This window comes from Schistocerca cancellata, chromosome 5 (genome assembly GCF_023864275.1).
Source record: "Schistocerca cancellata isolate TAMUIC-IGC-003103 chromosome 5, iqSchCanc2.1, whole genome shotgun sequence".
Taxonomy (NCBI): Eukaryota; Metazoa; Arthropoda; class Insecta; order Orthoptera; family Acrididae; genus Schistocerca; species Schistocerca cancellata.
Window position 1 is genome coordinate 363,788,653 of NC_064630.1, and position 288,358 is coordinate 364,077,010.

General features: G+C 42.0%; 1 protein-coding gene across 1 annotated transcript; it reads right to left on the bottom strand.

The window, feature by feature from the left end:
- Window positions 1-64,066: 64,066 nt before the first annotated feature.
- Window positions 64,067-204,618, bottom strand: LOC126188535 (facilitated trehalose transporter Tret1-2 homolog). Its single transcript, XM_049930136.1, has 7 exons — window positions 204,561-204,618; window positions 204,014-204,330; window positions 181,576-181,977; window positions 167,003-167,176; window positions 152,012-152,312; window positions 67,358-67,413; window positions 64,067-64,168 (listed from the first exon to the last, which is right to left on the bottom strand). Exons 1-7 carry the CDS (start codon window positions 204,616-204,618, stop codon window positions 64,067-64,069), a joined length of 1,410 nt encoding a protein of 469 aa, XP_049786093.1.
- Window positions 204,619-288,358: the final 83,740 nt, after the last annotated feature.

The window sequence follows — 288,358 nt, forward strand, 5'->3', positions numbered from 1 at the left end:
AAATGTAAATAATGAGTTGATTAGAGATGCCTCCAAAATTGCAGACACTTTCAACAACTTTTTCCTTTCAGTAGCACACAACTTAGGTTTGCATAGTTCCTCAGAAGACACATTAAAATATTTAAAAAATGCATTTCCGCAGAAATTTAACATCATTCAACTATATCCTACCTCACCGGAAGAGATTTCTAATATTATTAGCTCTCTTAAAAACAAATGTTCCAGTGGTTATGATGAAATCAACACTATCATAATTAAATGTTGCTCCTCAGAACTTTGTGGCATACTGAGTTACTTATGTTATGAATATCTTCACAGTGGTACTTTTCTAGATAGGCTTAAATATGCTGTTGTCAAACCATTACACAAAAAAGGAGACAAATCATCAGTGGAAAATTTCTGTCCCATTTCATTATTGGCAATATTTTCAAACGTGTTTGAAAGGGTTATGTACAATAGACTTTATAAAGACTTACTACAGAAAAATATTCTCATTTACAAACAGTCTGGATTTCGGAAAGGATTGTTAACTGATCAAGCTATAGTCACTTTTATAGATGATATATTTGAATCAAAAAATCAAAAGTTATTACTACTTGGAATACTCTGTGATCTGGCTAAAGCTTTTGATTGTGTTAAGCATGATATACTTGTACGAAAGTTAAAATATTATGGGGTAAAAGGAGTAGCAGGCTCAGAGTTCTCATTCTATCTCTTTAATAGAAAACAGTCTGAGTCTGTATCAGGCTTACCACATAACAATAGTCTTTCAAAATATGAAACCATCAGAGCCCCAGAGCCCCAGAGCTCTATTTTAGGTCCCTTGTTGTTCCTGTTATATATTAATGACCTTCCAAATGCAGTGCCACAAAATGCAAATTTTATCTTATTTGCAGATGATACAAGTATTGGTATAAAAAACAGTACCCGTGATCTCACTGAGCAATCAGTTAATGAAGTATCTGTAAGTATCAATGGGTGGTTCACAGCAAATGGATAGTCACTGAATTTTGACAAGACAGTACATACAGTTTAATACCTCACAAAAAATATCTGACCCTATAAGTATAATGTATTCAAACAATGATACTAAAGCTGTAGAGAGTGTCAAATTCTTAGGGCTACAAACTGACCACAACCTAAATTGGAAAACTCCCCCTCTAGACGTAATGAAAAGCCTTAGTTCAGCTACATTTGCAGTAAAGCATAAGTAGGTGATTTAAAACGAAGAAGTTAATTTATTCGGCCTACTTCCATTCACTAAAGAGTTATGGAATCATCTTTTGGGGAAACTCCTCTCACAAAGAGAACACTTTGAAAATTAAGAAACGAGTCATTAGAATTATATCTGGTGTCAGTCTTAGGTCATCATGCACAGCCTTCTTTAAGAGACTTGGTATTCTAACTATTACTTCTCAGTAATTATATTCAATGGTGTCCTTTGTTATTTCCAGCATGTCTGTTTTTACACAAAATAGTGCAAAACATACCCATTCAAAAAAGCAGATAAAAATTCATTGGCGCCTGCCTGAGAGGCAATCTCCTCTCCTGCCAAATTAACGATGTAAGTGTAGACCAGATGTGGCTTGAATTAAAAGAAATTGAGAGATTTGCCCCAAATAAATTAACAAACGACGGAACTGATCCTCCTTGATACACAAAACGGGTCAGAACACAGTTGCAGAAGCAACGAAAGAAGCATGCCAAATTTAAACGAACGCAAAATCTCCTAGATTGGCGATCTTTTGCAGAAGGTCGAAATTTAGCACGGACTTCAATGCGAGATACTTATAATAGTTTCCATGACGAAAGTGTGTCTCGAAACCTGGCAGGAAATCCAAAGAGATACCGGTCGTATGTAAAGTATGTTAGCGGCAAGACACAATGCCTTCTCTGCTCCATAGCAATGGAAATACTATCAATTAGAAAAGTAACAGATCTTCTAAAGAGACTGCCTGCACCAAGATTGTCTGTCCTCTTTTGGAGTACTGCTCCGCGGTTTGAGATCCGTACCAGATAGGATTAACGAAGTACATCGAGAAAGTTCAAACGAGAGCAGCATATTTCGTATTATAGCGAAATAGGGAAGAGAGTGTCACTGACATGGTATGGGATTTGAGGTGGACGTCATTAAAACAAAGATGTTCTTCGTTGCGGAGGATTCTTCTCATGAAATGTAAATCACCAAATTTCTCCTCCGAATGCGAAAACATTTTCTTGACGCCTACCTACATAGGGAGAAACGATCAGCATAATAAAGCAAAGGAAATCAGAAACTGTTGGTTTCTTCCGCACGCTATACGAAATTGGAATAATAGAGAATTATTGTCAAGATGGTTCAATGAAACCTTTGCCAGGAACTTAAGTGTGAATTGCAGAGCACCTATGTAGATGTTGATTCAGATGTAGATGAAGCCAAACGCAAGTATTCACATAGGTAAATTCTTTGACAGGGAAAACGTTCCGACAGAAGGCTAAAATATTGTCCACCACTTAGATTTCACACTGAAGGAAACTTCTTTTTACATAAAAAAAGTCCAGTTGTGATGTCGTCGTCTCACAGTGACAAACCAGGCAAAAATGGGAGTCGTCTCATCATGAGAATGTAAAGGAAACGGCACACTATGTCACCAACAATGTTGAAATGAACATTCTGGACCATCTTCTATAAGGATAAAAGCTGAAGTAATGAATTAAATTAGTGCTACAGCCGGGTCTTTGGAGTAGGGTAGTCCAAGCACTTGCAGTAGCCTCAGTGCTATGGTGACGTACTAGTCAGCACAGCTACTTAGAAAACGAGTGAACAGGGTTCAGTCCTGGCTGTGGAACAAATTTTAATTTATTGCATCAGTTTCTATTCTTACCGAAGGTAACGTTGAGACTCGTATGTCTCCAGGAAAATGTAATTCAATCAGGTCAATATATCACCTACATCTGAGTTACAGACAGTATTTCCCAGTTATGTACAAAGCTGGGGTGCTACTCCAGTGTTGGAGAGCTTCGGCAGTACTGACGATTTGAGGAGGGGAGATAGGCTGAAGGTGTGAACTAAGTTGGTGTTATGGAGCACACCGGAGTTGGGTAGTGTGTGTTGCTGTGGCAACCAGACTGCTACGGTGAGTGGTTTGCACATCTATTTAGTAATCAGGAGATCTGCCTTCAAATCCAGCCGGTGGTGCAAATTTTAATTCATTGCTTCATTATCTAAGATAATGTTGGGACTACTATGTCTCCAGATAACTCAATCAGATCAATTCTGGACCATGTAAACGTTAACCGGAATGAGTGGGCCCCATCACTCTGACCAGAACTGCAGCGTCACACACTGCATGTCAAGCAGCTCCTTCGGATGTCTTTCCACTCGACCCCAAGCAATACTTGAAAAGAAGCAAATGCGTGACTCGGTGGACGACACTACAGGGTTCCCGTCATCTGCTGTTCGGTTTTTGTGTTGTTTGGTCGAATTGTTTTTAATAAATCGAACCCGGGATCTACTGCTCGCATGGCAGACGCTCTATCCTACTAAGCCTTTTTTCTTTTTCTTTTTTTTCCATTGCTATATTTTCTTACCTTCTACCCGACTGAGCCTTTTTCTCTTTTTTTTTCGTGTGAGTGCCAGGCAGGTGGCGGCTAAGAGGGCAAGGGTCAAACATTCCGAGGCCTGGCCACAATGTCTCCCCGATACCTGTCACTGAGCTGCTCCATTATTCCCATGTATTCCATGTTTGTTCACATGTATGTCTGAAATGGTAGAAAAAAATGAAGTAATAATTGAGGTAAAATAAATTACAGAATTCCACTTCCAATGAAGTGTGTTCCTTGTAGAACATAACTCATAACAGGAAAAAGGGTGACAGAAAATTGCATAAAAAACATTCATTCACAAACATATTCACGATTTAAGTTTTTATGGACTGGATGCATATGAGGTCGGTAAGGAACCCATATATTTTTCAACAAATGAAAGAAATTTCGGAGCCAGAGGGGTTTTGCCAAATGAGAACACTTCTCAGTTTCGAACCAACATAAAAGAAGATTGCAGGAATAAATAAAAAGGAAAAGAATAGTATTCTGTTTCTAATCAAGAGAACTGTCCCACATAAAGCAATAGATAAATTTTTTTTGTTATTCTTTTTCAACTTAAGATGTTCTTCTGCAATATAAAACATGTACTCTTCTACATTCTAAGTTTTATTTGTTAACACGTAGAACACAAACTGTGCCAGATGCCACGAATAACTGTTATTCTTTGCGGAAGGTTAACATTTCCTGTCAGGATGTAAAGCTTCAGTTATCGGTATATAACTTTCTGCGAATCTGTTGATAAGTGCCAATTTCTTCCTAGTCCAGTTCCAAATTCTGATTCTATTTTCACATAAGAGTACGTGCGCTACAGTTTTTAGAAGCTGACATTTGTCGCAGTATGGAGATGGTCTCAATTTGATTTTCCATAATCGTTCCGCTGTGGGTATGGTTTCGTTTACAACGTCGTACCGTACAGCACTGACTCTAATTGGTAGAATTTTATTGTTGAAATTTTTTCCAGACGTTCATACAGTTTTGAATAGGATATTTTACCTAAATTGGGTTGTGAAGACGATATCTGGTAACATAATCATAGACGGTTCTAGTGTTGGTTTGTGCTGGTGGGCCTTATATAGCTCCAATCGACATAATACTTTCGGAAGTAATCTAGGCTGGCATCTATATGTGCTACATTAACAGGAGCGTTCCTATACCCAGGACCTAATGAGAGGAACAAAAGTTTCGTGATGCCTTTCTTAGTGGCATGTAGTAGTTTAAAAGCACGAGTCAGAACCAGTGCGGCACATCTAAATTTAACGTCTTTAATTCCTAGTCTTCCGTTTAGCCTCTGTAAATTCGCCGTGTGGAAGGATACTTTGAAGATATTTTGTTTCCATACATACCAAAACGCTGCAGATAGTATTTTATGTCCAGTGACCTGCGACATGATATATTTTGCTAAGTATATATGTAATTATAAACTGCCGGCCGTTGTGGCCGAGCGGCTCTAGGCGTTTCAGTATGACACCGCGCGGCCGCTACGGTCGTAGGTTCGAATCCTGCCTCGGGCATGGATGTGTGTGATGTTCCTAGGTTAGTTAGGTTTAAGTGGTTCTAAGCTCTAGGGGACTGATGTTCAGTCCCCTACTGCTCAGAGCCATTTTTGAATTATAAGCTGAACTTTCTGCAGTCGGTCTAATGATCGCATGTCATGGTCCTTCATCAAGGCCCTGATGACGTTAAGCTTCCGCTCCCAATTGTACGCAGCCATGAGCTTGGGATTTGCCCTTAACCACAATCCGAGCCGGAGTCACTCTCCAGTTACATCTAACCAGTGCGCACCTATTGCACTACTGTGAGAACCGGGGTGCATTATTTTCGATTTTTTAAGATTATGTTTTGCGCCAGGGGATCTTCAGTACTGGTGTACCAAGTGTCGCACTTCATCGACCTCACTATTCGAATTTACAATAACGCTTATGTCGTCAGCATAACCGTGACAAACTGTCTTAATATTGAAGATCTGTAGTCCTCTCAAATTCTAATGCATTGTCGAAATCAATGGTTCCACCGCGATCGCATATAATGTCATAGACAATGGACGTCCTTGACGTACTGATTGTTGCACTGGAAATGTTTCAGTCAGTTGTCCATTGATTTTAATCCTTGAAATAACACCCCAATACATTTACGTATGACAGTTATAAAGTGGTCATTGAAACCCATTTTCTGCATGGTGCTGAATAAGAAGCCATGATTGGTCCTATGAAAGGCTTTATCAAAATCTAGAAACAACAAGGAAAGACTATTGTCACTTTTCCAAGTGAGGTTTATCACGTGCCTATACTCACATAAGGTGTCTAGCATTGATCTTCCCTTTATTGCACTTGTTTGGTAAGGACCTATGACATTTTGCAGGAGTGACTTCATCCTTCTATTGAGGAGACGAGTGAGAATTTTAAAGTCATCGTTGAGTAAGGTGAGTGGTCTTAAATCGTGAAGAATATTGGTGTCTCGTTTTTTAGGAAAGAGTAGAATCATTCCCTTCGTAAATATAGGAGGGAATGCCTGGTTAGTTAATAACTCATTGTACATATCTATGAGCTGATTACCTATTACATCCCACACGCGTACATAAAATTCAATCGGGAGCTCATAGGGAGCAGATAACTTGTTCCTCGGATTGTCGTTACTTATGGATTTTATTTCGTCCTGAGTTATATATTGGATTTGACGGGTATTACCCTCCTCACGTATTCCCGTCGTAACGTTTACTAAAAGTTCTTCACCGTTCAGTCTATCTATTTCCGTTCCAGCGTAGAGATTCCTATAACACTTCGCTACATATTGTTTGATGGCGGTCTGAGTAGTATATTCTCCTCCGTCATCCTCCACCTGCGCGGATATTATTCTCTTTTCCTTTCTACGTGTCTCCCTTATCACACGGTATAACGACGTTAGTTCCTGCATAAGATCGTCCTTGCCTCGAGCACTCTACACACCCCGTCCAGACGCTGCCGGGCTAGGGCCGTTATTTTCGACTTAAAGCGTTTCAGTTTGATGATGTTAGCCGAAAGGCCATCTGGTTGTTGATAAAGGTCTCGCAAGCAAGAGAAGTAATATTCCGCAGTTTGCCTACACCAACATGCTTGGGCTTTTGCATACTGTATAATGCATTTACGAAGTAAGGGTTTTGTGTATTCGGTCCACCAAATTATACGCTCCCGACACCTCGATTGGGAGCGTAAGCATTTTTGCCAAGTCTGTTCAATCTGTTGCTTAAGTTCTACATCCCACAATAGTGAGACGTTAAGGTGCCATACCCCACGACCATGATAGGTTCTTTGTCGGATATATCTGAATTAAATATGGTATGCACAATGATCGGAGAAGTTTATAGGCCGTATCTCACAATCATCAATACTGCGCATGAATTCTTCAGTAACGTAGATTCTATCTAACCTGCTTGCTGACGTGTTACTGACGTAAGTATACTTGGTATGCTGGGGATTCAAGTAAATCCAGGTGTCTTGCAGTTCTAATTTAGTCACTAATGTTTGTAGCTCGTCACAAGTGTTAAAAATGGGCGTCTAATGTTCACGGCGCAACACACAGTTAAAATCTCCGGCAACCATGGTGGCGGCCCCAACATTCTTTAACAGTGCGACTATCCCATTCTGATAAAAGTTACTTCTCTGTCGTCTTTTATTAGTCCCAGATGGACCACATACGTTAATTAGTTTAGATGGTAGAGCACTTGACCGCGAAAAGCGAAGGTGACGAGTTCGAGTCTCGCTCCGGCACCCAGTTTTAATCTGCCAGGAAGTTTCATATCTGTGCACACTCCACTGCAAAGTGAAAATGTCATTCTGGAATATTAAGAGCTTGTTAAAAGTGCATTTTTATTGCTCGATAACAAACAAAATACTTACAGACAGTAACGTTTTAGGATGTGCTTATTTTTAAATTACGTCGGCTAACTCGGCAGTGAGTTAAATTTGCTGCAACGTCAGGGGCAGAGTGATGTGTATCGTGGACACTGCAGGTTTGATAGAAGCGAGGAGTGGAATATTTTATTGTTTGTCTTTGAATACTGACAACACACGATCGTGCGCAACTAGTACTGATCAGCTGCTGTGATATAAACGTCAAACGGAAGTAACACGATTAGTGACGGCTCCTTATAGAGGCTGTCTTCTTCAAATGTAGTGCGTGTTCGAAGCAACTACAATGAAATCAAATTAAAGCTGTTGTGCAAGAGGCGATCAGAAAGTTTACGTTTGATGGTCACACTACATCCTTACCTATAGGCCGTTGCTTACATACCCTGACCGGAGATGCGTTACGCATATAAGCTGCAGCTACGCCGTTAAAGGGAAACTTCTTGATCGCGTCTTATAATACAGTGGAGTGAGTAAAATAAAAATGACATTCAAAACATTCAGTAAATATTTTTGATCGTCTCTCATATTGAAACACTGTTATTAATAAATATAACATGCTAATTCATGTAGGTTACGTATTAATAGTAAGATCGTTACGCGAAGGTGTGGTAAACTGGTCCCGGGTTCCCGGGTTCGATTCCCGGCGGGGTCAGGGATTTTCTCTACCTCGTGATGGCTGGGTGTTGTGTGCTGTCCTTAGATTAGTTAGGTTTAAGTAGTTCTAAGTTCTAGGGGACTGATGACCATAGCTGTTAAGTCCCATAGTGCTCAGAGCCATTTGAACCATTTTGGTAAACTGGTCAGAACGGGGAAAGTGGCCATTGCATATATTTTGGCCTGAACAGCGCTGCTGCGTGGCGAAAATTGGTGTAACTAGTTCTAAAACCCATCCACATTGTTGTCAGTCAGATTGACATAGGAAGCTTGCTCCGTTATTTTTTAGTAAAAACGGTTCTGTTTTGAGTAATCTGGTTTAAGGTAAGTCATTTATATTATTCTTGTTACCTCACTAGAATGGAAACTAATAACTTTTTATAATATCAGTGTTTAAACAACGTCTTTTGGCCTGCACCCCAATAACAATCACTTTCAAAAAGCACGCGTAATACAAAAGACAAAACTGATTTCTAAACCCTTTTATATACAAAGTTACCATCCGCCATTCCATCCCTTTGTGAAAATTTGGAGTTAATTAAGTTAATTATATAAAACTATTTCCGTTCAGTTGTGCTGGGCCTAAGTCCGGCTAAAAACGGCCGGCTGCAGCCACTTGGCATTATTTCACATGCTATGGCGTCAAGCCCTCTATGAACCATGGACCTTGCCGTTGGTGGGGAGGATTGCGTGCCTCAGCGATACAGATAGCCGTACCGTAGGTACAACCACAACGGAGGGGTATCTGTTGAGAGGCCAGACAAACGTGTGGTTCCTGAAGAGGGGCAGCAGACTTTTCAGTAGTTGCAAGGGCAACAGTCTGGATGATTGACTGATCTGGCCTTGTAACACTAACCAAAACGTCTTTGCTGTGCTGGTACTGCGCACGGCTGAAAGCAAGGGGAAACTACAGCCGTAATTCTTCCCGAGGGCGTGCAGCTTTACTGTATGGCTAAATGATGATGGCGTCCTTTTGGGTAAAATATTCCGGAGGTAAAATAGTCCCCCATTCGGATCTCCGGGCGGGGACTACTCAAGGGGACGTCGCTATCAGGAGAAAGAAAACTGGTGTTCTACGGATCGGAGCGTGGAATGTCAGATCCCTTAATCCGGCAGGTAGGTTAGAAAATTTAAAAAGGGAAATGGATAGGTTAAAGTTAGATATAGTGGGAATTAGTGAAGTACGATGACAGCAGGAACAAGACTTTTGGTCAGGTGAATACACGGTTATAAATACAAAATCAAATAGGAGTAATACAGGAGAAGGTTTAATAATGAATAAAGAAATAGGAGTGCGGGTAAGCTACTACAAACAGCATAGTGAACGCATTATTGTGGCCAAGTTAGACACGAAGCCCATGCCTACTACAGTAGTACAAGTTTATATGCCAACTAGCTCTGCAGATGATGAAGAAATTGATGAAATGTATGATGAAATAAAATAAATAATGAAACTAGTGAAGGGAGACTAAATTTAACAGTCATGAGTGACTGGAATTCGAGAGTAGGAAAAGGGTGAGAAGGAAACATAGCAGGTGATTATGGATTGGGGCTAAGAATTGAAAGAGGAAGCCGTCTGGTAGAATTTTGCACAGAGCATAACTTAATCATAGCTAACACTTGGTTCAAGAATCATAAAAGAAGGTTGTATACATGGAAGAATACTGGAGATACTAGAAGGTATCAGATAGATTATATAATGGTAAGACAGAGATTTAGGAACCACGTTGAAATTGTAAGACATTTCCAGGGGCAGATGTGGACTCTGACCACAATCTATTGGTTATGAACTCCAGATTAAAACTGAAGAATCTGCAAAAAGGTGGGAATTTAAGGGGATGGGACCTGGAAAAACTGACTAAATCAGAGGTTGTTCAGAGTTTCAGGGAGAGCATAAGGGAACAATTGACAGAAAAGAGGGAAAGAAATACAGTAGAAGAAGAATGGGTAGCTCTGAGGGATAAAGGATAAGGCAGCAGAGGATAAAGTAGGTAAAACGACGAGGACTAGTAGATATCCTTGGGTAACAGAAGAAATAGTGAATTTAATTGATGAAAGGAGAAAATATAAAAATGCAGTAAATGAAGCAGACAAAAAGGAATACAAACGTCTCCAAAATGAGAAGGAAGTGCAAAATTGCTAAGCATGGATGGCTAGAGAACAAGCGTAAGGATGTAGAGGCTTATCTCACTAGGGGTAAGTTAGTAACCGCCTACAGGAACATTAAAGAGACCTTTGGAGAAAAGAGAACCACTTGTATGAATATCAGGATCTCAGATGGAAGCACAGTTCTAAGCAAAGAAGGGAAAGCAGAAAGGTGGAAGGAGTATATAGAGGGTCTATACAAGGGCGATGTATTTGAGGACAATATTATGGAAATGGAAGAGGATGTAGATGAAGATGAAATGGGAGATATGATACTGCTTGAAGAGTTTGACAGAGCACTGAAAGACCTGAGTCGAAACAAGGCCTCGGGAGTAGACAACATTCCATTAGAACTGCTGACGGCCTTGGGGGAGCCAGTCCTGACAAAACTCTACCATCTGGTGATCAAGATGAATGAGACAGGCAAAATACCCTCAGACTTCAAGAAGATTGTAAGAATTCGAGTCACAAAGAAAGCAGGTGTTGACAGATGTGAAAATTAGCGAACAATCACTTTAATAAACCACAGCTGCAAACTACTAACGCGAATTCTTTACAGACGAATGGAAAAACTAGTAGAAGCCTACCTCGGGGAAGATCAGTTTGGATTCAGTAGAAATATTGGAACACGTGAGGCAATACTGGCCTTACGACTTATCTTACAAGGGGAGGCCGCTAATTGTGAAATTCAGATTCGATTCATACTGCGCATAATAAAATCTCATGGCCAGAGGTGTAATGTGGCAAAGCATCAAGATGCACTTCTCAGCCGTTGTCGAGAAAATCGACAGTTAAAACCGTTGCGGTGAAATACTCTCAACAATTAATAGTTTTCTACAGCGTCGTGGCGCAGCGGTAAGCGCTGGGGTTCGTGATCGGAAGGTCGCCGGATCGAACCTCTTTTTTAGTTTTTGTTTTTTGTAATTCGAATATAATTCAGTTGCAAAAATTATGCATATAATAAGTCGTTGAAAGTCGTTTGTCGTGGAAAAACTGGCGACTTCGAACATCATTATGTTTTCCGCAAACAAAGTTGTATTTCACAAGTATTATTAATTGTCTTCATAATCTTTACCACGAATAGTTAACGGAAGACGTACAAACGATATTCCGAAACGAATACGTATAGTGTAAGTCAAACGTTGGAATTAGAATAGAGACCCCACGAACACAAATTTGCTAGTTTCCGAGCCGCTCACGTGTGGCCCTTATTTCTGGCTGGCGTAGCTCCGTCTACGTTCGCCTTAATGGTTTTAATTTTGACAGACATAATATTATGATTATGCGTCTTTATTGTTTTAATTTTTAATCTGTGACATGGCCAGTATTTGGCTCCCAAAATAATTTAATTTGTATTCTGAAGAAGATTCCATTACTGGAATCGCAACCTAGGTAAACGAGTAAAAATTACCTTGCAACTAAAGGCTGAAAAAATTGTTTATTTTCTGATTGTATAAAAATCCAATCCATCGTCCACCACCAATTGTCTTCTCCGATTTTTGCCGATATGATACGATCCGCGTGGTATGCATCAAACCTGACGAACGATAGAACAATTTTTCAGAATTTCAGTCAGGTGTGTTTCCCAACAGATAATTTAAAAAACAATTATTCTTGTAAAAACACTTCGTTTATCAGATGTGCTCGGTGTCGTGCTGTTTTCTGCTTTCCATTTTTCTATGGTAACTATCACTCTGGTTCGTGCGATACTCCAGCTACTTCTGGTCACTAATTGTTGATTATGTGCGAGTGTATACCGAACTTTTCAATTAATTGTATCCACTTGAATATTATTTGTGATATTGTGTTTTATTTCAAGTATTATTTTTCCACGACAAACGACTTTCAACAACTTATTATATGCATAATTGTTGCAACTGATTGCCAGGAATTATATATATATATATATATATATATATATATATATATATTGTAAGTAGGCTGTTTAGGTTTTCTTATTGGTAACGCCACGTAGCGCTCTGTATGAAAATCACTGGCTGTGCTGTGTGCAGTCTGTGGCAAGTTTGCATTGTTGTCTGCCATTGTAGCAAGTTTGCATTGTTGTCTGCCATTGTAGTGTTGGGCAGCTGGATGTGAACAGCGTGTAGCGTTGCGCAGTTGGAGGTGAGCTGCCAGCAGTGGTGGATGTGGGGAGAGAAATGGCGGAGTTTTGAAATTTGTAAGACTGGATGTCATGAACTGCTATGTATTTTATGATTTTTCAACACTATTAAGGTAAACACATTGTTTGTTCTCTATCAAAATATTTCATTTGCTAACTATGCCTATCAGTAGTTAGTGCCTTCAGTAGTTTGAATCTTTTATTTAGCTGGCAGTAGTGGCGCTCGCTGTATTGCAGTAGTTCGAGTAACGAAGATTTTTGGTGAGGTAAGAGATTTGTGAAAGGTATAGGTTAATGTTAGTCAGGGCCATTCTTTTGTAGAGATTTTTGGAAGTCAGGTTGCGCTGCGCTAAAAAATATTGTGTGTCAGTTTACGCACAGTCATGTATAATTTTTCAAAGGGGACGTTTCATTGTATATATATATATATATATATATATATATATATATATATATATATATATATATAATAAGAACACCGTGAATTCATTGTCCCAGGAAGGGGAAACTTTATTGACACATTCCTGGGGTCAGATACATCACATGATCACACTGACAGAACCACAGGCACATTGACACAGGCAACAGAGCATGCACAATGTCGGCACTAGTACAGTGTATATCCACCTTTCGCAGCAATGCAGGCTGCTATTCTCCCATGGAGACGATCGTAGAGATGCTGGATGTAGTCCTGTGGAACGGCTTGCCATGCCATTTCCACCTGGCGCCTCAGTTGGACCAGCGTTCGTGCTGGACGTGCAGACCGCGTGAGACGACGCTTCATCCAGTCCCAAACATGCTCAATGGGGGACAGATCCGGAGATCTTGCTGGCCAGGGTAGTTGACTTACACCTTCTAGAGCACGTTGGGTGGCACGGGATACATGCGGACGTGCATTGTCCTGTTGGAACAGCAAGTTCCCTTGACGGTCTAGGATTGGTAGAACGATGGGTTCGATGACGGTTTGGATGTACCGTGCACTATTCAGTGTCCCCTCGACGATCACCAGTGGTGTACGGCCAGTGTAGGAGATCGCTCCCCACACCATGATGCCGGGTGTTGGCCCTGTGTGCCTCGGTCGTATGCAGTCCTGATTGTGGCGCTCACCTGCACGGCGCCAAACACGCATACGACCATCATTGGCACCAAGGCAGAAGCGACTCTCATCGCTGAAGACGACACGTCTCCATTCGTCCCTCCATTCACGCCTGTCGCGACACCACTGGAGGCGGGCTGCACGATGTTGGGGCGTGAGCGGAAGACGGCCTAACGGTGTGCGGGACCGTAGCCCAGCTTCATGGAGACGGTTGCGAATGGTCCTCGCCGATACCCCAGGAGCAACAGTGTCCCTAATTTGCTGGGAAGTGGCGGTGCGGTCCCCTACGGCACTGCGTAAGATCCTACGGTCTTGGCGTGCATCCGTGCGTCGCTGCGGTCCGGTCCCAGGTCGACGGGCACGTGCACCTTCCGCCGACCACTGGCGACAACATCGATGTACTGTGGAGACCTCACGCCCCACGTGTTGAGCAATTCGGCGGTACGTCCACCCGGCCTCCCACATGCCCACTATACGCCCTCGCTCAAAGTCCGTCAACTGCACATACGGTTCACGTCCACGCTGTCGCGGCAGGCTACCAGTGTTAAAGACTGCGATGGAACTCCGTATGCCACGGCAAACTGGCTGACACTGACGGCGGCGGTGCACAAATGATGCGCAGCTAGCGCCGTTCGACGGCCAACACCGCGGTTCCTGGTGTGTCCGCTGTGCCGTGCGTGTGATCATTGCTTGTACAGCCCTCTCGCAGTGTCCGGAGCAAGTATGGTGGGTCTGACACACCGGTGTCAATGTGTTCTTTTTTCCATTTCCAGGAGTATATATATATATATATATATATATATATATATATATATATATATATATATATGTGTGTGTGTGTGTGTGTGTGTGTGTGTGTGTGTACATTTGAATTACAAAAAAGAGGTTGCATGGCGCGAGATTCGATCCGGCGACCTTCGGATTACGAATCCGAGAGCTTACCGCTGCGCCACGACGCTGTGGAAAATTACTCATTGTAGAGAGTATTTCACCGCAACGGTTTCTTTTAACTGTAGAGTTTCTCGACAACGGCGGAGAAGTGCATCTTGGCGCTTTGCCACATTACACCTCTGGCCATGAGCTTTTATTATGCGCAGTATGAATCGAATCTGAATTTCACAATTGGCGGCCTCCCCATGTTAGAAGAAAGATTAAGGAAAGGCAAACCTACATTTCTAGCATTTGTAGACTTAGAGAAAGCTTTTAACAATGTTGACTGGAATACCCTCTTTCAAATTCTAAAGGTGGCAGGGGTAAAATGCAGGGAGCGAAAGGCTATTTACAGTTTGTACAGAAACCAGATGGCAGTTATAAGAGTCGAGAGGCATGAAAGGGAAGCAGTGGTTGGGAAGGGAGTGATACGGGTTGTAGCCTCTCCCCGATGTTATTTGATCTGTATATTGAGCAAGCAGTTAAGGATATAAAAGAAAAATTCGGAGTAGGTATTGCAAACCACGGAGAAGCAATAAAAACTTTGAAGTTCGCCGATGACATTGTAATTCTGTCAGAGACTGCAAAGGACTTGGAATATCACTTGAACGGAATGGGCAGTGTCTTGGAAGGAGGATATAAGATGAACATTAACAAAAGCAAAACGAGGATAATGGAATGTAGTCGAATTAGGTCGGGTGATGCTGAGGGAATTAGATTAGGAAATGAGACACTTAATGTAGTAAAGGAGTTTTGTTCTTTGTGAAGCAAAATAACTGATGATGGTCGAAGTAGAGAGGATATAAAATGTAGACTGGCAATGGCAAGGAAAGCGTTTCTGAAGAAGAGAAATTTGTTAACATCGAGTATAGATTTAAATGTCAGGAAGTCGTTTCTGAAAGTATTTGTATGGAGTGTAGCCATGAATGGAAGTGAAACATGGACGATAAATAGTTTGGACAAAACGTGAATAGAAGCTTTCGAAATGTGGTGCTACAGAAGAATGCTGAAGATTAGATGGATAGATCACATAACTAATGAGGAGGTATTGAGTAGAATTGGGGAGAAGAGACGTTTGTGGAACAACCTGACAAGAAGAAGGGACCGGTTGGTCGGACATGTTCTGAGGCATCAAGGGATCACAAATTTAGCATTGGAGGACAGCGTGGAGGGTAAAAATGGTAGAGGGAGACCAAGAGATAAATACACTAAGCATATTCAGAAGGATGTAGGTTGCAGTAGATGAAGAAGCTTGCACAGGATAGAGTAGCATGGAGAGCTGCATGAAACCAGTCTCAGGACTGAAGACCACAACAACAAGAACATGGCGTCAAGAGGCTTAGAAAATATGTTCGTAAATCGGAAAAACAAACACGGGATGCTGCTGCGATGTCACTGGTCACTTACCCGGCAAGGTACGAAAAATTGGGCACTATTTAAGCTTTCAGAAAAATACATTATGTTCCAGTATATTACTTTCTTTTTCGATTAAAAATATTTAGTGTGATCCTTTGTAGTAAGCAGATTCAAACTGTGAAACACGTATGTAACATAGCAGCGATGGTGAGGCACGTCAAAATCTTTGACCAGAGAGCCTATAATCGTAGTTAGTCTGCGCTTGACCGCGCGAGTGTTGCGAGCAGTACTCAGTCAGTAGTCGTTGAGAGCAGTTCGGTTGTAGTCGTTGAGAGCAGTTCAGTAGTGGTCTGGTCCTGTCACGGTCGCGAGCGGGACGCAGTCGGGGAGCGTCGATATGGCATTCTGGTCAAGATGCTCAATGAGGTATATTGTTAATTAAGGTAATCATCAGATAATGTAAAGTTTATTTATTGTAATTAATTTCCAACAAGTGCCCCAATAATAATTTTGATTTCAAAAGCAATTTTAGAAAAAAAATTTATTTAATTGAATTAACGATTTTATTCCACTTCCCTTAAAGACAAATTTCAGTTAAATTACAAAAAAAAAGAATATTATTATTTGCAATGCAGTTCCTCCAAGCTGTGCGCAAGAATAAGAGCAGAAATGTGACTAGCAGTTACAATGAGGTAAGAATTTAATTCTGATTTGCACAGGGCCAAAGACCGATATTTCGGTTTAATTGAATTTTCATTGTCACAGAAGTTTTATTAGCACTGAAATGTTTTTCATTATTTTTGCGGAAGCTTACACCAGAGTCAGATTCCGAATTTCTGTTTAATTGTCATTGTCAGTAAATTTATCTGCTGGGAGATTACGTTAGGTTGTATTCTTGTTAACATTCAAATTATAGTCTTTCAACATTTTGTGGGAAAGTTTCACTTGGCTCCATTTATATTAAATAATTGTCTTTTAAAATTTTTGTGGGGAGGTTACACTTGGCGACACCCAGTCCAGGATCGTATTTCGTTGAGAGTCTTTTGAAAAACAGTCAGATATCTGCTCTTATTTGCTTAAGTATAATTAGGATTTGGCGCTACGCTTTTACTAATCTTGTGACTTTCTTTCTACAGGTCCACGGCAATTCTTTGCTCTGTTGTATTTGTGTGTTGTTTTTGCATTTGTGCTTATTGTTTTGTGAATAATTGTGACTATCGTAAAAATGCCGCGAAAGACTGTGAATAGTGTATCGCGAGGTATTATGAACGAAATTACTGACTTAAACAACGTGACTGATAGGACATGTGACACGCAGTGTAATGATGTCAATCCTGCGTTCACTGACAATCAATGCGTTCCAACCATTAATAATGATGTAGACCTTAATGATGAACAAACGAACTCGATTGTGTCTTGTGTTGATTTGGCGACAATTGATGACGATGGGCGCACTATTGCAATGAACGCTGCCCAGCTTAATACAACCGGTTTACTAAATTCACGTGACGAGCAGACAAATTTGTCTAATGAAAATGAAAAGGATACAGAAAGTACGCCGGAGTTATTTAATTCCGAAATAGTGAATGAGAGTGTACATTTGACAGGGACAGCTTTTTGTGAACCAAAGAATGACGAAATGGTCACACAAAACGCAACAATTGCATGTACTCCATCACAGAGTACTGAGAATGCAACAGCTACTTTAAGTTTGGATCAATTTATGACAATAATGCTACAGTTTAAGAACGATCTTGGTGTAAATATCAAACAACAGAGTGAGAAAACAGACAACAATTTCAGACAACTTAGAGAACAGAACAGACAAGATAATGAAAATCTCAAACAACACTTTAATGAAAAACAAGACAGCCTTAACGAAAAATTAGACGACAATTCCAGACAGTTAAATGAAAAATTAGACGACAATTCCAGACAGCTTAGTGAACAAATTAGAGCTGTTGCCGCGCAGTGTCATGACACTAAGGAACAGTTGCGCGTGGAAATTGAGGCTTGTTCACGTAAAAATAGCGAAGAAATTAAGTCTGTTGCGCAAGAATTAAGGGAAATGCAAACAGCCGCAACAGAAACACTCAGAGAGGAAATTAGCGGAGTCGCTAAACAATGCTCTGAAAAAGCTACACAATTACGCGACGAGTTTAAAGCAATGACAGCAGAACTTTCGCGCACAATGGATGAAAAGATCGACGCGAAATTCGAACAACAAAATACTCAGATTGACGAACGCTTTAATCACCACATAGAAAACAGTAATACACGTTTCCGCAAATTTATTCAAGATCAAAATAAAGTCAAACGTCAAGTCATGGAAACAATCACTGCACAGAGACAGGAAGACAAACGTAAAATGTTCGCGAAAGCGAAGACGTATGTAGACAATAATATTACTACAGTGTCCGACAAAATTAATACCATAGAACAGTTGAACGCGGAATTACGGGATGAAATTTCTGATCTTAAATCAAAAACAGATACACACACAGTAAATATTCAAACAGTGACAGACAGATTCGAACAATTAGAACTAACACAGGATTGCGATGTCATCAAAGCTGATGTTAAACAACTGAGCGAAACTACGCGTAAGTTGCAAAAACAGATTAATGCGTCCGATTCTAAAACCGATGATCAGGCAAAAATACTGACTGAAAAATATGAAGAATTGGCCAGTCGTATTGATGCTATTGAAAGTAGTAATGACAATAAATCAGACGACACTGCACAGGTTTCATTTAACCAAACACCTGAATTTCAAAATTTGCAGCAGACAATTAATGAGATCGACTCATCTAACAACACGTTACGTAGAAAATTGTCGAGTTTACAGCAAGAAGTAACAGAGATGAAAAACATTTCAGTTAATAACATACCACAACAGACGCCACTTAGCGAACATTTGTCAGAGTCACGCAGCGCGTATGATTTGAGCAATTTACAGAGACTATGCGACTTAAAATCCGAAAAGCTACGCGACTTAAAATCTGAAATGACACAGACAAACAGATTCTCACACAAACCTGAACGTGTTCTCAAATTCAGTGACGGGAACGTTGATTACGAGCAGTTTTTATCCGTAAGAAAGACTAAGGAATTTAATAATGGCAGAGCACAGATACACGATTTGGACTGTATACGACGATTTATTTTTGTACTTTCACCGCTATTACCTGTAACGCAGAAACTAGCTTTGAACTGGATACGACAATTTGCTCTTAAATTTTTACCAACATTTCGTGTAATGCAAAAACTTGAATTAGTATGGATACAGCAATTTATTTCTGAATTTTTACCGGCATTGCCTGTAAGGGAAAAGCTGAAAATTATTTGCAGTGCGTAATTAACCTCAGGGGATTCATTACGCTTTAATGAATATGTGCCGTAGCGAGCATAGGGCCCCGAGCTGTAGTAGTGCTGTTTCATCTTTAGTTTTCTGCACTGCTGCCTTCTCTTCTACTATCCTTTATATCTATCAAAACAGCTCTTTAACTATTGCTCTACCTAGAATTAAGAAGAATGAATAATGAATACCCGATAAGACAATTTTTACCGAATGTGACAATTTTTATTAGGCACTCCAGAATTACCGCCGTAATTTTAATAACAGGAAAATTTTAATCATCAGTACGTGTAAAATTATCAGTAACAGTAAGCACATTTTGGTAACAATAGAAGTTTTCCACCGCAACAGCATGAAAGTCAACCGGTTAGCATACGTAACCAACAATGCAGTCTACAAGGTCAACCAAGCTTTAATGTTTCGCCGCGTGCACGTATAGTCCCAGCTACAACAAATAGTAACGCATAGCCACGAGGAAATAACTACGTACAGAAAAAAACAGTATTTCAATCTCTATCGCAATGCGCCGTATAGAAATGACTATCACGACATACGTAAAATTAATTAGCACAATTTTCAGCGTACATTCAATAACACGTCAGATAGAATTTGATTAAATACAGTACAGGTTGCATATTCCAATAATGTAAGCAATACTTTTGACACACAGAATCTTGTCCACGAAAATGTTATTTGAAACATGCTTTGTTGAATGCTCCACTTATATCGCACCCAGATCTTACCAGAAATTTTTCCATTGCCACCGACAGTTCTAACACCGCTTTAGGCGAACACATTTTCCAGGAAATTGAAGAAGATGGTTCGATAGTAATTAAAAACATCGCATTTGCAAGCCGCATTTTGTCACCCACTGAACGAAATTATTCCGTTACAGAATTGGAAACATTATGTGTTGTATGGGCTTTCACGAGATTTAGGCATTTTCTTTATGGCAGACATACCACAGTTTACACAGACCACAGAGCGATACAATTTTTACTTTCAGCTAAATTCACACACGACAGATTAAGCAGATGGAAACTTTATTTACAGGAATTTAATTTTACAATAGTTCACATTCCCGGTACGCAAAATGTTATAGCAGACGCACTATCGCGTTCTCTCGGCAACAATCAGCAAGACGTAGCAACCAACTTCTGCAAAACAAATTTCAGTATCATGTACATTCAGCAAGTAGCATTTGAAAATTTTATTTCATCGTCATTACAGGACATAGCACAAGAACAAAATAAAGACAATGTGTGGAAAGAAATTAAACACCTTTGGCAAGATAGGAAAAATGTTACGATTAGGAACCACTACACTGTACGCAATGACATTCTGTTTCGCCGTTCTCATCCTGACAGCAACAATTGGTTATTATGCATCCCTGACGAACTTTTTAACAAATTAATCTGGTACACTCATTTAAGTTACGCACATTACGGAGCACGAAAATGTTTTCTTATACTGAGACAGAACTGTTATTTTAACAACATGGAGAAACGTATACGACGAGTTTTAGCGTCTTGTAAAATTTGCCAGAAAGCTAAATCAGACACCACTTCACATATTCCTCCTTTATATCCCATTGTACCTGTTAAATTAAGACACATGGCCGCAGTAGATATTTTTGGTCCGATTCCGAGAACTAACAGAGGTTTTTGCTACATCTTTGTCGCTGTTGAGCTCACTTCAAAATTTGTTACCTTCACTCCGTTACGCAAAGCTACTGCTAAAACTGTTTCGAAAGCATTTGTAAAACATTTTCTATTTCATGTAGGGCATGTGATGAAAGTAATTTCTGACAATGGATCTCAATTTCGTAGTAGCGTATGGACACTCATGTTACGAGCCAGAAACATTTCTCCGATCTATATATCCAAGTACCACGCTTCTTCGAACCCCTGTGAAAGATTAATGAAAGAAATTGGTAAGCTGTGCCGAATATACTGCCACAAAAGACATATTGATTGGGATACACACATACTCTCATTCCAAGATGTAATTAATTCCATTCCAAATGAATCCACTATGCTATCTCCGTCTGTTATACTGAAAAACGTTGAACCACCAAACAAAATTAAAGAATTTGTAAATTTTCCCACATCTCGTCGCTTACGACACCACGAAATAATTGACATTGCGCTGAACAACATCAAACGTGCCGCAGAGCGCCGGAGAAGACAGCAAAAACAGGTTTGTACACGCCGCGACTTTCACGTTGGACAGAAAATATTAGTACGTACACACTATTTATCCAGCAAATTAAAAGGTAAGTGCAGTAAATTTGAACTTCTATACGCAGGTCCATATCGGATTCGCAGCATCCCTCACCCCAATGTTGTACACGTCGAAACTTTGAGAACCAGAAAATCGAAAGGCAACCACCATATCTCAAACATTAAACCGTTTATTGAATGAAATCACTTTATGATGTAACATACTATGATGCCATTTACTATTGCAATTATTTCACCTGACTAATTACTGATGATTATCGTATTTTTTCTTGGCAAGTGCCCGGCAAGGTAAGGTTAGCAGGTCGCTTTTCTTATCGTTACACATCAGACCATGCACATTTTCCATTTTTTTTATGTACGATTGTATTCCAGTTTTGTCTATATGCACTGTGAAATAGTTAAGATATAACACACACCAGTCGACTTTGACATTTTTTTTTTTTTGGCCTTATGACATCTCAACATCGTAACTTTTACATTTTTTACTGCTGCATTGTGATATTCTCTGTACATTTTGGCTTTGAACACTGTCAATGTCTTTGACATATTACGTTGTCTGTAATGTTATGCTGTATGATTAATTGTGTCACCATAAACCAGTCATTATTTAGTGGGTATATGATTTAAATGCAAGACGTTAATCTCTGTTGTCAATTTCAGAAAGAAATGATGCGTGTAAGAAATAAATTCAACAGAAATGGGAATTTCAACTACGGAATAAACGATAGAAGATGCAATAACTTTATGAGGAAGAGTAAATGGATCAGGATTAACAAGCATTAACAAGAATATACTATACTCATCGTAGAATAGCAGTCTTAACTAATTTTTTCTTTCAGAATACAAGGTGATTGATGCAGGCTGTCGGACAGAACTACACATCTTAGTTTTAGTGATGAAATATGCTAGAGATAAGGAATAGTTGTGTAATGAGTAATGAAGTGATTTTTGCAGATGATAATGAGTGATGATGAATAATGATGAAGAGTGTGCTACTATGGATAATGAAGTTTTTCTTTACAGGTGATGATAATGATGGAGTTATGAATAATGAAGTGATGAATAATGAAGTTTTTTCTTTGCAGATGAGGATAATGTTGAAGTTATGTATTTATACTACGTAGTTGTTTAAGTATTTGTTGCAGTTTGTTCTGACAGCAGGTGTTATATTGCATAGTAGGATGACGGAAAGTTTTGGAAAGGACAGCTATGGAACACATTTTATACACATTTCACTACTTATTAATTCGAAGTTCACTACTTTTCAGCATAGTGTGCGTTTCTTCTTTCAGGTCAATAATCCATTTTGTATTTTTTTTTCCAGCAGAAGCTTTTCAAGATACTTACTAAACCTGTTACTTATTATACCTGTACTAGCATTTACATTTTTTACCCATTTGTGTCTATCATTTATACATGTGATCACATTACTGCCTTGTTTCACAACCTTGCTACAGCTGACTCATGACGAATGACGTTACACATTTTTCATTTACAGGAACAACCCAGAACCAATTTTTTTTTCTTTTTCTCTTCTTGCTTTCCCTTATAATAACTCCACTGTTTATTGTAATGAGACTACTTATAATGTGTAGGATTATTAATGCTATGACTGTAATTAGCTGATTTTTAATAATGACTTCATAATGATCTGAATGTGACTCAATGGATTGTTATTACTTCTTAATGATCTGAATAATACTGAATGATGAACAATGTTTTATTCTATTCAATACTTGATGGCCACTGAGTGCCAATAATTAATGACAATCAATGAATTAGGTTATTAATTATGCCATTAATTAGCTCTTGTTTTCAATGTTGATACTTTGTAACTGGAAAAGAATATGATTGTTTCATAATGTTTTGTAATTAGGAAAAGGCTAATTATTCTTACTATATTGAAATGACAAATGATTAATTAACTATGCCATACTTTGTAACTGGAAAAGAATGTGACTGTTTAATAATGCTTTGTAATTAGGAGAAGGCTAATGATTATTACTATTGGAATGACAAATAATTAATTAACTATGCCATACTTTGTAACTGGAAAAGAATGCGATTGTTTCATAATGCTTTGTAATTAGGAGAAAGCTAATGATTATTACTATTGAAATGACAAATGATTAATTAACTATGCCATACTTTGTAACTGGAAAAGAATATGATTCTTACTATATTGAAATGACAAATGATTAACTATGCTTTATAATTGGGAAAGAATGTGATTGTTTAATAATGCTTTGTAATTAGGAAAAGGCTAATGATTATTACTATATTGGAATAACAAATAATTAATTAACGATGCCATACTTTGTAACTGGAAAAGAATGATTGTTTCATAATGTTTTGTAATTAGGAAAAGGCTAATTATTCTTACTATATTGGAATGACAAATAATTAATTAACTAATTGACTATGCCATACCTTGTAACTGGAAAAGGAATATGATGTTTCATAATGCTTTGTAATTAGGAAAAGGCTAATAATTAATACTATTGAAATGACAAATAATTAATTAACTATGCCATACTTTGAAACTGAAAAGGAATGCGATTATTTAATAATGCTTTGTAACTAGGAAAAGAAGGTTACTGATTCTATGTAAAACAATTAATGAACATTTTTCTGTAACACTACATACTTGGTACAGAAATGTTCAATCACTGGGCTATGAATGCCGCAAACTACTAATGAAGACTGTAATTGTCAATATTATGTGACTTAATGTCCTTCACCTCATGAGCTAACTACCTTGAATTACTGCAATGTCCATTTGTCCTGCCTATCCTAGTGATCATGGAGCACTATCTTTGGTTTTGCACTAATTCTACGTTGGTGTGCCTTGTAAGAGCGTGGTGTTGACACGACATGCTGTCCACCACCGTGAGCGATGAAGACGTTATTATGGTCCCACTGTTTGGTGTACCTAATGTACTGCCAAAATGAGAACATGAAATATTACTACGACAGTTCAGTGTCTTGGCTACACTGGTAAATTCTGATGGGAAAGGAACTTCAAATTGTGTCACTTGGTGTTGTACTTCTGTGGAAAGATATGGACTTTCAGAACAGCTGTGTGCAATCTAAAGTGCTACAACCATGATGCAATCCTTCCCTTTCCTATCCTAATTCTTGTCACATAGTGAAAATCATTTTTTTGCTAACATTCTTTATGTTCATGGGTTATACATTTTTTTTGATTCGCTGAACTCCAGTGCGAGTACACTTATGTCACTTGTCGATATGATTTTTGCCATTATGTTTATTTATTGCAAAAATGCCTAAGACATTTTTTCGATTTGTTCTCAAGGACAGTATATGCACTCTTGTCTTTTATATTGTATATACATTTTTTTTATTTATTATTTTATTTTAATGATATGTTCTGAACTACAGTGCATGTGCACTTAAGTTGTGTGTTAATAGGTTTTCTACTGAACTTCAGTGCCTGTGCACTTTTCTCATTTTTCAATATGATTTGTACTCATTCTGTATATTCAATACTTCAGTGCGTATGCACTTATGTCATTTGTTACTCATTGTATATACATTTCGTAAATTGTTAATATGTTCTCAACTCCAGTGCGAGTACACTCATGTCACTTATCAACACGATTTTCTGCCATTCTGTTTATTTGTTCTGAAAATGGTAAAGAATTTTTTCAGTGCATGTGCACTTTGTTTCTGTCAAATAATTTGTATATACAGTTTTCTGATTTACTATTATGTTTTGTACTCACATCCTGTCTTTGTCTGAAATGTTTTGTACTCGGTGCATGTGCACAACATTTAATTTATGTACTGAATTTGAATATTCTGTAAATTGTAAAAATTTCTTGCGATGGCAAGTCCAAATGACTCACCATCGCTGCCAAATTTTGCCCCCCCAGTGGAGGGTTATGAAACACGTATGTAACATAGCAGCGATGGTGAGGCACGTCAAAATCTTTGACCAGAGAGCCTATAATCGTAGTTAGTCTGCGCTTGACCGCGCGAGTGTTGCGAGCAGTACTCAGTCAGTAGTCGTTGAGAGCAGTTCGGTTGTAGTCGTTGAGAGCAGTTCAGTAGTGGTCTGGTCCTGTCACGGTCGCGAGCGGGACGCAGTCGGGGAGCGTCGATATGGCATTCTGGTCAAGATGCTCAATGAGGTATATTGTTAATTAAGGTAATCATCAGATAATGTAAAGTTTATTTATTGTAATTAATTTCCAACAAGTGCCCCAATAATAATTTTGATTTCAAAAGCAATTTTAGAAAAAAAATTTATTTAATTGAATTAACGATTTTATTCCACTTCCCTTAAAGACAAATTTCAGTTAAATTACAAAAAAAAAGAATATTATTATTTGCAATGCAGTTCCTCCAAGCTGTGCGCAAGAATAAGAGCAGAAATGTGACTAGCAGTTACAATGAGGTAAGAATTTAATTCTGATTTGCACAGGGCCAAAGACCGATATTTCGGTTTAATTGAATTTTCATTGTCACAGAAGTTTTATTAGCACTGAAATGTTTTTCATTATTTTTGCGGAAGCTTACACCAGAGTCAGATTCCGAATTTCTGTTTAATTGTCATTGTCAGTAAATTTATCTGCTGGGAGATTACGTTAGGTTGTATTCTTGTTAACATTCAAATTATAGTCTTTCAACATTTTGTGGGAAAGTTTCACTTGGCTCCATTTATATTAAATAATTGTCTTTTAAAATTTTTGTGGGGAGGTTACAACTGTTTAAGTGGTAAGTTACTATCAATAACAATGGTTTGTGAAAACAGAATTTTTCTTGGAGTGGCCACTGTGCCCTCCTCCCCCTTCTTCTTCCCCCTCCCCTCCTCATTCATAGGCGGCCCGAGATGGCCCTGGATATTAAGCAAAAAACCTAACGACCACTGGTCTACTGGTTCTGTATACTCTATTAAGGAAGTGATTGATACTTTGTCTGATGACGTTATCACACTCACACTGTTTAAAATTCTACAATAAATACTAATTATTTCGTACACGTTAATCTCGATGATCCCTAACGAATCCCTAACGAATCCTGCGCTACCGATCACACTGTTAGATGATTGTGAAGTTGCTAGTGGAGCCACGCACAAAAATTTTCCCGCTTAATTATTTCAGACTCTTCATTGTCCCTTGTTATGGTGACGCTGAACGAATCATCGCCAATGTGAATGACTGGTGCCGGCCGTGGTGGCCGAGCTGTTCTAGGCGCTTCCGTCTGGAACCGCACGACCGCTACGGTCGCAGGTTCGAATCCTGTCTCGGGCATGGATGTGTGTGATGTCCTTAGGTTAGTTAGGTTTAAGTAGTTGAAAGTTCTAGGGGACTGATGACCTCAGAAGTTAAGTCCCATAGTGCTCAGAGCCATTTGAACCATTTTTTTTTTTGAATGACTAGTGGCCAATGCTAAACAGAGACAAATCTCTTCTTAGCACATACAGCAGGTTTTTCAGTGAAGCCGATAAGGAGCTGGCTCCGTGGTCTGGGTCTACAACGACTAAAATAATTAGAAGTCGTTGGTATAAAATAATACATTGCACTTAGCCGGTGGTACAGGAATTTTCATAGGAGGAATATAATTACTAACAGAGAGTTATAGAGGCATCACATAGCCCATACTTTAACAAAGCGCCTTGTTAGAGGTTGCTTCTTATCAGCTGAAGGCTATACTATTTTCCTACTTGACGTCCCGTGCAAGAGTGGACGAGCGCTCCCTAGAGACTTGTTGCAAGGTGCGGAGGGGCGCTAGTTGCGCTAGTCGCGACTCGCGGGTCCAGCGATACTAGAACTGACCGCGGTCGATAACTACAACCCCTAACAAGTGTGGTATCGAACGCAGATAACATATCTCTGAAACTTATTGCCACCCAGAAGTCACATAATAAGTTGCGAATTTCATATGACAACAGCGATTCGCAACAAGAGTAGTAAAGAAAGTTAAAATATTTCTTCAAGCTACAACTTGTAGAAATACAAATAAACTGTGTTAAAAGTAATTTTCGTAGTTTCCACCACAGCTTTATATTAACAAGCTATTACGCACCAGGGGTGTAGGCTACAATGCCACAATTCTTTCAGCGGTACTGACAGTCTGCAATGGTGTGATGGTGCTGAACGTCCTGCTGTAATGAAGATAGTGAAATGTAGATGTATATACGAATTTAGAGTGAATAAAATGCGGAGATTCTCCTCTGAAAGTCGTTCTTGGAATGTACAATGAAAGCATCGAGAGTTCACAATTGTATGAGTTTGGTGTCCCCGTCAGTCGGAACTGTTACGAATTTCATACAGTTCCAGAGCGTGCAAACGTATTATATAAGCTGCGGTATCTCATCAACCAATCGATGCATATCTTTAACGAATACCGAAACTAAGTAACCGGTCGACTTTTTACATCAATGTAGTTCTTATCTGAGGTAATATGTGACAGTTGCGCTGAAATGCACTTAATTTCACGTTCCTGTTCATTAACTGATGCTGGCTGTGTCTGAACTAGATGGAAGTTCTCATATTTTTAATGGAACAACTTCAGTTAACTAACAGCATTATCTGCCAAAAAATCACTCCAAGTCATAATTGTGTAGGAAGGATAGTTTCGCTACACTTCTCTTCAGCATATTAGAAATTACTCCCGTGTGCTGAGTGACCCTCTATACTTTACAGCGAACTGTGGTTTGCCTTTCAAAGAGTCTGCAATAAATGCGCACCGTTCTCTGGCGACAAAGTTTTAGAACTTCGTGAGGCCAATGCAAAGACTGAAAACTCCATCTCTCGCATGTTTAAGGATTTCGTTTGTAAAATTTCAGAGTACAACGATTATAATCACCTCGTACATTTGGTATCTGCTACTCATAGACAAACTACTGCAATGGGGTACACGCGTAATTTGCTAAAACGAATTTTAAATAATGAAATGGAACACAATTCTGATGGAAAATTCGATAATATCTCAAACGAACTTCTTCCCTAAAGTATTTCTTTGATTGAGGAAAGAATTTATTTTTTCTAAAGTCAAAGATTCCCACGTCCACCCTGCATCCATGAAAAACGACTGTACAATTGCTGATAGATTTAATTTATAACTTCCATACCTTAGAAGGGTCAACGTTTTCCACCTGGAGTGTTATTAAATGTATTTATTAAGAATCATGTCTACGGTTGTTCCTCTTTTCTATTAAGTGTTTTTTTTTCTTTATTGAATTTCGATTCCCCCCGAATGGGGCGGGCTAGCAGCAGCTAAGTACGCTGCTCTCCAGCCTACAGGATTTGTTTTAAAAATTTGAAGATATTAAATAAGAAAAGCAGGAGATAAAATCGGTGACTTAAATGGTAAAATGGCTGAAAACTGTGGTGCGTGAATCCGTAATTTATCCATTTAAAAAGAAATTATCACCGTATGAACTACGTTTATTTACACTAATAAACGAAAACATTATAAACATTGCCCAATGCAGGACCAAATGCCACCTGGTGGCGTTGCCGGTATTTGAGTTGACAGCAGACGAATGGGGAATAATTACAGCAACGATACGGATTCCAAATATGGAAAAACACTGACGTGAGCGACTTTGACAAAAGACAGAACGTCATAGCCAGGCACCGAGTAACAAGCATCTCGTAAACGGCGAAGCTTTTCGGCTTTTTACATAGAGCTCTGTGGCAGAGCTGTTAGTAGAGTACAATTATGGTGCAGGTAGAAATGTATCGGGGGTCACCGTTCAGTGCGTGTCGTTAAAGATGTGGCTGCACAGCCGATGAACAAATTACATTTTCAGTGGAAATGGTTCAAATGGCTCTGAGCAGTATGAGACTTAACATCTGAGGTCATCAGTCCCCTAGAACTTAGAACTACTTAAATCTAACTAACCTAAGGACATCACACACATACCGTACCGTACCGGTTGCGCGGTTCCAGACTGACGCGCCTAGAACCGCTCGGCCACACTGGCCGGCATTTTCAGTGGACACGGTTTTATTGAGATATGGGTCTTGGATCAATGGAAACCTGTCACCTGGTATGATGACTCTTTTTTTTTCTTATACCAATTCGACGGTAGCCTACAGATACGCCGTTATCCAGGCGAATGTCTACCTAACACATGTACTAGCCCATGAATGCATTGGCGCAGTCCGCTAGGGGCAGTCTTATCCTACGGGCACATTCTCCTGCACTTCAATAGGTTCTGTATTGTAACTGAACAAAACATAACAACTGTGGACTACGTGAATCTTAATGTGCATCATCTGGACACCTCCCCCCCCCCCTATCCTCAGTGTCTTATCCAATGGCAGCTTCCAGCAGGATAGCTCTCCGTATCACAATGCCAGAATCATGTTACAATGATTTGAGGGGACTGATTGTGAACGCTTGTTAATGTCCTTGGCACCACCTTCGCTTGATTTGAACTCCAAGGAAATCACCTGGGAAGCTATGAGGCGCCAGCTCTTCGTCCTAAATCACTGGTCCGTAACAGAAGGTAATTGCGTTACCTTTGGATTGACATTGGATGTTACATACCTCTGAAACCCATGAAGCACTTTCCGCATCAATGCACGCAGAAAAGCTGCTGTATTGTGATCCAAAGGTGAACGAACACGCTATCAAGCATGTGCTCATAATGCTTTAGTTCATAAAGGTATTTCATACACTCAATAAAGGATTTTTTGACATCTAACAGGTAGTTATAATTAAACTGACGGTGTTCCGAGTTCTACAGTGCAGGATGTATGCTATGCAAGACGCTGAAACTTAGTAGGTACAGGTATGTTCATCGCTCGCTGCACTCGCGGAGTGTGAAAAAAATAACAGTTCCACCTTCTCACGTCAGATGAAAATATGATGATTTGGCAGTCGGAATGTGAAATGTTTCCTGTTTTGACGTCAGGATGCTGTTTTTTGCTTGGCAACGAGCATTGATTTCTTTCTTGAAGTGACTGTGGGTGTACAGCAGTAAGAAGGTTAAGTTTTCCGTACAAAACGCAATGGCTGTTGAGAAGAATGACAATGTGCTGCTGGTAAACTTGTTTTAACATGACGATACCGGCATTTCAGAAATATCGCCGACAGAAACGCCTGCGAAGAGGCCTAAGGTCAGTAAAAGGGCTATTTCATTTAATCGTATGGCTAGGGTCCCCCGCCGGGCAGACCGTTCACCGGGTGCCGGTCTTTCAATTTGACGCCACTTCGGCGACCTGCAGTCGATGAGGACAACACAACACCCAGTCCCTGGGCGGAGAAAATTCCCCGACCCAGCCGAGAATCGACCCGCTCCCAGAGAATTAACAATCCGTCGCGCTGTCCATTCAGCAACCTGGGACGGACTAAAGAAAGTGATTAAGAAATTTGAAGTAACAGATGAATTAGGTGGTGCAACAGGGAAAGAGAGGCTGCTGATTTCTACGGCATTTGTTGATGGAGTTGCTGCAGCTACAGCCGACCACGTAGCACATGCCGCAAATTCTGCAGCCAGTGCTCCAGGTGTGTCACAGCAATTGTCTTTCTCCTGGTAACAGTTCAATAGGTTTTGCGCCGCGTTTTTATAGTGGTACCGCTTCATGATTCAGAAAGTGCACCAAATGAAACCGCTAGACTGACTAAAATTTTGTGGATTTGCACTTTATTTTTTGGCACTCATGGAAACGGGGAATATTCTTTGGACGTACGAGCCACGTTTTACTCTAGTGTCGTCAATACATAGAATTGTCGCATATAGGGTTCACTTTGCAACATGTCATAAAGCAATATCCACTGCACTCAGCTGAGGTGAATGTGTGATGTGATATCACAAGTTCCTTCATTCTCAGTCTGCTTCTCTTCGAGGAGACCACACCTCTCGGGCCTGTAAGGTATATGGTGAAATCTACACGTTATAAGAAATCTCCTTGTGTAACACGTGATTTCATTTCGCAAGAATGTAACAGTGTCCATACCACTATTTTAACGCAAGATGGGGTGATACCACACGCCAGTTGCCAGGTGAAAAATTTGCTTGTAGGAACCTTCGGTAACAACTACATCATCTATAGGCAATTTCAAAATGTGTGCCCTGCCAGACCCCCGAATTCTGATTTTGCGGATATATGAAAGATCGTGTCTATCAGGGATGTATCCGGACTCTCCCTAACCTGAAAGACAATCTACGACGAAAACGATATAATTACACCGGATATGCTGCCAGCAACTGTCGACCGTGTCGTGTTGCAGATGCAGCATGTTGCTGAGTCGGGAGACTATATTGAACATATGTTGTAACTTGTAGGCATATCATAATAAACGTCTCAGAACTTCCATTATCATGTGTTTGATAGATACTCCCCCTTTTCTGCATCCACATCATGTTCTGACTGCTAACAGTGCCATATCTTTGGATGGGGCCGAAAACTGGAACTATTAAGTTTTCAAGTATCATTCACGAGTAACATATTAATGAACATACATACGAAGCTTCAGAATCATGCGATGTATACTGCCAGACTAAAGGACTCGGAACACCGTCTGTTTAATTCTAACCACCCAGATAAGAAGATGTAGCATTTCACTAAATTGAGAAAACTACGCCAAACCAGGAGTTTAGCCATGAATCCACACAGCACGTTTACAGAAATGTAGCCATGAGATGTCATACCCGGTGCTTGTCCGGTGGAAATTAAAGAGTGCTACAGGACATGAATCCACTAGGAATTATTGGAGTAAGTACTATGTTTGTAACATGTTCACAGAATTCATGCAAAAGATCTGGTTTGACAAAGTTTTCGTTTCATTTACGTGCCGCGTAATTTTATTTATCTGATGAAGAATCCTATGTGGTTATGCATATTAAATACGTAAGCGCGGTTGACACGAGGACAGTATCTGCATCTATGTTCCGCAATCCACCTACGGTGCGTAGCATAATGTGCTACATACCAATTCTATTCATTTCCTTACCTGTTCCATTCGGAAAGAAGATTCCGTAAGACCACTGAGTTATCTTATCTTCGTGGCGCTCTAGGAAAATGAACCGGGTTGTTATAATTAATCTTACGGTGTTCGGAGTGCTGCAGTGCGAGATATATTCGTCACAGGCAGCTGAAACATCACAGGTATGTTTATTAAACGGTGCGCTCTCGGAGTAAGCCGAGAAAATAATACTTCCACTTTGCCAAACGCGAAACAGCGTACTGACCTCAAAACGGGAAACATTTCATAATCTGGCTGCTTAAGGTGCCACATTTTACCTGGCTCGAGAAAGTGGAACTATTATGTTCTATCTTATACTCGATGAGCGCACAAATTAGTAAACATACCTAAGATGTTTCACTGTCCAATGACGTATACAGCCCGCACTGCTACACCTGACACGCCGTCATTTTAATTGTAAAAATTCGCTACAGTGGCGGCAACAGCATCCTTCTGCAAAATTTTGGAAATTTGTGGTGAGGCCTTATGGGACCAAACTGCTGAGGTCATCGGTCCCTAAGCTTACGCACTACCTAATCTGACTTAACCTAACTTACGCTGAGGGCATCACACATCCATGCCCGAGGGAGGACTCGAACCTCCGACGCGGGGAGCAGAATCGTTCTGCAGTTCGCTTCAAATGTGATTTCTCTAAGTTTCCTTAACTGTCCCTTGCGAAAAAACGTCATCTTCCCTTCTGGGATTCCCATTTGAGTTCACAAGTCATTTCCGTTATATTTACATGGCGACAGAACCTACCGGTAACAAATCTAGCAGCATGAATCTCCTAGACGTCTTCCCTTAACCCGATATGGTGAGGACCCAAACACCTTAGCAGTACTCAAGAAAAGGTCTAACTAGTGCTGTGTACGTCGTCTCCTTTACTGATGAGCTATACTTTCCCAAAATTTTCCCAATATAACAAAGTCGACCATTCGGATTTTCTACTACCAATCTCACGTGATCATTCCATTTCATATCGCTTTATAGCGTTATGCCTACATATTTAATCGATGTGATTGTGTCAAGCAGCTCATTACTAATGCTGTGTTCGAACGTTACAGAATTGTTTTTCCTTCTTATTTTCTACATTTATGGCAGGCTGCCATTCATTGCACGAGCTAGAAATTCTGTCTAGGTCATCTTATGTCCTCTTATAGCTACTCAATGATGGCACCTTCCCGTAAAACACAACCTCATCAGCAAACGGCCGTAAGTTACTGTTCACCCTGTCTGTCAGACTACATACGTACGTAGATGCGAGGTCCTATTATAATACCCATACGGCGACATAAATAGCGAAGTGAAAATAAGCAATGGAAAGATATGTGCACTGCAGATTATTAAGCCTTTTTATCACCGAAACGGTGGTCTTCAAGGCACATGCTCGGTGCCTGCTAGATACTGCCGAAAATGGGAATGCAGACTTCCGCTTCCACACCTTACACCAACTGGCACTGAATTTCACCGTTTTGGTTACACGAACATAAAATGAACGCTATGAAATTAAATTCCATACTACTGTCCTGCACTCACGCCCTGTACCTTCAGTGATTATCTGGAGGCGTTTTAGCTCACCTGGCGTCTTCTGCAGTATCTAGTGGATGCCGTTTGTAGCTATTGATGACCCGTTTGTATTCTTCTTTTCAGCAGGTCCCGAGTTCGTTGCTGCTGTACTGAATGGTACAAGGACGAACAGTGATGCTACATAAAATTCCAAATTACGACTCGGCCGAAATAAAAGAGCGGACACTGATTAGGATGCTACAAATGCCTTTCCAAATTTATTCAAACTTTGCCGTGAACATCCTGCAGACGCACAGAGCCGGCAAAACTAAATTTTGAAACTTGAAATATTTCCTGAACACGGTGAATAACAGTCTCATGGCAACCAATATGCTTCAACATTTAGCTTATTTATCTTCTGGTAATATCACATGAATCATTTCAGTGTCACTCAATGTAGTATCACTTACAATACATATCTTTACACCTTCCCCCCATACTTCTTTACATATTTCAGTCCCGCCAGCGACGGTTATCCATCTTTTCGCGCCTGTCTCCTCCTGCTCGTTTCCGATTGGTCCATTTCAACATTTAATAAAAACCCACCTTAATGAAAACATCAAACTTTTGCCATAAAAATTATGAAACTTGTCGAAATTATTAAATGATTTTTCTTGGTACAAGCAAGAGCAACGGTATGGTTGGAAGTTAAAATTTGTTAGCAAAAGCAAATTGTGAGCGCTATGCTTCTTGGCGCCCCGTCCGAAAGGTTACTCCCCACTGCTCCATCATAGGAAACCTCTCAAACCTTCCGATTTCCCACACTACGTCACTATCTGGCGTGCCGTGATGTGAGGTCAGCTACCGAGTACCGAATACTTATGCAGCTTCTCTCTATGCACTACAGGCTATAATATAATATAGGAAAAAAAGCGGGACGCAATGTGGCATAAATGCCACATTATCCTACTTCGTCGGCGTCCTCTTCAAGACACCCTTATTTCTAATGAACACTTGCCGTCGTGAACAAGGTACTGCGTTCTATTACTTAAGACAGCTTCAAGCTACTCACATATCTGGGAATCTTATTTGTATACCTGGACCTTGGTCAGCAGTCTGCAATGGGGTACCATTGCAAAAGCCTTTCGAAATTCCAGGAATGTGGAATCCGCCTGTTCCACTTCATATTTCGCAGGATATCATGTTACAGAAGGGTAAGTTGTCGATGCTCTCTAAATCTGTGCTTATTTGTGGACAGAAGAGGAATGAGTATGCATTGAAGCACTTCATAATGAGGTAAAATTTCAAAATAGTTTTGTTCTTAGAAATTGTTGTGAGCATAATGTATCCCTAAGACTGAAATGGTCATTAAGCAGTTTGTGCTGGCGCTTGATAAGGACACAATAACCGGAATCGTGATTCTTAATAAACACATTTAATAATATTGCAGGGGAAAAGTCATTTCTAAAATAGAGTAGGACTATGGATGCAAGTAAGCAGAAATAAACTCTATTACAAACTCTCACGGGAATATGGCGTCCAGAAAACTTTCATCTGTTTCGTAATGACAGTTCTACGTAATTTTACAACAGCTAGGGTTGCGGGCTTCAAGTTTTAGTACTACATTTGCACCAAGAAACCAAAAAACTAGCATGTGCATAATTGAAGGATGGGATTAAAAGCTCCAGCGACACACAAATTACAGTCGTCCGTGATGTACGTAGCAGAGTTAATTAAACGAGCCTAATTGGCAGCGTACAGTGAGCGCTAATCTAAATAACTAGGCAATACTGGCGTCGGTACGTGTGTGCTGTCGCGCTGCCGTGCACCCGGATATTGAAAAATGTAATTGAAACAACGGACTTTTTAATATCACGGTTAATAACCGTAATAACTGGCTGTAGTGCGGGTTATCGACGACCGATCTGCCGTTGTGTATCTCGCTGTGTATTGCAGAGCTCCAGACTGCCAGTACGAGGACAAAATGCCTAACCATGATCGGCAGAGGAACTGCCGCTGTTTTATGATCGTCACACCCGCTTTTATAGCAAAGGTAGTTGACTCGTGTTAAAGCAAACGTACCCAATGCAGCGTTGAGAGCAGATGGAATAAATAATAATAAAGTGATGTTGAAGTAAGGAGAGAACTGTGGACATTTAGAGGTCCCAATTAGCAGGAGAAACGTCAGACCCGTAGGGTGGTTTTGAAATCTCTAAGCGAGTGTTATGGAGCGACCGTCTGCGTAAATCAGCCCACATTGTGATTCCCGCGTGGATATCCGAACCAAATTATTTACTCTCCACCAGAGCCTGCAAGTTCACCATTTATTTCCTCAATCATCCATGGCAATAGTAATATACCACCAAAGTACCTAGGTTTTCTTGAGATTTAACCTAATGACATAGTAGATACGTAGTACTCAACACGGAAGCTAATGCTGCTTACCCACCTTCTACAGGAATTTGCAAGTAATGCAATGTGTAACATGCAAGACTGGACTGGATGTTCTGTGTTTAACATCAGAAGCCATGCTAAATTTTTAGGTAAAAATATTAAGTGAGACATATGTAAGCTTTACTAATTTCCCTTTGGTGAACTTTCTAGGTACCTTACCTTACGCTCTACCACCTTAGCATTTGTTTTCCTTACCAGAGTAGTGTTTTGTTAAACCGTATTGTCTTATGTTTGATGAAACGAAATGAAATGCGAGAAGCTTTCAATAATTAATGCAACACATTTTTTTTCTCTGCCAATTTCGGTTGAAAAATTCGGAATTTGTTGTTGGACATCGTGGAATGTTCCCGCTTCAGCCCCCATAGTTTCATGAAGTTCCGATCGGTGTCAGTCTTTAACATGACGTCTGTAACGGAGGTGCGTTCGAAGGTGTGAGTTGGCCATGAGTTTCTTTCGGCGGAAAACCAGAGCATCGCAGATATCCATCGGTGCCTGCAGAATGGCTACGGAGACCTGGCAGTGAACAACGTCAGGCGTGTAATGGGGCCCCTTAGGGATATGGCAGGAAGAGGGGGGAAGAAAACCACTCCGTGTGCATACCGGGGGGAGTCATTCCAGATGTGGAAAGGGTCCTTCCGGATGCCATGAAGGGTACAGGGTGCACCCATCTGCAGGTGGTCGCTCATGTCGGCACTAATGATGTGTGTCGCTATGGATCGGAGGAAATCCTCTCTGGCTTCCGGCGGCTATCTGATTTGGTGAAGACTGCCAGTCTCGCTAGCGGGATGAAAGCAGAGCTCACCATCTGCAGCATCGTCGACAGGACTGACTGCGGACCTTTGGTACAGAGCCGAGTGGAGGGTCTGAATCAGAGGCTGAGACGGTTCTGCGACCGTGTGGGCTGCAGATTCCTCGACTTGCGCCATAGGGTGGTGGGGTTTCGGGTTCCGCTGGATAGGTCAGGAGTCAACTACACGCAACAAGCGGCTACACGGGTAGCAGGGGTTGTGTGGCGTGGGCTGGTCGGTTTTTTAGGTTAGATGGCCTTGGACAAGTACAGAAAGGGCAACAGCCTCAACGGGTGAGGGGCAAAGTCAGGACATGCGGGGACCAAGCAGCAATCGGTGTTGTAATTTTAAACTGTCGAAGCTGCGTTGGTAAAGTACCAGAACTTCAAGCACTGATAGAAAGCACCGAAGCTGAAATCGTTATAGGTACAGAAAGCTGGCTGAAGCCAGAGATAAATTCTGCCGAAATTTTTACAAAGGTACAGACGGTGTTTAGAAAGGATAGATTGCATGCAACCGGTGGTGGAGTGTTCGTCGCTGTTGGTAGTAGTTTATCCTGTAGTGAAGTAGAAGTGGATAGTTCCTGTGAATTATTATGGGTGGAGGTTACACTCAACAACCGAGCTAGGTAAATAATTGGCTCCTTTTACCGACCTCCCGACTCAGCAGCATTAGTGGCAGAACAACTGAGAGAAAATTTGGAATACATTTCACATAAATTTTCTCAGCATGTTATAGTCTTAGGTGGAGATTTCAATTTACCAGATATAGACTGGGACACTCAGATGTTTAGGACGGGTGGTAGGGACAGAGCATCGAGTGACATTATACTGAGTGCACTATCCGAAAATTACCTCCAGCAATTAAACAGAGAACCGACTCGTGGAGATATCATCTTGGACCTACTGATAACCAAGAGACCCGAACTTTTCGACTCTGTAAGCGCAGAACAGGGAATCAGTGATCATAAGGCCGTTGCAGCATCCCTGAATATGGAAGTAAATAGGAATATAAAAAAGGGAGGAAGGTTTATCTGTTTAGCAAGAGTAATAGAAGGCAGATTTCAGACTACCTAACAGATCAAAACGAAAATTTCTGTTCCGACACTGACAATGTTGAGTGTTTATGGAAAAAGTTCAAGGCAATCGTAAAATGCGTTTTAGACAGGTACGTGCCGAGTAAAACTGTGAGGGACGGGAAAAACCCACCGTGGTACAACAACAAAGTTAGGAAACTACTGCGAAAGCAAAGAGAGCTCTATTGCAAGTTTAAACGCAGCCAAAACCTCTCAGACAAACAGAAGCTAAACGATGTCAAAGTTAGCGTAAGGAGGGCTATGCGTGAAGCGTTCAGTGAATTCGAAAGTAAAATTCTATGTACCGACTTGACAGTAAATCCTAGGAAGTTCTGGTCTTACGTTAAATCAGTAAGTGGCTCGAAACAGCATATCCAGACACTCCGGGATGATGAAGGCATTGAAACAGAGGATGACACGCGTAAAGCTGAAATACTAAACACCTTTTTCCAAAGCTGTTTCACAGAGGAAGACCGCACTGCAGTTCCTTCTCTAAATCCTCGCACAAACGAAAAAATGGCTGACATCGAAATAAGTGTCCAAGGAATAGAAAAGCAACTGGAATCACTCAACAGAGGAAAGTCCACTGGACCTGACGGGATACCAATTCGATTCTACACAGAGTACGCGAAAGAACTTGCCCCCCTTCTAACAGCCGTGTACCGCAAGTCTCTAGAGGAACGGAAGGTTCCAAATGATTGGAAAAGAGCACAGGTAGTCCCAGTCTTCAAGAAGGGTCGTCGATCAGATGCGCAAAACTATAGACCTATATCTCTGACGTCGATCTGTCGTAGAATTTTAGAACATGTTTTTTGCTCGAATATCATGTCGTTTTTGGAAACTCAGAATCTACTATGTAGAAATCAACATGGATTCCGGAAACAGCGATCCTGTGAGACCCAACTCGCTTTATTTGTTCATGAGACCCAGAAAATATTAGATACATGCTCCCAGGTAGATGCTATTTTCCATGACTTCCGGAAGGCGTTCGATACAGTTCCGCACTGTCGCCTGATAAACAAAGTAAGAGCCTACGGAATATCAGACCAGCTGTGTGACTGGATTGAAGAGTTTTTAGCAAACAGAACACAGCATGTTGTTATCAATGGAGAGACGTCTACAGACGTTAAAGTAACCTCTGGCGTGCCACAGGGGAGTGTTATGGGACCATTGCTTTTCACAATATATATAAATGACCTAGTAGATAGTGTCGGAAGTTCCATGCGGCTTTTCGCGGATGATGCTGTAATATACAGAGAAGTTGCAGCATTAGAAAATTGTAGCGAAATGCAGGAAGATCTGCAGCGGATAGGCACTTGGTGCAGGGAGTGGCAACTGACCCTTAACATAGACAAATGTAATGTATTGCGAATACATAGAAAGAAGGATCCTTTATTGTATGATTATATGATAGCAGAACAAACACTGGTAGCAGTTACTTCTGTAAAATATCTGGGAGTATGCGTGCGGAACGATTTGAAGTGGAATGATCATATAAAATTAATTGTTGGTAAGGCGGGTACCAGGTTGAGATTCATTGGGAGAGTCCTTAGAAAATGTAGTCCATCAACAAAGGAGGTGGCTTACAAAACACTCGTTCGACCTATACTTGAGTATTGCGCATCAGTGTGGGATCCGTACCAGATCGGGTTGACGGAGGAGATAGAGAAGATCCAAAGAAGAGCGGCGCGTTTCGTCACAGGGTTATTTGGTAACCGTGATAGCGTTACGGAGATGTTTAACAAACTCAAGTGGCAGACTCTGCAAGAGAGGCGCTCTGCATCGCGGTGTAGCTTGCTCGCCAGGTTTCGAGAGGGTGCGTTTCTGGATGAGGTATCGAATATATTGCTTCCCCCTACTTATACCTCCCGAGGAGATCACGAATGTAAAATTAGAGAGATTAGAGCGCGCACGGAGGTTTTAGACAGTCGTTCTTCCCGCGAACCATACGCGATTGGAACACGAAAGGGAGGTAATGACAGTGGCACGTAAAGTGCCCTCCGCCACACACCGTTGGGTGGCTTGCGGAATATAAATGTATATGTAGATGCAGAAAAGCACGGTGAGTCGTTGGGCGAGGTATGTCATCAATGCAACGAGGTCGTGCAATCCTGTCCGATCTCCCGCGCGCCGGCCGGCTGCACACAGCTGTAACTGCAGCAATGTTGGAACGTGCAGACACTCTCAAAAAGCAAACGTACCTCTTCTTCTCCACGACAATGCAAGGCCGTACACAAGTCTACCAGTCGAGAGGAGCTCACAAAACTTCATTCGACGATTCTTCCTCATCCACTGTAGAACACTGATCTCGCACCTTCTGACTTCTGCGCCGACCAGTAGAGTCCATACGGGCATACAGGCGCTTCTAGGAAGGTGGCGTAAGAGACTCAACAGAGATAACGTTGAAATATATGATTTTGGTTCAAATGGTTCAAATGGCTCTGAGCACTATGGGACTTAACATCTATGGTCATCAGTCCCCTAGAACTTAGAACTACTTAAACCTAACTAAGCTAAGGACAGCACACAACAACCAGTCATCACGAGGCAGATATGATTTTGTGGAAAAAAGAGTGGCGAATAATAAAGTGTGTTGGAATCCTGAATAAAACCCCCCTGTTTTCAGAAAAAAATGTGTTGGATGACTTAACGAAGGCCTCTCGTGTATTGAAGCTGGCGGGGACTGACAGGGTAGTCTACAGTAAACTGAAGACATTGCCATCATATATATTGACTGGTCCAAACGTTTCCAGGTCATTTTTAGTAATTTGCAAGTATGTTTCAGGTGGATGGTACAACTTCGGTGGCAGTATATGCTCCACTAAATTGTTAAGAATAACATGTATGACACACAATATATATTAATGACTGGTGCAACGGAATGTCGCTCGTTTGAAACGCTCCAGCTGCATAGGAAGCCATGTCTTTCAAGCCACTAAAAGCCGTATGTTAGCAACGTCTTTCCTATCATCTATCAAAATCTATCAATACGCTAATCGCTAAGCACTCGACGCAAAGTCTACATAGTCGAAACCAGCGCAGTCTTACCATCTGTTATTCCGCGTATCTGCAAGCAATGCAGAGCCTTGTCAACCAACCACGTCGCTAGGCGCCGAGATCTAGTTCTGTTGGCTCTAATGTACCCGGACAAAACACACTTCCTTCCTACGCTCACAGCTGACAAAGTGCTGCATGATGACAACTTAGTTCAGACTATTTTCGTTATGAATAATTTTGGATAGGTGTTTCTATACTGCAGCTTCAAAGAGCTTTGCCCAGAACGTTGTTCACTTGCACTGCATTAAATTACCTTTTCACATGATTTTCAGGTATAACTGTATATCCCTGTGCGCAAGATCAGGTCGCTTTGTTCCGATAGTGGCTTTGTCTGAGTATAAAGGATCAATATCCACATTTCATTAAGTCATCGATGGATACAGATCAACTTTCACATTACTATTCCACTTATTAAATTACGGGGATTTGAGGGGATACGGGAATGATTTTCTGCACTTTGTGAACATGTGGTATTGTATATCCCCGTGGTCCGGAGGAAGACTTTTGTACCTTCTATTCTTGGAATATTGCGTTCATTTTGAATAATAATTGATGTTAATTTAATATATCTCACAAATTACTCTCCTCTTGATATTATTTTTCAATTGTATCATTTCTTATGGTGAACGGCACATGTGCTCATTTAGTCTTTGTTCTCGGTAGCAGCAGATGCGACCACAACTAACTACAGATAATCTGCCTTACAGAGACGTATTGCCACTATTAACTGCCTTCCTCGGATGAAACACTTGCTTGTTTTCTGGAGAATTTTCAGCCGAGTTAAGGTAGGTCGCGACTTGCAGAGAACGTCAAGACAAGTTTTGCTGCTAATGAACACATCGAGACTTCGTATTTTAGTAATGTATTCTTCTTGTTGATTATGCGTACAAAGGGCAGTCAAAGTTGTGTTGAGAACGTCGAAGAACTTCACGATAATCAGTTTTGTTTTACTTAACTCTCTGAAGTGCGGCAATCATTGTAGCTTACCACATGTGTAGACTCTCTGTAAGGGCGGTGGTCACTGTGGCTACCTACACATTTTTTCCCCAGTTTACTGCTCAGGGCTGGTAGTTCTCTTAACTAACTAACTAACTGTTGACTAAAGCTTGTCTAGATGGCACGAGACTCACAGTTGCCATGCCGTGCCGTTTGTTTACGTCACGAGCTGCATTGTTGGTATTGTTCGCTGAAGTATCGTGCATTAATCTGTGGAGCTCTCCTTCATACGACTATTTATGTAGTAACTGTTTATATATATATATATATATATATATATATATATATATATATATATATATATATATATGTGTGTGTGTGTGTGTGTGTGTGTGTGTGTGTGTGTGTGTGTCGACCTTTCATAAATCTACATCTAATATTGCTTTTCATTCGAATAGAATTTTCAACACTTTACAAACAGATTTCTGTGTGTCTAATAACGTAGACCACCATCCTTCTTCCCCATATAGTGTGTGTCACCAAAAAGGCGTAACAGAGGAAAAATTTTACTGAATATTATTTGATGAAATTCCTTCTAGTGACAACAGTGTTCACAGTGATGGAAGTGATGTCAATGACCTGACGTACACTTTCGTCGAGACGTGTAGAAGAGCCTTTCGGCTCCTAAATTAGCTTCTGAGGTTACTGCATGGTCCCCTACATAAAAAAGTAATTTATAATCTCAGACGTTGGTACACAAGCCATACGTAGACGAAAGTATTCACCACGAAAGCAGTAAACATCAGCTTATGCACTCATCATCTGGAAGATGAGCTTTTTGTAGTTCAAGAAAAACCATAATCTGAGCTGTGTGGATGTGTTCAGTGTGCAAAGTTCCTTTCTGCCTCAGAGCAGGGAAGAACTGCTTCAAGAGATACCACGAAAATTAAAAGAAAGTTGAACCACCAACTATCGAACTTCTGTAATGCAATGGAGTGTTTGTTAGCTGCGGTGATCATATTCGACACAAATATTTTGTTGCTAACAAGGTGAATTTCTGCAAACCAACTGTAGAAAGCGTATCACAATAATAAAACTAAAGGTGTTGCAGGTGGATCAGATTTGAAATATGTAAATTATTGTTCATGCCCCTCTAGGATAAACTTTTATGGTATTTATCTGCACCTCAAAGAGTTAACTCAAGTTACAGCCCCATTTATATACTCCGTTGCGTTATGAAAGCTCGTTTACTTCCTCATATTTCATGAATAGCAGTCAGATCTCTTTGTTGTTCATTCCCGGATCGAATTTTATAGAAAAAGGCGAACATTTTCGGGCATGTATAACAGATTATTGTGTGCATTTCGGTTTGAGAACACTGAGCTACTTTCGTAAATTACAGTGTAGAAAACACCGCAACCAGCCACAAGTCTTTTAGAAATGATCTTGTTGTACCGTTACTGCTTTTGGGCTTGAGCCAATCGTTAGACGGTAGCCTTGAATTCTTGGAAAATTTTACGTTTGTGCCTTCAATAGAAGTTCTCCTTTGCATATAATACTTTATTATAATATTTAAAGGAAAGCTATTGATGAAGATACAAATGTAAAGCTTGCCAAAAAATCAACACTACCGTATGACGATGGACTCAGGGTCGAAACTAGTAACGCTACAACAAAATAATTTCTCAAAACTTGTGGCTGGTCGCAGTGCTTCCTACGGTGTAGTTTATACTAGACTCGTAAATGAAATGTACTGTTGAGATAAATCTTAACAGAGAGTAAGGACTTCAACTATTTGTAGTGTTCTTCAACCAAAATGTCTACTTTCTGTATGGGACACCCACTTCTTATTTGATTATACTGCTTGCAATACTATGGTTTGCAGGTGGCGCCAGAAAAAGAAAAAATTGTTCTGTCAGTGATCATAAAATTTGTTCCACTTTACGTACCAAGGAGGTACAGGAGAAACAGTTGGGCTAACATTTCTTCGGGCCTGTTCTCCTGATAGTGGGACAGCAGTTTGCTACGCTGTTATCTTGATACTATTTAAGTTCTACACATCTTATGACGTTCAAGCCATCTTAAAAGGTTTTTCCAGACCCAGAAAGAAGGATATATAATATCCAACTAAGAAAAACAGTCGGTGTCATAATTAGGTGGCCATAAACGTTAAAAATTACTTGCGTACGTGAAAAAGTTCACAACACTGTCTGCTATGATTTAGAGAGAATTGTAAAGTTATATATTTACACATTCTGGAAATATTTGGAGATGACCACCTTGGCTGTCTCATTATCTACATATTTGTATTCTGAAAAATGGGTAGATATTGCAGGGAACGATCTCTGAACAGACGTCTCCTTTTTTTTTTTTAGCTCTGTTTTATTTTGGGTAGGATCTTTTTACGGTACTTCATGAAGCGTACGACTAAACTAATCTCATTTTAATTCTGATGCTTGATTTTTAAAAACAATTTGCTTACACTGATCAGTCAGAAGATTATGACCATCTACCTAACAGCCGGTATGTCCACCTTTGGCACGGATAATTTGCGTGTGTGCGTGGGGGAGGGGGGTTGGGAAGGGGGTGGGGCGATGAGCTCAGACGCCACGTTCAGTCACATCCCAGATATGTTGTATTGGGTACAGATCTGGCGAAATGGGTGGCCAGCACATCAATTTGAACTCGCTACTGTGTTCCTTTATCAGACTCCTGGCCTTATGAAAAGGCGCACGCGTTTTCTTGCTGAAGAGTGTCACTGCCGTTGGTAAACATGATCGTCGTGAAGGGGTGTACGTGGTCTACAACCAGTTAGGATACTCATTGGCAATCATGTTGCCTTGCACGAGCTCCATTGGGCCAACGGATTCTCACGTAAATGTTCCTCAGAGTCTAATGGGGATGCCGCCAACTGTTCTCCGTTCCGCAGTATAGATGTCAAGGGGCTGTTCCCCTGGAAGGTGATTGATTGACGCCCTACCATCGGCATGCTGAAGACGGTATCCGGATGCATCGAGACATGGAACGCTCTGTCACTGCACCAACGTCCAGTGCCCATGGTCACCTGCCCATTTCACTCGCAGTTGCTGATGCCGTGGCGTTAACATTGGCACATGCATGGGTCGTCGGCTGCAGAGGCCCACTGTTAGGAGCGTTCGGTGCACTGTGTATTCAGACGCACTTGTTCTCTGCCCAGAATTAAAGTCTGATGTTAGCTCCACCACAGTTCACCGCCTATCCTGTTTTACCAGTGCTCCCAGCCTACGATGTCCGACATCTGTAATGAGGGGTGGCCGCAAAACCTCAAGAGGTCTGGTTTCGCCACGTGCTGAAGACACCACCACACCATTCCTTGAACACCCGGCGAGTCGTGCAATTTCCGAAATGCTCGTGCCGTTCCTCCGGGCCATCACAATCTGCCCTCAGTCAAACTGATAGATGGAGCGCGTTCCCCATTCTACACATACTGCGTTTGTCTGACTACCAGCCATTTGTCATCAGATGACGCTGCTACCGCCTAGACGGGTTTATATCGATAGCAGGTGTAGGTCATAAAGTTCTGGTTGACCAGTGTATTTCGATATCTGATTCACATACGCCTGTACCGACGTTGCACTGTAAACATAGTGTTAAAATAACATCGTATCACGTTGTCAGACTGCGAATACACACGCCAGGAGTGTGACGGAAGACAGTGATTAATCGCAGAAACTCCGGAATCTCGTTCTTTGCCTATCATTTCACAGACATTTGTTTGACTGACGAAAAATTCGGGCGAGATAAAAAATCGTGTCGTGAATGAAAAGGTCCCAGGACATAATATTTGTTATGGGCAGTTTTCACGCTTTTAGTTATTAATTTATCACTGTATTCATTGTTCTTTCAATCCATCACCTTTTTGGAAGAGAGTGAGCTGGCACACATCTGCTCTTCAGACCAAATAATGTGTAAAAACTACAAGCAAAATAAAAAAAAAATTTCAAAGTAAATGAGAAGCACTATATTGCTTATGTTCTACAAGATTAATTTATTGCGTTGATCAGTTTTCGGCTTAAAAGGTCATCATAAAATTTCAATTTACTGACTACTGTCGCCAAAAAAGTTACAATCTTTGTAAATATCTTTGGAAAAGATGTTACACATCTAGATTGAGGTACAAATACACAGTAAATGGCATCTTTGACAATGTACCAAACACTTGGTTTGTTTACGTAATGTAAGCTTTTATATAGGCACCGTTTTCGAGTATAATATTCATATCTTTCCTGTTTGGTCCTTTTATATTTACCTGTTATTCAACTTCTTACCTTTCAAATTATCTTACCCCGTCACAGTGAAAGACGTCGTTTACTATGTGTTTGTGTCTCAATGTAGATGTGTAACACCTTTGCCATTGATGTTTTTTTGGTGCCGATAGTCAGTTAAAATCTGACGGTGGCCTTGTGAGCCGAAAACGCGTAAACTCAATAAATTAATTCTGCAGAACATAAGCCCTGTAGTGCTTTTCATTTATTGTAATGTTGTTCTACAAAGATCCGACAGAAGAATAAGTTGACATCACTTTTCTAAATATTTAAAAATGACGGTTGTACAGTACAAATCCGAAATAAAACACTATCGTTTTTTAAAATACAAAAAATTGATTACAATATTTATAAGAAACGAAACATTTCACTTCGAAGCACTAAGTTGTAAGAGCAGACTTGTAGCCGATGGGGATTTTTAGTGATGGAGAAAGGTTTTCAAACGAGATTGGATGAAAACGAAGGGGAAGAGTGTTGCGAACCACGCTGTAACACTTAGGATGAAGAGTTGGAGGGAGGGGAGCTCTGATATGGAAAGGTAGACAAGTACCCTGTTAAAAGTGGAAGGATGAGTAGATATCTGGTCAGATTTTGTGGGCAGAGAGATGGATGAGGTTAATGTTTCCTTTGTACAAAATGTGGAAGGAGCGTAGGTTGGCTATAGATATTCATGGATGAAACATAAAGTGACTGGCATCAAGTTTGCCGAGCGTTCAGGAAACACGAACATTTTTAACGTGGGTGTTTGTCATTAAACTGCTTTCACATTTAATGTGAAACAAATTAAATTGAATTCTGGCAAAATATCAATATCAGTGCTAGGATAGAAGTCCCAAAGACTGTTAGAGCAATAAAGATATAGTTTTACTCGAAAGGCAGAACGGCAATACAGTGGACCGTGAGGTCGGAATGAGATTACGCCTGGAGATCTCGGACAGGGGGCGTTGCATGCAACGGTGCAGTTAGTTTGCAGGTCGGAAGCAACCCAGAAAGCAACGCAGCGGGCGCCTGGTAAGCATTCCGCGCTGCTGGAATGAGAACGCCTTAACATACAAAACACGGTACGTTTTTATGGTTGAAGAAAGATTCACAGTAAAGGAGATTAAGGGTGGCCCAGAGAACTATAGTAGACCCACTAGTGTTCATGATACAAGCTAGTGACCTAGCAAAAGTATTTGGTGTGCTGTCGGACACGTAGCAGACGATTTGTTTGTACAACGACGAAGTTTTTTTATCTTATGGTCCAGTCACATTGATGTGATCACCACCTACGTTCGACATCTGTGTGCAATAACCAATGACAGACGGCAGATGGCAACACTAGCAGTGGAGGGTGTATAAAGGTGTCAAGGACATTCGGAAAACAGTGCAGTCGTTGTCGAATAGCGGAACTGGAGCGATTTGTCTGACTTCCGAAACGGCATGATCATTGGCTCTCAGGCCAACGATGAAAGCATTTCCGAAACGGCTAACCTTGTAAACTGTAAACTGTTTGCATGTTGCATTGGTGAAAGTGCACTGTGCATGGCAAAAAGGTGCTATCCAAAACAGGCGCCGAGGCAATCGTGGTGCGCCACAGGCCATTGAAGGCAGAGGTGAACGACGGCTGTGGAAACGCATGCGAGGGAATAGAGGTGCAGGTACAGAGCAACTGGCCGCCCAGATAAATAAAGGGGCTACCAACAATGTCTCCTCAACTGCCGTGCAGCGAACGTTTCTTGCGTATAGTCCTCTGCGGTTGGTCGGATGGTGCCTGGTTCATGCGCCCATGCCGACTGCTTATCGTCGGCACCGGAAACAGTAAGTTTCATGCGAATACCACAACTGGAGGCACATTGATCAGTGATAGGTGGCCTTTTCAGATGAGCCACGTATCATGGTCCATCAGACAGAAAGCAAACACCACAGAAGAATCGTCGGAAGAATGTAGGTCGGAGGAGGGAACTTTATGTTTCGGGGAATGTTTTCGTGGGATACGTTGGTGATCATGTCATCCTGGGAAGCGTAATGGACCAATACCTGTCAGATTTCATCAAAATATCATCTTAGTGAGATGGTTCTAAAGTTGTTCATGACACGATATATAAGAACGTCGTAACATTTGTGGAAATGATTGTTGAGTCAGAACTGGAATTAGCAATGCCTTACAGTTATCTGGCAATAATAATGCGCTGGAATATTTAGCAGATTCATTACACTGCACGTTAAGCAAATGGAACGCATCGATTTATTGACAGAGAAATTGGTATATCAACGAGATTGCTTTCAAAAGAATTTTGCGGGATATCCTGTTCGAAAATGTGGGACCATCAGCACTCTAGATTAGTCAGACATACAGGCTACAAAGCATGGTGGGCCAAATGTTAACGACTTGTTTGCTTCGCGGCGAAGTTTAATCGGTATGCTTAATATGTGAAACGACAAAAATTCGAAGAAAGGAACCTGTTTCCTGAAATCCACGTGGAAAATTATAGTAATAGATACCCAGGACAGAATTTACGAATATCGTCGAGTTAAATGCAATAGCTTTCATAGAATAAAAAATGATAATATTAAAATAGAATACAGAGGCATGTCGTCAATTATTCTCCCCGTTTAGATGAAATGGAGAATATACTGTGACAGTGGCTGTAATGAGAAGTATGCTCCGCCACACATATTTTAGTTATTTGTAAAACACGGATGTGTATGTAGCGTATGAAGTGATCATGTATACGCGAATTTCATTAGTAGTTAATGTTTGCAGATGTAAATTACTCGCCTGACTTCGCTATTTACTAAACAACAGAAAGAACGTTTCTTTTGATCATGGTGGACGGTGAATTTATAGCCTTTAAATGAGGACTTATTACGACCACGTTCGACGCCGACATCAGTGTCAATTTCATTAAAATAGTTTTGGGAGTACGCCTGCGCCATAATACAAAAATAGTTGAATTACCAAAATCAGTGAATTAACATTTATATGAATGCGTGGTGTCCGCTCTTTCGGAAAGCTTCGAAAGAACAGACACCACACGGAATCTGCAGCCGTGAAATATTTGATTTAAAGTGAAGGAGGAGGGGGAGAAAGGAACCCAAAGGGAAAGGATTATTGATATAATCTGCATCGGACTTTGTGCGGCATCAGCGGCGATGAGTGAAATGAGTGCCAGACCGAGATTCGAACTCGTTCTCGCCTGCTTACGAGGGAGCAGTGTTAACCATTGCAACACGCGGACACAGTGGTTATCGCGACTGCGGGGACTTTCTCGGCACGCCTCACGGCCAACCCACCGAGCGTACCTATCCACGGTCTCCGTCCATGTCCCCCATGTTCGCTACTCTGAGATTCCGGCAGGAGGTCAGACGTACTTTTGCATCAGCACTGAAGAACGTGGATCCGTTACCCATCTAGGCGAATGAGTTATTATTCTTTCAGACATTCGTATAACTGATTTGCCCACATCAAATGGCTTTCAAATGGCTCTGAGCGCTATGGGACTTAACATCTATGGTCATCAGTCCCCTAGAACTTAGAACTACTTAAACCTAACTAACCTAAGGACAGCACACAACACCCAGTCATCACGAGGCAGAGAAAATCCCTGACCCCGCCGGGAATCGAACCCGGGAACCCGGGCGTGGGAAGCAAGAACGCTACCGCACGACCACGAGCTGCTTGCACATCGGCAATAGTTCCATCTTCTTGTTCAAATGTGAAATCTTCGTCCCCTTACACACTACTTAATAAATTATCCTAAGTACAAACACACACACCCTTGCCCGAGGGAGGACCCGTACCTCCGCCGGGAGCCACCTTCTTCAGTGCGGATGTACAAGCACGTCCGACGTCCTGCAGGAAACTCAGAGTGGCGAGCATGGAGAACATGGACAGCACTGCGGATAGGTGGCGCTCGGTGGGAATGTGCGTCGGCCGTGAGGCTGCTGAGATAGTGCATGGAGTTGCGATAACTGTTGTGTCCAGGTGGCGCATTCCCCCTTCGCACGCCAGGCGAATATGTTCTGCTTGTTCTCGCCTTTATTGTAGCGCAGCGAGAGATTCATTGCTTGTCCTCAGTGTTGCCGTGTGCGTCACATCATTGTCTCGGCATCTCGTGTTTGTGATCCAGTTCTCACGCGGGGTATTGTATTGTATGGAACTGGGGACCTAGAAATGACGGAGAGGCTTCGTTCCCGCCGTAGAACGCAATGGTACACAACCCCACAACAAGCTACAGCAGTCCACTCACTCCACAGACGCTCCACACCCAATCCAGTGTTATTGTCCGGTTCGGTCTCCATTGGACCCCGCCCCCCTCCTCCTCCAAAGGGAACCTGTCACACCATACGAGTGTAACCCCAATGTTTGCGAGGTACAGTAATTATGGTATATGCGAACGTGGAGAAAGTGTTCGCGCAGCAATCGCCAACATAGTGTAACTGAGGCGGAATAAGAAGAACCAGCCCGCATTCGGCGAGGCAGATGGAAAACCGCCTTAAAAACCATTCACAGAGTGGTCGGCACAACGGACCTCGCCACTAATCCGCCGGGCGGATTCGTGCAGGTGACCGGAACGCCTTCCCGCCGGGAAAGCACTGCGTTACACCGCACAGCTAACCGGGACCGAGCGAGGTGGCGCAGTGGTTAGACACTGGACTCGCATTCGGGAGGACGACGGTTCAATCCCGCGTCCGGCCATCCTGATTTAGGTTTTCCGTGATTTCCTTAAATCGCTCCAGGCAAATGCCGGGATGGTTCCTTTCAAAGGGCACGGCCGACTTCCTTCCCCGTCCTTCCCTAATCCGATGAGACCGATGACCTCGCTGTCTGGTCTCCTTCCCCAAAAACAACAACAAGCTAACCGGGCGGGCTCACGCGGCGTTGTGTTGTGTCATGACATCGTCCATGGCTCTCAGGATCACTCCACGCATAGGTAGCGTCAGTTTTTGTTTGGACCAATCCACGCGGTACCTGCAACCAAGCTCGTCAGAAATTCATGATGGGGTTGCAGATACGATCTAGGTCAATTCAGAACCGGTTCACATGGTTTCCTTCGACTCTGAATCGTATGTGTTTTATGTCAGGTTTGTAGGCCCGCTTCAGGTTGACATGCTGCTTTTGCGACACGCACAACCAGTCCCTGCCACTCACCGCGAAGGCTCTAGTACAAGGGCCGTTCGGAAAGTAAGGTCTGATCAGTCGTAAAATGAAAACCACAGCGAAAATAAAAAAATTTCTATTCGTAACAGTTAGCCACACCTGCCGGCTACCGCTCTAAATAGTCGCCGTTCCAACTTAGATATAAATCGTAGCGTTGTACAAACTTTCCAGTACCCTCATCACAGAAAGCAGCCGTCCGTGTTTTCCACCAATTCTCTACACTGGTATGCCTTTCGTTGTTTGTGCCAAAATGTTGTCTGCGTAGCCAGCGGTGTGAGCAGAGATGAACAACTGAAGGAGCCAATTAAGAGCTGTATTGTGGGTGATCAAACAAACTTCAGGGGCGTCTTCATTGTCCCTGCAGAATAGGCTGAGAATTGTTTTGAAAAAATAAAAGCATGACTTCTATGTTATGTGGGCTGCGTAGCTTCAGGCGAAATCTCTCACCAGATCCACGTATGTACTTGGCGGGAGACACTGTTGTTTTAGGCATTTCTACGTGATCACTCTGCGCTCTGAACTGAAAAGAGCGACGTGAAGCGATTGACAGGCACGCTAAAAACGCTGCCCAACACCTCTGTGCAAAGTTTCATCGGATTTTCACCGTGGTTTCCATTTCGCACCTAATCGGACCTTACTTTCCGAATGCGCCTCGTAGTTTGGTTATTCTGGTGAACACGAAGGTGGATTATGCGAATGTTACGTTGTTTAACATTCTGTACGAAGTTGATGACAATTTCCTAAAGACGGCCCTGCTTCGCTTTGGGGACATGCGGAATATACGGATATACAGTGGGAACACAGGTCCGCTCAACTTCGTTTACAAGTCTATGATGGTGTTCGATCCGTGGACATGGTGGTCAAACGGAATATCCCCTCTCATTTTCAGGTGTGTAGATATTGGGTACATACAATATGCACAGGACAAGAAGGGACTTGTTTTATATGTAATACGTCGTGTTCTGGTCTCATAATCTACTTATGAACAGCGTAGAAGGACCTGGTTTCTCAAGCTACAGAAATTTTGGCTAATCATGTTTCGGAGGAGCAACACGAGCCATTACTTGATATCCACTGTTAGGAACCTTGCCATTGTAGCTTTCACGACGCCATCACCTCCATTTCAAAACAAGAGTAGACACACGCAAGATGTTGAAGAGTCAGACGATTACTCTTCCATTTTCCGCACTACTGAGCAGATTTCGTCGTCGGAGGAGTTTCCCCTCCCCAAGTTCAGACCGGATGATAACCTGTCGGTTGTTGTTGAAGAGTCGAAAGTGTCCAACACCCCTTCCGATGTGACTCCCTAGACCGAGACAGCCTCTTCGGAATCACATGAGGACAAATCTGTTCCGGTGCTCCGTGCTACGAGTATTTCGACGGACTTGACAGACATCCAAGACTCTGTAACGTCTTCCCACCCTTCTCTGCGCCCTCGGATGGGGAAAGCATACCGCAGGTCGTTGCTGATCAGAACCAGATCGAACCAGTGAAAAATGAGGTGACGGTAAAATACATACCGTCCGAATTCTTTTTCGTTGATTCCCGCGAGTCGCGCTGTCCATCTGTACCTAATAGTAAATTTCCACAGGACCCTCCCCCCCCCTTGCCCTCCATCACGCACCATGTTTTCCCGTGCGGTAATCGCCTACCCGCTCGACCGTAAAAATCAGCGTTTCCAACCGAGCGCGCGGCATCGGGAAAAAGACAGAAAGAGGATGGAGGAGAGGGATATACCTGCTCACATTCGGACTCAGCCATGGACTACGATGACTACGATATACAACTTTAAATGGCATTTGCATGTACTCAGCTGCATAGTTCTGGTAATAAGTAGATGCAGACCTATTACATTTTCACCTTGAATGTGAACAGAACTAGTTCCGAGCTTAGACTTGTCACGCTGAAACAGTTTATTTAAGTGCAGACTTTTTGCAAGAATTGCTATTTGACCATTTTTATATTTCCGGCTTGTCTACTTTCTTTTAATGTAGTTCCTGAACTATCAGCTGGTACTGCGTTATTTACAGAGAGGTAATACCACTGACCGATTTCGAAACTCCTGATAACGGCCGAAGAACAGGCTGCACTTTTTGTGACCTTACGTTAATTATTCTTTATGCCCCTTCAGGATCTGGCCGTTCCACTGATTGTGCGGGTTTTATGAAGAGGATACAGATTATTCACTTCGTAAAACTCCGCAGAAACTTCTATAGGGAGAGATTTTAATAGTGTTTTGCTTCCTGTGGACCAGACCCGTAAGCTTAATTTCAGTAAGGAACTAGACGATTTGGTGCGCTCTTCGAAAATACACGATGCGTGGATCTGTCACTGTCCCATTCTCGTCAGGTATACGCATTTTACATCTATTTCCAGCATAAGATTGGATCGCTTTTATCTTTCTCATTCTTTATGTGGACAGCTGTTAGTTATAATCGTAATACCGACTTGGTTCACTGAACACTGTGTCACTGTGCCGTAGCTGTAACTTTGTCTCATGTGTCGCAACCGGTAAAACTGTATCGCCTCTCCTGGAGTCTTGGGACAACTTAATGACGGGGCCAGATACGCTCCCTTACGGATTACGGATGTGAACCCTGTTAAGACCAAGCTTCTTCAGTTAAAGAGGCCACAAATTGAAGGACTCAGGGTGCGATCAAAATCCCGCTCCTTCTTACATGATGAACTGATCGCCGTATATCACCTTCTCCGGTCGCGGACGCTCCGAAAAACAGCATATATCACGTCCCTTCTTCACACCGATGGTCTCGCACTGACATCCCAACGTGACATTTCTAGAGCGAACTATAATTACTTTACCGACCTTTATGATGTTCCTGCTACTGATACTATTGTCCATTATGCATTTACTCCTCTCCTGGATTGCGTGCTTACTTCCGCATTAAATTATGAATTTCTAAGTGACTTTAGTCGAGACGATATTCATAGCCTTATTGTTGATTCACCATCCCAAAACTCGCCGGGACCAGACGGTATTCCTAAGGAATTTTATATACATTTTTGGACTCTTATAGGTGACACAATTACGTCACTGGTAAATGAGGTGATCCGGGGGGTTCGATTCCTGACCCCGTTCAAGGTTGGTAAACTTGTTCTAATTCCGAAGAGAACCGGTCACCCGGACATTGCTAAATTCCATTCAATCACACTACTTAATTTCGATTACGAAACTGTTGCACGGGCAGTCAATAGCCGCTTGTCGGTACCGCTGGAGAAAATTTTGGCTGTTCGCCAAAGTTTTGGGCCTGGGCGAACGATTCTGACTTCTGCAGTTGAAAGCCGGAACGTTGTCTCTGTGGCTGCAGCGATTTCTATTTCTGAAGCCTTTGACTCAATATACACTAACATAAACAAAAATGTTGTGCCATGAAGCATCTGTTCGGTATTTATTATAGCTTGCGAAGATGTTAACCGCATGAAAGTTATGAAATGATTTGATTTTCATTCCATTTGGAGCTTATAAACCTCAATAAAACGTGTGGCTCCCACCGGCTTACATACAATCTTGTGTTTGTTATGACACGTAAGCAAACAGGTTTTGAGGGTCATCTTGAGAAATTTTCCTGGCATGCTTGAAACACACGCTGTGTCAACTCATGAAGATGACTGGGTCGAGTCTGGCACGAAAGTCTGTGTTTTCCCACCCCATCGCAGACATGCTGTTAGGTTGGCAAGTTGGCAAATTGGACAGGTTATTCATCGATCTGTAAACTTCTTAAGGCATTTGTGGCTAATTCCTCAAGGCGTTTTGGACGTAAGCTGCTGTGTGGGGCCTTGTGTTTTCCTGTTGGACTGTACCACTTAGTATCTTGCTCTTTAAAGATATGACAACATAATGGCGAGCATTGAGCGTCTCTTCACATCAGGCCAGCTGTCTCGTCCAATAGTTCTCCATAATATGCTTCTGTGGACTGGAGAGGCGCGGTTATCGAGAATAGCTGATCTTCATCAGGTTCTCTACAGACTGGCTGCCATCGACGTGACAGCCAAAGAAAAAAGCGAAACTCATTGCTGAGCAGCACAATGTACCAGCGTATGTACCAGTAATTTATTTGTACAAACATTATTTTATAGCGATGCAGGAATTGTTCGGTTAATACCAGGAAAACATAAGAACTACACGTACACATACGAACATACAAACGTGTTTAATCAGTAGGGAACGGGATGGTGATCTGCCGTGACCTTGTCAAAGGAACCAGCTTGGCATTTGCATTAACATATTTAGGAAAACCCCGCGAAATCTAAATCAGGATGGCTGGACAGAACATGGAAATCCATTTTCCCGAATGTAGGGCTAGTGTATTACATATGCAATAATTCATTCATTTATGACTAATGTACAGTTTTCATACGTCGGTATATTGGTACGAGTTAGCCCGTAACGTGAAAAAATTGTTATCCACCATTCTTTTTGTCATTTACTACTTTTCATGACGCACAACCAAGCACAAATATAGATGACTTTAGTACCAATACCATGCTGCCACGTCTCTATTACATCTTCAATTCTTTCCTCCTGTCTGTCTGAAAAACCAAGTTATAATTTCCTCACTAACTCACGAAAATGATAAGACGTCCTTGGTAAAATTACTGTGCAGTTTTAATCACTGGTGTAAAATATATTGTTTTTCATTGCTGAATGTAATTCCAAATGTATCTTGTTCCATGGTTGTGTGTAGAGTTGCTTGTGACTTACTTACCAAAGTTTTTTTTCTAATGTTCACAGCGATTGCTACCGTAGATGAATTCGCTTAGTTCAATAAGGATACTCATTTTTATAAAATAATCCCATACAGTGAGCCAGACTACTACTTTCAGTTATTAGACTGACAGTCATTTTCTGCACTTTGTAAATTCTTCCCATGTTATGTGTATCTTCATAACTACACCTCGATTATAGTAGCCAAACGACAATACAGGTACATGCTGATGATATTATCCTTTTTACTCTGTGTGTACTTCACAAATAAACAGACCAACAATAACCATCCCTAAAACGTTTGTTTTTGTTACATAATCCATAGATTTATCATTTCTTTTGAAAAAGAGACTTGTTCCACCTCTTTAACTTGAAACTATTGTTATTTGGTTTCTTTATGTTCCATGTAAAATTGTTACATGCTACCTAATTGTACACAGTATATATCCTTGAAAGCCTCATTTGCCTTTTCGTGAGTTCAGGTATTTTATCAGTGACTAATGTTGCTGTCATCAGTAAAGAGAATTTTTTTCACCATGTCTTCCATTAGGTAAAGGCTGTTGTTATATACTGAGATCAGAATTTCTTGCAACATGCATATCTTTCAGCTGCTGCCGGGGCCGGTTGTCCCTTCCTAGCGGCAATCCTGCTACGAGTTTCGAACTGTAACGAAGTGTACGACGTCTGAAATCTAACACTGAAGTGCCACAATACGACTATCTGAACCATAGCATCGCGCAATGTTTTCTGTGGCCATAAAAAGCATGCGATGTCTCAGGTCAGTTTCTTCTTCTAATTATTCTACCGTAACATCTAACGATAAAGTCCGCACCTTGTGGATTCGATTCCCGGCGGCGTCAGAGATTTTCCCTGCCTCGAGATGAATGGGTGTTGTTGTGTCGTCTTCATCATCATCATTCATCCCTATTTCTGTCGGAGGAAGGCAATGGCAAACCACCTCCGCTTGGACCTTGCCTAGTACGGTGGTGTGGGTCTGACGCATCGTCCACTACGCTCCTCGGAGTATGGTACATCATCATCATCACCTAACGATCAACCTGTGAGGAGCCTATATCGACAATATTTTTTTATCTGGAAAGGTTACCGCCACAATATGAGAGTGTGGAGTACTGAACATCCTCATGACATTGTAGAACATGAAGGAAATTCGTCGAAGGTTAATGTTTTTGGTTCAATGTCATAGATGAAGTTGAATGAGATTTTTTACTATGTGAGAAGACTGTGCCAAGTGCCTCTTTCCATGATACGCTGTAGTCGTGCTTATTTACACAAATGACGGCCGATTCCTAGACTTTCATGTACCAAAAGGCGGGGTATCCCCTCATCTGAGTAACGATTATCATCAGTACTTAAACTTCCGAATAGCTGGATTGGGCGCAGTGGTCAACATGATGTGGCTCTGTTCCCTTGGCCTCCCAGGTCGCTTGATCTAATGTGGCTATTCATCAGTCATATGAAGTATTAGCCACAGTTTTTTTGGAGTGTCCTATTCTTATTAGGTTGTGAAATATAAAGCTTACCATCTAGTAGGACGTCGTGGCCAATTTGGCCCTCACAACATATCTCTGTATTCTTAGGCTACCTCTTTGCAATACTGCGTATGAAATCATATCAGCTGTTGTTCAAATATGAGATAACAATGACATTCAGTCGAGCGCTGATTGCTGGTTAGCTGAAGCAGGGATTTCAGTTATTGTATGTTATCTGACAGTTGTCCCTGCAATCATGAGCTACGCATACAGAAAGCGCCTAACAGACGCTGAAATACGAGAAGAGCTGAGAAAAATGGAAGCTCAGGTGAAGAATCTGAGTTGTCTGATAGCAATCAGGACAATGAAGAAATAATAGTAGTTCCAGTACCTCCAGATGAAGAAAATGTTTGGTGCAACGGAACTGATGATACAGAGACGGCCCAGGATAGTCTTCCGCCAAATTTAGGGTAAATAAAGCTTATACATCCAGCATGCCTTCTGATCTTGCAAATTCTAACTCTATAATATCAATAACTGGAGCGAGTTCCTTTCCTGGAAGTCAATCAAAAATTGGTACAGGGCAACAAAACTCTACAGGAGGAAAAGATGGTCCGTGTAGAAAATTGTACCAGTGGGTTCGAATGCAGGTCAGTAAAATTTCTGCTCTTTTTACAGAGTTTTGTTTTGTGAAATTACACTAAAGAGTAAGAAAATAAGAAGTTTCTATAATAAATAGTAGTAATAATAACTTCGTATGGTATTGTGTAACGAAAGAGTATATCACACACTACAAGAACAGACACACTCATATACTATAATACCAGTACATTACACGTTATAAAAATAGTGATTTTTTCACATGTTTTCAGGTCACCTGCAAAGTCATAAAATTTTGCAGGACAGCTCTGGACCAACATCATACGATAAAAGAAAAATTTCAAGTGGGAAACTTCTTAGTGCTTGGGGGCTAGTTTTCAATGCTTCAATGGAAATGGAATGATCGTATGGCATTGGTGGCCGGGAGGCCCCATTCGGGGGAGTTTAGTCGCCATATTGCAAGTCCTCTGTAGGTGACGCCACGTCGGCGACTTGCGAGTCAATGATGATGGAGGACACATAATACCCAGCCCCCTGTCGTGAGTCGAACCCGGCCTCCCTGTATGGTAGGCGGTAACGCTACCGCTACGCTACGGAGGCGGACAGTGCTTTCATCTTGCGCCGCATCAAGCACTGCAATGAAGTTGACGCTCGTAGTCGAACACAAGACGATTTTTGGGCAGTAGACTTCGCAGAATTGGATGTTTTTGTCGCCATTATGTGTGCTCGAGCAGTGTATAGGTCAAAGAATCTTTCTCTCAAAAGGCTTTAGTCAACAGTACGTGGTCCTCCTTTTTCAGGCAAATTATTAGGCGAAACAGAGTTATCGAAATAATGAAGTACTGGTATATGAATTGTGACACAAAGTCAACCAGACCTTACGCCTCAAAACTGACAAATTCGCTCTTTTCTCAGATATTTGGAAAGCTTTCATAGGAAACAGTGCGTCGTTCTATAAAGCAGAACCTTATCTAACAACTGATGAACAAGTTTTGCTGTCTAAAACAATGTGCCCACTCACATAATATACTGCAAACAAGCCAGACAAGTCTCGTATAAAATTCAAAAAAATGGTTCAAATGCCTCTGAGCATTATGGGACTCAACTTCTGAGGTCATTAGTCCCCTAGAACTTAGAACTAGTTAAACCTAACTAACCTAAGGACATCACAAACATCCATGCCCGAGGCAGGATTCGAACCTGCGACCGTAGCGGTCTTGCGGTTCCAGACTGCAGCGCCTTTAACCGCACGGCCACTACGGCCGTCAGAAGAAGAATTTTATGATGAAACAGAATTTGGGGTCGACATTGTGGATCAAATGCCAAGGATGTACTCCACAAAAGCCGGTACGAAACGTTCACCATTGCATGTGTTTTACAACATTCTTGATTTGGCTGCCATAAATTCCTTTGCGTTGTATAAGGAAGTGACTGGTAAGCGACATAGCAGGCAAACAGATATTTTTGATTACTGCGAAGAGCTTCGAGTGCAATATAAATCAGCGAGAAATAAATAGCCGGATCAGGATCATACAGACATTGGCGACGGACCACAAAGGGGGACAGTGAGAGAGAAGTGTAAAATTTGTATCTCATGCAAAGGAAACAATACTGCTACTGTTTGTTCAGGTTGTGAGAAAGCAGTAAGTGGCACAAGAGAGGAGAGATGACGAGAGAGGTGCGACGAGCGCAGCAGTAAACAGCAGTGAACTCCAATGTCTTTATTTTGTTAATAAAAATCTATGAAAACAATACATGTGTGTTACATTCCATTATCTGTGACAATCCGACCATACAAACAAAAACAAACTGACCTTCTAAGCAATATGAGCAATAAACAAGCGTCGGGTCAAGTTGGCCCTAGCGCTCCGTATAGCGGTCCTCGTTGTGTTAAGCTAAGGCCCCACATGCGCTTTTACCAGCGGGATTTGAGCTACAAAAACGTGGCAGGAATTCCAGCAAGTGTGGAAACCTGCGTGTAGTGGCAACTGGGGGTACCGGAGAAGCGACATCGCGAGAACAGTACTGGACGGACCACCACTGATAACAATATTGTTTTCGTACTGTGTTTATTACTCTTTCATCGTGGCTCGATTTTTGCCGGCAGAGGGAGATGGAGGCCGTGAAATGTATCGAGGGATGAAGGCTGTGTACTGTGGGTACAGTACAAGTCGCTAAAGTGTAGTGGAATGGCGCAAACGATTCATTGATGGGCACGAGTCACTGGAAGACGATACTCGTCCTGGACAGTCTCATCGTGTCATCACACCGGAAATGGTTGCGGAAGTGAATGCTTTAGTCTGGGACAACCGTAGAATCACCGAGAACTGGATCCATCGGTTACTGGGTATTATCGTGGTCACCGCCCACACCGCCCACACCATAATTTATCAACACTTCAACTTTCGAAAATATGAGCGCAGTGGGTTCCTCACCAACTGACTGCCGAGCAGTGCAATACTCGAATGGCGCTGTCTTAGAGTCATCTGCAACGTTATCATGAGGAGGAATACGGCTTTCCTTAGTGTATTGTCGCAGGTGACGAAACATGGTGTCACCATTTTGAACCGAAAAGCAAGCGTCAGTGCAAGCAGTGAAAACATGCGACTTCACCACCTCCAAAGAAATCAAAGGTCTTGAACACCAGTTCTGGGAAGGCTTATCGAGTTCCTGGAACGGGGAACCATCATCAATGCCCAGCGTTAACAAACCACTTTACAGAGCCTTAGACGAGCCATCAAGTCGAAACGCCGAGGCATGTTGTCCAATGGCGTTATCCTTCTGCAAGGTAATACTCGCCAACACAAGGCCCATGCGTTGAAGACGACGTTTCAGCAGTTTCGGTGGGAAACGCTGGAACATCCACCGTACAGTCCCGACCTTTCACCGTGTGAATTTCATGCGTTTGGACCTCTAAAACGAACTATTCGTGGATATCGATTCGCAACGGACGACGAAGTGTGCGACGGAGTCCAGGCCTGGATTCTACAGCAGCCTACTAGCTTCTTCAAGGGTGGAATCGACCGGCTAGTGTCGCAATGGAATAAATGTGCCAAAAGTTTGGCGTCTATTCTTGAGTATGTGTACGGCGTACAACTAAATTTTCGAGTTAATAAAATCGTTACCGTTACTTATACCATATTGCGGCTATAAAATGACAGATGATATGACAGAATCGTCACCATCCCACTCAGTTCCCACATTACCTTTAGCTGGGGATTGTTGTATTACTGCAGTTTGGTTGGAGCGTGGTGGAAGGCAAATAAGGGTGGCATCAAATAAAACTGGGTTTTATTGTGCTGGTGGATGTACTAATCTTATGGATTAAGACTGTACTGGTTGATAACATTTCACAAGAATATCGAGTTTGTCTGTTTGGCTGAATTTATTGATAACTGGAATCTGGGACAGTAGAAACATGTCATCAGGGTCTGCTTTCAAGGTAGTCGTCCTACATGATTTTAATTACACTGAGAATTTCCTGTTCTAATGGGACTGTAAGCATTTGGGGATACCTCACTCTCGTCAACTTTTGAAAGCCTCACTGTTTCCTGTTCTACCGCCAAATTTTTTTTGTTTTGTATTGCGAATGGAACATTCAAGATAAATTTATGATAAGTCTCAATAACTCATTTTCTTAATTGAAATCGGTACTGGAGGAAGGTAATTTTCTTGTTGCTCAGATAACGCTGCTTTTCTTTCACTGCATCTCAGTATCTTGCCTTCCTGCGGTCTTAAGGTTCTCATGTAACTATGCTTTATGCTTTTCCAACATTTCTGTATCTCGTTACCTAAAATAAAATTTATATATATTATAACTCACCCGGTTACAATTTTCAAATAATTTAAGAGTATATAAGATCAGGGAATTCATTCCATTCAAGTCACTGTGAGTCTCTGTTTGGCCGTTCCTCGCTTACAAAAATTATTCGTGGCACGATTGTGACTATATGGGGGACAGTCGTAAAAAAGTTCGAGAAACAACCAGCAACTGAAGAAAGGATGGAAATCAGTCAGAAGGCCAACTTCCTTCATTTTGTGGGTCCACTGATGGGAAACCGGATTACAAAACCACCAGGGTCGGCAAGCGAATTTTTCAACTTAAAAAAATGCCTTTTCGGTTGTCCTGGTAGCTGTTGCAGATAGCAATTACTCTTTCAGATATGTTGATATGGGAGGCTACGGGCGTGAATGAGATCCAAATTTATTTGCAGCAACTGATCAAGGGAAAAAATCCGCGCACATACATTAAATTTGCCACAATCGAAACCCTATTTCGCACTGTCCTATCCGTACATCTATTCCCTTTGTATTTGTGGCTGACGAGGCATTTGCCCTATGTGAAAAAATCTTAGGAATTTATCCAGCAAAAAGCATGGCGCATCAATAAAAAGAAGGGTGGCTATCTGATTATTGTCGGTGGTTATAACTTCGAGAACACTCTGACATGTCCATTGATATATATGTCTGTATGCAGAACTACAGCAAACCAAGCGGAAAAATGGACAGAGACCACTTTCCAGACAACATATTGTTCTAGTCGTAGATCATGGCTTTGTCAAAACAGAGGCACTGAGTAAATCTTAAGACGTTCTCATAACCGAAATTTTAAGAGGAACATGCTTGTAAATATATGTCAAGTAATACATAAGACTTTTTTGATAGTTTTCGTTCTCCCTAAATGTATTTATTTCTTCTCGTTTTATTATCTGACGCAGTCACCAATAAGTGGCAGGCTAATTGCTTGCCACGACTTCATTCTTCTGTTTTTATAATCTGGCCATCTTATGTCGTATATCAATGGATGTTTATGTTCTTCCAGAAATAAGAGTTCAGTGTCTACCCACCATGGTGTGCATTATAATAGTGTCCTGGTTGGGAGAGCGCGACGGAGTGAACGCAACGTGAAAAACTATTCTTGAGGCCATCCAGGCAGCTGGAATTCCAACAGGAAAATATAGCGGGATGCATTTTGCTTGGGCCTTGGAAACATTCCACGCCTGTGCAGTAATTGCGTGAATTCCAGCACTTGTGTGGCCACCATCATTTACACGCTGCAGTTGCATTTCTGACGCGTTTCTTGCACCTCGGATCCCGCTGGAAATGTTATTTTTTCCTGTTTGTATAAGAGCAAATAGAATGCTGCTGCGTGACCATTGATAGGATGTTAGTACGTAAAGTATGAGACGAACTACCGTTAGGTCGTTCGTTATGTGACAAGAGATCCATTCATAGAAGATCTGTAGAGAGCAGAATGCCACCTTGGTAAGTGTACGGCTCTATTCACACTTCAATCATTTTCTTACATGTAGTACTTTGGAAAATGTAGAGCTTTGAAAACTAATGAATCATTTAGAGTACCCATGCATTATTCTCCTTCCTCTTCTATTTTATTTTGTGATGTTTTCCTTATAGTACCGCTGTTTGTACATTTGTATGATAACACTACAGAATTTCAGTGTATGAGAAGACAATCTTTGAAAAGAGAGTATATACATTTGTCGAGAGCGAGCTATCGATAGTGAACAGTCGTTTGGTTTCGTGGGGCTATCGTGTAGTGGCTCTTGTTTTTCGTGTTGAACGGCGCTACTAAAGTGCAGATATTGAAATGTGAATTTGATTATTACGAACGGCAGGATGCCAGTGTTAACGGTAAATAAACTGCGACATTCAGCAGATTGGCTGAAGACTATTTTGCGAGTACTGCCCACGGCAGTCACATACTTGCAGTCGAAACAAAGCATGAACAGTATTAATGCGATTTGCAAGCACCTGTAGGCACCATTAATATGATCTTTAATTTACTATAAAAGGAGCGGAATACGGCTAGACGATTGTTAAACGTAATATCATAGAAACGCGCTAATACTCCGAATTTAACTTTCAGGCACATGTGCGTTTTGTACACCACGTGCGTTTCGGAGGCGGAAGCTTACAATATTAAAGTTTCGGTGATACAGCCGTGAACAGTCAGGGAATCACCTTAAGCGGAGGATACAGAATGTGGGCTCACCATCTTATAATTCAAGAATACCAAACCACGGCCGTCGCGGTACATTGGAATCCAACTACGAGGTAACATGCAGCAATCGTCTAGGCTTTTTAGTTAGGAAAAGCAAGCTCTCGTAAGTTTAAAAATGAAGGTAGTGTCTTCTGTAATTAATCAAAAGTAACATATCCGAACATTGTTGGTTTTGTAATTACCTATTTGCACCTCATATACCTTTATTAATTAACGGTTGCTACTAAAAATTGTTGATTTGTCGCTGACTCATACAAGACAACAATATACGCTGTCATTTTGGCTAGAAAGTTGTTATATTTAGTAATTTAAACTTCGTTAACAGTGATTTTGTGAGTGTATAAAAGTAGATCTACCAGTAGCACAAATCGTTAAACGTTTACGTAGCCGTAGATGGTATCACAACTTTATCTAATTAAATATCTCGTGCTGTAATCTGGTGCCAAACTGATATCGATAAGTTGCAGTCACTGTATTAATCGTCATTATTACTGCGTACACTATCAACAAAGGTCGTTCATTTAGCTGGTAATTTTTAATTTTCACACACACACACACACACACACACACACACGCACGCACGCACGTAAATGAATTAATATTCAGTGCAGATTACAAAATTGACAGTTTGCAGTTTTGCTCGGAATGACTATGTCTTCATTCGAAGTGAATATATTTTGCCGGTATCACAACATTATTTAAAAATATTTAGTGTAGTAGTCACGTGCCAAATTGATACTTAGTCATTATTACTGCGTACTCCACCAACAAAGACCACCACAAACCCAATATGTTCTCCAGTTTAGGTCGTTCAATTTTCGTTATAATTTTTGTAATAGTGCACACACACACACACACACACACACACACACACACACACACACATACACGCGCGCGCTCGTGAAGTAACATTCCGTGTGGATTACAAAACTAGCAGTTTGCAATTTTGTGAAGAATAAATATTTCCACAGTATGTTTGGCGCCCGCTGTTATATGGCGCTTGGGCTAATCTGCAGCAATCTGTGACTTGTTTGAGAGCTGCAGCAAGTTCATTAAAAAAAAAAAAAAAAAAAAAAAATGGTTCAAATGGCTCTGAGCACTATGGGACTTAACATCTGTGGTCATCAGTCCCCTAGAACTTAGAACTACTTAAACCTAACTAACCTAAGGACATCACACACATCCATGCCCGAGGCAGGATTCGAACCTGCTACCGTAGCAGTCACGCGGTTCCGGACTGAGCGCCTAGAACCGCTAGACCACCGCGGCCGGCCAATTTCATTACACAAACCTGACAGATAGCGTTAGCGGTCATATGTTTCTCTTTGTTTTTGTTTACATAGTGTATTCTCGTAAGCTAATGCACTTGTGTTTCCATGAAATCATATTGTCAATCATAATTAAATTTGATGTCATCGAATAATACTCGTAATTACGTGACACAGATCGAATAATTTTGGCTATTTTGGGCTTTTTATGACAAAATCGGTTGCGTCAATCTCGAATTTGAATCGTGTTTCTCTACAGCACGTCACGTTTTTTAACCATCATCATGATGATCATGATCATCATCATCGAAATGTGTACCCAATGAAACTGGAAATCAATTACCGAGAGATGGAGGCGTAATGGAACAATAAAATGATAAAAAGCAACTGAAGAAGCGAATATGGTGATATGGGTTATTGCCAGGAGGAAGTATTAATTCCGTTTAAGTTTACCTCCTAATGAACGCCTTATGTACGTAATTTTTTGTACTATTTCTCCTTCACGTGTGGCACACCAGCAGTAGACATATATCATGTTTTTTGTCCAACGATCTGATTGCAGTTTTCCAGACTTTTAAGTTCCCGATGGGACTGTTCACAATGTTCCTCTGATGTGTCAGCCAAATTGTCCTGAAAATTGTGTAGATGGGAAATTAGAATCCGTTGCTTTAGGGGAACAATGCATCCTAACTGTTTAAACTACTGTAGCATATCTGCCACTATTTCCTTATAATCAGGCTGTTTATTCTGGCCGGACAAACTATGAACAATATTTTTTAAACCTCTCGCAGCTTGATGTTCTTTTTCTGTCACTGTATATTCAAAGCGTTCATCACACATAAACGTACGTATCTCTGGTCCTAAAATTTCTCTTCTTCCAACTTTGCAGCCAATAGGTTTTGGAAATGGCTACACAGATACTGAAAACAGATCTTCTGTGTCCAATGCTTATACATACTGCTTCATCACTCCTAATGTGATGTGCATTGAGGACAATAAAATGTGATGTGGGTGAACCAAATGTACATACACAATGCTCTTCAATCCCGCTATTAATTTCTTTCCTCTTAGGCAACTCTCTCCTGCTAGGATGCTCATAATGTGCTCTATTGCTCCATTCTCACACATAGCAAGCCATCTTGGTATACTGTGTGTGTTGGCCGAGAAGAATAGCAGTCTCTTTAAAGTTACAAAACGCAAGTCACTGATGATATCAAACCTCTCATTTTGAAAGAGTACTGTCATGGTATTGAATGTCTATTTGAAGTGTACTGAATATGCAACTGGAATTGATATTGTTTCAGTTCGGGCATGTAGTAATACCGCTTGGAGACTTAGCTTTGAAGAGTCAGTAAGTAAATTCCATTACTTACTCTCATCGTTTTGCGCTCCCACTTTCGTCACTAATCCGGCGATGTACTTGAAGAACAGCATTAAACAATCTTCAACAAAAAAATTCTCTAAAGTTTTCATCACGATTTCTATACACTGAAATTGATGTATCGTGTGCAAGAAAATTATTTTCATTGGGACGTGAGCCGAGAAATTGTGCCGTGTCTTTTGAGAGTCCCAAGTCTTTCACCAAATTGTTGATATCTGCTCGAGTAAGAGGCTGTGGGTTGCGATCGGTCCACACTCGAAACAGCCAGATTCACTACTTTCATGACTTACCTCCTGTTCAGAGAATTCAAATGTATCCACTGATGGTGGAGAGGGAATCGGCAGCCCTGGAACACGAGACACAGGTCTAATCACTGAAGCTAAATTCGGATACATGATTTTGGTCGTATTACTTTTGTTGTATCCCGCTGCTTTCGGCACACAGAAGTAATAATCATGGACGTGATTCTTCTGTTTGCATAATGCCATGAGAATAAATTACAAACACTTCACTTTATATTCACTCCTACGACGCGCAATGTGTGAAACAAATGACTTGTTCTGGTCTCCGATCTTCATGCAAAAATAAACGAAATGATCAGAAACAGACAGAAAAGTTAGTAAGGCTGTTGCAGTTGAGGCTGTACTGAGAAATAGTTGTTAAGATAAAAAGCCGATACTTTGCGCTATTTCCGAGTGGTTGTGGGTTCCTATGGGACCAAACCTGTGAGGTAATCGGTCCCTAGGCTTACACACTATTTAATCTAACTTAAACTAACTTACGCTAAGGACAACAAACACACCCATGTCCGAGGGAGGACTCGAACCTCCTATTGGAGGGGTGGGGGCGTGGGGGGGTGGGAGGGGGAAGGAGGAGTTGCGCGAACCGCGGCAAGGCGACCAAGACTGCACGCGGCTAACCCACGCGGCAGTTATTTAGCAAATTCAAGCACTTGCATACGATAAAAAATGTTAATACACAAACATCAATGGGTCCTTCAATTACTATTTATTGAAGTGCTCATTGCCAGCTAAAACGTGACTTTTTCGGAAGTGATAAATTTATGCTAGCTGAGCAAGAGCTACGTTTGTTCGGTTTGAGCAAACCAAACAAAGAAAACGTTTTTCGAAACCACCTGTGGCTTGCCGCTAGAATTTACAGGTTTAACGATTTTGTTGACTAACTTCAATGGTAAATGATTCGAAAACAGCGCAAGGAATCTAATTTTGTTCTTAACAGTTATTTACCAGCAAAACCCCTTACCTATCTTATAAGTTTCTCAGACTGTTTCTGATCACCATGTATAACAAAATATATCTGGGCTATTCACACACTGCTCTCCTGACGTTTTGAACACGATTTCAATGTAATAACACCACTCATAACAACGCGAGTAAGCACTATGTAGCTTCCGCGCTAACTCAGCTGTTGATTTTTGAGGCGATAACGAAAGGCCCCCCCGCCCCCCCCCCCCCATGAACCGTGGACCTTGCCGTTGGTGGGGAGGCTTGCGTGCCTCAGCGATACAGATGGCCGTACCGTAGGTGCAACCACAACGGGGGGTATCTGTTGAGAGGCCAGACAAACATGTGGTTCCTGAAGAGGGGCAGCAGCCTATTCAGTAGTTGCACGGGCAACAGTCTGGATGATTGACTGATCTGGCCTTGTAACATTAACCAAAACGGGCTTGCTGTGCTGGTACTGCGAACGGCTGAAAGCAAGGGGAAACTACAGCCGTAATTTTTCCCGAGGACATGCAGCTCTACTGTATGATTAAATGATGATGGCGTCCTCTTGGGTAAAATATTCCGGAGGTAAAATAGTCCCCCATTCGGATCTCCGGGCGGGGACTACTCAGGAGGACGTCGTTATCAGGAGAAAGAAAACTGGCGTTCTACGGATCGGAGCGTGGAATGTCAGATCCCTTAATCGGGCAGGTAGGTTAGAAAATTTAAAAAGGGAAATGGATAGGTTAAAGTTAGATATAGTGGGAATTAGTGAAGTTCGGTGGCAGGAGGAACAAGACTTTTGGTCAGGTGATTACAGGGTTATAAATACAAAATCAAATAGGGGTAATGCAGGAGTAGGTTTAATAATGAATAAAAAAATAGGAGTGCGGGTTAGCTACTACAAACAGCATAGTGAACGCATTATTGTGGCCAAGATAGACACAAAGCCCATGCCTACTACAGTAGTACAAGTTTACATGCGAACTATCTCTGCAGATGATGAAGAAATAGATGAAATGTATGACGAGATAAAAGAAATTATTCAGGTAGTGAAGGGAGACGAAAATTTAATAGTGATGGGTGACTGGAATTCGTCAGTAGGAAAAGGGAGAGAAGGAAACATAGTAGGTGAATATGGATTGGGGGGAAGGAATGAAAGAGGAAGCCGCCTTGTAGAATTTTGCACAGAGCATAAATTAATCATAGCCAACACTTGGTTCAAGAATCATAAAAGAAGGTTGTATACCTGGAAGAATCCTGGAGATACTAAAGGGTATCAGATAGATTATATAATGGTAAGACAGAGATTTAGGAACCAGGTTTTAAATTGTAAGACATTTCCTGGGGCAGATGTGGATTCTGACCACAATCTATTGGTTATGAACTGCAGATTGAAACTGAAGAAACTGCAAAAAGGTGGGAATTTAAGGAGATGGGACCTGGATAAACTGAAAGAACGAGAGGTTGTAGAGAGTTTCAGGGAGAGCATAAGGGAACAATTGACAGGAATGGGGGAAAGAACTACAGTAGAAGAAGAATGGGTAGCTCTGAGGGATGAAGTAGTGAAGGCAGCAGAGGATCAAGTAGGGAAAAAGACGAGGGCTAATAGAAATCCTTGGGTAACAGAAGAAATATTGAATTTAATTGATGAAAGGAGAAAATATAAAAATGCAGTAAATGAAGCAGGCAAAAAGGAATACAAACGTCTCAAAAATGATATCGACAGGAAGTGCAAAATGGCTAAGCAGGGATGGCTAGAGGACAAATGTAAGGATGTAGAGGCTTATCTCACTAGGGGTAAGATAGATACTGCCTACAGGAAAATTAAAGAGACCTTTGGAGAGAAGAGAACCACTTGTATGAATATCAAGAGCTCAGATGGCAACCCAGTTCTAAGCAAAGAAGGGAAGGCAGAAAGGTGGAAGGTGTATATAGAGGGTTTATACAAGGGCGATGTACTTGAGGACAATATTATGGAAATGGAAGAGGATGTAGATGAAGACGAAATGGGAGATAAGATACTGCGTGAAGAGTTTGACAGAGCACTGAACCTGAGTCGAAACAAGGCCCCGGGAGTAGACAACATTCCACTTGAACTACTGATGGCCTCGGGAGAGCCAGTCATGACAAAACTCTACCATCTGGTGAGCAAGATGTATGAGACAGGCGAAATACCCTCAGACTTCAAGAAGAATATAATAATTCCAATCCCAAAGAAAGCAGGTGTTGACAGATGTGAAAATTACCGAACTATCAGTTTAATAAGTCACAGCTGCAAAATACTAACGCGAATTCTTTACAGACGAATGGAAAAACTGGTAGAAGCCGACCTCGGGGTAGATCAGTTTGGATTCCGTAGAAATGTTGAAACACGTGAGGCAATACTGACCTTACGACTTATCTTAGAAGAAAGATTAAGAAAAGGCAAACCTACGTTTCTAACATTTGTAGACTTAGAGAAAGCTTTTGACAATGTTAACTGGAATACTCTCTTTCAAATTCTGAAGGTGGCAGGGGTAAAATACAGGGAGCGAAAGGCTATTTACAATTTGTACAGAAACCAGATGGCAGTTATAAGAGTCGAGGGGCATGAAAGGGAAGCAGTGGTTGGGAAAGGAGTGAGACAGGGTTGTAGCCTCTCCCCGATGTTATTCAATCTGTATATTGAGCAAGCAGTAAAGGAAACAAAAGAAAACTTCGGAGTAGGTATTAAAATCCATGGAGAAGAAGTAAAAACTTTGAGGTTTGCCGATGACATTGTAATTCTGTCAGAGACAGCAAAGGACTTGGAAGAGCAGTTGAACGGAATGGACAGTGTCTTGCAAGGAGGATATAAGATGAACATCAACAAAAGCAAAACGAGTATAATGGAATGTAGTCAAATTAAGTCGGGTGATGCTGAGGGAATTAGATTAGGAAATGAGACACTTAAAGTAGTAAAGGAGTTTTGCTATTTAGGGAGTAAAATAACTGATGATGGTCGAAGTAGAGAGGATATAAAATGTAGACTGGCAATGGCAAGGAAAGCGTTTCTCAAGAAGAGGAATTTGTTAACATCAAGTATAGATTTAAGTGTCAGGAAGTCGTTTCTGAAAGTATTTGTATGGAGTGTAGCCATGTATGGAAGTGAAACATGGACGATAACTAGTTTGGACAAGAAGAGAATAGAAGCTTTCGAAATGTGGTGCTACAGAAGAATGCTGAAGATAAGGTGGGTAGATCACGTAACTAATGAGGAGGTATTGAATAGGATTGGGGAGAAGAGAAGTTTGTGGCACAACTTGACTAGAAGAAGGGATCGGTTGGTAGGACATGTTTTGAGGCATCAAGGGATCACAAATTTAGCATTGGAGGGCAGTGTGGAGGGTAAAAATCGTAGAGGGAGACCAAGAGATGAATACACTATGCAGATTCAGAAGGATGTAGGTTGCAGTAGATACTGGGAGATGAAGAAGCTTGCACAGGATAGAGTAGCATGGAGAGCTGCATCAAACCAGTCTCAGGACTGAAGACCACAACAACAACAACAACAACGAAAGGCCAGCCTTGAAGTTCGATCCCCCCTCTACTTCACCATCCTACAAACAAGCAGTGTTGCTACGTCTACAAAAATTACACTACATAACATAAATTTTGTAGCCATCAGTAAATATAAGCAGCAGTAGGTTGGGAGGAGCGACAGCTGTGCAGAGAATGCCAAGGTGATGGAAAAAAGATGCAAACTGGCGAAGAAAGCTTTTCTTGTACCGGTTTCCTTGACTTTAGCACGCTGCACCAACTGCAATACCTGCAAATGTGAAGCAAACCTGTTTGACAGGTTTTTGTTATTGTGCGGAATCGTCGAACGCTTGTCCCATGCTGTCCGACAATAAGAGTAGTATGTCCAGATGTGATACTTAAGCAGCGACAGCATCCTGTGACCTGCCCGACAACCGTCTCGTAGAATGTCCTTTGTTCATCTCACTGCATCCGAACTGCAGTCTTATTCATTGTCTGTCGTCGGAGGCCTAGTCCGGTGTGTCTATTACAAACCTTATATTTAAAAAGTATTTCAATAAGAAGAAATGAAGGGCAGCTGTAAGTTATTCTTTCGTTTCCAATGATCTATATATTCCAAAGAATCACATGCACAAGTGTGATTGACGGGTGAATAGAACCGTGAACTCATAAAGGTTGCGTTTTGCTCTCTGCAAATTTTCTGTCATTGCCGCTCTTGTCAAACTACTGGCATCCAAGCTGTATCCAGTTTCGTTCCGTACCTTATGTACCAACATCCTATCAGTGGTCATCATATAAGCATTGATGGGTTATTTGTGCTCGTCCAGTGTTATTGCCGATGAGGGTACGTAAATGCGGTCCTTAATCTATGCCCAAAGGAAAAAATTGTAAGGCGTTAAGTCAGGCGACTGAGGAAGACAACAGAGCCACATCATGTTCATCACTATGCCCAATACAGCATTGTGGATGTTCGTCGTTTAGATAGTGACGAGCATCGATGCTCAGATGAGGGGGTGTCCCGTCTTCTTGGAACATGAAATTCTCGGAATCAGCAGTCACTTGACGAAACAACCATAATTACAACATGTCAAAGTGCCAATCACAGTAGCTATCATCATATAGCTTTTTTTACGACATTGCACAGAAAACATTAACCTTCGACGAGTCTGGTACACAAGTCATAATTTGGTAAGGATTTTCAGTGTCCAACACTCTCACAGAGCGGTGATCAACACTTCCTGATAAACTGAAAGTTGTATCGTCGCAAAATTTCAGCTTGGAGGCGAAAGGTTCATCCTCTAGTGCTTCCTATACCGAGAAGTAAAATTGATGGCTCGGCCATAATCTTCCGATTTAATTGTTGCAATTCCGCCACTGGTGGCTGAGCGGTCAACACGACGGAATGTCATACCTAACGGCCCGGTTTCAAAAATGGTTCAAATGGCTCTGACCACTATGGGACTTAGCTTCTAAGGTCATAAGTGCCCTAGAACTTAGAACTACTTAAACCTAACTAACCTAAGGACATCACACACATCCATGCCCGAGGCAGGATTCGAACCTGCGACCGTAGCAGTCTCGCGGCTCCAGACTGTGGCGCCTAGAACCGCCCGGCCACTCCGGCCGGCGGCCCGGTTTTTTATTCCCGGCTGGTTCGGAGATTTTCTTCCCTCAGGGACTGGGTGTTGTGTTGTCCTTATAATCCTTATTTCATCCTCATCGACACGCAAGTCGCCGAAGTGGCGTCAACTCGAAAGACTTGCACCAGGCGAATGGTCTACCCTACGGGAGGCCCTAGCCACACGGCATTTCCATTTCCATCGCTGCGAGAGTTGCCAGACGGTATGGTCTGAAATGTAACCATCTTCCCGAAACCTTCCACACAATTTGCTGCGCTATTCCAACTTCGTGGCTTGCATGGATCATTGACATTTTGGACTGCCTACGAAACTTTCCCTCTTCCTGGCCACAGTTGCAGCTGGCACACTTGTTCGATCGTTTCTTTCCTGTCTACAGAAAAAACCAACATCCCTAAATGGTCGATACAAACGCACATTGCTCTCTTTACGTCGCGGTTCTTCTCCATAATTCTTTCTGGATGCACCCTGTATTGTTCTAACAAATAAACTTTTGTCAAATTCCAACGTACATACTCCCTTTTCTTGTCGTCGTTTCTGACACTCCATTCCCTTTCTCTACTTCATACATCAGCAAAACATCCTTTAAGGGCGTTAGCATCTATAGAATATGTGACTGGGGTAAGAAGTGTACTCTTATTCTATGGCAGAGCACAACGGTGTTTAGCTGTACACAAATTGTTTTTAATTAAAGATTATTATCAAAGAAGATTTTACATAGATTGCAATATGACAATGCTAAGACAGTTGTCAAGCTAACGCATTAAGTCCTGTTTACTTGAAATAACACGAAACTGAACACAACAATAGCAAACTTTAACCAGAAGGTTCTCCACAAAATTATTCTTTTACTACTTCGTGAAGTTGGCCAATATTACGACAAATCATCCGATTCCGGTTGTAAGTTCGGTACTATTTAGGATGGCAATCAAATCTATGGAGGATGGTTAGCTTTTGTGACAAGACGAGCAAAAGATTGCTCAAGGTTACTTGACTTCACAGTGGACGCAAGCTGGTGAGCCAACACGTTTACGCCTCTGGTAGCGGTATTTACCTTAGCTGCAATGAGCTGTTAGCTCCATGGCTGTTCTCGTCCTCTGAAAGTCCTATAAAAAGTAATCAAAACCTTTGCTGATTTTATCAGCATAAACTCTCCTATGTTTCTCGTTAGTCCAGAAAACAGTTTAAGCCATTCTGAACCTCGAGTTACAGAATTGCGCCTCTTCTTTTTCCAGTGAACTGTAGCACCTGCTCGTCCTTCATGTAACATGTCCACCTCCACTCCGGTTCGATGAACATCCATCATCTCTCCTTATGCTGTTCCAAACAGTTCACGATAAAAGTGCTAAGTGCCTAACACTTTCGCAAAACCGTTGTTATAACGATTGCATGTGGCTTTCACTGGAATAAATCCCTCTTCATGGTACATGTTGATCGTATCCAGGACGCGTTTTAGATCTCCAAACTTTTCCACAGAGGTGTTATCCTCTTGGACTGCTGTTTCCACCAAGGCACCTTCTTTCGTCATTTCGTAAGTTGACGTACCAGGCGCTCACACTCAGTGTCCCTTCCTCTCACGCCTAACTGCTCTACTCAGTTCTGCTGTCGATCTGGTCGCAATAATGCTGCATCATGCTTGACGATGCCATGTATAATATAATACTGTCCTAACTTCTGTATATATTAATTTTCTTATATCCTCACACATTGTCCAATTTACATGATATTCCTACCTGTCTTATCATAACCACTTATCCCTTAAAATACTTAATAAGCTTTACAAACACTAAAGTGTTAAGCAACTTTACAAAATTCTTTATTTAAACTACACAAAAAATTTTCCTATCACCCTTTTTATCACATCTTTTTACCCCATTCTAGGTAATTTTTTATTAGTATAATGATCATGGTTTCTTCATCTTCATCACGATGGATAGTAAGAGTGAAATTGATGGTTATGAAGGTTATTGTGTTAGTAAGTTCTTTTTCCTTATCTATTTTCTAACTACAGGTAGCTCATACCATGAAAACTTTGCACCTTGACTCCGACTCCGGCGTCTTTTTCTCTACAATCTCTTCTCTTCCTCATTAGCTGTAACAGAACTTCGCAATACAATATATCTCCTCCTTTTTTTCCAAAAATTTCTCTACTGTTCTGTTGAATTGCCCTAGAGCTTATTTTTCTCAGTTGTAATTATCCCTTTCTCCTTCTTCTAAACAGTAAACTTTTATATTCCTTTTAGTTGTAATTATCCCTTTCTCCTTCTTCTAAACAGTAAACTTTTATATTCCTTTCTTCCCCCATCATACCCTTCCTTATTGAAATTCTCTATGGGATAAACTTACATCCCTCTGTCTACCTTCTTCCATGAAATAACATGTTTGTTGCATAGCTTAATAATTCAGTTCTCTCTTAATTCATACCTCCAAACGACGTTTTATATTTATTTCTCTCATATCTCCACTTTAATATGAATTGTTGTACCTTCCAGTTTCCTCCAAAATATCTTCTCAACTACATGTTCACTGTCCTCGATGGAACAAACCTGAAATCAATATCTCCTTCTTACCCAATTCTTTACTTCCTTCCTACTTCTTGGCTTCCTTTTGTCCATTGAAGTCAACTTATTTCTACTTAACAATACCATTTTAGAGAGAATCTACTACTATTTCGTCAAACTATCCCCACTCTGATCTCTGTCTTCCTCCTTACTTTCTACTCTTTCGCCAGAACACATTTCATTTGCAGAAGAGTTAGTTTAGTTCTTACTTTACTATTCTTCGTCCACAACTATCTCTTGATCTAGTTAGAAAGTTATCCCATTTATTTTACTGAGATAAGTACAAATTAAAAAGTTTTAGTTGTGTGCATTTTCTTAGTTTCCCTACTCTTTGACTTCCAGATTTTGCTGTTATTGGACTCTGGATGTCTGGTATAACTAATTTTTCTTGTGGATTTTATTTTTTGTTAATTTACCCTTTACAAAATTTCAAATGGCTCACATGGTGCAAACCCAATGATTTTCCTGTTTTCGGATTAATCAGTTCGACTGCAATATCATGGACCACTTTACTTACTTCCATAGGGCCTTTGTATATCGAAAAGAACTTGTGACTTTGATGTTTTTTCTTGCTAGAGAGATGGTGGGTTTTTTCAAGTACCTTTTCTCCCAGCGAAAATACTTGTGGGTTTGCCGTTTTGTGTGTTCGTTTCTTTCTATTTAACGCCGCAGTGTTCAAATTTCTCAGTAAAAATTTTACTAGATGTTGATGTTTTACTCTGGTCACTGGTGGGAATTTATTTCTACTTGGGTATCAATACTGATATGTGTTGCCAATGGTGCATTATCATCTTGGCATACCATTTCTCTCACGATTTCGTGTAAATGAAGATCCTCAAGCAGTTCTGTAAGATGATGGCTTATAAACCGAAGAGAATTCCATACATTGAGTTTGGATGGTAACATGTACGGCCCAATAAGACGAACACCTCTAACCTCTAACCACACATTCAGCGAGAAACGCCTGATGTGATTTGGAGCCTGAATGACTCGAAAGGTGAGAACTGTGATAAACGCACCATCACCAGTGAACCCTACTTCATCTGCCAACAAAATGTTATTGTCAGACGTAGGTTTGCCTACAGCTTGTAGTTGAATCCACACACAACTTAGGTCTAGGAGCAAAGTCCGCAACTATAGGCCTCTGAAACTGTGGGAGGCGGTAGGGGTGCATTGCACTGCGATGCAATATTCTCCTAAGTCTACTGTGGCTCTTACCAGGAATTTGTGAGGCCCGTCTACTTGTCGAGATTCATGGAAAGTGATCGACTATTTCAAGCACCACGCCTTCAAGCACAGTCGTAATTCAGGCAGGCCTACCTTTCCCGCAGCCTGTGTAAAGTTCCCAGTTCCTCAGAGGCGTTGACGTGCCCTTGTGAACGTTCATTTCTCGGGTGCCTTCGGGCAGGGTGTGTTTCTTGATGCAAGCATGATGCCTGCCGTGCATTGCCGGTACCACACATGAAACGCATATCTGAATAATTTTCTGTGTTGTAATGTCGCAACCTATCGTATCCATTTTGTTTAGAACTTCACATCTCGAAAACGTAACCAAAGACCACACCACGGACCGGCCTGCGATGTTTACGTCAGTAGTAGCTGGTATCCATGAAGTCAAAATTATCTAGTAAACGATTCGTTCGCGGGCCAGAGCTAATGAGACTTTTTTGCTTCTAGTATAGTGTACTTTCAACTGCATTAATTTATTCCATAAATTACCACTCACCCTGTATTTGGAAGAAGGAACTTACTTTCACGTCACTTGTCTTTCTTCCAGGGTGTGTTTCTGACAAGAAAACGGCATTCGTGGGCATTGTGCATGATATTAGTACGAGCGAATTTAGAAACGGATTTGCTCAGAATCAAAAAGTCAATACAACACATTTCTTCTTTAATTCGAAATAATGTTTTGAGTAAATATTTATATTGAAATTGTCTTTAAGCTGGTCCCTTTCCGTAGCCGAGTGGTAGGCGCGCATGATTCTTATGCGGAGAAACCGGGTTAGATTCCCAGTACGTTCAGCCAGAGATTTTACCGTGCTGGAAGGAAAGTAAGGGGACATACTCAGCCGCGTGATGCCTATTGGGGAGCTACTTGACCAATAAGCTGCAGCTTCAGTGTCTGAAAATTCGACAACTGCTGAGAGAGCTATGTGCTGATCCCTTGTCTGTCCATGGTGCATCTGCATAGCAATACAAGCCACAGAATGAAACGGCGGTCAGTCGACATCTCGCGGTCTTCGGGACACGATCACTGAGTATAGTTCACAGAAAAAAAGATAAGTAAATGCTAAAAGTTCTAATTATGTAATAACTCGAAGCATTATTTAATGTACTCTTATCTTATTTTTCATTTTTTTTTATTTCATGCCAGTTTAGTCACTGCTTTTCTGTAGGCAGAAATAGACGCTATTTTTAAGAGTTCGATATTTCATTTGTCATGAAGTATCCAAGACCGAAGTTCAGACCGGAACACGTCTTATTGAGAAAATTTTAAGTACATGAATTAGATTTCTTTAAACTATTTGACGCAATCTATCGTACGAGTTGCGATTTAGTACGGAATTTGGTCTTGCAGGATTTTGCGAAATCAAAGCTTTTCCCTCTGTCAGTTCGTGTCAGACAATGTCCATTTGTGAAGTGAATTGTGCTTTGGTGTGACTGTCTTGTGCAGACAAATGCAATGAGTGGGTATTGTTGAAGATAACGGGAGAGAAAACCGATTATATGCTACGTTATGCGGAAGCTCAGGCAACTTTGCATCGTTCGAGACCCCTGCACGATGTGTGGTACAGTCCGTAGAGTGTAACAGATTCAAATTCCACCCACATTTACTGTTTAGTTAGCAGAAGGGATATTGTATGTACAGCTCTGTGTAAGGCCATTGTTCTATTACTTTACCTCATCGGATGGGATATAGCCGAAATTGGTTTTAGTTGGGGGTTCCCGCAAATTCGACGGTAAGGCCCTCCCCGTTGCGCGGCGCGGCTCTCTTGCAGCGCTCTCCCCTTGGAGAGTGTCGATGAGCTGTGTTACACTTCCACTCTAGGAAAAAAATTCCGTGGTTAAGTGCACTGCTTCGATTGACCAACAGTACTCAACAATGGGGCAAATGAGAGTTTTCGTAGTGACCAAAATCTTCAGTGCATTATACTAGTTTAGGATTCATCCAATAAATTTCAGTGTGATATCTGCCTTCATTGCAGCTTGATTCATATGGTAAGTTAACCATCAATCGCTTTGGAGAAGTATTGACTTCACTGTACTCTCTACATCGTCTTCGAATCGCTTCAAACGGCTAAACAACTCTGCTCAGGCATTTATATACAGGTTACTTCGTCGTTATTACATATCACGAAGATATACTTTGGGACAAATAAAGTAGTGCAAAACACACCATCCCGCTTACGTACACACACACACACACACACACACACACACACACACACACACACACACACATGCGGAGAGAGAGATGGAGAGAGAGAGAGAGAGATAGAGATAGAGATAGAGACAGAGAGAGAGAGAGAGAGAGAGAGAGAGAGAGAGAGATGACAAAATAATATGACATTTCCTCATGATATCGTTCTGTTTGCAAATAATATTGAAGAGTTTCGAATATTAGTCAGCGAACATGTTTTAGTTCGCATGAAGTTAGTCTAAAAATGAACTATGATAACCCCTTGGTCACGATAAGTGAATGGACACAGGACGGAAATATACTGAGTGTTCCGAAACTATTCTTTCAAATTAATACAGGAGATACAGAATATCAAAGCAGCTATATTTCGTTATGGAACATATGGTCCCTGACAGCAGTTTCTGATGCTGCGGACAATTTACTCAAAAGATAGTTTAGCATTCTAATTACAGCAACGACATTCACAGCAATTGCTCGAATGCGTGACAGTTGTTCTATATGCATGCAATACATCGTCGGACCACTGACTGTCGTGTCCATTGCAAGATATCCGGCATGTCCGCATTGGTACCAGCTGCGACGACAACTCTAGCGACGAGGTATTCTTCTATTTCACACAGTGGTTTCGCCCACCAGTTGCTTCATATGTCCCCAGAGGAAGAAATCCAGACACGTGAGGTCTTGTGACCTGGGTGGCCAGGCCACCAGGTTACCTCGACCAATTCATATATTCCCGAAGGCGGGTCAAGATGATTTCTCAAGCGGTACTGAAATGGACGAAGTACATCCTTTGCCTAATATTCGAAGGTATATCCTCCAGAAATTATGGAAACACATGGTCCATGCAGCTGCGATATCTCCATCCGTTGAGTGGGAAGAATGTACTTGTATGGTCCAGTCGGTCTATCACCGAGAACGCCGGTCCATGCAGTAACACAGAATCGCAGCTGATCAGCAAGAGGTCGAGTACCTCGTGGATTCACATGTGCTCATACACTCCTGGAAATTGAAATAAGAACACCGTGAATTCATTGTCCCAGGAAGGGGAAACTTTATTGACACATTCCTGGGGTCAGATACATCACATGATCACACTGACAGAACCACAGGCACATTGACACAGGCAACAGAGCATGCACAATGTCGGCACTAGTACAGTGTATATCCACCTTTCGCAGCAATGCAGGCTGCTATTCTCCCATGGAGACGATCGTAGAGATGCTGGATGTAGTCCTGTGGAACGGCTTGCCATGCCATTTCCACCTGGCGCCTCAGTTGGACCAACGTTCGTGCTGGACGTGCAGACCGCGTGAGACGACGCTTCATCCAGTCCCAAACATGCTCAATGGGGGACAGATCCGGAGATCTTGCTGGCCAGGGTAATTGACTTACACCTTCCAGAGCACGTTGGGTGGCACATGCGGACGTGCATTGTCCTGTTGGAACAGCAAGTTCCCTTGCCGGTCTAGGAATGGTAGAACGATGGGTTCGATGACGGTTTGGATGTACCGTGCACTATTCAGTGTCCCCTCGACGATCACCAGTGGTGTACGGCCATTGTAGGAGATCGCTCCCCACACCATGATGCCGGGTGTTGGCCCTGTGTGCCTCGGTCGTATGCAGTCCTGATTGTGGCGCTCACCTGCACGGCGCCAAACACGCATACGACCATCATTGGCACCAAGGCAGAAGCGACTCTCATCGCTGAAGACGACACGTCTCCATTCGTCCCTCCATTCACGCCTGTCGCGACACCACTGGAGGCGGGCTGCACGATGTTGGGGCGTGAGCGGAAGACGGCCTAACGGTGTGCGGGACCGTAGCCCAGCTTCATGGAGACGGTTGCGAATAGTCCTCGCCGATACCCCAGGAGCAACAGTGTCCCTAATTTGCTGGGAAGTGGCGGTGCGGTCCCCTACGGCACTGCGTAGGATCCTACGGTCTTGGCGTGCATCCGTGCGTCGCTGCGGTCCGGTCCCAGGTCGACGGGCACGTGCACCTTCCGCCGACCACTGGCGACAACATCGATGTACTGTGGAGACCTCACGCCCCACGTGTTGAGCAATTCGGCGGTACGTCCACCCGGCCTCCCGCATGCCCACTATACGCCCTCGCTCAAAGTCCGTCAACTGCACATACGGTTCACGTCCACGCTGTCGCGGCATGCTACCAGTGTTAAAGACTGCGATGGAGCTCCGTATGCCACGGCAAACTGCCTGTCACTGACGGCGGCGGTGCACAAATGCTGCGCAGCTAGCGCCATTCGACGGCCAACACCGCGGTTCCTGGTGTGTCCGCTGTGCCGTGCGTGTGATCATTGCTTGTACAGCCCTCTCGCAGTGTCCGGAGCAAGTATGGTGGGTCTGACTCACCGGTGTCAATGTGTTCTTTTTTTCCATTTCCAGGAGTGTATATGCGATTTATGCGATTTGTGGATATCGAAAAAGCTTTCACGAGTACACAAGGCGTCATCGGTGTACAGGACCTCGACCGGAAATAACGGTTGGAGGGCCGTCTGTTGTAGAAACCATAGTGTGAACTGCATGCACTAGGGAAAATGCTAGTTCTGGCTCTCACTGAAGATGGATAGGATGAAACTGCTGTTCATGTACACATTCCACACAAGGCTATGTGCAATGCCAAGGATGTATGCACCACGTCGTGTCCTTGTACATGGAGTGTCTTCAACATGTCGCAGTATCTCGTCTTCCATTTCGGGCATTCGCATTATTCGGTTCCGGTAATTATGCGGTAAGTGCCTGTTTTTCGTAGCAGTCGATGCAGTCGTCCGAATATTTGGTGTTGTTCAACGCGTATCTTGGGAAAACACTGTCGATACTTCCTCACTGCATCTCAGTTCATATGGTACTCGTGTAACATATGAATGTCAACAATTTCAGCACACTTGTGTACAAGGAAGTCACCGTTGTTGTCACTATGCTGTGAGGCTTGCGAATGAATTGGCTTGTTTCCAGGCAGACCTCAGAGGCTATCATCCGTATACAGAGCAGTTTTTCCGGCCGTTGTGGATGAGGGGTTCTAGGCGCTTCGGTCCGGAACCGCGCTGCTGCTACGGTCGCAGATTCGAATCCTGCCTCGGGCATGGATGTGTGTGATGTCCTCAGGTTAGTTAAGTTTAAGTAATTTCTAAGTCTAGGGGACTGATGACCTCAGATGTTAAGTCCCATAGTGCTTAGAGCCATTTGAACTATTTTTGAAGAGCAGTTTTGAATGTCTGTACTCATTCCCAGTCAGAGACACCGAGACAACAGCTGACATCAACACCGCTAAAAAACGTTCCCATAACATTACAAGTTGTCTTCAGAGATCATATGTTCGTCATCCAAATAATTTTGTTTCGATATTCTCTGCTATCGGTTAAAAAGAGAACGCACAAATGACGACAAGCTCTGGTTATTAGAAATTCGTGCGTCTGAGAAAAGACCCATGTGTGAAGCATTCGACAACTACCACCGTCAGACATTTGCAAAAGATCTGACAGAGAACCCGAGAAAATTCTGGCCCTATGTAAGGTCGCTATGCGGATCTAAGGTTTCCATTCAGTTCCTTGTTGACCAGTCTTTTGTGGCAGGTGAAGATGTCAAAACGAAAGCCGAAGTTTTAAATTTCACTTTCAAGAAATTGTTCTCACACAAGAATTGTAGAAAGATACCATCATTTGACCATAGGACAGAACCCCGTGCGGACGACATAGTAATAATCATCCCTGGCGTATAGAAATAACTGAAAGATTTGAAATCAGTTAAATCATCAGATCCGGATGGCTTCCCAGCTCGGCATTGGCCCCTTACCTAGCCTACACTTATCGCGAATCTCCCGCCCAGCACGAAGTCCCAAGCGACCGGCATAAGACGAGTAAAAGAACGGAGCCGCAAAACTGCAGACCAATATCTCTAACTTCAGTTTACTGCAGAATCCTTGAACACATTCTCAGTTTGAATAGAATAAACTTTCTTGAGACTGAGAAACTTATGTCCACGAATCAACATGGTTTTTAGAAAGCATCGCTCTTGCGAAACTCAGCTTGCCCTTTTCTCGCATGATATATTGCGAACTATTATTGAAGGCCAACAGGCAGAGGCCATATTTCTAGATTTCGGGTAGGCGTTTGACGCGGTGCCCCACTGCAGGCTGTTAACAAAGGTACAAGCATATGGAATAAGTTCACAGATATGCGAGTAACTCGAAGATTTCTTAAGTAATAGAACCCAGTATGTTGTCCTCGACGACGAGTATTCATCAGAAACAAGGTTATCATCAGGAGTGCCCAGAGAAGTGTGATAGGACCGTTGTTGCTCTCTTTATACATAAATGATTTGCCAGACAGGGTGGGCAGCAATCTGTGATTGATTGTCTGCTGATGATGATGTGGGTACAGTAAGGTGTCGAAGCTGAGTGGCCATAGGCAGATACAAGATGATTTAGATAAAATTGCTGGTTGATATGATGAATGACAGATAGCTCTAAATGTGGAAAGATAGATGTTAAAGCCGATTAGTATGAAGAACAAACCCGTAACGTTCGGATACAATATTACTAGTGTCCTGCTTGACACAGTCAAGTCGTTTAAATATCTGGACATGGCGTTGCAAAGCAATATGAAATGGAAAGAACATGTGAGGACTGTGGTGGGGAAGGCGACAGGTTGACTTCAGTTTATTAGGAGAATTTTAGAAATGAGATGCTCACGTGTAGAGGGGACCACATATAGGACGTTGGTGTGATGTATTCTTGAGTGCTGCTCGGGTGTTTGGGATCATTACCAGGTCGGATTGAAGGAAGACGTCGAAGCAATTCAGAGGCGGGCTGCTAGTTTTGTTACCGGTATGTTTGAACAACACATAAGTGTTATGGAGATGCTTCGGGATCGCAAATGAGCATTCCTGGAGGAAAGATGACGTTCTTTTCGAGAAACACTATTGGGAAAATTTAGTGAACCGGTATTTGAATCTGACTGCCGAACGATTCTACTTTCGCCAGCAAACAATGCGCATAAGTATCCTGAGGATAAGAGACAAGAAATTAGGGCTCATACGGAGGCACACAGACAGTTATTTTTCGGTCACTGCAAGTGTAACAGGAAAGAAAATGACTGCTAGAAGTGCAGGGTACTCTCTGCCACGCACCGACGATGGCTTTCGGAGTATCTATGTACGTGTAGAAGGCAGCAGCAGCAGCTGGCCGAGACAGACGCAGATGCAGCAACAGGGAAGTAACATATTTGTGACTTTTATGAGTTCCTAACCAGGAGCGAATTTTGTAATTTCATCTGTGAGCCTTAATAGTCTAGTTTCTTGAATATCTGCGTGTTAATTTAATATCCAACAGCAACAGTTTTCGCGTTTTCGTTTGCGTCGGAAAGTAAACCGATTTTGTGACATGTTACACGTTCCTCATCAGGGACGAATTATTTAGTTTCACCTGAGTGCTTTGGTAGCTAGGTATTTGGATCTTTGCGTATTCATCTAATTTATTAGACACAGGTCCTGCGTTTTCGTCAGTGCATGCAGTATAGTTCCACAGCACATGCCGATAGTCCGTTTATCTGGGTAGTTTAGTTTTCCACGGTCTTTAGTATGGAAAGGGACTTTGATTGTTGCGTTCGGATGCAAGACGAGTAGATGACACTTCGCTCTCAGCTCCAGGCTGTGATGGCTTCGGTAACTCAGCTTGAGGATGCAGTGTATGAGCACCACCGTTGTGGGCCAGCCATGGGGCTCCAACAGACGTCCAGCATGTCCGAGTCCTCCCATCGGTCCTCACCGGTGACCAGCCCAGTTACTGCTCGCACTGAGGTTGACCCCTCACTTGTGTTCGTGTGGGAGGTCGCCCTGGGGTGAAAGACTTCCCAGGGGGCCGCATGTAAGGCCTCCCCACTTAGTCTGACAAACAGGTTCCAGCTGCTGTCTGTGACTGGCACTGTCACTGAGCCAGATCCCATCGCCAGTCCTGTTTCAGAGGAAACCTCTCAGCCTGCAAGATGCAGACAATTACAGAGGATGGGATTATTGATAATTAGGATCTCAAACGTTAGGAGCGTTATGGGACCCCTTAGGGACATTGCTGCCAAGAGGGATAAGAAAGCCAATGTGCACTTCGTGTGCATACTGGGTGGAGTCATTCTAGACATGGCATGAGTCCTCCCGGATGCCATGAAGAGCGCAGGGTTCAGCTGACTGCGGGTGGTGGCTCACGTCAGTACCAACGATGTGTGTCACTTTGGATCAGAAGAGTTTCTCTCTGATTTTGATTAGCTAACAGAAGTGGTCAAGGCTGCCAGTCTTGCTTGTGAAATGAAAGCAGAACTAACCATTTTCAGCATAGTCGAGAGGACTGATATCGGACCTCTTGGCAGCAATGTCCCTAAGGGGCCCCATAACGCGCCTAACGTTGGATATCCTAATTATCAATAATCCCACCCTCTGTAATTGTCTGCATCTTGCAGGCTGAGAGGTTTCCTCTGAAACAGGACTGGCGATGGGATCTAGCTCAGAGGGTTCTGCAACCGTGTGGGCTGCAAATTCGTTAACACCAAGGGGTGTTCGGGTTTCGGGTTCCGCTGAATAGGTCAGGAGTCCACTACACACGGGAGACGGCTACACCGGTAGCAGAGGTTGTGTGGCGTCGACTGGGCGGTTTTTTATATTAGAGGGTCTCGGGAAAACACAAAAAGGGCTTGTCACAAAGGGTGTAGGCCAAACACAGGAAGAACGTAGATAAAGGAACCATCGGTATAACAGTTGTAAATCGGCGTAGCTGTGTAGAGGAAGTACCAGAGCCCCAAGCGCTAATAATGGTTCAAATGGCTCTGAGTACTATGGGACTTAACATCTGAGGTCATCAGTCCCCTAGAACTTAGAACTACTAAAACCTAACTAACCTAAGGACATCACACAGATCCATGCCCGAGGCAGGATTCGAACCTGCGACCGTAGCGGTCGCGCGGTTCCAGACTGAAGCACCTAGAACCGCTAATAGAAAGCACTGATGCTCAAATCGTTATAAGCACTGAAAGCTAGCTAAAGGCAGAGATAAGCTCAGCCGAATTTTTTGCGAAGAACCTAACGGTGTTCCGAAAGGATAGGCTAAACTTGGTTGGCGGTGGCGTGTTTGTTGCTGTTAGAAGTAGGAATTGAAGTAGACAGTTCCTGTATGGGCAGAAGTCATTGTTGTCAACCGGAGTAAAATAATAATTGGATTCATTTACTGACCTCCCAATTCAGAAGTCACAATTGTTGAAAGGGTGAAAGAAAACTTTAGTTGCTTTCAGTCACGAATCCGACTCATACGATTATAGTTGGTGATGACTTTAATTTGCCCTCGATATGTTGGCAAAAATACATGTTTAATTCCGGAGGTACTCATAAAACATCATCCGAAATTGTGCTAAACGCATTCTCTGAAAATTATTTCTAGCAGTTAGTTCATGAGCCCATGCGATTAGTAAATGGCAGTGGAAACACAGTTGACCTCTTAGTAACAAATAATCCTGAGTTAAAAACGAGCATCAAAACGAATACAGGGATTAGTCAACACAGGGTTGTCGTAGCGAGATTGAATACTGTAACCCCCAAATCCACAGAAAGTAAATGAAAAATATAACTATTCAAAAAAGGAGATACAAATTCACTTAACGCCTTCGTGGGAGACAATCTCCACTCCTTGCAGATTAACAGTGTAAGTTTAGACAAGATGTGGCTTGGATTCAATGAAATAGTATCGGCGGCAATTGAGAGAATTATACCAAATAAATTAATAAACGACGGAGCTGATCCCCCTTGATACACAAAACGGATCAGAACACTGTTGCAGAAACAACGAAACAAACATGCCAAATTTGAACAGACAAAAAATCCCCAAGCTTGTCGATCTTTCACAGAATCTCGAAATTTAGAGCGGACTTCAATGCGAGATGCTTATAATAGTTGCCACAAGTAAACTTTGTCTCGAAACCTGGCAGAAAATCCGAAGAGATTCTGGGCTTATGTAAAGATGCTAGCAGCAAGACACAATTAATGCCATCTCTGCACAATAGCAATGGAGATACTGTGGAAGACAGTGCTGCCAAAGCAGAGTTACTAAACACAGCCTTCCGAAATGCCTTCACAAAATAAGACGAAGTAAATATTGCAGTATTAGAATCAAGAACAGCTGCCAACATGAGTGACGTAGAAGTAAATATCCTCGGAGTAGTGAAGCAAGTTAAATCACTTAATAAAAGCAAGTCTTCTGGTCCACACTGTATACCAGTTAGGTTCCTTTCAGAGTATGCTAAAGCATTAGCTCCATACTTAACAATCATATACAACCATTCGCTCGACGAAATATCTGTACTCAAAAAGTGGAAAGTTTCGCAGGTCACACCAATATTCAAGAAAAGTAGTAGGAGTAATCCACTAAATTACAGGCCCATATCATTATCGTTGATATGCAGCAGGATTTTGAAACATATATTGTGTTCTAACATTATGAATCACCTCGAAGAAAACGGTCTATCGACACATAGTCAACATCGATTTAGAAAACATCGTTCTTGTGAAACACAACTAGCTCTTTAGGTGCACAAGGGTTGAGTGCTATTGACAAGGGATTTCAGTTTTATTCCGTATTTATGGATTTCCGGAAGGCTTTTGACACTGTACTACGCAAGCGGCTTATAATGAAATTCCGTGCTTATGGAATACCGACTCAGTTATGTGACTGGATTTCTGATTTCATGTCAAAGAGGTTGCAGGCCGTATTAACTGACGAAAAGTCGTCTAGTGAAACACAAGTTATTTCTTGCATTCGCCAAGGTAGTGTTATAGGCCCTTTGCTGTTCCTTACCTATATAAACGATTTGGGAGACAATCTGCATAGCCGTCTTAGATTGTTTGCAGATGACGTTGTCGTTTATCAACTAACAATGTCATCAGAAGTTTGAAACATGCAAAACGATTTAGAAAAGGTTTCTGTACAGTCCCAAAATTGGCAGTTGATCCTAAATTACGACAACTATGATGTCTTCACATGAGTGCTAAAAGGAGTCCGTTAAACTTCGGTTACATGATAAGTCAGTCAGGTCTAAAGGGCGTAAATTCAGCTAAATATCTAGGAGTTACAGTTACTAACAGCTTAAATTGGAAGTTCAAAAAATGGTTCAAATGGCTCTGAGCACTATGCGACTTAACTTCTGAGGTCATCAGTCGCCTAGAACTTAGAACTAATTAAACCTAACTAACCTAAGGACATCACACACATCCATGCCCGAGGCAGGATTCGAACCTGCGACCGTAGCGGTCACGCGGTTCCAGACTGCCAAATTGGAAGGAACACATAGAAAATGTTGGCGGGGAAGGCTAATCAATGACTGCGTTTTATTGGCAGGACACTTAGAAAATGTAACAGATCTCCTAAGGAGACTGCCTACACTATGCTTGTCCGTCCTCTTTTAGAATACTGCTGCGCGGTGTGGGGTCCTTATCAGGTAGGACTGACAGAGTAAATCGAAAAAGTTAAAAGAAGGGCAGCACATTTTGTATTATCGGAAAATAGGGGAGAGAGCGTCACTGAAATTATACAGGTTTCGCCGACCTACATGGAGAGAAACGATCATAATAATAAAATAAGGGAAACCAGAGCTAGTACGGAAAGATATAGGTATTTGTTGTTTCTGCACGCCATACGAGACTGGAACAATATAGAGTTATGAAGTACCTCTGCCAGGTACTTAAATGTGATTTGCAGAATATCCATGTAGATGTAGGTAGGTGGGTGTACTTCGTGTAATGGAAATGGAAGTGAGCGTTTGGCATCATTGGCCGGGAGGCCCCTTGCGGGGCAGGTCACGCCACCTTGGTTCAGGTCTTATTACATTCGACGCCACATTGGGCGACCTGCCCTCCTGTTGAGAATGAAATGATGATGAAGACAAAACAACACCCGGTCCCTGAGCGGAGAAAATCTCCGAGCCAGCCGGGAATCGAATCCTTCACCCTGACCACTCAGCTATCGGGGAGGACACTTCTTGTATTAATGTGAACGAATACTTTCGGAGCACCCTGTATGTGTTTAAACTAAACAACCGCAAAGGGTCTCGGAATATGTCTAGAAATATTTCACCGTATTAAATTGCGCTGGCAATTTGACGAAGGCACTCTTCTCTTTTCAAGTAGAAGATGTGGACTGATCATTGTCACAAAACCTCATAGTAAGTCAAACAGTAATGTACATATTAATGTAGGACTACACGAAGACAGACAGAAAGAAATGATTAGTTTTCAGATGTACAACAAAGGTCAGTGACATAATCCAAGAAATAAATACCTTGAAATGACAATGGGCTGATCATGTCACTCGAAGGAAGTATGGCCGTTGGTCGGAAAAAAATACTAGATTGGGTCCAATTTACCAAAAAAAAAAAAAAACCAGGGAAACACCACCATACAGATAAGGTAGAGGCTTAAGAAAGACTGATGTATTGAACTGGCAACTAGAAGCTCTAAATCGGCAGAAATGGAAGAACTTGGTGGCATACTATGTTGCACGCTGGCTCAAGGGGATTCGTCGTATAAATCTGTCGTAATTACAGAAAATCGCCCGTCTTTGTTCGCTTCTAAGGAAAAAGGTGCAATCCCCTTCACAAAAACAATTGAGGGACGTAATTCTACATTTATTTCTGCTGCTGTATCCTACACTCGATACAATAGTTCATAGTACTTAATTTTTAACTGACACTTTAAAACGTTGGCTGAATTATGCGAGGTAGTCTGCGAAATCTAGAATGCATAATTTGTAGTTTCGGGCAAGAATAACCAGGCTATAAGTGGAAAAGGTTGTAAAGTAAAGATTTGGATGGGAGACAGAAGGAGCAAGAATTTAACGGAAACGGGCACCAAGGAGACATTATTTTCACAGTGATATGTGGGAAGGGTCTCTTCTAAAGCAGTTTGTTGTAATTGTGATGAGTCGGGACATGGAAGAAGGAAATGTGTGACGGAGAAGTGCTGAGAACAAGAATTATGACAATTGTAGCAAGGACAATTAAGGTTAAACATTTGCCGAATTTGTCGACATTGAATAATGAGCCACTGTGCACATTGCTTGATCTAGGGAGTATAATCTCGGCGGTATATTATGAACGGTTTCTGGAGCATCATGGGATCTTTAAGTGGGAAAGCCTGGTAGAGGGTGAGGGTCAAAATATTTGATTCCGGATAGCTCGAGTTTGATTATTAAACGGTTGGTGAGTTTACTTGGAGGCTGTCATTAAGGTTACGGTCCTGGTGACATGTGGTACACCCAGTATGCAGACACATAGTGTTGTGAAGTAAGACTCATTACATGGACAGTTAGTTCATCTTGATGAATTTCTGAAAAAAGTATATGTTTAATTTCCAGATGTGTTGACTGATGAATTTAGAGTTACCAGATTGCTAGAAAATTCTACTGCATTAACTCGTCAGGTTCCAGTTTCCTATAATTTGCATCCATGAGGGTTAACATATTAAGGAAGAATGTGGAAAAGATGTTAGAATAAGGAGCGATTCGGCCATCTAAATTTCCTGATGCTACTCCAATATTATTGGTTCCTAAATATAATGGCGAGAACAGCCAGGTAGTGGACTACTGTGAATCAAACATGAAGTACTATTGAGATCAGTGCTACTGTCAGATTTGCATTTGTGCTTCGGATGGTTCAACAGAGATTGAGTTTTTACCACCTTAGATCACAGTCAGGCGTATGATCGGATACCTTTGGAGGCAAGTTCAAAACTGTAGATACCATTTGTTATGAACTGGATCGTATTTGAGTTTGTGTCCCCTTCGGATAAGCTACACATGCCACTGTCGTTTCACAGCTAGGGGATGTAGTGTTTTCTAACATAAAATGTACGTATGTTTACCAATATCTTAATGATTTGATGACGTATAGTACTTCGATTCAGGAACAGAAACAACATCTGCAGGAAGTTCTTAAGAAAGGTAGACCTGGCGGTTAATCCACATGCTCCTCCATCAAGTTTTTAGGGCATATTGTTTCAGGTGAAAGGATTTAGATTGACCCAGAGAGAACAGAAACCATTAATCAATCCCCAACACCGCAGAACGTCAGATAAGTTAACCAGTTTGTGGGCATTGCAATTTTTTTAGCAAATTCATTAGTAGTTTCGCGGACAAGGCAGATTCGTTTAACGAGTTACGTAGATAACTGTGTCAATTTCTTTGCGGGCCCTCAAGGAAGCCTCATTTTTGGAACTGAAGCATCATTGAATTCTGCTCCAATGACAGCCCTACTGGACTTCAACGCAGAACTCTACAGATGGATGTGTCTGTTCTAGGGACAGGAGTAGTTTTCGTGCTGGAGCAAGAAGGTGTTAAGAAGGCGGTTGCCTATGACTAAGTAATGATTCAAAGAACCAGGAAAAATGTACTCCATTTGTGAAATGGAAGCCTCGACAGGTTTGTTTGGCATGAAGAAGTTTAGGAACTACGTTGAAAATCGAAAGTTCATCCTAGAGACACAACCAAGTGATCATCTTGGTGTCAGTCAAACCACAGAATGTTGGTCTTATTTCCAGGTGGGCAATGAGGATTCTAACGTTTAAATTCGAGGTACATACCGTAAGGGGCTCATAGAGCATGGTCGCAGATCGTCCGAGTTGTTTGTTTGACTGCAGTGATAATAAACAAGGAGATAATCAGATTTTGGAAGATTGTGGCTTGGGTCCGATGATGACTTTAATTTTGGCTACGATTTTTCATATATTTCGCGACATTAAAGAATTTCAGGGTCAGGACGAATGCATTCATGTAAACACAAAGACACTTCAGAAGGGTGAACCAATAAAACTGTGTTTTGAGAGAGAAAGTAGTATGTTAAAAGTCAGATGGGGTAATGAATTTAAGATAGTGGTTCCAAAGGAATTGGTTCCATTACTGTTGCCGTATTTCCATGAATAGTCGGTAGGGGGGAGAGGAGGGGGGCGCATTTAGGCGTAAATACGATGTGTGAGAAATGCGGCAGGAGTTTATGTGGTCCAAAATGTGTAAGGACATTCGTAAAAGATTGTTCAGTTGTAATGTGTCTGCTATCTGTAAAATTGCCCAGAATAGTAAGATAGGATATTTGGATTCCATGGCAATAGAATGGTCCTTCATTGAATATATGTAAATTTTGGGGTCCTTAACCCAGACCGAAAATAAAAAACCGGTATGTTTTTGTTTGCACTGATGCAGTTACTCGTTTCATACGTTTATTACCCACCAAGTTAACGACTGCTCAAGTAATTATCCCAAATTTGCAGGAGATTTTTGTTTTACCGTTAGCCCTCTGCAGTCTTCAGTGGTTGACAATGCTACCACATTTACCTGGTATTGCCCATAGTTTCAAAGAAATTTGCTTTGGTATGGGAGTTTTCCATATAACAACAACGTCTTATTACCCTAAACCACCTTAAACAAAGCGCTTTTTTAAGTCTTAGGTCGGCCCTGATAGCGTGTCACACCTATGATCATAGTCGGTTGAATCGATAACTCCCTAGGTTAATCATCGCATTTAAACTGTGTGTCATGAAAGCTGTAGGTCCACAACCAATAATATGCTATAGGGTTAGCATGTAGTAACTCTGCTGGATAATTTATGGTGTATTGATGACCTGAAACTTCCTGGCAGATTAAAACTGTGTGCCCGACCGAGACTCGAACTCGGGACCTTTGCCTTTCGCGGGCAAGTGCTCTACCAACTGAGCTACCGAAGCACGACTCACGCCCGGTACTCACAGCTTTACTTCTGCCAGTACCTCGTCTCCTACCTTCCAAACTTTACAGAAGCTCTCCTGCGAACCTTGCAGAACTAGCACTCCTGAAAGAAAGGATATTGCGGAGACATGGCTTAGCCACAGCCTGGGGGATGTTTCCAGAATGAGATTTTCACTCTGCAGCGGAGTGGAAGGTAGGAGACGAGGTACTGGCAGAAGTAAAGCTGTGAGTACCGGGCGCGAGTCGTGCTTCGGTAGCTCAGTTGGTAGAGCACTTGCCCGCGAAAGGCAAAGGTCCCGAGTTCGAGTCTCGGTCGGGCACACAGTTTTAATCTGCCAGGAAGTTTCATATCAGCGCACACTCCGCTGCAGAGTGAAAATCTCATTCTGGAAACATCCCCCAGGCTGTGGCTAAGCCATGTCTCCGCAATATCCTTTCTTTCAGGAGTGCTAGTTCTGCAAGGTTCGCAGGAGAGCTTCTGTAAAGTTTGGAAGGTAGGAGACGAGGTACTGGCAGAAGTAAAGCTGTGAGTACCGGGCGTGAGTCGTGCTTCGGTAGCTCAGTTGGTAGAGCACTTGCCCGCGAAAGGCAAAGGTCCCGAGTTCGAGTCTCGGTCGGGCACACAGTTTTAATCTGCCAGGAAGTTTCATATCAGCGCACACTCCGCTGCAGAGTGAAAATCTCATTCTGGAAACATCCCCCAGGCTGTGGCTAAGCCATGTCTCCGCAATATCCTTTCTTTCAGGAGTGCTAGTTCTGCAAGGTTCGCAGGAGAGCTTCTGTAAAGTTTGGAAGGTAGGAGACGAGGTACTGGCAGAAGTAAAGCTGTGAGTACCGGGCGTGAGTCGTGCTTCGGTAGCTCAGTTGGTAGAGCACTTGCCCGCGAAAGGCAAAGGTCCCGAGTTCGAGTCTCGGTCGGGCACACAGTTTTAATCTGCCAGGAAGTTTCATATCAGCGCACACTCCGCTGCAGAGTGAAAATCTCATTCTGGAAACATCCCCCAGGCTGTGGCTAAGCCATGTCTCCGCAATATCCTTTCTTTCAGGAGTGCTAGTTCTGCAAGGTTCGCAGGAGAGCTTCTGTAAAGTTTGGAAGGTAGGAGACGAGGTACTGGCAGAAGTAAAGCTGTGAGTACCGGGCGTGAGTCGTGCTTCGGTAGCTCAGTTGGTAGAGCACTTGCCCGCGAAAGGCAAAGGTCCCGAGTTCGAGTCTCGGTCGGGCACACAGTTTTAATCTGCCAGGAAGTTTCATATCAGCGCACACTCCGCTGCAGAGTGAAAATCTCATTCTGTATTGATGACCTCTTACCTGAAAGAGAAATGTCCAACAGGTGATGGCACGCTGGAGTGTGGTTAAAGGGAATATTAAACAGATATGTAGGAGCGAAGCTATGAGGTGTAATGTGGGGCAATGGCCAAATACTTACGGAATTGATGAGAAGCTCATTATTGGTGGCTATCAGGCTGTTAGTAAAGTCTCTAAAAGGGTGACTAAGAAGTTATTATCCTGATTTACGGGTGTACGGAACTCTTGAGACAGTATGTACACCGACGTCTCTCATTCGTCGTGGCGTCTGGCAGCGACCGTTTGTTACTTCTTCGCGAGGTACCAACTTTGCCTTGGTATCTCGTTCTTCGGACGACACCATGTGTACAAAGGTACATTCACATCCGACAGTGTTTCCGGGTGCTTCATTTCTTCGTAATCAGTGTATGAGTATACAGGTATGACGTGACGTGTGCTGAGGAAACTAGACGCCTTTAAAGTTGAGAAATTTAAACTGTGTTTCTCAAGAAACTGTGTGCGTTCAGATATGCGATAAACCTAGTTAGGGTCTGTCTCTTGCTATGGAGTAGGAATATCAGATGTCTGTTTCCACAAATACACGACGCAACTGGGTTCTGACTAGGTAATGAACATTGCCGTAAATTCCTACCACGTAAGTACTGAAATTTTTGTTCTAATAATACTTTCTTGCCTGGAACGTTTATCGTCCACTTCACTTTCTGTCATTGAAAATTATGGTTTTTCCGTAAGAGTGAGCAAAAAATTAACAGGACATGGAGGATGCTCCACTGAACAATTAGGGGCAGGGAACCTGAGGTCGCAGAAGCCAGCTTACGGAGATAATAGGAATAAAATCACGTTACTGTGTAGTTTTTATTTACATTACTTAATTGCAAATACCATCATTGACAAAATGAACGTACCATTTGTATTGTATCATACAAAACGTGCTAGAACCGACGGCCATCAACCGCAATGCAAGCATGACATCGGCGAACAAGATTCTGACGCTCCCTGACAAATATCCCTGGTGTGTTGCGAATCACGTCACAGTCAGCTACAATTCTGGCAACTAATTCCATCTCCGTATCCACTGGGGTCTCATATATAATTGGCTATAGATATTCCCAGGTGGATTCAGGTCAGGTAACCTCGTAGGCCCTGGATTAGGAACTCCCCTTCCAATCCAACGACCAGGAAATACTGTAGTGGTACTGTTCCATCGTATTGTACTGTAGGTCTCTGAATAGCACTGAACAATGAATGGGTTTGCCGTTGATTCATAACACGATCTGTCGTGGGACAAAGTAAATACGACACGACAGAGCCACCTTAAGGAGATCATGTCTTCCTGGTAACCTGGCTCGTATTCTTTGTTTCCTTGTAGGAAATAAAAAACCTACATGTAAATAAGCAACACAGTACATGTAAACTTGTACCAAGTTAGTTTTAAATAAGCTGGAAAACAGTAATGCTAGCAAAGCGATAGACAAATTTACTCCGATATCTTCTTAAGCTGGCTTACATTTTTGCACGCCTTACCCTGTATTTTTCACTACTTTATTTGTCTCAAATATTTAATAAAAATGATGCATTCGAAGGCGACACTGTGAAAACAAGGAGGCCAATATTTGTCCAGAGTGACTTATGGTTAAATTACCACATAAATCAAGATGCGATGAAGGCCGAATCCTGATCAAGTACAATGCACTCCAGATTTCTGACTATAATAAAACTTTCATTTAACCCAATCTTGAGTATTGTTGGTCTGTCGAAGCAGCGTATTTTATCAAGAATTTTTTTTAGCCAGAGCGAGCGTGTACTTAGCAGAACTGCTGAAGACGTTATACAATACAGCAAAGAACGTTGGTTACGTCAGGCAGCATGCCTGAAAAGTTTTAAGATCCGCTGTTGTTGAGTTTCGAAAAGAAAAAGGAAAGCGGGAACGAAAATTAGAACATCCGGAATGGATTGCAAACATCTCATTTTATGTGGACTTGACTGCACACTGTCAACACTAAGACGCTGTAAAGTGAGAAACATTTTATTTCTGATTTGGCGGGGACGCATGTTGAAAGAAAATTGCATTGTGGGACACGTAACTTCTGGCAAAAGAATCGTCCATTTCCCTAGTTCACTGACGTTAAAGAAATACTGAAGTTTGAAAAATTCATTGTGGCGTTTGAACACTTCCATAAATAGTTTTCTGCACTTTCCGAGTGCACTGCCAATCTTACCTCTGTTTTTGAGCTACTTCGAGAACTTCTGCAATTCCAATTCAAAGCGCCCCTATGCATGTACAGATGGAATTAATCGATCTGCAATGCAATTCTCGTTTAAAAGTATGGTTTTCGATCAACCTGTCCGGGAGTTATAGATTGTTTATCTTGGCAAGGATTTCCACGTCTCCATAGTACGGTTGCGTACTTGATACGATGATCAGACCAACATATATACGTGATAGGCTTTTTTCGATTATGAAACTAATTGATTCACAATTACGTGGCAACCCAAGCAATAAATATCTACGAAACTGTCTGCGTTTGTCCGTATCTCGATAGTTTGTACCAGATATAAATTTTATTGTGTATTCGCTGCATTAAAAATAAATAACATTGAACTTTTTGTTTGTTTGTAATCTAAGTTGTTATAAAATATCCAATCAGACTTACTCTTCCCATTTCTCTGGCCTTTGTTGGTGGATGCTAGCGTTCCTTATTCACCAGGGCCTTGCTTTGAAGTAAGCGGTAAGGATGTTGTTTTGCGTGTGATCAAGTGTTGGATACGACTTGTGAAAAGCCTTTTCATTTGGTGAGCCTTTGAGAGTGACATCTGTTTTGCATTCTCGCCCATATCATTGTGTAGCTTTCGCTAGTTGCTGTTTCTTTCGGCCTGTGTTTCTAATGTGGATCAACTTCCCTGGTAATCAGAGCATGCCCCTGTTATTATTAAGTCAGTTGTAAAGAGGCTCACATTTTGGCCAGTTCTAGTTTCATTAGTACAGGGTGACACTATATGAAGTAAAATCGTCATAACCCCTGAACGGTTTGCGTTAGGACGTTCAAAGAGTACGGTTGCACCTGTGGCATGATGGGATAGTAAGGTTTGGTTTAGCGACGAATCCGACTTTCATTTAGATGGGTTCGTCAAAAAGCACAATTGGTGCATTTGGCGGGTTACGAATCTACATTTCGCGATCGAGAAGTCTCTTCACCCACAACAGGTGTCTGTGGTGTACAATGTCCAGTCACGGAATAATCGAGGCGATATTCCTTGATGACACGGTGACTACCGAATAGTTGGTGAAGGTTTCTGGAGATGGTTTTATCCCCATTATCCAAAGTGACTCTGATTTCGGCAAGATGAGTTTCACGCAAGACGGAGCTCGACTCTACCGAAGAAGGAAAGTGTGTGATGTCCTGGAGAAGCACTCTGAGGACCGCATTCTGGCTCTGGGGTACCCAGAGGCCACTGGCATGGGCCTCAATTTGCCGTCGTATTCTCCGGATCTGAACACAAGCGAATCCTGTTTGTGGTTCTGTGTTAAAGACAAGGTGTACAGTAACAACCTCAAAACCATTGCTGAGCTGAAAATGGCCATTCAGAAGGTTATCGACAGCATCGATATTCCAACACTTTAGCAGGTCGTGCAGAATTTCACTTTTCATCTGCGTCACATCATCAACAATGATGGCAGGCATATCGAACATGTCATAAGCTAAATCCGAATGTCTGAAGTGACGTTTACATGCTGAATAAAGTGTGTGCACGCCGTGGTATGTAACCAACTTACGTTTTTTTTTTCGTACAGTTCAATAATTGCCACCCTGTACCTGCTTAAGCACAAAGGTCGATTCTTGAAAGTTATACATGTACCTTACTTTGCATATTCAGTTGTTCAAGCTTTTATAAAATCTTTTGTATTTAAAGCACCCACGCACTGATTCTTTAAAAATGTATTTGCGTTTTACTCTGAATGCTCAGGTGTTGAAATTGTTTTATTATATTCCTTTCTTCAGTATTCTGTTTACCTTAAGGCTCCTGTGGGGTAAAAGGGTTCAGTTTCTTTGTTTTAAGTTTATAATGCCAAGGCCGAAGACCTGTGTGCAATATGTCATTTATTTCTGTAGTACAATGTTAATGTGGGTTCTGTGTATACTTTGGAGTCTGAGCTGAACCAAGTAACTGTGTGATGCATGGTCTGAGTTCAAACCATTGACCCAATCTTGGCTAACGCATTCATTTTCAGCTCCCGTTTATACTGTTTCAAAATTGTTAAACACTGATCCTGTTTACTGCTCTTTTGTGAATTATCGTTTTAAACAATTTTCTTACTGATTTCGCAAGTTAAAAGATTGCTTAGGCTAAATGGTTTCGAATGGTGGTTATTCTAAAATATTATTGTAAATAATTGTGAATAGTCTTTTTAGTGCGTCTGAGCAAGCTCTTAAACGTTTATGAGATTTAAGATATGCAAAAAATTTAAAATACTCGTAAGAATAGAGCTATAAATTGTTTGTTTGACACACTCAGAGTGTTATCATATTCAGATCCTGACTACCTATCATTTCAACGTTTGTTGCTGTTACTGTATTTTATGTTCTTCCTACGTCGGCCATCTTCAGTTAATTTTGCTTCCAAATAGCAAAACCTATCGCTTACTTTTAGTCTCACGTTGCCTTTTCTTATTTCCTCAGTATCGTGTCTTTTTATTCGACTACATTCCATTAGCCTTGTTTTACTTTTGTTACATTTTCTTCATAAAGTATCTTTTAAAGACGAAGTCCATTTCGATTGATTTCTCTTCCGTGTTGTTATCGGAGAAAATTACGACGTCATCGACAAATCTCCAAGTTATTATTTATTTTCTTCGAAATTTAATTCTATTCCCAAACACATTCTTGATTTACTTCCCAAGTATCTCAGTGCACAAATTGAATAATATCCGGGATATGTTTCAACACTGTGTCACCCACTGCTCAACTACTGTTTCTCTTACATGTTACATGTCTCTATTTTATAACTACTTTATGATTTCTGTACATGTTATGAATAAGTTCATGTTCCCTAAAATTTATCTCTACTACTTTCAGAATTTCAAACAACTAAGTCGTATAAAAAAAATATCTGGAAAACAGGTTAAGAGATTGGACTTACCCCGCCCCCCTCCCCCCTCCTTCTACTCAACTTTCTCTTCTAAACCTTTCTGAATCATTTCCTTTTGAAGAACGACTAGCACCTCCGACAAAAAGCATTTAGCAATAGATCACCTTAAGCCTTAATACGAATTCGAATCTCGGTTAGCACAGTTTTTAACTTGTCACGTACAGTCGAAGCATTATATATCCTCCACTGAGCGAAAGTTTCCTTTTTCAGAGTGTCAGAAATACTAGTAATTTAAAAACAAAGAATCGACTTCCATAGTTTGAAAGTAGCGCCGCTGACTCATGGAACGGAGATCGTGCACTGGTGTCCTTCCTCGAGTGTAGGTATAGGTTTTTTAATATAGCATACAGGAATGTCTTCCAAATGTACTATAATGTAATTCATTGAACAACGTAAAGTTTAAAATTCACAGGTTGAGTTCTTTGATTTTTTTCGAGTTGGAAGTCGTAGCATTTATTGGACACCAAGTTAGTTATTGAGAGCTGGTCCAACAGATGCGAGAAGATGCAAAGACGAAGCAATGTATTTTGCAGTGGTACATGTTCATAACTCTTTGTTTGTGCAAGCATGTAGCGTGTAGTGGTCATTGTATTTCAGTATAGGCTTAGCTGTTTTCATATGTAGCCAGCAGGCATAACGTTTCTCCATAATGTATTTTTAGACGCATCACGAAAACGAGCTTCGCCCTTTATTGATTCAATCGCAAATCCAAACGAGCACTGCTCAATTAATGGAAAGCAGTTAAAAAGCTTCACATAGCAATGTTTATACAGCTAAAATTTTTATTAATATTTAATCAGATTGTGTGTATCAGTTTATACGCTTGGAATAACCGGCACCATATCGAATGTCCGGGCTGCAGCGTAGCTACAAAAATGAGGTGGAACGGAATCAATGCAGGGAATGAAGTCCTTAGTTCTCCACTGGGCCGCACCTGTACTTTGTCATGTTTCATTTACTACATTCGTGCTCGCGTAGAAATAACCACAAAACAAGATATTCGCCCATTCTACACAATGTTCTGTTGTATCAATCAAACACTGAATGTTTCCATCACTAACTGTATATCTGATACCTACCACCCGTGTTCATATTACAATCGTACTGACCACTGTCGAACGAGAAACCAAATTTTGAGACATAATAATTGTAAACACATTAGAGCAGTGACAAAGACAGGATGGAAGCGGTAGTTGTGACACAAATCTGACACGCTCGTTGGAACATGTTGATCAGTATTATCTGCTTGGAAAAAAATGTTCATTTAAGGAGACCTATATTTTTCCTGGTGAAACTGACGCTGCCGAGATTACCTGCAACATAAAATAGCCGTGTTCACTCATTATTCTGATAGCTCACCCTGCCTCCTCCTCCTCCTCCTCCATTCCCCTATCTCTTCACTGTAGGAGATGTTCAAATGCACCAGGCCACTACCACAGTTCGAATTTATAGGGTTGTGTTGGGTTGATTTGTGGGAATAGACCAAACAGTGAGGTCATCGGTCTCATCGGATTAGGGAAGGATGGAGAAGGAAGTCGGCCGTGCCTTGTCAAAGGAACCATACCGGCATTTGCCTGAAGCGATTTAGGGAAATCGCGGAAAACGTAAATAAGGATGGCCGGACGGGGGATTGAATCGCCGTCCTCCCGAATGCGAGACCAGTGTGCTAACCACTGCGCCACCTCGCTCGATGCGTATTTAGATACAGCTCGCATACGAAAAAATAATTCGTTATACAACGTAATGCTGTTGTCCACACTGACTACACCGTTGTTCCTAGAGGTCTCTTTGGTTTTATACCAGGGGTACAGTGCACAAAAGAGCACGTACAATGAACGCCATGAGCCGCAAGGAGATAGTGTTTTGCTTGGAAATGCATCGACTGAGGGTATAAATTTATGTCTCTAGGATCGTCATAATGTATTGGCTGAATTTAAAAGTAGTCTAAAATACAATTAGATCTGTGACGGAACTGTCCCTTCATTCCCACCGTTTCTTCGTAATATTCCGCCTAGAGTTGTAAAACTACTTTGGGCTTCCGTAGATTACCACAAGTAAGTGTAGGGACTACGGTAGTTTTCGTAGTACCTTTGCTCAGTTAAGCGCATACCTGCGTTACCTGTACGTTGGGTCTGGTGTTGCATACCTATCGTGCTTGACCTCACAACGATGTTTTTTATGATGCCAGATTTCCCTATGAACTGGAAGCGGCGAATCGTCTAGAAACAGATTGAGGGTGTAGAAAATGCCGGGTAGCGTACGGAACATGTTTATCGTACATAGTTATCTTCCGGTCTGTCACTTAATAATAGACGCTTGTTATATTAAAATGGAAACTGTCAATGTTTAATTCAGTTTTCATTCGAAAATTGTTGATTTATAATGTGAAACAGAGGGATGTAGTAGTAAAAATAATACAGATTTATCATATAGCTCTAGAAAACATTACCTCAATAAAAAGGTAAAATAAAAACCCACGAAACAAAAATATATCAAACGGCGCTTCAGTGCTTCGTCGATTACCGAAAACATATTTCTGTCATTTATGAATAATGACAGGAAACTCTTGTCTTTGATCATGATGAAGAAGTTGTATGGAGTAAACAGCTGAAGTCAAGACCAAGAAGACATCGAAAACACTTGCATTTTTGGGCATCTAACACGGCTGCGCCGGGTTCAGAGCAACTTATAGTGTAAGTCTGTAGCACGATCTTCCCCTTGTTATACTTCCATGATCATCTGTATCTGTAGTATCTATGTATATTGCACGTCATTTTATCTGTGATTGCGATATTTAGTCGTCACTTGGCGATGATCTAAGAACACAAAAGTCGGTTCGTGATTAAATAAATAGTATTTTGCCGAACAGCAAGAACGTTTTTCCTCTTTAATTTTCAATAACTTGCATCTATAAATAAGTAAAATATGTCTTTATGTACATAATCCTGGAATGAACTACTCGAGAGCAGCTGTAAAACAACACATCCAAAGTAACACATATTTGTTAGTGATAACGGTAAATTCATTTACAACCAGTTTTGATCTTTATACATAGCTAGCATAGCCAGAAACGATCACATTTCGAAAACGTAGACACACGGTAGTTAAAAACAGTGCATTGTATGGTTGTACGTGTGATTTCAGCATATGCTTTGTAGTAATGTTCTTTTAATGTGAACCGGTGGTGGCTTAAACCGAAACGCGTTGACTTTACATACGCTTTTTCATTATTCTCTAAAATACTAGTTTCAGATGTAAAGCTAGGATAATGTTTATCGAACTATTGGCAAGTGATAAGGGATGTGCGGCAGATTTTAATAAATAATTTTATTAATAATTTTGGATAACAAGGTCGGAGCCACCACCCAGCATCGAGTACTGGGGAATGGAGAATGATGTCAATGCTGTAAACTGATGTAAGAGGCACAGAATCCACCGCTGTCGGTTGTTTACAAAAAGAAAGGAAAAACTGGGGACTGGAATAGGCAGACGTTGTATTGTATTCTTGTATTCATTCTGGACTTACCGATTTATTTTTGGGTAAGGGCTACTTCTGTCATTGTCGATTTTTTTCAAAGAGTCATAGGTAGCTATTTCTACTAGCCACAGTGTCTGTAAAACTGTTTAAGGACTGTATCACGGTTTTAGTTCAGTGATCAATTGTTTCATTTACAAAGTGTGATTAATTATATTCGTTTGCTTTCCGTAGTGTGCAGATTTCAAATTGCTGCGTAAACGTGAGACTATGGTTTACTTTTTAATTTATAATTTTGAGTCAGTTGTTTCATGAGAAGTTTCCAGTAAATTCAGTACTATTCTATTGAGCTCACTGGAGGACCTACATATGTGAATTTTTTTAATGCAGTCAGATGGTTAAGTATGGGGCCCCACTTACGATTTTTGTACTACTAACTAGGGCGTATTTATTTTACGCCCTTTAATGCGGTGTTCACTTGAGACAACCTAAGCATTAAAATTATTACTGAGTTTATCACTCAAGCCTGATTGACAAGAAAGGGAGTCACAAGATGTATGGGTAGCAATAAATAAGAAAGTGATGAAGGCAGAAAATTGCTTTGAGGACTGTATTATAAATTTAGTTAAACCATTCTTACAGAAAGTTACTGAATTATGTATGCTATGACTTATCTAGTAATACGATCAAAAGCGAAATACAGTACTATCGAATGTGTAGAACCGCGGGACTGCTACGGTCGCAGGTTCGAATCCTGCCTCGGGCATGGATGTGTGTGATGTTCTTAGGTTAGTTAGGTTTAAGTAGTTCTAAGTTCTAGGGGACTGATGACCTAAGATGTTAAGTCCCATAGTGCTCAGAGCCATTTGAACCATTTGAATGTGTAGAGGTCACCGTTCTATCAACGTTTCTGTGTAGTGCCAATTATGAGCCAGGTAGATTAGGGTAGATGTGAATGTAGGAATCTCTTCAGCGCAGAGAAGCTCCAAACGACCTTAATCATTTGATGTATGTATTCCAGTATCTATCTTCGCAGACAGTTTTTGCCTTCTACAGCTACCTCTACTTTCTTAACTGATGGCAGGTCTCATGAATCCATGATATCCGTTGGTGTAATCAATAAGAACACAAAATAGATCAATATTTTTTTTATTAAAGATGGCCGGATTTGATCTGAGCTGCAGATTATCCTCGGAGTTCCTGTTGTATAACCAGTCTGAAACAGTGCACTTTGCAGCACTATATATGAAGCTGATCTGCTACTCAATTCGAAAGAATACTGACGCATACCGCGTTACACGACTGGTTTAGTATCTGGCAACGCTATCGATTCAGGCGAGCGGTAGGGTGTCACATAGAGAATGAAATATCATCATAGGCCACGCTCTGTCACACAGGAGCGGCCAGTAGGCTCTCACCCGTGATGAGAGCGGATGCAGCGGGGAGGAGCAGCAGCATCAAAGCCGTCATGGTACAACAGCTACAGCGTGCTACATCACTATCTGACGGGTGGACTCAACGACGAAGAATGTATCTACTATGCGTGGTTTTCTCTCGTGGACTCAACCTGTATTATTGGTGATTGTACTGTTGATGGCTGTAGGCTACAAACTGGTTTCCCATGTGCATTGCCTACCGCTACACTTTCGAGAAGACTCGGATTTCTGTTTTGTTCTACACGGCAACAGAATAAAAGCGAAGCACCCAAAACAGGAGGAGGAAAAGAAGCGAAACATCACTGTCTGAGAGGGCGTGTGATGTAGCTTCGGTGATTACAAAACGTAGTAAAATTTACAAAAAATTTGATAGTATGAGCCCACTTATCAGTATGACGTTGCACAACTTCTGACTTGGATGAGTATTCTGATTCGGTTGGGAAGTATGTTTTAAGGCCGATGTTTCCTCTCGTGAAGCCAGCTGACTCACAACAGTTGTATCTCATACATGATATCGTCGACAATGGCAAGGGCCGGCCGCGGTGGCCTAGCGGTTCTAGGCGCTTCAGTCCGGAACTGCGCGACTGCTACGGTCGCAGGTTCGAATCCTGCCTCGGGCATGGATGTGTGTGATGTCCTTAGGTTAGTTAGGTTTAAGTAGTTCTAAGCTCTAGGGGACTGATGACCTCAGATGTTAAGTCCCATATTGGTCAGAGCAATTTGAACCACTGACAATTCCTAGTTGTTTCCACACATTTTCTATCGGAAACAGATTTGGGATCTTGCTGGCCACAGAAGTTTCTCAGAATCAAGCAGATTGTTATAGAGGCACATCCCATGTGAGGACGAGCATTGTCCTGTTGGAAAATGTTACCACAATACTGTCGCATGATAGGTAACACCAGAGGACGCAGGATGTCCGGGACGTACCGTTGTGCCGTCCAATTTCCTTCAGCAACTACCAACCGCGTTCAGAATGATATCTCGTGGGTCCCCACACTATGACGCCAGGGCTACCACGCTGTGTCTCTCCAAAACACTGGAAGAATGGGACGTCTTCCCAGGTCGCCGCCACAGTCGCCGTCGATCGTAGTGCAGAACCATGACTCATCTCTGAACACAAGGCGACTTTAATCATCAGCAGTCCATCCTTCCCCGTCACGGATCACTCCAGCCGCAGCCGTTTGAGGTGGTGGTCACGACAGCCAACGCATGGGACAGCAATTCCCTAGTCCGTCTGCTGCTAGTATCCGACCAGTGGTGCCAGATGACGCAGAACGTTTCAGGGCCTCCTGTACTTGTTCTCGGATGCTACGCGCACCTGTTAAGGTGCTCAATACGGCGATCCGTCATTGCAGTGCTCAGACGTGGTTCACTTGAACTTAGACGGCGCGTATGCTTGCATTTACGTTCACATGCACTCCAACATCGGTTCACGGTCACATCGAAATGCCCGCACAAATAAATGTACTGGGCGATTCGACAAGCCGGCCGAATGGAGACCCATAATCAGGCCCCCTTAAAGCTGTAATGTGTTGGTAACACTGTACCACACGAGTACATGGCACATACGTGTCCTTCACAGTGATCACTTAACAGGTCTGCTAGTAACACTAAACACGAACAACACTAACGCACTCTGGTAATCGTTCCATCTGTCATAGAGTATTCCAATTCCAGTAATTTACACACTTGTCGTTGGTGCGTACATATGCGATGTTAAATTGACAGACGACCATGTCTTTAGTGCTTAACATTTTTTTGTTGGTCGGTGTGTCTTGCAATTAAGTGCTGCTGTGAGTGGACTTAACATCTAGTACTTGTATGAGTGCGTTTCGTCTGTTCTTTCGGACATGTCCGACAAAGCAGACATCACGTCCTCATATAATCGATTTGCCTGGATGGGCAGTGGATTCACCTTCTTTTGAGCGGATGCACATGCACGTCCCACCTCCGGCAGGAATGTCAGAATACCAAGCTTGGAGGAAATGGACAGGGACTACAGATAGGTGGCGCTCGGTGGGAATGTGGGTCGACAGTGAAGTTTGCCGAGATATTCCGCGCAGGTGCGTTAATACTGTGTGCTGGATGGCACAGTGGTTAACGCACTTGCCTAGTAAGCAGGAGATTCCGGTTTCGAATCCCGATGTGGCACGCATTTTCAATCGTCGCATCAGATTCCACGTATTGTGCTAATCCAGCAGACGTTAATAACCTCTTCCCTTTCCTTTCTTCGCCCCCTCCTCCCTTTACCTTGAATTTACATAAAATCTAGACTACTGAAGTTGTTCTCTGGTCTGGTAACACATGGTATGTCATATGAAAAAAGATCTAGCGTTTTAATCACTGCGTCATTAGAGAATAGAAAAAGAGAAAATAACTGTTCGTGTATTCTGATTATCACCAGTAACGAATCATTAGAGACACTCTCTCGTAAGAAGATCAGTATTGGTTCTGGATAGAAAATTAAACAGAAAACTGATAATTAATTTCCTTTCTTCCCTTAGATGCTAAGTGATTAATATTTACACAAAGGTGTAAAGACTTCAAGACGTTGTCACCAGCGAATGTAACGAAAGATTGGAACAAACATAGAAGCAGTGTGAACATACAGTCTCTGCAACATGACACCATAAACCTTTCGAGGTATATTTTCATTTTAATATCATCAACGCTAAACAGGGGAAACAACAGTAAGAAACTGTAAGAGCCTCTTTGCAAGCATTTGCTCATTCTAGACCACCAATAAGGTAAATACCAACTCTGTAGGGAGATAAGCCTTACTGATGCAGTGTGGCGTAAATCCAAATAACAGATCATGATGTATTACCAGAGAAGTTGCAATGAGCAAATCAAGCTTGGTTTTAGGAACAGTATAAATTTCTGCATTTCCACGTCGACGATAATTAGAAATTAAGAAGAAATGGGGAAGATGAAGAGATTGTCAAAGTATAGTTCGTCATTTCACGTCTCCGTGAAAATACGTTGACCGGCTGCTTGCTTTGTTTTATAATACAACAGATTGTTCCATTCAGACATTCACGTCTCACTCCTTCCTAGACATAGCTGACCAAGATGGGTAAGGAGCTAATTGGCAATGCACTTTTTCCACTAATTTTCCAATGAATGGATTCCTTCCGTGGATTGCGAATCTTAGGCGACTACAAATATCTTCTACAGCTACAAATGGGAGAATACGTACGCTAGGCAGTACCATATCTGTCGAACCGGCTGTATTTTTTACAATTTACACTTCAAATCCCTCAATTGTCCCACTACATATTGTCTTTATAGACATGCCAATTGTCCTAAAGAAAAATGACACATTTCCATTGCAATCATGGCATTTTTCAAACCAGTTTTTATCCAGTTGGCCAAGTTGTATGGCAGATTTTCACCTTTTATTATTTTACGTGCAAAGTAATCGGTAACAGACCCTAATGTAGCCCACAAATACTAGACATAGACGTTCCGACAGAGGTAATCGACGTAACTTTCTGTTGGTTGATTGCAACAGGTTTCCATCCATTTCTCTGACATGTTTCCCTTCTGTGGTGAAGCTGAGGAACAATGTGTCTTCTACAGTGACAAATATGTTCACAATAACAGTTAGATAATTTTTTAAATGCTGCAGCATTACTGAGGAATTGGTTCGCTCATATCCTTACCTTCAAAACTGAACAAATTGTGCATCTATTCGCACTAGAAATATATAATCCGCCAGGCGAAATATACTATTTCCTTTCATTCGACATTATTATGGCGTCGTCTACTTTATACAGCAATAATCGGTGATCATCTAATACCATATTATATTTCCAATTGTAAAAGCCTAGTTACGGCGTCAATCATTCGACTGTTATTCAATAGAGTTACGGCCGTCTAGGTCTCAAAATCCAATTTCTAGAATTCTGAAAACTAACGTATAAAATCCTTATGAGTTTACGATGTCTTTGCATAATTTTGCGTTGGCGAAAGACCATTGAGAATAAGGATCTGTATGATGCGTAGATATTCTAGTTAAATCACTTGAATTAAACATAGACAAACAACTGCTTTAAACATCTAACTGCGCAATGCTATATCGCAAGTACTTGACCTTGACTCACAGAACTACAAAAATGTACCAACCTACCAAATTTTGTTGACATCAACGCTATCTTTTCGTCACAGCGAGGAATATCCTCTTGCGCTTGCATTGCTTTGAGTTACGGATACTCATTTTTCCATCCTCCCCATTATTTACCTCACTATGTTTTACATGTTTAGACTTAAAACATTTTTACGTGTTACCTTGAAATAATACTTCAAAATACAATGTAGTAGACGGTTTCGGAATGGTTTCCTGTAGATTTTAACAAAATGCGACGCAAATTATTGGGTGAGAAATACCTACTGCGTTGGGTATATTGCGGTATTGTTAGGAGAACTGTCAACTCCTTCAGTCTGTTGGCATGGGATAAACAAAAGACAAGACGCGACACGAAGAGCCTTAATGTGATAGCATTTTGCAGTTTAAACATGTATAGCTACAGGAGGTCGTCTGATAAACCTTTACGCTTCTCTTGTTCCCTACAATCTGCTTTTGCGATAATTTTGACAAACTTCAGTAACTTAAAACCAGGTGCTAGAAGCAAGCTGTTGGTTGCACAACACAGGCTAAGCTTGCATACATGAACATAAACCATGTTTTATATAAGACGAAATTAACTTCGAAAACATTTTCGTATCGAAATACGGAAAAAGTACTGATTTCTACTAATTTCTCATAGTAAACGATCGAACAAAAGAGCATAGATGCTGATGGATTTTTATTCTCAATTGTCCGAATACACACTAGTTTTCTGAGGCAGAACATCCTTGGCCACTTTAAGAGATATAAGGATGCTGGCTCTGTTCAGAGTGGCCTCTAGGTATTTTGACAGCTTCTCTCATCTCCAGCAGTGAGACCTACCTACATACTCTGTAATCAAAAAATCTGTAATATTAAATTGTACTATCAGTCAGCAATATCGTTACAAAAAAGGAGGGCGATTGTAAATTAACTAAATCTCCGAATTATGGGAGGTCCGTGTGCAGTTTAACTAACTGACAACGAACTAACGGAAATTGTATGTTGATTATTAGTCATACTGTGGTTGACCATCAACGAGCGTAACGGTTGCCACTTCCACATCCAAGACGTTCGGTTTGTCCAACGAAAATTGGATGTTTTTGAATTTTCATGTTAACTCTTCATTCTTTTCCAAATGCCAACAAATGTATTCTGATTTACCTACATGTACGAAGGATGAACTCAAAAGGAAATTAAAAAGGCTATACTACGTAAACAGAATAATAATAATAATTTTATATGTCACTGGCACTATTTTGGAGCTGTTGAACTAGTCAATCTAGTGCCCAATTTAACGTAAAAATGTCTGTACTGCAAATGGGAATGAACAAATGTTATTAGCTAACTATTTAATGGACAACCTAGCCTTGCAGAAAAGTACTTCACAAAACTCTCGGTATCTTATTACACTACAATAGTTAGAAGTCAACATTATGACTTAGTTACGAAATAAAAGTCACATGACTCTATCGTTTTCAGAGTAAATAAAATAGCAGAAGACCTATACTCTGCACATTTGACCCTTTTGATTAGAGGCAGACTATATGACCATGAATGTATGTCTTGAATGGGGAAGAAATGAGTGAGCGTCAGGAGACTGAATAATGCCTCTTTGCACAGTAACGTGATCACCTGTCTATCATTTTTATTGCTGTCGTAAATTATGACTTTCATTCAGTAGGGTCTCTGTTCAATTTCTTTATTTTCAAGTCCCTTCCAGTAATTTTCAACGTGTATCTATGCATTTCTCACCGAACAAAATACATTTTTAAGGGGTTTTCCCGCTAAAAGACCATGGCCCAACGCTATAAATCAGAATTTGTAGTGAGAATTTGTGGTCCCTTAACCAAATGTTACATGAGACAGTTGATGCAGCCGTGATCCAAGACAGTTTGAAGAGGGTAAGAGCTAACCCGAAACGTAGTCCTGATAGAGAAGCCCTGTGGTATAACTGGGGGGGGGGGGGGGGCACCTCCTACTAACCTCAAACCATTTGACAGGGTCTGGTTTCAGAACTTCCAGGCAGTCACTAAAGCGGAAGATAAAATAATGCGGAAGTTGCTGCCCAGATTTACTGAGTCAGCAGAAATCTTCTGGTTTGTGACTCCAGTCACCCTGATGGTCAAACATCCACAGCGTAAAAGAATATTCCATGTTAAATTATCCTAAGTTAAACATTGCGTTAACATTAAAAGACTAGAATCAGTAATTTGTATTAATTTTATCCCGTATAAAAAATAAATGGTATTGATAATCTACTCTTAAAATTAGTGTGCCTGGTTGAACTGGTGCAGTTCTGGACAAGTATGATCATCTACACGTATATTAAAATATGTATTCTTAAGAAAGGCCTGATGGCTCTCTTCAGTACATCTATAAACTATAGTTATATTTACTTTTTAGTTGGAGACAAAAGCACTGCGTCTGAGAAGTATGTGGTATTTGTGTCGGGGCACTAAATTCAATTTTCTTTTCCTAAATAAGCTTAAACTAAATTGTTTTTATGCAAGGCACTCCACCTAATAATTATTCTGTATTTTTAGGAAATTTGGAAATTTGTGTTAAGGTCTTATGGGACCAAACTACTGGGTCATCGGTCCCTAAGCTTACACACGACTTAATCTAACTTAAACTAAATTAACCTAAGGGCAACACACACACCCATGCCCGAGGGAGGACTCGAACCTCCGACGGTGGGAGCCGCATTGACCGTGCAAGGCGCTCAAGACCGCGCGGCTACCCCGCGCGGCTCGTTTTTGAGTTTCAGTAAAAATCGTTAAGGATAACCCACGTAATAACGAGTACGTCCGCCCTCCGACATTCTGGTATGCGCTCTACAAGGTGCATCATAATTAATGACGCAAACGCATACAGCTGAAAATACACGAAACTAGAAGCACAAAATCTCTACGTAAACATAGATCCGCAAACGAACTGTTTGTGAGAAAACCGCGTCTTTATGGTTACCAGCAACCACTGACTTGATTCCGTGTAAACACCATTACACTCAGACAAAGGTACCAATACTGTATAACGTTAAGAAAAGTTATTGAGATACTGTGGCAGAAGTGTAGGTGTTCTGAATTAATTCGATAGTAGTTATATAATTGTACTCCTAGGTAAAGGAAGTGTTCAAACTGACATTCTTGTACCCGGATGAATATCTGTAGCCATTGCTGGAATTTGCTCGCATCTTTTCAGATCCGCATGGATAATTTCGAAATTCTTGATAAACATTGACAAATCTTTGCTCCAATTCTTCAACCTCATTAACTTGAATGTGACCCAAAACACACATATCCCTGGGTTCAGATCAAGTGATCTTGCAGCCCACGGTGCCGGTCCTCTTGGTCCAGTCGATACTTGGCCGTATCAGCACCTTAGGTGTAGTCTTATCTTAGCAGGAAACTGTGGTGATGTTTCATCATATCTGTATCACATTCTGTGACGCTGCGCTAAGGAAATCCTGAAGCAATCGTGAAAGGTGATATCGCAGCAACTGAAGGTAATTTCGTCCATTGAATTTGTTTGGTAACATGTACTGTTCAAAAAGACGATCACCTAGTTCAGTGAATAACGTATGATGAGGAGATTCATGTACAACATGATGCTTGGAGCCCAGTTGACACGAAACGTAAAAACTGTAATAATTAAACACACGATCACAAGTGAACCCTGCTTCCTATGTAAATAAAATATTACTGTCAAACACATGGTTGCCTATGGTTTGTTCTTGCATCCACTGGCTGAAAGTTTGTGTTGGACCAAAGTCCGCTTCAGCAAGACACGGAACTCATTGGATGTAGTACGAGTCTATTTCATTGCGCTGCATTATTCTCGAAACACTTCTGTCGCTCAATCCAGGAATTTGTGTGGAACGTCCTCTTGTCAAGAAACCAGAAGAGAATTCGTCTGTTTCCAGAACCACATGTTCAAGCACACGTGTAATTCGTGCAGCCCCAAAACACCTACAGTGTGTTCAAAGATCCCAGTTCGTCGGAGGCGCTGATGCACCATCGTACACCCTACAACTCTCACGGTGCTTTCCAATCGTGTAAGCGTCTTGGTAGAAGCGTGCAGCCTTCCGTGCTTTTCCGTTAGCCCTACCATACATGAGATGCATATCTGCATACTATTCATTGCTATAATGTTTCATGTTACCAGCAACACTCGTGCAACACAACTGACGCTCCACAAACAGCAGACATGAATGACACTTTGACTGTTTACTGTATTGGCATATACATTCTGTTTGCTATCTCACGTCTCCAAAATGTAAACAAAGACCACACCACCGACCTGCATGTGGTTTTTACAGAGAATCACTTCTGTAACCACAAAATGTAGATTATCTTACAAACAGTTCCTTTATGGACCTATGTTTAGTGAGACTTTCTTGCTTCTAGTATTGTTTAAATTCTTAGAAAATTATTGCAATTATTAGAAAAGAAAGCTTCCTTTCTTTCTTGATTTTTGTTTTGTTTTACAATCATTTGCTTTTATGTACACGATCTAGGTTCCGGACTGGGTCATGAAGTGCAGTATAATCTGAATACATCCCCCAAGAACTGACCTACATGTCTGCCGACGTGTTCCTGCCGTCTTCAGACGTCCGTGCAGAGACGTAAAGATAGAATCATTAGTCTGCTCTATCTTAGCTGCGAACACACCGCCAGCCTTGAGAAATCCACCATAAGATTGAAGCTGCTGCTCAAGTGCGCCAGAAAAGAATATTCTGTGTGTGGGAGTCGTGTGGTTACGTGTGTAATGAGTTTCGCGTGGATGCTTGATTAGATAGTAATCATTGTTACTGATAGCAGTCTTGTTATTTGCGCTACTACGCCACCTAATATCCCCATAAACCGGCTACCAAGAAAACTAGTGAGTCAGAGTTAGCAACACAGTTAAGTGACTATCTACAGGTTGACGGGAAAGGACGCGTGGACAATGCGGTGGAACGATATTAATTATAGCTTAACGTTCTGCATCTACAATGTCGGGTTTAGAACCCAGAAATTTTCTCACAATACTAAATTGAATTATGTTGGGTTGGTGCATAGATTCGTAGCCTTTTCCCGTAAGTTTCATCAAACAACAGCTAACACATAACAGAGACTTTGATCATCAATAATACATTCTCCTTCACTATTTACAACAGTCTGCTAACGCTGTAATAACTTTTCGATTCCGCGGCTTTAGAAATCACGTGGTTTTGAGGCGAAGAACTTGTCGAACCATGTTCGGAGAGGATTTTCATCCAGAAGGGAAGTTCCTTGAAGATTATTTGATAGAGAGCGAGAAAGGTAACATCTGAGGCGCAAGATCAGACGAATAAGATGGGCGCCGAATGACTTCCCAACCCAACTCCTGTATAGTGTTTCTTTGTCAGTATAGCAGAATGCGGGTGGGCGTTGTCGTGCAGTAGCATCACTTCACGCGGTCTTCCTGGTCGTTGTTCATGAAATGCGTCTGCAAGACTTCTCATTTGTTAACAGTAAAAATGAGCAGCGGTGGTTACACCTCGCGGACGTAATTCGTAGTACACCACACTGTCGCTATTCCACTATATGCATGACATTATTTTTTGTGGACGCGCGCAGGTCTTTGTGTGGGGAGTTACTGCTTTGTTTGCATTCAACCCTTCCTTTCTTTTCCTTATATTAGCTTAAAGACACAATACAGAACGGGAATGGTCAATGTTTTTCATGAGCCGATTGCTGACGCACAAGCCAATTGATGATAAGCAAGCAGAGTTGCACATATAGCCACCTGCTGATTTTTGTGACTTTGTCTTAGGGCTTGCGGTACATACATCGTATTTTTGAACCTTCCCCATTACCTGCAAATTTCGCACGATGGTGGAATGATCCTATTTCAACACCTTTGTCAATTCTCGAGTATACAGACGTAGGTCATTAATAATCACTGCGTTTAAAGGTCTTCATCAAACCGCGAAAGTCTTCCTGAGCGTGTAGAGTCACTAATGTCAAAATGATTCTCCTTAAAACAAGAAAACAATTTTATTACCGTGCTCTAATTGAGACTGTGAAATAGTCGAGAAGGTAAAGTGAAGTTGAACTAGACGTCTGCTCTTAAGACGGTATTTATGTTGAACTCAGGTCCTTCTTCGTGTATGGTTTCGAGCTTCAACAGAGGAAAGAATGACCGTTGTCCTCAAAACTATTGTACAGAAGGGTTCTCAAATTACAAGTTAATGTTCATAAGACAAAACACCCTACAGACGGATAGAACCACATGAGGCAGAGCGTTGATTGACGAGTTAAAGACGATATAGTCATCTAGGCGTACGACACCCTTATGTGGCTTCAAGGGGCACTGGTCAACGGTTCATTATACCGTGTGTGACAAATACTACGTATGGTGCCCCTACATTGATGGCATTTAGAATATTAACAATACATCTATCAATGAAGAGTGCGCAATAGCTCCCGTTTTTGGGACCGAGCTGTTTACCGTTGTTCGTTGTAACGTCTGTCATATCTGTGCAGACAATCTCTACATATCAGCAACGGTCCAACGTGGAACCGTCCAGACCTAAATTCCTCACTTGAATAGCATTAAAGTACACGACAGATCTCGCGACTGTAATCAAATGATTACCTCATGTTGAAGGATCTCTCATGCCAGTGCGGTTGCGAATTGTTATTGTTGCGGTCTTCAGTATAAAGACTGGTTCGATGCAGCTGTCCACACTACTATACGCTGCACAAGTATCTTCATCTGCAACCAACTACTGCATTCTACATCACTTTTGAATCGACTGCCTGTATTCATAATGCCTTCTCATTAATTACACGATCTACCCACCTAATCTTCAGCATTGTTCTGTAGCACGACACTTGAAAAGCTCCTGTTCTCCCATTGTCTGAACTTCTTATGTCGTCCACGTTTCACTTCAACACAATGTTATACTTCAGACAAATGACTTCACAAAGTCTTTCTAAGTCTTAAGTTTATATTCAGTGTTAACAAATTTCTCTTTTTTACAAACGCTTTTCTTGCTATTTCAAACCCTATAATAGGAACATAATCTGTTATTATGTTGCACAAAAAGCAAAGCTCATCGATTTCTTTTAGTGTCTCACTTTCTAATATAATTCCTTCAGCGTCACCTGATTTGATAAGGCAAAATCAAATTATCCTTGTTTTACATTTGTTGAAGTTCATGTTACAACCACCTTCCAAGACCCTATCCATTTCATTCAACTGATTTTCCACATCTTCCACCGTCTCTGACATAATTACAAAATTTATATTATTTCCGCTTGACCCTCGATTATTTTCTGTAATTTCTTCATTGTCTCGTTTACTGCTTGCTCAGTGTACCGATTGAATAACATGGGGATGAATCTAATACTCTGTCTCATGCCTTTTCGAATCCATTTATCCGTTTCATGTCTTTCGTCTCTTTTAACCGCCGTGTGACAGTTACAAATAATCATTCCCTCTCTGTATTTTAGTCTCTCTACCTTCAGAATTCTAAAGAACGTATTCGAGTCTATATTGTCAGAAGCTTTCTTTAAATCTACAACCTTTAAAAACGTAGGTTTCCCTTTCTTTAACCTTACCTTACAAATCATAGCGGCAGTGCTGACTCACATGTTCCTACATTTCTGCTGAATCAAAAGTACTCTTCCCCAACGTTGACTTCTACCAGTTTTTCATTTTCTGTAAATAATTTGTTTCAGTATTTTGCAAGCTTGAATTATTAAGAAAAACAATCTCTAATAGTCACACCAGTCTGCACTTCCCTTCTTTGGAGTTAGAATTATTACATTATTCCTGTAGTGTAGGGGAATTTACCCTATCTCATATCTCCTGCACACGAGGTGGAGTAGTTTTATTACGTCTAGATCCCACAAGGATCTCAGTAGTTTTGGACGAATGTCGTCTAATAAGGGCTTTATTTCGACTTTGATCTTTCTGTTCTCTAATGCCTCTCACAGCATCACATATCCCATCTCATCTTTACATACTTCCTCTTCTGTTTGAATAATATTGTCCTGAAGATTGTTTCCCTTAAATACATCCTCCATATACTCCTTCAACTTTTCCGATTTCCCTTGTTTGCTTACTAGTTAGTACTGGCTTATCGTCTGAGATCTTGACATACGTACAGATTGTAGCGGGACTTCGAATTTCGCCGCGCTGCACTCGTTCCCTCAGGCATGAATTGTGCCGTCGCAGCGGTATGAGCGCTCGACGGCAGAGAAAATACTAAAATTGTAACTCTTTTTTGTTTTTCTACCCGTTTCTTGTTTGTCTCTTGATAACCGAAGCTTAAGCCACACGTGATCTGACGTTAAAAAAATTTATTAGCTAGTCTTGATCTGATTTTAATGTGTAGACATATTGTGGAAGTTGTTAAGAAATTCGGAGTATGGAAGTAGCAAAGTAAATTAAATTGCTTACAGTATCAAGATGCTTTTAATTGGTATAAATTAGTGATTCCTGGACAATTGCAAGATTTCGGAGCAGACTTTTCACGCAGAATTGAGGGAGATTTTTGAAGACCTGGACGCCGCACGAAAGAAGACAAGTTAACCTGGTAAAGGATGATCTCTCATCTACGCCACTTCCCCCTGTCAGTTACATTTTGTTATTCTCTGTTTCTTTTCAGTAAGTTTTGTAGTGGAAATTGGTTTAACTTTTGCTCAAAAACGCCACAAGAACCACCCCAGTTATAGCTTTTCTGTAATACGAAGTCCGATTTGCATTTCATTCTTTCCTTTTTTCACTGCCATTTACGATTTTAAAACCCCCTTTTTTACTCACCATTTTTTCCCACCATGGTCAACCTTTTCTTTTCTTTTCTTCTCTTTCTCCTTTTCTTTTTTTATTAACCACTACAAGATGCTTTATTGTTCTCTAAATGTCTCTTTAATCTACATGTAGACTTCATCTGTCTGCCTCTGTTAAGTGTAGCATATAAAATGCTTGAGCGTCCCCTTTACAACAGATTAAAACCTATCATACTGGAGTCTCTGCCAGCTTCAGACCCAATCGAAACTGCGAGGATCAGGTCCTCGCATTAACATCGTTCATTGAGCGGGGCACCGAACAAGCCAGAAAACTGGTGCGGTTTTCGTCAATTTGAAAGCATCATATGGCGTTTGGAGAGAGGGTCTAACATATAAGTTCCTAAAAGCTACTAGATGTAAAACGATTACGTCTGTTTTACAGAACATGTTGTCAAATAGAGTCTTGCAAATTTCAATGGATGGCTCTTTCAGCAAATCTCCCAAGGGTCAGTCCTTGCGCCTCTGCTGTTCAATCTCTACGTAGCCGACCTACCAACTACCACATCCAGAAAATTTATTTACGCAGATGATATCACTCTTGCATGCCAACATACTAATATGACTGCTCTTGAACAGACTCTCACCCAAGATCTGGAACTGATGGCAAAATACTTCTGGTAATGGCGACTAATCCCAAGCGCACTTGAAACGGAAACCTCATGCTTCCACCTAAAATAATAGGCTGGGTAGAATACTTCTACGGATATCTATGAATGGTGTTGCGCTTCCTTACAATTCCCATCCAAAATATCTGGGCGTAACACTGTATCGCTCTCTCTCCTATAAAAAAAAAAAAACACCTATCAAACCTGGCCGCAAAACTGAAATCCCGAAACATCCTCCACAAATTAGCGGGAACGACCTGGGGACCTGGTACAGAGACACTCCGTACCACCGCTCTAAGATTGGCCTACTCAACAGCTGAATACTGGGCATCGGGGTGGTTAAACAGCCCGCACATGGGAAGCGTAGGCGCGGTGCTAAATCAGACGATGCGAATAATTGCTGGAGCTGTTAAAACAACCCCACTCTACTGGCTACCAGTCCTCAGTAACATCGAACCGCCTTATATACGACAATGCAACATACTCACAAGAGAGTTTAAAAAGATTTCCAGTAATACAGCCCTGCCAATCCACCAGGACCTTACTGTATTTAGAAGAGTCAAATCCAGAAATCCCCCAGTGAAGACTGCACAGCAACTTCTGAGCCAAAACTACAATGGCGTCGAAATCTGGCGAACGGACAGGAGAAACCGAGCCAATCCAAGATGGCATATTTTATTTGAGACTCCCAACCATTCAGCGGGCTTTCAACTCCCAAGAAAAACCAGGGTATAACTGAACAGAATACAGACAGGTCATGGCGATGCGGATCTTCGATGTACAGATGGAACTTGAGACCTGACCCTTGGTGCGACTGTGGTGCCAAAGGACAAACCACCCACCAAATCGTCAGCGAGTGTCCACTGAGGGCGTTCACCGGCGCTGATGACGACTTCCTGAGGGCACCATTACAAACTGTGGAGTGGCTGCAGAATCTAAGTGTGGAACTGTGATTGCTGAAAATACTGGAATCCGAACTTTATACAATCTTATTGTTTTTTAATACAGTTATAGATTTATTGTTATGTGCCAATGTTCAATTTACATTATTTTATTATGTTTATATCCTACATTTGAACAATGTATATTCTCTTTTATGCTGTTTCCAATGTAGTGTGTCATGGCATAAGCTAAATAAAATACGTAATGTCTTCCTCCCTATTATACACGCTTCTACAGCCTTGCATTTGTCCTCCAGCCACTCCTGCGTAGACATGTGGCACCTTCTGTCAGTCTCATTTTTTAGAGGTCCTTACTCGGCTTCATCTGTTTCATTTACTGCGTTTTAGTGTTTTCTCATTCATCAAATAATCTCTACGATCCTGTGTTATCCTCTGATTTTTACGAGATTCTGTTTTTTACGTTTGTGATCCTCTGATGCCTCATTTCGTCTCTGAAACCAAGCAATTCGTCTTTTGTTTCATTACGTTCCTCTGTTTCACTCGATCTTTGATTAATGGTCACTGCGAATATGTCAATAACCTCTGCTCCTTTTAATTTACCGAGATCCCTTGTCTTTAATTTCCTACGTTTTTGCTGCATCTTAAGTATTAATCTGGAATTCATATCCAGTAAATTAGAGTCCACCTCTGACCCTGGAAACGTTTATCACTTTAAAATCAGGTGTCTAAATCTCTGTCTTATCATTATGCAATCTATTGGAAGGTTCCCTGCGCCTCTGTGTTCTCATTTCACGAATTTTTAACCGAGTCTTAATGATGATTAAATTAGGTTCTGGGCAAAATTCTACTAGGTAGAGTTCTCTATCATTCCTTTCCTCCAGTCCACTTTCTCCTACTATTATTCTTTCTTTTCCCTTTTCCTAATCTCCCATTACAATTGAATTTTCCTTTCCCATAACTACCTGTATAATTTATGTTATCTCATCATATATTCTTTCAATTTTGTCATCTGCAGAACTAGCTGACACATTAACTTCAGCTGCTGTGGTTGGTTTTGGCTTCGAATCTGTCTTGGCTATGATACTGTGTTAAGTATGCTATTCATAGAAACTTACTGATAGTCTACCTTTCACGTTCATTATTTGGCTATTCCTCCATTACTCATATTTGATTTTGCGTTTACAACCCTGTACTCACTTCACTAGAAGACCTATTCTTTCTGACACCGTACTTTATTAATTCCCACTGTATCTAACTTTAACCTATCCGCTTCCCTTTCTAAATTCTGTGGCCTACCAATCCGATTAAGAGATCTAACATTCCACGATCTGCCCTATAAAACAACAGTTATTTTTTTCCTGGTGATGGCATGCTTCTGATTCGTCTCCAATTGCAGCTGTGAATGGGGAGCCACTTTATCTCGAGAGTGTTATATCCAACTGGATGTCTTCATCATTTAAACTTACAGCAGAGCTACATAGTCTCAGGAAAAATTAAGGCTATAGTTTCCTCTTGCTATTGGCTTACTAGCATGGGAGGACCATGTTCGCTTACACAGTGTGCCTTGAACTAGCTACAATTCTCACCCTGACTAGCAGTTGTGCCAGTACTGCTCATACATTCGTGACTCACCGGAGGGCTCTCGTATCTGCTAGTCGGCGAGCGCAGCGCCACGGCGGGACGAGGAACGATGTTCTGTCAAAGCGAATTGGGATCTGGCGCACAGACCGAAAGTGGTAGCTTCAACTGGGAGCCTGTGCCAGTCTGCTGTGGGCTGTGGCTGACAAGTCTTTGGTGCACTGCAGGGGGCCACGCACTGCGCGGTGGCCGATGTTGTTTGAGTATTGGCAGGACTGGGCCAGGTGTCAGCACATTTCCGTATAGATGGGGGTGGGAGGCCGTCGTGGAGTGGAGAAGAGAGTTGAGATAGACCAGTGAAAATGTAAACTGCCACCTTGTCAGAGATCGAGAACTGCCAACGTAAGGCATCGTTGCGACTGGAGCAGCAGATGGTGCTTGCCCTGTATAAACGAGGAAGTACTAGCTGAAATGTGGTTTCTTTTACAAGTCGGAGGCAATGTGTAGTAGCGGCGAACATTATCTTGTGTAAACTGTTGAGGCTGTGCCGGCATACCTAGGTAACCAGTGGCTTATGTAGGTCAAACCCAGTGAGGCTGCTGTTAGGTCTGGAGTTTGTTGAGCAAAACAGCACATGACATCCCTTGTGGCCACCCACCCAAGTGAGAACCATGCTCGACAGTGCTTAACTTCGGTGTTGTGAAGGGACTGATGTTTTCACCGTTGCACGAACATTGACGTACAGAGGTATATACACCGTCAAATCCTCTGCTAAGTAATGGAACGGAACAAAAGAAATATAAAGCTGGTACGATGCACCATCCACCATGTAGTGTACAGTTGCTTACACACTATATACAGGGTATCTTTGTTTTAACTTTAGGAACCTAAATTTCTCGAAACGACACATCGTTGGAAAAAGATGTTTTAGTTGAAAAGTTAATATCTGTAAAAGGGATACCTCTTTGCGCTATAACAGGCCACCTCCCAATGACCCATCGTGCGTGGGCGACGTCAGCATTGTACTTTTAAAAGAGGAATCCCCTCTCCCATTTTATTGCAGATTAGGGCTCTACTCCAAATACTACGTATGGTTTAGTCAAACTATTGTTTTTCATTTGTGGCGATGACACCGTAATCGAAAAATAACATATGTACCAGTCTTTGGAATTAAGAACCGACATGTTGGATGTTACATTTCATTCACGATATAAATGTAAATCTTCCTTTTCTGACCGATGATATTTACTGTATGTTCGAAAATTCCTTTGGTTCTGCAAATTTGATTGTACGTTACAATATGATTAACCGTTCGATTGTCTGGTTAGAAACTACATTTAGCGTGATCCAGGAATAACGACATGGATGTAATAGTTTTCTCTTCGTTTCGTGGTTCTTGATATCGGTAAGCCCCTTGCCTCTCACATTGTGGTTTTTGGTTTCGATGAGTCCACATGCCTCTCATCATTGGAGTGGTTGATTACGGTGAGTACTCCTGCCTCTCACCATTGGAGTGCTTGGTTCCGGTGAGTATCCGTGGCAGGTACCTCCCATCACTTCATTGACATTTTACCTTATTACAATGGTTATGGTTTGTATTCCGCGGATATACGCGTAGCGGCCAGCGCAAGAGTTGTGGTGGTTGGATGGAAACACACACCGAAATCAGTCACACTGATGGTAGTGCTCGAGGGCTGCTACCGAAATCAAACATTCCAATGGTTTGGATGCTCAGCGCCATCAGTCCTGTAGGGAACAGAAAACTAATACTATACAATAGCTTATTTGCCAGAAATGTCAATGTCTAGCCATATTGTTTGCATAGTACAATCATATGTGGAACACTCAGATAGCGTTTGAACATCAGTATCAACCGCTTAGAGTGCAAGGATTTACATCGTAAATGAAATGTGGAATCAAATGCATCGGTTCTTAATTCCAAAAAGTGGGACACTTGATATTTGTGGATTACAGCGCTATCTGCCACGAATTGAAAATAATGATTTAAGTTAACTGTACGTATTTTCTTTCTTTCTCTCTTTCTTTCTTTTTTTGCGTAGAATCCGAATACGCAATGAAATGGAGGGTTTAAATTTGTAACCACAAAGTTGAACCCTCAACGCAGTAGCGGTAGTGAGGAGGTGGTCGGTTGTAGTACAGAGATGTCACCTTTACTCCTCTTCTCTTCTTTTTCTTGTGCCCTTTGTCCCACATCGGCGCAGGGTTGGCATGGTTAAGAACGGACATGGCATGGTTAATTTAAGGCGTGGCCGGATGCCCGTATGGTCACCACCCCGTCTACTACACATGAAAGTACTAATTATGAGGATGATGATGGAATATGAGGACAACACAAACACCCAGTCCCCGGGCAGAGAAAAATCCCCAACCCGGCAGGAAATCGAATCTGGGATCTCGTGAGAGGTAGCAAAGCTACCCAGTAGAGTACGAGCTGTGGAGAGATGTCACCTTTACTAATATTAACTTTTCACCTAGAACATTTTATTTCTTCGATGCGTCATTTTAGAGTAATTTAGTTTTCTCAAGTTAAAACAAACACGCTCTCTATGTAGATGTAGATAGTGGTGGATACAATCATCAAAACCTCCGGAATTTATCGGAAAATCTTTTATCAAATCTAAAATATTTCTTAGGTACCGGTACCATACTTAATTTTATTTGCTTGGATCAACGATTTCTCTTCAAAGCTGCGAGCTGAACCTCTGTTTTCACGCTCAGTTCGCGTACAACGTCTATATGCAACCAGAGGTAACTTCAGCAGAAATTTTTACAAGGGCTGGGCGATGATCAGAAAGAATATATTAAATACAGTTGGTAGCGGCATCTTTTTTGCTGTTACAAATAGTACATCTTGTAGGAAAATTGAAGGAGATAATTCCTGTGAGATAGTAGACGTTATACCTGATAACCAGAATAAATTAATAATCCTGTTTGTTATCTACATCCCGACTCGTACGATACAGTTGCTGAACAGCTCAAGGAAAACTTGAGCCTAATTTCAGATAGGTACTCAACTCATACGTTTATATAAATACTTGATAGTGACTCCAATATACCCTCGGTATTTTGACTAAAATACCTGTTTAAAGTCGGTAGTAGGCATAAAACTTTGTCTGCACTCGAGCTGCAAATGGTTGCGAAAACATTCTCACCTCTTAACAGCAAATAGTCCCGAACAAATAGAGATCGTTATGATGGATGCAAGGATTAGTGACCACAAGGTCGTTGTAGCGATACTTGGTACCGTAACCTACAAACCACCAATCTTGAACGAAAAATATATTTATTTAAAAAAGCTGGTAAAAATTCACTTGAAACCTTCCTAAGAGGCAGCCTCCACCACTACCGAACATATTATGTAAGGATAGAGCACATGTAACTTAAATGCAAAAAAATAGTATCGGTAGGAATGGAGAAATTTACACCAAATGAGGTATACGAGACGCAAGAAACTCTACATGATACACAAAACTGATCATGAGACTGTTGCGGAAGCAATGAAAAAACATCCCACATTTAAACGAACGCAAAATTCTGATATTATCGAAGTTTTGAAACAGTTCCAAATTTAGAGTGAATTTCCGTGCGAGATGCTTCTAATAGTTTCCAAAACGAAATTATGTCTTAAAATCTAGCAGAAAATCCATAAAAATTCTGGTTGTATGTGAAATAAAAGTGGCAAGACACAATCAGTACCTTCACAGTGTGATATCGATGGTAATGTCACCGATGACAGTGCCACTACAGCGGAGTTAACTAAATATGGTTTACATACATTTCTTCACCAAAGAAGACGAAGTAAATATTCCAGAATTCGAACCGACAACAGCCGTCAAATGAGTAACCTAGAAGTAGATATCATTGGTGTAGCAAACAGCTGAAATTGCTTAGTAAAGGGGAGTCATCCAGTCTTGACTGTATACCAATTATATCCTTTACAGAGTGTGCTGATATAATAGCTCCGTGCCTAACAATAAAAAAAACCGCGCGCTCGACGAAAGATCCATACCTAAAGACTGAAAAATTGTACAGATCACACGAATACCCATGAAACGAAGTGGAAGTGATCCTATGAAGTTGACACATATATTACTGACGTCGATTTGCAATAGGATTTTGGAACATTCAGGCTGAACATTGATAAAATCGACAAACTGCAGGGACTGTTTCCTGACTGGAAATGAACGAATAAGGTTCTGTAAACACGTGTCCGGAAATGCATCTTTCTCACGGTAGATAGCGCTGACAAATGAAAGTTCCTCGTACAACGTGCCCTGTGTTCGCCGTGTGTTGCTGGGTGTGCGACTAAGGCATCGTACTGCAAGTAGCAGAATGATCCGCTATTCATGTACGGAACAAGCCGAGATGGTGTTTGTTTACAGCCAAGCAGGCGGAAACCGTCGAGAGGCAGAATGGTTACACCAAAACAGGTACAGTCAATGAAACCGACATCACACAACATTTAAAGCCCTTTTTCGACGTTCGTGTGATCATGGGTCCTTTGAGACAGGCGAACGTTCAGGGAGGCGTGGACTGTGCAAGCACCAGATCTGGAGGACCGAGTTCTACAGGATATTGAGACGAACTTTAGTAGAAGCTGTAGATAAGTGGCCCGCCAACATGATGTAAGCCAACGTATGATTATGTGTATCCTGTATGACAACCGCTACTATCCGTACTACCTACTACGAGTACAAGAATTATCCGAAGCCGATTTCCCTCTACGGAAAGTATTTTGTCGTTGGTTTTTGCACCAGACCATCACACGTATGGGGTTTCCGTCGTCAGTGTGGCAATCCATGATGCGACGTGTGAACGCGTGGTTTGCATCCCATGGAGACCACCTCGAACATCGAACATCTGTTCTGACGTGGTTGCAATGCAGCTCTGTACTGTGTTCCTGGACGATTTATTTTCGTTGCGCACCCACCCTCCATTTCAGGACACCTGTTCATAGAAACTTTTATCCTCCATTTCCAGTCAGGAATCCGTCCCTGCAGTTTGTTGGTTTTATTAATGTTCACTCTATATAGTGTGTTTGAACATTACGAATTACCTCGAGGGAAACGATATGTTAAGATACAGTCCGCAACGATTCTGGAAATGTTGTTCTTGCGAGTAACAACTAGCTCTTTGTACTCACGAATTAATGAGTGCCATCGCCAGGAGATCTCAAATTGATTCCATATTTGATTTCCAAAAGGTTTTTGACACCATCCCTCACAAGCGGCTTCTATAACATTGCCTGCCTATGGAGTGCAGCCTCAGTTGTGCAATTGGAGTCATGATATTAGTCAGGAGGCACACAGTTTGTAGTGATCGACAGTAAATCACCGAGAAAAACAGAAGTGAGATGATGATGTTTGGTTTGTGGGGCGCTCAACTGCGTGGTTATCAGCGCCCGTACAATTACCCAATCTTTGCTCAGTCCAATTTCGCCACTGTCCTGGATGATGACGAAATGATGCGGACAACACAAACACCCAGTCATCTCGAGGCAGGTGAAAATCCCTGACCCCGCCGGGAATCGAACCCGGGACCCCGTGCTCGGGAAACGAGAACGCTACCGCGAGACCACGAGCGGCGGACAAAAAAACAGAAGTGATATCTGGCGTTCTGCAGGGAAGTGTTATTCGCCCTCCGTTGTTTCTAATCTATATAAATAATTCAGGAGACAAACCATGTAGCCATCTTAGATATTTTTTGTAGATGATGCTGTGATTTACTGTGCGGTAATATCATAAGAAGGTCAAAACAAAAGGCAGGATGATTTAGACAAGATATCAGTTTGGTGTGAAAAGTGAAAATTGACCCTAAATAATGAAAAATGTGAGGATGTACATGGCAAATAACAGAGATTTTATCGCTCTCAGATGCACTAAATACCTAGGAATTACTATTACGAACAGCGTAAATTGGAATGACCACATAGATAATTTTGTGGGGAAGGCAAACGAAATATTACGTGTTATTGGCAGAACAGAATGTAGAACAGATCTACTAAAGAGACTGCTTACACTACGCTTGTCCGTCCTCTGCTAAGTGCATTGCTGTGCGGTATTGGATCCTTGCCATATATGATTCACGGAGGACATCGAAAAAGTGTAAGGATGGTCAGCTAGTTTTGAATTATGACAAAACTGGGGAGAGAGTTTCACGGATTTGATACGCGAGTAGGGGTGGCAATCATTAAAACAATATAACGAGACCTTTTAACGAAATTTCATCTCTAACTTTCTCCTCTGAATGCCAAAATATTTTGTTGACACCCATGTACATATTGAGAAATGATTATTGCAATAAAAGAAGAGAAATTAGAGCGCGCAAGGAAAGATCTAAGCATTCGTTTCTACCGCTCGCTGTGCGAGAGTGGAGCGCTAGAGAAATAGAGTGGAAGCAATTCGATGAACTCTGCCAGGCACTTAAGTATCACTTTCATAGTAGTGATGTGGATGTAGAAAGAGTGTGACCGATATCTAAAATTCGATAGCTGCGTTGGTGTCTAGGAGACTGTCGCACTGCCTGACTTTTGTTTTGCTGACTTCTTTGTAACTGACTAAATTGTCGATCAGATATGACTGCCGAAAACCAACGTGCTTACCGTTGAGTTGGTACTACATAGAAAACAAATGTGTTTGTTCAACACTTATTTAAGTGCTATGAGAGCAGCGACAGTTTGATCCACGAGCTCAATGACGAAACAACCAAGTTGTGAACACCACATTGCTCTTCAGATTTGAAGTCCGTAAAATGTATCGTGGAAAATTTTTGTAAGCCACCGAACGCAAGCAGAAATGGACAAGTGTTCAGAAACTCAAATAAAGTCCACGAAATCGACTACGAAAATGTTTCTACAAACCAGTGCAAAAAAATTTAAAAGTTCATATGTTCGTCGCATGAAAGATTTCAAATACTTCTAATCTCGGCTGACTCGCCGTTCAGCCTGAGAAGGGTAGCATGTGCGTTCTGGACGACCTTTACCTTGATCTCAAGGTCATTGTTTTCATATTTCAGTTGAGGAAATTCTCCTCTTTATCTTCAAGGTCAGCCCTCCCTTCCCGTCCAACGCTTCTTTCCGCTCCTATTCACTCCCATAAATCCACTCTCCATTCTTTGCGTCCTACATTTCCCCTCTCCTTCCCCCACTTTGCGCCAAAGTCATCATTCGTTGTTGCTCTCGGCAAATCGCCAGGGAGGCCCGAATTCTCTCAGCAAATTTGCTCTGAGCCAGTAGGAATAATTGGAGGCCTGTGCTCTGTAGGAAGAGGGCCAAAATTAATTTGGCCAACTGCGTTCCGTCGAATCCATAAATTGGTAGATGAGACCATAAAATTGACAAATTGTCTGGATATGCTGTGAAATTGGCAGTAAATGTGTTGGATAGGCAGAAAAATAGGAAAATTTCTAGGATAAGCCTTAGAAATGTTAAACTGGCAACGTAAGCCAATTTCATTATCTTTGGGAAGGATCTGTCGGAGGATAGCACCTGATAGCCGTTATTCACGTATACGAACCTCACAGTTCATCATTCTTGTCCATCTTCAGAGTCATCAATGTCTTCGAACTATTTTGATGCTTGCGACCAAATTTTATTTGATCGCTTGTGAGACGCGCGGAGTGGCCGCGCGGTTTACGGTGCCATGTCACGGACTGCGCGGCCGCTCTGGTCGGAGGTTCAAGTCCTCCCTCGGGCATGGGTGTCCGTGTCCTTCTTAGCATAAGCTAGTTTAAGTAGTGTGTAAGTCTAGGGATCGATGACCTCAGAAATTTGGTCTTTTAGGAATTCAGAAACATTTGAACATTTGATTTTGATCGCTTGTTGGTCGAAATGTGTTAGTGTGGAAATTGCATCTGATGGAGAGTTTACTCATCACTGAACTAGAAAATGTGGAACAACATAGAAATGTTCATCTGAGCCAAATAGTGTCAATGCTTATGTGAGCATCTGTCATATGTTGCAACCCAGCTGGGTAGGGAGTATAACCTATGTGACGTGGATTTAAACATCTTCTCACGCAGTTGCATTAACACTGTCAGCACCAGTAGCAGTAGCAACAAAGAAGTCATGTCACTGCTTCCGTAATAACAATGTTTTCTGGTATAGTGCTAAATCCACCGGATGTAGCACAACTCATAATATATATGTGGAAAAATCCGAATGTATCTCACAAAAGAAGTGTGTAAGACTCCATGACAGACTATGTCAGTTAACTGACAGCGTGAGAAAGGCATACGATGATGTAGTTGAAGACATAATGCGTTATAAAATTCATGTTAGGCAAAAATATAGATGCATATGAACAAAATCTCATTTACACGGATTTTACAGTGTATGAAAGACAATTATTCAGTAAGCATCCTCGTATTGGAAGCACGTATGATGACAGACGGATGAGTATTTATTAATAATTATTCTGAATGAAACTAATCGAAACAGTATTGTTTTATAAAGAGTTGCTTTAGGTAAGAAATATCTTGCTTAGGTTGGAAGCTCCTGTTGATGTTTTATCAGCGCCTCTGGTTTAAAATTTTGTTCTTTCTCTTCAGTAATTTTAATCTGTGTTTAATTTACAATTCTATGTTTCCCACATTATTTTATATACGATACATAACTCTGCACTATTGCCGTGTTGTGTGGGAGAGAGGTCTGTAAAATTTCTCTTTAAAAGAACTAAACTCTGAGAATACGCGTATTGAGCTAACAGAAGCTTTATAAAACACTAGTACCTACGACCTGCCAAAAAAAAAAAAAAAAAAATTGCTTCAGTGCAGTAAGCATCAGTGCTCGTTCGAATTTACGTGCAATGATATAAAAAGCGAGTTTTATAACCCCTTTCACTAATAAAGAGAGAGAGAGAGAGAGAGAGAGAGAGAGAAGACTACTTTACAGTCTATGTGTCACAGTACATTATCCTACAATCAATTTTGCCACGCATAACCGGTAGTGATGTCATGATCACTTGATCAACTTATAAATTGCACTTTGTAATCTTCGAGAAATAGTGGTATTCTTCCCGAGTGTTATTGTGGAAAGCTGGAAAATGACGGTAAATATAATAATTTACGAGATAAAACATTTTGACATTAGAGTGTATGGTTAAATACTGTAAATTAATGACGTCATAGCATATTCTGCAAAAATAATAGTAACAAATACATGCTTATCCCATGTTAAACAAATAAGCATCAAGTGTACATTATTCCTACACTGTCAGTGTGTGACATTGCTATAAGACTGCCCCTAGTATACTCGTAAAAAGACGATGGGGGAAAAAATCCAGTCACAACACATGACTAAATTTACACAAAAAACAATTACCCCTACCAGCAGAGGATGGGAATAGTATAGACAGTCACTTTCTGTTACACAGAAAGCGACCAAAATTATGCATAAGATTGTCCATGCTGGCACTACTGACTATAAATTTGCGTTTCATGTGGTGCGATCATATCACGAAATTATCTTCAATGCCATTGTGCACCTCACTACCAGTGTCTGGGCACATCGCCTTAGTCTAGTAACCTACAAAACAGTACTGCGACGAATTCAGGGGAGCTTGCTTCAGAGGCTCACCAGTGCCATTCGCACTACCCTTGCAGAAGGTTTACTCGTGATACTCGGGATATACCCGATAGATATCGTTTTATGTTTTTCGCTGTATTGATTGGGGAGAGAGCGAAATGATCGTGTGTACGAGATCAAAGGAACTCGTGTTAGTTATAAAAGAAATTTACGAGCCTGGAACTTAGATAAATGGCAATCTGACTAGAACACTAGGAGCAGTGCAAGGCGTGTCACAGCATATTCACAAGCGTTAGGAAAAGGCTCAAACGTCGCGATACTGTTCCTACTCGTGGTGCACTGCACCTTATTAACAAGTCACGATGCGTATTTACAAGATTTGTGTAGTGACACACCAATCTGTGAATGTGGAGAGGAAGTTTCCGATGATAATTTCGTTCTCAGATGCCCTCTTTCACAGGCAAATAGAGACTGCAGGCGATCAGACTGTGTAAATGGTATGAGCTGCAAAATTATGCAGACGGTACATCTCGGTATGCTTTACAAAAGAGTTTAATGAAATGTCGTTGTATCATGTTCTTTATTTTTGTACTCGTAAAAGACAGATGCTTGTAGGATCGATAGAAGACGTATTTCTGTTTACATTATCAGCTGACGGCACGCGACCTTGCGTATGTATTACCGGCAACGACGTGGCGGTCAGAGAAATGTAACTGACGAACCAGACCAATGTAAATATTTGAGGCAGTGTAAACAGTCACTCGATTGTCAAGACCGTATAAGTCGTTTCAGGTACACATTGAATTTAGTGCAACCAGACGTTCTTTCTTTTCCAACATTACAACAACGAAGGTCGTGGTAATAAAGAAAAGCTACCACCAAACAAAATAAGTTTCCCTGAATACAAAAGAAACCAATTACCACGTAATTTGTTGGGCGTTAATAACAATGAACTTTTCCTCTTTTTACAACAATACCATAGCGAAAAATAAATTCAAATTATTTTCATTTTCTACAACAGTACCGTAATTAAAATGAAGCCTCATTACTTTGTTTCCTGTAACACCAAAATTTCAGTAAGTGTTCAAAAAGCCTACCGTTCTATTCGACCCATGCTTCATTACGGCGAAGGGAGTACCGACGCACTCGTTCACACACCTTCACATTTGCCCTTATGGTATAGGCAGCATAGAAAGTCCTGTGCTTAAGTTCGTCCACATTATTTACTGGCTGAGCATAAATAACTTCCTTCATATGGCACCGAAAGTAAAAATACAGTGGATTTAAATCAGGACTGCGTGCTGCCCATCGATATGGACCAAAACATCCTATCCATAGTCCTGGAAATCGTCTATTCTAAATCTTTGCACTCTGTGACCAATATGGGGTGGAGCAACATCTTGGAGGAACCACATGTTATGGCGTACGGCTAACGGAATATTTTCTAATAAAGCTGGTAGCAATGTTTCCTCTAGGAAGGTTCGGTCATTGGTACCAGTCAATCGTGCAGGTAAAAAGTAAGGCCCAGTACTGTAATCATCAATTATATCTGCCCATGCATTTACGGAAAAGCCTGTTGAACATGTGTGGCCACTATGTGGCGCGATTTGTCCACACTACATGTATGCATGTTATGGAAATTGGCTATTCCGTCGCGAGTGAAACACGCTTCATCTGTGACGAGTATTTTGTTCATGAAATCATGCTGTTTATTTTTTGCAATATATTTGCTACACTGCAGAAAGAAAAGTGAAATAAAGGGGAAAATAAAAAGGAAAAATAAAATAAAGGAAAGAAAGAATGCTATGATCGTCGACACAGGTATGTGTAGACTCGAGGAGGATTGCCGAGGTATGCATGTACAAGGGAGGGCGATGTAGAATAGTGCAGCTACAATAGGTTTAGAAGTAGGTATACTTGTAGTTAATCGGCAAACCTTGAGTTATTCCGAGGTTGCTAGTATTATATCTATTAGCGTAAGCTGGAAGTTATTCAGTAGGAACTTGAGTTAATTTCTTTTATTTTATGTGATATTTTTAAATTATTGTAATTTTTCAAATGTTCTGTTTTATTTCTACATTAATATTATCAGTGGCTGGTATTAACTTGATTTATTACTGCATACATAATACAAAACATTATGTGTCACCATGATTATTGAGTATGTACGAGCCGTTTAATGTTTCCAGATAAGTCTAAAATTCGTGGAAATAAATTGAATGGAACTGATATGAGCCACTTTATATAAAATTAAAAAATCGGAGATGGTGGTGATTTGTGTGTAAGCATTTACACTCGACTTACCTGATAGCTGGGTAGTAAGACACTGTCACACTCGCTTTTTGTCGTGAGGTGTCTCGCACCCACGACTCAGACAGACGCTGTTATCCTGTCTCGCATTTACTGTCCTACAGCGCCCGAGGAGTACCGCTGTGAACCTGTGCTTTTTATTGATAAGTTGATAGTGATCACAAGTCATTGATAGCTGCATATGAGATGCTAACGCTAAAGTGGTGGGGAAATGTCGATCTATATGCTGCTATGGCTAACGGCCGAATTGTTCTCCCCATGTCGCCGTCCTCTAAAGTATTTAGATGCATTCCAAAGACACCCATGCTTGGTAACAGGAGGCACCGACAGAAAGCTGCCATGATGAAGCTAGCAGGTAGCTTCTTGTAAAAGCAACCAACATCAGACTAGAATACAGCCAGTATTTAAAAAAGAAGGAAACGCTATCTCATTATTTTTGTTACATGTCTCTAATTACCGAGAGTATGTACTATTAACCTTCAGTATACTGGGCAGAGCTCTATTGTATAGTAAAAATTTTGTTTTAAGTCGACTGTCCTAAGAAAAAAACTCATCCAGCAGGTGTAGCAGTTTCTTTGGCTCTTCAGTGTCTCTTCAGTGTACATGCATGAAGTAGAACAGTGGCGTTAGCACTAGCCCACTGACTGGCTGAAATATATGGACTACACATTTTTGTAACAACAAAACATGTCAATTACAAAAGTGACTACTACCCGTTAATCAGTCGTCAGAAAAGGATATGTTATGTTCCTCTGCTTTTCACATGCTTTGACACACTTTCATTAGGAAATACCGTGTGGATTTGTGTCGGGTTTCTCAGTGCAAGGCTTAAGGCATGCAAGCAATATTCTTCCTTTAGAGCACAAACTAAGATAAAATTGAGAGTTCAGAAGATTACCTGACTATATGCATACACTGTTGATGTAATAGTAATTAATCGAAAAAAGACTAAAAACAACTAACCACTGAGAAAACAATATTGTATCAATTCATCAATTAATTCACAATTTTACTGCACTTTTTGGCGAAGTTGTTTCTTTCTCAGTACTTCATAAATTTTGCAAATGCCAGTTATTTGCGTTATCAGATTTCCTAAAACAGACAAAGCAGCAATAATTTGCGTGTATGCTTCTGTAAGAGAAAAGGTGAATCACACCTATTTATGTTTTCCACAATATTACCTGATGCAATGGGCATGAAGTTTTATTACTAACGTGCTTTCTTATTTTGCACAATTGCCTTTCGATCTTTATAGTAGTACGTCTGATTGAGGCTAAGTTGCAGTGAACCGACAAGGAACTTTTTTTTCTCTTTATCGAAGTACACGCTGAACAAGCTAGCATTGTGTACCAGACGGGAACTGTAACCTGTATATATGCTTTTTGAAAGTTGGAGTTGGTCCATGAAATGTGTAGTTGGTTGTGCATTATCCATGAAACGCACACAACATGGCGCATATGGAACGTCTACGTACAATTGCAACGATCGTACTTTTGTTATCCCCATAGATCTTATTATAAGACTGACATTCAACGAATCCTCTGAGTTGCTTTGCTGGTTGGTTGGTTGATTTGGGGGAGGGGACCAAACAGCGAGGTTATCGACCCCATCGGATTAGGGAAGGAAGGGGAAGGAAATCAGCCGTTCCCTTTCAGAGAAACCATCCCAGTGCTTGCGCGAAGCTATTTAGGGAAATCACGGAAAACCTAAATCAGGATGGCCGGACCTGGATTTGAATCGTCGTCCTCCAGAACGCAAGTCCAATTTGCTAACCACTGCGCCACCTCGTTCAGTGATTAACCTGGGCAGTTTCCTCTCAGGCAACACGGTATTTCATTCTGTTTGTTCACGGGCACCGATTAGATAGATATCCCACTGAGGCTTTACTGGAAACGGGTAACACATCTCGTATCTGGTGTTATCGATTAACAAACACAGGAAAAGCTGCTGGAAAATAACATTGATGACTGAGAACTGTATATTATCACCTACCATACACGTGGTAGCGACGTGTTAAAACCCATCAGTCCGTATTGGAACGATGTGGTGCAGACGTAACACCGATACAGAAAAGTGTTGACATATTTATCCACAGTAATTGCACAAAGCTCAGTGCTGAAACTACGCTCAACGTAGATGACGTAATTCTTAACACTACAGATTAGTTCGTCCACCGAAAATTGTGTTGTAGTCTCCCCGAGATTTCTGTAAATCGTTTAAGGTTAATGCCTGCCGGTGTCGTTTTTCTGAAAAGTAAAAGGTCAGATTTTCACTCGTTTTGTGACCAGTTCGAGGATAGACTTTGTCTCTGTAATGGCGCCCTCCCCCTTGTCCTATTAACATACTTCTCTTTCCAAGGGCTCCTTATAGAAGAATCGTTGGTTCTCAGATAAAATGGTAACCAGAGAAACTACAAGTAACACTTTCACATAAAAGTACTCTCCCTTTAGATGTGCAATAGACTGCTACAATAATTTCCTGTAATACTGGGTTGATGAAATAAAAGTGCAGCTACTGACAGAGATCCAATGTGGGTTGCAATTATCGTAAGGCAGCGAAACTTGGTAGATATTCTAATGCTTTAATGCGGAATAAATCAATGGCGGAAAAATTTAGTTCCAATTTTGGCCACCCTGTGCAGATCTGGCGCTGTGAATGCAAGGAAGGTGTAGAGAAATGTTTCCATATGTAATGCCTTAGGAATGCGACGTAGGTAGAAATGGTCATACAAGTGAGAATGCGTAATTTGATTTCATTACCTGGTGCTGACGGTGGTTCATGGTGTGGGTTCCTGGTGTCATGTCCTAGTTCATGAACCACGGGCAACGTATGAGTGGCCAAGTAAGTAGTCCTGACAGTTGGGATACCAGTTACTTTGGAATAAGGCTGGGCATATCGGACATATTCCGAGTCGTGGCCACCTTTGTGCTCAGACGGCAAAGACTACCAAATCTATCGGTTAGACCCTCAACCGTTAGGGGTAAAACTCAATGGGACCCGGGGCAAGTAAGGCTAGCAACCTGCTTCCCTGGTACTGTAAATACGATGCTGGCAACAATCAGAGCAAAATGCCTCGGACCTTTGGAGGGGACGGAGTCCCACCTCTAATTGATAAACCAGGGACTCCTACGATACGACTCGGCAAACGTATGGTAACCAAATGGGGAGCTATTAATATCAATGGGGGCTACTCTGGGAAGAAGAGCTGGCAGAGGCTGCAAGTAAGATGGGATTGGACGTTTTAGCTGTTAGTGACATTCGGGTAAGGGGTGAGAAAGAAGAGGATGTGGGAGAATACAAGGTCTACCTGTCAGGAGTCAAAGCAGGAATAGCACAATGGGGTGTAGGGCTTTTCATCAGGAAAGAAATGGAACCCAGTGTAGTTGCAATAAGGTATGTAAAAGAACGACTGATGTGGATAGATTTGACAGTGTCGAGCAAGAACATTAGGATTGTGTCAGTATATTCGCATTGTGAAGGGACAGATCAAGATAAGATGGATAGTTTTTATGACGCACTCAGTGATGTAGTTGTTAGAGTAAAGGACAAGGACAGTGTTGTGCTCATTGGTGATTTTAATGCCAAGATTGGAAATCGAACAGAAGGGTATGAAAAGGTTATGGGTAAATGTGGAGAGGATATGGAGGCCAACAGGAACGGGAAACAGCTCTTGGATTTCTGTGCCATTATGGGCTTAGTAATCACAAACTCCTTTTTTAAACATAAGAACATTCACCGGTATACTTGGGAAGGCAAGGGAACCAGATCTGTCATTGACTATATAATAACAGATCAGGAATTCAGGAAGGCTGTGAGGGTCACACGTGTATTCAGGGGATTCTTTGATGACACTGATCACTATTTAATCTGCAGTGAAATTGGTATTGTGAGGCCGAAAGTGCAGGAGGTCAGGTCCATGTGTAGGAGGAAAAGAGTGGAGAAACTTCAGGATAAGGAAGTCAGACACAAGTACATAACAGTGATCTCAGAAAGGTACCAGTTAGTTGAATGTAGTCAATTGCAGTCACTGGAAAAGGAATGGACAAGGTACAGGGACACAGTACTAGAAGTGGCCAAAGAATGTCTTGGAACACTAGTGTGTAAAGGTAGGATGAAGCAAACAGCATGGAGGAATGACACAGTCAAGGCAGCCTGTAAAAGGAAAAAGAAGGCATATCAAAAATGGCTACATACTAGAACTCAGGTAGACAGAGAAAGTTATGTTGAAGAAAGAAACAAAGCCAAACAGATAATTACAACATCCAAGAAGAAATCTTGGGAAGACTTAGGTTGGAGACCTTGGGTCAAGCTGCTGGAAAACCATTCTGGAGTGTAATTAGCAGTCTTCGAAAGGGAGGTAAGAAGGAAATGACAAGTATTTTGGACAGGTCAGGAAAACTGCTGGTGAATCCTGTTGATGCCTTGGGCAGATGGAGGGAATATTTTGAAGAGTTGCTCAATGTAGGTGAAAATACGATCAGTAATGTTTCAGATTTCGATGTACAATGGGACAGGGATGATGATGGAAATAGGATCACATTTGAGGAAGTGAAGAAAATGGTCAGTAGATTGCAGTGTAATAAAGCGGCTGGGGTGGATGAAATTAAGTCGGAACTCATCAAATACAGTGGAATGTCAGGTCTTAAATGGCTACACAGGATAATTGAAATGGCGTGGGAGTCGGGACAGGTTCCATCAGACTGGACGAAAGCAGTAATCACACTAATCTTTAAACATGGACACAGAAAAGATTGTAACAACTACAGAGGTATATCATTGATCAGCGTTGTGGGTAAAATCTTCTCAGGCATTGTTGAAAGGAAAGTGCGAGTATTATTTGAGGACAAATTGGATGAAAATAAGTGTGGGTTTAGGCCTCTTAGAGGGTGTCAGGACCAGATCTTTAGCTTACGGCAAATAATGGAGAAGTGTTACGAGTGGAACAGGGAATTGTATCTATGTTTTATAGACCTAGAAAAGGCATATGACCGGGTTCCTAGGAGGGAGTTATTGGCTGTTCTATGTGATTATGGAATAGGAAGCAAACTTTAGCAAGCAATTAAAGGTCTTTACATAGACAGACAGGGAGCAGTTAGAGTTGATGGTAAATTGAGTTCATGGTTCAGAGTAGTTTCAGGGGTAAGACAAGGTTGCAACCTGTCTCCACTGTTGTTAATATTATTTATTGATCATATGTTGAAAACAATAGACTGGCTGGGTGAGATTAAGATAGGTGAACACAAAATAAGCAGTCTCACATAAGTGGAAGACTTAGTTGTGACGGCAGATTCTATTGAAAGTTTGCAAAGTAATATTTCAGGGTTAGATCAGAAATGTAAGGACTATGGTATGAAGATTAGCATCTCTAAAATAAAAGTAATGTCAGTGGGAAAGAGATACAAGCGGATTGAGTGCCAAATAGGAGGAACAAAGTTAGAACAGGTGGACGGTTTCAAGTACTTAGGATGCATATTCTCACAGGATGGCAACATAGTGACGCTCAGCTACGATCTACTCTCTTCTGCAAGAAGGAAGTCAGTACCAAGACTAAGTTATCTGTGCACCGTTCAATCTTTCGACCAACTTTGTTGTATGGGAGCGAAAGCTGGGTGGATTCAGGTTGCCTTATCAATAAGGTTGAGGTTACGGATATGAAAGTAGCTAGAATGATTGTAGGTACTAGTAGATGGGAACAATGGCAGGAGGGTGTGCACAATGAGGAAATCAACGAAAAACTGGGAATGAACTCTAGTAGCAATCAGGGCGAACAGGCTTAGATGGTGTGGTCATGTTACACGCATGGGAGAAGCAAGGTTTCCCAAGAGACTCATGGGTTCAGCAGTAGAGGGTAGGAGGAGTCGGGGTAGACCAAGGTACCTGGATTCGGTTAAGAACGATTTTGAAGTAATAGGCTTAACATCAGAAGAGGCACCAATGTTAGCACTGAATAGGGGATCATGGAGGAATTTTATAAGGGGGATTATGCTCCAGACGGAACGCTGAAAGGCATAATCAGTCTTAAATGATGATGATGATGATGATGATGATGATGATGATGATGACCTGGTGCTGACACAACTTGTCCAATGTCAGCGCCGGAGACGTCGAGGAGACGCTGTGCGGCACCAGATTAGCAAATAGTGGTCAAATTTGGAATAAATTTCTTTTCAGCGTAAATCGGTTCCGCATTAGGGCGGCATCATCTATCAAGTTTAATGGCCATACAATAATTACAGCCCACACTGGCCCCTGTCAATAGCTGCACTTTTTCTTCGTGCTGAACATGTTTGTACCGTGGTATTAGCTTATTACTCGGAATACACTAGTATGACTAATACATCACCTGTGCCACAAATGACATGTATTTAGTAAGGCAACTGATTTCATAATGAGTTCATTTGATCTTCATGTGTCTACGCTCTATTGCGCTAGCATTTTATCCAAATACAAAATAAAATCTGCATACAAGTCAGGAAGCACTCGCACCTTGCATATAGTATTGTAATACTATAAGAGGATATTTTGAACGGCCCGACTGCCTCCCCTTAAATGTAATGCATCCTGCAATTCTCGTAACGTACAGCCCTTGTCTTTTTGCGTGGCACCATCACAGCACAGGCCTACATTGATATTTAAGCACCTTCTTGCGTCCCACTGTTGAAGAACAACTCGGGGTTGGCGATTGCATCTTTCAACACGATCGAACACCTACTCAAAATGCACGGCCTGTGGCGGAGTGGTTACACAACAGCAGCCCTGTAATGGACTGGTCTGCACAGCGTACTTATCTGAATCCTATAGAACACCTTTGGGAGGTTTTAGAACGCTTACTTTGTGCCAGGATTGACTGACCGACATCCTCAGTGCAGCACTTCGTGAAGAATGGGCTGCCATTCCCCAAGAAACCTTCCAGCACCTGATTGAACGTATGCCTGCGAGAGTGGAAGCTGTCATTAAGCTAAGGGTGTCCCAGCACCATACTGAGTTCCAGCATTACCGATGGAAGGCATCACGTACTTGTAAGTCATTTTCAGCCATGTGTCCGGATACTTTTGATCACATAGTGTAGGTGTGCCGAAGATGTTCTCGTGCGAGCCGCAGATTTCTCTCAAAATAAATCCACTTTTCCCGTCAGTGGCAAAATGCCGTATTGCCATTTTGTCAGTTTTTTGTAATGCGTTTCACGTTATAGACAACGCGTGATGTGACTGAAAAACAAACGCCGAATTCAAACAGTGCGCTTTCGTTGTTCGGCCCATGCTCGTGAATTCCCCATGACCACACAGGTGCGAAGCGCTCGCGCGCCTATGAATTCAAGGGCTACATAACCTATTAAAGAATCCTGTGAAGAAGCAATTATGAAGTGAAAATAATTTCAATTTATTTTCAAGCTTGTTCTCGTTTTTATCGGCACCTGTGAGGCAGCAGGAATATTTTAATATAGCTGTGCGTGAAACAGTTCGAGCACAAGTTGTTAACGAACATTGAAGGTTTTGTGAAAGTTTCCAGTGATAGTGCTTGAAATTGCCCACTATTTGTTTCGTCATTCGTTAACAAGGAAATAAAAAAATCTAGAAAAGCAGAGAGTGTTGTTATTTTAGATACCTAAACATGGCAATGAGCAGACCCAAAATAATAACGGCAAGAATACTTCAGTCTTCTAGTGAAAAATGAAAAATAAGGAAGGAAACATAAGTAATCATTATAATTAATAACCTAACACTGTTATTCTACATCAGACTTCATTAGGCACTTCGTGATGTGGCCTCTTTGAACAGTATGCAACATAGGATGGCTGCAGGTTCTTCCATTTCTGCCTATTATGAGTTTCCTGCTTTCAGTTCAGTCCAGCTGGTTTCCTTAATTCTGTGTTCTATCTGTCCTGTGGTCTTACCCTTGCTCTGTTATGGAAAATTGTGCTCCAGTCTATTACTTGTTTTGACCAATTTCCATCCTTTCTTCAAGCGGTATGACTAGCCCTCTGTCATTTCAAGATGTTTACTCTTTCCATTATGTCACTGACCTTTATTGACAGCCTCATATGAACAACTTTCCTTCTATTTTTTTGTGTAGCCCATCTCTGATATTTGTATTCCTCTTCGAGTTTTCTTAACGATGAATTTATTTATTGTCCTTGTCTCATAGCGACTAGGTATTATTGGCAGTGTACATTGGTCAAAAACTGTTTTCTTCAGCTCACCAGACATCTTAGACCTCAGAACTGAGTAGTGTCTTCCATAAACTTACCAGCCTAATTTAATATAACGAAATATTTTTGACCTTAGGTCTTCTTTAATATTTACCAGAAAATGGTTCAAATGGCTCTGAGCATTATGGGACTTAACATCTGAGGTCATCAGTCCCCTTGAACTTAGAACTACTTAAACCTAACTAACCTAAGGACATCACACACATCCATGGCCGAGGCAGGATTCGAACCTGCGATCGTAGCGGTCGCGCGGTTCCAGACTGAAGCGCCTAGAACCGCCCGGCCACACCCGCCGGCTAATATTTACAAGCTGACCCTGACAGACTTACGTATTCTGTGACCCTCTGCAGATGCGTAATTCAAGAGATATATTTCCTTCGAGTGCCTATTTATTCTTCATTATGCTGGTTTTCACATAGTTCATTTTTAGAACTATGATAATGCAAGATCATGATGACTAAATAGACATCTGAGGGAAATATATCTGTTGGAAGTACGCATCTGAACACGGTTGCTGAATATGTAGTAGATGGAGTTTATTAAATCTGAAGCGATAAGCTACTATCGAATCTTAGTTAGACGGAAAAATATATTTTTAAGTAACTGCTTTCTTTGGTACTATATGGAAAAATGCCGCGAACTGGACAATCATCATGTGCGGGAAATTTTTTAAGGGACACCTTAATTGATAGTATACTTCTGAAATCCTTTACCAAGCTAATAGCTTATAATCAGGAATCTCAATTTTTTTATATTGTTTTATTATTGAAGCAAAGAACCATAAATTCATTTGGGATAAGTACTCCTGTATTGCTTTCAACACTCCCTTGATATTTTATTAATCGCATCCTAAGTGATTACACGAGTCTCTCTGGAGCGCTGTAACTGATACGCAGGGTGCTGTGGGATAATAAATGCAGATACTTTTAGTGGTGACTGGGCTTTGTGTGCTGAACAACATATCAATAGTAACTTCATTTGCAGACCTATGGTCATAGCTATTGGGAGTAATATGTTTTTATGTTGGTTAGTACCTACAAGTACATGTGCAAGAGCAAGCCATTAATGCTTATTTTCGTCTGAGCGGCAGTATGGACACGTGCACACAAAACGGGTAGTCTATACCGTCAGGTGTAGTCCACTTAGTGGTTAAGTTACGACGGTGCAGAAAACATCAGCTAGTAAGTTACGTGACGTGTTTGCGGGAAAACGGTTAGACGCAGAGCAAAAAGAGCTGACACACTGACGAGGGAATGTGTTAAGATACTATGATGACAATATCTGTACTTGTACCCTTAACGACTTGTATAATTGATTTGTTGATGATTTTAGAATAATAATTATGATGGAAATTTGATGGCGTCGCACAAAGGGCGCTAAAATAGTGAGCTCACTCGGGAGCGTGAGTCTGAGCTAATTTACGCACAGGGACGCACACTCCAGACAGTCAGGGTAATGACTTTTCGTACACACAAAAATCTGTAACATATTATATTGTATTATTAGTTTATAGTTGTTCGAGCCTTGAAGTTATCTACCTCCACTTCTTCTTTGAAGACCATGTTACGGCGTCCAGCTTCCTTTGTTTAAATTTCTCACTTCTCTGATGTATTAAAGGAACCGATAACGCAGATAGATACAGCAGGTGAAATAGGGAACTAACGAGTGACACTGACCTCGTACCATAAGAATGAATATATGTCACATTGTTAGTGAACTAAACAGAAATCCACGACCTTTCTATATCGTAGACGGGAAAAGGCAGACAGTCCAGAATCGATGAAACATCTTTTTCACCTTTTCTCACTAACTTTACAGGCTTGATTGCTGTGGGTATACTATGTTTTAATCTTTGCTGTAAACTACTTAGGCGTACGAATGGATAAAAATGGACAGAAAAAATAAAACGTATACCCGCATAGGTAAACCTGTAACCTCCCCCTCACTTATCGACCTTAATGACAGTGAAAAATTAAACCGCGTGTACCTAATGGAAACCTGGGAAAAGCAATCGTCACCTAAGTTAATCTGTCGGTAAAGAGGGAGGAAAGGGTTACATCTAAATGAAAGGAAAAATGCTAATGAAACAGGTGGAAATTGATTTTGAAAAGGGGTAAAGTTAATAAAGAAAGTAAATGTGCGGCCGTTACGTTAACAACTAACTAGCGTTAATTAGATATTTGAGATTTGGGGGAAATTACGGTCGCCAGTCCTAAGGACAATTACTATAGTAACTGAAAAAGAAAGGTTATTACACATATAATTAGCACTAGAAGTGTGGCAACTGAAGGTTGACACGTGTAGTGTGAAAACTGAAAGTTTGTCAGAAGTAATAAATTTCGCTACACTCTGACTTAATTTAGCAAAAGAATTAATAAAACAGGAAAATCGAAAGTTAATTTAGTGACTGAAGTTAATAGTGAGCTTTCTTTCTGAAGCACATCGAAATTCAGTAAAACATGGTTAGTCTCGGACTACCTCAACAATTATTTCAAAAGCTAATTGAATCTACGCAATTTAGAAATAAGAGATTTAACTTTGAACTTGAATTAAATGATTCTGAACAATAGTAAAATTTAGTACGTACCAAGCTGAGCTGCAGTCACAGGTAACTAAAATACGGTAACAAAACTCGCACTCTTAATTTGTGCTTGCGTAATCTGAATATTGTAGCCAGCTATGAATACCTTAACTGAACTTTGAAATTAAAGCAGTGAAATAGAAAATGATACTTTAATGCTGGCGTTTGAATTTGAACGACACTCGGGTTCATTCCGGGAAAGGAAGGGACCCTGCTTGGTAATGCAATTGGGACAATGAGCAACAAAGGTTCATGCTACGTTGCTGTAATTTTGTGATTTGAACAGTTTGAAAAACTGAGGTCTGCCATACAGTTCTAAAACTTTACGTGCTTCCAGTCTTCCTTGTTGGTTGATTGAAGGTTTGAAGCCATCGATCGAGGAGGTGGCGACAGTCACTCATTGTCGGCCGTCGCTGTTGCAGAAGCTGGATGTTGGCGCGCCTTCTTCTCGACACGGTCACCAGGCGAAACGGGCTCTTGATGTGCGCCAGCTAATGCTTCCCGTCCGCGACACCATGTCGGAAACTATCATCGCAAGTCGAGCGTAATTACATGCTGCCAAACCCCGAAAGCGCGGCAACTCGCGGGAGCTTCACACAACACACCTGCTCCACTCGCTACTCCCGCCAGACTCTCTCTGCTCTGCTCCACGCGACAGCGTTAACACTACCAAAGATCCTACACACTTTGATTCTTCACGCGACCTATCGATGTAATCGTTCGATAGCAGTTTTCCCTAGGCAAGACCCAGCAGAAAAAATACAAATAATATTTACGAAACAAACCAACATAAATGCATAAATATATATATATATATATACAAACAGTAAAACAATTACAATATATAAAGAGACAGAAATGTCATATCTCGAGGTAAGAAAACAAGGAAAAAAAATTGCAGTGCAATAAATGGAAATAGGAGGATATGCATTTCTGGCGTTACAAACCAGCATAAATCCCATTACAAGTGGTACCAGATTTTCGTCAGTTGACACTGGAATTACGTGCGTCTCTCTCTCTCTCTCTCTCTCTCTCTATCTCTCTGTGTGTGTGTGTGTGTGTGTGTGTGTGTGTGTGTGTGTGTGTGTGTGTGCGTGTGCGCGCGAACTGGTTGTATGGAATATTGCAGAAAACAGCTATCATATTTGGACATGCCATGACCATAATGTGAATGAAATTGCTCAATTTGTTGGTGTGTCACATCGGACTGTCAGAGGTCTCTGCAAAGAATGATGTATCACTCGCGGTCATCTAACACGACTTGGGTACAGTGGTTGTAAAGATACCGATAGATACTCGTACCTAGGAGAAGTGCCACACCCTTTCGATAACGGTCTATTTCGAATCCGACAGGAACTGCTGCTGTCAGTAAATAAATGTCCATGTCAATCAATGCCCGAGTGAAAATTAGGGAGAAAACTTCCTGCAATGAATATTACCTCACAAAAGTCCCCTACTCACATACGTATAAAAAACTACACGTCTTCAGTGGACCAAACAAGGCTAAAAGTGGACAGCAACTGACTAGATACGAATAGTGCAGTCCTATGAGGAGCTGTATATACTCCCGTCTGCAATTACATTTCACTCTGAGAACATCCCCCAGGCTGTGGTTGTACCATGTCTCCGCAACATCTTTTCTTGCAGGAGTGCTGGTAAGGCCAGTCTGTGCCGTTGGGAAGGTAAGAGATGAGGTACTGGCGCAAGTTAAGATGTGAGGACGGGTTGTGAGTCGTGCTTGAGGAGCTCAGTTAGAAGAGAACTTGCGAGCGAAAGGCAAACTTCCAAGTTCAACTCTTGGTCCGGCAAGCAATTTCCATCTGCACAGGAAACTTCGGATTGTGTGTGTCTCATTGCTGTACATTTTCTCACCTTCACGTATCCGTCATTAACACCAAAGATGTAGCAGCATCAAACCTAAGGTCAAATGTTGCTGTGAGCGCACTGAAAATGGATGGTTGTTCGGAAATCTGACAAGTTCATGTCAGCTTTATCGTTCACCAGAGCACAATCTTCGTGAGTTATTTGTAAGAAGCGAAACTGTAAATGTAACCTTTACGCTTCGTTATTGCATCATTTCAAACACGAGTTGAACGAAAAGCGATCAAGGTTAGTTGAGAATAAAAGCTTTCTTATCAGACTGCTGGACCATACCACACTATATTTTCGCGAGGTACATAAATTTGACTTAGAATCGATTCCATATCACACCTATTCTCCATTTTTAGCTTCAGATTTTTTCTTCCTGTCGCAAAACTTGAAATTTTATCTCGATAAGAAGGAACTTGCTTCATGTAAAAGTTGTCAAAGTTTTGAGGGACCTGATTCTTGTGACGAATCGGACGAAAAACAGAATTAGTAATTTGGCGAGCCTAATATATTATTGTGACTGGAGGATGTATTAATAAGTGGAGTATTTGTGGTAAAAAAAGATAATGTATGTCTGCTAGCTTGCAGCACAGTCAAAAACTACCATCCTGGACTCCACTCAAGTGTCATAATTAAAATTCAATACAGTACATTCCACTGTGTTATGTAACTAGGAAAAAGTGCACTTTAGCTTGAGAGCAAGAATTTAACGGTCTTCAGCAACGCATAAGGGAAATGTAAATTCTTCTTAAGAACTAGCACTTCCTGGCCAAATTTCGAACTGGAGGATTTGTGGAAATAGGCAGAAGACCCGGAAAAGCTCAAGAGACGTGAAAAACTCCTGAGATGTAGTTTGGTGAACTGTGCTTAAGAATTAGCTGATAGAGGTCCACCAGGCAACCTCAACGGCTCTGGGTGACTCCCACAGGTACAGCAGAAAGTTTTAATTGGCTGCTTGTGGAGTAGGTCATGGACGACAGGCGTGGTGGGGTCGCAGGCTACATGCGCCGGCGCGAAGGCTCCTGCGACTAATTCAAGAGGACTGTTTAGCGGTTTCAGTATCAATAAAACACTGACGCACATCTTCAGCTAACAAGTAAACTCAGCAATTCTGCTATTCGAACTGGAAATAGGAAAGAATGTCAGATAATGTTACGGTTGCAAAAGCTTTTAAGAACAGTATTTTTAGCGTCCCTTCTGTAGAGTGGACTTTTTAATATTTTCAGCTGTACCATTTGTCTTCCTGCTTACAAAGTGCCCTGCTTCAAGTTACTAAAAGATATACTTTTTCCGTATTTTCAAGATTTTTACATTTTCGTCTATTCCTTGAACTTATTTCCTCACTTTACGAGCTTTTACATTCTTTCTTTGTAATTTATTCTGTTTTCATCTCTGCCGTATCGATTCCTTTCTCATGTTACTATTCTTTTCCATGACATGGAACACCTTTACATTAGTTGAAATTTTGAAACGAAACATTGTGTTTACATTTATTTCCGCCATATCTTTCTTTTGACCCAGGAACCACTGTTTTTGTTTATTACTCCTGTAAGTATGAATTAAAATTGGTTTTCTTGAGTCTACTATTGTTCGTTTCTACATACCTCCCCCTGCAACAATGGCAAGAACAGATAACTCAAATTTTTCTTACTATATCAAATATTCTCACTTCATTCATTCTCGTGAATGTATTACTTTTTCTATATTTCAGCTCGCCTTTCACTGACCCACGGATACTTGTCGTAAAGTGATCTATTATCTTCTGTACTTTTGTTCTTCATTCAGTCTGCAGCATAAAGATTTTCCCGTTTACCTACTGTGGAGAGTAAAAGTAATTGTTACCCAACATATAACGTGGACGGAACTTCATAATTTTTCAACCACTTAATTCTCGTAATTGTAATGCCTAATTGGTCCCTTCTTTGAATATCTTGTTGCCTATCACTCAGCTAAGAAATGTTACAAACAGTGTGGCGTAAGTTATTAGATGACTCTTACTACTAATCTATCCAAGGTTGTGTCGTCACGTAAGAGATTCGTGTTCATAATAATTTCCGTGAATTTGGATCGAGTCACGATGTAAAATGCATCTGCTTAGCAAATTCGCTATAGAAAAAATAGTTCTTTCATTACCTTTCTTTAATTGACCATTTGATTTAAACACACACCTACGATTTGAGTCTAACGGTTCTAAAAAGAAAAAAAAAACTGAGGATGACTTTATTAATTCATTCAACAAAAAATTTCGATTACCACATTCAGTTTTACTCATAAGGAATTTTATCCTATAATTTCGTGAATGCATGAAGGATGGGACGAGATTCTAATGGATAAGCCGTGGTTACACTTTAAACATTCAATCCGAACGTTTAATTGATAAAGCAAGTTAGATACGGATCAAATATGAAAATAAGCAAAAGAAATAAGAAAATGTTATATTAAATATATTACCGTACCAATACTGAGTAGTGATAGGGGATGACAGGGATATGGTCACAAAATACACGTGAAAAGGAAAGTAAATCTCCACTACTAATAACGACTACGATGCCTGACGCGTACGTAGTACGGAAGTCTTAACTCAACCCTGAGCAAGTGGTACACCGTGAAAAATTCATTAAATTCCACACTACGAAATAAAGACAAATAATTTGCACATATGCGTATACTTTTAATTCCGCTGTAGCTTTGGATTTTGGTGAAGCGGGGTTCGGACCATGGGTTGTGCGGATACGTAGAGCATATTTTAAAAATTATTTCATTAAACACCAAACTTCCCATAACAGAACATTAATACAATGACAATCATTAACTCTGCAGGCTTCTGTGTGAAGTGTCGAACCCGCTCTCGCTGCCTGCCTCCAGTTCTTCCTGTCTTGTGCCCTTTCCCTCCTTTCAGTGATACCCAGCACTGTGCTGTGGGACATCACCTCGTCTTCCCGTTTTCTTATTGGTCTTCCTGGTAGACTTGAGCCTTCTTTCTTCGTTTCATATATCTGAGGGACTAATCTGACATGGTAAATGCTAATAGCAGGCCTGCTCATTGCAAACGTCACGCTTTGGCGCTGTTCACTACGAAGAATTGGCCGGGTAGATTAACTAGTTAATCGTTGTGTCCTCAAACCCATCTCTGTGTTGCTTGGCCAAATTTTGACCCAGAGATTTTTCTGTAAGTTTTATTTTCGAAAACTGAGAGTTCATGCAATTCTTTTTTGGTCATCCTCCATGCTTCGTCTCCGTATAGTAGTACGGATCTGGTTTTGTGTTGTAGACTTCAGCTTGGTTTTCTGGTCAAGAGTTTGAAGGACATAAGTTTTTGGAAGGAAAAGTAAACTCTGTTTGTTTCCGTAGACTAGTTTCGTATTCGAATTATCTTCTATTGCAGGCGTCATTAATATTTACACCACGATACTTGTAGTTGGGAGTGTTGTTGAAAGAGTAGTTTTATATCTGAAGGTTTGTCACTTCTCACTTACAATAAAACAACATAAAGTTCAACTAAGCCATCAGTCCACCACAAATCTACTCATACTTATATCTCAATAACATCTTACACCAGAACGTACGTAATACCTCATGAACGTAAACGTAATAACAGAACGAAATCTTAATGTAACAGACGTTAATCACTGGTTCAATGACATCAAATAAGGAACACAATAAATTTTTAAAAACGGTGGAGTAACCAACTGTTTTATACTCACTACGAGAAACAAATCAATTTCTCCTTAGTACCTAATCTTAATCACAAACACAGTGTATAGATACAATTATGTCCGCTCTGCCTTACAGCATGCACTCTCATACGCCCCGCATGCCATAAATAACAAACAACTATTTACACAGCACCCATATACTTAAGTTCAGGAAGTTGTTTACAAGTTGTTATACACAGTGTGCGGTTCATAATCACTTCTTAAGCGTTTTAATGCGATTCATCGAATATATATTTATGATTCAATGGCAATATAAGAGTTGAATTTTAAGAGTGGCTGCTTTTTTTTATTATTTTTATTGAGCCATCAGTCTTCTGACTGGTTTGACGCGACCCGCCACGCCACAAATTCCTCACCTGTGCCAACCTCTTGACCTCAGAATAGCACATGCAACCCATGTCCTCAGTTATATTATCATCGAAGTTATTCCGTGATGTATTAACACATGTCCTATCATCCTGTCCCTTCTTCTTCTTCTTCTTCTGAGTGTTTTCCTTATATTTCTTTCCTTGCCGATTCTGTGGAGAACCTTGTCATTACTTACCTAATTTCGTCTGTAGCATCGCATCTGTTTCGATTTTCCCACAGTCAGTGTTTAACTGCCACACAATGCGGTGCCCCAAACGTACATCCTTAGAAATTTCGTCTTCAAACTGAGATCTCTGTTTGATATTAGTAGATGTGTCTTGTCCAGGAAAGCCCTTTTTGCCAATTCTAGTCTGCTTTATATGTCATCCTTTCTCCGTCCGACAAGGGTATTTTGCTGCCTACGTATCAGGATTGCTTAGCTTCATCTCCTCCGTGATCGTAAATTCTACTGTTAAGTTACTGTTGTTCTTATTTCTACTACTTCTCATAATTTTCGTCTTGCTTGCATTTACTCTCAACCCATATTCTGTGTTCATTAGACTATTCATTAAATTAAGCGCACCCTGTAATTCATCTTCAGTTTCATTGAGGATAGCAATGTCACCAGCGAATCTTATCATTGATATCCTTCCACCTTGTATTTTAATTCCACTCTTGAACCTCTCTTTTTATTTCCAGCGAAGGAGAGCTTCTGTAAAGTTTGGAAGGTAGGAGACGAGGTACTGGCATAAGTAAAGCTGAGGACGGGGTGTGAACCATGCTCGTGGAGGTCAGCTGGTTGAGCACTTGCCCGCGAAAGGCAAAAGTCCCGAGTTCGAGTCTCGGCCCTGCACACAATTTTAATCTGCCAGGAAGTTTCATATCAGCGCACATTCCGCTGCAGAGTGAAAATCTCATTCTGGAAATATGCCCCAAGCTGTGGCTAAGCCACGTCTCCGCAATAACTATTCCTTCAGGAGTGCTAGTTCTGCAAGGTTCGCAGGAGAGCTTCTGTAAAGTTCGGAAGGTAGGAGACGAGGTACTGGCAGAAGTAAAGCTGTGAGGACGGGGCGTGAGTCATGCTCGGATAGCTCAGTTTGTAGAGCACTTACCCGCGAAAGACAAAGGTCCCGAGTTTGAGTCTCAGTCCGGAACACAGTTTCAATCTGCCAGGAAGTTTCATATCAACGCACATTCCACTGCAGAGTAAAATCTCATTCTGCAAACATCCCCCAGGCTGTGGCTAAGCCATGTCTCCGCAATATCCTTTCTTTCAGGAGTGCTAGGTCTGCAAGGTTCGCAGGACAGCTTCTGTAAAGTTCGGAAGGTAGCAGACGAGGTACTGGCAGAAGTAAAGCTGTGAGGACGGGGCGTGAGTCCTGCTCGGGTAGCTCAGTTGGTAGAGCACTAGCCCACGAAAGGCAAAGGTACTGAGTTCGAGTCTCGGCCCTGCACACAATTTTAATCTGCCAGGAAGTTTCATATCAGCGCACACTCCGCTGAAGAGTGAAAATCTCATTCTGGAAATAGCCGAATCATAACTTTCAAATGGAAAGTAGAGTGGTAAATAAGAGAAAGAGAGATTTTACTGCTACAGACAATATTTCAATGATTGTCATACTAAAGGGGCTAATTATCAAAACGTACATTCTAGGTTATCCAGAATAAACTTTATTCTAACAAGCAGAATATAAATATGTAGTAACGTCACACTAACACTTCTATCATTGACTTCAGGAAAGCAAGTTATCACTTGGAAAAATCCAAAATAACTAATGAACATTGGCTTCTGAATAAATTTGAACTGAAATGCTAAAGGGGCTAATAAGTCCATCAAAAAAATTTTGCAGTGTTTGTACGTCTAGTAATCATTTTACTCTTTTGTCTCGGCACAGGTCACATTACAAGTTTTTGTACGCCTCAGGTCGGTGTTTCATCACACTTTTGAGATCTCTTTTCTTCAATGAATACTATCCTTTTGCATCAGTGACCTCATTGAATGTGGTCGTTTAGGAATCTCCACATCGCTGACCTTTTTTTCAGTACTCATTTCCAATCTATCAGTGGCACCTAATGTCTTATTTTCTGCATAACACAAGAGTTGGCAGCTTTAATCCATGAGGCACAACTTATATTAGTGTTACTTGTAATCATGATCGTACCAGTTGCTTGCTGAAAATCCATAAAATAACTGTCTTTCATCTGAAAAACTTTAAGAGGTTGCTTATTGGACGTTTTGCTATAGTGTTCATTACATCATCAGGCAGAAAAAGCTTCCTCACTTCCGCTCACGCTTTTCTTTAGCGTTATCAGATTTTCTGTTACTTCCCTTTGCTGAATTATTCATATAGCTTTCACTATCCATTGAACCGCCGATAAAGACACTCAAGAGTCAGGCTTCAAAATGGCAGGAGCTAGCGGAAGTGTATAACCCCTATGTACAGAACACCAAAGTCGTTTGACACATTCTACACTTAACACATTGACATGAACAAGTCATAGCAGTACTCTATCGTCCATCTGTTGGTCTTCGAAGCATCGACCATAATTGGAGAGACATTTTAGCACGTAAAAACCATCTTCACATTCCACCTAACGAACTAGAAAACACACTTCGTGCAAAATCGGCTCTTAGCCCTTTAGCACGATTACCCGTATCTTTTAATGTACTCAGATCTTAAATAAATCTCAAAATCAAGCTAGAGTTGTGTTTTGATACATATTCTTAGACATTCCTGCTAAACAGAACTGATTCTGTTTGCGTAGTTCATTTAAGATTCTTGGCTCAGGTTCGGTGTCATACATATACATCTCGTAAAAATTACTGCACAGCACTAATATCCTCGAGGCTCGTCTTCCGCGTTAAGGACTCACGAGGGAGCCCTTCCGCCTTAGCGCTCATCTCGGCAGTGATGTCCTCCAGAGAACGGCCCTTAGTCTCTGGGATGAAGAACCACGCAAAGATGACCCCGATAAAGCAAGATATGGAGAAGAACCAGAAGGGGACGTAGGTTCCGAAGGAGTCTTCGACCAGTTGGAACAGTTTGGTGATGCCGAAGGCCAGCACCGACAACAGGATGCCGACGCAGGAGTTGGAGAAACCTCGAACGGACGCGGGAGTCAGCTCGTTGCTCAACACCCACAGTAATGCGCTGCCTCCCATGTCGTAGGAAATCTGCAACAAGGAAGCCGTTTGTACTTTATATGCACCTGAGTTTATTTTTTAATGCATGATGAACCTCAACTCGACCGATAAAATTCCGGAGCCTGTTCAGGGAAAGTTTCTGTGCTTTTTAGTGCTAGTGACCCGTGATCGTTGGTAACGTGTTACAGAGTAACTGCATATATCTGATTTGATCTGTTTGTCACAACAATTACTTGATTTTCTATGCAAATAACATCATAACAATGCGAAAACATGTGGAAAGCGCAGCAAAAGTTTAGGTTTGGCTACTTTTTCCTTAAGAATAATTGCCAACGGTGGGAATGTAGATGTCGTTAATATATTTCGCACAAATTCATGCACTGATGTCTTACGGGGTATATACTTGAGGTAATTCCTCACTTTGACGAAAAGTGTTCGTTACACAAAAGAAAGTAATTAAAAATAGTTGGGAATATTAGCCACATCTTCACAGTAGATGAACTCACTTATGAAATTTATTAAGAAATATTCAACTTTATTTGAGAGTAATGTAGATATCCACAGGTACAACACGATAAGGTAAACTGGTCTGCATTACCTTTTATGCATCTAGCTAAGGCACATAAAGGGGTGAAATGTGCAACTACAAGACTTTTAGACGTTTAATTTCCATGGGTAGTTAGTTAGTTATATGTTCCATAGATCAGTCTCACGGTAACGAATATGATGTGGAACATGTCAAAGGCATAAGAAATGCACGCATGAATATTTTTTATTGCATACCACATTTCCTTAAATGGCACAAAATTCATATACTGTACCTACAGATTTATTTATTCCTATTTAGGAATTCATCTATGGTATAGAAGGATTTGTCAACGGGATAAGATTTGCATTTATTTTTGAAATTGTTACTGCCGTGTGTCTGAAATTTTATTTCATCTGGTAATTTATCGAAAAGTTTTAGAGCACCATAGTTCACCCATTTCTTTGCCACAGATGGGTTAAGTAGAGATCAGTGTAAGTCTTTCTTTCATTTGGTGTGATAATCATGAATGTCACTTGTTTGAAACTGGTCCATGTTGTTGAGAACAGATTTCATCGCCGAATAAATGTACTGTGAGGGTTTTGTAAGAATTCCTAACATTAAGGAGATGCCTGCAAAATGTCTGGTTATGAGCCCCACACATTTTTCTAACCTCTTTCTTTTCAGCAGTGAATACTTTTTTTCCTAAGTGTTGAGTTGCCCCAAAATATTATACCATATGACATCAGAGAGTGAAAGTATGCAAAGTATGTCAGCTTGCTAACTTCTATATCCTCAAAATTAGCAATTATTCTGATTGCAGAGGTTGCTGAACCTAGTCGCTTTAGGAGATCCCAAATGACTGTTCCTATAAAGGTTGTCATCTGTATGTACACCGAAAATCTTAGTATACTCTACCCTGGCTACTGACTTCTGTTGATATATTATATTTATTGATGGAACTGTACTCCTTGCAGTAGAAATTTGGATGTAGTGTCTTTTTTAAATATTCAGGGCAAGCCCACTCACAGAAAACCAATCAGTATCTTTTACATGACATTATTTGTATCATTTTCTATTGGATTAACTCTTTAATAGTAGTACTATCTATCCAAGTGGTGACTTTTCCTCTTTTCTAACAAAGTTCCATACTGATATGATTTTCTTGCCAAAGTTGTTAATTTAATCTATAATATTCATATATTTTTGATTTTCTGACAACTTTTCTCAGTATTTTACAATAATTTTTAGTGTAAAATTACTTCTGAGTCTTTACTAATTCTTGCTGCCTCATGCAATTTTCTTTTCCTTTCTGAAGACACATTAATGTATGTAGTGGTACAAGGTTTCTTTGAAAGCTGTTTGGTGTTACATTTTAGTAATTTAGTAATTTTTTATCAAGAAATATGTTGCATTTATCATTGACATTACATACATCTTCCCATTTAACTTTTCTTAAACTTTCTCTGAAGTGCCACACAGATACCAGGTTGACCTGCCTTACATTTTTACTTAATGGTTTCTTCCCCAAACTGTACACCCTGCTAATATTTGTAAGTTAATCAGTTGTGAATCACGGTCTGATAATCCATGTACCACAGGAAAGGCATATGTCAGTTTTACATCCTCTTGCTGCACAAATAGATTATCAATTAGAGTGCTAGTATATTGAGCTATACATGTTGGGAAATTGATCACGAATTCTAAGTTATATATCATTAATAGCACTTCTAGTTCACTTTTCCTATCAGAACTGCTTAGAAAGTTTACATTGAAATAACCACAGATTAATAACTACTTCTATTCGTGTGACAGACAGCATTGTATGGAATCAAATTTTTTTATGAAAGCTCCGAATCTCCCAATGGGGACCCGTACACTATTGCTAATATCAGTACTACATTATCTAGCTGTGGTTCACAATCACAAACATGAGGTGTTTATCGACAGAAAATTTGCTTACTTCTACAGTTTTGTACCTATACTCTTATTTTGTTTAAATGGCAACTCCTCCTTTATCCATGCTAGATTTGCAAATTTAAGACTCTTATACTGGCAATTTCTATTTCCACAGTTACATGGTGTTCAGACAGACATAGCACATCAATCTCATTCTTATTTTTGAGATAATCTAAACACATAAACAGCTCATCTACTTTACTTTTAAGATTTTGAGACAAATAGCAGTGATTTTTTCAGATGCAGTCTGAAGAAGTTTTGCTTTCGCACCAGTTACTATACTGTATCGAATTCTGGACTAGAAATAATTAGCCATTTATACCTGAAGAAAGCTTTAAACGATCGACATATGACTATATACATACTTTTCACTTTTAATTCGTGTCCTATTTTGTTCTGTTTTGAAGTTAAACATCGTTATCTTCACAGTGAATTAGATTTCCGGAACATTTAACTAACTACATCCTCGTCCACAGTTATTTTATTGTCATTGCACTTCAGAACTCAATAAAATTTCGAGTAAATTATCGATTTTAATCAATAGTATGTGTAAATAGATACACATCCATACATAAGGCCGTAATATACCTCATGTGTATTGTCGCAAAAAAAAAAAAAAATTAAAATTAAAATTGCTTCAATTTCCCTGCTCCAACAGAAGTTGCAAGAGGTATACGTTGATTATAACAGAATTTAGGAACTCCAAAACGTTTTTTGTGCTAGAGTATATAACGGATTAAATATACATGAGGCTGTTAGTTGTTTGACAAAAACACTTTATTTCATTGATAATTATTTGATTAAGCTCCCTTGTGCAACATCAAGCAAGCTTATGGTGAACACAATAACAAAATCTGCGAGTGACTCCAAACATACACAAAAAACGTACTCATAGTAAAAGAATATGTCTATCAACTGTACCATTGTTACTTTTGTTCTTTTGTTTCGGAGCACCTTACCTAAGACATGCATCAATACATACTTTTATGCATGCTTCTTTCAGGTATGATACAAAAAACGACAGAAGTAATAGCTTAGTTAAATTTTCTGTCTAGAAATTAGTGTTCATCCATGACACATCGTTAAAGAAAAATAAAAAAAAGTTAAAGAAACGTCACAAAACTTTGGCAAAGACCAAATGGTACTAAACTGAAGTCGGTTACATTTAAAAAAAATTGAATTGGAAGTGATCCTATACTCGTGAGATACAGAGTAAAATAGACAAGCAGGAATCTGGAACCGTAGATGACGGAAATTTATCCCATGAACCATGGAGTTTGCTGAGGCAGGGTGGCTTGCATGCCTCAATGATACGGGTAGTCTTATTAGATTAGATTAATTTTTCGTTCCACAGATCCGTGCTGCGGAGATCCTCGTGGATTTGGAACATGTCAATTTTTTTTAAGCTGAAATTACAATACTAATAGTATGAATATATGCAATACATCATTTGTTTTTATTAAAAAATTCTTCAATGGAGTAGAAGGAGTTGCCCACTAGTAAGTCTTTCAGGCTCCTCTTAAACTGATCTTTATTTGTAACTAAATTTTTTATGTTTGCTGGCAAATTATTGAAGATGAGTGTTCCTGAGTAGTGGACCCCTTTTTGAACTAATGTAAGTGCTTTTAAGTCCTTGTGCTGATCTTTTTTGTTCCTGGTATTGTATGTATGAACTGATCTGTTTGTTGGAAAAACAGATATATTATTTAGGACAAATTTCATTAAGGAGTAAATATACTGAGAGGCAGTAGTTAGTATACCCAGTTCTTTGAAGAGGTTTATTTACAGGACGTCTGTGAATTTACTCCACAAATAATACGTATTACACGCTTTTGGACTGTGAAAACTTTTGTTTGACTTGAAGAGTTACCCCAAAATTAATATACGTCCGTAAATACTTCATTTATCATATAGACGCCCTAATTGGCTTTTGAACGTCTGTGTATCGAGATGAAATTGATGTAACGTTACTGCCTCGCAGTTATTACTTTACTGAATGTTAAAGAGAATAAACGTAGGTGCAACCACAAGGAGTGTTTGGTGAGAGACCAGACAAACATGTGGTTCCTGAAAAGGGCCAGCAGTCTTTTCAGTAGTTGTAGGGATTGGATGATTGATATGGCTTGTAATATTTGGATTGGATGATTGATTGGCTTGCAACATCACCAACATGCTCTTGCTGTGATGATGCTGTGAAAGACTGAGAGCGAAGGGATATTACAGTCGTTATGTTTCCCAAGGGCATGCAGCTGTATTGCATGGTTAATTAATGGAGAAAACATATCCCCGGGTAAAATGTTTCGGAGGTAAAGTTGGATCTGTGGATGGCGACTGTTCAGAAGGATGTTCTCGGGAAAGACAGAAATGGTATTCTATGGGTGTGAATGTAGAATGTTATGTACCTTAATTGAGTAGATTGGCAAGATAATTTTGAAAGGGAAATTGATAAGTTATTTATAGTGGGAGGTAGTGAAATGAAGCAAGAACACTAAGCGTTCTGGTTATATGAAAATGGGATTACGAATACAAAGTCAAGGAAGTCTAATGGAGGGGGGTCTAATAACGCAGGTAAGTTTGAAAGAATCTGAGGAATTTGCTATATTCAACAGGAGCATTAGCCAACGATTGACTGAAAGATGGGAAAGGAATACAAAAGAAGACGAACAGGTACCATTGAAAGATGAAATGGTGCAGGCAGAAGAGGGTCAAATAGGCAAAAAGAAAAGCGCAGAGGAAATCCTTGTATAACGTAAGAGGTATTGATCTACTTGATGAAAAAATATATATAGTTGCAACAAATAAAGGAGATACAGGCAATACAAACGTCTAAAATATGGGGTAGAACTGGTATGCAAAACTGCAAAACAGGGGCAGTTAGTCAAGAAATGCAAAAAAGTGTAAGTATGTATAACTAGGAGCAAGATAGATGGAGCCTGTAGTGAAATTAAACAAATCATTGTAGAAAGGAGAACAAATGTGAAAACATCTCCGATAACAAACCAGCACTAATCAAAGAAGGGAAACTAAAACGTGGAAGGAATGTGTAGAAGGGCTATGCATAAGAAGCTAACTATAGCCAAGTTATAGAAATAAAATAACGAGTGAATAAATAATGAGTTGGGAGATATACTGCAAGAAGCATTCGACAGAACTCTAATGGACCTAAGTCGAAACAAGGGATCTGGAGAAGACGTTATTCTTCTAGGAATATTGAGATACTTGGGAGAACGAGCCATGACAAAAGTATTCTGTCTGATGTACAAGATACGGGGTGGATAAAAATATGGGACCACCAAAAACAGAAAACATCACCAAGCTATTATGGTGTAGGAAAACCGTCGGCATTCAAAACAATTTCCATTCGTTTCTGAATGGATGAATGCAGGTGTTATCAGGTTTTCAAGAGAATCGCGTACCATTTTTCCTGCAAAATAATGGAAAATTCAGATGACGATGATGGTGGTGGAGAACGATCACTCACCCTTGTCTCCCAAGTAGACCACAAAATCTCAATAATATTGAATCTAAAGACTAAGGTGGCCACGAGAATTACGATAGTTCGTCCCCATACTCACAAAGGCAGTCCTGGACGATTCGAGCTGAATGAAAAAGAAGGGGGGGGGGGGAGGGAGAGAGCTGTAGTCTTGGAGCACAGCTTCACCATTGGAGAACAAACATTGTACCACGGCACGGACGTGAAGAGCCAAAATGGTCACATGATCCTTGGCAGTAACGCGACTTTGCAGTGTACACGTAAGGCTCATGGAATACCACGATATCGCTATTCAAATCATCACCGAACCTCCATCATGGTTCACTCTTGGAACGTTAACATAGCCATAGGTCGGAAACAGTGTGAAATAAGATTCAATAGATAAAATGGCATTCGTCTATTGCTCGGCAGTTAAATTCTTATGGCTTTGGCACCACGTTTTCCTGTTATAGGCCTTTTTATCACTTATGAGTCAATGTGGAATTTCTGCCCGCCCTGCAAGTCACTACTTACGGAGCTGCTTTCGTGTTGTTTTGAGGCTGACTGGTTTCGCGAGTGCAACATTCTGATATGCATTAACTCATGCTGCTGCTGTCCTTTTAATTCTAGCCACAATACTCTTCAGTGGCCGCCTGTCACAATCAGTCAACACAAACTCTCGTCTGCGTTGAGTCTCAGCGGATAATGTATTCCCGCTTTCCCTATATGCGGTATGTATCTTCGGTACGAGATCTCTTGAAACGCCAAACACTTCGGCTACCCTGGTTACGGAATCATTGATCGTACGTGCACGAACACTTTGCCCACGTTCGAATTAAATTGAATCCAATATAATGCAGTCAGTACACAGAAATGCGTTCTGACCAAGGATGCCACTATTACAATGAAATGACAACCCTTATCTGATTAGAGGCGTTGTCATACGTCAACGGGGACAGATGAAAATGTGTGCCCCGACCGGGACTCGAACCCGGGATCTCCTGCTTACATGGGAGACGCTCTATCCATCTGAGCCACCGAAGACACAGAGGATAGTGCGACTGCAGGGATTTATCTCTGGCACGCCTCCCGCGACACCCACATTTCCAACGCATTTTCCCGCACTACAGTCGTAGTGCCCTCGCCCAATATACTCATTACTCGCGGCGCGTTGCCGATTCCCGTAAGAGTTCGGGCACTTTTTGTGCATCCGCACAGAAGAAGGAGATGGTCAAGTGGCCGGTTAGCCTTAACTATATATATATATACTGTGATGGTATCTGTTCTTTCGGACACTGCATAAGCCCAGTTCTTGGTGAAATAGAACATCGAAACCTGCAGACTTGGAAGGCATCTGCATTTATGTTGAAGAACAACGAAACTTTGTCTCGAAATCAAAATCCAAGAATATTCTGGTCGTATGTGAGATATGCTACCGTCAAGACACAATAAATGCCTTGTCTGCGCAGTAGCGATCGAAATACTCTAGACGACAGCGATACCAAAGCAGAGTTACTAAACATAGCCTTCTGAAATTTCTTCACCAAAGGAGACTAAGTACATACTCGCAAATCCGAATCAACAACAGCTGCTAACATGAGTGACGTAGATGATGTTACAATAGCTCCATACTTAACAACCATACACAACCGTTCGCTCGGCGGAAGATCCGTGCGCAAAGTCTGGAAAGTCACGCCAATATTCGAGAAAGGTTGCAGTAAAGATCCACTAAATTATAGGTCCATATTACTAACGTCGATATGCGACAAGACTTAGGAACACAAACTGTGTTCGAACGTTTTCTCGAAGCGAACGGTCTATTGACACATAGTCAACACGGATTTAGAAAACATCATTTTTGGAAACATATCTAGCTTATTACTCACATCAAATGTTGAGTGCCATTCACAATGGATTTCAAATTGTTTCAGAATTTTTATATTTCCAGAAGGCTTTTGACATTGTACCACACATGCGGCTTGTACTGAAATTGCGTGCTTACGAAATATCATCTCTGTTCTGTGACTGGATTCGTGATATCCTGTCAGAGTGGCCACAGCTCGTAGTAACTGGTGGAAAGTCATCGAGTAAATCAGATGTGATTTACGTTGTTCCCCATGGTAGTGTTATATGCCATTTGCTGTTTCTTATCTATATAAACGATTTAGGAGACAATCTGAGCAGCCGTCTTAGGTTATTTCCAGATGATGGTGTCGTTTATCGTCTAGTAAAGTCATCAGAAGATCAAATCAAATTGAAAACGATTTAGAAAAGACATTTGTACGGTGCGAAAATTGGCAGATCATCCACGAGTGCGACAAAGCAATCCGTTGAACTTCGGTTACATGATAAATCCATCAAATCCAAAGGCCGTAAACTCAATTAAATATCTGCGAATGACAATTATGAACAACTTCAATTGGAAGGAACACATAGAAACAGTTGTGGGGAAGGCTAACCAAAGACTGCGGTTTATTGGCAGGTCACTTAGAAAACGTAACAGAGCTACTAAAGAGACTGCCTAGACTACACTTGTCCATCCTCTTTTAGAATACTGCTGCGCGGTATGGGATCCTTACCAGAGAGGAATGACGGAGAACATCGAGAAAGTTCAAAGAAGGGGAGCACGTTTTGTATTATCGCAAAATAGTGGCGAGAGTGTTACTGAAATGATACAGGGTTGGGGGTGGGCATCAGTAAAACAAAGGCGTTTCTCATTGCGGCAGAATCTTCTCACGAAATCTCAATCACCAACTTTCTCTTCCGATTGCGAAAATATTTTGTTGACGCTGATCTATATAGGGAGAAACGATCACAATAAAGTAAGGGGAAATCAGAGTCGCAAAGAATGATATAGGTGTTCGTTTTTTGCGCTCGCTGTACGAGATGGGAATAATAAAGAAATACTGTGAAGGTGGTTTGTTGAATCCTCTGTCAGGCACATAAATGTGATTTGCAGAGTAACCATATAGACGTAGATGTAGATGAAACACTCATTTCTCGCAGTGTTTCGTATTTTAGTCCAATGCCCGTATGTGGAAAAGGTATTACAATAAAGAAACCAAGATCAGCAGAAAAGGGTTACGTTGTTTGGAAATATTTTGGTATTGAGGAGTAGGAGTTGTTCTTTTAACAGGAAACATAGTAAGTTACTCCAAAGATACAGATAAAGTCAAAGGAAAATTATTGGGAATAATGAACCCCAGAGGAGACAGTTCTTTACGCCATAACACGAAGGCAGAATACCTTCTTGCCATCCTGAACACAAATGGCCAGACAAAGATAAGTCATTACTCGCTTACAGAATGTAAGAAGTCAACAATACATAAATACTGTCTAAGATTTTCGAAACATAATTTTGCATTGTATCTTACTTTTCATCTTCAGAAAATAAATGAGTATCAATCACTGATGAGTAAAGATGCCGGTTATCTAAGAGTATGGGGTAGTGAACAAACTGTGTTGCGCCTTAGAAACAGAGACTATGAATTTGTGGAATCTATTCTAGGGTTGTATCGGTTATAACCAAAATGTTTCAGGTGGGGACGTGACACAACTAGTAATATTTGTGTTATGAGTCAGCCGTTCACACTTTCCAGAATGTCCTGAAAACTCGAGGATTCCGCAAGAGAGAGTAGTTGAAGTAGTGTACAGAAATAATCGCCCTTGCCAGATGAATAAGCGTTTCAATGCCCCAATGTTCGAAGGTGAAACAGAGTGTTTTCGTGATAAAATGAACAAGTTCTCGAGCAACGATTAAAAATGGAGACAGTATACAAAATAAGTGTTTCATGGCATGTAACACAACCTGAAACAATATTATAGCACCAGAAATGATGACAAGTTGTATCATGATTAATGCATGTAAAATCACTGCACAAAATAACTACTAGCGTTATGTGAGACATAATGAAACGTGTCCCATAAAGAACGCAGCTCCTCAAATGCTAGAATGGAATGAAGTCTGAAAGACGATTTGTATCTTTAGTTCTATAAAATACAATGTCACAAGTTCTAAATCTAAATGATCGTGAAAAGTGCCGAGGATTTCCTCATTGGCCTATGGGAAACAAACATCGGACGATTTCATCAAGAAAATAATCATCACTGATGTGGCGCACTTTCTGTTCAATAGCTTCTTGAACAAGAAAATTACGGAATTTGGGGAACAGAAGACCCTCGAGCCGTTGCACCCAAAACGAGTGACTGTGTGGTATGGTATCTGGGCTGAGGGCGTAACTGGGACCCACGTCTTTTGAAGATGGCAGGCAGGAAAGCATTAATTAAGGACGGCAAACGCTACTGCAATATATTATGAGAGTTTTGGTACTTTTAACCGGATCGCATGAACGACGAAGGGGTTTCGTTTCAAGAAGATGACGCAAGCTGTTTCATTTGGACTGCAGGAATGGACTTGTTACGAGAGCATACATCATCACACGTAGCATACCCTACAATAACGTGTAAATTACCTACTTCATCAATAAATTTCATTTCAGTGTTATCATGTACTCAAAAGTTGTATACTTTATGGGACACCGTTCAATAAACAAAGTTGCATTAAGGCAGCAAATAAAAAGGTATATCCTTTATTAACCAGAAGGTTGGTTTGAACACCAACTATGGTGCTAAGGAAGGTAGGATGTCATCCCATCCACTGAACTTTGAAGTGACCTCCTCAGTCAGTTATTTGGGTACCTACATTCTAACGTGGCCACCGAACCATGGCACGTCTCAGAATTTATCACAGTGACAAATCATTGTGAGAAGTGAAAGAAGTGACTGGGGACAGATTAAGATCCTAAGACTGACTGGGAATCAAATCTTAGATGTTTTGGATCCGAACTGCAAACGATAGAACATGAAGTACGAAAGCATATATACGTAACATAAAAATAAGCACACTGTGATTTGCATAATCTCTTCACTTTTCTGAAATACTTGTCAATATTGTGCATATTAGATCTGTTCTAAATTTAATTATCAAACTGAAGTTTCCCTGTGGATATGTGTCAGTTTTATTTATGGCGTTTAACGTGTTTCTTGACTGATAAAGTTTTGTTACATTACATAGCAAAATATTTTGAGATTTAGTTATTTCATGTGTGCTTGATTTGTGGAAACAAATGTCACCTATCTGATCAAAAACAACCGTACACGTATCTCATCTGTGCTCAAAATCTGTTCTAGTTAAAAATAATCAAATCTCATTCATTTTGATGTGAAATAAACGAGCTCTCATCCCATGAAAAACCGGGAATTGATTTTTTAAGACGGAGGAAAATTTTACAATGTTGGTAGTTTTTTTATTGTTACAAATAAGGGCTGTCAACATCGAGTATGCCATAAATTTACCTAGAGCAGCCATAATGTTCACACAGATGTCCTTTTTTGTGCTTGGAGAACCTATCTGTTGACGTTTCTCTGTAATTCTGTGTTTCAAGTTAAATTGTCACAGGTAAATAAGAAACTCAAGCGCAAATCTTTATTATCTTCATGGATGTGAAAGACATATTCATAATTACAATTTTCCCAAGCAACTTTAGTTCGTTTACATTTCAGGTTAATTCGACATTAAGAAGTCACGTAAGTGTTTTAACACTGTGAACAGCTTTTTACATACGTGCAGTGAAACTTCGTCTGTAAAATAAACCTCGGCACATAATGTTTCCTGTAATTCATGTTCTGTAAATCCACTTTGTTGGTTAAATAAAACAGTAAAGTCAGTTCCATTCGCAGAAGACCTGGCGAGAACCTTCATATCCTGTCACTGATTGCTATTTTTGTTCGGCGGCTGCTGTTAAACATGGAATGTCGAAAGAAAAAGCTGACCATCGCTTATTCAACGGTGCCATCAGGTACAATACTAGTACCGTATGGAGAAAGACTGCCTGTTCCTATGTGTCCTAGAGTCTGATGAAGACATGGAGGGTGAATACAAACAGCCGCTCAGTCTTTCTAGCAAGCTCCAGATCATACTCAAGAAACGATCTCTCCCAGCGGGCCACGTTAAATATCTCAAGAAGAACTTAACGATTTAAATCCGTGGGATTTGCCAAAAAGCAAGGCCGAACTTCTTGGCTCCAGGCTTACGCAGTGGAATCTCCTCGGTAAAATGTATATAGACGTCGATAAAGAGACTAAACGAGATTCTTTGAAATGGAAAACAATCTTATTGCATACAGTGATGTGCATCTTTGAGAATGGAGCATAGTTCCGACGACTGGAGACTTTTCACTGACTCATCTAAATTTAGCTTAAAATCTGTTTTGCCTCACAACGGAAACACACTCCCGTTTGTTCATGTAAAGTCACGCTGTACATATAAAGACGAGATGTGAAAATTTAAAATTGGTCGTGGTAATGTAAATTATAAACTACATCAATGGCAGATATAAGTCGATCTAAAGGTTATTGCTATCATAGTCGGAATGCAGTTAGAATACACCAAATATTGCTGTCTGCTTTGCGAATGGGACAGTAGCGATAGGAAATTACACAATGTACAAAGTACCTGGCCTGAAACGAAAATGGTGAAGGCCAGAAAACGGAATATGCAGTACACTTTTATTTCCATCTTCACACATAACGCTAGGACTTCTGAAGAATTTAGAGATAGCTTTGAATCAAGGATAAGATTTCAAGTATTTTAAAAGAAAATTCCCACATTTCAGTGATGCTAAGATGATAAACAGACTATTCCTTGGACTGCAAATTCGAGAACTGTTTAAGGTGGAAACATTTAATAGCTTCATTGAAAGGAAAAAGAAAGTAGCCTCCGAGGTCCTCAATCATGTCTACAGTTTCTTGGGAAATCAAACAGCTGAAAATTAGGGTGCAGTTATTAATGAATTAATAAGGACTTAGGCCCACCAGGGGCCAGGTCGCAATATGTCGCTCAGGATCCAGTTTTTGGTCTCACATTTCGACTTCTTTCCAGCCATTTGGGACACTGTGAGTGAAGAGCACGGAGAGCCCTTCCATGAAGACATTTCAGCAATGGAAATAAGGTATCAGGGCAAGTGTAACTCATCTGTACTTACATAGGGCTGTTGGAATGTTACGAGAGGGGCCGCTGAAGCAGATTACGAACGAAAATCACAAAAACAGAAGCGCTCAAGCGTATAATTACGTAGGTAAAACCCAAAAGGGAGACATTTAATACGAATTTATATATAAATAAATATCTTTGACCCAAGAGCTATCGAAAGTTCCTGGCCCCATATTCTTACTTTTTGGCCTCAATTTCGGTGGAATAGTCTATATTTGTAAAGAATGGAGGCAACTCTAAATTTTTTGAAGAACAGTGATTAGTGGGCATTAACACGTGGTGTGTTCCGTGAGGTATCTGAAACTCTGTGTATGAGTGACAGTGCATTATTGCTCAAGAGACGACATCACAGAAGGTAGTGATGTGTGGTACTGTGATCTAGAGTGAAGGCGACCCATCCCAAAGATGTTCATTGCGTTAACGTCTGGACTCTCGACAGGTGAGTCTATTTTAGGAATTTTACTGCAAACAAACCGTTGCCTCACAGATGCTGCTTTATAGCAGGGGGTGCATTGTTATTCTGATACAATCATCGTCTCCTAACTGTTCCTCTACTGTACGCTGAACACAGTGTTGTATAATGTATTCATATCCTTCTCCATTTAGTTTTTTCACAATTACTAGAAAAACGCCAATGGCGTAGCATCACCTCCTCCATACTTCACTAGTGCCACTATACATGATGGCAGGTAGTCTTCTCCAGGCATATGCCAATACCAAACCCTTCTATCGGACTGCCACAGGGGATTTGCTGATTTAGAACACCAGATCGCTCGTTTCCAGTCGTTCGCTGGCCATTGGCGTTGCATTTTATGCCACTTTAAATACCGCTTAGCACTGACTACCCAAATGAGTTAGTCGTGGGGAGCCGCTAGACCGTTGTACTCTGTTCTTTTCAAGTCCCAACACTCACGAGTGATTTCTTGCGCTGATTCCTGGAGATTTTTCTGGAACCATCTTCCACAATAGCCGACAGCGCCGTGACTTGTCCCTTCGCATTTCCATTTAACAATCACATCACCAATAATCGACTGGGTAAACACTGGACTTGTCTCTGATAGATTTATTCATTCAGGTAACATCCAATGGGTAGTCAAAGTTCGATGTTACTGAACTCTGACCGCCCCAGTCTGCTGTCTACTGCTTCTTTACAGGTAACACAACACTCTCTGCCTCTTTTTATACTGGCACCCTTTTATATTGTCGGGTGTGCCTCTCCTGATATCTAGTGGTCAATTCCAGACACCACAGGAGGGCCGGAAACTTTTCATGAGATAGTGTATGTTCATATGAATAAAAAAAAAACACACTGCGTCTTGCATTAGTCAGAAATCCTCTCCACTGTTTTTTAAATACTTCGCATTATAGTGCATGTCAAATTTATTCAGATTTTGAATATCGAATTAAAGTTTCCTTCAGGACATCGTGGCAGTTACACTCGACAGGCTACGTAATATATAATTTTTAGATATTATTATATAACTCATACTTGATTTATGGAAACAAATATATACGTGAGTATTCGAGATGAATAGACGAGAAGATTAATGTTTGCTTACGTAGTATAGAATGAGCGCTGTCAATGGTAACCAGAAGAGGCTGTCGACGGTTCCTTTATTGCCGCATTTCATCAAGTAGAAGTACGTTCCCAGTGCTGCCACAGTTACAGCGCAGCCTCCGAAGGAGAAGAGTACGAGGGGTCTCCTGCCCACTCGATCCACGAGGAGAAGTCCGAGGATGCTGAAGGCGACCTGGACGGCGCAGAGGATGATGGCCGACACGCTGGCGTCTAGTGAGCTGCCGGTGGTCTGGAAGATCTGCGTCGAGTACACGCCCATGGTGGCGCTGCCTCCGAACACCAGCACGATCACGTAAGTAATCGACAGCTGTCCAAGGAAAGAACAGTCTCAATTTATTGACAGGAGGACCAATTTAGCTGACAGATATTCAGCACGAGCACTGAAGTTTTCAAGACACAAAGGAATTAAAGACATTATCTGCCAGTGGGCATTGATTTTATCAATGGGGCAGGTTGAAAATTTGTGCCTGACTGGGATTCAGACCTGGAACTCACGCTTGTTAGGCAGATGGTCTGATCACTACGACATACGGACACAGTGGTCACCACAACCGGACAGGCTACTCTGGCACGCCTCCTGTCAGACGCAAATTCTCATCTGATACTACATACTAATGATGTAACACCCCCGCTCATTAGTCGCATTACATGTGGTATGTCACCAATTCCTGTAAGAGTTACAGCTTGGTGTGCATCTACACTGAAGATATCATTGGCTGTCTTCACCTAAACTATTTACATGTGACGTCTGTTCTTTCGGACATGTCCAAAAGAACAGACACCAGCTTGATCCTGCAGCCAATATGAATCAAGACACCAAGGAATTAATGACATCAGCACTGATTTACATGACTGGGTGACTGGGGCAAATTGAAAAATTTTGTCAGACTTATATTCAAACCCAAGATCTTCTGATTACTAGGCACATGCGCGGACGACTGCACCATCCGGACACAATGGTTACCATAACCCGAAGGAACACTCTAGCGCACCTCCCGTCACACCCAAATTCTCAGCTTATACCACACACCATTGACGTAGTGCCCTGCTCAGTAGGCATTGATTTACAACAACGGGGCAAGTAGAAAAGTTTGAAAGAACAGACACAACATATATATAATTAAGGGTAAGACAGCCGATGGTTCCTTCAGAGCAGGTGTACACGAAGCTCGAACTCTTACATGAATCGGCGAGAAACCGCGAGTAAAGAGGTTAATGAGCATGGACACTAAGTCAGTAGTGTGTCGTATCAGTTGAGGATTTGGATCTAACGGAAGGTCACCTTGGGTAGTCCATGCATTTGTGGTGAGCACAGCGTCTGTATTGCGTAGTCATCAGCGCATCTACCTAGTAAGCAGGAGACCTGGGTTCGAATCCCAGTCTAGCACAAATTTTCAACTTGCCCCATTGGTATACATCAATTCACACTGGCACCTATTGTCTTTAATTCCCTTGTTCTTTGATTCATAGTGGCTGTATGATAAAATTTGTGTCTGGTCTTTCAGATATGTCCTAAAAAAGAAATGACACACATATATCAAAGTTTTCTCTTTGTGGATCGACGTCATATTGTAAAGCAACTGTCAGTGAATAAAACCAACGTTTCGGCCACGATTGCACTGGCCTCCCTTAGGGCCTGCTGGTGTACTTTGCTGCCCAGTCTTAGATTGGTTTCCTCTGGTACAAGGTGTGCGGTTCTGACGTTGGCTATTGCCCCTTAGAGTATGTGCCGTAATCAGCAGCGATAGGCGAGCTGTGTGTTCGGTTTACATTCCTGTTTTCATCAGGTGGGAGATGGCACTACTCTAAGGGACAACAGACTACAAAAGATCCGCACATCTTTCTCCAGATTAGGCCAATAATGTGACCGATTTTACAATTGCTCTCAGTAGAGGAGTCGTGAGGAAATGTAATGGAAACCAGGCGGTAAAGTACGCTTGTAGACCAATAAAAATGGTACCGAAAAAATTGCCATAAGGTCTGCTTAGCTGACTGGCATTTATTTCATGATATGAAGCGACATTATATCCAGAGAGTATTTATGTTGATCGTCTCCGGTCGTAGAAACTTACGCAGTTATATTCAACACAAAGTCCGGATTAAGCTGTTCGATATAATCTGACGCAACTTATCTTCAGTACCAGACTCCATACTGGAAATTTTGGCTTAGAAACCCAGGGATGACACTTATGTCAATTAACTGTCAGCATCTCACTGGATACATTAAAATGAGCACTATATGTAACTAAAATAAAAGGACGTCTTTCATAAACATTTTAGATCGTGGCTATAAAATCAAATATAACAGTAAGTTTATCGAAAGATATTGAGAAAAATGCCCAGTATCAGAAAATTCATGTCAGTTCTGTTCACACACCTAATGATAATGATTAATAACCTAATGCTGACGAAAGACGAGAGTAAGGGGAAAGTTAGGAGAGAAGCCTTTTACATAAAATCCCATTACCGGGAAGTTAAAACAGATTACTATTAGGTTATGTTGGACACATCAGTAGCTATTCCACTTACAGATTAGTATTTAGTCGTGAGGCTTGGCAACATGACAACTTCCCCATTAAAATTTGTTCCATCACATTCATCCTACTTCTCTACAGTTTGTTTCAAGTTGCTTTCTTCATTGGTACTACAGTAATTAAATGACATTTGTGACATAGAAAGTGAAACCTGTGCGTAAAGATCGAAATAACGCTGACAGAAAATTTCAGATTCTTGCTGTGAAATCAAATATAGCTGTAAGTTTGTCGTAAGGTACTAAGAAAAGTGCACACATTCAAATAAAACTGCCGAGTATTAGAAAATCTACGGAAGTTACGTTCACACAGTTAACCATAATGTTTATAAAAATTCAATAAAATATGAATACATTCAAGTAAATCTCGGAGCTACTGAATACTTTCTGGGATTGATATTATTACTCTAATCACAGAGCTGAAAATAAATTGTTCATCGTCTTTATCATGAGGAAAACTTTCAAACTGAAATGAAACTGGGAGATATGGAAGGATATTAGTATTATGGTTATGCGGTCAAATAGAGCTTTAGTCACAAATGAATTGTTACGTAAAACATAAAGCATCATGTTTTTATTACCAGGTTTCATTTTGCCTGTACAATGCTTTTCCACCTAACATCATTTCAACCCGCCTTCGTTGCCACTTATGACTTTCGTTTACATTTAATATGTGGCTTACTTCCCTAGTTGTCGACCTTTACCTAACATTCTAACCTACCAGTGTTTAGAGGTTGAAATACTGAATCTTGAACAAGTTTTCGTAAGTTCCAAAGATAATCATTAACAGAGTATTGTGAAAATGACTTGAGCCTGTACATTCCATATTTAACATGAAATACGACTCGGTGCATAAATACACTCCTGGAAATGGAAAAAAGAACACATTGACACCGGTGTGTCAGACCCACCATACTTGCTCCGGACACTGCGAGAGGGCTGTACAAGCAATGATCACACGCACGGCACAGCGGACACACCAGGAACCGCGGTGTTGGCCGTCGAATGGCGCTAGCTGCGCAGCATTTGTGCACCGCCGCCGTCAGTGTCAGCCAGTTTGCCGTGGCATACGGAGCTCCATCGCAGTCTTTAACACTGGTAGCATGCCGCGACAGCGTGGACGTGAACCGTATGTGCAGTTGACGGACTTTGAGCGAAGGCGTATAGTGGGCATGCGGGAGGCCGGGTGGACGTACCGCCGAATTGCTCAACACGTGGAGCGTGAGGTCTCCACAGTACATCGATGTTGTCGCCAGTGGTCGGCGGAAGGTGCACGTGCCCGTCGACCTGGGACCAGACCGCAGCGACGCACGGATGCACGCCAAGACCGTAGGATCCTACGCAGTGCCGTAGGGGACCGCACCGCCACTACCCAGCAAATTAGGGACACTGTTGCTTCTGGGGTATCGGCGAGGACCATTCGCAACCGTCTCCATGAAGCTGGGCTACGGTCCCGCACACCGTTAGGCCGTCTTCCGCTCACGCCCCAACATCGTGCAGCCCGCCTCCAGTGGTGTCGCGACAGGCGTGAATGGAGGGACGAATGGAGACGTGTCGTCTTCAGCGATGAGAGTCGCTTCTGCCTTGGTGCCAATGATGGTCGTATGCGTGTTTGGCGCCGTGCAGGTGAGCGCCACAATCAAGACTGCATACGACCGAGGCACACAGGGCCAGCACCCGGCATCATGGTGTGGGGAGCGATCTCCTACACTGGCCGTACACCACTGGTGATCGTCGAGGGGACACTGAATAGTGCACGATACCTCCAAACCGTCATCGAACCCATCGTTCTACCATTCCTAGACCGGCAAGGGAACTTGCTGTTCCAACAGGACAATGCACGTCCGCATGTATCCCGTGCCACCCAACGTGCTCTAGAAGGTGTAAGTCAACTACCCTGGCCAGCAAGATCTCCGGATCTGTCCCCCATTGAGCATGTTTGGGACTGGATGAAGCGTCGTCTCACGCGGTCTGCACGTCCAGCACGAACGCTGGTCCAACTGAGGCGCCAGGTGGAAATGGCATGGCAAGCCGTTCCACAGGACTACATCCAGCATCTCTACGATCGTCTCCATGGGAGAATAGCAGCCTGCATTGCTGCGAAAGGTGGATATACACTGTACTAGTGCCGACATTGTGCATGCTCTGTTGCCCGTGTCTATGTGCCTGTGGTTCTGTCAGTGTGATCATGTGATGTATCTGACCCCAGGAATGTGTCAATAAAGTTTCCCCTTCCTGGGACAATGAATTCACGGTGTTCTTATTTCAATTTGCAGGAGTGTAGCTTTATTTGATGTACTTCTCGTAAGGTGTTACGCATATAATGGTATTTCGTAACCCTTAATAAACATATCGGTTGCAGTATCATGGAAAATTCGTAGAAATACACTTGCTTGGTCTCAAACACAGGACCGTGAATCCACTGTCAAAGTTGTCCATGCTGTTCTGCTACTCAATGGCATCAGTACAATGGTGACTGATTGCAGATTTTTCAATCTAATTTTCTCTACAGAGGCAATTGTTCTTGGTTGTCTCAGTAACTACCACACTAATCCGTTGTATCTTTCGGTAACGCATTCATTTGCTTACCGTTCTTAACTTGCCTATACTCTCTAACACCTGATTATTTCATACTTTACATGTCCTCTTAATATTTGACCTCCATCTACGATAAAATTAATATATAGATATTTATATGTTTCGCGTCTCTTCTTTCGGACATGTCGGGAAGAATAGGCACCACGCATATAAATTTGTACATACACTGAAGCGCCAAGGAAAACTGTGCATGCACGCGTATTCAAATACAGAAATTTGAAAACAGGCAAAACACGGCGCTGCGTTCGGCAGCGCCTATATAAGACATCAAGTGACTGGTGTAGTTGTTAGATCGGTTATTGCTGCTACAATGGCAGTTTATCAAGATATATGTGAGTTTCAACGCGTTACTATATTCAACTCACGAGCGATGAGACACAGCATCCCCGAGATAGCGATGAAGTGGGGATTTTGCTGTACGACCATTTCACGAAGGTACTGTGAATATCAGGAATGTGATAAAACAACAATCTCCGACATCGACGCGGACGGAAAAATACCCTGGAAGAACAGGATCAATGACAATCTGAAGAGGGTCATTCAACGTCACAGAAGTTCAACCCTGTCGCACATTGCTGCAGATTTCAGTGCTGGGCCATCAAAAAGTCCCAGCGTGCGAACCATTCAACGAAACATCATCGATATCGGCTTTCGGAGCCGAAGGCCAACTCGTGTACCCTTGATGACTGCACAACACGAAGTTTTACGCCTCGCCTGGGCCCGTAAACGTTGACTTTCGACTGTTGATGACAGGAAATATTTTACCTGATCGTGCGAGTCTCGTTTCAACGTTGGACGTTCACGGGTATGTAGACAACCTCATGATTCCATGGGCTCTGAATGTCAGCAGGGAACCTTTCAAGCTGATGAGCTGTTGGAGGCTCTGTGACTGTGGGGGGGGGGGAGGGGGTTTCCAGTTGGAGTGATACGGGGCCCTTGATAGTCTAGATACGACTCTGACAGGTAACAGATACATAAGCATCATGTCTGATCGCCTTCATTCATTCACGTCCATTGTGCATTCCGACGGACTTAGGCGATTCCAGCAGGACAATGCGACACCACACAACACGTCCAGGATTGCTACAGAGTGGCTCCAGGAACCCTCTTCTGAGTTTAAACAGTTGCGCTGGCTACCAAACTCCTTAGACATAAACATTATTGAGCATATCTTGGATGCCTTGCAACGTGCTATTCAGAGGAGATTTCGACCCCCTCATACTCGTACGCATTAATGAAGAGCCCTGTAGTATTCATGGTGCCAATTCCCTCCACAACTACTTCAGACATTAGTTGAGTCCATGCCATGTCGTGCTGCGGAATTTCTGCGTGCTCACGAGGACCCTACATGATATTAGACAGGTGTAGCAATTTATTTGGCTCTTCAATGTATATGCGCTTTGACGATGAAATGATAACTTGTATGGAGAGGCGCTAACTCGTGCGAACCTCTGCGGGACTGGACGGGAGACGTGCCCAAATGGAATATCTGGCGCAGTTTGCATTTGGCAGCGCAGCAGAGCGAATGGGCCTCTTCCAGTCCTTGCCGCAGGTTGAGTGCTCGTCTCGTTAACTCAGTAATCGGTTGTTTCGTGAGCGCGGACTTAAGTACATACATCAGCATGGCGAATCAGTACAGAAAATCAACGCCAAAATGTACTCTCGGAAACGACTTTTCCCGACCAAAAGCATTCGATGTAGAATGATTTTTACGAGAAGAGGTCAAAAACCTGGCGGCCAACATCATCGGCATACATTTATCCAGTACGAGCAGTATTGTATTTGTACAGATCATCAACGACGCAACGTGTGAACGGATCATTCAGGAGACAAAACACGGCCTCTGCTTCTGTCACACTGATGAAAATATGCGTACGTTGGATGTAGATCACGCTGGATTGGTTGAACTTCCAGGGGAAGAGGGAGAGTCGGCACTTCGTCCCTATAACACCATGCGTATACATGTCATGCAAATATGGACGCAATTACGAACATAAACCGTCCTGAACTGAGTCGGACAGGTCCGATCAGAACTAAAAAGACCCTGACCGTCGTATCTCTATATCGGTGGCTACTGTTCCATAGTCATTTACGACGGACAATCAAAAAACGTTTCCGGATGAGAGAAGGAGGGGCATCTCCGAACTGAATGCATCCAACGCCAGATCACGTAGCTACAGCCGGCGGACAGGGCACCATTGCCGTGGTCGATGCTGCTTCCCACGACTTACGTTGCCACCCTCACGGCAAGCTGTTTCTTCATCTTGGCATTTGACACCCCCTGATGGCCCAACACTGCTTCCTCCGACCCAACGGGGAAATGAAACACCAGTTCCACGTGCCGTGAACTTCGCTCAGAGCTTTGCCCAATTCGACAAAAGACGAGATTCATACGATAAAATAACGATGGACTCATTGACGGTGCAAAACTGTGGCCTTTGTGCCAGAGCGTCGTGAGCCGCTGCCATTGTCTGACACACAAGGTCACTCCCAAAAGCAACGATCACCAAAATGCCGTAAGCGGGCAGAGTAATTTCAGAACATTTTTAGGATCAGCCACCAGAGGACCTCACCCACCAGGACAACGCTCCAACAGAGGCAGCCGCCGTCGGCTGAAGCGTGGGAACACAGAACGAGGCTGAGGAAGTGTCGAATGTACCCACAGCTGACCGATCAGACTTTGATATGCGAGATGAGTGCTGCTCCCCACATACCAGAGTGTGGGCAACGATCCTGCGCCCTGAAGAGTCGATAGAAGATGGTCTTGCACTGCATTCAAAGGCGTGAAGGGATGACGATGCCGCCACACAAGCTACACCGATAAGCCCGCACTGATGGCGCCGGTACCTAAGGAACGGTTTCAGTCGAGGTGTTGGGGGCGGTTGGACATGACGACGAAACTTGAGACTCAGTTGACAATGGCGACCTAATGAATACACGAATACCTTGGCACCCACAATTTGACGATAGGCATACCGTATTGCCACACTCAACCGCAATGCGATTAGAAAAATTGTGAAGATCAATCTACGTCGAGTTATGCTTCGTGCATCGGTTATGGACTTCGCATTATTGCTAGACGTAAATTTAGTGTCCCTCCCCAAGCTAGAGCACGACGGTACTGAAATGGAAGATGTGATCTAATGCCCCCCCCCCCTCTCCCTCAGCCAGGGAGCTGGCATTCGCGGTGCTGGGCACATATATTATTAACGTTTATGCTCCATCAGGAACCGACAAATGCCGCGAGAGATCGCAGTTTACTCGGAGGAAATCGCCTCTGTTTTCCTTGGCCGTTAAAATTAATATACTTTCGGTGGCGATTTCAATTGTGTGCTCCACCTCACATATCATGTCCCACGTTTTTCGACTTGTCAAAAACTTCAGATATTGTTGGGAGGCATGATTCTTATCGATACTTGGGAGAAACTGCAAGTTTACCACCCTGGACACACATATCATGCCGGTCATTTGCCCAGCTGTCTTGACCGCGTCTATATCATAAATGATTTTGCGTCACGAGTGTTCAGGACGCCCAAAGACGGCGGCTTGCCTTCTCAGACCATTCTGCCTTGAGTGGTCACCATTCAGAAACAAAAAGTATGGCACTGCCATGGGATCAGGAAGATGAATATGTCACGCCTCCGTGTTCCGAAATGCAATCAGATTATTGTCGCCACATGTCTCGACTCTGAATGACGCCTTCCACGATACACTTCGATATTGTCGTGGTGGATGAAACGTGTAAAACCGGCGTTCTTTTCATGACAGTCATCCCTCGGACTATAATTAAACGATGTTTCACCACCTCGCAACCTATCCGCCGTCAGCAGACCTGCAGATAGCAAGCCGCTGAAATAATGCCAAAATATTTTCACTTACACGGCGACTATTGGAAGGGATCTTCATGAGATCTTGGCGTCAAGAGCGAGCGAGAGGTGAAATCCCATCTATGCACCACTTCGTGCGCGACGGCCGTCGACGCCAATGACAGCTCATCACGGACCTTACGTGGGCGAGTCTTAACGACCAGGTGGCCATTGTGGGAGCTTTTGCAGATCATTATCGACAATTTTATCAAGAGGAGAGTTTATGAGAGTGGAATGATAACTACACTTCCCAGCACATTTCACACACCCTCGACATCACAGCAGCATCGTCACCTTTAGCGGACATTACACAAGACGACGTACAGGTTGTGAGGGACAGGGGTGTGCTTACCATGTCGGTAGGGCCACACAGACTGCTGCTCGAATTCTATCGGACTTTCTGTCACGTAGTTTCACCATTTACCGTGAGCTGATGTCCACCCTTTTTTGCGTGCCACCTGCCTTCATCTATGGACTACTAACCCCGCTACCGATATACGAGCCTTCAAAAGGCCGGATGATCGACGACTACTGCCCAATTACAGAGTTAAATTCTGTATAAGATCTTAGCCCGACCTCTGGTGGCGCACATGCTGACAACCACCAGGGAACGTATGGAACTGATAACTCTCGCCACATCCTCTTATGATCTCAACTGATTTCTACTACTCTTTGAACAGAATGTACCACATCTTTCTTACATCATTTCTGGCCTGCTTGGGCTTCCCACTTGACTTCCTCGACTCAGTTTTGCTCCTCTTACGCAGAGCATCGTCAGATTTTCAGGTAAATGGAGGTAGGTGTGTCCAGTGCCAATCCACCGTTCGGTTCGACAATGAGATTCACTCCCTACGATGTTTTACATGACCGCACTGGAACCACTCATAGGAGGGCTTAAAAACAAAATCTATGGAGAAACTTTGAGGGGCGACAACTCCCACTGCATCAAGTATGCCGATGACATTCCATTGCTGAACCGATCAAGTGATGATTTGCACTCCATGCTTGATGGATCGGGCGGTAAGGATTGGCGGCGAGAATCCATATGAATGTAGTCAACTCGGCAGGGATGCACATTGGAAGGGGCCTCCAGAAGAGCTGCGTGACACCTATGGCCCTGCTAAATATGAAGAGATATTTGGTTATTAAATTTACACAGTATGTGTGTTGCGCGGCTACCACAAACTTTAGACGACTACTGCAGGCGATACGCACAGAAGGTCGCCAAAACCTACTTCGATGCATGGACCTACTACAGTAAGCTGAGCTCCTTAATCTTCAAGTGGTGACAAGTCGATACACATAGCTCAGGTTCTTCCACTACCGACAGCAATAGTATGAAAACTGCAGGTGGCGGTAGGATTACCTTACTGCTGGATTGCCGTTTAAAGTCCGCTACGGTATTTTGGTTCAAATGGCTCTGAGCACTATGGGACTTAACATCCATGGTCATCAGTCCCCTAGAACTTAGAACTACTTAAACCTAACTAACCTAAGGACAGCACACACAACATCCAGCCATCACGAGGCAGAGAAAATCCCTGACCTCGCCGGGAATCGAACCCGGGAACCCGGGCGTGGGAAGCGAGAACGCTACCGCACGACCACGAGATGCGGGCTACGGTATTTTCATCCACTCTTTGTGCGAGGGTGGACTGGGACTTATAAATGTGTGAGTGTGGGCTGTAGCTTTGTATTTGTGCGGAATGGCGTAACTATAGACTCATCAACATCGTTAACTTATGGGCCATCTGTTAGAGGAACTGATTCAAGTATCAGTCCTGCCATGTGTTACGGTTGGGTGCACATTATTCCCTCTCTTTTCCACACCTCGGCATTAATTCTCAGATACAATTATGCACAACATGATCTCCCCACCACTAGAGCTCCGAACGAGAGACACATTTATAAATCGCTGCAGATATCCATCCCTCACAGCGTGATTGAAAGTAGAAGCCATTTCTACGTCGGTGTGAGCATTATGGTACCATGTAGTCAACTGGAAAAACAAGACCAGGCACAGGTTGCACGCTATCACGCTAACGGGTTCTTCGTTCTGCCTGCAGTGCCACTTGGATCCTGTGGATCAATGTTTGACATATGGATTCTTGTACAGATGATCCCCGCCTGCTATCTTCGCACCCCACCTTGCACGATTGACTATCGGCTTTTTTATGTTTGGAGGATACTTACTTCCCGACCAGCGAAGATTCACTCTCTGACATGATTTAAAGGGACGAGTGGTTATTACTTATTCTGGGGTAATGAGGAGGTGGTTATCGACTATTGGCAATGTCTCCAAGACTATCATAGCACACTTGAGCAATCTTCTCGTTACCAACATCTTTTCGCAAACTGTGCGCATTTTGTCACCGTAAACCCCCTCACAGTTGGGGAATACGGGGCAATGGACAACCACCGTAGTGGACCTTGTCACGATGTGAAATGGTTATCGACTTCGTATGAACGAGCACTGTCCGCAATTGATAAGTGGGCGAAGGATTGCGTGCAGGAATTGTTTACATCATTCTTTTGGTTTACTTTGACCGTTTGGTCGCTGTCAAAGTGCTACAAAAGTAACAGGTTCCCTTTTATTATTTTTTCTTGGACGTGAATTAAATTTTATTGCTTTTTTATGTGATTTTATGTTATTTAAATAGTGTACAATGTTTTCTCTACAACAGAAACAATTTGTATTAAAATTATACCCTACATTTTGGAGTTTAAGGAAAAAAAATACAGATGGGGTGGTTCAGGGACGGGAAGGCGGAGGCATGATGACCAGGCCTAGAATTTCGATCCTGCTCACCGTTCTACTTCCTTGAGGCAACAGTATAGATGCTAAGGTAAAAAAGAAGTGTCTAAGGCGACCGCTCGCTTTAAAAAATATATAAGAAAAACTAAACTACTTGGAAACGGAGCTTTACGGCTGCGTGCCAGGTGAGCGCCTGAAGACGGTACTGAGTACCAAATTGTGGATACACACTGAAACGTATACTTTTCCAGTACTATAGTGGTTGTTGCCCCGCCGACAACGTGTCGGGAATATGTATTAAAAAGTTATCACTGTATTCTCCTACAGCACTAAATATATAACGTCATTCATGTGGAAATAGGCTGCATGCAAGTTGAGTAATCTATATTAAAGAGTTTTACTAAACTGAACTAATGTATTATATGTGTTATAGATCCCATTCGACCTTTTCCAAAAGCACACTATTGAACTGTCACCTACGCTGCTCTGGCATTTATAAAATTTACTATAGTATCTTTACTTCCCACCCAAAGGCGACCTGTAGCGAGACATTGCATTATTCCACAGTAACCGAATTCTGTGGGAATAGATTGGAAAATATTCCATTCACTTCAGCGAGCCTACCCTCCCCCTCGTTCCCCCTCTTGCAATTCAAATAAACTCGTGGCACAGTACACATCTGATCGTCGGTGTCCTTCAAACTAAACGGTTACACATTGCATAAAACCCCATAATTTATGAAAAGGGATGCCAGTGTGTACGAGAAAGAAATTATCTTCAATTAGTGAGCCAATCCTACACACCGGAGCATCACAGCTACCGATGGGACTTTACTTTAACACGCAGCATACTACAATTATAAGAAGATGACCTTCGTTTTAACCAGTGTTCGGTCTTCATTTAATGCTTCAGGGCTGAGAGGCGTGGTTTATATATAAACTACGATACGTCTCCGACTGCGGAAGAAGTTTCCGGAGGTAGAAACGCAGCTAACCAGTGCCACTATAAGGCTTCCAATTGTTACCCAAGACAAAAAACAGATGCCATTAACACATTGGTGAACAGAGCCGATAAAATTTGTGAGCCGATTTATTTACAAGATGAGATGAATGACTGACAGTAGGCTTTCAAGTAAAATGGATATTCCAATTAGGTGGATCCAGCACACAGATGCAGAATAGAAAAAAATCGGGATTTATGAGGAACAACTGTCGCCAACTCGAAAAGTTTTCCTAAGGATTATTAACAAAAATTCAGACCGCATCGGCAAAGTGTAAGCCAAATATTGCGTTGAAACTATATTTACAACCACCAAGAAGGTAAAAGAATGATGAATAATCGCAAATAAATGTACGGCATCCACTACCGACAGCAGAGGTGTGTAATCTTCCGTGCAACTGCGGACAAACCGGCCGCTGTGGCCGAGCGGTTCTAGGCGCTTCAGATCGGAACCACGTTACTGCTACGGTTGCCAGTTTGAATCCTGCCTCGGGCATGGCTGTGTGTGATGTCCTTAGGTTAGTTAGGTTTAAGTAGTTCTAGGTCTAGGGGACTGATGACCTCCGATGTTAAGTTCCATAGTGCTCAGAGCCATTTGAACCATTTGAAGTTGCGGACAAGTGTAAACACAGGGCTGTGTTTACACTTGTCCATAGCTTCGTAAGGTCTGCGCCACACTCGAATTCTACCTCACCTCTTACGAATTAAAATTTGACCAGGCCATGATTTTCCAGTCATCTATGGTCCAAACGAGATGGTCACAAACGAAGAAGTGGCGCTGCAGGCGGTGCCGTTATGTTAGTAAAGGCACTGGCGTCGATCGTCCGCTGCCATTGCGCATTTACGTCAAATTGCGCCACACTCTCCTAACGGATACGTTCCGTCATCTATTTCTGCGGTTGTTTCGCGCAGTGCTACTCGTCTGTTAGCACTGACAACTCTACATAAACACCGCTCCTCTCTATAGTTAAGTGAAGGCCGTCGGCAACCACTTTGTCAGTGGTGAGAGGTAATGCCTGAAATCTGGTCTTCTCAGCACACTCTTGACACTGTGGTTCTCGGAATTCAGAATTCCATAACGATTGCCGAAATGGAGTGTTCTATGTGTATAACTTAACCTACAATTCTACGTACAAAGCCTGTTAATTCCAGTTGTGCGGCCATAATCACGTTGGAAACCTTTTCACTGAATGCCTGAGTACCAATGACAGTTCCGTCAGTGCAGTGTCCGTTTATATCTGGTGTACATATCACCTTCTGTATATATGCATATAACTCACCTCAGCGTAGTTGTAATCGGAAAGACAAAGGTGTTAAGTTAGATAAAATGTAGGTTTCCACTTTGCGTAACAGAATGAGCATCTATTATTTTTATTACAGAATGACAAACGCTTATTTTTATTCGAGAAAGAATTGCCAGCCAGAGATAATCGAGCAATCGCCATGACGCGACGAATGATGGTGGCCTGTACGCAGCTCTATGAATACTGGACTCATCTAGTCTGTGATGCAATTGCCGTTTTACTTCTATACTTCCCGCAGGCGGAGACGAAACTTCGTAGTTCTGTTCAAATGTGTGTGAAATCTTATGGGACTTAACTGCTAAGGTCATCAGTCCCTAAGCTTACACACTACATAACCTAAATTATCCTAAGGACAAACACACACACCCATGCCCTAGGGAGGACTCAAACCTCCGCCGGGACCAGCCGCACAGACCATGACTGCAGCGCCCCAGACCGCTCGGCTAATCCCGCGCGGTTCGTAGTTCTATGTATCGACCACTCCCTCTCAGACCTGAAGTTTTAACTGAAGTAAACACCGGCTGTGAACACCAATATTGTATGGACAAATAAAATGATTACGACTGCTTGAGAAGTAGGAGAAAACACTCGTGCAACCCGAGAACTAACGCCTGTAAATATAGTTCTTGACGTAATGCGGGTATGTTAACTTACCACGAAGGCCCTACGCGCTCCGGCGTTCCTCCGCAGTTCCAGGAAGGCGTCCGCAGCGCTGATCTCGTTCTTGGTGCGCTCTTCTAAGGCCCTCTGGATGGCCTCCAACTCGCCTATTACATCTTTATTCGAGCTTTTCCCACGCAACCGCATCAGGGCTTGCGCTGCCTCTTGCGAGCGGTGTTTGGCAACCAAGAAGTACGGACTCTCCGGCATCCACCAGAACGACACTACAAACACGATGGGGCCGGCCATCATGAACTCCGTAACACCGTCGAATGGTGCATAGGAAGCCACAATCATCATCAGGAAGGCGCCTACACCGGCCATCAGCGGACCAAGCGAGACCAGTAACCCTCTGACGTGGTCCTGTGCTATCTCCACCACATAGAGAGGAAACACCTGTGGAAAAACCGTAAAACGTTTTCAATTTTAGCTTTACATACATTCTTATATTTTGTCTCTTAAACAGATGTACATCATTTAATTTAATATTGAAATTCCAGAGAGAAATAGAAATTAATATTACTATTTCTCAGTTTTTCTTTAAACAATTAGGGTTTCGAATGTTTGATGCGAACTTTTCACGCTATTGTCGACAACGACCGGAATAACGATGTCGTGATCTTATGGGACATTCAATGCACAGAGAATCAAATCACAATCACATACAGAAAATTTTGTGAGATATAGAAAACTTTTTGCTTTATAATTAATCACAGGTGCCTATTATGATTTTAGTGTTCGGTAACATGGAGTGATCTGACAATCTAGTGACTTTAATCTGTATTCCTGGCTGAAAATAGGCAAAAATGTGACAATAATCCCTTCAAAATTGATTCCTATTATTCTTTTAACACATCCGCTGATGATGGGGTCGTACGCCATAAGTGCAACGACCACATTGTGGTTAAATGTAGTAGGAGAAAATTTTTGCCCTGAAAACGGGTAATGCAATTTTTTAACACAACGCAACAGAAACAACCAGCACAGAATGGCCTTGTGGAGACCAACATAATGTTTAGGCGTACCACATATATTTCTAGATATATTGCCTGATGCATCGGAAAATGACCTGGGTAGGCTCGAAGTAAAAGACTGAATTCAAATCACTGGATTTATTAAAAATTACTTTTGGCTGAACGAAGTTTGAACCGAGTAACAAGCAATGTTTATAAACGCTGCTGTCCTTACGAAATGAAGACTTGGCAGTAATGTAACAGAGAAAATGATCCGTATGGGGCTTACCTCTATGGTAACAAGGGAAATGACTTTATAAATCTGTGCGTGATCCAACATGTTGCAGCAGAGATAAGCGTTGCTGAGGGAAAAGAACAAAAGAGAATGTAGCTGTTACTCATTCCCAGAGACTCGCGGGGCTGATAAACTTAATATTTCGTTAACCGATTTCCACAGGACAAGAACTGAATGAGAGAAAAACGGATATGAGCTACAGTTACTGAAGCAAAAGAAGAAGCATACTGGTCAACCTAAAACATGGTGGTGGAAAGAATTTAGTTTCGTGGCAAAAATTTCAGCAATTCTGAAAGATTTTAGTGCAAGGAATTGTGAATTCAAACTAGCAGTACGCCAGTAAACAATTGCATTCCGTCTGATTGCCATTGTCTCGTAGTACAGCTGCACGGGGTGACCCCACCGGCCCACCGGATCTCCAACACGTGCAGATTATAGCTTGTCCTGACTTCAACTGCCTACCGTTCCTTCTCTACATTCAGGAGGGGGTGCACGTCTTACGTTCCGGCCAATCACGGGCCTAGTTTCCGGGCACAACACAACCGCGCAGTCGGCTCGCGTCAAAAAGCGCGTCCTATGGATCCATAGCTCGTCAGTTTTAACGGACAAATTTTCTAGAAAGATCTACCCCGAATTTGCAGCAACAAATGGAAACACCCGCCCTCGCATTTGGCGCGTAACACTGTTCCACCTACACGCCCCAAGTCACGGAAGCCAAGAACAGAGAGGGCTCGGGTCTTCTGCCGCAATTTCGTTCCTTGTTCTTCGATTTCCCCATTCCCCCCCCCCCCCCCCCTCCCCAACCCGTCCCGCCACCTTGCTATTGCCCAGTGCAATTCAAAGGTTCAGACCTCCGTTTCTAAGCTCACAGAAAGCAGAAAGTTCACCTTAGCCTACAGTCAGATTAACAGAAATCATTTCGATGGCGCTGAGCCCCAATCATAAAGCACTTTTTGAAAGAATACACCGCCCTGCCATTTCACTGTATATTTCTTGTGTACAGTCTAGGTTTCAGCTTTCACGCCATTATCGAATACAATGATCTTTGACACAAAAATATGCTGTATTCCTGTAAGAAGTTAATTTTGTATTATTTGTATCATGTTAAGCAAATGTGTTGAACCGTGTTTTGTCATTCTGCGTAGTACACAGCAAATGACGTGAATGGTCTAAAATCATTGTACTCGATAATGGCGTGAAAGCCGAAATCTAGATTGTACACACGAAATACACAGAAACATAGTCATACGGCGGTTTATTCTTTCAAAAAATAATAAATAAATAAAAATAAAATAAGAATAAGCAACAAAAGGAATTTCGTGCAAGGCAGGGAGTATTCATGAAATAGAGGCTGCTGATCATAAAGGGAAAGTTAAGATTAAATAAAATACATAGTGCACAGGCACTAGTCCAAGTAGAATGTGGTAAAGATGGAATAAAAAAACGATAAAAGACCGCACCTAATTGATGGGTTAAAGTATAACGAAAGATGTACTGAAATAAACGTACGTCTTTCATCAGGAAACAGCTTACACAGTTTTGAAATATTTGAATGATAGTTTGGGTTGGTTTGGGGAACAGACCTAACAGCGAGGTCATAAGTCTCATAGGATTAGGGAAGGATGGGGAAGGAAGTCGGCCATGCCCTTTCAAAGGAACCATCCCGGCATTTGGATAATAGAAGATGCTTTATGTGTTCTCATACTGAATAAGGGAAAATTTTGCAACCTTCAATCGAAAGCAAGATTTTGGACTTTATTCGTAATTACACTGAATGTAACACACTTGTATCTTCCTCATTATTATAATTTTCAGGTATTATTAACCAGACAGTAAAGAAAACACTTCTTGAATATACAGGGTGTATCAAAAAGAATCATCAGAATCCAAATGATTCAGCCTTACGTTACTGGCCTACAAGGTCACGGGACCTAACCGTATGTAGTTATTTCTTGTGGCGATTTATACAATACTATTTATGTACCTCTGTTATCAACATAACATATTTTCTTTCTTTGTGTGTGAGGAATGTTTCCTGAAAGTTTGGCCGTACCTTTTTGTAACACCCTGTATAGTAGTAAACTTCCCATGTACTTTTTCTTCGCTTTGGTTACTGTTCCGCGTTTGGTATAAAGAAGGGCGTGCTAAATGGCTTTGAGTACTGTGGGACTTAACATCTATGGTCATCAGTCCCCTAGAACGTAGAACTACTTAAACCTAACTAACTTAAGGACAGCACACAACACCCAGCCATCACGAGGCAGAGATAATCTCCGACCCCGCCTCGAATCGAACCCGGGAACCCGGGCGTGGGAAGCGAGAACGCTACCGCACGACCACGAGATGCGGGCGAAGGGCGTGCTGAACGTTACAAAAGTATCTCATGGGATAGCCGGGCTCAGTCCGTCAAAATGCACCTCAGGGTTCAGAGTCTAGTTAAATTTCGGGAGAAAAGGAGATTTCGTTTCATAACATAACAATCTCACAGTTAGCCAGTTGAAGCCATAACCATCTGTTCTTACCAAATTCTCCAAGTTCCTGGACGGTAATAAATCTGGGAATTTGGTATTAAATCTAGGGGACATTTCTTTGCTTGTCTAGTGATCTCCTTTCAACCATTTGGTGTCTAAATTTGCGAAATTTTCCTACCGGCTTCTGCGAATGAACCAAACTCAGTATCATTAGGTTATTAAGGATGTGCTGGTGCCAAAAACTTGTGACCAATGGTTGAAATTTCACGCTCGGATGTTGACATAACTTCATAAGAGACAATGATATTTTACTGCTCCTGTTTTGACCTGTTACGGAGCCTGAATGTAAGATCGTGTCATTAAGTGCATAGGTTACGCACCCTCACGAATGCCACTCCAATCCTTAAGAAACAAATGAAGCTTATGCCTTAGAATTTGTACAACCATCTCATTACGAGGTCTTATAGTCAGACCTGACTGAACATGACCCCGGAGGTACTCATTGTTCCGTCTGTAATCACTGATTTTTCAGAAGGAAAGAAATATTTTTTCTCTGTCTTCATCTCTGTGTTGATTGTGCCATTGCAACTTGCAGCAGGGGGCGTCAGCATGAAGGCTTTCAGCTGGAACTCACAGCATTCCTCGTAGTACGAGTTCACTGCTGCCCATAGTTCCGCTGCTTTTGTGTAATACTTCTCTTCCAAAATGACCAAAACTGAACTTGACTGGTCGTTTCATACGTCCCTCGAAACCGCATTCACATGACATGATTGGAAGAGTGCGACTCAGCGGTCTTCACCAGACTGGGGCTTTGATTTGCTGTTTTGCTATTGTGTTTTTCACTTAGACGACGGGACTCATACATTTGTGTTCCTTAGTCAATCCCGTACAAACCTTTTCATCTCTCTCTGCTGCCCACGACATCCACTTGGCCCTCTTTACTGTAATCCTGTCTACACCATCTACAACTCTCCACAGTTCCCTTTATTACAGAATTAACTATTGCTTGATCCTTCAAGACATGTCCTACCAGCCTGTCTCTATTTTTTGTCAATTTGCGCTATTAATGTATTTTCTCCCCGATTTGATTCAGTACTTTTTCATTTGTTATTCAGTGAACCTTTCTAACAGTAAGTATTGTTCTGTAGTACCACATTTTTGAAAGATCTATTTCTTTTTTTTCCCCCTCCATCGGTTTCTTTTAAAGATTACGTTCTGAACTAATACTTTCAGAAAAGATTTCGTAACCTTCAAAACTGTGTTAGATGTTAAAATAGTTACCTTTTCAAGAAAAACTTTTTGGATAATGCCAGCCTAAACGTTATATCGTCTTCTCTTTGCCTCCCTCAGCTTTTGCTGTCCAGATAATAGTACTCAGCTACTTTTGGTGTCTCGTTTTCTAATCTAATGTCCACAGAGTTATCCACAACGAGTGCACTCCATTACCCTGTTTTGGCCTCTGTCACATCTCATCTTAAAACTTATTTTCAAGACACTACCCAATCCGTTGGTGCTAATCTTGCTACTCCCTACAGCCTCCAGAATCTGATTTTCATAATCTGATTTTTTAATTTTTGCTCAGTAATGCTACTCCCAGAACGTAATTAACTGGTCTCTACGGCTCAGCAGGCATCATAACTGCGTCTTTCTTCCAGTAATTATTCTAGTAAGAACTTCGTTTGTACTTCTGTCATTTCACGATCATTACAGTAACTCTTCATTTCGTAGTTTATTTGAACATTTAGAATTTTAATGATCACTGTACCATAATATACCAGACTCTTTTTGTATAGTGTTGCAGTCGCTGCTTGAGAAAATATTTGTAGTTGTCATATGGTGCTGATACGTTTTAGAACATATTTTGCAGCGGTATCAGTATTTGTATGTACTTACTCGTATTCAAAGCTCTGTAACTAAATGTGCCCAAGCACAAAAAAACGAATAAAACTACAACGACAAGAAGAACAAAAATTTGCCTCGAACGCTATGGCTTGTATCACTGATACACTGTCATATACAGAGTGTCCCAGGACGAATACTCACTTTTCAGTGATATGACAGGGACTGTCATTCGAAGCAAAAAACTATACAAAGATTGCGATCGAAAATGGACGCGTAAAGAACTAGGACCACTCCTTCATCTTATGTACTTTGAAACAAATCTCTTCTACGGCAAGCTATTTGCTTTCCGCATTTTGACAGGTGGTAGTATGGACAAAAAGAAGGAAAAAATGGTTAGTAAACGAAGGATATGAAATGAGTGAATGTCAGCGATATATCGGTCTAAAAGGCAGTGAAGAAAGCTGCCAGAAGTCGACTGAAGATGAAGCTGTGCATTTCATTAGTTTGTAGGAGGAAAGGCCAGAGTTATGGAGTGCACAGTTACAGGACTACAGGAACTGAAAGATGGAACAAAGTTTATTGGCTGAAATGGTGTCATATTTCAGCACCTGGACAGAAAAATTCACCAAAATATTCACAATTCAAGACATCAGACGAAGAATTTTTATAGCACACATTAATTAACACAGAGAAACAAGTGAAGTTATACTTCAAAATAATCGTATTGAAACGCGGAAAACTTCCATTTAACTTCAAGTATTATAAATGTATCTATAAATTTATGTGACGTGTTATTTGTTGATTAAGTTATTACATTAGGTGTTGAAGAACAGACCTTCAGGAATTTACGAGCTGTTCCGTAAGTCAATACAAGTAAAAATGTTAAAATAAATGTACGTCCGTAAATGCTTCATTTATCAGATAGATGGCGTAATTGGCTTTTGAACGTCTGTGGGTATCGAGATGAAATTGATGTAATGTTACTGCATCGCAGTTATTACTTTACTGAATGTTAAGGAGAATAAACGTAGCTGACGCTAGAAATTTTATTGACACAAGCAGTTTGTCTGTAACACTAATTGAATTATGCATAGTACTATGTGGACTGGCAGTTTTGCGTGTAATTATAAAGAGTATTTCATCCATCTCTATCGCTGTCATACTCGTAAAATTTTGATATTGTCTCGGATTTTCTATTACGAGTTCTACAATGGATTTGTTTCACGATCCAATATCATCCCGGTATCTCACCCGCTCTCTTATCCAACACAAACACCGTCGTTTCTATTTTTCTTTACCACTGAAGTTATTGAAAGTGCCCCTTCAGCACGACGTTCTTCCATCACCACATCTACCTTCACGCACAGAAATACGACAGTAAAACCTCGCGGGACGTGATCTCTTAGTTCTGACAGACACTTTCCTGCAGCCGTGTGCAAACGATTTCGACAACTGCTCTCGCAAAACACTTACAGAAATTACTGATAAATATCTCTCAGACACTATCTATCAGCAAAAATTGTGTGTGTGAAATCCCATGGTACTTAACTGCTAAGGACATCAGTCCCTAAGCTTAAACACTACTAAACTTAAATTATCCTAAGGACAAACACAAACACCCATGCCCGAGGGAGGATTCGAACCTCCTCCGTGACTGCAGCGCCCTAGACCGCTCGGCTAATCCCAGACGGAAGCAAAAATTATCTCCTAGTGTAAACAAGTCGGCGAGTATTTTGTGGGAGTATGAAACTCTTTGGGAGCGAGAAACTCTGACGTGTATCTCAGCCCTCAGAGCCCATGACGATACTGTCAATATAAACATTCATTACAGGGAGTGTAACAGTAGTTGGGGCGTCGCTCCAGACAACCGCGCTTGCAGGTCATGCGCAGCAGGCGCCCACCGGGGTGTGCTGTCGTTAGCGTGTGGCCAGCGTTGCGGCGGTGGTTGACATCAGAGGCGGGGCATGACCGCTGAGGAGGCAGGGCGTTCCCCAACGGCACGTCAGCTGCACTGCTTAGCGGCGACATCGTATAGCTTCACGGTGCTCACTGGGACGCACTAGGTCGCTCTAGCCGCCAGCACCGGTGTCTGCCCAGGGGAACAGAAGCTGGCTGTAGGAAGGCAGGTCGCCCAGTGTGGTAGCACAAAGCCAGCAGGAGGCCCACTCGACAAAAGGCACTAAAGGCACTACGGGGGGGGGGGGGATGGGGGGGAACACTGCAAGTGCCATAATAGCCGATTACCCAGAAATTTCTCTCAGTGTAATAGCGGTCAAAATAAGCGAATATATCTCACCTTATTCGTAGATACTCCACGGTTTCTGAGAAAATGTAGTTGCCTTTCAGCGAGTAAATGTGCCGAGCGACGTGATAACACAAGGCTAGCGCTGAGGCGTGATACTTTTATGCCCCGTGTTCAACACTCGTTTATTCATTTGACTTTTTTTCATTTATCTACCTATGTCATAGACCATTACTACACGAATGTTTTCCATTGTATATTAAAATAACGTTGTCCTTATTCATCTGCTAATTATACATCAGGTGAATGAATTGAAAAATAAATAAATAAATGAGAAAATTATTTGACATTGCTTACGGTGAAATTCCTGTAGTGTATTTTGATTTGCAATCAATTGCAAGTGCCAGTTATTGGTAAAGTGCTCCACTATGCGTGGTTTGCCGCGAAATTATTGCCAACGCGTGAAATATTCGACAATGGTAACGAAGTTTCCTCCCCGAGTGAGATTCATACAAATAAACGTCGCCGTGGGAAACCTGCCTTCGGGCAATGCTCGTTGTATTCGGAATTTGTATGTTTCGAATGTTTATATGATCGGTATCATCCAAGGAAATGCACACCTTGAATAATAAACATAAGAATAAAAGCTAGGCGCTTCAGTCTGGAACCGCGTGATCGCTACGGTACCAGGTTCGAATCCTGCCTCGGGCATGTATATGTGTGTTGTTCTTAGATTAGTTAGGTTTAAGTCGTTCTAAGTTCTAGGGAACAGATGACCTCAGATGTTAAGTCCCATAGTGCTCAGAGCCATTTGAACCATTTTGAATAAAACCTAAGAATTAATAAGACAATTCATATTAAAATGAAATATAAGAATATGAGAATTTAAGAACATTGTAACCCCTGAAAGTAACATACACACACATGTTATAAAACAAATGTACGACATTTATTTTGAAATCCTTTTATAAACATTACAATAAAGTATAACGTCCTTGCATTCTCTATGTTCATAAGAAACAGTCGTATGGTAACCTTCCACGGACATAGGTAGATATATGATAAGAAAAGAAAAAAAATGAGTTTCCGAACACCAGGTGTAAAAATGAAAACTGCAACACTAGCCACCATTTCGTCTCTAACTACCATGCGGTAAAAGACACATAAAGTCCCTTGAAAACATTGACCGACGCTTTCGCAGAAGTGGTCGAGTACCTGCAGATAAACCAAGATGTGTTCGCTTATTTCGACTCGATTTCCACTGATCAAAATTTCTGGCCAATCAGGTTGCGGAACAGAGGTGTTCTCGTAAGTACGCCGCATCAGAGTCAGCACAAGAAGCTTGCAGACTGTCAGATGTCAGTAGGCTGTCACAGTCTCCTCCTCCTTGCTGGACGTTGGTAGGCTGTGCTCTTTGAGAGCATCTGAGATTGAGTTTCTGGTTTGGGGAAATATTTATGAGAGTGAGCTGGTCAGTATCCCTCCACAGCAGCACCCCAACCATGGAAAAGGCAGCAAGTCGTCACAGTCAGACAACGTCTGACTGTTGATGACTTCACTCGTTCTGCTGCTGTTTAGTCAATTCCTGAATAAACGTAGCTCTAAAGTTGCCCAACTGCACTCTTCAGAGGTACTGGTTAGCTCCTTCCACTTTGTCTGCTTCTTGAATGTGTTCTTGGAGTCTGAATAAGTCTTCTTACATCAAAGTGCGTGGTCATCACAATAACAGATCTCTGTCCATTTGAGGTCGTTTTGCTGCACTGTAAGCAAATGGTTCAATGCCTTGGAACAGGTGGTCGCTCATCACTCTTCCATTCTTGCATTACCAGGGAAGGTATCCTAACTTTTACCCTGCTATGCCAAATACATTGTTTTGCTGTATGATAATATTTCTAAGCGTCATTATCAGCGATTGTAATCATAATGATTAGTGACAGCCTCCACGATGTGAAAATTCAGTTTTAATCAAGTTCACTGCTGGTGATGAAAGTTCCAACACAATGAAGGTTGCGTGCAGCTAATGTTAAACTGATGTATACTATATGTTTGGATACAAGAATGATTAGCATTTAAGCGCAACAGAACACAATGGGACGAATGCTATTCTACTTTGTAAGGAAAGATTACACAACAGGTATCCGGTTCTTGGATCGCATTTTCATGTTGCCTGTTTGTGAAAAAATCGTGTTATGCGAAATGCCTACTTGCAAGTGTCGGAAAGTGACGACAGGATTCTGATCTATCGAGACTGCCGTTTATGGTACTGTGATGGCGTTGTTGGTGTTGATCTGGAGTTCACAGCTGTCATGCTAATAAGGAATCGATGAGTTCAGTTGGGCCATACTCAATGTCAAGAAGGATTTTATTTGCCCTGCGCGACTCGTGCATGAGAGGACAGATACATTGTTCGCTCGAGCCTGCAGGATCGTAGAGCCACGTCGCGTACCTTGAATCAGGAACTGGGTTTGTCTGCAGCAAGAAACATACACACGGACAGACTGGATGCCCCCTTGTCATTATGGCGACCAATGTTGCGGCTTCCCTCAACATAGCAGCAGACAATGGTGCTTTTAACACCACGAGACATAGCAATGGTACCACGTCATGTTTCCGGATGAGTCTCAGTTCTGCGTATGGCATCTGGAAAGATACGGGGTGATCAAAGAGTCAGTATAAATTTGAAAAATTAATAAACCACGGAATAATGTAGATAGAGAGGTAAAAATTGACACTCGTGCTAGGAATGACATGTGGTTTTATTAGAACCAAAAAAATACAAAGTTCACAAAATGTCCGACAGATGGCAGTGGACAGCAAAACGTCAGTGACTGTGCATGACAATCGTGTATAAAAGGAGCTGTAATGACAGAGAGAATCAGATGCGCCAGCAGTCGCAGCATGTTGACGTTACCGGAAAAGGCGCTTTTAGTGAAGCTGTATTATCAGAATGGGTAATGTGCTAGATCAGAGTTACGATCCTATCGCTGTAGGAAGGGGATTCGAACGGATAAAGGTCCGTTGACAAATGCAGCTGTGGCGAGAATGATTTCGAAGTTCGAAGCCACGGGTTGTTTAGACGATAGACCCCGTATTGGCCGATTGAGCACAAGGCGTAATGCTGCTGAGACAGTTCAGGAAGAAATGGAGACTGTAGCGGGTTCGTCTATGCACGGGGAAGTCAGCCCTCGTGCAGTCGCACGTCGCACCGGCATTCCCTACACTACTGTTTGGTTGGCACTGAGGCGCACCCTCCGATGCTATCCGTACAAAATCCATCGGCATCATGAACTGTAACCTGGCGATTTAGTGAAACGGAGGACATTTGCGGTGTGGGCGCTTCAAAAGACGGCGGAATAAGTGTTGTGGACCGACGAAGCTGATTTCACGCTCCGAGGGTCTGTCAACGCCGACAACTACAGAACTCCGGCTACCGAAAATCCTAGAACTGTCGTGGAAAGTCCATTGTACGACGAGAAAGTCACGGTATGGGTTGGATTTAGCATATCTACCGTTTTCGGGCCTTTTTTCTTCGAGGAAATGCGTGATTCTGGTTTTGTAACTGCTACTGTGACGGGTGAGAGGTTCGCCCATATGTTACAGAATCCCATCATCCCCAACCTGGCTGATAAGTACCTGCTGGAACGTACGATGTTTATGCAGGATGGCGCTCCACCCCATATTGCTAGACGCGTGAAAGATCTCTTGCGCGCGTCATTTGGTGATGATCATGTGCTCAGCCGCCACTTTCGTCATTCTTGGCCTCTCAGGTCCCCAGACCTTTATTGGCTTTGGCGTTACCTGAAGTCGCAAGTGTATCGTGATCGACCGACATCTCTAGGGATGCTGAAAGACAACATCCGACGCAAATGCCTCACCATTACTCTGGACATGCTTTACAATGCTGTTCACAACATTATTCCTCGACTACAGCTATTGCTGAGGAATGTTGGTGGACATATTGAGCATTTCATGTAAAGAACATCATCTGTGCTTTGTCTTACTTTGTTATGCTAATTATTGCTATTCTGAACAGATGAAGCGCCATCTGTCGCACGTTTTTTGAAGTGTTGTATTTTTTTGGTTCTAATGAAACCCCATGTCATTCCAAGCATGTCTGCCAATTTGTACCTCTCTATCTACATTATTCTGTGAGTTATTCAGTTTTCAAATTTATACAGACTTTTTGATCACCCTGTATATCGAGGTTCACGGGATCCTTGGAGAATGAACATTCCCATATTCCACTCATCAGTGTCATAGTGTTGCAGCACCTAGAGCTATAGTACACAACACGAGCTAATGGGTAAAGTTTTCTTTTTTTTCATATCAAGTGCTGCAGCGACGAATGTATTAAGAGAGGGTTCCATTTTCCGCCTTGATTATATTAAGATCACATTTACTTATTTCACACCATCACGTGATTTCGGCACATCGTAATTTGTATACTAGGCGTTTCGTTTGTGACGTGGCTGGTGAGTGTACCCTGTGTTGAGCCTAACATTCGGGAGGACAACGGAAGGTCGTCTTGACTTACCTCGAACAGAGGGTGTTCGACTATCACTTTGGTGAACACGTTCTCAAAATCTCTCAGCCACGGAAAACATCCCGTCATGGGTTGGCGAGGGTTGGCAACCCATTACTTGCCATCAGACTTGACAATGAGTCCAACCAACATAGAATGACATACCTGTATGTTTCATCCAAGGACTTGACGTTCATCAGCATTAAAACCGCTGTTACTGTCAGGGCTGGCATTTCTGTGTACTAAATTTGGCATAGTGCATATCTCCATATCACTTAGAACTAAATCATGTCTTGTTTCTTCTGTACTGTGTACAGACAATAAGTAAAATTTCGTTAACTGCTATCGTTCTTAGTCTTACACTTTTAATGACCAACATTATGTAATTTATATAGCTTACTGGGCACTACAGGAATGTTTAGAAATAATTATACGTAGCAGTGTAAGGCGTTTTAGAGCAGACTAAACATATTACATATCATTTTCTCATGTTTTCATGCATTTAAAAATCGTTCCTTTTCCTATGCGTATGCATACAATGATTAATATATCGCGTGGGAGTTAGAGGCATTGGATGAAGGGGTTTCGGATTAAGCTCCTGAGCTGGTCTTTGGGAGCTTTTTCTCCTCGTCGGCCGTCTAGATTCGATCTGAGCGATTAACAGTTTGGTTTAAGGTGGGAGGTATTTGTTATCCATGCTAGCTAGCGATTTGAGGCTCACGGTTATATCCACACTACTGAAGGCACGATCTTTGTGAGACCCTAGACATCGTCGAAAGTACCGCTGTCGTCTCGCCACGTGGGCGACACCTGTGGCAGCGGTCTGCGCATAATGAGCCTGCTCTGCAGCGTACAGCCAGAACTGTGTTTACCTGAATACCTATAATTTAACTTGATCCAAAATAAATTGCAAGCGCCAGTTTTCGATGAAGTGATCTGTTATGCGTGGTTTGCCGCAAAATTACTGGGTACGAGTGAAATCTTAAGCAGTGTTAGTGGCGTTTTTCTCCCGAGTGAGATTCATACAAAGAAATGTCACCGTGGCAAACCTACCTTCACGCAATGCTTTGTGGTTTCCGGAGTTTGTATGTTTCGAATGTTTCTACGATCAGTATCATCCACAGGAATGCACCAAATCTTCCTGAAGAATAAACATGAGAAAAATATAAGAAAATATATAAGAATTTTTGTGTCTGCCTGGAGTTGCAAATATAAGTTGGAATTGGCAGCAGAACGTGATCGGGGTGTGACGCAAGATCTGATGGCTGAGAAAAGATTAGTCTCAAAGTAAGGCGCCAGCGATGAGAAAGATAACTTATCTTTATTCTCCACACTGAAGCAGGTACCGTCCATTGCTCTCATAGCAAGTAGCTACGTAATTAAATTCACAATACAAGTTCTATACACGTCGTCAGCCGGAGATATCGCCATGAACCTCCGGTGGCCGCGACGTGAACTATTAACTATCCAGTCAAGAACCTAGGGAACTTAGTTAGACAGTAATTATGAATGCATTGTTATAGTGGACAGACGACACAGTGTTATTGTGTGTACATTCTTGCTTGTTAGTTACACGATTACGTAACAACTATACGGCTTACATACTTAGAACATATACTGCTAACGAAACTTTAATGCAACATTTTTGTTGAAAAGACATTCTTTGTTTACAGTACTTTCTGTGACATTACAGATGACTTAGTATTTGGTTTATTTGACACTATTAATGAGTGAGACGATTAATATTATTGTTTTTGCGCTGTATCTGTTTTTTATCTGCACACTTTTTCTATATTATTCTGGGAAGTAAAACGTGTTTTAGTAGTAACTTTTGTGGTATAGCTACAATGAGACAGCCTTTTTCGAAACACAAGAATTCGTCACAGCACAGTACTTTCTTGGTCATGGTAATGTATGTAATAACTACGATATCTATACACTTAGTTTTTAACTTTTGTTTGTGACAAGGTAAGTACATTGACATTTGCAGAACTTTGTTTATGGACGACGACAAGTACGATAGTTGGCACGTTTTTACCGTTAAATAATGACAGAAATTATCTTACAGCAAGACGCGCAGTTTAGCGCTACAGGGCGCGCATTTGAGTGATTAAATTTTGTACTTAAAACATTTTTTTCAAAGATTTTTGAATTACAAAGATGCAAAGACGGTTTTTGGGGATATATTTCATTCCATTGCTGTAATATGTAACAACTGAGGGTATAATTACATTCATCCTCAGGGGGTACACATTTACTTGGTGTACTAAGCGTGCCCTAGCTAATATGGTATTTGCTTATACAACTTTACACGTCGGTATTTCTCTAAGAATGAATTACACAGCTATCTGATCATTTTACAGAGAAACAAAAATTTTTTTAACTATGTCAATGACACATGTTTACACAATTACACAGTTAGATAACTTCACAATTATGAAATTGTATTGTGTCTGTACTTTGTGAACTGCTCATATTGTTTTGGAACCATTGTGATACTATGAGAGCTTTGATTGATGTATTTGGTAAGGGATCATCATTTTTTAAGTGTGTTTGAGGTAGATGACATTATTGAAACGAGCAGAGAGCATTTTTTAAAGGTTTTGAGATTATTGAAGAAAGCTAGGATGTTTTTGAGATTTGACTGAGGTGTTATGATATTATTACGACGACAATTTGTATTATGCTGCTGAGGTATGTTTATGATCAATAAGATAATGCTATATGAGAATTTGATTATGATATGTATTTATTATGATGAAATAATGAAGAAGTGTTGACAAATATGTATATGTGTAATAAGGTAAGGAATAATGAGTAGTGGTTAGGGACTCTGGTTTGTGAAAAAGTATGTTGGAAACCAAGAATTGAACTTTATGATTTACGAAACGTAAGTGCATGCATGAATGCGAGTACCACTATGCTGACAGAAATTTTAGACACTGGTATTCAGGAGATTTCGTTTCTACACACTTCTAACGTAAATATTCAACCTGTGAAATTTTTTGTATGAGACTGTCACTGTAGCGGAAACTGCCATCATACATATTCCGGTATGGTGAGGGCACCCAGCTGCGCGACAGTCGCCTGGAAAAAAAGCCAGTGGTGTGGGCCTTTCAGAAGCACAGGTGCAGAAAAAAGAGGTCATTAACATCGCTATTGACATTTCTTTGTAGAAAGCATCGCCAATATGACAGGCTCGTACTTGAAGACATATGATTACAGTTTGGAGCCATAATTTCTGATATTTACTGAAATGCCTAATGAAATGATCAGAAATATTTTATGTCTACACACCTGATAGTGACTGCTGTCTTTCTGGTTGAGAGAATTTTTTGCTGCCTTATGAAATGCCATGTAGCTAGTGAATGAAGTTTCATGCCATGCTGTACATATATATTTGCTCATTTGGTTTAATATCTAGTTTCTACCTGCATTGCAGCATTGGTTAAAATAAAATTTAATAGATGCACTAGTGGAGTTTTTTTGCTGTCTACAGATGCATTTAATAATAATTTTATGATCTACTTTCTTAAAAACGGGCACACAAATAGACATTTCCCCTTAACAGGAATTGCGTACATAAATTTTTCAACATTGTAGCTTGTTTGGTAGAGGAAGTTATTTTGATGCATCACTCTAGTGTTAAGATGTGACACATGTATTAGACATTTCCTGTCTTTACTGTAACATTTTTTCTGCTTGAGCTTTCTCATGTTTAGGTATAAGTTATTGCTTTTGCTGCTGCTGTTTGTCAGGCATTGTCCGAGTGAATTTTACGTTGTATTAAGCCAGTTTCACTACTGATTTATTTTTATTGTTGCTACACATTGCCTTATGTTAGTTGTAATGTTGCATTCGCTTTGCTAAATTAGATATACTGCTGCTTGCTTTGCCAATTTGCATTTTTTGTCATTGCTGTTTGCATTAATTGTTTTGTGCTGCTGCATTATCTCCTTCTCTAGTATATGTATCTGAGCTCTGTAGACTTAAGTTAGCTTAAGAGGGAGGAAACTATATAAGAAACTAACCATGAAGAATAGGGAAAGAATACACTGAGAAGTTATAAGAAAATGGGTTGACCGAAAAATTAGTGTACAATGAAGAATAATTATTTTGAAAGAGGATATGAACAAAAAAGTAGGGTTTAGGGACAACAGGTTTAGGTAGGATTATCTTCGAAAGAAATGATGACGTAAGATAATTGACAATAAATAATGAGGTAAGAAATATGTGAACATATAAATACAGAAAGCATGCTTAGACAGGTTTTTTTTTTAACAAATCTTGAAATAAGACGAAACATCTGTGGAATGAAGTTTTGGGTTGGACTGCAGTACCAAATGTTACACTGAAAACAAACCCTGTCCTGTCCTTTTGTATTATTCTGCTATGTATTTGGGTACCCTTGTGAATTTGTGTTCTTCCTGTCTTTATGTGTTTATCTGATAAGAGTTTTGTTGTAGAATTTTCTAATACTAAGCTACATTGACTATGATGAGGAATACTGTTATCCTCAAATATAATTTTCATTAATAATGTTATTTACTTTGCAAAGATGTTTAGACATTATTTATTCTGTTCTGTTTTAATACTCATGTGTGAAGTTAATGTTTATTTATTTATTTACGTTATAATTCCTGTAACACTGATGTATATGCTTATTTCTATACTTTTGTAAAGCCAGTATTACTACAAATGTTACATGTATTATTATGTTCTTTAATGATGTATTTTGTACCTTTGTAATTGTATTCTCATGTCATAAATTTGTAGTTGTATAGACAGCAGTTCTTCAAATTAAGTTTCATTTTACTGCACATGTTTCTGTTGGTATATGCACAATGTGTGAGTAGTTAAAAAAAATAAAAAATAAAAAAAAGGACTGTTAGTGCTCGTACATTTGTTGATAACTCAGCAAGGGACTGATTAACAGCACTGCTGGTTCTAAGGACATTCCAAAAAGCTTGAGTGCACAAATGGTGGTTCATGGACTTGCTATATTATCAGCAAGACTCTTCGATGATGATTGTGCACGCGCACAGGCGCAGCGGATGGCTGCTGGCTTTCTCTACAAGGACTACAGTGGGTCTGCACCTTTGGTGGCCCACCAGTATCACTATCTCAACAAGAAATACTGTGGGTCTGCTCTGTGATGACCTACCTACCAATACTTACAAAACTTCGACTGACTGTTCTGTGGGTTTGCTCTGTTGTGGCCCCTTACGTGTCTGCATATCAAAAGTCAGCACTCTCTTTCTATTGGAAAAACAACACTACTTCTTCAAGATTACATGGAAATCCACTACTTCTGTGGCATTTTCTTTTACTGCTCATACATCGTACTACCGTGATGAATGATCAGGACTGTTTTTATGGAATGTGGGGACAATTTTTGCTTTTGACCAAAAGTGTATCAATAATTGTGTGCATTTGATGTATTTATTGGCGTTGATATAAAAAAATTAGCAAATCAGCATTGTCCACTCCCCAAAACAATTTGTAAATTTTTTGTGGGGAGCGTGGGTGTTGTGTAAGTAGGCTGTTCAGGTTTTTATGCTGGTAACGCCACGTACTGCTCTGTATGAAAATCGCCGAGTGCGCTGTGTGCAGTCTGTGGCTGGTTGGACTCATTGTTGGAATATTCGCTTGTGTAGTGTTTGGCAGTTTGATGTGAACAGTGCGTAGCTTTGTGCAGTTGGAGGTGAGCCGACAGCAGTGGTGGATGTGAAGAGAGAGATGCCCGAGTTTTGAGAAGTAACTATAAGCGGACGATCTGGACGTGTGTCCGCCAGAAAAAGGAAATTGGTAAATATGGATGTCTTGATTACTTTTGAACATTATTAAGGTAAGTACATTGTTGGTTCTCTATCAAAATCTTTCATTTGCTAACTATGGCTATTAGTGGTTAGCGCCTTCAGTAGTTAGAATCTTACATTCAGTTGGCGCTATTGGCGCTCACTGTATTGCAGTAGTTCGAGTAAGTGATTCATGAAAGGTATAGGTTATTGTTAGTCAGGGCCACTCATTTATAAGAATCATTGAAAGTCATATTTGGTTCAGCTAAAAATATTGTGTGTCAGTTTGGAGATGATTAGAATAAGTAAAAAGAGAAATGTCTGAGTACGTTCAGTTTTGCTCAGCTGTTTGAAAATCAAATAAGGAGAAGTTTCCCAGCACTGTCATTCATAATTTTTCTAAGGGGACGTTTCAACGTGAACGACAATCTTTCTTCAATAGTAAGGTAGCCACAGAATCTTTGACCTTATCTGAATTCTGAAGAGTTCCGAGTAATGTCACTACCCCATCGTAAGTCAATAATTTATGAGTTCCGCAAACAGTGGCCTCCCGTCTTCTCGACTGTATTAGAATACTGTGCAGAGAGTGGTAAAGAACATGGATATAAGTTTCAATGTGCGCCTCAACTGGGTAGAAAATACTATCGCCACAAGCGGGTGCCCACGCATAAAATAAAAACATTCGCAAACTCTTTCTCTAGGGCTGTAGTCCATCTTTGGGGCAAGCTACCCTGTATCCAGCGCATACTGTCTCTTCTAATAAGAAGAAACAATTCCTGCCATTACGCTGCTAAAGTTTCCCCCAAAAATTAACGTGTGTGGTCAGTTTCCCCTCTGTCAAACAGTAAACCAAACGCTCCCATCATCTCGCAATTACGTTGCTTGCTATTTTTATTTCCTTGTCAGCCATGTCACTTCCTTTTACCCTATCTTCGTAATGTGTTTTATGACGTTCCTCTCTCTCCCTCTCTTTTTTCTCAAGCTTTTCTCTCATGCAAACTACTGCTTGCCATCATAGTTTAAACTAACTCTCTGTAAATTTTCTCTATTGCCGTGCTCGTAAACCATGTAAACTCTCCTTATTTTGTCTGTCTTTCTGCTCTATAGAAATTACTAAATGTTTTATAATCTTGTAAACTAAATGTAATTGATGCTTATCTAATGAACCTGATGTAAAATATGCAGAATACCTGGCCTGGTGCAAGAGACTCCTGGTGAACCTAATATTGCCAGGCTGCATAAACAAATAAAAATCTGGGGACGAGTTGTTGAAGGTTCATAGCCGGCTAATGAACATGTGTAAAATGTAAGATACAGAACAACGATTTTTTTTTCTGTTTCATCTTTTCACCGTAATAATACTCCTTCTCAACAAAGCAAAATCCACTACGTACCACTACACAACACTGCCATGTTTGCTAAATTATTTTATGACTCAGGAACCCGAATTTGGAACAATCTTCTTCATAATATTAGAGAAATTAAAATCCTGTCAAACCTCAAAACAGAGCTAATGGGCCACCTAATATCACAGTAGCTATTTCTTCTTGCAGCCCACTCTCGACAAACATCCGTCCCTCACCACTTTGCTCGCCACTTGTCTACAGAGTTCCCGACTGAAATTCTCGTCTTTCTTCTCAGGCATTGTTACTTTCATTTCAGTCCTTTCCTCTTTCATTACCCCTTCCACTTTTCTAATACCAAACAAAGCTTCAAACGTGCTAAACTAATCTATGTCATTCTTAACATCATCATTACTTTATTACTATTATTATTGTTACATTTATTGTTACTATGGCAAATTATTTGTTTTTAATAATAATGAAGATTATTAGTATTTAGTTGATTGTTTAATAACTAATTCATGTCATTCTTAATTCATCTATTATGTTATCATTGTTATTAGTGCTACTATTATTCTCACCAGTTATTATATTTGTATTAATGCCATTAATTAATAATTTGATTATAATGTAATATTTCTTGTATATGTTGTATATGGTCGATTTAAGAAAGGATCTTAACGCTTCAATCAGGTCAGGCTAGACAAGCAATAAATAAATAAATAAATAATACTGCAGTACGCTCTAAAAGACTTCGCCTATCAACATCGTCATACGATTGTCTTCCACTCTCTGCAGGAAATCGTCATGTTTGCATGATTGTAACAGAACGTCGTAGAACTGCCCTCATTTTTCTTGTGACCTTACAACTACTATTAGGAAACAGTTCGAACAACATGACGTGTTCACTCGAAATTTTTCACATAACTCCAGCGATTGAGCTGCTGCATGTCTCATCCAGTCCGCAGTTATACCATATAAGTCGCTTTCCGATGCCTGTGCCTTGTGCTGGACCTTCAGTCGCTTTAAGAATTTTCATTCACAAACAATATTAGAGTTCTCTTTCACAGGTACTCCAGGGTCCCGTATGCATGAAATGCCACTGGTTTGATCAACGTTCTTTGCATCAAATATCTGGCCTTTCTCGATGGTCTAAGTGAAGTAAGCAGTTGACTGAATCTATAGCAAACTCTGGGATATCTTCGATTGTTTCTTTCACTTTCACATGGAATAAGACGTCTGTGAAAATCGTAAGTAGATTCTTAATTCGTCTGCAGTAAGTTTGCTTCTAACCATCAACAGTTAGGCTGTACCAGTTGCACAACCTTAATGTATGCAAATGACATGATGTTTCATTCACACATAAGAAGACCGATCTTACTCAGTCACAATGTTCTCGCTCACTTATACCAGGGCTTGCTTCTATAAGGAAAACATGACACAGTCCGTCAAGAGTTAGCCTTAGTTTGGTTTACATTGGAGTGTTTAACAATGTCTATAAAGGACAAATAAACAAATCCGTAGTCTCCTGTGTATTATTTGAAATATTCATTTGTTTGTACGGCATGTAAAATGTAACATCCACTTGAAAGCATCCAGAAAGAATTAAATCTCTGTTTATCTATCATGTACTAGGGACATCAGCTAGTTAAGTAATTGGCAATATTAATGAAATTAAGTGCCATATAACCGTGGGTTCAAACCGTTTCACAAATGCTTCACTCGAAGACCTGATAGCAACTCCAAGTCTTCGAGCGAAGGACTTGTGAAACTTTTTGAATTCACAAAAACGAGGGATATATGGTATTGTATGGCATTACCGTTTATTGGAAAAAAATATTGTTATGAGTTTTTTTCATCTTAGTGCAAAGTTTTAACCGATTCATACAAGTTAGATGTGCAGAAGTGGCGTGCTTTGAAAAGCTCATAGAAAAAAGGTGTTTTATCATGTATTTTGACATAAAATCCAAACAGTGCACATACAAATGATGCCATTAGTTGAGCAGTAATTGCAGCCAATTAAGAGCTTCTGGAAAAGGAATTAATCGATTCTCACAATCTACCTTGGTGCCAGCTCCTGTTCGTCTTCAGATCTTGCTTACTGCACCGTAACACCCCTACAATAAGAGAGATGTTCGAATGCATGGAAACAAGAGTATTTCATTGCGACGCAATTTCTGTATTAATTCGTCAATGTGATGGTGCTAGGGATACAGTAAAGAAGAAATAACCCATCGGAAAGGAGATACTCGGCCTCAAAGGAATATCCTGTCGTTGCCGTAGAAACGTTCCCCGTTTGGGAAAGAGAAGGCATGGAACCAAGAGTATTTCATTGCGACGCAATTTCTGTGTTACTTCGTCTATGTGAGAGTGCGAGGGATACAGTAAAGAAGAAATAACCCATCGGAAAGGAGATACTCGGCCTCAAAAGAATATCCTGTCGTTGCCGTAGAAACGTTCCCCGTTTGGGAAAGAGAAGGCATGGAACCAAGAGTATTTCATTGCGACGCAATTTCTGTGTTACTTCGTCTATGTGAGAGTGCGAGGGATACAGTAAAGAAGAAATAACCCATCGGAAAGGAGATACTCGGCCTCAAAAGAATATCCTGTCGTTGCCGTAGAAACGTTCCCCGTTTGGGAAAGAGAAGGCATGGAACCAAGAGTATTTCATTGCGACGCAATTTCTGTGTTAATTCGTCAATGTGAGGGTGCGAGGGATATAGTAAAGAAGAAATAACCCATCGGTCCAGGCTAAACTGAAAAATTTTAGCTCATGTCCCTAGCTCAAGGAGGAACCAAGCACTAAGACCTCCCCCCATAAACAGTAAACCTGCGCGCGGCATTCTCAGACATTTTTGTTAACGGTGTTGGATTTCGGTGAGGAGTCTACGTCCACCATTATGACGACATCACTAATCAAATCCAATGGATGACATCGGCAGGTTCAGTGTGCGTTTTGTACTCACGGGGATGATGAAGCCGACCGCAATGCTGGAGAGAATGTTGCTGGCGAGTAGCTCCCAGAAGGAGGAGGCGAAGCGCTGCCAGACGGCCGTGACGAGGAAGGGCAGGGCGCAGGCGAGCAGCATCCTTCGGCGCCCCACCACGTCCACCAGCACGCCGGCCAGCAGCGACGGCGGCGCCGCCACCAGCCCGCCGGTCGACGCCAGCCACGAGCCATCGTCCGCCGTGATGACGATGTGCGATGTGTTCTGCTGCAGCCGCGGCACCAGCGGCGAGCTCCAGCCGATGGACACCCCGGCCACTAGGTACGCCAGCGACGCTATACATACACAGACACTACCGTACTCAACAGACGTCACTTCCTATGCTCATAAATTTATACGACTTGAGATGGTCGACTTTGACGATTACTATAGGGAAGCTGACAGAGTGTATAAAGGCAAGTGGTCATGTAGAAAACCTCAGACTGATTTCCAAAGAACGGAGGAAGAGAATGCCCTAACGCACTGGTGCTGCTAATTATGTTCTCCATAATTATTCACCGACAACCTTGAAAAATGCCACCACCGTGTGAATGGCGGCGGTAGAGGCCAAGGGGTCCCACCATAGTCAGCCAGTCGGTGTGGCCGAGTGGTTCTAGGCGCTACAGCCTGGAACTGAGCGACCGCTACGGTCGCAGGTTCGAATCCTGCCTCAGGCATGGATGTATGTGATGTCCTTAGGTAGGTTAGGTTTAAGTTGTTCTAAGGTCTAGGGGCTGATGACCTCAGATGTTAAGTCCCATAGTTCAAAAGTGGTTCAAATAGCTCTAAGCACTATGGGACTTAACGTCTATGGTCATCAGTCCCCTAGAACTTAGAACTACTTAAACCTAACTAACCTAAGTACATCACACACATCCATGCCCGAGGCTGGATTCGAACCTGCGACCGTAGCAGTCATGCGGTACCAGACTGAAGCGCCTAGAACCGCATGGTGAGTCCCATAGTGCTAAGAGCCATTTTAGCCCACCATAGTCACGACAACTATGGTCCCAACTCGTCTGCTAAGAAGCATACTATTGTCCATATCCAACATTTGTGGCTGATATGTTCAAGAGGCAGGGAGCCCAACATTACTGAACAAATCTAAAGATACTTTCACTAGCGTGACCGGCCTTGGACTCCTATACACCGTCTTTCATGTGTACCAACAAATTTTTTAATAGTTTCACACAATCTTATGACTGGGCATTTCTTCGCACCAAACAGTACATGCCAGCAATAGCAGAAAATGCATACGTGGCTACGCAACTGCAGTGTTCCTTCAAGCGCACAAAATCCCTCCAACACAGTGCATCGATATAAAATGAAAATCACACTGCACAGTGTCCTTCTATGTCCTGATAACTCTGCCATTTCAGTTCCATCTCTGTGACATCAATGACAAATTCAGTAATGGCGCATTTTCGTGCCCAGCAATTAGCCTCACATCAGAAGTCCTCTGAAATTAGAAAACTGCTCATAAGCCTAGGCCATTGTTTTTGGCAAATTGTGTTCTTCTAAAACTGTAAGGTGTTTGTATTAAAAATACTCTCTGCAAAACACGATGAAATGTTATCGAGCTGCTTGAGTCGCCTCCTGCCCTCAGTTTGGCCACTGGGCAGGTTGTGGTTGTAAAAGGAGCCCCAGCTCCCATCAAAAAAGACACCTGAGATTCTAGCCTGGACTAATGGCACAAAATGCAACTTTTACCATTACAATCAGTTCCCTACCTGTACGAAACCCAGCGCTCTGTGATTTCCTATGCACACAGAAATCACACAGAGAACATGAGAGTCCAGCACCATGTTAACTGGAAAGAAACGAAGCTATAAAGAGCTCTGTATGAACAGTCATTGTGAACTGACATACGTTAACAAGAACATTACTATTTGATTCCATTCTGTTATCACCCTCCAATGATATCTACATGTACATGTATCTACTCCGCAAATCACACTTGATAATGATAATGATGATGTTTAGATTTTGGGCGCTCAACTGTGCAGTTATCAGCGCCCTTACAAATTCCCAACCGTTGCTCAGCCCAATCTCGCCACTTTTCATGAATGCTGATGAAATTATGAAGACAACACAGACACCCAGTCATCTCGAGGCAGGTGAAAATCCCTGACCACGCCAAGAATCGAACCCAGGACGCCGTGCTTGGGAAGCGAGAACGCGGCCGCGAGACAACGAGCTGCCGACAATCACACTTGATTTCTTGGCACAGGGTTCATCGAACCACCGTCACAGTGATACTCTATTATTCCAGTCTCTAACAGCGCGTAGGAAAGACAAACACTGTATCTGTCTGTGCGATCTCTGGTAGACCTTATTTTATTGTGAAGATCGTTTCCTCCTATGTACATCGACGCCAACAATATTTTTCGCATTTGGAGGAGAAAGGTGGTGACTGAAATTTCGTGAGAAGATTCCGCCATCACAAAAAACGCCTTTGTCATCATGATGTCCTTTGCAAATCCTGTATCCTGTCAGTGACACTCTCGTATTTCTCGATAGTACAATACATGCTGCTCTCTCAGAACTTTCTTGATATACTCCATTAATCCTATCTGGTAATAATCCAGCACTGCATAGCAGCACTTCAAAAAAGGACGGACAAGCGCACTGTAGTCGGTCTCTTCAGTGAAGCTATCGTATCTTCTAAGTGTTCTGCCAATAGAAAGCAGTCTTATGCTCGCCTTCCCAGCAACATTTTCTTTCTGTTCTTTCCAATTGAAGTTGTTCGTAAATGTAAGTTACTCATGTTGGTAGCTGTTCTGGTTTCGAATTCTGGAAAATTTACTTCGTCTTCTTTAGTGAAGGAATTTCGATACGCTGTGTTTAGTATCACTGCTTACCAGCACCCTCGTCGATAATATTTCCATTCCTATCGCACAGAGAAGGCATTGATTGTGTCTTGCCGCTAGCATTCGTACTTTACATACTACCAGAACCTCTTTCGATTCTCTGTCAGGCTTCAAGACAAGGTTTCGTTGTGGAAACTACACTCCTGGAAATGGAAAAAAGAACACATTGACACCGGTGTGTCAGACCCACCATACTTGCTCCGACACTGCGAGAGGGCTGTAAAAGCAATGATCACACGCACGGCACAGCGGACACACCAGGAACCGCGGTGTTGGCCGTCGAATGGCGCTAGCTGCGCAGCATTTGTGCACCACCGCCGTCAGTGTCAGCCAGTTTGCCGTGGCATACGGAGGTCCATCGCAGTCTTTAATACTGGTAGCATGCCGCGACAGCATGGACGTGAACCGTATGTGCAGTTGACGGACTTTGAGCGAGGGCGTATAGTGGGCATGCGGGAGGCCGGGTGGACATACCGCCGAATTGCTCAACACGTGGGGCGTGAGGTCTCCACAGTACATCGATGTTGTCGCCAGTGGTCGGCGGAAGGTGCACGTGCCCGTCGACCTGGGACCGGACCGCAGCGACGCACGGATGCACGCCAAGACCGTAGGATCGTACGCAGTGCCGTAGGGGACCGCACCGCCACTTCCCAGCAAATTAGGGACACTGTTGCTCCTGGGGTATCGGCGAGGACCATTCGCAACCGTCTCCATGAAGCTGGGCTACGGTCCCGCACACCGTTAGGCCGTCTTCCGCTCACGCCCCAACATCGTGCAGCCCGCCTCCAGTGGTGTCGCGACAGGCGTGAATGGAGGGACGAATGGAGACGTGTCGTCTTCAGCGATGAGAGTCACTTCTGCCTTGGTGCCAATGATGGTCGTATAAGTGTTTGGCGCCGTGCAGGTGAGCGCCACAATCAGGACTGCATACGACCGAGGCACACAGGGCCAACACCCGGCATCATGGTGTGGGGAGCGATCTCCTACACTGGCCGTACACCACTGGTGATCGTCGAGGGGACACTGAATAGTGCACGGTACATCCAAACCGTCATCGAACCCACCGTTCTACCATTCCTAGACCGGCAAGGGAACTTGCTGTTCCAACAGGACAATGCACGTCCGCATGTATCCCGTGCCACCCAACGTGCTCTGGAAGGTGTAAGTCAACTACCCTGGCCAGCAAGATCTCCGGATCTGTCCCCCATTGAGCATGTTTGGGACTGGATGAAGCGTCGTCTCACGCGGTCTGCACGTCCAGCACGAACGCTGGTCCAACTGAGGCGCCAGGTGGAAATGGCATGGCAAGCCGTTCCACAGGACTACATCCAGCATCTCTACGATCGTCTCCATGGGAGAATAGCAGCCTGCATTGCTGCAAAAGGTGGATATACACTGTACTAGTGCCAACATTGTACATGCTCTGTTGCCTGTGTCTATGTGCCTGTGGTTCTGTCAGTGTGATCATGTGATGTATCTGACCCCAGGAATGTGTCAATAAAGTTTCCCCTTCCTGGGACAATGAATTCACGGTGTTCTTATTTCAATTTCCAGGAGTGTATTACAGGCATCTTCGATTGAAGTCCACGCTAAATTTCGAGACTCTGTAAAAGATCTCCGATCTTGGAAATTTGGAGTTCGTTTGTATTTGGCATGCCTTTTTCAGTGTTCCTGCAACGGTGTTCTGCCCTGTTTTGTGTACCAAGGGTGATCAGCTCAGTCGTTTATTAATTTATTTGGTATAAATCTCTCAGTTGCTGTCGATACCTATTCCTCTGAATTCAACCCACATCTGGTCTACCCTTACCGGTACATTGTTAATTTGGAAGCAGTGGAGATTGTCTCTCAGGAAGAATACAAGTGAATTTTTATTTGCCTTTTTGCGCAGGTATATTTTTCGTTTATTTTAGGAAGATTTGGGAATTAAAATATTCAGTCTCATTACGACAACCCTGTATTGACTTATCCCTGTGTCCGTTTAGATACCTGTTATTAGGTCAGAATTACTTGTTGCTAGGAGGTCAAGAGTGTTTCCACAAACCGTGTGGGCTCATGAGCTGAATGATCGAAATAATTTTCAGAGAATGTGTTTAGCACAATTTCAGACGATGTTTTATGTGTACCTCTGTATTTAAACATGTGTTTTTGCCGACATATCGAGTGCAGATTGAACTCACCACAAACTTCAATTATATGACTGGGGTAGGTGTTTGATATTCGACTCAAGTTTCCTTTGAACGTTTCAGCATGTAACCTCCCCCCAATCTTGCACCAAACTATATTATTCTCATACGCTGTAGGTGAAGTTATATTTTAATTATTTTTGCACAATATATATCTTTCCTCCTTGTCATGAGACTCATTGTTGTCCATTTCCGTTATTGTGAAAATTATTAAATGATAACATCTCCTTTCTTAAAAGCTGGAATTTATTAATTAAATCACTCAATTTATAAATAATTATGAACATCAAACACTGTGTGCCATTCTGCCACTCATCTCAGGCCTCGCTACCGAGCAACCTCTCTCTCTCGCCTCTCACACCCAACTTCCAATCACAGACTCCAACACTCAACTACTGCTTACCCACTCCCACATTGTTGACTGCACTGCAGTCTTTGCTTAAACCACGTATGATCTCTGCATAGTGCATAATCGATACTCCGTAAGGATACTGTACCCTAACATATCCCCACCAAAATAATACTTTAATACGAAACAGTAATAGTGATATTAGATTTGAATATTACAGTAGAAAAATATATAGAAAGACAAAGAAGAATGTAAAATTACATTATTTAGTCAAAACTATTTGCTTATTAATGGAGAACCTCATGTCATTAAGAATAATTCCCATTTGTGTAAGGAAAATGGTATTTAAGTTCAAGTATCACTTAATCACAGTACATTAATCAAATTATATCATTAAATCACTCACTAATTAGCTACAAGATAAGTTGGGTTAATCGCAAATGCTTGTGCACACTGCATAATGTCATTGAATTAACATAGCAACATGAAATACAATGCTGTAAGATCCCAAATAAATAGCATGGCTAACTGTGATACACAAATAACAAATGTCTATAAGCTTGTTCATGATTTTTTTTGTAATGTATTAAATAATAATGATCAGGTGGTCACTGTATTGAATGAATAGAAACATAGGCCTAACTGAATTAATGTGATCAAAAAATAAACAAAATAATAAACAGACATCTCTACTATTACACAATATTCACAGGAAAATATTCTGTTACTGCCCCACATAATTTAACACTCCAAGTGGCAGCATATTTGGAAAATGCGATTCTGTTATATTTATGGCACACAGTTTACATGGTTAGTCATACAAGAAATTTGACAAAAGGCACATACCTTGGAAAGCAATCCATAAACAAATAATCACCTTGGAAAACACCTTTTCTTACGCAGCACTTCATATCTAATTACTCTGCTTTAGGTCCCTGCCTATATCTTGAGTCGTAAATGACACGCAAACACGCTGTTTCACTACGCACTGGGCTGTGGCATCGATGCCGCCGTGGATATACCATCACAATAACAATAACACTTTTACTGTTTACTCTGCTTTTTCACTTCCCTATATGATGCGATGCAAAACACACGTATTCGTAGCTTTCGATGAATTAGAGGGCTGTGGCATCCAAGCCGCCGGGGACTGTAGACTCGTCTCTGCAAATTGGTGGAACTGTAGTAACAGTATTATAACAGCGACTCCCGTGCCGTGAAGATTGTTGTTGATGTTGATCAGCTGGCCGCTGACGTCAGCATCCCATGGTTCCGCGTTCCACGCGGCTCGCCAACCTGACAGAATAGTGCAGCGCTGAAACAGGCGACAGTCGCGCTGCGTTTTAGGTCCTCGTAGGGGTTGGTACATCCTCCACTGCAGTTGTAACATGTGACGACCGCGCTGCGAGCGCATCGCTTCACGTCGATGGCTCCACATCGGCTCGCCAACATACAAACACAAAACGGAATTACGGCAGTGGGGAAACAAAATACACTGCGCGCGCACGTCAATCAGTCCATAGTAACCACAACACTCGCGCCACGCGTTCCTATTATTGCTTATAAACGTGTCTCTGACTCAAGCACTGCACAATGTTTACGTGGCGGCATAAAAAGCTTAAAACTGATTGCATCTATCTGACAGTAGCTACCTACTACTGTCCACTATAACTAACTCACAATAGCTACCGACTATTGTCCATTTATTTTCAAACAGGCAATATCATATGAACTCAAATAACACAATGTTCATTTTTTTCTACAGAGCATCTCTTATCTTGCAACACTTCTTGTAGATGATACGGTTTAATGTTTTCTACATGTTGTAGGCTATGATACTGACCGGACTGTACCATTTCAGTTTCAACCGAATTATGGCGAACAAGTTTTCTAATTTTGGATGGTCCTCTGTAGTAGTGATGAAACTTTTTTATCTCTTCATTTACACTTGGTGATTTCGTATGAGTTCGAATAAGTACTAAATCACCAACTTTGTACGTAATGGGCTTCACTCGTCTCCAACGCGATTTTAAAGCGCTCCTCTTGCGTAATTTCCTTTTCTTGCGGAAAGGAAATGTATTCATGAAAAATTCTGTCAGGTTTCTTTCCAAAGAGAACTGTACATGGCGGCTATCCTGTTGAATCATGCGACAAACTATTAATTACTGTTTCAAAATCTGCAAAAGTTCTATCCATCTTTTATGTTTCTTCCCACAATGTGCACGAAATAAACGTCCGAGTTCACGCATTTGACGTCAGTCGGGTTGGACGCGGGTCTGAAAGACGAAATTGCAATGTGCCGAATACCTTCATCATCAATAAAATCTTTCCATCAGTGTGACCGAAATTGTGGTTCATTGTCCGATAAAATGCACTCTGGCTTGACAGTATTTACGAAGCATTCTTCCCTGAGTTTCTTGATTATGATCTTACTGTTGGCTTTCCTGAGTGGGTAAAGGCATACAAATTTCGGAAAGACATCCATCACAACCAAAATTTGAGTAAAATTCCCCTTTGATCTGGGTAGCGGTCCATAGAGATCGAGAGCTGAAATTTCACCAGGATTTTGAGGTACAATGCTATGCACGAAACCTTTCTGCTGAATCGTAGACACTTTAGTTTTTTGATAGAGATCGCAAGATTTTAGAATTGATTGTACTTTTCGTGCCATGTTACCCAAGATGACGTTCTCTTGCAATTTTAGTATACATTTACGTGGCCCAAAATGAGCATAGCTCACGTGAACGTATTTTATTAATTCATTTATTTATTTTATTTTGTTATTTATTTATTGTTCCGTGGGACCAAATTAAGGAGAAGTCTCCATGGTCATGGAACGAGTCAATACATGAAATTATAACACGATATTAGAAACAGATAAAATGAAATATAAAAAAAAAACATATTCAGGTGACAAGTCGTAAGTTTAAATGAAGACAATCAAGAACGTAACACTGGAATCCACTACATGTTTGGGTATACATAGCTTCCAATGATCAGAATTCAAGTTGCTTCGTCGGTAAAGGATACCATCTTGTTTTAAATAATATTGACGTATCTTGCCACTACTCTCGGCTTTCGGATGATCATATTTTTCTTTAACCATCCTCAATATTTCGTCTGCGTCCTGTTCCTGTATGATGTTCCGCAGAATCTTGCGTATATGACGCTCGCCTTCGACACCTCGTATAAAACGAATCCTTATATCTTTCTGGCGTGGATGCGCAACATTAACTGAATCTTGTCCTTCTGATAGCCTTGACAGCGCATCCGGTACGACGTTCTGCTTTCCTGGAATGTACTGAATCTCAAAACTGTATTGCTTAAGAATTAACGACCTCGGGGTTAACCTATTGTGAATCAATTTGCAATTCATCAAGAATGATAATGCTTTGTGAACTGTCACTACGACAGTATGCCTTCCAAATACATAAAAACGAAATTTTTCGAAGCTCCAAACGATGGCAAGTGCTTCTCTTTCCGTGACAGTATATTTTCGCTCCCAGCTTGTGAGTGCGCGGCTCGCAAATGCGATAGTATGATGTTCAATAACTCTATCGACTCCATTTAATAGATATAATTCTGCGCCAAGCGCAAAATCACTTGAATCGGTGCCAAGGTAAAACATTCACTTAACTTTCACTTAAATCAGGGTGGTGAAGGATAGATGCTTCACACAGTATGTTTTTTATTGAATCAAACGCTTCCTGATGTTCATGAGTCCATTTCCATATAGCATCCTTTTTAAGCAAGTCCATTAAGACAGGAGAAGATGTGCAGCATCCAGAAAGAAAACGATAAAAATTACAGAAAAACGGCTAAAGTTCCTTACGGCACTTAGGTGACAGAAAATTTCTCACTGCGTCCACTTTGTTGGATCCGGTTCAATCCCTCGCGACGAAATAATATGCCCAAGGAATTTAATTTGCGACTTGGCGGATTCCGATTTTTCCAGGTTAACAGTCACTCCAGCTTTCATAAATGCTTCAAGTATCCGATGAATAATTTCCAAATGTTCTTCCCATGAAGCTGTTTTAATCAAGATATCGTCAACATAAAGCATTACATGTTTCAAAAAATCTTCGCCTAAAACTTTATCCAGTTCTCTCATAAAAGCCGCTGAAGAAATCGAGAGAGCAAAAGGCATTCTCTGAAATTGGTAACTTCTACCATTATAAAGAAATGCTGTATACTTTCTACTATTTTCCTCCACCATTAACTGCCAGTAACTACTAGTCAAATTAAGGCTACTTAGATATTTGATTCATTTGAATGTTTGTAACAAAAACTCCAGATTTTCTAGCTGATCACGCTGTGATAAAATTATGCGATTCATTGCACGGGCGTCAAGAACAATGCGAACTGTGCCATCCTTCTTTGCTACAGCATGTATTGGGTTTGAATATTCGCTATCTGATCGCTCAACTATTTGATTATTCAATATCCTCTGTATTTCCTTGTTAACAGCTTCCCTTTTTGCCAATGCTATTGCGTATGACTTACTGCAAAATGGTTCATGGGCCTTTACTTTAATTTTACAAACATATCCTTTAATTAATCCTGGTATCTTTGAAAATATATCGACGTAGCATCTAAGTAGTTCCCTCAGTTCTTCTCGTTCTGCTTCAGTCAAGTCTACTAACGGTCGAATCTTGGTTTGAATACAATTTAGAGTATCCTCCTCGTCCCTCTCTTGCAGCTTAGCGCAGTTCTCTGAATTGTTTAAAGTGACAGCTTCATATCCTCCTCTATAATGCATCATCCTAATTTTCATGCCCGCAGCGCCATTATTATCCATAATAAACCCTTTGAATACAATTATTCTTTCTTTATTATCTCTCCACGTCCGCAGACAATTCTCCTCAAAATTAATACAGCATCTAATCTCTGACAACCAATCAACTCCGAGAAATAGCCCAACATTGAGAGAACCAACGATTAACACACTATGCTCATATTCGTCCCCTTGAATACGAAATCTTAGTAATACTTGTCATTTAATTGGTTTGCTTCGGTTTCGAACTGCACTGACAATACGTACGCCGTTAACAGGAAATGTGGGAATAGCGACAAGATTGTTTAATTGCGAAAATACACTCCTGGAAATTGAAATAAGAACACCGTGAATTCATTGTCCCAGGAAGGGGAAACTTTATTGACACATTCCTGGGGTCAGATACATCACATGATCACACTGACAGAACCACAGGCACATAGACACAGGCAACAGAGCATGCACAATGTCGGCACTAGTACAGTGTATATCCACCTTTCGCAGCAATGCAGGCTGCTATTCTCCCATGGAGACGATCGTAGAGATGCTGGATGTAGTCCTATGGAACGGCTTGCCATGCCATTTCCACCTGGCGCCTCAGTTGGACCAGCGTTCGTGCTGGACGTGCAGACCGCGTGAGACGACGCTTCATCCAGTCCCAAACATGCTCAATGGGGCACAGATCCGGAGATCTTGCTGGCCAGGGTAGTTGACTTACACCTTCTAGAGCACGTTGGGTGGCACGGGATACATGCGGACGTGCATTGTCCTGTTGGAACAGCAAGTTCCCTTGCCGGTCTAGGAATGGTAGAACGATGGGTTCGATGACGGTTTGGATGTACCGTGCACTTTCAGTGTCCCCTCGACGATCACCAGTGGTGTACGGCCAGTGTAGGAGATCGCTCCCCACACCATGATGCCGGGTGTTGGCCCTGTGTGCCTCGGTCGTATGCAGTCCTGATTGTGGCGCTCACCTGCACGGCGCCAAACACGCATACGACCATCATTGGCACCAAGGCAGAAGTGACTCTCATCGCTGAAGACGACACGTCTCCATTCGTCCCTCCATTCACGCCTGTCGCGACACCACTGGAGGCGGGCTGCACGATGTTGGGGCGTGAGCGGAAGACGGCCTAACGGTGTGCGGGACCGTAGCCCAGCTTCATGGAGACGGTTGCGAATGGTCCTCGCCGATACCCCAGGAGCAACAGTGTCCCTAATTTGCTGGGAAGTGGCGGTGCGGTCCCCTACGGCACTGTGTAGGATCCTACGGTCTTGGCGTGCATCCGTGCGTCGCTGCGGTCCGGTGCCAGGTCGACGGGCACGTGCACCTTCCGCCGACCACTGGCGACAACATCGATGTACTGTGGAGACCTCACGCCCCACGTGTTGAGCAATTCGGCGGTACGTCCACCCGGCCTCCCGCATGCCCACTATACGCCCTCGCTCAACAGTGTTAAAGACTGCGATGGAGCTCCGTATGCCACGGCAAACTGGCTGACACTGACGGCGGCGGTGCACAAATGCTGCGCAGCTAGCGCCATTCGACGGCCAACACCGCGGTTCCTGGTGTGTCCGCTGTGCCGTGCGTGTGATCATTGCTTGTACAGCCCTCTCGCAGTGTCCGGAGCAGGTATGGTGGGTCTGACACTCCAGTGTCAATGTGTTCTTTTTTCCATTTCCAGGAGTGTAGATTTTAAGAAATAGCACTTGTCTCGCTAGCTGAATCAATTAATGCATCCAAAACAATACCACATACTTCGACTTCCACAAATAGCATCAGAATTTCTTTATTAGTTTCTTCATTTTCTCGACACAAATCTTCGTTGACATCATTTACATGTTCACACTTTATGGCATTTATCATAATATCCGACCCTTGTCCCTGTGACAGAGTTCCGGAGCGGGTCGTCTCCGAATCTTTGCTTAGTTTAACTGTTCAAAATCTCGATGATTGCGATCGCGGCTTCTTGCACGTTCTGGCGATCGATACTGTCCTCTGTCTCTGTCATTGTGTGGGCGGTTCGGCGGATGATTTGACCTGAATCCGTCTTGTACATTTTATTCGTTTCTCCGGTGTCTCGGCGATCAAATACTTTCGGTCGTTCGTAACTTGGGATTCCTTCCCACGCTGGGCCGTTATGACGAATCGGGTAATTGTTATTACTGTGTCACTCACGTTGATCGCATTTGGCATTGAGCAATTCCATTCGGTCAATTAGCAAACACACTTGCTCCATTGTTAACTGTGGTGTGAGTGCTAACTTCTCACGCACAAAAAATGGTATTTTCTGGATTAATATAAGCATTAGCTCTTCTTCTTTAACCGGATCGTCCAAGTATGGATTGTCGTTCCAGTACCTTTGCATACTCTCACGTATTGTACCGTGATGTCTTGCATAATTTGGCTGTGTGAGAATTTTTGATTTTATGTCCGACTGTTTTTCTTTCGACCAAAATTATTTTAAAAATGCTGTTTCAAATTCTTCATACCTGGTGTAATTTTCGGATACACTTATATCCCAAAAAGTGCTTCACCCTTCATGTGACTGACACAAGTATCAATTTTAGCACGTTCCGTATAATGCCTCGGAAACGCATGTTTGAATTGTCTAATGAACGCGACTGCGAGGATGCCCTGTTTCGGTTCATATCCATGAAATTTTTTACCGCTAAGTCCATTGTCAACAATTACTTGCGGCAAACCAACAATGTTGTTATCTGGTTCACGTAATACTGCATTAATTTCATCGCGCAAAATTTCTTTATTAATTCCATTTGACACTGTGTCGTTGTTCGTTACCTTTTGTCGTATCTCATGTACCTCATCACTTAGCTCATCACATCGCGTTTGTTCGCCATTAACCATCTTAATTATCGACCCTTTGTTGGCTTTACAAGAAATTTTAATTCTGACGATTTCGTCATCTTGAACCTTAACTTTGTCATTTACGTTGCAAATAAAATCTTCCGTTTGCCTACACCGTCCGTTAACTTGAATTTTAAGATCTGTAATTTCGCTGCCAATGGCCTCATGTTTGTGTTGACATTCTTTTCGGAGCTCATCATGCTTTTGTTCAAATGAGCTGGTGAGTTCAGTTCGCAAATTGCTAATCGCATTAGTTAGTGCCTGATAATCATTTTTGATTTCCTGATGGAACTTTCTTGTTTCCCCATAAAATTTTCTTATTTCCTCACGCACCTTTTTATTTTCCTCATGAAACGCTCTTGTTTCTACACGCGCCTGTCTATTTTCTTCATGAAAGGCTTTTATTTCTACACGTGCCTGCCTATTTTCCTCATGAACATTTTTGATTACTTCTAACAATTGAGATATACAATCTTTACTGACAATAGCAGTTTCTGTTTGCTGGATAACCATCGGTGTTGAACTTCTGTTAGGTAAATCAAAACTAAGAATACCACTGTCCTCAGTCGAATTAACTGTAGTGTTTTCCATCACATTAATTTGTTCTCCGTCAACCACGTTATTAAACTGTCCTCCCTCGTCTTTAGTAACACTACCGTTTTGTTCTGAATTAGTCATATTAACACTGTTCACAACAATCTCTGTTCGTTATAACTTATGCTTGCTCTAAATTGAAAAGTTCACCCGCAATATAAAAGTCAGTAACACTATTGATTATTCCTATTGCTGTTCATTCCTACACAACGTTGAGTTCAATTAATTTCGTAGCTCTGCTGTGCTGAAAAGCTGCGGACTCACTGTTTGCTGTGTTGTCTTCTCCGTCGTTTCCGAAGATTGCTGTGGAATCGAAGTCCGACACACGCGTCGCCATATCTAACCTCCCCCCAGTTTCGCACCGAACTATATAATTCACATACGCTGTAGGTGAAATAATATTTTAATTATTTTAGCGTAATATATATCTTTCCTCCTTGTCATGAGACTCATTGTTGTCCACGTCCGTTATTGTGAAACCTACCAAATGATAACATCTCCTTTCTTAAATGCTGGAATTTATTAATTAAATCACTCAATTTATAAACATTTATGAACATCAAACACTGTGTGCCATTCTGCTACTCATCTCCTGACTCGCTACTGAGCAACCTCCCTCTCTAGCCTCTCACACCCGACTTCCACCCACGGACTCCAACACTCGACTACTTCTTACCCACTCGCACATTGTTGACTGCACTGTAGTCTTTTCTTAAACCATGTATGATCTCTGCATAGTGCATAATCGATACTACGTAGGGGTACTGTACCCTTACAAGCAGTTATATCATCTGAGTTGGAAGGTGGGTAAAAGGATCCAATTATTATTTTATTCCGGTTGCTAAGAATGACCTCTACCCATACTAACTCACAGGAAATGCCGATTTCAATTTCGCTACAAGATAAACTACTTCTAACAGCAATAAATACACCACCGCCAACTGTGCTTAGCCTATATTTTCTGAATACCGTTAGTTTTTCGCAAAAATTTCAGATGACTTTATCTCTGACTTTAGCCAGCTTTCAGTATCTATAAAGATTTCAGCATCAATGCTTTCTATTAGTGCTTTGAGCTGTGGTACCTTCCCTATACAGCTAGGACAATTACAACTGTTATACCGAAGGTACCTGGATCCACGTTCTTCTCGAGTTCCACCTACAGCTTTTAAGATTGAAGACCTTTTTGTGTCTCCCCGAGACCCTCTAACCTAAAAAACCGCCCAGTCCACACCACACAGCCGCTGCTACCTGTGTAGCTGTTTCTTGCGTGTGGTGGCCTGACCTTCTTAGCCGAACCCGAAACCCAACCACCCTATGGTGCAAGTCGAGGAATCTGCAGTCTACATGGTCGTAGATCAGTGTGAGCCTCTGATTCAGACTTTCCACTCGGCTCTGTACCAGAGACCCACAATTGGTTCTGTTGACTGTGCTGCACATAGTCAGCTCTACTTTCATCTAGCAAGCAGGACTGGCAGCCTTTACCACTTCTGGTAGAGAATCTCTTCTGGTCCAAAGAGACGCACATCATTGGTACCGACATGAGCCACCACCTGCAGATGGCTATAACCTGCGCTCTTCATGCCATTCGGAACAACCCATCCAACGTCTGGAATGACTTCACCCAGTGTGTGGATAGAGTGCACATTGGCTTTCTTCCCCTCCTTGGCAGCTGTGTCCCTAAGGAACCCCATGACGCGCCTAACATTGGAGCCCCCAACAACCTATAATACCTAACTCTGTGATTGCCCAGAGCTTGCAGGCTGGGAGGTTACCTCTGAAACAGGACAAGCTACTACATCTGGGTTAGGGACAGCGTCAACCACAGATATCACCTGGACCTGTTTGTCAGTCTAACAGGGTATGCCTTATGTTCAGCTCCCTGGGAGTCGTTCGTCGCCTGCCATACCCTGAGGCGACCTCCCACTCGACCACGCATGAGAGGTCAACCTCAGTGCGATCAGTAACTGTGTTGGGTACCAATGCAGATGTGCAGGACGTCCGTTGGATCCCCACGGCCGACCCACAACAGTGATGGGCATCCACAGCAGCTTCAAGCTGTGTAACAGAAACCATGACAGCCTGGAGCTGAGATGAAGTTTCACCAACTCAGCTCGCATCCGTACAGAGCAATCACAGTCCCTATCCGTACTAAAGACCGTGGAAAACTGTACTACATAGGCAATAATTGGCCGATCGACACGTGCTACGGAGCTCTACAGTAGACACTGATGAAAACGTATGAACTGTGTCTAATAAATTAGATTGTTGTTGTTGTTGTGGTCTTCAGTCCTGAGACTGGTTTGATGCAGCTCTCCATGCTACTCTATCCTGTGCAAGCTTCTTCATCACCCAGTACGTACTGCAGCCTACATCCTTCTGAATCTGCTTAGTGTATCCATCTCTTGGTCTCCCTCTACGATTTTTACCCTCCACGCTGCCCTCCAATACTAAATTGGTGATCCCTTGATGCCTCAGAACATGTCCTACCAACCGATCCCTTCTTCTAGTCAAATTGGGCCACAAACTCATCTTCTCCCCAATTCCATTCAGTACCTCCTCATTAGTTATGTGATCTATCCATCTAATCTTCGGCATTCATCTGTAGCACCACATTTCGAAAGCTTGTATTCTCTTCTTGTCCTAACTATTTATCGTCCATGTTTCACTTCCATACATGGCTACACTCCATACAAATACTTTCAGAAACGACTTCCTGACACTTAAATCTATACTCGATGTTAACAAATTTCTCTTCTTCAGGAACGCTTTCCTTGTCATTGCAAGTCTACATTTTATATCCTCTCTACTACGACCATCATCAGTTATTTTTCTCCCGAAATAGCAAAAGTCCTTTACTACTTTAAGTGTCTCATTTCCTAATCTATTTCCTCAGCATCACCCGACTTAATTCGACTACATTCCATTATCCTAGTTTTGCTTTTGGTGATGTTCATCTTATATCCTCCTTTCAGGACACTGACCATACCTTTCAACTGCTCTTCCAAGTCCTTTGCTGTCTCTGACAGAATTACAATGTCATCGGCGAACCTCAACGTTTTTATTTCTTCTCCATGGACTCTAATACCTACTCCGAATTTTTCTTTTGTTTCCTTTACTGCTTGCTCAATATACAGATTGAATAACATCGGGGACAGGCTACAAACTTGTCTCACTCCCTTCCCAACCACTGCTTCCCTTTCATATGCCTCGACTCTTATAACTGCCATTTGGTTTCTGTACAAATTGTAAATAGTCTTTCGCTCCCTGTATTTTACCCCTGCCACGTTCAGAATTTGAAAGAGAGTATTGCAGTCAAGACTCTCAAAAGCTTTCTCTAAGTCTACAAATGCTAGGAACGTAGGTTTGCCTTTCCTTAATCTAGCTTCTAAAATAAGTCGTAGGATGAGTTTTGCCTCACGTGTTCCCATATTTATACGAAATCCAAACTGATCTTCCCTGAGGTCGGCTTCTACCAGTTTTTCCATTCGTCTATAAAGAATTCGCGTTAGTATTTTGCAGCTATGACATTAAACTGATAGTTCGGTAATTTTCACATCTGTCAACGCCTGCTTTCTTTGGGATTGGAATTATTGTATTCTTATTGAAGTCTGAGGGTATTTCACCTGTCTCATACATTTTGCTCGCCAGATGGTAGAGTTTTGTCAGGACTGGCTCTCCCATTTCTATAACATTGCCCTCAAGTACATCGCCTTTGTATAGACCCTCTATATACTCCTTCCACCTTTCTGCTTTCCCTTCTTTGCTTAGAAATGGGTTTCCATCTCAGCTCTTGATATTCATACAAGTGGCTCTCTTTTCTCCAAAGGTCCCTGGTGAGGTAAGCCTCTACATCCTTACATTTGTCCTCTAGCCATGCCTGCTTAGCCATTTTGCACTTCGTGTCAATGTCATTTTTGAGACGTTTGTATTGCTTTTTGCCTGCTTCATTTACCGCATTTTTATATTTTCTCCTTTCGTCAATTAAAATCAATATTTCTTCTGTCACCCAAGGATTTTTACTAGCCCTCGTCTTTTTACCAACTTGACCTTCTGCTGCCTTCACTACTGCATCCCTTAAAGCTACCCATTCTTCTTCTACTGTATTTCTTTCCCCCATTATTGTCAATTGTTCCCTTATGCTCTCCCTGAAACTCCGTACAACCTCTGGGTTAGTCAGTTTTTCCATGTACCATCTCCTTAAATTCTCACCTTTTTGCAGTTTCTTCAGTTTTAATCTACAGTTCATAACCAATAGATTGTGGTCAGAATCCACATCTGCCCCTGGAAATATCTTACAATTTAAAACCTGGTTCCAAAATCTCTGTCTTACCATTATGTAATCTATCTGAAACCTGTCAGCATCTCCAGGCTTCTTCCATGAATACGCCCTTTTTTCATGATTCTTGAACCATGTGTTAGCTATGATTAAGTTGTGCTCTGTGCAAAATTCCACCAGGCGGCTTCCTCTTTCATTTCTTACCCTCAATCCTTATTCACCTACTACGTTTCCTTCTCTTCCTTTTCCTGCTATCGAATTCCAGTCACCTATGAATATTATTTTTCGTCTCCCTTCACTATCTGAATAATTTCTTTTATCTCATCATACATTTCTTCAATTTCTTTGTCATCTGCAGAGCTAGTTGGCATATAGACTTGTTCTATTGTAGTAGGCGTGGGCTTCGTGTTTGTCTTGGACACAACAATGCGTTCGCTGTGCTGTTTGTAGTAGCTTACCCGCATTCCTATTTTTTTTATTCATTATTAAACCTACTCCTGCATTACCCCTATTTGATTTTGTATTTATAACCCTCTATTCACCTGACCAAAAGTCTTGTTCCTCCTGCCACCAAACTTCACTAATTCCCACTGTATCAACTTTAACCTATCCATTTCCCTTTTTAAATTTTCCAACCTACCTGCCCGCTTAAGGGATCTGACATTCCACGCTCCGATCCGTAGGACGCCAGTTTTCTTTCTCCTGATAATGACGTCCTCCTGAGTAGTCCCCGCCCGGAAATCTTTTGGTGGACTATTTTACCTCCGGAATATTTTACCCAAGAGGACGCCATCATCATTTATCCATACAGTAAATCTACATGTCCTCGGGAAAAATTATGGCCTTAGTTTCCCCTTGATTTCAGCGGTTCGCAGTACCAGCACAGCAAGGCCGTTTTGGTTAGTGTTACAAGGCCAGATCAGTCAATCATCCAGACTGTTGCCCCTGCAACTACTGAAAAGGCTGCTGCCCCTCTTCAGGAACCATACGTTTGTCTGGCCTCTCACATTTACCCCTCCGTTGTGGTTGCACCTACGGTACGGCTATCTGTATCATTGAGGCACGCAAGCCTCTCCACCATCGGCAAGGTCTATGGTTCATGCATGCAGAAATTCAAAAACTAAACTACCATAGTACTTATTTGAGACTAAATAATTCGCAACTGACTAGGAACTTGTATTGTAATGTCACGAAATCGGTTTACTTTCTGACACAAACGCGAGGACTTTGTCTATCAAATATTAAACTAACACACAGAAATTCAAGACACTAAACTGACAAAGAATACAGATGTAACTATACAGTTCACTCCTGGTTGGAAACTCGTAAAAAGTCACTAAATCGGTTACTTCTCTGTTGCTGAATCTTTTCAAAATAAATGAAAAGCTGTGCTGAATCACATTCCGTGTTTCAAAGCTATGATCAAACTCTCACTCACTAGAAACAACATAGTTTATGAAACACTCCATGCTGAAGCAAATGCATAACTGAACGCTGTGACTTTTACAGATTAAGCTCGATAAGCTGGTATTCATGTTCGAACAAGAAAAGCTGGGAATTACTTACAGAGGCGATTACAGGAATTAAGTACTGTATTTGGGCTCTATCCAAGGAAGACTGCTGACAATCTTTCAAATAATAAGAAACCTCATGCAATCACAAACCATAATTATTTCAACAGTTTTGCTGATGTATTTCAACTAGGTGCAGAAGAATTTAGTTGGAACTTACAGTTGCATGAAACACATTTTGACGGTATTTTACAAGAAGGTGATTCAGGTGCCAATTAGAAACCAGTATATGGTGACCCACTTTGGGAGGCATTGTTTACTGTGAGCAGTCTGTTAGCTCCACGTTGGGAGGTTAATTTATTTAGAGCTACTCTTTTCAGGAGCAGTTTGGGACAATATTGGTTTGCTGGGGATTAATGACATTATTCCGTTTGGACACCTAATTTACATTAGCTACATACAGGGTGTCCCAGCTATCTTGTCCACCCAAAATATCTCTGGAACAATAACAGCTATTGGAAAACGACTTTCACCGGTATCAATGTAGGGCTGGGGCCCATGAATGTACATATTTTGAAACATTCTAAAACGAAAGCATATGTGTTTTTTAACACAAACTTGTTTTTAAATGGACCTACTAAATTTTTTTTTCAGCAATCCATAGCATGACAAAGCACATACACAATGGCGTTGATTGCATCGCAATATTCCCATTACATCCCGAGATATTGACACGCGAAGTTGACGCTTGAAACATCTGAGATGCGCTGCTAGCGCACGTCCAGAGGCTCAGGCGTGAACCCCATGCTGCCCGTAATCGCGATGTGATTGACATGTGAAATCACGCCTCCACACTTATCAAGAGTGACACTTACTTCTCAATCATATCGCGATTACGGGCAGCATGGGGTTCACGCCTGAGCCTCAGTACGTGCGCTAGCAGCGCATGTCGGGTATTTCAAGCGTCAACTACGCGTGTCAATATCTCGGGATGTAATGGGAATATTGCGATGCAATCAACGCCATTGTGTATGTGCTTTGTCATGCTATGGATTGCTGAAGAAAAAATATAGGAGGTCCTTTTAAAAAAACATAAGTTTGTGTTAAAAAACACATACGCTTTCGTTTTAGAATGTTTCGAAATATGTACATTCATGGGCCCCAGCCCTACATTGATACCGTTGAAAGTCGTTTTCCAATAGCTGTTATTGTTCCAGAGATATTTTGGGTGGACAAGATAGCTGGGACACCCTGTATACTACACTCCTGGAAATTGAAATAAGAACACCGTGAATTCATTGTCCCAGGAAGGGGAAACTTTATTGACACATTCCTGGGGTCAGATACATCACATGATCTCACTGACAGAACCACAGGCACATAGACACAGGCAACAGAGCATGCACAATGTCGGCGCTAGTACAGTGTATATCCACCTTTCGCAGCAATGCAGGCTGCTATTCTCCCATGGAGACGATCGTAGAGATGCTGGATGTAGTCCTGTGGAACGGCTTGCCATGCCATTTCCGCCTGGCGCCTCAGTTGGACCAGCGTTCGTGCTGGACGTGCAGACCGCGTGAGACGACGCTTCATCCAGTCCCAAACATGCTCAATGGGGGACAGATCCGGAGATCTTGCTGGCCAGGGTAGTTGACTTACACCTTCTAGAGCACGTTGGGTGGCACGGGATACATGCGGACGTGCATTGTCCTGTTGGAACAGCAAGTTCCCTTGCCGGTCTAGGAATGGTAGAACGATGGGTTCGATGACGGTTTGGATGTACCGTGCACTATTCAGAGTCCCCTCGACGATCACCAGTGGTGTACGGCCAGTGTAGGAGATCGCTCCCCACACCATGATGCCGGGTGTTGGCCCTGTGTGCCTCGGTCGTATGCAGTCCTGATTGTGGCGCTCACCTGCACGGCGCCAAACACTTATACGACCATCATTGGCACCAAGGCAGAAGCGACTCTCATCGCTGAAGACGACACGTCTCCATTCGTCCCTCCATTCACGCCTGTCGCGACACCACTGGAGGCGGGCTGCACGATGTTGGGGCGTGAGCGGAAGACGGCCTAACGGTGTGCGGGACCGTAGCCCAGCTTCATGGAGACGGTTGCGAATGGTCCTCGCCGATACCCCAGGAGCAATTTGCTGGGAAGTGGCGGTGCGGTCCCCTACGGCACTGCGTAGGATCCTACGGTCTTGGCGTGCATCCGTGCGTCTCTGCGGTCCGGTACCAGGTCGACGGGCACGTGCACCTTCCGCCGACCACTGGCGACAACATCGATGTACTGTGGAGACCTCACGCCCCACGTGTTGAGCAATTCGGCGGTACGTCCACCCGGCCTCCCGCATGCCCACTATACGCCCTCGCTCAAAGTCCGTCAACTGCACATACGGTTCACGTCCACGCTGTCGCGGCATGCTACCAGTGTTAAAGACTGCGATGGAGCTCCGTATGCCACGGCAAACTGGCTGACACTGACGGCGGTGGTGCACAAATGCTGCGCAGCTAGCGCCATTCGACGGCCAACACCGCGGTTCCTGGTGTGTCCGCTGTGCCGTGCGTGTGATCATTGCTTGTACAGCCCTCTCGCAGTGTCCGGAGCAAGTATGGTGGGTCTGACACACCGGTGTCAATGTGTTCTTTTTTCCATTTCCAGGAGTGTATATATATCAATAGAGTTCAGCACAACATTTTCGGTCAACAAGAGAAGAAAAGGAGTACGTGTAACCACTTTAGGAATGTAATTGAAGTTTACTAGAATTTATTTCATTCACACAGAATTAGTTTCTATTGGTCCAAAACTAAACTAACTAAAGTTACTTAGTAAGTCGTTCTCAAGCAGTTTGCATCTTCCCACAAGACATTAAAAGTTAAACAAGGAGACGGAAACAGTCATGTCGTTTCAGTAATTGCATCAGGGCCGCTGTCCTGCCTGTAACTTATTACTTTTACTCATACTGAACGTTGACAGATGGACGTTTGCTGGAGTGCTGTTAAGCATGCCATTACCAGTCACTATTTATCGGCTGCATCAGACGTCGCATTGCGTCCTTAATCAGCTCTGGACGAAAGCAACAAATGTCAGAAGCAACTGTTGTATACACGACTGCATCCTGTTCACGTGGGCCACGTGTCTACTGGCAATGTCTCTGAATGATAGTCGTTGCTTTTATAAGAAATGGTAGGAATACAACAGTCAGTAGCTGTCCCACAGGTTTCTTATTATTATGGCGTATCCATATTTCAGATATAAATATTCAGTACACTTGGGTAGGTTATGATCCAGAGACTCACAGCAGTACATGTCACCATATGACTTTACTGGTGTATAGGCAGAAGTCATATGGTGACATATACTGCTGTGAGTCTGTTGGATCATGACTTACCCAAGTGTACTGAATATGGCTATTTATAGCTGAAACCTGGATATGCAAAAACAATAAAAGCCAGTTGGACTGCAACTGATTGCTATATTTCTATCCTTCCTTCTGATAGTCTAGATCCGCTGTTTCCAAAAGTTCTTATGGAATCAAAGTTGGTTAATAATCGATTCTCTTCGGAACCAAAGTATTGCGCGACCTTCCAGAACAAGACAAACTGCCTCATATCGGATGTGGCAACAACAGGCCCTTCAATAAGATAACATTACCTAAGTCACCTTCCTCTCCTGCTCTTCTGCACAAATGTCCCTCAACGTGTTCTACGCTTTCATGGCGATTTAGGATTCTTAGTCTCATCAATAGAATTATTTCTTACGGATTTACGTGGCTTTTGCATAACGCTCTCTTTTCCGACGTACCCTGCAGAAGCTCGTCATTGAAAATCATACGGAGTGACATCTAACTGTGATATACCTCTTGCAGAATCTTCTTGTATCAGATTTTATTCTCCTGTGACCCACACACTGTTCCCTGTTACAGACTATGTTCGAGGTTTTGTAATAATATTTTGACTATTATGTCGAAAGAAATAAAGTTAGGTAATAAGGTTTTTGTTTGTTTGCGGGCACATTTCTGCGATCCTGCTTTACTCTGAAATTCGCACGTCGCAGCACCATAGCGCGTCGCTAGCGGTACCAAAACTAAAACACACTGAAAAAGTGGAGATGAAGATAGTCAACTCTTAAGAAATTAAGGGTCCATTGATTCACAGTTGCAGTGTTGCTATGAAGCCCTGGTCACCTCAAAACGTCTAAAATACTATCGGCAGTACTGTACAGAAGCTCTTTGCTCTTCACGTCATTACCAAATGTTGGTCACAGGATGGCAAATGCCTACAGTGTAAGTAAACCTCAATTTCCAAGATGTTTTTTTAGGTAAGTGCCAAAGGTACGTTTCTAGTATGTATAACCACTAGTATAATATTTGTTACATGTTACAACTAATAGGAAATTCGGTCAGGATCCACCCAGTTACTGCAGAAATTCTCAAAGCTTCTTGCCTTTTTTCTGACGATGTGAATTGTTGGAGCCCTTGCTCCTGGCTTCTGTGTGTCTATACTAAACGTCAGTTTAGGGGCCACCTTACTGAGCTAATGAATTCATTCCAGTAACTTATCAGTACTTAACAAGGGTCTTGAGCTAGCTATAACGATGCTTCACAGAGAAAGGGTTTTGTTAGTTTCCTGATCGCATGAGCAACCTAAGCGTATGGTACTGTCACATAGTTCTCGGAAATGTTATTGCGGGCGCTTTTAACTCCGTTAGTAACCGAACACAATGGCTAGCTATCCTTATAAAAATGTTTAATTTGCATCACTGTGCGAAAGGAATATGCCCTGGGACAGTACATCTTCCGATGGTCTACTAGTTTTGATTCCGTAACCAGTGATCCAATGATTTATCATGTAAAAGAGCCACATATAGAAAATACAACAACAAGCAGATTTTACTTCGAATTTTGCTTTAAAGGAATGTTCATAAAATGTATCTGTCAACTCTGCATATTTTTTATATCTCAAGAATAATGTTGTGCGTAGTGGTCCTTCCCCCTTTAAATGTCCGTCTAGTACATTATCCCATGGAAAAACCAGGAGGTCGACTGCCAAAAAAAGGGATTTCAGAAACGAATAAAGGACCTCAAGTTGTGTCCTCTCAAGGAATACGTGTGGAAGTTCTTTCAATTGATTCAGCTAGTTCCGAAAGTGTTGCTTCGTAATGCATTCGATGTTTAGGTTCGAAAGGAACCTACTATCAGAGCATAATTTACAGAAAATCACAGAGAAATTTAATCGGTCTTACATCTGCTGTGTTGGTAGTCGAACTTTGTCGAGATACTCATCAGCTTATCACGAAGATATGTCTGCTATTAGGCAGTTATTTCAAGAGCTACTTGAAATTGCATGAACCGTATCTCACTTGTTTTTCGATAATAAGGTATCATACGACTACTGACGATAATCCACTACTGTCTTCATTTTGAAAGCAGGAAGGGGAAATTTGGCAATAAGAAATCCAACTGGAAATGCTGGGAAAGAAAGAAAGATAACTTAAAGTTTACTGTTTATTATTTGACGAACAGCAAAGAGCTAATAAGTAGATCATAGTGGTAAGAAGCAAAATAAGGACAATTAGGTAAATTGACAAAATGCATAAAAATAAACACATTAAGTGGAAGAAGGTCAAAAAGCTTACCTAATCATAGAGCAGCTGCAGCTTGTGCTTTGAAAAGTGTGGTGGAAACAACAGCCCTCTAAGGTACTTCAGCGAAAGTTCACCTGTCAGTCTTTCGTTTGTCTCAAAGCAATAGGCTACAGGAAAGTGACCCTGAGGTGATTAATGATATAGTGTGCGTATTATTACACTTTTTTGTTTTACTGTGTAATGGAAATACGCAAATTACACACATCAAATGGTTCAAATGGCTCTGAGCACTATGGGACTCAACTTCTGAGGTCATTAGTCCCCTAGAACATTGAACTAGTTAAACCTAACTAACCTAAGGACATCACACACATCCATGCCGGAGGCAGGATTCGAACCTGCGACCGTAGCGGTCTCGCGGTTCCAGACTGCAGCGCCTAGAACTGCACGGCCACTAAGGCCGGCTTTACACACATCAAAAGAAGTTTTGCATCACCCCATTTCCCAGAACTCCCGATAATAGACGTTGACTGTGGTTATTGTATCACAGACACAGTCCCTCTGACTGTTCAGTGATGTGACTAAAACCATTCAAAGATGTAAACAACCATGCGTGAGCAGCGCCTATTAGACGGAGGGTGTCCGACAGCCGATCAGTTCCAGTCATTCCACCAGGAAGTAGGTACACGGCTCGTATTGTCTGTAGTTCTACCATGCCTAGACGGTCAATACCCGCGATTCAATCGCGTCCGCATTGTTACTTTGTGCCAGGAGGAGCTCTCAACAAGCGAAGCGTCCAGGCGTCTCGGAGCGAAACGAAGCGATGTTGTTCGGACATGGAGGAGATACAGAGAGACAGGAACTGTCGATGACATCCCTCGCTCAGGTCGCCCAAGGGCTACTACTGCAGGGGGTGACCGCTACCTACGGATTATGGCTAGTAGGAACAATGTCAGCAAGGCCACCATGTTGAATAATGCTTTTCGTGTAGCCTCAGGACGTTGTGTTACGACTCAAACTGTGAACAATAGGCTGCATGATGCGCAACTTCATTCCCGACGTCCATGGCGAGGTCCATCTTTGCAACCACGATACCATCCAGCGCGTTACAGATGGGCCCAACAACATGCCAAATAGACCGATCAGGATTGTCTTCACGTCATCTTCACCGATGAGTGTCGCATATGCCTTCAACCAGACAATCGTCGGAGATGTGTTTGGAGGCAACCCGGTCAGGCTGAACGCCTTAGACACACTGTGTGCAGCAAGGTGGAGGTTCCCTGCTGTTTTGGGGTGCCATTATGTGGGCCCACGAACGCCGCTGGTGGTCATGGAAGGCGCCGTAACGGCTGTACGATACGTGAATGCCATCCTCCGACTGATAGTGCAACCATATCGGCGGAATATTGGCGATGCATTCGTTTTCATGGTCGACAATTCGGGCCCCCATGTGACTTCTTTCAGGATAACGACATCACTCGACTAAAGTGGCTAGCATGTTTTCATGTTTTCCACACATGAACCGTATGGAGCATGCCTAGGATAGATTGAGAAGGGCTGTTTATGGACGATGTGATCCACAAACCACTCTGAGGGATCTACGCCGAATCGCCGGTGAGGAGTGGGGCAATCTGGACCTACAGTGCCTTGATGAACCTGTGGATAGTATTCCACGACGAATACTGGTACGCATCAATGCAAGAGGACGTGCTACTGGGTAATAGAGGTACCGGCGTGTAGAGGAATCTGGACCACCACCTGTGACGGTGTCGATGTATGGTGGTACAACATGCAATGTGTGGTTTCATGAGCAATAAAAAGGGCGGAAATAATGTTTATGTTATCTCTATCCAATTTTCTGTACAGGTTCCGGAACATTCGGAACCGAGGTGATGCAAAAATTTTTGATGTGTGTACTTCAGAAAGTATTACTAAGTAACTTCAGTCTGTTTAGACATGGCCGAAAATAGATTTTTTTTAGAATGTAAAACAGTAATTCTAGCGTACTTTCATTATATGCCTGCTGTTAATGCACATTATCTTTCTGCTATCTTATGGTCGCAGATGTTGTGTTATCTCCAGCTCTATAAAAAAATGATTTCGTTAAGGTAAATTGATTTCCATGTGATGTCAAAAATCACCACCAAACAATTATCTTCCCGTACTGTGCTTAAAAAAAGTAGCGCTGCACAAAGCAGCTTCCCATATTGGAGCTAAGAAATTGTTTTATTACATAAGTAGGCTCCCAACGTGGGGCACAATGTATTTAACACTTACCAGAGCCATCTGCAAGCAGAATACCCATAGAAAGTGGTTAATGCAGTAGTATGTTCAAACTTAATGCTCACACCTCCAGTCCAAATATTACAGCAAATGTTTTGAAATAATTGTGGCTGGTGTATACTAGTTTTAAGGGATCGCTTACTTTCAGAAAGACTGCCAAACATTTGCGAATTCGATACACCACATTCTTAGTCGTATAAACTGGACCGATCTCTATCGAACTGATCGACCGAAAAGCAGTACACTACTTTCCGTAGTTGCATGTATAAGATTTTCCAGGTTTTTTTCTCTAAAATGAATACCAGCTTCTGGGGCTTACTCTGTGAATACCGCTGTGTCGGTTATGTATACGTTTCAGCTCAACTTTCTCCAGTAAACAGGTTGTTGTTGTATGAAATGGTACAATGATGATAGCAACCGTAAAGAAAAAATAGTCTAAAAGTAAATATGGCAAATAATTTATGAAAATTCTAAGCAGGTAGCCATTTAACGCTGCTCAAATTTTAATTATGCTGTTTCTGAATCTGGAAAGATAAGAGCATCTCATAATTTATTTGACGTTACGTCACAACTATGTCGAAGTTCCAGTTTAATCTATTTGTGGAACAGAACAACGCATTATCTTAACAACAACTTTGAATACTGTTCTTTAGAGCAGACTGTGTTATATGCATTTACTTCGGAATCAGTAACCTACTATAGTCGTATATACATACGTTGAAAAATCATTTACTGTGTAGGGTTGGTGATGTTACAATCACACTTCGAAGCAACTATTTTCAAATACAAACGCTTCATGTTTACACTGTGTCCCAATACCAATTTAATATTTTTGTTATTTGAAAATACATACAAATCGTTTTTGGGATACGAAATAGCATTTTCGCGCTATATGTGTGACTTTACGAACGTACATAATTGTAAGGCTTCTATCATGATCTCATTGATACCAGTTTAAATGTTATAACGACGCAGGAAATAAGTGCCATCTGTGATCTGTCTGTCTTTTTACGGCCCACGATGGAGAACTATTGTACCGATACCTCTACGTAGCTAAACGCGTACCGCTCAATTCTTGGAAAGCAGATAAACACCGAATTACCATAATAACGATATGTACCTAGAATGTTGTTAATATTTAAACAGACTATCTGTAATGGCTTATATGCTTTGAAAATTCAGCGTGCAGTCATATATTGGAGTCATAACTTAGCTGTAAACACGGAGCATCCGGCCGGGGTTGGCCGAGCGATTCTAGGCGCAACAGTCTGGAACCGCCCGACTGCTACGGTCGCAGGTTCGAATCCTGCCTCGGATATGGGTGTGTGTGATGTCCTTAGGTTGGTTAGGTTTAAGTAGTTCTAAGTTCTAGGGGATTGATGACCTCAAAAGTTAAGTCCCATGGTGCTCAGAGCCATTTGAACCATTTTATAAAAATGGAGCACTGCAGTGACTTTGCGATGTGTTAACTTTGTAGCTCAAAATTGGAGCCATAGTCTCGTACGTACACTGAAGTCCAAAGAAACTGTTATAGGCATGCATATTCAAAAACAGAGATATGTACGAGGATTGTTCGGAAACTAAAGTCCGATTGGCCACGAAATGGAAATCACAGTGAAAATAAAAAAGGTTTTCTTTATAACAGTTAGCTACACCTTCCAACTCATTCTCTACGCAGTCGTCGCTCTGACTTCGAAATTTATAGTAGCATTGCACCAACTTCCCATCCTCCTCATAGAAGGCAGCCGCCTGTGATTGTTACCAATTCTCTACGTTCATCTGCAGCTTATTGTCTGTGCCAAAACGTCGTCTTCATATCCAGCGGTTCATGTGACTAGAGAAGGAAATCTGTTACATTCTCACTGTACGCTCAGAATTGAAAAGACTGACGTGACGCTGTCGTTGGTCGAATTAGACACACTGTCCAACACATATATGCAAAGCTTCATCGGAATTTCACTTACTTGTGAATAGCCCTCGTAAATAGGCAAAATTCACCGCTGCGATCTGCAACGCCTATGTAAGAAAATTTGTGTCCGGCGCACTTTTTAGACCTGTTACTGCTATTTCAATGGCAGCTTATCAGGATTTAAGTGAGTTAGAACGTGCTGTTATAGTCGGCGTACGAGCGATGGGGACAACGGCTCCCAGGTGGCGATGAAGTGGGGATTTTCCCGTGCGACCATTCACGAGTGTACCCTGAATATCAGGAATCCGGTAAAACATAAAATCTTCGGCATCACTGCGACCGGGAAAATATCCTGCAACAATGGGACCAACGACGCCTAAAGAGAATCGTCCAACGTGACAGAAATGGAACCCTTCGGCAAATTGCTGCAGATTTCAGTGCTGAGCCATCAACAAGTGTCAGCGTGCCAACCATTCAATGAAGCATCATCGATATGGGCTTTCGGAGACGAAGGCCCACTCACGTACCGATGACTCCATGACACGGCGTTTTACGCCTTGCCTGGGCCTGTGAACACTGACATTGAACTGTTGATGACTGAAAACATGTTGCCTGGTCAGACGAGTCATGTTTCAGATAGTACCTAGCGGATGGACGTGTACGGGTATGGAAACAACCTCACAAATTCATGGACGCTGCATGTCAGCAGGGGATAGTTCCAGCTGGTAGAGGCTCTGTAGTGGTACGGGGCGTGTGCAGTTGCAGTGATAAGGGACTCTTAATACCTCTAGATACGACTCTGACAGGGGCACGTACGTAAGCATCCTATCTGATCACCTCATTCATTCACTTCAATTGTGCATTCAGACGAACTTGGGCAATTCCTGCGGGACAATGTGACACCCCACACGTCCAGAATTGCTACAGAGCGGCTCCAGGAACACTCTTCTTAGTTAAAACACTTCCGCTGGCCACTAAACTCCCCAGACATGAACATTATTGGGCATACCTCGGATGCGTTGCAACGTGGTGTTCAGAAGATATCTCCACCCACGCGTACTCTTACGGGTTTATGGACAGCCCTTCAGGATTCATGGTGTCAATTCCCTCCATCACCACTTCGGATATTCGGACGTAAGTCGAGTCCATTCCACGTCGTGTTGCGGCACTTCTGCGTGCTCGTGGGGGCCCTACACGATATTAGGCAGGAGTACCAGTTTCTTTGGCTCTTCAGTGTATTTGCAGTAAGCACCTATTATTTGTCACTGTTAAAGCTATGTTTGCAGAAACGGATGTATTATGAAGGAATCGTTAGAAATACATGGAATTCTATCCCTAATTTACCATTACATTCGTTACTATTACATATCATAAATATCGTAAAACTCGAGACGAAAAATAAGGCTCCATATCTGTTTAGACACTTGAGTCAATTTCCAGTTTGTATATAGTTTTATATATATCACTGATGGGAGCTGTCTCTTAGTTTATTGGAAAGAAATTTCTTCAGACGTTCAAGATCGCTAAATATTACAAATTTCTCGATGACCGATTTCGACAAGCTTGCATCATCTGATTTACAAACGTAATAAAGGCTGAATGACATTAAAGGAGATTTTTGTAATACTGTGACATAACTGTTTTTCCAGAAATTGGGTAGCATGTAGTTAAATTTCTTTCTCTTTATTCTGTATTACCTATATATAAGAGGCTCCTTGCCAGGTACCTGACTGTATGTTTGTGTGCTGCACACATGATATTTTTTTTAGATCAGTCGAGTCTCCATCCTGTCATCGTAATGATAGATTGGGTAGTTATAGTTAAAATTTCCTTGTTTAACCCATTGTAACCAGGAAACTAATTTCCATACGAGTACCAAGCTTGGTATCAATAATGTCAAGGACATCGGGAAGAGAAATAATGCAGAATCAATTCAACTGAAAAAATTTTAATGTAGTGCTACGGTACTTCATGCCATTACATACCGGTACGATTAATGCTACAAAATGGGCTCAGTATGGGGCCAATCAATGGCCAGAAGAGTCTGAAAGCACAGCACTGCATTCTACACAGCAGAACGAAGCTTGTCTGTAGGTATGCTGGCTACCTCTCTTGACATGCTGCGCTTCAGTTCAGCTCATGTGTGACTGTTGCTATGGTAAATCCTGTCCTTCAGGTAGTCCCACAAGCAGAAATCACAGGGAGTGAGATCAGGTGATCATGCCGGCCAATCATTTCGAAACGATCGGCTGACTATTCGATCGTTTCCAAATTTGTTTCAGAGAAGCAGGTAAACTCCACGAACGACTTGCGGGGGGTGGGGGGGGGGGGGGGTGGAGGTGGGCATTTTTCTTGAAAACCGTCGAGTTCAACGCGTTTCTCTCCTGTAGGCCTGGTATGACATGCTGACGAAGCATATCGTAGTAACGCTGGCCGAGCACCCTCCATGTCTTTGGTCCTTGATCACAAACCTGTTCAAAAAAGAATGGGCTAATGATGAACATAGCCGTGAAGCTAAGGTGACACATTCACCTAACAGAGAAACTTCATGCACAGTCACTGGAGGTGAAGATCCCCACACTCGGCAGTTGTGTGTGTTCACCCCACCTTTCAAAGAAAAATGAGTTTCGTCTGTCCACAGCATGGTCCAGGGCCTGGACTCGTCAACTTCAATCCTTGCGAGAACGTGGAGAGTGAAATCAACAAATCAACACGTCGTTGTGAGTGCCGTGGTGCAAGCTGCTGTATGATATGGATCTTGTACGGATACTTTTTGAGATTGGTTCAAAGCATCTTCTGTACAGTGGACCATGGGACGTTCAGTTGTCGTGACACAGCAAGCGCACTGCCTGACGATCGGGAACTGTGCGCAGCATTGTCTCCCATAGCGACAGCAATTTCACTATCCACCTTCAGTGCAATCGGTCGTCGGCCTCTTCCTGCATCGACAGCCAGTTCTCCAGTTAATTCGAGCTTCTTCATCATGCTGCGCACAGCTAGTGGAGAAAGAGGACCTTTCCGCAATCCATTCAGCCAGCGATATTCTCGAAGTGCAGCTGCAGCATTACTGTTGTTTCGATTACAGAGCTTCACCAATAATGCCCTGATCCTTTTGTCCAAGCTCATGTTGACATTTCACATGTCCACTGCAACTGGTCAGGTGTGTGAGACTATGAATCACGGTGACTAATCATAGCACCTGGAGGTCGTAGTTGGAACTGGACGGTGAAGCTGTGAATCATGGAAAACATACACCCCATGTTCTGGACATTAATGCTGCCGACTCTGGTACTCGTATGCTAATTAGTTTCCATGTTACAACATGTTAAATAGGCAAAGTTTAATTATAATCACGAGGTATTATGTAAGATCAGAAAGAAAGGCCCCCCATAGCTGAAAATAATGAAATTTTAATGAAGAAGTAACCATATATTCACAAGTGTTCCCATAATTTGAAGCAATAGAACAAAGCTGTGGACTTCATTTACTACTAGGTGCTGAAGCTGGTTAAAACCAGAATGGATAAGAGATTTCGAATGAAATATAAGTGTGTATCGAATGCATAGACTAACGAGAAATGGCGGTTTTGTATTTATCGCATTACACGAAGAACTCACATTAAACGAAATCGAAACTGATGCTTTATGCGTGACTGTTTGGGCAAAGCCTCAGTTTTAAGGGTTGATATAAAATTGTAACTGATATTTCTGTCGAACACTTGATTCATCCCCAGAAATAATCGTAAACTTTAGAGAGAACCTTAGTTCCCTGGTGCACACGTTACCAATTTTACTGTCGTCATCAGAGGAGACTATAATCATTAAATAATCTATGGCAAAATTACATTTCTTTAAGTGGGGAGTGCGACAACAATTTCGGATGCTTGTCTCAAAGCTCTCTACAACAGATTTGTTGATATTTTTCATCTTTGTAGCAACGTTTTAATTTATCATGAATACTTGCATTTTCATGCAATTAGTGACTAAAAATATAAATTGAATTTTTTAGAATTATGATTCAATATTTTAATCAACATTTCCATCGTGAATGTCATACCATCATACAAACAGCGTACCGCGCCACATTAGTAACTGGTGGCCAACAGTGGAACTGAAGTTTTTTCTGGCATAATTTGTTTCCGTGTTAACACATTTGAATGTCTACCAAATTTCTGCATTAACGCACAACAGTATCTACCAAATTTCGCTGTCATACGATAGTTACAGCCGAACATGGATAATCTCTGTGTGTAGCCACACTTTAATTATAACCACCCGGCATTTTGTCCATTGCGCACCATAAATCAGTTTGAAATGAAAGAATGTCTTCGACCATGAAACATATAGCATTTCAATATAAACAGGGTTTCTTCAATGTCTTAACAGTTTTCTGCAATGGAAGTTTGTGTTTGTGGCCAATAGCTTTCATTTCAAAATGTTCTTAACTTGTAAGTGATTTCTCATAATACACCTTCTTAATTTAATTTCACTTACTGATTATTGCTGTGTTTTAGAATAATAATGGGACACACAGATTATAGTTACGGTATTAACAAGATTTTGTCAATTGCAACAGTTTTATATTCGAGCAGACTATTTCTTCGTAAGTAGATTATGATGTTGCACCTCGAAATAACTTTTCATATATGAAGAAACACCTAGATTTTCTGAAGTAATTTTTGTAATTCTAGAAAAATACTTGAGAATATAGAATATGAATGTCATAACTTAAAAATGAAGTAGGAAATATATTAAACTTCTGTTACAGCCTGGCTGAAGATAAAAAGTATGAAAAGTGTGCCAACGTTAAGAACTGTCTCTTGTTCCCTCTTTTATTTCCCCAATATTTTTGGGACTAGTACGGGATCCCCTCTTACAGTATAGCATATTTTATCTTGTCATTTAACCCAGTGGCCGACCCGCCAGGATAGGCGAGAGTGCTAATGCGCTGCTTCCTGGTCTCAGGTATGCGCGCCGGCCCCAGATCGAATCCTCCCAGCGGATTAACGACGAGTGCCGGTGTGCTGGCCAGCCTGGATGTGGTTTTTAGGCGTTTTTCCACTTCCCGCTAGGTGAATCCTGGGCCGGTCCTCACGTCCCTCCTCAGTTACATGCCTCCGAGACATTCGGTACACATTCGCACTATCTCATGATTTACACTCGTCGCAGACAGCTGGGGTACACTGATCCCATCCCTGGGGTTTCGGGGTGGCGGGAGGAAGGACATCCGGTCACCCCTTTCGATTAATCTTGCCAAATTCGATTGTAACAATGCCGACCCTGCGGAAATGTGGGATAAGGCACAAGCGAAAGAAAGAAAGCATTTAACTTGGTGGCCGGACAACTCTCAAGATGTCACAGTCGTGAAGGTAACCTAAACGAGGGAAGTCGTGTGCGTCGTTGTCATGAATCGTGTAAACTTTTTTCAGTACATTACCATATTTAACCGTTAGTGTGTCGTATGCTCTGAAGCAGAATCTGGTAACTAGCCCAGTATTTGCCTAAACCTGCGTGGGTGCGAAACCACCTGAAAGCCACATCCGGAGTGTTTGGTGTACCAGCCTATAGTCGCTAATTTGCCACAAGAAATCGATACGGCTTTGGTTCACCTCCCTGACTCACAAACTGGATTGCTGTGCGTTGTGCTGTAGAAGCAGGTATTATGAATGTTAGTGTTTGTAGCAAAACGTAAAAATAAGCTATTTTTGGTAGAATTTATGAGCCTATATTGGTGAATCAACTTTTCATTTTGATAATAAATATTAAATTCAAATAAATGGAAAAAAGAGTCGCATACAGCAAGAATCGAACGATGAAGTAGCAATTAAAAGGGTAGAACGCCACACACGTAGTTATTGGTGGGTCTGTTTAAAAAACAGTGAAAATTACTAATAGTTAAACAGCTCGGATCTTCAAATCATAAGATCGATTTTGTAGAGTGCATTTGAGAAGTGATTTTGTAACTCGACGTACAGGCCCTGGGTTACGGTCCCCTCGTAAAAAAAAAAAAAAAAAAAAAAAAAAAATTGGTTCAAATGGCTCTGAGCACTATGGGACTTAACATCTGAGGTCATCAGTCCCCTAGAACGTAGAACTACTTAAACCTAACTAACCTAAGGACATCACACACATCCATGCCCGAGGCAGGATTCGAACCTGCGACCGTAGCAGTCACGCGGTTCCGGACTGCAGCGCTTAGAACCGCGTGGCCACCGCGGTCGGCTGTCCCCTAGTCAATCTAGGCAACTCCTTTGACATAATATTTAACAACGTTGTGACTCAACCGTTTCGCCATCTATTTCCAAGTTACTTATTTAAAACTAAGTTATGCAGTTGTGTGCAGGCGCGTGTGTGTGTGTGTGTGTGTCTGTGTGTATGTGTGTGTGTGTGTGTGTGTGTGTGTGTATGTGTATGTGTGTGTGAGTGATGTAAGAGTTTACCTTCAGAAAGTCTACGCCCACGAGCGAACGACGCACAGAATAAAAAAGATGAAACACAAAATAATACAGAAACATAAATAAAAAATCACCTGGACAGATCTTTTTAAATTGTAAGCAAATGCGTGTTAAATATATACATGCATATTTTATAAAATTGTAGTATACCTCCAGTACCAGGTTTATAATCAGAATTACATGTGATCGTAAATTGATTCAGCCTTCTTTTAGCATTGATAACAGGGTGTTAAGTAATCCTTGATCAAATCCACTGCTACTATTGGTGACAGTTGAACGAAAGAATCCAGACACATAAACATATATCTTGCTTGGAGAAAGTCTCTCCTATCAAAAATCACTGGTGTGGAAGAGCAATTAATAACACATCTATCACTACGAATGCTATATCAATCTCCCGTATCTCTGTGTCCAAAGACTTCGTGGCCGACCGGTTACTGAATTCCAACATCTTTAATATGACGGAAGAAAATCACAGTGTAAAAAATAATTAATGTACATCAATGAAATTTCGTGAATACATTTGTGTAGCTAACATATTTAAGTGATTGACATGGCAAGATCGCAGGTCAATATAGACCCGAGGTAATCCATTGCAAATGTGACATGCTGGTACGCTAATAACGGGTGTAGCCACCAGGATGTTGACTCCAAACATGCAAACGCGTATGCATGTGCTGTACAGATGCCGGTTTGTGGGATGCATTTCCCTGCCTGTTGCACTTGGTCGCCGCGTGGGATTAGCCGGGCGGTCTAAGGCGCTCCAGTCATGGACTGTACGCCTGGTCCCGGCGGAGGTTCAAGTCCTCCCTCGGGCATGGGTGTGTGTAATTGTCCTTAGGATAATTTAGGTTAAGTAGTGTGTAAGATTAGGGACTTATGACCTTAGCAGTTAAATCCCATAACGTCCAACATGTGTTAGATTGAAGACAGGTATGTTGATCGAATTGGCCGAGGTAACAAGTCGACACTGTGTAGAGCACGTTCTGTTACGGCAGCGGTATGTAGGCGAGCGTTATCCTACTGGAAAGCACCCACTGGAATGCTTTTCATGAATGGCAGCACAGCAGGACGAATCACCAGACTGACGAAGTTTTGCAATCAGGGTGCGTGCTCCTTCTGCAATAGGGAATCGCACCCCGGACTATATGTCCAGGTGTAGGCCCAGTGTGTCTAGCAAGGAGAGTCGGCGGATGACGGCTGAAGTGATTGATATAGGAAGCAGAAATGTACAGTTATCAGTATTCGAATGCTTGTCGCTGTTTTGACCAAATCAGAGGTGGAATCTTCCTAAACAACGGTCAGGGGCCTGAAGATGGCGTAATACATCGCTGAAACTGGTATCCAAACAAGATAAGTTTGGAAACTAGATGGCTGAAAGCTGTTTGATTCGACATACTTTATGGAACAGCCTACTCCCTCGACCATCTTTGACAAGATGGACACACAGAGAAGCAAGAAGGCCCTCAACTAGCCGCTTTCTAACTGGCACCCACGGAAAAGCAGCTTACAGCAGGAAACACGACAAAGCTCCATCCTGCTCTCCAATGAGCCCTCGCTTGATACCGTTGAAGTCGCAAATGGCGTTGGTTTGAGGTGAGTGAGGGGCACGCTACAGGGCGTGTGGCTCGGAGCTGTCCTTGAAGTAACCTATTTGTAACAGTTCGTTGTGTAAGTGTGGTGCCAACTGCTGCTCAGATTGCTGAAAGCCATACACCGAAAACTATGGTCTTCCCTCTCTACAGTGCCACTTGGCCGTCCGGAGACCGGTCTTCTTGCGAACTTACTTTATCATGACCACCGCTGTCAGCCATCCAGTACAGTGCCTACATTCCTAACAAGTCTTCCTGCAATGTCGCAGATGGAACATCCAGCTTCCCTAGTTCCTATTACAAACTTAGTGAGATGTTGATAGTGGCGGCTTCGTCCCCTTTAAGTCATTCTTGCGTGACATCAACTCAACACATCCAATCTCAAAGGTAACTAACGCTCGTGACCGCTACAGAGTCTATTTAAAGGATCTTCATAACGGCGTCACTAGCGTTACTTTAGTGCCACTGGTGTGAAATTTGAATAGAGGTAATCGTTCAGATGTAGGAAGACTCCTACCCACTTTCGTTTATGTCGTACAACTCCTTCTTGGTATTGCAATTTTTCCGGTAGTTTATAAACGAATCCGAACTGTCGCTAATAACAAAACGACATTGGACAGCAGTTGATCACGGAACAAATTAAAGTGCCTTATAACATGGAACAGTTGGGTTGAAGACGGCCGTAACGCCGCCCAAGATCTCAGTGTAACCACAATTAACGCCTCAAAGTTCTGAGAAAGCGGGATCATTGAGATTTCGTCGCAGATCCATGAAAACGCGTCGCATGGTCCGATGAACCACGTTTCTTGTTATATCGTGTCAATGATCGTGTACAGATACGCAATAAATGTGCCTAACGGCTACTCGAAATATGCGCACCATCACGGGTGGACTTCGGTGAGGCACAGTGTTGTGTTACAGGAGATATTCACCCGGGATTTCACTTGTAATACGAGGTACCGCGACACCTGTGAAGATTACTGATATTCACCCAGAACGATAGATGTCCATTTCACTTGTGCAGGATCGCGCTACGTTGTTCAGGAGACGATAGCGAGCGTTGATATCCTGGCCACCAAATCCGCATGACATAAACCGTCTGGAAAACTCCTGGCATTCACAATGCGCCAGTCTATAATTTACGGGAATTGCGTGACCTGTGACCAGACACATTTGGAATTACATACTTCGTCAAACCTCCCACGGTCGTGTTTTATCTATGCCACGCAGAATCGCTGTCGTATTTCGTTCCAAAGGTGCTGTTAATCAGGTGGTCAGAATGTTTTGGGTCATCAGTATACATACACACACTGAGAAAGAAAGTGAAGCACCCAGAAAACCTGATTGACTATCGGTGAAGCTTCGTACAAGTACACACCATCGGCGGTATGTAAACAATAAAAGTTACAGTCCTCTGTAACCGTTAGAACGACCACAAGAGTGCAGTAGTTTTGTTCATGTTTAGTGTTCTTAGAAAGCCTGATAGCGTACATAAAGGGAATGAAAAGAGTCAGATGTCGAGTGGTTACAATGAAGGATACAAAGATGCCGATTACTCGTGTAAGACAGCGTTATGGGTGCTATCGATGCAGTATGAAAGGGGCCTAATTGTGGGTCTCTGCTTCAACAGTTTGTCGAATCGTCCTGCAGCCATTTTGTGGGGCATTCGGATGTGACGACGACCCGTTGTTGGACTGCATAGGGACCTGACGGCAGGACTCTCGACGTCCAGGCTGTGGTAGACGATCGCCAGGGAGGATCGCCATATTGTGCACCTAGCACACTGTGACGTCTTCACATCTCTGCCTCGCATCCGGAAACAAGTAATAGACTCCCTGCAACATGCTGCACCACCAGGACCATTTTTCGGACGCTAGCAGCAGCGGGGTTTGGGAATTACCGTCCTATTAACAGGCTACCATAACTACAAAAATGATAGCGTTTGAAGTGGGGCCATGACTGATTAGCATGAACTGCTGATGAATGGTGTCGCTTGGTATTCAAAAATGAATCGCAATTTTCCACTAGTTCGGATACCATCGTTGGCGAGTATGGCGGCGACCTGGGAGCAGTCACATTCTTCCACTCTTTTGTAGAGCCACATGTGTGTTACTCCTGGAGTTACACGTAACTTGCGCTTAGTGCACAATAAGGCGATCGATGCTTGTGGTGTTCACACGGAGTCGACCTGAACTTGGACGAAGAGGATCCTGCTCTTACGTTCCCGTGCAGTCCAACATCGGGCCGTTGTAACATCAGAATGCCCCACAAATGTAGATGTTGCGTATGACTTGAGGTGAAGGCTGTTAGTGACTGAGGGAACTCTGACAGCACAACTTGCGCTCTACCGATCACGCGATAGCATCGTGGTGCCATTTGTCAACAGCAGAATCTTTGTCCACATGCGACAAGTGTCTCTGTGAACTCTCTCCTTAACATTCAGGTATTTGCGTGGCTAGCGAGATCCTCAGATCTGTCCCTGATAGATACTGCACCAGCTTGGATGTCAGCTCCGTTTCAGTGCAAGTAACCAGGATAATAAGGGCCAATAAAAACAGTTATAGGTCCGTTTACCTGGGAGCAGTGTACAACTATTTACTACATCCTTCCCATCCGAATCATGCCTCTCTCCAGGTCAGAGGGACTACAAAGTCGTACTGGTAAGTGAGATCATATTGACGAGTTCTTTATGAATCTCATTAGAGCTTGTAATCACTGAAATAACAAGACACACACTCTCAACTCCTGAAGTTTCATTCCCTTTTCTCTTTGTGGTCGATTGTCTGTTATTAGTGGGCAGTTATAACCAAACCAGACTATAAAATTCCTGTGTCGACTGTAGTTTGCGATACCATCCTTAATTCAATAAGAACAGCGATGATATCTCATTTTTCGGCAATGACCGATGCATTTGTGGTTAGGAAGTACAGGATTAAAGTCCATTGGACTAATACGTGTACTAAAGTATTTACAAAATTTCTATACTGCTCCAAATTAGTTCGAAACTTACTGAACATACTTGAAGGTAAAGATTTTTCGTCATAAAAATTAGTTATCCAGTAGATTTCACTTTAAATGAGCTATATAACATGCCACGTAGATCGAATACTTCTCCAAATATAATTTGCGTAATATAGCATGAAAATGTATTTTTTACTGAACAGAAAATTATAATTGTGCTATGAAACTACACGTAACGACTTTTACCTACAGAAACAGCCAAAGTTACCAAATTCATTTTTATTTATTTAACTGGTGACTAGTTTCGGGTTATCTGAACCCATTTTCAAATCGTCCTGCGGGACGCAAAGTTAAAATTACAATTTATCCAATAAACAGTTACACTAATTGAGTGTATCTAATCAGTTACAGACAATATCGTACCGGAGTATGCATACCAGAGAGACAAAACAGTACTTTCCTTAACATCGTGCAAACCATGTTAAGACTGGAGATACACGTGTATCAAAGTCATGTTTCTTCATGAACAGCGGCAGGACAAACATACAACTGATAATTTACCTCTTACGCTGCCACATGGAAACCTGTGGTGGGGACACACTATCAGGATGCAAGAAACTTCTTTATAACAGTTCCCAGTCATCAAGGATGAAGCAATTAACATAGTGAAAGTACAGATTAAGTATCACACTTCAGCTCTTTCAGATTTTCCGAAAACGGCAGGACATTTAAAATCTCCTTAAATTTTCTCCAAAAATTAGCAGGACATTAAAAGCAATGAACAGTAAACAACAGCTGTGCCACGTATGGCGTGTGCAAACGAAAGTCGTATGTCATAACGACAGAAACATCGTTCATTGAGACCCGTGAAACTATGAGGAAAGGAACCTAATACCATGAACTGAAAAATCGGTACATATCTGTTTAACCCATTGTAGGTCCTATCATGTGGTGTAGTGAAAGAGACAACCTACTGTTTTGATTTCTGTTTCGTATATGAAATATCATTTAAAATGTTTTACAGTTAGATAATCGGTTCGGTTTTATTTAAGTGTCTTTAAGTAACTCGAAATATAATGATGTTCTCTCAGTGTCATACTATTAGGTTTCCCTCAACGTTATTTTATGGTTCACAAGGAACGATGTTGTGTGTCCCGGTAGCACACAAATTTTGTTTGTATACGCCGATGTGGCGCTGATGTTGTTTACTGTTCATTGCTTTTAAATGACCTGGTGTTTTCGGAAAAATATTACGGTCCTTTTAAATGTCTTGCTGTTTCTGGAAACTTGAGAAAGCTTAAGCGTTGTAGTTGACTTTCACTTTTATTGTGTTAAATGTTTTACCTTTGATGACTGGAAATTGAAATAAAAGAATTCCCTGCACCCTGATAGGGTGACCCCTTCCTGAGGTTTCCCTGTGGCAGCGTAGGGGGTAGACTATTAGTTGTATGTTTGTCCTGCCAGTGCTCACAGGAAAACTTATCTTGTGATATACGTATATGTGCAATCTTAACATGCTTTGCACGATATTATGGAAAATACTGTTTTGTCTGTCTGTTAAGTATGCCCTGGGAGGATGTGCTCTGTACACTGTAATATGCACTCAGTGCTGCAACAATTTATTGGATAAATTGTAATTTTAGCTTTCCGTCCCACAGGATGACTTGAAACTGGGTTCGGATAACCCGAAACTAGTCATCGATTATACAAAAAAACTGAATTTAGCAACTTTGGTTGTTTCTATATCGAAACTGGTTAGCACAAGTCGCTATCCCATTATAAACCCAGCACGCTGTAAATCCACTCTGGTACATCACAGATACCCAATATTTTGTAAAAATATAAACTACCCTGTTCTTGTGGAATATTTTAGAATACCAAAATTTCATTTTGCAACTTTATAAAATAACTTTCATTTATTCCTTTGATTTTTACAAGAGCGAAAAGAGTTAAGTTTCGCATAAAATTGTTAACAATATAAAAACAGATGTTATGTCAGTCTCCAGTTGGAAACTCTGAATCTTCTAGAAGTTATAGGAAGCAGTACTGTCATACAATGAAGAGCAAAGAAACTTTTACAACTGTCTAATATCGTGTAGGGCCCCTGCGAGCACGCTGAAGTGCCGCAACAAAACGTGGCATGGGCTCGTCTAATGTCTGAAGTAGTGCTGGAGGGAATTGACACTAAGGGTCCTCCGGGGCTGTACATAAATCCGTAAGAGTATGAGGGGGTACTCTGATCAGCGCATTGCAAGGCATCCCAGGTACAATTAATAATGTTAACGTCTGGGGAGTTCAGTGACCAGCGGAAGTGTTTAAACTCAGAAGTGTGTTCCTGGAGCCGCTCTGTAGCAATTCTGGACATGTGGGGTGCCACATTGTCCTGCTGGAATTACCCAAGTCCGTCGGAATGCACAATGGACATGAACGGATGCATGTGATCAAACAGGATGCCTACGTACGTGTTACCTGTCAGAGTCATATATAGACGAAGCAGGGGTCCCATATCACCCCAGCTGCACAAGCCCCACACCCTTACAGAGCCTTTACCAGCTTTAACTGTCCCCCACTGACATGAAGGGTCCATGAAATGGATTCATGAGGTTGTCTCCACACTCGTATACCACCATCCACTCGATACAATTTGAAACGAGACTCGTCCGACCAGGCCACATGTTTCCAGTCATCAACAGTCCAATGTCGGTGTTTACGGGCCAAGACGAGGTGTAAAGCTTTACGTCGTGCAGTCATCAAGGGTACATGATTGGGCCTTCGGCTCCGAAAGACCATAACGATGATGTTTAATTGAATTGTTTTGCACTCTGACACTTGTTGATAGCCAAGCACTGAAATGTGCAGCAATATGCGAAAGAGTTGCACTTCTGTCACGTTCAACGGTTCTCTTCATTGGTCGTTGGTCCCGTTCTTGCGGCCGGCCGGAGTGGCCGTGCGGTTCTAGGCGCTTCAGTCTGGAACCGCGTGACCGCTACGGTCGCAGGTTCGAATCCTGCCTCCGGCATGGATGTGTGTGATGTCCATAGGTTAGTTAGGTTTAAGTAGTTCTAAGTTCTAGGGGACTGATGACCACAGATGTTAAGTCGCATGGTGCTCAGAGCCATCCCGTTCTTGCAGGATCTTTTTCGGGCCACAGGTTGTCGGAGATTTGATGTTTTACCGGATTCCTGAAATTCACGGTACACTCGTGAAATGATCGTACGGGAAAATCCCCGCTTCATCGCTACCTCGGAGATGCTGTGTCCCATTGCTCGTGCGCCGACTATAAAACCACATTAAAACTCACTAAAATCTTGATAAACCGCCATTGTAGCAGCAGTAACAGACCAAACAAGTGCGCCAGACACTTTTTGTCTTATATAGGCGTTGCCGACCGCAATGCTGTGTTCTACCTGTTTACATATCTCTGTATTTGAATATGTTTGTCTATACCAGTTTCTCTGGAATATCAGCGTACATGTATCGACAGATATTGTAAAAATGGATGTATGTAAAGGTGTGTGCATGTTCCACATGTCCTCTTAAACCACTAGGCCGATTTCAGCCAAACTTGGTACGTATATCCCTTACTGTCAGGCCCAAATTGCTGTGGATGAAGAACCTAGTCATAAACAATGCGATGGGTGCAAAACTGTCGCACCTCACATGACGTTTAAACTTATTACCCCTGTCCTACAATATTCGCAATAAATTTTGCAAACAGTAACCACACATACCGCTAAATGCACTAACAAAACTTATGTCATGATATTACACATACTCTATGTGATCAAAAGTATCCGGACACCTGGCTGAAAATGAAGATATGAAGTTCGTGGAGCCCTCCATCGGTAATGCTGGAATTCAATATGTTGTTGGGCCACCATTAGCCTTGACGACAGCTTTCACTCTCGTAGGCATAGATCCTGGAAGGTTTCCTGGGGAATGGCAGACCATTCTTCACGGAGTGCTGCACTGAGGAGAGGTATCGATGTCGGTCGCTGAGGCCTGGCACGAAATCGGCGTTCCAGAACATCTCATAGGTGTTCTATAGCATTTGGGTCAGGACTCTGTGCAGGCTAGTCCATTACATAGATATTGCTGCCGTGTAACCACTACACCACAGGCCGTGCATTATGAACAGGTGTTCGATCGTGTTGAAAGATGCAATCGCCGTCCCCGAATTTCTTTTCAATAGTGGGAAGCAAGAAGGTGCTTAAATCATCTATTTAGGTCTATGCTATGATAGTGCCACGCAAACCAACAGGTGCAAGCCTCCTCCATGAAAAACACGACCACACCATAACACCAATGAATTTTGCTGTTGGGACTAAACGCGCTGGCTGATGACGTTCACCGGTCATTCGCCATACCCACACCCTGCCATCAGATCGGCACATTGTGTACCATGATTCGCCACTCCACACAACGTTTCTACACTGTTCAATTGCCCTATGTTTACACTCCGTACACCAAGCGAGGTGTCGTTTGGCATTTACCGGCATGATGTGTGGCTTATGAACAGCCGCTCCACCATGACATCCAAGTTTTCTCACCTCCCACCTAACTGTCATAGTACTTGCAGTGGATCCTGGTGCTGTTTGGAATTCCTGTGTGATGGTCTGGGTAGATGTCTGCCTGTTACACATTACGACCCTCTTCAACTGTCGGCGGTCTCTGTTAGTCAACAGACGAGGTCAGCCTGTACGGGTTTTTGCTGTACGTGTCCCTTCAAGTTTCCAATTCACAATCAAATCGGAAACAGTGAACCTAGGGATCTTTAGGAGTGAGGAAATCTCGCGTACAGACGATGACACAAGTGACACCCAATCACCTGACCACGTTCGAAGCTCGCGAGTTCCGCGGAGTGCCCTATACTGCTCTCTAACAATTTCTAATGACTACTGAGGTCGCCGATATGGAGTACCTGGCAGTAGGTGGCAGCACAATGCACCTAATATGCAAAACTTTTGTTTTTAGGGGTGTCCGGATATTTTCGATGACATAGTGTAGTTCAGGAGATGTGATACGATAAACACTGAAGCGGGTGAGAAAATGCTGCATCAGGCATAATATTTTAGTGCTTTCTGAACCACTAAACACTCCTACAGTCGAATCAGCTTAAGGATACTGGGAGTACCTTGGACAGCTTTCAACTGCGAAGCGCAAACGACTGTAGGGTAGAACAATGTCCGTCTGCTGAGTTGTGAAGAGGCGTCGTCATGGAAACGGCCACAAAATCGCTTTTTAGACACGCGAAGTAGCTGCGGCCACTTTACGATAACTACCCGGGATCTTTGTACGACTGTTTCATTATTTCAAAGGTGCTCTCACGAATACGAGGAAATTTTCGATAATACTCTACCAACACAATTCGCTTTGTTGTTGTTGTGGCCTTCAGTCCTGAGACTGGTTTGATGCAGCTCTCCATGCTACTCTATCCTGTGCAAGCTTCTTCATCTCCCAGTACCTACTGCAACCTACATCCTTCTGAATCTGCTTAGTGTATTGATCTCTTGGTCTCCCTCTACGATTTTTACCCTCCACGCTGCCCTCCAATGCTAAATTTGTGATCCCTCGATGCCTCAGAACATGTCCTACCAACCGATCCCTTCTTCTAGTCAAGTTGTGCCACAAACTTCTCTTCTCCCCAATCCTATTCAATACTTCCTCATTAGTTACGTGATCTACCCACCTTATCTTCAGCATTCTTCTGTAGCACCACATTTCGAAAGCTTCTATTCTCTTCTTGTCCAAACTATTTATCGTCCATGTCTCACTTCCATACATGACTACACTCCATACAAATACTTTCAGAAACGACTTCCTGACACCTAAATCTATATTCGATGTTAACAAATTTCTCTTCTTGAGAAACGCTTTCCTTGCCATTGCCAGTCTACATTTTATATCCTCTCTACTTCGACCATCATCGGTTATTTTACTCCCTAAATAGCAAAACTCCTTTACTACTTTAAGTGTCTCACTTCCTAATCTACTTCCCTCAGCATCACCCGACTTAATTTGACTACATTCCATTATCCTCGTTTTGCTTTTGTTGATGTTCATCTTATATCCTCCTTTCAAGACACTGTCCATTCCGTTCAACTGCTCTTCCAAGTCCTTTGCTGTCTCTGACAGAATTACAATGTCATCGGCGAACCTCAAAGTTTTTACTTCTTCTCCAAGAATTTTAATACCTACTTCGAATTTTTCTTTTGTTTCCTTTACTGCTTGCTCAATATACAGATTGAATAACATCGGGGAGAGGCTACAACCCTGTCTCACTCCTTTCCCAACCACTGCTTCCCTTTCATGCCCCTCGACTCTTATAACTGCCATCTGGTTTCTGTACAAATTGTAAATAGCCTTTCGCTCCCTGTATTTTACCCCTGCCACCTTCAGAATTTGAAAGAGAGTATTCCAGTCAACATTGTCAAAAGCTTTCTCTAAGTCTACAAATGCTAGAAACGTAGGTTTGCCTTTTCTTAATCTTTCTTCTAAGATAAGTCGTAAGGTCAGTATTGCCTCACGTGTTCCAACATTTCTACGGAATCCAAACTGATCTTCCCTGAGGTCGGCTTCTACCAGTTTTTCCATTCGTCTGTAAAGGATTCGCGTTAGTATTTTGCAGCTGTGACTTATTAAACTGATAGTTCGGTAACTTTCACATCTGTCAACACCTGCTTTCTTTGCGATTGGAATTATTATATTCTTCTTAAAGTCTGAGGGTATTTCGCCTGTCTCATACATCGTGCTCACCAGATGGTAGAGTTTTGTCATGACTGGCTCTCCTGAGACCATCAGTAGTTCTAATGGAATGTTGTCTACTCCCGGGGCCTTGTTTCGACTCAGGTCTTTCAGTGCTCTGTCAAACTCTTCACGCAGTATCTTATCTCCCATTTCATCTTCATCTACATCCTCTTCCATTTCCATAATATTATCCTCAAGTACATCGCCCTTGTATAAACCCTCTATATACTCCTTCCACCTTTCTGCTTTCCCTTTTTTGCTTAGAACTGGGTTGCCATCTGAGCTCTTGATATTCATACAAGTGGTTCTCTTCTGTCCAAAGGTCTCTTTAATTTTCCTGTAGGCAGTATCTATCTTACCCCTAGTGAGACAAGCCTCTACATCCTTACATTTGTCCTCTAGCCATCCCTGCTTAGCCATTTTGCACTTCCTGTCGATTTCATTTTTGAGACGTTTATATTCCTTTTTGCCTGCTTCATTTACTGCATTTTTATATTTTCTCCTTTCATCAATTAAATTCAATATTTCTTCTGTTACCCAAGGATTTCTATTAGCCCGCGTCTTTTTACCTACTTGATCGTCTGCTGCCTTCACCACTTCATCCCTCAGAGCTACCCATTCTTCTTCTACTGTATTTCTTTCCCCCATTCCTGTCAATTGTTCCCTAATGCTCTCCCTGAAACTCTCTACAACCTCTAGTTCTTTCAGTTTATCCAGGTCCCATCTCCATAAATTCCCACCTCTTTGCAGTTTCTTCAGTTTCAATCTGCAGTTTATAACCAATAGATTGCGGTCAGAATCTACATCTGCCCAAGGAAATGTCTTACAATTTAATACCTGGTTCATAAATCTCTGTCTTACCATTATATAATCTATCTGAAACCTGTCAGTACAGTATCTCCAGGCTTCTTCCATGTATACAGCCTCCTTTCATGATTCTTGAACCAAGTGTTAGCTATGATTTAGTTATGCTCTGTGCAAAATTCTACAAGGCGGCTTCCTCTTTCATTCCTTCCCCCCAATCCATATTCACCTACTATGTTTCCTTCTCTCCCTTTTCCTACTGACGAATTCCAGTCACCCATCACTATTAAATTTTCGTCTCCCTTCACTTCCTGAATAATTTCTTTTATCTCGTCATACATTTCATCTATTTCTTCATCATCTGCAGAGCTAGTTGGCATATAAACTTGTACTACTGTAGTAGGCATGGGCTTTGTGTCTATCTTGGCCACAATAATGCGTTCACTATGCTGTTTGTAGTAGCTAACCCGCACTCCTATTTTTTTATTCATTATTAAACCTACTCCTGCATTACCCCTATTTGATTTTGTATTTATAACCCTGTAATCACCTGACCAAAAGTCTTGTTCCTCCTGCCACCGAACTTCACTAATTCCCACTATATCTAACTTTAACCTATCCATCTCCCTTTTTAAATTTTCTAACCTACCTGCCCGATTAAGTGATCTGACATTCCACGCTCCGATCCGCAGAACGCCAGTTTTCTTTCTCCTGATAACGACGTCCTCTTGAGTAGTCCCCGGCCGGAGATCCGAATGGGGGACTATTTTACCTCCGGAATATTTTACCCAAGAGGACGCCATCATCATTTAATCATACAGTAGAGCTGCATGTCCTCGGGAAAAATTACGGCTGTAGTTTCCCCTTGCTTTCAGCAGTTCGCAGTACCAGCACAGCAAGGCCGTTTTGGTTAATGTTACAAGGCCAGATCAGTCAATCATCCAGACTGTTGCCCCTGCAACTACTGAAAAGGCTGCTGCCCCTCTTCAGGAACCACATGTTTGTGTGGCCTCTCAACATATACCCCTCCGTTGTGGTTGCACCTACGGAACGGCCATCTGTATCGCTGAGGCACGCAAGCCTCCCCACCAACGGCAAGGTCCATGGTTCATTCGCTTTATGCTTTCGTTTCTAATACCCTGACGGAAAAACATCGCAGCACGAAGAAATAATTAATGTAGAGTATTGAAATTTCGGGAATACATTTTTCTAGGCAACATACTTGAGTGATATCAGTGCAAGAACATAGGTTAGTGTAAGAGAGAGATGAGGCATTGAAAATGTGAAATTCTGGTACATAACGTGTGTAGCTGCCAGGAAATTGAAAGAAAGGATGCAAACATGCATGGATTGTGTCGTACAGATGTCGTATTTCAGTTCCATGTCTGCTGCCCTTGTCGGCTAATACAGGGACGATTAATTCTGTTTGTAGATGACAGTGGAGTTGTCGTGCAGTGATGGCCCATTTGTGTTGGATTGGAGACTGATATGGTGATCGAGCAGGCTAAGGCTGCATGTAGCCACTCTGTAGAGCTTGCTGCATTACAGTAGTGGTATGTGGCGAACGTTAGGCTGTTGGAAAACACCTCCTGGATTTCTGTTCATGTATGGCAATGTAACAGAACAAATCACCCGGATGACGTACAGTTTTGCAGTCAGAGCGCTTGGGATAATCACGAAGTGCTCCTGCTTTCATATGAAATTGCACGCCAGACCACATGTCCAGGTGTAGATCCAATGTACCTAACATGCATACAGGTTGGTTACAGATCTTCAACTGGCCTCTTTCTAACCAACCCATGACCATCACTAGTACCGGGGCAGGACTAGCTTTCATGAGAAAACATAGCAGATCTCCATCCCGACCTCCAATGAGCCCTCGTTTGAGACCACTGAAGTCGCAAATGGTGAGGGTTTGAGGGGGGGGGGGGGTCAGTGAAATTCTCACTACATGGCATGTGGCTCTAACAGATTTGTAACAGGTCGTTGTGCCACTGTGGTGCCAACTGCTGCTCAAATTGCTGCTGCATCTACATCTACATCTACATCCATACTCCGCAAGCCACCCGACGGTGTGTGGCGGAGGGTACCTTCAGTACCTCTATCGGTTCTCCCTTCTATTCCAGTCTCGTATTGTTCGTGGAAAGAAGGATTGTCGGTATGCCTCTGTGTGGGCTCTAATCTCTCTGATTTTATCCTCATGGTCTCTTCGCGAGATATACGTAGGAGGGAGCAATATACTGCTTGACTCTTCGGTGAAGGTATGTTCTCGAAACTTTGACAAAAGCCCGTACCGAGCTACTGAGCGTCTCTCCTGCAGAGTCTTCCACTGGAGTTTATCTATCATCTCCGTAACGCTTTCGCGATTACTAAATGATCCTGTAACGAAGCGCGCTGCTCTCCGTTGGATCTTCTCTATGTCTTGTATCAACCCTATCTGGTACGGATCCCACACTGCTGAGCAGTATTCAAGCAGTGGGCGAACAAGCGTACTGTAACCTACTTCCTTTGTTTTCGGATTGCATTTCCTTAGGATTCTTCCAATGAATCTCAGTCTGGCATCTGCTTTACCGACAATCAACATTATATGATCATTCCATTTTAAATCACTCCTAATGCGTACTCCCAGATAATTTATGGTATTAACTGCTTCCAGTTGCTGACCTGCTATTTTGTAGCTAAATGATAAAGGATCTACCTTTCTGTGTATTCGCAGCACATTACACTTGTCTACATTGAGATTCAGTTGCCATTCCCTGCACCATGCGTCAATTCGCTGCTGATCCTCCTGCATTTCAGTACAATTTTCCATTGTTACAACCTCTCGATACACCACAGCATCATCTGCAAAAAGCCTCAGTGAACTTCCGATGTAATCCACCAGGTCATTTATGTATATTGTGAATAGCAACGGTCCTATGACACTCCCCTGCGGCACACCTGAAATTACTCTTACTTCGGAAGACTTCTCTCCATTGAGAATAACATGCTGCGTCCTGTTATCTAGGAACCCCTCAATCCAATCACACAATTGGTCTGATAGTCCATATGCTCTTACTTTGTTCAATAAACGACTGTGGGGAACTGTATCGAACGCCTTGCGGAAGTCAAGAAACACGGCATCTACCTGTGCAGATGCAGTACGATGCGACACTGTCATACGCCAGACTCTATGGTCTTCTCTCTTGGTAATGCCAAATGGCCGTCGGTAGGTGGTCTTCTTGCCACCGTACACTCTCGTGACTACCCCTGGCAGCAGTTGCACAGAGTGGCTGATTTCTTGCCAAGTCTTTCTGCAATATCGCAGGGAGAACATCCATCTTCTTGTAGCCTTATTACATGACCTCGTTCACATTCAATGAGCAGCTGATAATGACACCTCTGTCGCTGTTAAGCTGTTGTTGATTAACTCCTACTCGCCAGGTCCAATCCCAAAGGTAAGTAATACTCACGACCGTTACAGCAAACCTGATCTGTATCCTTATAGGGCACTAGTCTTATTTGGAAGTACAATTAGTTGCCAGGCAATGCTAGATTTGTCAGCTAATATGTCAGTTTTTGTCGGTCAGACCGCTTATATGCTGCGTATATAGACTATGTTCTGTCACTATGAGAAATTGAGCGTGTAAATCTTTCTCTTCTGTGCTAAAACTTTGTTTTGCTGTGTAGTCCGCGCTGCTTGTTGGTAATCTTGTTATGACGAAACAACGAAATAAAGGATGTTTAAGTTAAAAGTCAAATAATTGTTTTAACCATATATTACTAAAAATCCGAATGAAATGTATTTTAATCAAGATTGTAATTGGACGCCATCCGCTTGATGCTGATGACAAAATCAAGATAAATACTGGTATAGCATTTTCTCTTGGAAAATAAAAAAAAGCAATGTAATATTACATCTACATCTACATTTATACTCCGCGAGCCACCTTACGGTGTGTGGCGGAGGGTACTTATTGTACCACTATCTGATCCCCCCTTCCCTGTTCCATTCACGAATTGTGCGTGGGAAGAACGACTGCTTGTAAGTCTCCGTATTTGCTCTAATTTCTCGGATCTTTTCGTTGTGATCATTACGCGAGATATATGTGGGCGGTAGTAATATGTTGCCCATCTCTTCCCGGAATGTGCTCTCTCGTAATTTCGATAATAAACCTCTCCGTATTGCGTAACGCCTTTCTTGAAGTGTCCGCCACTGGAGCTTGTTCAGCATCTCCGTAACGCTCTCGCGCTGACTAAATGTCCCCATGACGAATCGCGCTGCTTTTCGCTGGATCATGTCTATCTCTTCTATTAATCCAACCTGGTAAGGGTCCCATACTGATGAGCAATACTCAAGAATCGGACGAACAAGCGTTTTGTAAGCTACTTCTTTCGTCGATGAGTCACATTTTCTTAGAATTCTTCCTATGAATCTCAACCTGGCGCCTGCTTTTCCCACTATTTGTTTTATGTGATCATTCCACTTCAGATCGCTCCGGATAGTAACTCCTAAGTATTTTACGGTCGTTACCGCTTCCAATGATTTACCACCTATGGCATAATCGTACTGGAATGGATTTCTGCCCCTATGTATGCGCATTATATTACATTTATCTACGTTTAGGGAAAGCTGCCAGCTGTCGCACCATGCATTAATCCTCTGCAGGTCTTCCTGGAGTACGTACGAGTCTTCTGATGTTGCTACTTTCTTGTAGACAACCGTGTCATCTGCAAATAGCCTCACGGAGCTACCGATGTTGTCAACTAAGTCATTTATGTATATTGTAAACAATAAAGGTCCTATCACGCTTCCTTGCGGTACTCCCGAAATTACCTCTACATCTGCAGATTTTGAACCGTTAAGAATGACATGTTGTGTTCTTTCTTCTAGGAAATCCTGAATCCAATCACAAACCTGGTCCGATATTCCGTAAGCTCGTATTTTTTTCACTAAACGTAAGTGCGGAACCGTATCAAATGCCTTCCTGAAGTCCAGGAATACGGCATCAATCTGCTCGCCAGTGTCTACGGCACTGTGAATTTCTTGGGCAAATAGGGCGAGCTGAGTTTCACATGATCTCTGTTTGCGGAATCCATGTTGGTTATGATGAAGGAGATTTGTATTATCTAAGAAAGTCATAATACGAGAACACAAAACATGTTCCATTATTCTACAACAGATTGACGTAAGCGAAATAGGCCTATAATTATTCGCATCTGATTTATGACCCTTCTTGAAAATGGGAACGACCTGCGCTTTCTTCCAGTCGCTAGGTACTTTACGTTCTTCCAGCGATCTACGATAAATTGCTGATAGAAAGGGGGCAAGTTCTTTAGCATAATCACTGTAGAATCTTAAGGGTATCTCGTCTGGTCCGGATGCTTTTCCGCTACTAAGTGATAGCAGTTGTTTTTCAATTCCGATATCGTTTATTTCAATATTTTCCATTTTGGCGTCCGTGCGACGGCTGAAGTCAGGGACCGTGTTACGATTTTCCGCAGTGAAACAGTTTCGGAACACTGAATTCAGTATTTCTGCCTTTCTTCGGTCGTCCTCTGTTTCGGTGCCATCGTGGTCAACGAGTGACTGAATAGGGGATTTAGATCCGCTTACCGATTTTACATATGACCAAAACTTTTTAGGGTTCTTGTTTAGATTGTTTGCCAATGTTTTATGTTCGAATTCGTTGAATGCTTCTCTCATTGCTCTCTTTACGCTCTTTTTCGCTTCGTTCAGCTTTTCCTTATCAGCTATGATTCGACTACTCTTAAACCTATGATGAAGCTTTCTTTGTTTCCGTAGTACCTTTCGTACATGATTGTTATACCACGGTGGATCTTTCCCCTCGCTTTGGACCTTAGTCGGTACGAACTTATCTAAGGCGTACTGGACGATGTTTCTGAATTTTTTCCATTTTTGTTCCACATCCTCTTCCTCAGAAATGAACGTTTGATGGTGGTCACTCAGATATTCTGCGATTTGTGCCCTATCACTCTTGTTAAGCAAATATATTTTCCTTCCTTTCTTGGCATTTCTTATTACACTTGTAGTCATTGATGCAACCACTGACTTATGATCACTGATACCCTCTTCTACATTCACGGAGTCGAAAAGTTCCGGTCTATTTGTTGCTATGAGGTCTAAAACGTTAGCTTCACGAGTTGGTTCTCTAACTATCTGCTCGAAGTAATTCTCGGACAAGGCAGTCAGGATAATGTCACAAGAGTCTCTGTCCCTGGCTCCAGTTCTGATTGTGTGACTATCCCATTCTATACCTGGTAGATTGAAGTCTCCCCCTATTACAATAGTATGATCACGAAACTTCTTCACGACGTTCTGCAGGTTCTCTCTGAGGCGCTCAACTACTACGGTTGCTGATGCAGGTGGTCTATAGAAGCATCCGACTATCATATCTGACCCACCTTTGATACTTAGCTTAACCCAGATTATTTCACATTCGCATTCGCTAATAACTTCACTGGATATTATTGAATTCTTTACTGCTATAAATACTCCTCCACCATTGGCGTTTATCCTATCCTTGCGGTATATATTCCATTCTGTGTCTAGGATTTCGTTACTGTTCACTTCCGGTTTTAACCAACTTTCCGTTCCTAATACTATATGCGCACTATTTCCTTCAATAAGAGATACTAATTCAGGAACCTTGCCCTGGATACTCCTGCAGTTTACCAATATTACGTTAACTTTTCCTGTTTTTGGTCTCTGAGGACGGACGTTCTTTATCAACGATGATAATGTCCTCTCTGGTAAGCCGTCAGGTATTTTATCGTTTCGCCCAAGGGGGGGTCCCTCTAACCTAAAAAACCCCCGTGTGCACGCCACACGTACTCTGCTACCCTAGTAGCTGCTTCCGGTGTGTAGTGCACGCCTGACCTGTCTAGGGGGGCCCTACAGTTCTCCACCCAATAACGGAGGTCGATGAATTTGCAACCATTATAGTCGCAGAGTCGTCTGAGCCTCTGGTTTAGACCCTCCACACGGCTCCAAACCAGAGGACCGCGATCGACTCTGGGCACTATGCTGCAGATATTAAGCTCAGCTTGCACTCCGCGTGCGATGCTGGTTGTCTTCACCAAATCAGCCAGCCGCCGGAAGGAACCAAGGATGGCCTCAGAACCCAAGCGGCAGGCGTCATTCGTTCCGACATGTGCTACTATCTGCAGCCGGTCACACCCAGCGCGTTCAATAGCTGCCGGAAGGGCCTCCTCCACATTACGGACGAGACCCCCCGGCAAGCACACCGAGTGCACACTGGCATTCTTCCCCGACCTACCCGCTATTTTCCTGAGGGGCTCCATAACCCGCCTAACGTTGGAGCTCCCTATAACTAATAGGCCCGCCCTCTGTGACTGTCGGGACCTTGCCGGAGAATCGGCCACTGGCCCAACAGGCGAGGCATCCTGTGGTGGCTCGGAAACGATGTCATCATCACTAGGAAGCACCCCGTACCTGTTGGAAAGGGGTAAGGCAGCTGCCACGCGGCCAGATCCCACCTTCGCCTTTCGGCCAGGCACGCGCGAGCCCACCACTGTCCGCCATTCACCCTGGAGTGATGGCTGACCGGTAAGATGCTCACTGCCGGAAGACGCAGCGACATCAGGGGTTCCATGTGATTCCAAGGCCACCGAAGTAGGCATAGGTCTCACCACAGTTGCCCCAACGCCACTACGAGCCGACGCCTGCGCCTCGAGCTCGATGAGCCTAACAGACAAAGCCTCCACCTGCCCCCGAAGAGTGGCCAATTCTCCTTGCGTCCGCTCACAACAACCACAGTCCCTACACATGACTATGTTTACCCTACCCTATACGGTGACAAATTCCCAAGATAATCTTCTGATGAGCTACTCTGATAATCAAGAAACACTCACTGAAATACGAGACGCGAAAACTACGCTAGGTTTTCCCAGAAAAACTATTTAAAAGCTAAGCGCAGCAAATAAGTACAAAAACGCTTTATACAAACAGTACTCGCTGCTGCTGGTGCTCTCGCTCTGGCTGTCACAGGACAACTGCTGATTCAAGTGACTAGTGGCTAACGGCCGCGAAACAAAGACGGTTTTAGGGCGCTTTCTGTTCTAAACGATCAAGAAAACACTAAGAAATCTAACACGAAAACTACGTAAAGTTTTATCAAGAACTGTTAGTTACTATGCAGAGCAGATAAACACAAATAGAATCCCTTCCTTAGTGGAAGGTCGTAAACAAAATGCAAAATAAACGCTTTATACAAACAGTACTCGCTGCTGCTGGTGCTCTCGCTCTAGCTGTCACAAGACAACAATTAGTGACGTTCACTAGAAATGCATGCATGAATTATTAGTACCTTCCCCAAGAGGGTTGTCGAACTGTGTAATAGCCAATTCTTCCTCATTTTAGTGTGAGAGAACTACTTAAATAATCAGCTTATTTAGAGTAAATAAATTTCAATGCTGCTTCAGTCTGTTGTAGCAGTACTGTAACTTACCATCGCGGCTGAATGGAAAAAAAATGTGCTCCTGAACTTCATCTCATATTACGTTAGTGTGAGAGAGAAATAAGGCCGGATGAAGAACTGTATTAGGGTTTATCATCCTGATGACGATAAAGTTATCAGAGACAAATAAGTGTAGGATGACTGATTTCCCAGGGGCATTCAAACAAACTACTCCTCTTTGACCTTACTTCAGTTAGGGGAAACCTACATTTCCATCATCACATGGAGATATCAACCAAGGTACTCCAGAATACGACGTAAATATCTTAGTGCCTGCACCACATCACTCGGCGTAACCGATGTGAAAAAAAAATTATTCTTGGCAAATTACAATTGCGTGCCGGCCCAGGATTCCAACCCATAATCTAGCGTATCAAGGGATATCCTCTTACCTACTGATCTATCCAGCCACGTTGGATCATTGCCCTTGACAGCTGGAGCTATGAAATCGTACCCCGGTTTGGCACAGAGTTTTAATCAGTTAGGAAGTTCTGAGAAAGTGCTCCTTCCATTGCAGAGTGAGAGATTCATCCAACAAACAGATAAAGAGTAGGAAATGGCAACTATTAGGCAGCCTTGTAAACCAGTATTACGCAATTTCTGGGAGCAGTCGGGTTACAGTCCTGTTCCGATATTTACCAGAATGGTAGTCGAAATAACTGTCGCAACAACTGAGGCGGAATGCACTGGAAAGGAGAATAAAACTAGACTAATATTCTTAATAGCGTATTCATCCACGGATCGAACTACACGAGAGGGCACACATGTTGTTGTTGTTGTGGTCTTCAGTCCTGAGACTGGTTTGATGCAGCTCTCCATGCTACTCTATCCTGTGCAAGCTCCTTCATCTCCCAGTATCTACTGCAACCTACATCCTTCTGAATCTGCTTAGTGTATTCATCTCTTGGTCTCCCTCTACGATTTTTACCCTCCACACTGCCCTCCAATGCTAAATTTGTGATCCCTTGATGCCTCAAAACATGTCCTACCAACCGATCCCTTCTTCTAGTCAAGTTGTGCCACAAACTTCTCTTCTCCCCAATCCTATTCAATACCTCCTCATTAGTTATGTGATCTACCCACCTTATCTTCAGCATTCTTCTGTAGCACCACATTTCGAAAGCTTCTATTCTCTTCTTGTCCAAACTAGTTATCGTCCATGTTTCACTTCCATACATGGCTACACTCCATACAAATACTTTCAGAAACGACTTCCTGACACTTAAATCTATACTCGATGTTAACAAATTCCTCTTCTTGAGAAACGCTTTCCTTGCCATTGCCAGTCTACATTTTATATCCTCTCTACTTCGACCATCATCGGTTATTTTACTCCCTAAATAGCAAAACTCCTTTACTACTTTAAGTGTCTCATTTCCTAATCTAATTCCCTCAGCATCACCCGACTTAATTCGACTACATTCCATTATCCTCGTTTTGCTTTTGTTGATGTTCATCTTATATCCTCCTTTCAAGACACTGTCCATTCCGTTCAACTGCTCTTCCAAGTCCTTTGCTGTCTCTGACAGAATTACAATGTCATCGGCGAACCTCAAAGTTTTTACTTCTTCTCCATGAATTTTAATACCTACTCCGAATTTTTCTTTTGTTTCCTTTACTGCTTGCTCAATATACAGATTGAATAACATCGGGGAGAGGCTACAACCCTGTCTTACTCCTTTCCCAACCACTGCTTCCCTTTCATGCCCCTCGACTCTTATAACTGCCATCTGGTTTCTGTACAAACTGTAAATAGCCTTTCGCTCCCTGTATTTTACCCCTGCCACCTTCAGAATTTGAAAGAGGGTATTCCAGTTAACATTGTCAAAAGCTTTCTCTAAGTCTACAAATGCTAGAAACGTAGGTTTGCCTTTTCTTAATCTTTTTTCTAAGATAAGTCGTAAGGTCAGTATTGCCTCACGTGTTCCAACATTTCTACGGAATCCAAACTGATCTTCCCCGAGGTCGGCTTCTACCAGTTTTTCCATTCGTCTGTAAAGAATTCGCGTTAGTATTTTGCAGCTGTGACTTATTAAACTGATAGTTCGGTAATTTTCACATCTGTCAACACCTGCTTTCTTTGGGATTGGAATTATTATATTCTTCTTGAAGTCTGAGGGTATTTCGCCTGTCTCATACATCGTGCTCACCAGATGGTAGAGTTTTGTCATGACTGGCTCTCCCGAGGCCATCAGTAGTTCAAATGGAATGTTGTCTACTCCCGGGGCCTTGTTTCGACTCAGGTCTTTCAGTGCTCTTTCAAACTCTTCACGCAGTATCTTATCTCCCATTTCGTCTTCATCTACATCCTCTTCCATTTCCATAATATTGTCCTCAAGTACATCGCCCTTGTATAAACCCTCTATATACTCCTTCCACCTTTCTGCCTTCCCTTCTTTGCTTAGAACTGGGTTGCCATCTGAGCTCTTGATATTCATACAAGTGGTTCTCTTCTCTCCAAAGGTCTCTTTAATTTTCCTGTAGGCAGTATCTATCTTACCCCTAGTGAGACAAGCCTCTACATCCTTACATTTGTCCTCTAGCCATTCCTGCTTAGCCATTTTGCACTTCCTGTCGATATCATTTTTGAGACGTTTGTATTCCTTTTTGCCTGCTTCATTTACTGCATTTTTATATTTTCTCCTTTCATCAATTAAATTCAATATTTCTTCTGTTACCCAAGGATTTCTATTAGCCCTCGTCTTTTTACCTACTTGATCCTCTGCTGCCTTCACTACTTCATCCCTCAGAGCTACCCATTCTTCTTCTACTGTATTTCTTTCCCCCATTCCTGTCAATTGTTCCCTAATGCTCTCCCTGAAACTCTCTACAACCTCTGGTTCTTTCAGTTTATCCAGGTCCCATCTCCTTAAATTCCCACCTTTTTGCAGTTTCTTCAGTTTCAATCTGCAGTTCATAACCAACAGATTGTGGTCAGAATCCACATCTGCCCCAGGAAATGTCTTACAATTTAAAACCTGGTTCCTAAATCTCTGTCTTACCATTATATAATCTATCTGATACCTATTAGTATCTCCAGGATTCTTCCAGGTATACAACCTTCTTTTATGATTCTTGAACCAAGTGTTGGCTATGATTAAGTTATGCTCTGTGCAAAATTCTACAAGGCGGCTTCCTCTTTCATTCCTTCCCCCCAATCCATATTCACCTACTATGTTTCCTTCTCTCCCTTTTCCTACTGACGAATTCCAGTCACCCATGACTATTAAATTTTCGTCTCCCTTCACTACCTGAATAATTTCTTTTATCTCGTCATACATTTCGTCTATTTCTTCATCATCTGCAGAGGTAGTTGGCATATAAACTTGTACTACTGTAGTAGGCATGGGCTTTGTGTCTATCTTGGCCACAATAATGCGTTCACTATGCTGTTTGTAGTAGCTAACCCGCACTCCTATTTTTTTATTCATTATTAAACCTACTCCTGCATTACCCCTATTTGATTTTGTATTTATAACCCTGTAATCATCTGACCAAAAGTCTTGTTCCTCCTGCCACCGAACTTCACTAATTCCCACTATATCTAACTTTAACCTATCCATTTCCCTTTTTAAATTCTCTAACCTACCTGCCCGATTAAGGGATCTGACATTCCACGCTCCGATCCGTAGAACGCCAGTTTTCTTTCTCCTGATAACGACGTCCTCCTGAGTAGTCCCCGCCCGGAGATCCGAATGGGGGACTATTTTACCTCCGGAATATTTTACCCAAGAGGACGCCATCATCATTTAATCATACAGTAGAGCTGCATGTCCTCGGGAAAAATTACGGCTGTAGTTTCCCCTTGCTTTCAGCCGTTCGCAGTACCAGCACAGCAAGGCCGTTTTGGTTAATGTTACAAGGCCAGATCAGTCAATCATCCAGACTGTTGCCCCTGCAACTACTGAAAAGGCTGCTGCCCCTCTTCAGGAACCACATGTTTGTCTGGCCTCTCAACAGATACCCCTCCGTTGTGGTTGCACCTACGGTACGGCCATCTGTATCGCTGAGGCACGCAAGCCTCCCCACCAACGGCAAGGTCCATGGTTCATGGGGGGGAGGGCACACATATTAAGTTGAAAAGTGACTGTATTATATATAACTGTCATAGAAATGGTTTTTATTAATGTCATCAGTTCGAACGCTCTGCATATGACTACATGTGAGAGCTTCCTTACCTGCTAGGGCAGCTGGTAGCTGCAGGGGAACGCGACACCGCTGCATTCTGAACGTCGTACTCGTATAATGGCTTACATTTCACTTCCTTTTAAGTGTAGCTGTATCCCTACTTCACTTAAAGTCGACGATAAGACAAGAAACAGGGGAGTTTCCTTACATCATGCATCGCGTTATCACTCATTGTTCTTTGTATTGAATGGAAGAACGAAGGCCAGAAGAGTACGATGACCAGGACACATCTGGGTCAGCGTGAGAATTTCAGAGATAAGAAAGGAACACAGTAGCTCTGATACAATGCGATAGCGCTCGAATGGACATCTGTTCTACGCTCAACAATATGTTTACGCTTCCATTTCCTATAGTAATGCCAATGTTAAACAGTTGTGAATGAAAACAGACTTACTTGACAGCTCCAAACAAAAATAGTTTACTAATTTACATAAATAATGCTGAGTCAGATTATACAAATTTCTCACGTGCTTTCCTGCAATGTCACTACTATGCGGCTTGTCTGAATGTAATCTTCTCATTTTTCAAGCGGCGCCATTTCGAATAAAATTCTCATGCTTTCGATGGCTATCTCCACCGTCGGCGTCAGGAGCAAAACCACTAACTTTCGGAGCTGGCACGGTTTTCTGCTTATATAGGTACGACTGCAGCCTCTGGGGCCAATTATACAGGTCCGAAAGAACGCGTCCGCGGAGGGTGAGTTATGCAGCTCATAAAAACTCTGGCCCACCATGGGACAGAGCGACATTAAGTCTCTGTATGTCCATCTTCTCAAAGATGGCTGCGGGTCTCGGTTGTTCGATACAGGATGTCAAATGAAACATCTTTCAGCCATCTAGTTCCCAAACTCATTTTATTTGGCTACCGGTTTCGGCGATTTATTACGTCATCTTCAGGCCCCTGGCCGACGTGTAGGAGGATTCCTCCTCGGTTATGGTCAAAACAGGGGCCAGGAATACTGGTATTAGTAGATTTCTGCTTTCTATAAGATCACTTCAACGATCTTCAGTCTGTAGATGATGATTGAGGTAATCGCTACAGCAAGCAGAAATCTGCTAATACCAGTATTCCTGGCCCCTGTTTTGACCAGAACCAAGGTGGAATCTTCCTACACGTCGGTCAGGGGCTTCAATCACCGAAACTGGTAGCCAAATAAAATAAGTTGGGAAGCCAGACGACTGAAAGGTGTTTCATTTGACATCCAGAGTGACGTTACGTGGTGCGACAGGGCTGCGCCACGTTTGAAATTATGATCCCGCCTCCCTACAAGCCTCAGGCATCTGCATTTTCGACATCCAGAGCCTACCCCCGCGTCTTTCTACGTGTATACCCCTAGCCTCTGTTAAAATTATCTCTGTTCTTTCTAATGTCAGCCGCCTCATTCATAACGGGTCCCAATAAGTTGACGTATGAGCCAAGACTCTGGTGTTTTCGTTTTTGAGGCAATGCTCAGCTATAGGCGACTTGTTAAGCTCCCTTTGTATAATATTTTGTTTTGCTCGGTAGAGGGCTCTGCAACTGTGCGAATATGTAGATGCTGCCGCAAGACGACATAACTCTTCGTGTGTTCGGTGTGTATGGTGTTACTTGCGAATGCATCAGCATTTATACAGGTCGGACGATTCGCACGGTTGCAGAGATTGTACCGAGCACAGGCAGCATATTAAACAGAAGTGGTTTGAAAAACTGGCCAGACCCGAGCATTGCATGGAAAACGGAGACAAAACACAGCTTGAAAACACGAGAGTCGTAACATATTGGGATTCCGTTATAAAGGAGGCATATTAGATTAGAATGAAGAACAACAGTTTTAATAGACACAATGGATACACACTTAGTAGGACGTGGGGGGTGGGGAGTTGGGAGTGGGGTGCGGGGAGGAGGTTGCTTTGGATGTAGAAAGAAAGCAAAGACGGGTGTTGTGGACTGGCAAGACAGCCAGGGGATGGTGGGGGGTGGGGGAGGAGGTTGCTTTGGATGTCGAAAGAAAGCAAAGACGAATGCTTGACGCTTGAAGGGAGGTGGGCGTGGCGGTTTCAAACGTGCGCCCTCTCGCACCACATGACGTCACTCGGTGTGAGTTGCCCAATTCATCCTCCGCGCACGCGTCGTTTCGGCCTTATCTGATTGGTGCCAGAGGCTGCAGTCGTGCCTATATAATCGGAATACCGTGTCCATTCCCGGCTGTCAGAGGTCTTACGCCTGATGATGATGGCCGAGACAGACACCGAAAGTTCAAAACTTTTACTCGAATTGACTCGGCTTGAAAACCGAAATTTAACTTAAGTACTGTCATTAATGATCTGTTCTCTCCTTTGTTATTTTTAACTCTTCTATTGTTTGTTCTATGTCTTTCGGCTGAAGAGCAGGGCATATGCTGCTGCCAGCCCGCCGCGATGGGGAATTGAAATACAATAAAGAAGAAAAAATTGATGATCTGTATTATACGTCATAAAGAAGATTTCGTCCAATTTGGACCATGTCTGCAACAACAGTACCCATAATTATTACAAAGAAGATTCATAATTGATGCCACGTTACTGGGGATAACGTACAATTGTGACCGAGCGTGGTGGCGCAGTGGTTAGACACTGGACTCGCATTCGGGAGGACGACGGTTCAATCCCGCGTCCGGCCATCCTGATTTAGGTTTTCCGTGATTTCCCTAAATCACTCCAGGCAAATGCCGGGATGGTTCCTCTGAAAGGGCACGGCCGACTTCCTTCCCTAATCCGATGAGACCGATGACCACGCTGTCTGGTCTCCTTCCCCAAACCAACCAACCAACCAACCATAACGTACAATTGTACGTCATATGTGTCAAAATTCGTACACAGAGTGAAAGAATGTAGAACTTTACTTCGTGTATTGTGTTGTGTGAACTGTTTTGCACAAGTGATCCAACGAAAAAAAATTTAAATTCTGCTTACTAAGCTCATAGCAAAAAGGATGCCCAAAAGTGGACGCTCTCTTCAACGAATGGAGTAGCATCTTTACTACTCTAAGTACATGAGATACAACGGCGTGGTACAAAATTCCATGTACGCGATGTGTGCTAAATGTGATATTCAGCAACAGTATTTCGTCATCTCTCCATTTCTTGTTGAACGTCGTGAGTGGTAGACTCTTCCAGCTACGAAATTCCATAAAGTTCTTCAAGGCTAAAGACAATAGAATTATGTAAAGCAATATAACAACATTTCAGCCACTATTGACAGCTGAGTTCTTCATTAAAAGAATGTCAGATTATTTGACAACTGAAGTGTAGAAAGGGTGTCGTTCTCATCTCTCGATTGTAATTTAAGATTTTATAAAAATTAACTACAGTCATAAACTATCATCTGTCTAAAATTCATTAGCAAACACAGAACAGAGTGACATCAGAATACATACATACATACGTATCCAGTGATCACAGGCCCTGCAGACCACGCGTGGCTTCCACAAACTGCCTCCATTCCTTTCTGTTTTGTGCTCGTTTCTTTTAGAAGTCCTCAGTTCCCAGAACTACCTGGTCCTTCGCCAAGTCGTCCATCTAGCGCCACCTTGGTCGTCCGATGGGGCGTCCGGTGTCTGGTTTCCCCTCAGGTGCCTTCTTCACATGTTTTCCTTCTGGTATACGAGCTACATGCCCCCCCCCCCCCCCTCTTCAGCTTATGTAGTATTGTTGGCTGTTACATCATGAGATAGATACCCTCGTTGTTCCTCCACACCCTTCATTTTGCTTTATCTAAGACTGGCACCATATCTTCCTCATTACTGTTCTTTCAAATATTAATAGTTCTTCCTTTTCTCGTTTTGCCATGATCCAGGTCTCTGAACCGCACGTTTCCTGTGTGTACCGCTATGCTATAGATTCTCATCTAAGCGTTCGCTAAGCTCTGTGTCTCGCTGAGTGCTTACGTTAATTTCATTCCCACTGACAGTCTCTTCTTGATGTCCATTCCTATGCTTTGGTCACTGGTAAACCTAGGTCCCAAGTATTTGAAGTAGTGAACTTTCCTGAACCTCATGCTATCTACACTCCTGGAAATGGAAAAAAGAACACATTGACACCGGTGTGTCAGACCCACCATACTTACTCCGGACACTAAGAGAGGGCTGTACAAGCAATGATCACACGCACGGCTCAGCGGACACACCAGGAACCGCGGTGTTGGCCGTCGAATGGCGCTAGCTGCGCAGCATTTGTGCACCGCCGCCGTCAGTGTCAGCCAGTTTGCCGTGGCATACGGAGCTCCATCGCAGTCTTTAACACTGGTAGCATGCCGCGACAGCGTGGACGTGAACCGTATGTGCAGTTGACGGACTTTGAGCGAGGGCGTATAGTGGGCATGCGGGAGGCCGGGTGGACGTACCGCCGAATTGCTCAACACGTGGGGCGTGAGGTCTCCACAGTACATCGATGTTGTCGCCAGTGGTCGGCGGAAGGTGCACGTGCCCGTCGACCTGGGACCGGACCGCAGCGACGCACGGATGCACGCCAAGACCGTAGGATCCTACGCAGTGCCGTAGGGGACCGCACCGCCATTTCCCAGCAAATTAGGACACTGTTGCTCCTGGGGTATCGGCGAGGACCATTCGCAACCGTCTCCATGAAGCTGGGCTACGGTCCCGCACACCGTTAGGCCGTCTTCCGCTCACGCCCCAACATCGTGCAGCCCGCCTCCAGTGGTGTCGCGACAGGCGTGAATGGAGGGACGCATGGAGACGTGTCGTCTTCAGCGATGAGAGTCGCTTCTGCCTTGGTGCCAATGATGGTCGTATAAGTGTTTGGCGCCGTGCAGGTGAGCGCCACAATCAGGACTGCATACGACCGAGGCACACAGGGCCAACACCCGGCATCATGGTGTGGGGAGCGATCTCCTACACTGGCCGTACACCACTGGTGATCGTCGAGGGGACACTGAATAGTGCACGGTACATCCAAACCGTCATCGAACCCATCGTTCTACCATTCCTAGACCGGCAAGGGAACTTGCTGTTCCAACAGGACAATGCACGTCCGCATGTATCCCGTGCCACCCAACGTGCTCTAGAAGGTGTAAGTCAACTACCCTGGCCAGCAAGATCTCCGGATCAGTCCCCCATTGAGCATGTTTGGGACTGGATGAAGCGTCGTCTCACGCGGTCTGCACGTCCAGCACGAACGCTGGTCCAACTGAGGCGCCAGGTGGAAATGGCATGGCAAGCCGTTCCACAGGACTACATCCAGCATCTCTACGATCGTCTCCATGGGAGAATAGCAGCCTGCATTGCTGCGAAAGGTGGATATACACTGTACTAGTGCCGACATTGTGCATGCTCTGTTGCCTGTGTCTATGTGCCTGTGGTTCTGTCAGTGTGATCATGTGATGTATCTGACCCCAGGAATGTGTCAATAAAGTTTCCCCTTCCTGGGACAATGAATTCACGGGTTCTTATTTCAATTTCTAGGAGTGTATTTATAGAAATGCTCGCTGCTCTTGCCTCCTTCCTTAATTGGTGGAGCTCCTTTTTGTCTTGATTTGCCTTTAGCCCAATTTTATATGCGCAGTTGTCCATTTTCTGGCTCATTCATTCAACTAGTGTTCGATTCGCTTAATAGTATTATATCATCTGCGTATGGGAGGCGACTGAAATTATCATCCAACTGTACTCCTGTCTGCTCTTTGAGGCGCAGCGCCTTCGCATCGCTCCTGTCACTTGTTAGGACGATATCGTTATAGGCATGAGTCATCGACAGATGTCACCAGCTGACATGGACCTGTGTTACAGAGCTGCACCTAGCTGTACTAGCAGGCGGCTGAGGTCAGCAGTTGACAATGTTGTAAAGTAATGTTTGATTAATATTTAATGTATTTGCATAATTATAATTGTTTTATATGTGTAGTAATTAGCAGTGTGAGTGTTGTATGAGTGAAGAAGAACAGAAGTAAATGAAAATTGTTTTGTTTAGTCACGAAGTACCAGTTAAACTATACATGGGATTTACTATAGTTAATTGTCAGTTTATGGTACTAATAAATAGTGAGTAGAACACAAATTAATCGATAATTTCAGAAGGAGTAATTTTATATTTGACACTCTTCTAAATGTATTTATTTAGCAATTGCCATGGAAAGAAATGTTTTACTATGATTGGTCATTGAAGTAAAGCGCGGGTTAGCGTGGGATAATACTGCAATCTGATTTGCTGTTTGTGATATCAGCCAATCAGAAAAATGCAGGCTCGCGCCAATCTATGCTGGGAACAAAGCCTATGGTGTGATCTAGGCAGGTCGGGGCTGGGGGTTGGAACTAGTAACATCTCATTGAAAGCAGCTCCGACGAAAGTACTGTAAAATCGCAGAAAAATGCTAATTACGAGTTCGCAAAATAGTACCAAGTGTATTTAAGTGAACCGTACAGTGGAAGTCTTGTGGAATTTCGGATGGAATATCAAAATTAATGCTTTTCACTGTTAGTAAAAACTGCGTGGCGTGTTGTGCGATCTAAGACTGGAACAGGTATTACGTGTAGAGCAGACTGCACAACATTTGAGCGAGCATTTTCATAACTAAACGATCCGGTGTACTCTATTAACATCGGTAACGGGTGCAAATACCATAAACTGGCTACGTGTGTGATTGTAGTGTGCGTGTGAACTTTACATTGTGTTGCCACTTAGTACGGACTTGGCAGTATTAACTGTGATCTTTGTCGTAAAAATACACCTGAAACTTTACATTGCCAAGTTAAAACTTTTATTTCAGTAGCTAGCCACATCCCGTTTACCGAACAATTCTATGTATGTTGCGACCTGCAATAGACAGTAGTGGTCTAATATTTTCTACGACAGCTTTTAGCTAGACAAATGAACACTGCTGGACACTGGCAGGGCGGTAAGAAAGTAACGTGCCGTGCCGCATCTTGTTGCCTACATCCCCTTATTACTCTCTCTAGGATAATGTTGAACAGAACACATGATAGAGCATCCCCTTGGCAGAGAGCTGACTCAACCTCGAAAGTATTTTATGTGACCTCTCAGAAATCACAAACACTGATATCTCCAGATTTCAACAATCGGAGTCGTGGATTCTATCATATCCAAGGATGATCGTTTCGGGATACTGTTGAGTTTCTCGGTGCTTGTGATATCAGAAATGCTCCATTAACTACTACCATCTTTACTCATTGAGATTCTCCGACAATGGCTGCTGGTGTCGACTCGAAGGCGTACTTTGACCCCCCTTGCAGTCGTCACTATATCAGTAAGCACAAAACAGAGAGCCTGGCTCGCAGCAGGCAAAGACCGCATGGTGGCTGTGCACTGCGTCAAAGAAGAAGAAGAAGAGCGGGAAAGAAGACTTTCTGAGGCTAGACTGACGTTAAGTCAGGCAAACCGCAGGCCTCGCTGTACAACAGCTGGCCGCTTCCGTGAATGGCGAGGCCAGTGGCGCGCGGGGCCGCTGATCTCGAACCTTGACCCTGGAGGCACCCAGAGGACGGTTAGAGTCATATGGGAGGCGACCCCGGCAGGATGGTGCTGTTTCTTGCTCCGAAAGTATCAGGTCTAGCAGTGGCCAATACACCAGCAGCTAGGGGAGTTAGTGGCTGGACATAGACGAGGTTGGTGGCCCACTTCAGGCCGTCGGTTGGTGTCTACTACGTCTCGGCGTCGGTAGCCGTCGAAGACAACATACAACTGGCTCTGGATGCCAAGAACGTATGACGGATTTGGCCATCTTTGTTATGACCAGGCCGCGTCTCACGTAGCGACTGAGGAAGTGCAACGTTAGGCATGAGGTAATTCAGCTCACCACAGTGGCATAATGACGTGTTTCCTCAACAGTAGTCTGGCCCTGGCGGGGCAATTACACAGGCAGCTAGCTAGCTAGCCCGCCTGAACAGGGGTTGTGAAATCTGTCTCTTGGATGCTGACACAATACGTAGCTTAGCAGCCTCAATTGTTGACCAAGTATTTCCTTATCCTTAGTCTAACAAATCAAATGACCTGATTAGAACATAATAACGTCGTCACCCGGCTTCACGACTATAGCATTAAGTATCTGGCGTAGTATTAACATCCTTTTCAAATAACTTGTTTTTTTTTTTTTTTTTTTCGACATCAGTCTTCTGACTGGTTTGATGCGGTCCGCCAGTAATTCATCTCCTGTGCCAACCGTTTCATCTAAAAGTAACCCTTACAGCCTACGTCCTCAATTATTTTCTCGATACATTTCTGCCTCTGTCTTCCCCTACAGCTTATACCCTCGGCAGCTTCCTCTGGTAACCTGGAACTCATTCCCTAATGTCTTAACAGTTATCCTATCATCCCGTCCCTTCTTCTTGTCAGTCTTTCCCATATATTCCTCACCTCACAGATTCTGCTGATAACCACATCGTTCCTTACCTTATCAGCCACTCAATTTCCCACATTCTTGGTTATAGCACTTCTCAAATACTTCAATTCTCTGCCGCTTTGGTTTTTCCACAATCCATATTTCACTACCACAGAATCCTGTGCCCCAAATGTACATCTAGCAATTTCATCCTCAAATTCAGGCCTATGTTTGATGCTAGCAGGCTTCTCTTGGCCAGGAAGGCTCATCTTTTTGTAATATATTGCTGTTTATATCCTCCTTGCTCCGCCCATCATAACCAAATAGCAGGATTCCTTAACTTCATCTACTTCATTGTCACTAATTTTGATGTTAGGTTTCTCGCTATTACCATCTACTCATTAATTTCGTCTTTTTCTAATGACTCTCAATCCATATTTTGTACCATTATACTGTTGATTTCACTCAACAGGCCATCTAATATTCTTCTTCACTTTCACTGAGGATAAGCGCAGTTGAGTCGTAGGCACCGGACAGGAAGTAGCAGCTACATGTAATGGAACAGCTCTGTCCTCAGGAAGTCTCACACCTACAGCCATAGCGCTCGATTTGTGGACGTTAAGGCAGCTACAACAAGCTTCGCCATAGGTGGTAATCCATGTCAATGACTCCCTGACCTCAGCACCGCTAGTAAGAATGAAGACTAGATCGTCCGCATAAATAGTGCAGCAGAACGTGAGGCCACTGGGAGACAGAACTTGAACCATGGGTGGGCGAAGTAAGTAGCACAAATCAGGAGAATTGTCTGGAGGCATAAATTTTATGTATTCCATACTGAGTTGGCATTTTAGTGATATCTGATGCCAATGACGGGAGCAAATGGCTATGTAAGTAATATGTTTACAACCATCGTAAATACTGTACGTAAATCATTAGTGGACGTGGCTCAAATGAAACAAGAAAAGAAGAAACAAGATGATCTGCATGTCTCGTGTTACTGCACTCCTTGTAAACCTTAGAACGCAGACTGATGCAGTGTTGAGAATTATACCACAGTTCTTCGGCCTGGACTCCTTACGACAGACTTGTTCTCATGGAACGCAAAGAATCGTGTCCACATGTAGGTTTGATTCATGGAAAGCAGAAAACTGGAAGTCTAGTCACCTGCATTGTTAGTTGCAACGAACAGAAGGCATGCTTTGTTCGTGCAGCACATTTTTGCGATTTTGGTTGAGGTAAACTGACGCTGCAATGTTTTTCATCGGCACGCCAGTGTAGAACTATGCACAGAATCAACTAAGTAAAAAACCGTGCAATACGCACGTTTACTTACATGTAAAAGCCGACTTAAGTATTTTCCTTTGTGCGAGTCAACGTGTACAAGATCGTGTGCCGATTTATAGTTCTAAATTCACATATTTTACTGTTCGCATCGTTTCTGCGTAATCTTTCACTAATTGTGTCAATACCCGTTTGTATAGTAATATATTGTGAAATTTCAAAATTCGCGAGTGCCGTAGTAAACTCGTTCTGTTATCGTTGAGAGTAGGCTTAAACTTAATTTCACTCTTTTAAAGTTTTGGCAAAAATTAGGCCTATCCACGCTCGAAACAATCGTTCTCTACTTACACTGTGAATTATGCCAGTAATAGGTTATTCCGAAAAATTTTCGGGTGCTTACAAAACTATACTTTCTTAAGCTACCGGTACGAGTATTTTGGATGCGTAATTTAGTTCCCAGCAAATCAGCGTCTGTGGTTCACAGTTCGACCAAAATATACAACGCAAATAAATTCGTGTTTTTGAACATTTTTGAAAGCCGCCATTGTCCTGTGCATAATCTACAAGCAATTTGTACAAAATGGTGTTTGTGATTTAATTACAATAGCAGATTTTCTAACAACCATATTGTGTTACATCTAGTTTTCCTTCAAAGAGGAGAATACCAATATGTTATCTGCATTTGTCGTTAATTAACTCTTTTAGAAAACTAGTAGTTTTTACCACAGTTCTTTGTGTTGCCCTAAGAAAAATCTCTTTTTCTGCATTTGGTTCAAATCTTACAGGGAATTAGCAATATTTTAACTCAAGAGATTAAAAGATAATCAACGGGCTTCAATTAAAGTGATTTGTTCACTGCCTTGTAATACATTGCACCAGCCAAAATGCAGTCCCACGCCAGCCGGAGTGGTCGAGAGGTTCTAGGCGCTTCAGTCTGGAACCGCGCAACCGCTACTGTCGCAGGTTCGAATCCTGCGTTTGGAATGGATGTGTGTGATGTCCTTAGGTTAGTTAGGTTTAAGTAATTTTAAGTTCCATTGTGCTCAGAGTCATTTGAACTATTTTTTGTTGTCCCACTGTGAATGCTGTTCTCGAACACGGGATGAGTTGGTAGACATTCGTAAGCAGTTGAAAATCACCCTGACTAGTGTTAAACGATTTACAGCTGCTGTGAGTCGGTGTCTTGTAAGAGTTCGTGAGAGTCGTGTATGTGTGGAAAGAGTACCAGTTGTACCTATAGTTCAAAGGTACGGCGAATGATGGTTCCACTCAGGAAAGTGGCAGGAAGGGACAGGAAAGGACACCAGGCGCATTAATTCTGTATGCCTCATTCTGCATGTTGAAAAGGCTATTCTAAGGGTCATTGAGAGAACAGAGTGGAACCGACTGTTGATTTTTGAACACGTTGGAACAAATCTTGCCTGTCGTCTGGGCTCCAAGATAATTCTTTCGCCCTTCCAGCGCGTGTCAGAGAAGGTTAAGACGACCTGGCTTTCGTAGGGACTTTCAACGAAGCTCACAATTTGTTGCATTCTCCTCAGAACTGATCGTGGCGCTTTGGTTCTGAGTCGATTGGAAAGACTGAACCAGAGACTTTGCAGGTTCTGTGAAAAATTAGGCTGCGACTTACGGGACTTGCGCCATAGGGCTGATAACTGTAGGGTTCTCCTAAATGGATCAGGTGTGCCGTTCACACCACTGCTTCTCAGGTAGCTAGCTCACTGCATGTAGGCTGCTCACTAGGGATTTTTGGATTAGGCGATTCTCCATCCTATCTATACAACGATAGCTGTAGGAAACACAGAAGTATCAGTTTAAGATCGAAAGAAATGTCTCCCATAGGTTAGAGTATTAATATCTTAATGAAAAAATGCCAAGATATTCGCAACAAAGTGCCAGAATTCGAAGCGCTCATCAAAAGCAGGATAAGCAAATGGGAAATGGAGGTAGTGTATTTGTCGCAGTAGACAAGAAACTCAAATCCGCCGAGATAGAAACTGAAGCTGTATGTGAGATTGTTTGGGCAATACTCAGTATTAGCGGTAGGCATAGAATGGTAATTGGGACATTCTATTGCTCACCAGACTCATCTCCTGATGTAAGCGAAAACCTTAGAGAAAACCTCAGTTCATTTAGATGTAAGTTCTCAAATCAAACTGTAGTTGCCGATGGAGACTTTAATCGTCCAACAGGTAACTGGGAAAATAACAGTTTTGTTAGTGGTGGGAGTGATAAGACGTCCTGTGAAACTTTATTAAATGCCTTCTCTGAAAACTGCCTCTACGTATCTTGAAGAAAATGACCTCCTCAATGCCAACCAGCATGGATTCAGAAAACACCGGTCATATGAGACCCTACTCGGATTTTTCTCACAAGACACAAACCGAGAGAGGTGGGGCAGTGGTTAGCAGACTGGGCTCGCATTCGGGAGGGCGACGGTTCAAACCCGTCTCCGGCCATCATGATTTAGGTTTTCTGTGATTTTCCTAAATAGTTTCAGGATGATGCCGGAATGGTTCCTTTGAAAGGGCATGGACGGTTTCCTTCCCAATCCTTCCCTAATCCGAGCTTGCGCTCTGCCTCTAATGACCTCGTTGTCGACGGGACGTTAAACACTAATCTCCTCCTCGTGCTCCTCAAAAAAATGGCTCTGAGCACTATGGGACTCAACATCTTAGGTCATAAGTCCCCTAGAACTTAGAACTACTTAAACCTAACTAACCTAAGGACATCACACACACCCATGCCCGAGGCAGGATTCGAACCTGCGACCGTAGCAGTCCCGCGGTTCCGGACTGCAGCGCCAGAACCGCTAGACCACCGCGGCCGGCTCGTGCTCCTCCTCCTGATACGCTGACACCTTTGGATCAAGGCTGTCAGGTATTTATTGACTTTCGAAAATCATTTGACTCAATACCACATTTATGATTATTGTCAAAAGTATGGGGTATCAAGTGAAATTTGTGACTGGACTGAGAACTTTTTGTACGGAGGACGGAGCATTTTATCTTGGATGGAGAGTTGTCGTCAGTAGAAGTAACTTCGTGTGTGTGCCAGGGAAGTGTGTTGGAACCCTTGCTTTTCATGTTGTGTATTAGTGAGCTTCCAGACAACATTAATAGTAGAATCAGGTTTTTTGCAGATGTTGCAGTTATCTATAATGAAATACTACCTGAAAGAAGCTGCATACATATTCACTGAGATCTTGATAAGATTTCAATGTGGTGCAAAGACTGGCAACTAATCTTCAGAAATGTAAGATTTTGCCCTTCACAAAACGAAAAACTGCAGTATGCTGGTGTTCCTCTTTATTATGTTTTTGCCCTGAAACGGTGATTTGATATCCATACCAGCGCTTGGAATGAATGGATTGATGGCTTTAGGACTAAGTGCTTGAGATTCTAATACAACTGAAATTAGTTCCATAGCAAAGAACCTTTCCGCTGTCAAAAGCACCAACCCTCTTCAGTCGTGGTCCAAAGCAGAAGAAAAAATTTGCATGGTGCTGTCACACTGTAATCTCTCCCAGTGAAACAATTTGTGTGCAAATTTTTCTGCAAGCCTAACAATCTATTTTTGGACTGATACTGATAATATTTCACTATCATATTTTATTTAAGTTGGTTTGGTTTGAGGTCGTACAATGCTGTTGACGAATACTCACGTTTATAGCAAGGAATCTCAATGATTGCATGGATTAGTACACCTATTAACACCTTACTCCTCTCTGTATACAGATATTTTGGCAGAAGTTTCATATTATTCTTTGTGTAAGTGGAGAATGGAACTGTGCCTGTGAACAGCAAAGCCAGAATCCTGTAAAGTCCACAGGGACAAGCACCCTTTCCACTTAGGAGACCGGAGACTGTATATGGCTGAGGGGCAAGCTGTGACAGAGTCTGGGCCTTGCACCCGTCCTACTGCTGCCTATATAGCTGCCCACTAACTACTCTTCACGTTTTGTGATGCCCAGCTGCTTTCGTAATAGTATCAGATAGCATGGAAGACAAACAATGAGCTTTAACTAACTCGTAGAATTAGTGAACTAAGGCAGGCTATTACAGCTGTTAATCGAAGAACTTGGTTTTTGAAGTGGAAAGTCTTTCCCGCAATAGAAAGGAGTGTGATGGATGACACCTTGCAGTACCACGAGAAACGGAGTCCTGCTCTTCCACAGGGGACATCCAGACAACTTGCTGAAAACTTTCAATGGAACTTTTTATTCTTTAGTAGACGAAAGGATCCGTACGCTAGTTTCCAGAAAGTTCAAAAATGGAGGCCTGTGCATTGACTGACGAGTTTTCTGCGTGGAGGGGACATCAGACAATATTGTTATGAACTACTACCTCCTATAAGTTATTTCCGCGGTAATTTTTTGATTTATTTAGTATTTACCATTCACCAGAATGCTGTGAAGCCATCTCACTGGCACATAGAAAGACGTTCAGGTTCACAAGTGATACTTATTGTTAGTCTGAAGATCAAGCAAAATTCACTTTTTCTTGGGCAGTCAGAGGGAAAACACTTCTTTGTCGGTAGGCAGCGAGTAAAGACTTTTTCCAGCTGGCAACCCAGAAGGGCTTCTTCCCCATCGGCAGCAGATCATGGCATATGAAGTCTTTTGCTCAAAGACTTGCCGAGATTGCTTGCACTATGCAAGCTTGGGCAAATGGGTGACGAAACTTAGAAACTGTTTGTGGGAACTGTAATACGGACATGTAAATGTTGCGAACATCTTAATTACAAGGTAAGTTCGAAGGCTCCGTCACGATTCATCCTTTTACGTATTGCGCTTGTTTAATTAACCATCCTTTCGGTATAATCACAGAATCACTGGGTAGGAACTGAGTGTATGTACTTTCACTGCGATTTATTAGATGACCGCTTCATATGTTTTCATTACCTTCTGTTCTGTGCCAAGACATTAGAATCTCTCATGTTAAACGATTACTCATTGTGTTTTCGGCGTCTCTGAACTTCAGTTAGTTCTTGTTATCAAATTGATATACATGTATTTTTTTTCAAGCTGCATTCTGATTACCAGGACCTGCCATCTTATTACTTTACGCAGACTGTAGTGCTCTACACAGACATCTTAGCTAGTACCCATGGCCACAGCAAAATTGTGTTATGCAGCTGAGACCATGGGCACTGTTGTCCATGCAGGACCACGTGGACGTGGAGCTGTATGGAGTTCTTTTGTCTGCACTTTGGTGTTATCTTTTATTTCGTTACAGCAATTACACTTATTTTTTAAATAAAAATACGGCAATTTGGAAGTAGGAAAGTACAGGTTTATGGTATAATTTAAGAAGAAAATAAAAGAAGTCAGGAATATATATATATCCCATCACAACCCCACTTTGGGAAGGAGACTTGGTGTTGAACTTCAAGTCCAGCATCTACAAGTGGTGCTAACCATTTTAGTATTATCCACATGAATATCCCTCTCCAGGAAAACTCGATTTGTTCTACCCATGTGGAGCTACTCTGTGTCGATGTTGTTTTTAAGAGCGCTGTGTGAGTTGATGTTTGTTAGGTTATACAACTACTACTACTACTACTACTACTACTACTACCAGGTTAGTTTGTAAAAACTTCTGCATGGCTTTGGAACAATATCCTGCCTCAACGAAACCTAATTAAGTTATGTACTGTTGCTACGTAGCTGTAGGGGAAATAAAAAGCCACCACTGACCTATTATTAATATTGTAAAATGGTTTTGTAGAATAAAAGTAGACTTTTATGAGAAGTGGACCCATTACTTTGCTATAATTATGTAATATGCAAGATCTGTTTTTGTTGTATATTTAACGTTTGATTTTGCTTGGTTAGTTTATATTACATTTATGTTACATTCGTATTATTACGTTTATAATGATGTTGTATACAGGTTTAACGAGGGTTCTAGAACAATATCTATGCACAATTATAATTATATGTGTGTCTATGTTACGTCAATGTTGTCACTGTCACTTTCATAGTTAGTAATGAAGCTACTCGAGCTATTTATGTCGGCCTGTCTTCTTCTTCTGCGTATTGTGTACTGATGAGTCTGCTTGTATATGTCAGTTTCTGCTTTTGAGGTGTTGTTGGCGATTGTGCTCAACTGTGTCCATGTATATGCGTTCCTCAGTGTATCTCATAATGTTGTTTCCGTTATGTGTTCTATGTTATTAGGTAATAGCCTGTATCTAATGCATTTCAAAAGAAAGAGTACTAGGGAATCAACTTCGCAGCATGTGCAAAAATCGCTTTCTGAAAGCGACATGCACTGCACGCGTGTGGAATGAGGGCCATGTCCAGTCACAAGACTCTTTTTGGCAAGTGCCCACACGTCGATTTTTTATTTGGAGCCTATATTCTATTTGCTGCCCAGTGATCTGCTGCACTCTCTCAGGTCTACCCATCTTCAGCCTGTACGTTGCAAACCGATGTCTGATGGTTATATCGATCGGATATAATCCAAGCACCACATACAGCGAATCGACTGATGTGGTTGCTGAACGCCACAGATAGCCAAAGTAGCACACTCCTCTTCCCCCACACTTACAGTGATCCTGTTCATGACGAGAGCGACTCTGTGTGCCCCTCTAATAGCAGCAAAGCTCAATACCAACTCGAAAAGTGCACAGTGGTATATTGCTATGTGTGTGAGTTGTAGTCTGTATCGTGTCAAATTTAATATCGCTAGTTTGTGAAGTGCCGTTCGTCAATGTGTACCACAAGATATTTATTTACTGCCTCGCGTTTTGCGTTTGTGTTGTTTATTTTAACGGCCAGGTGCCTTTGTAGTAATCCTTTTACGTACACTGTTCTTTTGCCATGCTATGGTTGACCATTTTTGTATTGCGTGTAGCATACCACTGGCCTTATTTTCGAGATTGCTTTTCTGCTGGCTGATTTCGCGGCTACAGGTCGTCATTTTATGAAACGACCCCGTCGGAACGTTCATCTTCCTCGATTAAACTGATGAAAGGTTCAGTTGTGATATTCCAGAAGATGGGTCCACAGACAGAGCCTTCTTTAGTAATCGTTTTTTAAACCATGCGGTGGCCTTCTTGCCACTCAGCCCCTCTGTTCCTGCAGTAGTCTCGAGGACTACTGTTCAGGAATCCTTGTACCTGTAGTTCTCCAAATCGTGTAAACATTTGTGTCCACCAAACATTATCAAAGGCTTCAGCAAATTCAATAATAATCCGAACTGGATACTTCCGTAATGTTTGTTCTACAATTTGGAAAACGCAATTAACTACGTCGTCAATAGATTTTCACAGTCTAAAGCCAAACTGATGCTGACTATGGCAATGAAGTTTCCTGTAGCTTGGAGGCAGTTACACGGAAGCCTCTCTTGGACCTTAGCCAGTCTACTTACCAAGTAAACTGATGGGTACGATTTTAGGTCTGATGGCCCCTATCTACGGCTTTTTATTGATAATTACTGTGTTGGCTGTTGTCCAGATTAGAGGCACCTAACCCCAACCTCAGGGCACATTTTATTAGATCTGTTAAATATGTGGTTATCTGTGGTGAGACCTGGCGCAATGTTTCCGACTGGATATAATCCAGTCCTGTTTTCTTGTTTTCCAAGTCAGCAATTGCAAACGCGACCTCCTCTCGCGCAGACAGTTAGGTGACGGTTTCTGTTGCGTAACCCCTATACACTGTTTCACTTAAGTGTATGTGTGCTTGTGTATCTGTTCGTGCATCATCATCGGAGAGGAATTTGTTGAGCAGATATTGTGCTATTTGTCTGCATTCCCGGGTCATAATGCCGTCATCCAGCCTTAGCGGAGCCAGGAAAGAGGGGACTTCATTTTCTTAGTTATACGTTTGTGTGGTATTCCCCTTGCGTTCTTTTGTAGACGTAGTGTTCCCAATGTTCTTATCTAGTTGTGATTAGTGCGGTTTTTTAATGTAGTTTTTTCGTCCCTATTTTCTTGTATTCAAATCTGTCTGTCCCTAGCGGTAATTTACTTCTCGTAGAGCCGTCTCTTGCGTGTTATATCCTTAGTCTCGATATCTCGGAGCTCCAGGGAGCATGTGTCTTACGCTGGTTAGTGAAAGTCGGTATTGTATTTTCATTGGGCAGTTTGTAATATTTGTTGAAATCTGTACGCCTTTAGGCCTACACTTTAAATTTTCCACCCATTTATCTCTTACATAGTTTTGAATACCCTTTCAATTTGCCCTGCTTAATGTTTGATGATGGTGTATGATGTGCTGCAGTCTTTGTGTCAATGACGACTGCATTACGGTCACCTGTCGTTGCTCTCAGATACACACGCCAATCTATTTCAATATTTACAGCTATATGGTTGACAATAGTGATGTATATATTGCTACTGCCACCAGCATGTCCTACGTATGTAGGTGCTTGTCAGTCTTCGTTGATAATATACAATAATATACAAATAGTTGGCCCTTAAGATATCGTTCACGATATGACATCGGTCATCAGTCCGATCACAACGCCACGAGATGGATCTGGCACTGATGTCGGCTCCAATGAATATTTTCTTTCCTCTTCAGTAAACTGCTATCTGTTGAATCATTTCTCTGTATGGCTGAATGAATGGGAGTACAGGGCATACAATGACGCCAGTACCCATGCGTCTGTACCCTTGGTAACCTCTACTGTTACAACATGACTGTATGGTTATTGAATGCACATGACATCAACGTGAAATAATCGAGCCAGCCTGGGGAGATCCACTCTTACAGTTCTACTCCTCACAGCATTAAGCTTCAAGATCTTCGTAGCTGCCTTGTACACACGTAGTACTTCACACCCGTCTGCTCTGGATCGACGTACATTCTCCCGTGAAGCCTGACAAGGTCTTTGTACGTTTTCGTAACGTTGATGTATTTTGAATGCCATCCGCAGCATGGGGGCTTTGTAAGTAGGCTGTTTATGTTTTCTTATTGGCAACGTTACGTAGCGCTCGGTATGAAAATTACTGGCTGTGCTGTGTGCAGTCTGTGGCTAGTTTGCATTGTTGTCTGCCATTGTAGTGTTGGGCAGCTGGATGTGAACAGCGCGTTTAGCGTTGCGCAGTTGGAGGTGAGCCGCCAGCAGTGGTGGATGTGGGGAGAGAGTGGCGGAGTTTTGAAATTTGTAAAACTGGATGTCATGAACTACTATATATATTATGATGTTAAGGTAAATACATTGTTTGTTCTCTATTAACATCTTTCAATTGCTAACTATGCCTATCAGTAGTTAGTGCCTTCTGTAGTTTGAATCTTTTATTTAGCTGGCAGTAGTGGCGCTCGCTGTATTGCAGTAGTTCGAGTAACGGAGATTTTTGGTGAGGTAAGTGATTTGTGAAAGGTATAGATTAATGTTAGTCAGGGCCATTCTTTTGCAGGGATTTTTGAAAGTCAGATTGCGTTGCGCTAAAAAAATATTGTGTGTCAGTTTAAGCACAGTCATGTATAATTGTTCAAAGGGGACGTTTCAGTTTAACTACTTTTGGATCTTTAGCTGAAGGGATTTTAAGTTTTAATATATTTCAGATTTGGTTTTTCCAAGTGGGAACTGGTGAATTTTCTACAAGAGTATATGAACTGTTTGATCAAAACTGTGTTTCTCGTATAATCGTACATCAGGACTCATTTAATTGTTAATGGAGACGCAGACGTTCTGGCTAGGCATAGTGGTTTACCGTTTCTTCTTGTTGTCCTATCGTCAGTTAGGCAGTATACTTAATACTCGTATGGGGAGTTGAATATGAACTGAGAAATAAATGGCATTTATAATAATAAATAAATAACAACCCCTGCATTCTTTGGACTCAGGCGTTCGTCTCCCTCAGCGAAAAATTCGATACTTTTTCGTTTAAGCTAAAGAACCTGTCGATGGTCCCGCACCACCGCCACACTATCATTGTGATCAGGCAGTTGTTCAGTATATAGCCTTCAGGCAGCGTTACTAGGACTATGACCAGTGGCGTTTAACCTGGACCGTGCCACTGGGCACTGGGCCGTATTTTAATCGCTAAAACCAGTGACATTTCGCCACACCACTTTATTTGTACCTCTTACAGTCGTTGTTCACGCCATCGACATTACACTGTGAACGTTTAGCAAATAGTTAAAGGTACAATAGGATTCCATATTTTATGTCTGGAACAGTTTTTCCTAATACTAGGTTAATACTCCCCCCTGCCGTCGGAGGTTCGAGTACCTCGGTCATGGATGTTGTGTGTGTGTTGTCCGTAGCGTAAGTTGTTTCGGTTAGATTAAGTAGTTGTAAGTCTATAGACCGATGACCTCAGGGGTTTGATCCCATAGAAGCTTATCACAAATTTCCAATTTCCTGTGTCACACTCGGGCGCTGGCCCATAGCCATGAACGTCATAGCTCCTAAACTGTGTGGCGTACAGTGATATAATTTTGCAGGTATATTCAGTTATAGGTTTGTATATTGCCTGCAAAACGTGTTACGAATAGTTGACAGTAAAGAAATAGTATATTAAAACGCTATGCCTGTGAGATCGGTGTCCGTCTCGGAAGTATAGACTGTAGGACATGTAGTTCGTTAAGTTCCACATGATGAGGCTAGAATCAAAGTATTCAAGTCACTGAACCCATCACTGGACTACGTATTGACCTTGAACCTGTTTACATTTACAAATCATAGAAACATTTATTTTCTGTAAAACGATTAAGCATTTTTCCGGTTCATTAGCTGATGATTTCAAAGGAAAGAAGGAGTGTTGAAAATTCGCTAGATGTTATGTGTACGGACATTTCCATCTAATGATATCTCTGTAGTTAACTAGAGGTTACGTTACATAAAAGAATAAGTGGTCTAACAGAGTGTTTTGACGGCGTCTGCAAATACAGACCTGTATTAAAAAGATTATTTTTATTTGACCATCTTTTCCTCCATTCAGCGTTGCAGTGTTCATGATGTAGAATGAAAAGTTCAGAAGGATGTCCGTAAAGAAGATTAATTAACGAGTGTAAGAGAGAGACAAAGAGAGTAGGGAGTAGGGGAGTGGGGGATACAAGAAAAAGAGAGCGGAGGTTTTGTACGAGCCGCTTTTAACTTCCTATATAGGACAGCTTTCATTTTTTCCTTAAGTTGACGGATATTGACCGAAGCTGTGTTCACCTTACCGTATGGGATCTATTCTGCTGCAGTCGAAATCCTTATTACAGATGTAAGAATGAGACATTACCTTCAACTGCCATAAATGTCATTACCATCTGACCGATAACAGACAATCGAAATGCTCTTATCAACTTTTAATTTGAGGGATGGGTCATTTACCCTATCAGACAATGTTGTTAATCTTTTTTGTGACCTAGATTGATGCGATAACAACAAGTGCGACCACTGTGGAGAAGCAAATAACCTCTCAGAAGTTGAAGTGGGTGACGACGACGAATCATACGAGGTCGGCCATTGCTCGCTGATCTGTTGTTAGTCGTGAGGTAGTTTCAAGGTAAGGAATTTCGCAATAGGCGCGTTAAGCGGTATCTGGTGATGAAACTACCGCTGAAATTTGTAGCAAGGAGGACGCAGGTGAGTATTAACACAGACTTTTTCTACGTGCATACAGGTGTGGCAAATAAGTACTGTGACTCTCATAGTCTTTGACAGTGGTTTCGAATGTAATCTTTCCTTAAAAACTATTGAAACAAGGATGCCCATAATTTATGTGATGTATTTTTTCTCTGTTCAATGTCATTTCAAATCAACGTGCAGCGTAAATGTCTTCGCCACTCTGATGACCAAGTTTTATTGGTAGGCAAGTTGCAGGCTGATTGAATACGATCGTTAAATGGCCGGACGGAGTGGCCGTGCGGATCTAGGCGCTACAGTCTGGAGCCGAGCGACCGCTACGGTCGCAGGTTCGAATCCTGCCTTGGGTATGGATGTGTGTGATGTCCTTAGGTTAGTTAGGTTTAATTAGTTCTAAGTTCAAGGCGACTGATGACCTTAGAAGTTAAGTCGCATAGTGCTCAGAGCCATTTGAACCATTTTTGATCGTTAAATACACCAAAATAGACCATGTAAAATGGAAATATGATTTTACCAGGGGATATATTTTTCAAACAATATTTCAAATTTTCTCCTGATATGATATTAATTTACTTCAAAAAATGCAATTTGGTGCTGAACTGTGCGTGTTCAGTACGGAACAGGCATCAGTGCAGGTTGTTTAACAGTAGTGCACACTTCATATTTGCATTCAGAGGCCGAGGTCGACGTGCAATGGTAGACCTAACAGAGTTCCAAAGAGGGCAGAGGGTGGGGGGCCCGATTAGCTAAAGCATCAGACACCCAATTTATTGAATGTTTCAAGAGCAACATCTCAACAGTCATGACACCCTACAGTTAACATGGAAAGACATGGTGGGCGCAAATCAAAACTACGTTGTACGCTAACGTGAAATATGTGAAAACAATACAAAGCTATGGCGGCTGAAGTGACTGCAGAGATCAAAAATCATCTTCGAGACCCTGAACCTATCGACACTGTCCGCCGAGCACTCCATAAAGCGAATATTCATCAACGAGCCGCTATACCGAAGCCATTAGTGACGACAACCAACGCAAAGAAATGCAAAACATGCAGCCAACAGCATAATTCCTGGTCGGCTGATAAGTGGAAACACGTTTTATGGTCCGACGAGTCAACGTTTTCGTTATTTCCAATGTCGGGCCGGGTTTACGTCTGGAGAAAGGCAAAAGAAGTGAACAGTTCTGATTCCTTGACTCCAACGGTTAAGCATGGAGGTGGAAGTGTGCTGGTGCGTGCAGCCATATCATGGTATTCTGCCGGTTCCATCATTAAACTCAACGACTGTGTTATAGCCAACGATTACGTAAAAACTTTAGGTAATCAGGTGCACCCCATGATTCAAACGTTGTTCCCCCACAATTATGCCATATTTCAGAACGATAATGCACCCATTCACGCAGCCAGGACATAACAGTCGTGGTATGAGGAGCATGCAACTGAACTACAGCGTCTTCCCTGACCAGCACAGTTCCCGGACGTGAACATTATCGATCCCCTGTGGACGGTATTGGAGCGAAGCTTCCGGAGCAGATTATATGCCAATATTCAAAGAAGGATCGCGGCTGTATTATGGGAAAACTGCGGTCTAATCCCTTATTAATAAACCATTCCAAAGTAAGTACAGGTGTTCACGTTATTTTGCCATACCCAGTAGCTGTAAATGCAATAGGATGTTTGGGCATGGTGTAGATGGACAACGAATTTTGAAAACAAGAAAATAATTAATTTTAAATCTGAGACACAGTCGACGACGTAGTCATTAGATACGATGCACTCTCCCCGTTGGACAGTGATGTTGGTATTGTTCAGCGAGCATGAGAGTGAACTGGAGTAAGAAAGCAATATTTAAATCATTACGGAATATGAGTTTCCTGTCTTAATCATTCTTCAATGTCGCTCTATGTGAATCTACAAAAAAATAGCGTGCTTTTGATAATGGATTACGCATCGAAAACTTTATTTCCGTGAGTGCCCCAGTTCATTTTGCTGACTTAAAACTATTTTTGAGGAAATATTCGTTTCCTATATTCTGTCAGCTTGTTAGTACTAGAATATTTCTTAGGAGACGAACCCTCCCTGTTAACTTATGTTCTTAAAAGAATTTAAGTTGAAAAAAAAAGTTCTCACTTTCTCAGAGGAGCACTCATATCTTCAAGTTTTTAGTAAATAACGACATCCAAGAAGTCACGTTTCCTAGATTAAATGTAAATATAATAATAATAAATAATATTAAAAGCTTATTCACTGAGGATTAGGAAGAACCATCTCGTTACTAGAGCACAGATAAACTCACTCAGAGGGACTGAAGAAGTATTGAGGTAATCGGTAGGGGAACAATAACGGTAAAATAATATTATTTAGCATCGCCAGTAGATTTAAGCACCAAGAAAGACAGAAGGAGAGGCTACTGAAACACTTTTTATGGTTATAAAACTAACCCCTATCAGGATGGTTTTTTTTCGCGATAGATTGAAAGTCATGGAAGGGAGGAATTGAAAGACAGACAGAGAAAGAGACAGAGTGAGAGAGAGAAAGAGACAGAGGGAGAGAGAAAGAAGGGAGTTTAGAGGCGTTTGTTACAACAGTGCTATGTTAAATTACTTGGACGTTGTCAGACCTTACACTGGTCATCAGCGTGACTGTCAAACGTAGCCCATTCAAGACACGTGATATCAGCCGATTTCATCGAGTCCATATCGCGGGTGCCCGGTACATGGTACATTACATCTCCGAAGTATGCAGGCTCTGTGTTTTCCAGGCAAGT

What these genes read in the sequence shown, in the direction of transcription:
- LOC126188535 (XM_049930136.1), bottom strand. Translation starts at nt 204,618, where the DNA reads ATGGTGGGACCCCTTGGCCTCTACCGCCGCCATTCACACGGTGGTGGC. An exon ending in GACTTCTCCTCGTGGATCGA is followed by an intron (nt 152,313 to 167,002) that starts GTGGGCAGGAGA and finishes TCCTTGTTGCAG; the next exon opens with ATTTCCTACGACATGGGAGG. An exon ending in TTGAATTCTCTGAACAGGAG is followed by an intron (nt 64,169 to 67,357) that starts GTAAGTCATGAA and finishes TGGTGCCTACAG; the next exon opens with GTGCTTGCAAATCGCATTAA.